At 37.8% G+C, this 282,065-nt stretch overlaps 34 protein-coding genes, 2 long non-coding RNA genes and 1 pseudogene across 49 annotated transcripts; 17 read left to right on the top strand and 20 right to left on the bottom strand.

The window, feature by feature from the left end:
• Positions 1-11,318: 11,318 nt before the first annotated feature.
• On the bottom strand, positions 11,319-12,109 carry LOC137587069 (uncharacterized). Its single transcript, XM_068303325.1, has 3 exons — positions 11,693-12,109; positions 11,547-11,623; positions 11,319-11,470 (listed from the first exon to the last, which is right to left on the bottom strand). Exons 1-3 carry the CDS (start codon positions 12,010-12,012, stop codon positions 11,439-11,441), a joined length of 429 nt encoding a protein of 142 aa, XP_068159426.1. The 5' UTR covers positions 12,013-12,109; the 3' UTR covers positions 11,319-11,438.
• Positions 12,110-12,172: 63 nt separating this feature from the next.
• LOC137587107 (uncharacterized) lies at positions 12,173-12,849 on the top strand. Its single transcript, XR_011033866.1, has 2 exons — positions 12,173-12,451; positions 12,508-12,849. It is a non-coding gene; the product is annotated as an uncharacterized lncRNA (long non-coding RNA).
• Positions 12,850-12,867: 18 nt separating this feature from the next.
• Positions 12,868-13,573, bottom strand: LOC137587091 (uncharacterized). Its single transcript, XM_068303347.1, has 3 exons — positions 13,388-13,573; positions 13,131-13,336; positions 12,868-13,080 (listed from the first exon to the last, which is right to left on the bottom strand). Exons 1-3 carry the CDS (start codon positions 13,454-13,456, stop codon positions 12,954-12,956), a joined length of 402 nt encoding a protein of 133 aa, XP_068159448.1. The 5' UTR covers positions 13,457-13,573; the 3' UTR covers positions 12,868-12,953.
• A 653-nt stretch (positions 13,574-14,226) lies between these two features.
• On the bottom strand, positions 14,227-14,638 carry LOC137587099 (dynein light chain roadblock-type 2). Its single transcript, XM_068303359.1, has one exon. It carries the CDS (start codon positions 14,617-14,619, stop codon positions 14,326-14,328), a length of 294 nt encoding a protein of 97 aa, XP_068159460.1. The 5' UTR covers positions 14,620-14,638; the 3' UTR covers positions 14,227-14,325.
• Positions 14,639-14,779: 141 nt separating this feature from the next.
• On the top strand, positions 14,780-15,504 carry LOC137587079 (uncharacterized). Its single transcript, XM_068303336.1, has 3 exons — positions 14,780-14,988; positions 15,046-15,239; positions 15,293-15,504. The coding sequence occupies exons 1-3, from the start codon at positions 14,893-14,895 to the stop codon at positions 15,411-15,413; spliced, it is 411 nt and encodes a 136-aa protein (XP_068159437.1). The 5' UTR covers positions 14,780-14,892; the 3' UTR covers positions 15,414-15,504.
• On the bottom strand, positions 15,330-16,860 carry LOC137583340 (phospholipase A1). The gene is made up of 2 exons (XM_068298324.1): positions 16,739-16,860; positions 15,330-16,680 (listed from the first exon to the last, which is right to left on the bottom strand). The coding sequence occupies exons 1-2, from the start codon at positions 16,785-16,787 to the stop codon at positions 15,536-15,538; spliced, it is 1,194 nt and encodes a 397-aa protein (XP_068154425.1). The 5' UTR covers positions 16,788-16,860; the 3' UTR covers positions 15,330-15,535.
• A 3,124-nt stretch (positions 16,861-19,984) lies between these two features.
• On the top strand, positions 19,985-22,439 carry frj (farjavit). The gene is made up of 6 exons (XM_068298455.1): positions 19,985-20,262; positions 20,339-20,459; positions 20,518-20,710; positions 21,187-21,338; positions 21,395-21,771; positions 21,854-22,439. Exons 1-6 carry the CDS (start codon positions 20,051-20,053, stop codon positions 22,263-22,265), a joined length of 1,467 nt encoding a protein of 488 aa, XP_068154556.1. The 5' UTR covers positions 19,985-20,050; the 3' UTR covers positions 22,266-22,439.
• Positions 22,440-23,775: 1,336 nt separating this feature from the next.
• On the bottom strand, positions 23,776-31,589 carry Rchy1 (Ring finger and CHY zinc finger domain containing 1). The gene is made up of 6 exons (XM_068295745.1): positions 31,462-31,589; positions 29,141-30,229; positions 25,595-25,756; positions 25,379-25,537; positions 24,350-24,628; positions 23,776-24,288 (listed from the first exon to the last, which is right to left on the bottom strand). Exons 2-6 carry the CDS (start codon positions 29,828-29,830, stop codon positions 24,169-24,171), a joined length of 1,410 nt encoding a protein of 469 aa, XP_068151846.1. The 5' UTR covers positions 29,831-30,229; positions 31,462-31,589; the 3' UTR covers positions 23,776-24,168.
• A 2,553-nt stretch (positions 31,590-34,142) lies between these two features.
• LOC137587216 (uncharacterized) lies at positions 34,143-35,543 on the bottom strand (annotated as a pseudogene).
• A 117-nt stretch (positions 35,544-35,660) lies between these two features.
• On the bottom strand, positions 35,661-37,219 carry HemK1 (HemK methyltransferase 1). Its single transcript, XM_068302405.1, has 3 exons — positions 36,971-37,219; positions 36,381-36,901; positions 35,661-36,323 (listed from the first exon to the last, which is right to left on the bottom strand). The coding sequence occupies exons 1-3, from the start codon at positions 37,154-37,156 to the stop codon at positions 36,083-36,085; spliced, it is 948 nt and encodes a 315-aa protein (XP_068158506.1). The 5' UTR covers positions 37,157-37,219; the 3' UTR covers positions 35,661-36,082.
• Positions 37,220-41,260: 4,041 nt separating this feature from the next.
• Positions 41,261-46,636, bottom strand: mmy (UDP-N-acetylglucosamine pyrophosphorylase mmy). 2 transcript variants are annotated; one of them, XM_068302974.1, is made up of 3 exons: positions 46,326-46,636; positions 44,592-44,960; positions 41,261-42,608 (listed from the first exon to the last, which is right to left on the bottom strand). In XM_068302974.1, exons 1-3 carry the CDS (start codon positions 46,369-46,371, stop codon positions 41,494-41,496), a joined length of 1,530 nt encoding a protein of 509 aa, XP_068159075.1. In that variant the 5' UTR covers positions 46,372-46,636; the 3' UTR covers positions 41,261-41,493. The 2 variants fall into 2 exon arrangements, with proteins under 2 accessions (XP_068159075.1, XP_068159082.1); XM_068302981.1 differs by lacking the exon at positions 46,326-46,636 and adding an exon at positions 45,036-45,191.
• Positions 46,637-47,213: 577 nt separating this feature from the next.
• LOC137585444 (transmembrane protein 115) lies at positions 47,214-49,243 on the bottom strand. Its single transcript, XM_068301257.1, has 4 exons — positions 48,934-49,243; positions 48,580-48,863; positions 48,167-48,523; positions 47,214-47,894 (listed from the first exon to the last, which is right to left on the bottom strand). The coding sequence occupies exons 1-4, from the start codon at positions 49,171-49,173 to the stop codon at positions 47,483-47,485; spliced, it is 1,293 nt and encodes a 430-aa protein (XP_068157358.1). The 5' UTR covers positions 49,174-49,243; the 3' UTR covers positions 47,214-47,482.
• A 2,012-nt stretch (positions 49,244-51,255) lies between these two features.
• Sec61alpha (SEC61 translocon subunit alpha) lies at positions 51,256-54,147 on the bottom strand. Its single transcript, XM_068302902.1, has 4 exons — positions 53,989-54,147; positions 53,715-53,782; positions 51,695-52,786; positions 51,256-51,619 (listed from the first exon to the last, which is right to left on the bottom strand). The coding sequence occupies exons 1-4, from the start codon at positions 53,993-53,995 to the stop codon at positions 51,356-51,358; spliced, it is 1,431 nt and encodes a 476-aa protein (XP_068159003.1). The 5' UTR covers positions 53,996-54,147; the 3' UTR covers positions 51,256-51,355.
• Positions 54,148-55,265: 1,118 nt separating this feature from the next.
• Daxx (Daxx-like protein) lies at positions 55,266-59,947 on the top strand. The gene is given in 5 exon segments (XM_068295637.1): positions 55,266-55,479; positions 56,059-57,578; positions 57,580-58,454; positions 58,721-58,901; positions 58,975-59,947. Coding segments are annotated over 5 exon segments (3,252 nt in total). The 5' UTR covers positions 55,266-55,419; the 3' UTR covers positions 59,591-59,947.
• KFase (kynurenine formamidase) lies at positions 59,750-61,117 on the bottom strand. The gene is made up of 2 exons (XM_068295530.1): positions 60,828-61,117; positions 59,750-60,765 (listed from the first exon to the last, which is right to left on the bottom strand). The coding sequence occupies exons 1-2, from the start codon at positions 60,964-60,966 to the stop codon at positions 59,978-59,980; spliced, it is 927 nt and encodes a 308-aa protein (XP_068151631.1). The 5' UTR covers positions 60,967-61,117; the 3' UTR covers positions 59,750-59,977.
• Positions 61,118-62,173: 1,056 nt separating this feature from the next.
• Positions 62,174-63,282, top strand: epsilonCOP (coatomer subunit epsilon). The gene has a single exon (XM_068297662.1). It carries the CDS (start codon positions 62,270-62,272, stop codon positions 63,191-63,193), a length of 924 nt encoding a protein of 307 aa, XP_068153763.1. The 5' UTR covers positions 62,174-62,269; the 3' UTR covers positions 63,194-63,282.
• Positions 63,246-64,148, bottom strand: Phf5a (PHD finger protein 5a). Its single transcript, XM_068297795.1, has 4 exons — positions 63,995-64,148; positions 63,739-63,929; positions 63,372-63,457; positions 63,246-63,306 (listed from the first exon to the last, which is right to left on the bottom strand). The coding sequence occupies exons 1-4, from the start codon at positions 64,044-64,046 to the stop codon at positions 63,300-63,302; spliced, it is 336 nt and encodes a 111-aa protein (XP_068153896.1). The 5' UTR covers positions 64,047-64,148; the 3' UTR covers positions 63,246-63,299.
• A 110-nt stretch (positions 64,149-64,258) lies between these two features.
• On the top strand, positions 64,259-70,728 carry LOC137586875 (coiled-coil domain-containing protein 102A). Of its 3 annotated transcripts, XM_068303068.1 has the most exons (11): positions 64,259-64,375; positions 64,463-64,674; positions 64,746-64,816; positions 64,877-64,916; positions 65,245-65,774; positions 65,831-65,954; positions 66,016-66,095; positions 66,158-66,494; positions 69,457-69,623; positions 69,761-70,379; positions 70,496-70,728. In XM_068303068.1, exons 2-11 carry the CDS (start codon positions 64,519-64,521, stop codon positions 70,502-70,504), a joined length of 2,133 nt encoding a protein of 710 aa, XP_068159169.1. In that variant the 5' UTR covers positions 64,259-64,375; positions 64,463-64,518; the 3' UTR covers positions 70,505-70,728. The 3 variants fall into 3 exon arrangements, with proteins under 3 accessions (XP_068159169.1, XP_068159161.1, XP_068159178.1); XM_068303060.1 differs by lacking the exon at positions 64,259-64,375 and having other exon boundaries at positions 64,421-64,674; XM_068303077.1 differs by lacking the exons at positions 64,259-64,375; positions 69,761-70,379 and having other exon boundaries at positions 64,424-64,674.
• On the bottom strand, positions 66,790-68,235 carry LOC137585994 (glutaryl-CoA dehydrogenase, mitochondrial). Its single transcript, XM_068302060.1, has one exon. The coding sequence runs from the start codon at positions 68,161-68,163 to the stop codon at positions 66,901-66,903; it is 1,263 nt and encodes a 420-aa protein (XP_068158161.1). The 5' UTR covers positions 68,164-68,235; the 3' UTR covers positions 66,790-66,900.
• An 833-nt stretch (positions 70,729-71,561) lies between the features above and the next one.
• Positions 71,562-73,197, top strand: LOC137586894 (carbohydrate sulfotransferase 4). The gene is made up of 3 exons (XM_068303088.1): positions 71,562-72,325; positions 72,430-72,609; positions 72,664-73,197. Exons 1-3 carry the CDS (start codon positions 71,733-71,735, stop codon positions 73,022-73,024), a joined length of 1,134 nt encoding a protein of 377 aa, XP_068159189.1. The 5' UTR covers positions 71,562-71,732; the 3' UTR covers positions 73,025-73,197.
• A 4,363-nt stretch (positions 73,198-77,560) lies between these two features.
• On the top strand, positions 77,561-78,574 carry LOC137587007 (uncharacterized). Of its 2 annotated transcripts, none has more exons than XR_011033847.1 (2): positions 77,561-77,825; positions 77,904-78,574. It is a non-coding gene; the product is annotated as an uncharacterized lncRNA (long non-coding RNA). The 2 variants fall into 2 exon arrangements; XR_011033848.1 differs by having other exon boundaries at positions 77,901-78,574.
• Positions 78,575-80,394: 1,820 nt separating this feature from the next.
• Positions 80,395-104,635, top strand: LOC137581801 (carbohydrate sulfotransferase 4). The gene is made up of 4 exons (XM_068296168.1): positions 80,395-81,563; positions 102,900-103,082; positions 103,154-103,355; positions 103,423-104,635. The coding sequence occupies exons 1-4, from the start codon at positions 80,659-80,661 to the stop codon at positions 103,552-103,554; spliced, it is 1,422 nt and encodes a 473-aa protein (XP_068152269.1). The 5' UTR covers positions 80,395-80,658; the 3' UTR covers positions 103,555-104,635.
• Positions 104,636-108,264: 3,629 nt separating this feature from the next.
• On the top strand, positions 108,265-136,363 carry sNPF (short neuropeptide F precursor). The gene is made up of 5 exons (XM_068300468.1): positions 108,265-108,736; positions 135,128-135,255; positions 135,322-135,764; positions 135,842-136,060; positions 136,125-136,363. Exons 2-5 carry the CDS (start codon positions 135,147-135,149, stop codon positions 136,188-136,190), a joined length of 837 nt encoding a protein of 278 aa, XP_068156569.1. The 5' UTR covers positions 108,265-108,736; positions 135,128-135,146; the 3' UTR covers positions 136,191-136,363.
• A 4,487-nt stretch (positions 136,364-140,850) lies between these two features.
• On the bottom strand, positions 140,851-143,685 carry barr (barren). Of its 2 annotated transcripts, none has more exons than XM_068292191.1 (2): positions 143,526-143,685; positions 140,851-143,465 (listed from the first exon to the last, which is right to left on the bottom strand). In XM_068292191.1, exon 2 carries the CDS (start codon positions 143,458-143,460, stop codon positions 141,142-141,144), a length of 2,319 nt encoding a protein of 772 aa, XP_068148292.1. In that variant the 5' UTR covers positions 143,461-143,465; positions 143,526-143,685; the 3' UTR covers positions 140,851-141,141. The 2 variants fall into 2 exon arrangements, with proteins under 2 accessions (XP_068148292.1, XP_068148281.1); XM_068292180.1 differs by having other exon boundaries at positions 143,530-143,684.
• A 277-nt stretch (positions 143,686-143,962) lies between these two features.
• Positions 143,963-146,606, top strand: lok (ovarian-specific serine/threonine-protein kinase loki). The gene is given in 7 exon segments (XM_068292248.1): positions 143,963-144,432; positions 144,596-144,753; positions 144,819-144,854; positions 144,856-144,928; positions 145,193-145,633; positions 145,750-145,984; positions 146,044-146,606. Coding segments are annotated over 7 exon segments (1,392 nt in total). The 5' UTR covers positions 143,963-144,293; the 3' UTR covers positions 146,354-146,606.
• Positions 146,607-147,277: 671 nt separating this feature from the next.
• Positions 147,278-148,886, bottom strand: vls (valois). Its single transcript, XM_068292290.1, has 3 exons — positions 148,252-148,886; positions 147,810-148,189; positions 147,278-147,744 (listed from the first exon to the last, which is right to left on the bottom strand). Exons 1-3 carry the CDS (start codon positions 148,789-148,791, stop codon positions 147,561-147,563), a joined length of 1,104 nt encoding a protein of 367 aa, XP_068148391.1. The 5' UTR covers positions 148,792-148,886; the 3' UTR covers positions 147,278-147,560.
• Positions 148,887-153,682: 4,796 nt separating this feature from the next.
• Positions 153,683-159,548, top strand: bwa (alkaline ceramidase). Its single transcript, XM_068302538.1, has 6 exons — positions 153,683-154,263; positions 155,975-156,096; positions 156,338-156,472; positions 156,532-156,669; positions 158,248-158,540; positions 159,222-159,548. Exons 1-6 carry the CDS (start codon positions 154,105-154,107, stop codon positions 159,299-159,301), a joined length of 927 nt encoding a protein of 308 aa, XP_068158639.1. The 5' UTR covers positions 153,683-154,104; the 3' UTR covers positions 159,302-159,548.
• Positions 159,549-163,387: 3,839 nt separating this feature from the next.
• Positions 163,388-164,936, bottom strand: pr (6-pyruvoyl tetrahydrobiopterin synthase purple). The gene is made up of 4 exons (XM_068302526.1): positions 164,689-164,936; positions 164,545-164,624; positions 163,881-164,026; positions 163,388-163,801 (listed from the first exon to the last, which is right to left on the bottom strand). Exons 1-4 carry the CDS (start codon positions 164,754-164,756, stop codon positions 163,589-163,591), a joined length of 507 nt encoding a protein of 168 aa, XP_068158627.1. The 5' UTR covers positions 164,757-164,936; the 3' UTR covers positions 163,388-163,588.
• Positions 164,937-166,112: 1,176 nt separating this feature from the next.
• NTPase (ectonucleoside triphosphate diphosphohydrolase NTPase) lies at positions 166,113-170,269 on the bottom strand. 3 transcript variants are annotated; one of them, XM_068303185.1, is made up of 5 exons: positions 170,137-170,268; positions 169,809-169,943; positions 167,918-168,068; positions 166,578-167,713; positions 166,113-166,516 (listed from the first exon to the last, which is right to left on the bottom strand). In XM_068303185.1, exons 2-5 carry the CDS (start codon positions 169,836-169,838, stop codon positions 166,424-166,426), a joined length of 1,410 nt encoding a protein of 469 aa, XP_068159286.1. In that variant the 5' UTR covers positions 169,839-169,943; positions 170,137-170,268; the 3' UTR covers positions 166,113-166,423. The 3 variants fall into 3 exon arrangements, with proteins under 3 accessions (XP_068159286.1, XP_068159278.1, XP_068159290.1); XM_068303177.1 differs by having other exon boundaries at positions 166,578-168,068; positions 170,137-170,269; XM_068303189.1 differs by lacking the exons at positions 169,809-169,943; positions 170,137-170,268 and adding an exon at positions 168,146-168,296.
• An 8,599-nt stretch (positions 170,270-178,868) lies between these two features.
• Positions 178,869-199,495, top strand: Hr39 (Nuclear hormone receptor FTZ-F1 beta). Of its 5 annotated transcripts, none has more exons than XM_068297922.1 (8): positions 178,869-179,095; positions 179,913-180,275; positions 195,885-197,727; positions 197,791-198,105; positions 198,168-198,317; positions 198,389-198,491; positions 198,557-198,711; positions 198,780-199,495. In XM_068297922.1, exons 3-8 carry the CDS (start codon positions 196,048-196,050, stop codon positions 198,861-198,863), a joined length of 2,487 nt encoding a protein of 828 aa, XP_068154023.1. In that variant the 5' UTR covers positions 178,869-179,095; positions 179,913-180,275; positions 195,885-196,047; the 3' UTR covers positions 198,864-199,495. The 5 variants fall into 5 exon arrangements, with proteins under 5 accessions (XP_068154023.1, XP_068154169.1, XP_068154099.1 ...); XM_068298068.1 differs by having other exon boundaries at positions 178,870-179,022; XM_068297998.1 differs by having other exon boundaries at positions 178,871-179,026.
• Positions 199,496-201,660: 2,165 nt separating this feature from the next.
• On the bottom strand, positions 201,661-203,534 carry LOC137587210 (uncharacterized). Its single transcript, XM_068303518.1, has 4 exons — positions 203,042-203,534; positions 202,908-202,990; positions 202,179-202,852; positions 201,661-202,104 (listed from the first exon to the last, which is right to left on the bottom strand). Exons 1-4 carry the CDS (start codon positions 203,386-203,388, stop codon positions 201,661-201,663), a joined length of 1,548 nt encoding a protein of 515 aa, XP_068159619.1. The 5' UTR covers positions 203,389-203,534.
• A 102-nt stretch (positions 203,535-203,636) lies between these two features.
• l(2)k14505 (ATP synthase mitochondrial F1 complex assembly factor 2 homolog l(2)k14505) lies at positions 203,637-204,964 on the top strand. Its single transcript, XM_068298689.1, has 4 exons — positions 203,637-203,831; positions 203,984-204,291; positions 204,356-204,536; positions 204,620-204,964. Exons 1-4 carry the CDS (start codon positions 203,735-203,737, stop codon positions 204,868-204,870), a joined length of 837 nt encoding a protein of 278 aa, XP_068154790.1. The 5' UTR covers positions 203,637-203,734; the 3' UTR covers positions 204,871-204,964.
• Positions 204,965-205,325: 361 nt separating this feature from the next.
• Positions 205,326-242,603, top strand: LOC137581741 (serine-rich adhesin for platelets). The gene is made up of 11 exons (XM_068296032.1): positions 205,326-205,425; positions 206,150-206,206; positions 232,970-233,427; positions 233,499-233,810; positions 233,878-234,107; positions 234,176-234,519; positions 234,588-234,670; positions 236,375-237,670; positions 239,483-240,088; positions 240,898-241,103; positions 241,167-242,603. The coding sequence occupies exons 3-11, from the start codon at positions 233,252-233,254 to the stop codon at positions 241,283-241,285; spliced, it is 3,372 nt and encodes a 1,123-aa protein (XP_068152133.1). The 5' UTR covers positions 205,326-205,425; positions 206,150-206,206; positions 232,970-233,251; the 3' UTR covers positions 241,286-242,603.
• Positions 242,604-242,964: 361 nt separating this feature from the next.
• LOC137581109 (probable cytochrome P450 6t1) lies at positions 242,965-244,668 on the bottom strand. Its single transcript, XM_068295314.1, is given in 3 exon segments — positions 242,965-243,273; positions 243,338-244,467; positions 244,470-244,668. Coding segments are annotated over 3 exon segments (1,587 nt in total). The 5' UTR covers positions 244,645-244,668; the 3' UTR covers positions 242,965-242,991.
• Positions 244,669-245,735: 1,067 nt separating this feature from the next.
• Positions 245,736-267,835, bottom strand: Mondo (MLX interacting protein mondo). Of its 2 annotated transcripts, XM_068295103.1 has the most exons (12): positions 267,726-267,835; positions 266,037-266,811; positions 262,786-262,892; positions 260,253-260,326; positions 258,034-258,150; positions 248,990-249,119; positions 248,842-248,928; positions 247,327-248,778; positions 246,661-247,267; positions 246,360-246,483; positions 246,167-246,296; positions 245,736-246,088 (listed from the first exon to the last, which is right to left on the bottom strand). In XM_068295103.1, the coding sequence occupies exons 2-12, from the start codon at positions 266,618-266,620 to the stop codon at positions 245,955-245,957; spliced, it is 3,546 nt and encodes a 1,181-aa protein (XP_068151204.1). In that variant the 5' UTR covers positions 266,621-266,811; positions 267,726-267,835; the 3' UTR covers positions 245,736-245,954. The 2 variants fall into 2 exon arrangements, with proteins under 2 accessions (XP_068151204.1, XP_068151130.1); XM_068295029.1 differs by lacking the exon at positions 267,726-267,835 and having other exon boundaries at positions 266,037-267,446.
• Positions 251,636-258,195, top strand: Gr39a (Gustatory receptor 39a). Its single transcript, XM_068295209.1, has 5 exons — positions 251,636-251,732; positions 251,783-252,751; positions 257,619-257,681; positions 257,740-257,829; positions 257,896-258,195. Exons 2-5 carry the CDS (start codon positions 251,867-251,869, stop codon positions 258,013-258,015), a joined length of 1,158 nt encoding a protein of 385 aa, XP_068151310.1. The 5' UTR covers positions 251,636-251,732; positions 251,783-251,866; the 3' UTR covers positions 258,016-258,195.
• Positions 267,836-271,912: 4,077 nt separating the features above from the next.
• On the top strand, positions 271,913-281,825 carry crc (bZIP transcription factor crc). 2 transcript variants are annotated; one of them, XM_068296981.1, is made up of 5 exons: positions 271,913-272,088; positions 273,012-273,323; positions 273,387-273,497; positions 280,342-280,613; positions 280,683-281,825. In XM_068296981.1, the coding sequence occupies exons 2-5, from the start codon at positions 273,143-273,145 to the stop codon at positions 281,277-281,279; spliced, it is 1,161 nt and encodes a 386-aa protein (XP_068153082.1). In that variant the 5' UTR covers positions 271,913-272,088; positions 273,012-273,142; the 3' UTR covers positions 281,280-281,825. The 2 variants fall into 2 exon arrangements, with proteins under 2 accessions (XP_068153082.1, XP_068153161.1); XM_068297060.1 differs by lacking the exons at positions 271,913-272,088; positions 273,012-273,323; positions 273,387-273,497 and adding an exon at positions 277,427-277,575.
• Positions 281,826-282,065: the final 240 nt, after the last annotated feature.

Genomic DNA, 282,065 nt, shown 5'->3' with positions numbered 1-282,065 from the left:
AGGGCCGGGGTGAACCTCCGCCACGCCTAAGTTTGTATACCCTTGCAAGTAAACGGTCACACTAGCCAGTGTTGCATGAGGTATACTCGGTTTCTAGCTTTTTTGATGGTCGTTAACCGAAGCCTTGTTCGTTCAGCAAAACTTTGGGTAAATGTTTACTATTACTACTCGAGATTTCAGTGTTGAAAAGTGGAAAAATCGGGTAAAGCTAGATTTCAGTGTTGTCAATCGCTATTTTTTATTTGGCGCGCTGTTTGACTGACCTGGTAGCCAAATATTTTAATCTAAACTCAAAAGTCGAGGAATATTCGGCTGCTCTGGCAGCCGAATATTGTATTCTAAACTATATTTGTTCTATAAAATCAAGAAATATTGTAAACTCAACAATATTTTCGTTTGTTGAGAATAGTGCGAACAAAAGATGGTAAATGTTTACTATTACTACTCGAGATTTCAGTGTTGAAAAGTGGAAAAATCGGGTAAAGCTAGATTTCAGTGTTGTCAAACGCTATTTTTTATTTGGCGCGCTGTTTGACTGCCCTGGTAGCCAAATATTTTAATCTAAACTCAAAAGTCGAGGAATATTCGGCTGCTCTGGCAGCCGAATATTGTATTCTAAACTATATTTGTTCCATAAAATCAAGAAATATTGTAAACTCAACAATATTTTCGTTTGTTGAGAATAGTGCTAACAAAAGATTCAAAAAGCCCGCGTATTCGAGTATCCAAAATTCGGCATTCGGCAACACCATCTCAAAATTGAACAGCTTTTTTTAGCCGGAAAAAGCTACTTTTAGCTATAGTCCCGCTAAAAATATTAATTTTCTTTTGTTAATTACTCAAAAACTACGAAATAAATCGCCAAGGCGCACCTGAGGTCGTGCTCGTGCAATTTTTCTCTTTCGTTTGATACCAAAATTATGTAGTTTAAGCGCGTTTTGGGCCCGAGTAGTAATAGTAAACATTTACCAAACTTTGTGTACCAAAAAAATTGTAATCGTTAACCGAGGGGCCGCTGTTTATCATATATAGTAAGATAGGTATTTCTTCCTTAGGACTTTGGTAAACTTTGATTGAAAGTGAATATCGATAGAATATGGAAAATGTTTATTGACCTGTCATAGAACATATTTACAATTAAAAGCACTTTGTTTCTGCAAAGTCTAGTTCACCTCCTCTCTTCTCTCTTGTGGCACAGGTGAAGCCGTATTAGACAACTGAGGACCACATTCAGGAATAAGTATAGTGCCACCTTCAATGGAGACCACTTGGAGGGCACTTTCCAATGCAAAAAACGAAACTTGCATGCGCAGAACACTTCTGGTCCGCGGTCTAAGGAGGGTCGGAAGGACATCCGGCCGGATCCAACGCGCCACTTTTACGCTTGACCTCCTGCTTAGCCTCTTCAGTATGTGGATGCGTATCCTAGGGTAGGGCGTATGTGGGGAAATGGTTCTACAAAGGCACACCGAATGGCTGAGCGTGGTTTTTTCTTTATGGGACACCGCTGGCGATGAAAGCATTTCCGCATCCGCCAACCAAACCGAAAGAAGCAGCTCTTGTCCCCCCAGCTAGAGTCCACTTTAATCTTTGTTTTGTTTATAATTTACGCGACACAACATCAATTAAGTGCTTGGCCGGAGCCGGAAAAGCGCATACCTGCAGCTGAAAAAAGCTGCCATAAATTCTCGCCCCAAAGTGGCGAGTGCTGCCGCACACTCTCACATCGTCCGACATCCACGTTCCTTTGATTCACTCCCATAGTCCACCAGCTGGGATGTGCTGGCACGTAAATAACCAATCCCATTTTGAATGCGTAGTTTTTATGTGTCTCACAAATCATTTTATTGAATGCATACTGTACAGTAGTACAGTGAAATTTTTATTTCTTATTATAAATATATTATTAATGAACTGTCGCTGGTAGGACTTGTTTTATCCCTCAAGTTCAGTTACAGTAACGTCACATAAGTGTGGGCGAATCTGGTTATTAATGAACCTTACGAAATTCTCAGCAATTGACGTGAAGAAAATCAATATGGCTTATGTTTGCCCGTTAAAAAGTTCTTTACCGAAGCTGCCTAATTGGTATTAACAAAACAATTTATGGACCAAGTTGGTGTGATTTGTTGAAGTGACATTACGATGCGGTAAACGAGCAACGAGTTCCATGGACAAATGATGGTGAGTGCGCCATAAACTAAAGATTGCAGCCCGGAGATGAAAATGGGTTCTGGTAAGTGAGTGGCGTTTGCAGACGTAATTTGTTACACTAAAAAGGGCCATAAGGACATTATACAGCCGCATAAACAAAACTCCAGACGAACCCTCACACACACACACACACACACAAACACGTGTACTCACAGGCTCGCAGATACATATGAACCATTGGCCTAAAGTTCAGTACCTTTAACAAAAAGAACTCATTGGCTTTAAGTTTAGTTCAACAAAAGTTAATTAATTAATAAGGGATCAGAGAAAAATAATTTTGATTTCGATTCGAACTCCAAGATTCCACAATTCTTGTTTTCACGGTTAGGTGGAGAGGAAGATTTTGGAAGGAAACTTTAAAATATAATATTATAATATTCTAATATCTAGCCATCTTCAATTACCTATCATAGAGTGTATGCACTTGACTCCGGGGCATTCCTCGCCCTAGCCAAATCTTGTTATTGCATCCTCAATTACGACTAACCGGCAATAAACACAGTCGCCACGTGACCACCACCTATCCCATTTCCAGAAGAAAACCATAAAAAGGAGAGGACCAGGACGTATTCAATATTGGCCGACCGAGACCTCATCGGTGGACATTCTCCTTCGAGATCGGAGCGGGTTTCACCACCGAATTGGAGCGATTCAAATCCCATCATAGATTGGGAAGTGATATTATTGTGGTTCGCTTGATTACTGAGATCGAAATGAACTGCAAAGGTTTTACATAAATATTAGTATATGCTTGAAAATCAGACAGCTTATTGTTTGGAGTGCTTGTGAATCGATTACTCTAAGGATCTGCAAAAGAAAAGTGCTCGGTATTTAAATCATTTACCTCAAAGACGAGAGGGTCAGTTGGTACAGACCCGTCATTCTCTCACTGAGAACAATCTAAACCAGAAAACTTCAAAAATCTAGACTCTAAACTTTAATTGGAAGGAAGTCCGCAAGTAATAGAATAGTAAAACAATCCCGAACCAAGTGGATCGGGCTAATCTGTGGAACTGCTGTTTACCATAGCTGCTTAAAAAAGATGTCACATTTGGAAGCAGTCTTTTAGACTGGTTGCCTTATATGTATGTGTGTATGTGTGTGTGTGCATAGAGTTAATTGCTATTTTATGCACAGGACGAGGAACTTTTAAAATTAGTTGATCATAAATTTGCGTTAATTGCTAACAGAGATGCACTCGGGATAAATTTTAGCATTTTGATTTCGAAATTGTACATTCTGGTGCATTTTTGACTAATAACGCAAAATGGTTGCAGCAGGAACGTGGTTGAGGGCAATGGGAGCGCTTGTCGGTGGGCAGTCGACAGAGCGGGTCACCGCAGGTACTTCTAATCTCATGTAGCCGCGAATATAAATTGTTGCGTACTTCATTTCGGCCAAAATAATAACATGAGTAATTAATTTAATGTATGCCAGCCACATACAACTGGCAACCAAGCCAGTCGGCGGGGCGTTGCGACGGGGCTGGGGGGAAATTGGGCACAGAACATTGCGTAACAAATGAACTAATGTTTATTGCAATTGTCGCGTAAATTACAATGCATTGGCAATGCGAAATCTATGCAGAGGGCAGCAGCTGCACTCAAAATCTGGCAAATGGCTGAAATTATTTTGGCCGCGGTTGCTCCAACTTCGCTCTGAATCTCCTCCTGCATGTGATCTAAATTTGAAATGTATTGCATATTTAATTCGGTAACGGTTTCTACCTGTACTCCAGTAGCCTCCACCTCCGGCCGTACATTGAAATCCAATGCAAACACCGAATTCAACTAGCATCACAAGCTTCGGCCATTAATTTTATTATTTTTATTGTAGTACTTTGCGAATGTCCCTTGAAATAAATTCGTCCTTAGTTTATGGTGCGTGAATAAATGGATGAGTGCAGCAAAACATTCATTTAAATATTTGAGTACCGCACCGTGTAACAACGTGAATAGAGTTGACTGCGATGTTTGTCCCTTTGTCCATAACACCTCCATCTATGGGAGGGATGCAACAAATACTTGGAATGTCATGACAATTCTTTAAAAATTGATAAATTTTCAAAACAGCATGGTTGAAACTGAGCCAATGTGAATCAACTTGGTTTCTAATTATTCGAATCAATTTAGACTCCATGGCCAACGATTCGGCCATGCAACTTTGGCTTAAAAGGGGACGTATCCATTTTGATAAGATTGTTAAGCTTTATATTAGCTCAGCATTTGAATCAACCGGTGGCTGTGACTGGCAACACAATCATTTCCTAATGCATCCTTCTTGTCCTTGTTCTGCAGCACAGTAACTGTTTCAGCGGAAGGATGGCACCGCCGGAAGTATTTCCTTTGCCTATCCCAGCATCCTGATGTATGATTACGTTCAAAATACACACACACAAAGCATACGCCAAGGCGAGAAGGACAACAGGACAAGCGGACACGAGACCTAGGTTTGGGGATTGGTATTGGCCAACGAGGCGCATCTCCCCCATTTACATATTTGCATCCCGAAATTTGCACATGTTCAAATCGAGATTTACGATGCCGAAGTGACATCATTAATCAAGCGCCTGATTGGTGATCCTGTTTCTGTTAATTAATACAATAATGGATTGCGTGGAGACTTTTGGTGAGCCAAAGACGACGATGGCTGCACAGGATTTACGAGCCCACCCAAGGAAGAGTATGCGTCTGTGTGTGTGTGTGTCGAGCTTACGTGCGAGTGTGTGTGGAAAGTGCGTTAGGAAAAGGAAAGCAAATAAACCAAAAACCAAAATCAACACGAAAAAAAAAAAATGTGCAACAACATTGATTTAAAATTTACAACAGTGAGCCAAAGGTTGCTCTTACATGACCATATGTTGCATTGATTTATCATTAGAAGCCCATGGCGGTGGCCCAAAATGGAAATCTTTCGCAGCTGCCGCTGCCTTGGACACCAAATAAATTGGCCAAGGACCTGGCCTGGACCAAGTGAGGGATATAAGCAGAAGAGAGCAGAATGAGATGCTCTTGTTCAGTTCCAGTTCCGAGCACACACAAATTTCAATTAACAATTTTACCCTTAATTTGGCAAAAACAACAAGGGAGGCTAAAACAAACTAAATTACAATTTGGTTAGAAGCACAACCCCCTCACGCCACACCCACACCCACACTCCCTTCCCACATCAATTATGATTATCGTCACGTTTTATGAGACGTTTTCTGGCAACTTTATGACTGCGGCTAGCTTGTCAAGCGCCTGAAAGTATGCATACGTATAATGAATATTGACAAAGGATACTCCTCCGGTACGTTCCTGAAAGGGAAGCAGGTAACTCTAACTATCTTGGTGCCCTGTCATTAATTCATTAGTGGAACGGCAAGTCAAGTCTTTGGGATTTAGTTAAAAGACTTATATGTCACGTCAGTCGGGGGAGACAACTAAAATCAAATAACTGGCATTCGGTTGTAATGAGAACTCCCCGTAAAACGCAAAGAAGAACCTTCCTAAATCTAAATGTGAGCACAGTTGCTTTTAATTGTCTTACACCAAAAAATACAGAAAAAATACCAACATTGAACACAAGCAGATATTAAAAAGGGGTAATGCCAAAGCAATTCAAGAGACAACCCAAAGCCGCAATTAAATTGCACAACAAACGAAATTTCAATTAGCGGCACTTAGCTCCAGCTGCCATAATCCAAAAGCTTCACGTAGAAAAAATATCTAATAACAACTAAGCGATTTTGGAGAGAAAATTAGCCAGAACATTTGTGGAATGAGTCAAAAAGCAAATGGCTTAGACCGCAAGCATTGGGCCAAAAAACAATTTCATTTGCAAATGGTATAGAGTTGCATTTTCGGTTTGTGATTGTGTTTCGTTTTTTGGCTTTGGTGTTTTTTTATTCGGTGGCATCCTCTTATCCTGCAATAGAAGTGCCTCCAATTAGGGCTTAGTGATTTCTTGATGTCCCTTCTCTCGTAATTGGCATTGGTACTTAGCTTCTGTTGAAATTGTTAGAGCCAATTAGATTATGTAATCCACCAGAAATTGCATTTTCAATTAAATGAAATTTGAATTTCATAACGGAAAAATCATTTTTGTTCTTTTCATACCTTAGGGTTGCACCTACTCAAAAAGGTTATTAAGTAAAGATTGGACTTAAAATGCAAAATCGAATAAGTTTATCAAAGTGGAACAGAAAACTTGTAGTGGATGGTGAACCAAGTCGTGTAATAAGTCGTGGTAATTTGGTAGTCATTTCGAGAATACACTGAATGCATTCGGCAAAGCCCAGTTAAATAATAGAGGCTGAAGTAGGACCGCATTTTCAGAAGTCTTATGGAAACATCAAACATTCCATGCTATTAGCCATGCACCCGTAAAGTAAGCATGAACACTAATGGTCGGCTTCCCCTGTTGGGTTTCTCATACAAACAGAGTACTTTTGCAGGATTGTCGAACATGCGAAACTTCTTGAAGATAATAATAATTTAGTGTTGTTGAAATGACTTTTGACCATCACACACAATTGATACGGGAACCCAAGCATCCAGGCTTCCACACGTATCGTCATATCCCCTGCCCTTCTCGAACTTGGAATGCAGCTCCGTTGTGAGTATGATGGTGCAGGCAGTCAAACTATAGGCTAGAGCAGGCATCTCAAAGAAATAAACAAAAACGGGGGCATGCCGCCAATGCGCCACAAAATCCTCACATCCTGGCAAAGGAGAGCCACTTTGCATACATTGCAGACAACTTTCCGTTGGATTCCTTTTGTGGGATTTGTGCAAACTGAAAATGAATTCGTAAAAATTCACTCGTAATAATTTCTCGATTTTTGGTAAATTATTTGATTACACACACGTGTGGAACGGCTTCTTGGTCGTCTTCCTGCTCCTTTGCTTGGCAGGGCGTGGGCCATAAAGTAAACTTCATCTTCCCTTCCTGGTGCTTTCTGTTTGTGTAGTTGCAGCAGTTGGTGCTCCAGTCTCCTCCATCTCTGCCTCGATGTGCGCGTTCATTCGCAAAAATGTGCAAAACAAATAAAATAGTTTGTGGCGTTGGCTGGAAAGTGCACGAGATCTATTACGGTCTATTATGGCCGTCGTAATGCGCGTGCCAGAAATTCTTAAATTTATTTAACGTTTGTCTTTAATATTTTTAGAAATCAGTTCTTGAACTCTTTGAGGAACTTTTGTCATTTAGAATTCTCTGTTGGTGGTTCTCTGGTAGTGGAAACTCAAAGAGAAAGCAAAAACATTTGTTTTCTAAAATGAATTTCTTTATTAACCAAATATTTTTCCGACTAAACAATGTCGAGTCTAGAAAGTTGACTTGTCTCTTTGGAATTAAGTGAAGTTTTGCCTATAAATATTGTCTATTTAAATATGGCGCGGATCAGCTTGCCGGTTTGAACCAGGAAACAGATTAAACTGAGCAGCACTTGCGCTGTTTTGGTTTCCTCTTCCTTCCGCTTGTTAAATATTAAGGCCTCTTCTCGAAGAGGTCCAGGTCTAGGTCGCCCCTTTCGACTGCAGCTTCCCCCCACGTCATGACAGCCAAAAGCATAAACTTTTCGAATCTTATTTAAAAAAAAAAAAAAGAAAAACTGTTGTGTGGTTTACCATTTTCCTGGCCCACAGCGTCGTGTAACAATTTCCGTATCCTCATGGCCCACGCCGAGGAGACCCGCCCCTGCCTTGCCACCGTTGGCCTCGTCGCATGCCTTCTGCATTAAATAACTTTCAATTTGAGCCAAGAACTCGCGGCCGTGCCTATTAACCGTATGCCAGTGGTCTTTCCTCCCCCGGGGCAACGGCAAGGTTCAAGAAGAGTCGGCAATTTGTGTACTCCGTTTCCGTTGTGTTTATTAGTTAATTTTGGACTAGCTGCAAATACAACTTACGTTAAATAAAACTCCGTGAAACTGTCTAAATTTAACTAATTTGTTTGCTTAAACAAAAAAGAAAACTGCGAAGAGCTCATCAAATTTTGATAAATAAAATGAAAATGTAAAATCAGTATTTAAGGATTTGTTTTTTCAATTCCACAACCCAACACATTTGTCAGGACTCAACAAACAGTTTTCCCCAGTAGAACTATGTTCCGTTGATAAGCTGTAGGTGGACACAACAGGCTTGTTAATCGCCATCTTATTAAGACCACCTATGAAAGCCAGGACGAGGACCAAACACGAATCTATGACCATGTGTCGAGGGCGAATATCTACAGAAATGAGGTTGTAGCCAAGAATAAGATTATGGGGACAATCAAGCTCGTTCTAAAGACAAGTCAAGAACTAACGACAATGGCTGCGAGATATCCTGTTTAAGGACGACGCCCCTTATTCGCTCATATTTAGCTTGTCGTCCCGTATAGAAAGTGGCGGTGTCATAAATTAAAACTTAAACTTTTGGAAATGTCAAGTATAAAACGGTAAATCTCCGCACACATACCCATACGTAGTTGGCCCACTCACCCGACCGCCTCTTGGAAATGAATTGCAGCAGAAGGAGCAAAGGATCCCATTGAATGCGCATGTTTTAGTTGCGGCCTGCGTTTTTCGGCATAGACATAGAGAAAGTGTGAGTGTATGCGAGAGGAAAAACTATACAGGACACCAAGAAAAAGCACAACAACAGCAGCAACATCAACGGACGGTAAGAGGACCCCAATGAGGACGGGCCTGCGATTGTGGGTGGGGCATGGATTTGGACTTGGACTTGGGCATGGGCCACTGGGGCTGGGTGTGACTCCACCCGTTTCACATAAATTTCGGCAAAAGGCAAACTTACAGATTATCCGCATTTAGTTGTAAAGGTTCCCCACAAAATGTGTTGTATTTCATTTTGTGCTCCTCTTTGGAAAAGTTTGTCTGTGGCTGTCGATGATTTACATTTGATTTACTTTCGCTCGGACACTTTTTTCACTACTCTTCGTTTTCTCTTTTTTTCTTCTTTTAATTTTTGTTTTTCCTTATGAGCAGATTGTGGGCGATTTTTCTAGTGTTGCCCATTTGCAATAAATACTCATGCTTGACCCCCAGCAAAAATTTCTAATTTCTAATCATCATAAAATCTGATTATCATTTACATAACTAAGTAACTCTCTCTAGCAACGAAACTTGACACATTAAGCAGCCGAAAGGGGGGGAGGAGAATAAACATTTAAGTGAAATTTATGAAAATTAAAAACCGAAACAACTTTTCGGTCATTTCAGAATTTAATTGATCTCATAAATTCTATTCCTTCCTTAGCCTGCCCATAGCAGTTTGAGTTTCAGAAAAGGTAAGCAACAAAAATTTATGTCAATTTTCCATGGTTCATACGACGAATGAACTGTAACCGCGAACATAATCAAATTTCGTTGGCGCCCAGGAAAAACATAAGTTTTCCCAGCTATTTCCACCCCCCACCTTGGTCCTTTGGTTCTTTTTTTCGTTTCCTCTTTGTACACTCGGAGTATTGCTATCCTTCAATTAGCTTTAAAATATTTCTGAAACTTTTCACATATTACGACCATCCCCTAACAATTCAGACAATTTAAATTTTTAAGTCTAATTGTAAGAATCCAAAATGTGGTAGCTTGTTATGTCTTATACAAGTGTTGGAAAACGTAGGCAATTGGTGGCAGGAACATGTTAAATTGGTCGACTAAGTTTTCGTGGGCCTAACTTAAGATACGAATATCAGAATTCGCAGTTTTTACAAAGATGCTGAACCAGTAAGTGTCCAACCCCCTTCCACAATCAACTTTTAATTTACTAATGACGCCTTCACGAGCTGCAGTCTATAGTTTTACGTTAAAAAGAAAATCCCTTAGTTTTGGTCACATAACATCCCAGCAAAGAGATGATGAATTTGGACACTCAGTGTGAGTGTGTACGAGTTCAGGAAAGTCACTTGCTGAAAAGTTATCAGGGATTAAAAGAGTTGAAGTAAAAGCGCCTGTGAAATCTGCTTCATTAGAGGAAACATTTATGGGAGAGAGCTTTGGACTTGCATTCGAAAGATTGGAATCGGGATCGGGAGGCAGAGTCATGTATGTGAGTGTGTTGTGTTTACTTACCTTGGGTGAAACTTTTTGAAAATCCTAAAAGGAAATCACTTTAGACGCGTCCAAAGAGATGCCGTAAAGTTTCAACCCTGTCACCATGCCCACATCGGCCTCCCCTCTTTCATCTTTTACTGTACCACATGGCCTAAGTTGTGCTCGAGCAGAGGTAGTGTGAACGATTATGAGAAGACTTCCAAAAAGGCGGTGGCCTTCTTGACAGGAGCTCTCTCCCAACCCATGGCTGGATAATATTTTAATGTTGCCCCGTAGAACTTTTGAGACATCTTAATTCCTTTCGAGATAAATCAGAAATAAGTGGCGAGTGGAGCCCCTTCCATGCATATATTCGATTTTAAATATGTATTTTTATTTACACAATTTTTGGGGAACTTATGCATTTTTATGTGCTGGCGCTTTGTTCGGTTTATCCTTTCATAAATGTGTCCAACGGCCAACTGATTTATGCCACCGCAAGCTGAACTCCTCCAGACTCTTCTGCTCCACACCATAGCTTTCTGACATCCTGAGCAACAAAATAACAAAACATACAAAAATTCCAGAAAACAACATAAAACCGATTGATTTATTTTGACAATGCTACCATGCAGTGTCTCTACCAACGCCCCCAACCCGAGCATCCCCCATCAAGCAGCCACTACGGCTGCCATTGTTTGTCGTCCTTCCGACACCGACACCGACACCGACACAGAAAGGGACGCCAACCTCTTCTCCACATGCTCTGTTCGCATTTCGGACCACCAGCCATCACCCAGTCCAACTAACAATCCAGGACCACCAACAAAAAGTTGTCCTCGTTGTCCGTTTTGTAAAATATTTTATTTGCACATCTTTCTTATTTTAATCCTTCATTGCATTCTGTTTGGTTTGGGTGACTCAAGTCTGGCTCTTCCAGGCAGTTCAGAGGTGGGATCGAGTGGGAATGGCCAGCATCAGGGGTGTAAAAATGCGGGTTGCGTGTCCTCTGAAAGCCATAAAACACACGTTAATTACCCTCGGGCCACTCCAACTTTAGATATCCCAAATAGAAAGACAATGTTAGTTTGCCGTATGAAAAGGATCATGTATTTGTTATTGACGAAACTATAATTCATAATATTTTTAATTGGCTCGACGTATTGGATGGACGTATAGTTCATAATACGGACTCGATTTGACTGATTCACCAATAAGAGTTGCCGTTCATTCCATTTGCTAAAGCGTCATATGAAAGGATTGAAATATTAAGTTCGCTTTTTTTCGAAATTCGAATGTCTTTAATTTAGTTTACCCGCATAGGAAGGATAATTGCTGCCAGACCATTGTCCATATCCACTACTATAACGAGTAGGGTCGTCCATGGGAGAGCTGAAAATGAAATTAGCAAGGAAATAATATTTGAAAGATGTCATCAAAAGTGTCTACTGCAAAACTCACTATAATCCGTTGCGCGCCTGCATCTCCCTGATCCGTTTTCTTTCACGGGCCATACCACGGTATGCCGAGGCCCCGGATGCCTGATAGGGCGACTGACTCGGCCGGTTCACATTGGTATTGTGGAAGCCTTCGGACATGTTTTCATGGATTTGACGAGTCTGTTGGAAATTTCCAGAGACGTGTTGGTTTGTTGTCTCATGATTTTGCATAACACTCCAAGGTCCGCCACCGTTAATTTGAGGATAAAAGGATTCGGGTGCTGGCATTTCGACGTTTGCGCAACCAACGAGTTGGGCGTAAGTTGAATAGTCCATCTCCATATTTGAAATCAAAAATTTTGATAAATTACAAAAGAAAAATCAATTTTTTTCCAAGAAATGTTGACTGGATGGAATTTAGAGTTGACTGATAAAAGAACCAGATCCAATGTGACTTAACTGAAATGACATTAGTCAAAATAGTCAATGAACACTTGGTTCACAAAAAACAAATGTCAAATCAATGACAAACAGAAATGTAATCAACATCAGAGGAGCCCAGTCGATGTCAATTACTGCTGAAAACGCATAGCACCTTCAAAATGAATAGTGGACATATTAGAGACCTGCGATATAAATTAATTAGTAAAATCAGAAATCGTTATCCTCCCCGTGATGCTAGAGAAATAATTAATAAGAAAATTGCCCGTCGCAGAAGCGGAAAGCTCCAAAACAAACAGCATGTTAGTTGGCTTTATGGAAAAGGGCAAAAGTGGGCTCGGTGAGTAAACTAAAACTGTATATTCAACAGTTTATCAAGTCTCCTCGATTTTCCAGCAATCACTCGCTCCAGAATTTCGATGATGACGTCGAAATAGTTGACTTAAGCAAGGGCAAACTGAGATCTAGAATCCCTGAGGGCGGCCCCTTTCGAATTACTATAAGTAATCTATCATTTGCTGTTACTATCAAGGAGGTTCACGACCTCTTCTCTAAGTTTGGCCGAATAACTCATGCCAGCATCATTTCGCCAGGAAAAGCCATCGTTGCTTTTGATAAACATTCTGAAGCGGTGGCTGCTTGCAAGGCATATAATATGCGAAAGTTCAACAATCGTGTTATGAGACTGTCTATTTGGTAGTACAAAAATTCTATTAAAAATAAATATTTCAAACGAGAGGCAGATGCCATCGCCAATCGGTATGAGGAACAGTTTAATTTATTAGGCACATCTTCCCAAACATTCCAAAAATGGTGCTAATTATGAAAATACAGGACAAGACTCAGTAATAGGAATTTCCAGAGCTATGAGATTGGTAGGACATCTGGCCTCCATTTCCGCCAAGCCCCGGCAATGTATTATAATAGTCACCGCGACCTCCGCTCATTTGCTGCTGATCCATGGGCGAACTAAAAAAGGACCGTGAGGTTTTGTCCAAGTTATTTTTCTTGAGACTTACTATAGACCGTTCCGCGAGTTCATCTCTTTCATGGCTTTGCTGTATCTCAAAGGACTGCGATAGCCGGGCCCACCAAATGCTGCGGAGCCATTCTGACAGTTCCTGGACTCCTCTTGAGGCTGAAAACCATTACCATAGCCGCTTTGATCGGCATAGTATCGGGATTGTCCTCCACCCATTTGAGAAAGACCCATTTGGTTGTAGCCCTGAAGAAACTCGTCAACTACCAGCCAAACTTAACAGAGACTTCTACTTACCTCCGCAGGAAATGGCATGCCATAACCCTCCATGGGCTGGTACTGCATATTACCGTTTCCGTATTCCATTTTTAGTTTTTGTAGAAAAAGAATTACTTAAATTTTGAATTTTTTGAATAATTTTGTAATTTTTGTTTTTAGGGGTCTGTTTAGTCCGAAACCTGAAAGAATAATGAACCAAATTTGAGCAATAGAAACACAAAAGGCCAAAAATGGGAAAGACATACAAGGCTAAGGTAGTTTGACGATGTCAAATAATATTTTTATTTTCTCTCGATTCTCTGCCCAGTGGATAAGCTGCGTATTTGAATATTATTTTACCATCCCGCTTCTTGTGTTGAATAACTTTTGGTCGAATTCCTAACCCATTCAAAAGGCTTATCTCATTTGCTCCAGCCAAACAGCGGCCAAAGTTTCTTTTGGCCAAAGGGAGAAATAAAAATCGCCATAATGGAAATCAAAGCGATAACCCCATTGCCCATTCGCCAGCCACTACCTCCCCACCCACCCCACCCCCTTTTCCAATGCATCCGCCCCATTTGCACCAATGTGCAAAATGAATATGCAAACTGCAGACTGAGAACGTCGCCGAATAATTAAAATCGAGAAGCTACTTGCCGACTCGCCTTCTTTCCTTTGCCGGATTAGAGATACCGGGGCACACTTTACGGCGGACAATTAAGTAGGAGAGGCGACTGCCTCGCGTAATCTGTCTGTCGTAATTATGGCGCTGCGGTGTATTTATCTCTGGCAATTAACGCCAAGCAAGACACGCATATATCACCGATTTAAGTACCGATTGGAACTGAGACCCCGCCAAACACCACAAGATTGCAAAATTGTATTACTTAACTACTGTATACATGTCTTTAATGAAAATTCAAGATGTAAAACAGAAGGAAACGATGGGCATTTAAATAGAAACCCGGGCGCATTGCTTAGTCAGATGGGTTTTGCAGAACAATAATGAAGAAGTTCTCCTCCGGGACGATTATCACCTCATGCTTAGAGGTGCGCAAGCGTATCGACGTCAACTCATTGGTCATGTCTAGACTGTGAACCATTTTCGAGGCCTTCGACAGGAGATTGCTGACCAGAGTCGCATAATGAACAGTCAGATTGTAGTCCAAAGTCGTTTTGATGGGTATCGCGAACAAGTCGACAATAATAATGCCCACAACATTGGGATAGTTCTGAAAACGTTTCATTATTTCCTCGATTTCCGCTGACATTTTGAATGGAGAGTGTGAATATTATGAGATTTTCAGATCTATGTATTTGTATGTACATATAACGTCCACCTCCTGACCTACTATGTGAGCAAAGTGAATACAAATTTGACACCCGACACCCATTTAAATGTCAAACTATGTATTCATTTGTGTAGCATCAAATCCACACTACTTTTTCGACTGTTAGGATGTTTAATAACTTTTTCTACTAAAATTTTACTAAATTTTTTTCTTCAAACATTTTCTTTCCAAATTATTTGTCTTTTTTTCATTATGGAATACGCCTTTAATGGACTTTCTAACGATGGTGGTGCCTATGCCTATCATCAAGCAATGGAATATGATGGACACATAAATCAGGACCCGCGAGTAAGTTCCGTTCTGAAAGAAGTGTTAATGGTGTTTAACTTTTAATACCATGTCCAGAAGTACACGGGCATCCATCAGGTGGGCGACCACAATCGTTTCGGATTCCAGCATTGGCCGCAATCAGGATCCATGTCTGAGAAGTATGAGTCCGAAAATTATCAATCTAGTGCTATGCTTGGTGGTGCTGGATATCGCAGTCCCTTACGACATGGACGTTTCATGAGGGAAATCAACTCGCGAAACGGACTATAGTAAGTTTTAGTCAGATCTCATTTATTGATTATTGATTATACTGCTGCATTAGCTCACCACTGGAACAAACTGGCAGACGAGGTGGTCCCGAAAACTACCACACTTCTCTGCCTGGCCTTGGAGCTTTGGAAGCGCCCACTTTTAAGCCCGGCAACACAAAGTCCCCATGGTAGTGATTAAGAACGGTAGAAACTATTTGAAATTTTTTCGTTTTATTAATCTCAAAATTACGAGCATTAAACTACATACTAATCTACTTATAAATATTCGTTGAGGATCACTTTGACATGACTTATTATCTACCCAGAGCAAACGGATCACTGGACGACGTTTTCACATAAAAAATTCCATTTTTTCGGTTCGACGGCTCTCCACCCATTTGTATAGATTGCCTCTGACTCTGGTCGCACTGCCATTTGTTGCCGTTTCGCGTGCATGGGGTACCCCAGAATCCCCGAATGGAATTAATGGACTCGGCAAACATCTGATAGGAACGAATGTGCGAACAGCCCAAGTAGTAGCAACTGCGCTGATACAATCCGTAATTGGGATAGAAGGTGGCACTGCCTGTTGGTCGAAGGAAACCAAAGTTGCCACTGGTGTGTATGGACTCGACGTACTTGGCGTCGGTGGCATCAATGCGGAACTCTGTACTGCGATGTCTGAACTTCGGACCTGCCGGATCTAGGGCGAAAATGGTGTTATACTGCTCAGGATGGAGACGTTTTCCAGCCGCTCCGGCTATCTGGGCACCCAGAGAATGTCCGATCAGGTACATATCATCGTAATTGGCTTGGAATTGGCGATTTAGTTCCCGGGTGAATTGAACCAGCTGAGCTCCAAAACTCTCAATTAGCTTTACAACTGAGAAGTAGTTAATGTTGGCAGAGTTAGTGCTCCAGTCGGTGACTATGACGTTATAGTCGCCCCGTTTTAGATAGGCATCTTTTAGGTCTCTGTTGAAGGAACCACGAGATTGACTCATCCAACCGTGGATCATAATGCGTGTGGGTAAAGAAGCATTATACCCTGATTGACTCCACTTTTTCTCGTTCGTAAAATCCATTTCGCGTCCACATTCTGGAAACTCCCGTTTAAACAAATAGAAGTGCATTCGAAGTTGTTGTCGATTTGCGAAGGGATTCAAATTCTTTGCAATTTTCTTAAGGAATGGCAGATCCAGAAATTTTCCTATGCCCCTCGGTTGACTGAGATCGTTGTCACATTTGTTCCACACTCCGTGCTGGGCTTCAGCGTGTTCATCATCCTGAAGAGTGACCAGGATATCATCAGCTTCAGGCTCTTCAGAGAAATCGGATCGTAGGCCGACATCATCGGGAAATTCTTCAAGTGGATCTGGTATTAAGTCCATAAACTCATTCATCTCGCCATCATAATCGCCCTCTATGCCAATTGCGTTGGAACTGGGCTTACCTTGAGCTGTGAGATAGACATTAGTCAATGTGCTTTTGTTCTTTTGTTCCCATTACAAGCTTACCTAGTTGTAAAAACAACAGAAACACGGCAAAAAGGCGCACACTTTGCATACTTTTAGTTCACACTAAACTCGGCCTATAAGATCAGCTGTAACAACCGAAGAGTACTTTCAACTCGAAAGGCTACTACACTCTGTTGATCTAAGCGATCTCGTGTGCGGTTTTATATTGTCTGACATCGAGAAAATCTATTTTTAAGTTGACTATAAAACGCAGTGCTACCCACTCGGCAACCTCTGTCTAATCGCTGCAGCATCGGTCAGTTGCATCGGCGGGTTGCGAATTCCAATCAGAGGCTTAGCTGAACGATAGAGAGGTGCGTAATCGATAGGAACACATTAGTATGGGAAGCTGAGGCTTAAGTTTTCAATCAGCTCGACGATCCCTCTCACACAGCCACTGCCAGCACAATCTCTTTCCCCACTTGCTTAGGCATTACCCATTGAGAAGTAGCCGACTAGACGCACTCGTTTCCCATGTAAAAACTGACAATTCCACCACCTTGCATTTGGCATTACCACATAGTGACGTAGCACGTCTGTAGTGAGACAAAATGTAGTCACGCTTATGGGAATTTCTCAGCGTGCCAACTAAGTCATTGGCCACACTCTTACTTTAAGAATTTTTGATCATCTGATTGGTGATAATGTCAATGGCTGCTTTTATATATATATGTATTCAATGGGGAAATATCACAGGTAACGTGTTTCTGATCTAATAATTAATTGGTTTCGTTTTGTATTTACACATTGTATATGTTACTCATACTATGTTTAAGCTAGCTCAACCGGGAATACGTTTTAACTTTAGTGACGTATAATACGGGCTTTATGCGATATCTATATACATACATATATAATAAAATAAAAGTATATCCATTTCTGTGTGCATCGCCAGACTAATTATATGTACATAATTTCCTCCTAATCCCACATTAAGTTAATAAGTATGGCTCCGAATCCAACTTTTTAAGCCAAAAGAAAGTTCCCACTGAATCCATTTGCTGATCAGAGTCTAACAGTGAGCAGTGTGTCATTTAACACATCTTGACCTAAGAGTAACATTTATTTTTTTATTGTCATGTAAAGGCCAATTCAATACCTTTCGATTAATGTATATACATATGTACATATGGCCTAACAATACAGAAAATGCGGAAAAATCTGAATAATGTGCCTAAAAATTTGCTTTCTACGATTTTTTGGAACGCGGTGCCAAGGAATAATAAATGGTTTTCCCCAGATCCTTGACTTCAGTTTATTGTAGTTACGTCTTCATAGCGGAGGTTAATTTTTTATGTTAATTAATGTTTTTAAAAGCAATATTTTTTTTGCTCCCTTTGTTACTCCTGCTATGTGGCTAATTTGGTACTGCATGTACACCGCGCGTCATCAGGTTAGCGCCCCCCTTTTTATACATTTTTAATTCTAATTTTTTCTCTTCTTTCCACTTGTTTTCCTAAATTTTTTTTTTGTTACAGTACTCATGATCTCCATGATAAAAAAAATAGGTCCTTAAAAGAACCGTAATATATTTTTTCCTTTTATTCTCGACAAAAAAATATGCCCTTTTTGTGTCACGGTCACTTTTTTTTTATGTATCGTCAATGATTGTTTTAAGTTTACTGTAAACAGTAAATGGAAAACAAAATTAATTTTATCTGTGGGAAAGAAAAATCAAAGATTGAAGCTTACTCTGAATTGGGTCTGTCTTTGTGAACCTGATGACGCGCAGTGTATTTAATCACTGATGATGATTTCATATAAAAATCATTTAAAATATAAAAAACACACCCTTAATCTCTTTCCTATTAATTTAGTTGAACAATTTTATAAATTTTTTAAGAAAAAAATCTTACCGCAGCTGTAAACAAAGATGTATAATATACCGTAACACTGACAGTTTTGCCAAAAGAAAAGAACTAAACATAGTTAATGGAAGGGCTCTCATGCTCTGCCAAAAGACTGTTTGATTAAAGCTTCAGATTTTCGATCCACGTGAAATAGTTCAGTTCTCCAATAGTTCTTTGAAGAAAAAAAACTTGAAATTATTATGGAACTTGACAACTGCAATTTGTGTCGACTAACAATAAGATGAATAGAGAAAACTATAGACATTTTGAGAAAAGCTTTTTCAAAGACAAGCAGAATATTTTTGCCATTGTCATCGGGTGGAAACCTTGGTAACTGCGTTTATGAAGTTATTTACAGAAATGGTTGTTGCACGCACTATAAGTGATAATGTAATAATACATAGTTTAAAAAATCAGAATAAAAAAAAAACAAATCATTAAAAAAAAAGACAACAAAACATTGGTTTTGCTGTGTATGAGAAACGAAGATATGTTAATGGACAACTTGAAATATGATTTGATGGTACAAAAAAAGGAAGCGAACCATCAATGTGGTTATTCCTTATGGTCAACGTTGGTCTTATGAAGAATATGAGCGGCTTCATTTTGCAAACAGAAAGAAACCTTATCAGCTACTTTTTTATTTAAAGAGGGCGATTAACATAGGCTTTTACTGTTGGACGTAATCCACGAAGGCGCATTCTTATGTTCTGGTGAACGACACCGCTTCTTCTACAGCCATGAGCCATTTTCTGGACCTGCTATCTGAGGTCCTGTGATTGCCAACTTGGCCTCTACATCCGCCATTTTAAATCCTGTTGACCGACAACTGGTATCCTACACCCATGAAAGCTTCGTTTTGTGTTCTAGAACCGCTATCTTAGTTCCTGGGCCAGACACTGTGGTTTGGGACACCATATGTTCCAGTGTGCTCATGTGGTAGCCACATTACCGTGTCGTAGAAAACTTCATATCGGGTGGATACATTTAAACCAACTGAGCATTACTAGGTTATTGTCTAGCAGCCTGTCTTATCCTGTCATTCCACTTATCCAGTAACGGGCAAACTGGTTGCAATGAATCCGAAGTCAGGTTTATCCTTGACAATGTCAACTGCTTTTAGGACGATAGACATGTAATTCCTCTTGTACCTAAATGGAATCTTAAAATAATTAACTGCAATTATTTGGAGGTAATTGTCAAAATACAAACCGATGCTAACTATGCGTAGATGTTGCTAAAGATTGTGTTGGCCATGTTGTTGTTGACAAATCCAGCGATGAGAATACCATCCATACTATCGATGTAAAAAACATCGATAACTACAATCGTTTTTAATTATAAAAAGGTTTTGTATTGTGTTATCGGTACAATCGATAGTGCCCTCGATGGACTTCCCCAGCTCTATTACAGTCCTCGTAACAATAACAAAACAAATTGATATTGGAAGCAGATCAATAAAATGAGCTTGGACGACGTTGTCTATGTCCTCTGCCTCTTAGGCTGCATTGGAGCCGGAAGCTATATAAGAAAAATTCAAGATGAACAACAGCGAAAACTTATCTCAACTGGTCTAGGAATCACAGTCATTATAGTCGTTTCTGGCTTCCACAGTTTGCACTGTTTTATTTCACTGGCTTTGGGTTCAGCATGTGTTCTTTTGGTAGAGCCCAGGTGAATATAGAGTAGAGATCAGATATTTATAAGAGTCTAATTGATAACACCTACTATATCCCGTTTGCCCTTCTAGCAAGTGTCACCTTGTCACGTTTGTGGTCATGTTTGGCTATTTGGTTTTCTTCCGACTCTTCGATTTCTATCTATCCATTCCCGGGCATACGAATATGATTCAAATGTTACTTACACTTAAGGTTAGTTGCATAACAAAAATACATGTTATGGAAGTCTCATTTCTTCTGCCTTTCTCAGGTCTCTGGCATAGCCTTTGAAAAAACGGCATCTTGGAAACGACTCAAGGCTAGAGACGAGCAGACACAAAACGAAAAGCGAGATGTGAACAGCGAGACAACTATAGAAATTACAGACTATGATGTGGAAGTCCAGCAGCTAAGTGCTGCCGAGATTGTGCATTACAGCCTTAATTATATTGGAGTGCTAACGGGTAAAGTATAAGCATAGTTATAAATTAGTGTATATATAAACTGAAAAAATAGTTTTTGGGATTGCCTGATGCGGATCCTGTTATATACTTGTGATCTTGTACGGTATTCTTCCTTGTTGGACGCCAGTGGATGATACAGGTGTTTTCATTTTCAGTAACAAATGATTGAGAATTTGGGCAAACGTGTTTTAAGTACCGGAGTTCAATCTGCGACTCGCACCGATGGTTGCCTTTATAAGCATAATGATTATAATTATATTGACAAAAGAACGGGTAAACTGCGAAAATACATAGATAATTACAATACAATAGACATGTGCAACGAAAGTCGTGCTATCATCGTGCCAAGTCAAAGTCCACTCATACGTGGAGTGTATTGATAGTAATTTATTTATAGATGCAGATTGTTTTACAACATATACATGACCTACGATATATTTTTAATCAATTCAAATAACCCAGGTAGTTTCTTTCAGGTCCATACTATCGCTACAGAACATATCGCGATTATTTTGAGATGCCGTTCAAGCATTACGCACCAAGCCTTGAGTCTACCATTGAGAAGTTGAAATATGCTGTGTTCTACTGTAGTATTTATCTAACTACCAACTATATTTGGCCTCTTGAAGTGAGACGAAGTCCGAATTCAAGTGAAACCATTAATAAATCATTGTACTTTTCCAGTATGCCTTAAGTGATGAGTTCTACAACGAGCGATCCTTTGCCTACCGCTTGTTATATGTTTGGCCAGTATTCTTCGTTTTCCGGGCCCGCATATATACAGGTCTTACGCTCAGCGAGTGTGTATGCACCATGGCTGGTTTCGGTGCTTACCCGGAAGAAGCCGATGCTAGCAATGGCGAAGGACCTCGAAAGCGTTATCAGCATCTGAAAAGAAACGCCGAGAAACTTAGCTACAATTTTACGACTATTGTCAACACTCGAGTACTCGAAGTGGAGAAGTGTTGGACTTTCCGCGAGGGAATGAAGCATTGGAATGTGTGTGTTCAGTATTGGCTGGCAGTGAATGTGTACAAGCTTTTCCCCAGTAAAAAGTACAGGTTAGTTTATTGCCACAAAATAAGTAATACCCTTTAACTATTATTCCTAATCAAAACGTATTAATCCAATCCTCTATGCTAGAACTGTCGCCACTCTGTTATGTTCAGCCTATTGGCATGGATTTAGACCAGGACACTATTTCTGCATTATGGGTGCTCCATTCTATGTAGCATTGGAAGATATGTGGCATAAGATAGTGCGAAAGGATGCAACTGGCCCAAGCCGCCAAGTGATTGATGTTATTTTCTGGATATTCAAGTGGTTTGCGTTCAGTTACTTGGGCACTGCCTTCCTGTTGTCGTCATTTGGTCGCATCTGGCATTTCTACAACTCGGTCTATCACATTGGATACATAAGCTGGGTGGCAATGATTTTGCTTGGATTGTATCTGACAAACTTAAAGAAAGCAGCAGAGCGTAGACAGAAACGAAAACTAGAAGCTGAAGCTGATGGAGATAGGGAATCCACTGCTATAAAGGAAAAAGCCCAATGAGATTTTTCAGAATTGTAACTTCCCATGATTTTATTTTATAGTCGACTTTATTTTATGACAACTTGTTGGTAGTTAATTGTTAAAAGCTCTGTCATAAATATGTCGTTTAATTGTAGTTTTCATAGTAACCATACATATTTTGTAAAATATATTTCCATATTTCTGACTTACTAACTTGACTTAGGTCTCTTTGATTGACTGCTATTGAATTCCTTCTTCCAAATTTATGATGCGCGATTGTCCACTTAGCCTTATATACATTCTACTTCAAGTGCCATTCCTAAGGTGCGACTTTCGTTATAAGCATCTTTAATAAATAATTAATAAAAATAAATATTAAAATAAAAATTGCTAAGTAATTCATATAAATCAAATTCAAATCAATAGTGAATTAATTAATTAAATCAATTAATAAAAATGCTAACAATTAATTTTATGTATATATGAATGTATCTATATATTAACTGACCCGTGAGACGTTCTGCCTCTGCAAAATTTCTAATTTCTGTGGCATCGGGACAAAACTCGTGGTATTCGTTGTATTTGACTTAGATAGCTCAGAAATTAAACAAAGGTTGGATTACTTAGACCATCTACAGTAGAATTCGGTTATAGCGACTAAAGTTCGATGAGTGATTGGTTGGTTCCAAAAGAAACTTATATGAAAGGGCCTCCGGTTAGTACGTCTTCCGGATATAACACTGAAAATCGTCGGTCCCGTGACCGTCCTTATAACCGGATTCTACTGTATATTATTTTAAAACGGCCTAAGTTCACTCGCGGTCAATAAGTAGACCATATTGTAAAACTGAACCACCCATTAATACTATTGAACACACATAAATTTGATCAATTTTGATCCAACCCTTTGGGATTAGTTCAGGAACACAGCCATACAGTGGAATTCTATATATGTATGTACGTATATTTATACTTCGGACACAGGACCCAAAAGAAAAGAAAACAGCTTGAAAACTACCGACCGACCATTGTCCGCACCTGATAGCCGGCGATCCAATGGATATCCGTCATTTCCCGTGGTGATTTCAACAATCAACAAAGAAACAATTGCTTAGAACAGCCATTAAGGGCGAATTCTAATTGAAAACCCCGCAAGGTCCATGAGTCCATTATGAGTTTTGTTCCCTCTGTGATGTGCGAAGGCCACATTTGCTAGTGCTTGTTAAATATAGTTAGGTTGATAATTTACAACTATATTCTATTCATACAGAAAATAAAACAGAAACAATTTTTTATGGCTTCGGATATTAAGAAACCTCTCCTGAAACATATGTAACATAGTTTTCCATTTCCGAAGCAAATCTATAGTTATGGACATGTATTCACCTTATTTAAAATATTTTATCTTTATAGAATGGTAAAGCACCAAACCGTCAATATCGTTTTGATAAGGACCAAAATTTAAGTACATACCTTGCAACGAAGAGCAGAATGCGTCATATGTGCACGTGTATAGGTATAATTTTTGTAATTAATAGATGAGTTTACGTAGGTTGTCTTTACTAATACAGATTTATTTAGATTGATGTTTTAAATGCGAAATATACTTGGATGAAATTGTACAGATTTTAAAACAAAAATCAAAATTCCTTACAATTACTATGCAAGAAATCTATATTCAAATTCGAGGGCAATGTTTTGTTTGTTTTAAAGGTAATAATAAACGGCTTACTAATTAGTATTTACCAATGTTAAATGCTCTCTAATGCTTTAAGGAGCCTTTTGTGTCTAATTTTATATTTGCATATTCGATACCAGCTCGAATTTGGTCTAAATTCAATGCGTTTCGACTTCAGTTTTATAAATTTAGTTTCATCATGTGCGGGAGCATGGCAAGAGATTTCCTGTTACTGCTGGTGAGCGGATGGAGGATAAGCGAGTGTCATGCCGAGGAAGGCTCATCGGTAACCAGAGATAGGCGACGCTTTACATCCTGCGTAGTATTGTAGGCGCCGCAGTGTACGCACTTGAGGCCGATGAAGTGAAATTTCGTTTTGGACGTCTGCAAAAGTCAAATACCATAGTTATAGATATTGTTTGACTACAAAAGTGAAACTACATACCTTGTGACAATCGTTGCAGAAAATGTGCACACGCTGGTTTTCGTACTTTAGCGACACGGGCATGCGCAAAGCCTGAGCATCCAAATACTCCCAAAGTGCCGTCATGTCGATCAGTGAGGTCTGGCACGTGGGGCAGGTATAGTGACCAGATGCTAGCAATTGATCAAAGCACAACTTGTGGAGCAAATGGCCGCAGTCGGGAATATGGCATGGAATGCGGGAAGTATGAATGTCGCCCAAACATACAGGACAGTTCGAACGTGAAATGTTCTCAACGCACTGAAAAATGCCAAAGGAGAGGTTTATAAGTTACTTTGCATCAAAAGTCAATAATTACATTTCTAAACAGAAATTTTAGGGAGGCAGTACCAAGTCCAAGATCCGGCTGAAATCAATGCATAATTACGGCTAACAGGTCTAAGGGGAGTTGCTATTGATCTAACCGGACCGACATACAAAGGAACGGACTTAAAACCGGTCTACATCTTATGCGTTATACATTACTGACCGAAATTAATCTACTCTTTTCGCAAGGGTATACAGAAACAAGATCTGATTAAGCAGTAAAATTACCGGTTCAATACTATTCGGCGCCTGTTACGGATCCACACCGTTTGCATACTTATTATGTATATATTTGTAGATCTGGTTGTAAACGTTTGCCATCTCTTGAAATTCGACAACTGGATTTCCGACCGAAAAATCAAAAGCAATTAGTTTGGCAACCGGTTTACCAATGATTTCGCACTAACTTCAAGCTTACTTTGAATGCTTTCAAATTTCGGAGGTCAGTCTGTACATAGACCTGTGGATTTAGCCTTACGTTTGTAAGGCTTACGTTTGTATTGCATTTTGGTGTCAGTGTCAGAATAATATACATACATACATACATATGTACAATATAACCACGACGTTTAAGAAAAACCCAGAAAAAAACAAAAATGCTCATGTTATATTCCATTCAAGTTGCTTGAGAATTGCAAGTTGATTATTGAATTTTCAGTATGTCGGAATGTAATCTGCACTCACCCTGTGACCATCAATCTTTAACTGTATCGGCAGACACATGTTGCACACTTCGCAATGAAAGAAATTGTCAGCTCCACCAATGCGGCAGATGCCGCAGCCATGACAATGAAATTGCTGCTTATCCGCATCGTCAAATAGATTGCAAATCAGGCAAGTGTACTGTAAGAATCTGCATTAGTTTTGTGATTGACAATACAAAGACAGAAGTATACTTACTTTTCCAAAGCGTACTCCACACTTTTCGCACTGCTCCTGGACCTTTTGCCGAGTGTTGCACTCCGAACAAATGAGTTCCGTGAGGGTCTTGCGATCAAAGTGATGCGACTCACTTTCATCGTGGCAAAATCGGCACTTGTAGAACTTACTACAGCAGGGCGTCTAAAAATATATAAAGAGAAAATAAGTATGTGGTGTCAATATCTCCGTCAAATGTCTGCATGTATTATTTAAGTAACACCTTCAAAGCTTTATAATATTCAAGGAACAGGAAACATAAAACAATATCACACAATTAATTAGCGACATATTAGAAGCGAAATGGTCAAAGTCTCAGAATTTTAAACTGAGCTGCTAATGAAAGACTCAGTGAGTGATATGGAAACTGCCAAATAAAAAGGGTATCTACGTGACGTTGGTAGACACCGAAAACAATTCCATTGACGCCTCTCCACGTCATCCAGACATGGCCGATTGACTTAGCGTTACTATAAACCCAATTTCATACCCATTGCACAGTCACAATTTTATTCAGTGAATCATAAACCTAAATTCATTAAGCCTGCAAACAAAATAAGGCTACGAGGTAGACCAAAATATTTGAACAACGCTTCTCACTCAAAAACGCGTCGGTTCATTAGATCTTCGCTAATTAATTACATGCATTTAATTGTTGCGACCTAAAAGCCCATGAAAAAAAACACGCTTAAAAAATGGGACTAAAATTTCACAAGATTTGCTTCTGAAGATATTTCTGAACAATCCTTAGGAACGTCATTCGGCTGTAAGTGAGCACCGGGAATATTCTGAGCTGTGATGATGCTCAAATTTAAATCATGATACCATAATTAGTTTCAAGGAAAGGGTCTATCGAGCACCTAATCCATCCACTAATTAGTAGTGTCTATAAGGATTTTATTCAATGTTACCTTTCTTTATTATTAATACGCAAAAAATACATACATATGTATATACCATATAGCTTTGATGAGCTTTTTATATCTATTTAAACATTTCCCCTAATAAAAACCCAATTAATAAGAAGAAACCATATTTTATTCAAATCCGGTTTCTTTGTTTATGCATACATATACATATACATACTCCCAAAATGTGTACATACATAAAAACTTCATCCCAAGGAGAAGCGTGTTAAATATTGCAGTAAACGTATGCTCGATCGTTCTGTCGTTATTAAAATGTTATAAAATATTATCCAAGTGCAAACAAGCCCTTAGAAATTACATAATCAATATATGTATAAGCCGTTTTCATATTAGCTGTTGTGCCAAAACAAGTTAGTCAATAGCATTCATCGGTTTCGGAAGACTGAGCAGGCGAAGAAAAAGAGCATAAATTATTCGATTCGACAGAAAAAAAGTAAAACAAAAATGCTGAGCTTAATTAGTAAACATTTGATGATCTATCCACATTTGTTATAACAGATGTTTTGGCATTAATGTGCAAAACAGAGAAAATATTAAAGTCCTATAATAAACAACAAATTGAATAAAAACTAAATTTATCTGGATACAAACAATTACAAATAGTTTAAACTGTCCACATTAAGGTCTACACTGAACCTAAAACTAAAAATATAAGGTCATTTTATGAACAAAGTCGTATTGCATATGTACATATGTATTCTTAACTTCACCTGATTCAATATTGGCCAGCGAATGGTTCTATATAAATAATTACATGCGTGCGCACACAATGCAAAAACCCTCACAATAATGGGTCAAAAAAACTGTGAATGTGCTGAAAACTTACGTGACATTTCTCCAACACGATATTTACGAGCGAACACACTATAATTATTTTTTGAGAAAGCCAAATACATATGTGGCAACACTCGCGTCTCTACTTTCAATTTTCCGCACTTCACAGAATATACACATATGTATTATATACCTATACTTAATCTTGTTTATTTTGTGAAGAGGATGTGTCGATATAAATATTCCAGAAAACTATTGTTAATATGAGCCATGTAAACAATGGATATCACAAATTATGCAAAATTCTTTCGTTCCTATTTTTATAGTATTCGGTTTCTTTTAAGTATAAGGACTATCGGTAGATTATATATACATACATATGTATCTAATAGTTAGCACCTAACAATTCTCAGTGCAATTATGAACTTCAACAATTTTCATAGCTGCGAATTGAAAACAAACGATAACCACAATTCAGATTTCAGAAACAAAAAATATAGGTGCTAAGAAGGGCAAACGACGACTTTACGATACCCTCATTTAAAATGTCTACATCTAGGTTAGAATCAAAAGAAATGGATCCAGGCTGTGACAGGCAAAGAATCTATTGCTGATGCTGACAAGAGTCGAAAATGTCTATTTTTACCTGTAACATACGTTTTATCCGACCAACATACCCCTTTACATCAAGGGTCAAGGGTATGAAAAAGAAAATGCCGGAAAAGAATGGCTCATTATTTACCGAGATCAATGAAGAATGGAGGTGTTAAATAGCCACTCACTTCTATGATTTTGCTGCTAAGAATTGTTTCTATGGGAGAATCGGAGTAATTATATTTTAACCCACCTCAACAGTTGTTGTTGTAAACAAAAAAAATTCACATGCAAGTACTAATTATGCCAATTGAACTTAAATTTAACGGCCACAAGCCGAAATAAAAGAATTTTAGCCAATGATGCTGCTTCTGTACGTCTTCGGTCAATTGGTAGAACAACTTTTTTATTTTTGTTTGTTTAGAATCGTATAAATTTTGTTGAAATGTTTAAATTCTCACTCAAAGTGAACACAAAAATGTGCCATAAACACGACAAAGCCAAAACAGATGCCTTTAGTTGCCACATAAAACCTCTTGATATATAGACCATCCCAAACCCAATCATGGTCCAGAAGGTACGAAAGAAACGATATTTGTATATGTAAAACTAACAACGCGAAAGTCATTAAACTTAGGATGTAGACTTATTTAGTATGAGCGCAGTTTATGATTATTTAAAAATTTAGCCACACCCCCATTTATTTCAATTTTTTTGACAAAATCGATTGCCTTCCGCAATTTTTTGACAATCGTGATAAAATTTGATAGAATAATTAATCTTATTTGTTTCTATGAACCCAGAAAATCTATTAAAATCGTACCAGAAACATGGCAAATACGTATAAACGGATTTTACTAGGAGGTTTACATATGTATGTACATATGTGACTGCGCTAGAGTGAACGTGTGTTTGTAAGAGTGAGCGAGATAGCATATGCTATGATGTGGCATGTAAAACCTTTTAAGATACAATTGGTGTTCGAAATTAAAAATATTTGTTCACTTGGTGCATGGTATACCGAAGTCGACTAGACGACTTATTTCATTTGTCTTTGCTTAAAAAAAAAAAAAATAAATTGCACATTTTGCACACATTTTCGGTGTTTGGAGCAAAGTAAAACCAATGTGCACCTCTTGCATATTGAATTGTGCAGCTAATGGGAAGAGTATTATGTACTTTGAAATGATCATATAAGAAACTACATTATGTATTTTCTTTTATCACTTACCACAAACATTGCTCGTCGTTTGTAATGTGTGCATCCGAAGCGCAATGACTCTGGTGTCGCATTTGCCATATCATTGGAATTGGAATTGTTATTGCACTTGACGGTGTTGCCGCTCTCGTTCCCGATGAAGCGTGAAAATTGATCATGGTGGTGCTGGTGCTGTTGTTGCAACTTAGGCTGCTGATGGGTGGAAGCTAAGCCACAACTGACGTTTACTTTTTTTGAATCAGTGGCATGTTGCCCAACATTGCTGCCATCGCAATATTGAAGAATCGGTGTTGAGTGCGATTTTCGCAATTTGGCCGACGAGTAGTAAGTGGCAATGGATGATATGGAGGAGGAAGAATCTGCCGCTATAGTGGGCGACATAATAAAGTATGTCTCTTGTTGTTGATGCTTTTGCTCTTTTTCCTGTGGTATCTCAGTAGCTGTGTCTGTAGCTGGAGATGCTGATATCGGACACGGATTGTGACCCTCCGACGAGGTCGTTGTTGCTCTTGTCGTTATGACTGTTGCTGACGCTAAATATGAATTTAAATTGACTTGATTGGGTTCTTTTGTATTGGTAAAAATTTGTATATCAATGTTGTTGTTGTTGTTATTATTGTTGTAGCTGTTGCTCAAGTATTTGTTGCCGTTGTGGTAGTTTTCATTTAGCGATATTCGCCGCTGCCGTTGCCGATTCTTCATTTTGTCACTGCACTCTCTTTTTCCGTCTCTCTTTCTCTCTCTCTATCTCTATTTGTTTCTCCGATTCTGTTGGTTGCAGCAGTCTTTATTAATTGCTAACAAAGAGCAAAGGAGTTGTTTCTTTAATTCGGCATTGAAATAAATTAGTTTTACGACATTCAAGCCCGCTTCGACTGAACTTCTTTTCTTCTCTCGACGATTTCGTTTTATTTATCTTTGTCTCTTTAATTTTCATTTAAAAAGTGCATCGTGTTTGATAAATACATATGATAAATACTTCTATACATACATATGTATGTATGTACATATGTACATATATGCGTGCATATATGTATAATGTTTGCAACTTAAAATGTCAGAGAGTTTTTAGAAGAAAAATATTTTTTAGGGATGTTACGTCTGTTTTAATAAAAAATTAAAATTTTAAAATTAATTACAGACAAAATTACGTGTTTGTATTCAATTTAACCTTAAATCAACCGAAACCCGCTTAAATTTAACTGATATTTACTATTTTCTAATGGCCTTCGAGAGATTGTTTTTTATTTTAAATTTCCCTTAGCGACGTAACTGTCATAACTAAAATAACTTTTAAAACTGTATAGGTTTTTCATTGTTTTTCTTAAAAAGTAAATGCACTGGATCGTTTTATTTTTTTATTTTAATAGTTTAGTTTGCTTTTGAATGTTTCATAAGTATGCAAATTGTGTTTTATTGCTAACTTAAAAAGCGGGCAACCTTGTACAATATACATACACTCATGAATTTTAATGGCTGAATTATAACAATTTTTGCATTGCTGTTCAAGTGAAAAGGGAAGCATGATTCGCAATGCGTGTGGGACACTGTGCATCAGAGAAACACTTGTTACATACAAATGTATGTATGTACATATGTAAGTACATATACATATATGTACACATGTACATACATACTACATACATACATACATACATAGGTCCGACAAGACGACTCTGCGCGTAAGACTTTCGCTTTTTGGTTTGGGTGTGGAGCGAGAAGGGGCTGGCAAGGTTTTTTCCTTTTATTATCAATTGCGGTTTTTCTTATTTGCATTGAGCTTGGTGTGGAAAAATCATCGTGTTTATACAGTTTTTCGCAATTATACAAAAGGGAGCAGCAGCGCAGAGCCAAAACGACAATAAATATTGAAACTGTGCAAAAATTAAATACACAATGCGATAAAAAGGCCAGCCACCAGTTCTCAAGTTAAAAACAAAACCCCGAAAAACTTGATTTCGGATCATGATGTATACGCACTCTCTCACTCACATAAGCCGAGGAAACTGGATGCATTTGAGCAAACAAAGCAAATAAAAGAAAACGAACATTATTTTTGTTAATCAATTTTTAAAAGTTTCCAATGTAAATCCCCTCTCAACATGTTTCACCATATGTATGTATACATATGTACATATGTACATACATATGTATGTATGTATGTATGTATTGTACACACATATGTATGTAACTCGATTAATTTTACATGTTTCGGAATTTGTTCAAAATCGAGTTTCAATTAATTGTCATATATGTATGTACATATGTACATTTATTTTATTCGTTAATTATTACTTATTAGCATTAAAAGACGCGTTTGAATATAAACACACCGCAAAGATCAGCAGCAGCAGCAATTGTCAATTAAATTAATAGAGCGGCACAATAACAACGAACGAAATTCACAATCCCAACGCCATTATTCCGCCGTCGCGAGCATCCGCCACGAGTTGAAATTTTTAACTGAGGAGCGCGATCACACATGTCGTCACATGTTGCTGGCAAACGCTCTCGTCTCTTGCTTGTTTCAGAAAAAACTTTCTCTCCAGCTGATCGGCAATATAAACATTGTTTCTCGTTTTGGTGATATTGATAAGAGCAAATGGAAACTGGTTCTATTTCTACAGTCAAGCATCTGAATTTATTTATTGTATTCCAGAAATCCAAAATATATGTATATAGTAAATATGTACATAAATATGTATTTAGATTATATATGTATGTACATATGTACATACATATGTACATACATATTTATGTACAGTTTGTCAATTAATTCTTTGCAAAATGCAAAGACAATACAAATCGAAGTTGCAGCTGTGTAAGGCACTTGCTTTTTCAAGAAAACGCCTGGAAAACGGATTGATGAAAATTTGATTCAGCTAGTTTACTATCATCACAGTAAAGGAAAATCAGCAAAGAAACTGCCGGAAATGTTTTCAAGAAAATAGGTTGGAGTTAAAGCACTCCGAAGGCCGGCCATCTAAGTTGACAAGACGCGACCACTCAAAAATTATCAAAGAGGTCAGCAATAACCCCCAAGTCAGCCTAAGGGGTTGTCCATAAATTACGTAACGCATTCAGGGGGGAGGGGGTCTCTGTGTGTTTGACAATTTGTGACATAGGGGGAGGAGCGAATCGGAAAGCTTGTGACGTAACATATATTTTTACAACCTTTCAAGACAGAAAAAGTCCGTTAAAAATTCAAATTTAGGCTGTACAAGTGTGTTCATTGGCGCAAATACGGTCCCAGTTCCCGATCGCGGTCAGCCAGTGCTGTCAGTTTGGCAGTTGAGTTGATAGATCTTGTAAAATTTAAGCTTAAATGTTATAGCCATTATTTGGCTAATCTGAAGTTACAAAATATGTGTTCGAGTACTTTGCCGGAAATTCTGCCGTACGATTATTTTTGTCCATCTGTGCACGAAGACATAAACGAAAGAATTTGTAAGTCGTGCCACATCTATTTTGCATCGAAGTCTCTGAAAAGAAAGTTCAACCAATACGCATCGCAGCAAAACGACAAAGAGAATTTATGGCAATCTTGAAAAATGAACAAGTTGAATGGATAGAGGATTGTTTTCAGGCAATGTGTCAAAGGGGTGGGGGGGGTCAAAAATTGTCAAAAATCCCGTTACGTAATTTATGGACAGCCCCTAAGAGAGTTAGCGACAAACCTTAAAAATGATTGCCAGAAGTATGTAAGCCATGAAACCATAAGGAAGGTCTTAAAGCTGCATAAATACTCATCAAAAATAGCGTATATAAAAGAGTGCAGTTATATAAAAAACATTCATATGTACATACATATGTATGTATGTATGTATGTACATGCATATTCTTTAACATATTAAATTAAATTTAAATATTTACATTAAATCATATACATACCGATTTCATCCATTGCTTTAGTTATGGCCTCTGCTGCCATTTTGACTCTTGGTTTGGAACAAAATAATTTGCATAAATTTTGTCCAAAATCTTTTTAACGACGGTTGGGCTTTGACTTTTTCGGGGCATGTGGATGTTAAAGTTGTGTATCCATGAATTGGCCGTTGTCGAACCAATCAGGGAGACCCAGGGTCTTTAACTTCTGAATCCTCTTGTATTCCTTCGACTGGATTTGTAGCAAATGTTGTACAGATCGTCATCGGAATACGAGACCCCAGCCACCCTGGCCACCAGAGGCCAAGAAGTCACTTGTTTATAGCCTCCTTGTTTCCGAACAGACTGAAACATGCTGAATAATTGTATTTTGTGTAATACAATTGTAATTTATAATTATTTATAATTTGAAAACTTACGTGAAGAGGCAAATTGGGTGCTTCTTCAAAAGGTCCTCGGGGTCGTTAACGGGACCCAGTCTTTCCAAAAAGACTTTCTTCTTCATTGGCCGTGATCGCCGAATTGCTGCTTCTCTGGCAGGGCGTGAAAGTCAAACTCGGACTCGGAATCACTATCCTCTTTCTTAAAAACAGGTGGAGGAGGCGGCGGCGGCGTTAGTTGTGGCTCCTCCCCGTCAATGGTCTTGGTGGTGGTATCGTCTAATGTCAAGGTTTCTGCCCGATGTGCTGGAGCTGTCCTCGAGCAGGCGTTTTCGGGTCGTTGCCCCAACGTGTCTTTTTTTTTCGTAGACTCGTAGTCACAAAACCGGCACATAGGCATTTCGCTTTGTTTATCCGTTGCCTGTGCTTTTCCGTTTTTTGTTTTGATTTCGATAACGATATCGACTACTTAGCGTGATTTTGCGCCAATAATACAGGGTAAGCCAAAATAAGTCATCCGATGTTGTCTAATTTTTTTTCTAAATAATGCTAATGTTTATTTGACCAATAAAATTCTCAAGGTTTAAATAAACATTTGGTTTATGGTCTTCAATGCAGCCAAACCTTTGAAGATTCGGAGTACCTAGAAGCTTTGTTCTCATCAGACCACGTTAAATCACAAAATTTAAAGGTTAATTTGTTAATTTTTTTAATCAGATGAAAAGTATTGATATAAATTCTCCCAACTCCTATGCCTATGTTTTAAATTTCAACTTTAGAACGAATTACAACAAAAACCGATACAACAACAACGAAAAATATTTTTTGATTTGATTTCATTACTTATCATTATCTTTGAAATAAAAAAAACTGCATATTGATATCTCTCTTACTTTTTGTGTAAATGAATTTTTTGTAAACCTTTGCAAAACGACACCTGAGACTATAAAGTAAAAATTCTGCCAGGAACTTTTATAATTTTCTTTCAAGAAAAACAGATTTCTATAGAAGCAAGGATGAAAAGTAGGACTATTATGGCAGTAAATTTTCCAATATTAATTCCAATTTGTAATCCCCCAAAATATACACTACACTAATTGGGGGTCTGTCGCAACTCGATGGTGAATGATATTTTTTTTTTTTTTTTTGACAAAATTTGACAGCTTTATTAATATATGCAAAAAATACAACAATTACATAATAATAAAGTGGACTCCATCGATCTAAAATTACTGCAAAACAGACTTAAAGTTTCTATGGTTTTCCGATTTCTCTTTTAAGTACTTACAAATTTTCCGTGTCATTTTTGTCTCTCCATCATCCAATTGCAAATGCAGTGGCTGGGGAATGGCCTGTTGTTCAGTGAATGATCCTGTGCCCGATTGTCCATAACAATTGCGACCCCACGACAAGATCGTATCATTCCTCAATACGGCCACATTGTGCGTCCTACCTACAGATAATTGTCGGACGTCGTGCTCGGAAAGAAACGCATTTGATTGGCCAAATTTATTGTCACCCAAGGAGAATATGCGCCTTGTGCCGCCACCATTGGCAGCAGTTGTGCTAGTGTCCAGCTAAATTGGCGGTGGACCCAAAATTCGTAAACGCCCGAATACATAGATTTTGTTATCCTCGGTTAGCACAGCGCAGTGTAGCAAGCCAAAGCTTATTCGCTGGGCAGACGCACAGGCATATGTAGGTCTACGGACTGCCATAAAACCACGTTGACATATGCCCAGCTGCTGAAAAACATTCCAACCCCAGACATACAATCGTTTCGTCCGAGATGTCCCAGCCACAGCTGATGGTCTCCAATGGTACTTCCTAGCAAAAGATTCGTTTAAATAGAATATGCTAAAAGCCAAGTTACTTGAGATTTACTTCAAAAGATTCAGTGGGATTCATGGTGAACTCATTGTGACATTCCTCCGTTGAATCCAGGCCCAACTGCCCACGATTATTGCAAGTGGAAGTCTGCCATACACATACCCAGGCATAGACGTCCATGTCAATAGCAGTGACCACCAGTTGCTCCAGTCAGGTCTGGGCCACAATTTGTGCTAGCGTCTCCTTTGTGTCTTGGGCGTCCGTGCTTTCTGCAATTTTCGCAGTTCATTTGGGAATTTTAAAATTAAATTAAATGTAATGAATAAGTTTTAAATTAATTTTTGATGATAAAAAAAAAACGCATTCTCTCCAGCTGATCGACATTGTTTCTCGTTTTGATGATATTGATAAGAGCAAATGGAAACTGGTTCTATCTCTACAGTCAAGCATCTGAATTTATTTATTGTATTCCAGAAATCGAAAATATAGTAAATATTTAGATAATATAAAAGAGTGCAGTTTATTTAAAATACGTACATACATATGTATGTATGATCTTGTTATTAGTTCAGCTTTAAAACAAAATGCAATGAGCAAGAGTCTACTTGAGGAATATATTTAATTTTATGCTATGATATCTGCTTTTAAAATATAACGCTTAATTTTTATTTGAAAAGCAGGTTTAATATGTACCTACAAACATATGTATCCTTACATATGTATGTATGTACATACATACATAAGTACATACATATATTTAAACTGCCTCTGAGCCTCTGTGGAGCTTGTAGATCAAATCGCATCTAAAAGCATCGGATTGATATAACAATAAATAAAATGTTTTAATTGCTGTCATTCCCTAGACTTTTTCAATTTGCACAAATCGCTCCCGTTTATATTGATCGTAATAGCTATCTACGAATTTTAAACGACCCTGATATTTCAGATTCATAATAGTCTTGACCAAGGGCGGATGTTCATTGCCCAATTCCAACCAGAGTTTGCCGCCAGAACGAAGGTAACGACAGGCAAGTTCAAACACCAAACGAGCTACTCGCAAACCATCCGAGCCTCCATCCAGGGCATTGAGGTTCTCATATCTACAGTTTAAATTATTATTAATAGATAAGGTAAATACAATGATATTATTTACTTACACTACAACTTCGGGATGTAGGAACTGAAACTCCTCGGTTTTAACATATGGCGGATTCGATATAATTAAATCATATTTTTTATCCTTAAGTTCCTCAGGCATATACTTGTCCTCCTCCATGGTGTGGTTATGAACCTTAAAACGTTCTTGTAGCCCAAGCAATTTTGCATTTTCCCAGGCCAGAGCAGTAGCCGCTTTGCTCCTTTCAATGGCAGTGGCATCCACAAAAGGTAAACTATGTAGTATAGACAACGACATGGCTCCGGAGCCACATCCCACTTCCAGCATGTTTACTTGCTTATCATTTTTATAATTTTCTATAACTAATCTGACAAACTCCTCCGTTTCAGGACGGGGTATAAACACAGTTGGCGCCGTCTTCAATGTGATATCCATGAAATCCCATTCCCCAATAATATGCTGTAGTGGCATGCGGGCACATCGGGCTTCCAAGAACCTTTCAAAGTCCAACAACTGAGATGAATTAAACTCGAGCTGAGCAAAGTCATCTGGGACAGTATTCTAGAAGCAATAGATAAAAAACAATTAGAATGCATTTTGTCGCTTCCTTTGTAAAGTTTGGAAAATTACGAATTTCTTCTTCAAGACATGCGACACTATGCATTTCAAATTAAAATCGGTGTCTTCAACGCCAGCATCTTTTAATTTCTCTCTCCAACCTTTCAAAGCTTTTGTCACCGGTAAATTTCCGCTGGCGCCAGTGGTATAATTTCTTTTAAGGGCCAAACGAAGTGTCCTTGTTGTAAACTTAAACATAACTTTAGCTTATTTATATAATTTACTTGCACTAAATAAGACCCTACAACAATATTTTCTCAGCTGATGTCAACCGATTGTTCAATATCTTTATCGATTATCGATAAATTATACAAATAAAGTTCCCGTTTTTAAGTTATTCGATAAGTTTTGTATTATTCGAATAGGCTTCAAAATATATGGTTATAACTTTTCCCCGATTAGAACTTTTCCTAGTTTTGTTGTTGAATCCTTTTACATAGGAATGATCGCCAACCAAATAAGCAGATTCAATTTTATTTTCGCGGAGCACCACTTGCCCTGTATAATTTGCCAACTTCTAGACTTGATAATTGAATTCCTGGTAGCGCCTTCAAAATTAATTTGGCAGGATTTACAGAAATGCTAGCCTTATAGAATTTTACTCTTAGCCAGAAGCCGTATAATTATTTAAAAAGCAAATTCCAAGCCCTACGTCCAGCAGGCAGAGGTCTTTTGAATGTCCTCTTTATTTACAATCCCAGTAGGAGGGTTACAGCCGTGGAATGCTTAAATAGGAAATATGTACTTTGGAGAGCCACCGCAGCCTGTGAACGTCAGGGGTAAATCAGAAGCTTTCTAAGAAATATCTTATATTTCGTTACCTTTTTTGTTAGATTATAAAATCAGACATCTGCAAGCTGAGAGCCCCGAAAATTCCTCAGCTGTTAAACGTGAAAAATTTCGTGTGGTTTTGGATGATATGCGAAAAGACTATGGCCAGCCACCGGCGGAAATATTGGTTGAAACTGGTGCAGAATAAATGAAATGTATTCTGAACACTTGTTGCAAATGGTTAATAAATTTTATATACCGTTTTAAAGGATTCGAATTTTTATACAGTTTTAAAAGGACTAGAATTTTTATACAGTTTAGAATTTTATACACAGTTTGAACGTTTTTCAGCACTTTTCCAACCTGGTGGTCGGCCAATCTTCTTTGTTCTCTTCTTCGCAATTGGAGAGGAAAAAAATTGAATTCTTCCGAATTGAGAGAAAATTCGAAATTGAAATAAAAGGGAGGTAAAAGTCGGGCTTTTTGAAATTGATGAAAATGATAAAAAAGAAAAACCACAATCAAAACTATTTCGAAGATGGCAAACTTAAAATTTAATGTAGAGAGCATCGAGATTTCCGCTATAAGGAGATTCCATGCGATCACAATTAGCGAAGGACTTTCACAGTTCCAGGAGTATTGCAACTCGTTCAAGGAGAATGCAAAACAACGAATTCTGCATTTCTCCGTAAGCATCAAAGGTTTAGAACTAGTTCGATCATCCTATTGTGAGGGCATGGAAAACAAATGGGCACGATGAAATTAATTAAATAGATCTCTTTAGCTTAGCTCAGTGGCTCCAAGAGCCACGCCATCTGTTTATCTGTTTATGGAGGCAACAGAGGCATCGACACAAGCTCTTCTAGGACCAGTCGCGTCGTCCTTGCAAGGACAAAAACATATTCAGCAACACAATCAAAGACCTGACTGGCAACGGTGGTGACAGGGGTTACACACAAAGATCGATTTCGAAATCTACTTCACACTCAGGTGAACATTTTATCTCTAGATTTCAAACTGACTTTGAGCTCATGCAATGTCTTGGACGCGGCGGTTTCGATGTCGTCTTTGATGCAAAAAAGAAGTTGAATAAAAATCGTTATGCCATTAAAAGAATTACACTGTATCGTCCGATACTTTCATGTAAGTAGGAGTTTCAAGTTTTCAGAATGGAACATTCTGAAATTGTTGGTTGATAATTAAAAATTTTTAATTTATTTATAATTATTTGTTCATCTTTCGCTGACAATCAATTGCAAGACTTAAATAAGCAACGGCATCAGCACATTTATTTTGGGTATCCGATGCAGCCACCAGCACGGCGTGCAGTTATGATTTATCAGATAAATGTAGACATAATTCAATGCAAGAAACTAACGAAAAAGAGGAAGACCCTCTTATAGAGTTTCGCAGTGAATCGCAATTACCTGTTTTAAGGGAAGCAGAAAAAGGGGACGTGGATGATGATAGCGACGACGACAGTGACGAAGTTAGCGCTTAACACAACTCTGTTTCTATCGACATACACTCCGTCTCATTTGATTTTAAAAAAATTGGAGACTTTGGCCTGGTTAGCGATATGGCGATACCGATATGATATTGAAGCAACAACTGCATGAGATTTTGCAATTACCAAATCATGTTGCGAATGGACGGAGCGAACAGGCTGCATTGGTGGAATCCAACAAACGAATCCGTCGAAGTCGTACCTTTAGTAGCAGAACTTCAACTTTACGGCTTATGATATTGCATTTCTACGGTTACATAGGAAAGTTGAATTGGATGAGGATGTGCAATTAATTAAGCTGGCTCTGGGAAATGAAAACTACCAAAGACGTTAGCATCGGTTTTGGTGGCATTAGTATAAATGAAGAAAGGGAATGTATTCTAATATTGCGATGGTTATCTTTTATTTATAAAGGACCACATGATTTGCGCAGCCGATCCACATGGAAAGCAAAGCCGGTGAACCATTGATTGAGGGTGGTGACTAAACTGGCTTTATCGATGATTCTCTCAACCGCTAAAATAAAAGATACTTATTTTAATTTTTTTTAAAAACTTAATTTTTTTTTATCAATTTAATGAATAAGTAATTTGGATAAGATCTTTTGATCTTTTAAACAGAATTTTGTTGTACTTCGTAATGATGATCATCATCAAGATCAAACGCCTGATTAACATTGATGTTGTTCGCTCGTGTGAGGCCAAACGTAACTATCATTGACAGCGTCGTGGAGTAGGTACTACTAACCGAGTGAGTGATTCTTATATCCCTGATCTAAGCAATTTATCCAATTTATAGGACATATGTCATTATGTACATATATTGAGTCTACCGCACTCTTTTAGTAAAAGGTTTTGGAACCAGGAGTTGATCGGCTTACTCGTTTTAGATTTATAAGTCTTAGTTAAGTTAAATCGTTATCTAAATAACTTATTGGACACTCATCTTTAGTTGTCACAATAATTTAAATTTTAAAATATTGAACTTAAATTTGAAATGTCGAAGGTTCAAACGTATCAAGTGAATAATCAGAAGATGTCTAGGCGTTGTTTTGCTACTTATTAAATCTGGATTCTATAAACGCTTTTGCATTGAAACCTTTTATTTTTCTGCCACAGGCCGGTTATATATATAACATATTTCCTTTGTAGATCGTCTTCAGGAGTGTATTTTTGAACGTTGACGTGTCTTTTGTCTCAAATTAAGTTTTGATACGATTTCGACTGATTTTTTTATATAGTTATACCATAAAACAATAGAATGATAAGTCGCCCAAACATACGTAACAGTCAAATGCAAGCCTTAGGTATATGTATGGTAGATGCCTGTTATACTGATTTGTTAATTTTACCGATAAGGGCTTAGGTTTATGAATAGTTTTGGCGATATTTGTGATTACACTTCTAGAAAAGAAATTTAGATCTGACGCCTCATGTTGGCGTCGGCCTATCTGTCTAAACAAAAGAGCTCAAAATAATAAAAGGTATATCCACGTTTGAATGTGAGTAACTTAAGCACAAAAGACAATCTATCAGATGGAAAAACCAAAGCTGCAATCAATTTTTCATGAGTGTTCAACAAACGTCATATGACATAAAATCTGGATTAAATACGATAATGTCTTAGTTGTTCGCTGATTCAAAATAATCTTGATTTAATTTGTTGTAACCTTTCGTTATTCGCCTTTTTTAAAGTCCTACTTCGCATAGCTGGGCTACTCGTTCATCGTAAAGCATTGCAGATGTTTATTTATACCCATGAAAAGGATAGTATAAAATTAGTTAGATATTTGTAATGTAGTCAGATGTTTGATCAGCATAGGAAGCCGAATTGGTATACCCATTGTTATCTGTCCATCCGACAGTATGATCACTTAAATCTCGGAGGCTACTAGCTGCAGCCACCAAAGTAAAAGCAAGTTCAAATCGAGTTTGTTACAAATTCGAGCTCATCTTGAGCTAAAAATAACCAATAATGATCCTTTTGGCGTAGATTTAACATTTAAGAAAATGAAACTCATTGGATTTAGGCTATAACTACACATATGAAATTTATAAATTTACAACGTATTTAAAATTATGTATATATTAGATATATTAACATAACGATTGCACAATTATTTACCGAAAACAACAAAACAAAACCAAATTAGAAATTTAAAATTTTTTACAAATTTGATTTAAGTACTGCCGAATTTCATGGGATTTTTAAACCCTAATTAATTATTCAGGAATTAAAGAAGAATCTTATATTGCAATCAGAGATGTCCGTGTAGAGGATCCCGCGTGTCCCTCAGATAAACAGGACTTGTAAAGGACTTTCCTTCAACCTGCGAGGCGAGATTCTCTCCGGCATATGTGATGAATGGTGAAATCTCACAGACTTCACCATGAACAAATCCGCCAGCATCTTCTATGTACTTCTTGTGCAGCCGATATAAATCTGCCCGGGCCGTCTTTGGGCAATCTTTGCCTGCCACATCAGCATTCTTCAGAGCACTAAACTCTTCGTCGCGTGGCACTTCCATAGCCACAAACTTTTCTGCAAACTCAAACACATCAAAGACAAATTTCTCAATTTTAATGCCATTTGGCTTATCTGGAGTCAGGCGTTTTCCGGCGTTGTCAACAAACGGAATCTTCTTTTTGGCGACATGCAGTTTAAGCTCCTGTTCAAAGGAGCTTCCAATCTTCTGCAGAAAATGTGCACTGAAAAAGTGATTGCAAATGTTGCCGGCACTAAAGGTTAGTCGTCCATCGGAGTTTCGCATCTCTGCAGTTTTTGCCGAGATTTCAGAGTACTCCACAACTTGGTATTTTCCATCAACAATAGCGACAACACCCACAGCCTCATTTGGGGCCGCCTTCTCCACCACTTTCGCAGCACAATCGGCCTTTTCCTGTACACAATAGCCAATAAATACGGGGTCAGCTACTTTGATAAGAATATTATCCACGCTATGGGCATGCAAATATAGAACGCCGCGTTTCTGCATATCATCCAATATTCCTTGCCGCTTCATAGCTCTATATATACCGCCGTTTCCGTCCGGAGCTCGAGCTACACGATGTCGCTCGTCCAAAATTATGCGGCCGTCGTATTCAAAACACGGCAATGAGCCCTGCTCAAAAAGCAAGACGTTTTCTGATTTCAGTCCAAAGAAGTTGTTGGCCAAAAAATATTCGTAGGTCGGCTGAACTGTATGCTCTGATGTCATTATGTACCATGTGATATGGCCACGTTTTCCAGTTGCATCCTGAGCCAATTCTTCGAGCTTTAATATACGCTCAGCCTGGATGCGGAAAAGAGTTTTCCGTGACTGTAAGCCCACGTCGTACATGCCCTTGGGGTGATCGAATCCAAGTCGGGTGCCTGCAGAACAGAAAAAAAAGTTGAATTCAAGACCAATTTGACACAAAGAACCTAATTTTCAAATTGCAATAAAAAATATTAATTTGCTCCATTCTTGTAGATTATTTAGTCAAAAATCTAATCAATCTTTTAATTCAAATTGTTTAAAACGAATTGAACTATAACTCATCGCTTAATATGTCATAATTTTAAAACAAAGAGAAAACAAGTTTTTAGTTTCAAAGATTTGTTACTCACACTCTTAAAAGATACTTGTAGATATTCAGATATTGATAACAAAGAATTTAAGAGAAAGAGATTTTAAAGGAACTCAAAGCAAAAACAAAGAAGAATAGGAAAAAAAAACATTCCATTAATTACCAACGAGCAGTGCTGTTTCTAGCCGGTCGACCTTAAAAACATGTTTCTTTTTCGTCAATGGTTTTGCTTTCGATTTCTTTTGTTTATTGTCTGCTATTTAGCATTTAAGCGGGCTTAGCATAAGGTCACATCTACAAAACTACCGGTTTTATATAAATACATACGTAAATATGTACAATATAGTATGTACTTCTGTGAAAAACTCATACATATATCTGCATCAGTTATCGGGTTACATTTATGTACATACATATGTTTTTAGTTTTAAGAAGACGGTACTTGTTTCTTAGTAAAAAGAATACACAGTATTGTGCGTTTTTTCAGCCTGTTACGTGATTTGACTTTTGGCTGTGCTCCGCCCGCATGAGACCGGGAAATGTCAAATGACTCCAATTGTTTCAAAATGGCGCTCAAAAGAAACCCACGAGCTTAGCGATCGAAAAGAAAGGCAGCGGGAAACACTCATACATACATACATCGACTGAACAATGGGCCAGATTAAATCGAAATGGAAAAGTTTACAAATAAATGACTAAAACCAAGCCTGATCGTCAAAATCGATGTTAATATTGTAATAAGGACTAATCTTTATCTAGGTCTAAACCTAATGATAGTTTATTAGCGAAAAATAAATTTTGAGGCAATCAAGTGATCAGATACACATTTCAAAAGGGATCACCTTTAATTTAACGAAATTTTTAAAAACCTGTCCCATGGTCGTCAGTTGAAAGAATGGCTTAAAATCGTTGTTGATGTTGGCGTGTCTTGTACACGGAATTACAATTACAATAACACGCCAGCTACATGAGAGAGTGGGCACTGCCGACTTGAGATTGAGGGCGTGTGTGTGTGTGCACATGCACATACATATGTATATCGGAGAGTGTTGCAGTGAGCTTGCTGGAGCATTTTATATCAAGTTAATTAGCTTTTTCACACACACAGATATGCACATGAAATATACAACAAGCAAGACAAATGACTGAAGTTGTTTCTTTATTTCATTTTCAACTTTGCCCACTGCATTCAAGGCAAAGTGAACTGAAGAAACATACATACATACATATGTATGTATGTACAAAAATGTATGTACATTTATAAAGTGATTTCAGTATCCATAACCAGGATAAGTTTAGTATAGTGCGTAACAACGTTTTTTGTTGTTTTGTTTAATTTGCTCACAATGAAAAACGAATTATTCCGATTTCTAAGTTTCATCTATAATAAAATCTCTAAGAAATTTAACGGAATCCAAATTATCTAAAGTAACAATGGCAAAGGTTTGTAAATAGAATATAATAGCATTTCTCCTATCTTTTATAAACAAACGGAATTCATGGAATTGTCTTATCAAGAGATATAAACTTTGACTTCTATCTCACTTCATATGAGTGTATGTATGCATGTACATACATACATACATACATATGTATATTTGTAATAAATTTCCTGCATTGTATGTACATATGTATAAAGAACTTTAGTTTTAAATGGAGCTATTAAGAAAACCCCTTCCTCTTGAAGTTAGATACTTGAATTTTTTTAATATATGCACAAGTGTTAGGTATTTCCTCAGGTGTTTGCACAGTTCAGTATTTGCCCTTTTCCCTGCATACAACTCACCTTGTCCGCCCGCCATTAGCAGCACAGCGACATGTCCATTGCTAATCTGTTGCAATCCTTCATCCCGATAAGCATTTAGTTTCTCACTAGATGTACGAGCGATGGAAATTAACTTTCCCTCGGGAATGGGCTGTAAACGGTCGTCCAATTTAATACCATTCTCATTCATTGAGATGGTGGCTCGGTCGAAATACTGTTTGATTTCATCCAGATTTAACTCCTCGATGTCGCGCACCAGATCGGCGCGTTCGTCCGTTGTAAGTTCATGCCAAAACTTAAGTAAATGCTCCTGTCCCACTTGGGTAAGTCGTGAGTGCATTGACAAATAATCCGTCATTGTTGGTTTTGCCGTGGCTGTCGTGGCACCAACTAAAAGATAGTAAAGTAGAGGGGAAAGGTGTTTTAATGCATTTGTCGAGACCAAGGAGTTCAGTGCAAATATACTTTTCTCTCTTGTGTGTTTGTGTCTTGACTGATAATTTGGCAAGTGCGATAAAAAAAACCAATTGGGACAGCGCTTTCAGAGTCCCACTGAGCGAACCGTTATACGTGGTAAGCAATAAGCGACTGAGCGCCAACCGATCGCCCTCAGTGGTTTTTCTTGCTCAAAAGCATCGTCGGTGCTTGAATGAATGGCAGGCGCGCATGTGTATTGCCGTGGTTTGTGTGCGCCCGTGTGTGTGTGTGGTTGTTTGTGTGTGAGTTTTGACGTATTTGCAGGCGCATATTAACACGGCTGTGTCCATTATTACGATTTCCTATTGGGGTATATATGCACAATTAAGCGTATTTTAAAATACGAACCAGTTTGGTAACAACCCACCAAGAAATAAATGTTAATATTACATTTCATTGGCTTACGCGTAAAATCTCATAATGTTGTATCAAACAAATATTTTGATAAACGTTAAATTGATTCTACAGAGGTGGTCAAAAGTGTTTACACAATAACATTCCCTTCTTCGAAAATAAACGTTCCAAAGGAAAGTCCATTGTGTAAATACTTTTGACAATCCCTGTATATTAGCGGAATTCCCTTGGGTATTAACTAGTCTACCTCGATTAGTTCATTTCGATCTTGTTTGGCGTGATCGCCCGGGACTGCTGCAATCGCACTGTCTTTGGGCCATGGTGCAAATTCAAAATCCGAATGGCCCTGAACAATAAGCAAACACAAAGAGAACAACATGCTACAGGCGAAACTGAAAGCTTTAAACGGAAATAGTACAGAACAAATCAGGTATAACGAATGTCGTAACGTCGATTCAGTCGAAATTTTAATCCTAGGTTCGACTAAAACTAGTTTACATTTGACTTGTATACAAGTTACCGTCTTAAATGAAAAGGTTACGATTGCTGGCATTTAAATATTGTTTTAATATTTACCCACGCATACGTATGCGTGTATGTATATGTATAAAGAGAACTGACAAAAAGTTTTAACTGATAGCGGGACAGAGTCGAGTTCGCCCGGTTTGTTTAGTTCTTGTTTTTGCCACGACTCTAAATTGCAACACATACATGTAGGCATTCATATAAACATATTAGGCGCTCTTACTCACTCTTACGCACACACACACATACATATGTAGTTCCCAAAACGGAACGAAGTTGTTATCGATACGTATGGCCTTTCCGTTTTATCTTCAACATGGTGTGGGTCGGGGTCGGGGCAAGGGACGCGTTGCTCGCTTCCTTATCACTACTCTAAAATATTTGAATTGTCTTACTCACCACTGCGATGGCGTCGCACATTTATGTGCTTGTAATTATGACCCATTTTGTTTAACAACAAAATTCTCTTACACAGCCACCCACAAAAATGCAACCCACCGGGTCACCCTGTACATCAGCCACTTGCCAACAAAAAAAACCAAAACTTGTTTTGCATTCGCCCTGAATTTGGCTTTCGCTACGGCAACATTTTATAGTTAACTTTAGTCCCTTGTCTTTGACTTGTGGCGAGAAATCAATAAACAAGTTAATTTAAGCAGAACGTTCGCAAGACTCAAAGACTACACGAAATCGCAGAACAAAATTGAACAAAAACAATAGGCCATATTTTAGGTGTTGGTAAACGGATAGCTTATTCTAAGCTGCCAGAAAAAAGGCGTTGCCAGACTGTATAGTTTTATTTGTTTCATTTGAATTTTGATAAGAAAAAAATGGGGTAAATACTATTAAAGGTTTTTGTATCTGGTAAAACAAGTAACCCTTTAGGACATTTTTTTTAATGCTTTTAAATCGTTTGCAGACTTTGTCGTATGCAATTGAAAACCATTTTGCCAGTGAATCGCAAGTAACATTTATTTAAAAAAATAAATATTTGGAAACTGAAACAAAAAAAATAAAATTACAAAAAACTGTAGGAATTTCACAAAAAATTGTGTGTGAAAAATGATGTCCTCTAAAACGCTAGATTAAATTAGATGTTTTATAAAAACTCAGACTACTGACTGAAGCAAAAAAACCCCCATAAGAAGAAAACTAGTTTTTAATACTTATAAGATCCAATGTAAATACTGATCTGATTGAATTTTTAAGGACTTATCAAATTTGGACTCGGAAAGGCTCTGTCAAGATGCAGCACTGATTTTGTTTAAGATTTAGCAGCACTGCCAATTCGGTGCTATGAATTAAATTTTATATTTTTGGGTTTTTAAATATCTATATATATTTACAGTTATTTAACTAAATAAAGCATATTTTCTTTTTTCAATTATATATAAGGACGACAACAACAGAAATATTTTCTTTTTGGTATTCCGTTGCATCATAGTGCAAAGGCAAGCAGTAATTAAAATCGAAAACATAGACAATGTTAAATATATGAAGAGGATCAAATTGAAATATCAGAAGGAATTAATTTATGTTAAGATAGAGACACACATCTAAGCCGTCGATGACGTCGTGGAAGCGACGTCTTCCAAATTAATTAATGTCGATTTAGAAACATCGTTCATTTCTCCATCATTGTGTGCACCCTCTTTGGGTGGTGGAGCAGGCATGGGTATTGCAATAGGGCTCATTGTGCTAATCATGCGCGGCTCAGATCGCGACGATGTAATGGGCAGCTGCGAACTGGAAGTGCTGCTGCTGGGCTTGAGAAAGTCTGGTTGTGGTTGGCTTTGACCAGGACTATGATGTTTATGCTGATGGTGATGTGGATGATGCTGATGCTGGTTATGATGTTGATGATGATGGTGTTGCTGCTGCTGCTGCGGAAATGACTTTGGCAGCTGAGAGTGCCGGTTGGAATCCGTGGCCTTCAATCGCTCGCTTAAAGCCTTTAAAGCGATTTGTCTGAAAAAAAAATAATAATTTAATATTTAATTGTTTCGAGTGATAATTTTAGCATTGTGTTAAAAAACAAACATAAAAACGGAATTCAAATGTTATAAATTCATTATTGTGTGTTAAGGAAACAAAATAAACGATAGAGGATGAATTAAATTTATCGCCAATAAATCACAATTATTCGGATCTATTGGCATAAGAACACTTTGGAGTTGCAGAAGTCCCAGCTCCATTTTTATATATCACGATTTATTTTACACTTTTCATCAACTACTCACCGTCTTCTTTCAATATCATGCGGATCCACTCCTGGCATTTGCACTGAGATCGATGTTAAACTTGACGTTGATATCGTTCTCAAGGGAGTTGGAGTCTTGACCACGCCTGCGCGCAGGCAACAATTGTAAATGGGGTTTACCAACATGCTGATAAAAGACTGCGACACATTGGGAAAGAAGCTAGCAAATGTAAAGCTCTCAGAACTGTCTCCACGACCATTTGGATGATGCTGATAAAAACGTAAATATATCCAAGATACCAAAGAACCGGAGGCAAACATGGCGGGGTAAGTACCATCCAAAAATCCAATCGCCCAGCATATAATAGCCAAGATGAGAACCGTAAGAGGGACATTTCTATGGATAGAAAAGAAAAAAAAATCAGAAATTGCCAGTCTTAAAATTAAACTAACCTGTTTGTAAGTCGTCCATAGCGTGTCTTGAAGATTAAATGATCTGGCATGATTTGTCTGACAGCTACACAAATCCCAGCCACATATCCGGCCAATCCATGAATATGCACATCAAACAATATTGTTGGGTTCTTTGTTACCATATAGTAGAAAAGGTAATAAATCGTAGTGAGCAGCGATACACCAAAATTGCTTAAAGCAAAGAACTTAAACATCTCAAGTTGACCCCAGAGGGGCTCCAGCATCTTTCCACATAGTCCAACGGTCACAACATCGACAGCCACCTTCACAAATGGAGTGGAATCATAGTAGAAATTCATTACCCATTAAAACAAAATAGACATAAATCAATACCTCCCACCAATGAAGTTCAATAAGCCAAAATGTAAACGCGGTCCACAACCAGAATTTCCCATTTGGCAAGATATATCCTGGAGTGACACTTAGTAGCAGAACGGCCATTTCAGAAAAGGATAAAATGTAACCAACAGTAGTGACCAGGCAGATTCCTGTTATCACTGGCGATGTATTCAGGAGCAGGGCTGTCATCTGCTGCCTGAGATAAGGCCAATTTCGGGTTAGCGGAGCTGACATGGCCTTTTCCTCTTGAATTTTTTTCCCTTAAATATTTTGTTGTTGTCGTGTGTTAAGTGCTGCTTCTTCTAACATTATTAAAACTATCGGTCATCGACGTTATCGGTGCAAACATTCGATAAATTATCGATTTCAGGCTAAGGCCCGATAACCACTCAATGAACCAAACCCAGAATTCAAAAACGTTCAAACCTTTTTCTATTGTTAATTTTTTTTGTTTTCTTCCGAAATCGAAAAACTACACAGCAGCAGCAAAAAGTGTTCTGTGCCGGTTACTTTTACGATAGCTGGTCACCAACAGTCGGAACAGTTCATATTTCGAAAATCTGCGCGTTGGCCGTTGCTGTGAAGTTGTGTTTCGGTTTTTTCCTCAACCCTTTTTTTACACAGCAGTCCTTTAAGACGTCTTAATTTCTAAAGGACTATAAATTACTTATCAACTCACATACATTTTTGAAGCACGGTGGCATAAACATTGGGTTTCCATCTTTCATTAAAAGATGGTCAAAAGAATTTGATTAAGTCCTTTAAAAAGCGGTTCTTGCTAGTTGCCCTTTCAAAAGCGGTTTTTGCTAGTTGTCCTTTCTTCATTATATAACCATGGCGAAATTGACCGAAACTTGCGTTTTATATATCCGAACCTATTTAAGTTTGGGGAAACAATGTTTTATTTTAAAAACTATCACATTAATAAATTTCACAATGATACTCCAACTCTTTCATCGACTTTTCGTATATCACTGAATGATACAGTGATCCAATCCGCATGATTTTCATACTTCATCTTACTCGGTTCATAAGTAGGCTTACATACCAAGTTTATTATTTTAAGGATCCGAAACGTATTCTCTGCCTTACAAACATCTGAATAATTTTATAATACCCTCTGCAAGGGTATAAAAATGGTTCAAAAGCAATTTAAAAAAAACGTTTCCATTATGAATTACATTTTCGAACACATTATTCAAAAATTAAGTTTATTTCAACATCAAATCAATCGGTTTAAAAGTTTAAAAATTAAATAATTGATTGGTGTAGTTTCAGAAAAAATTTCCAGGGGCAGAAAAAATTGAAGCTGCACAGTGCAACATATCAAGGAGACTGTTTATGGATATTGTTCACTTTTAAATCACCGGAAAAATTGTATTATATATAGCAATATAAACCCGGACATCACCTTTAATCGGACGACTGAGAAGATTATCAACAATGTCCTCCTCCCTCAAATTATTCACACGAGAAATTAGGGAGACTGTTACAAGGATATACAAATCAAACGGCTATACCAGACTTCTCAGACAGACTAAAAGCATACAACATATAAATAAAAGTATATACCATGAGGTAATACAAATAGAGCACAAGACATATTAGACAACAAAATAAAAAGGAAAGTGGATATGGTAAATATGCTGCGGAGAGGGCATTGAAGAATGCAATAAAATATATATAGCAATAACAAAAGAGAAAATTATAAATATATTACAAAAAGCTGTGATTTGACCAGTACAACAGATTTTTCAACGGTCAGCAAAGGAGATCGAAATATATTTGAAAGCCAAAAATGTAAAATCTTTGTATTTTATGTTTAAACCTCGAGCCGGAATGCGAATGATTAAATAGAAATCAACAACTTCGCAATACAGCAACGTAGTTGATTTCAAAATTTATGTTTTAGTGGATACTAGATATTAATTCGATTAAAAATTCTCCCATGCGGGCAACTTGGTGTAAAGAAGTCGGCGAGGCGAATTACAGCCTTTAATAATTATAATAAACAATTATTACTTCTTCATGCTCCAAATGGAAATCTAGATTCTGAAAGAAACAACTTCACCCTTCCCCCCAACAAAACAACACAAAATTTTTAATTAAAAAAGTTATCTAATTTACGTTATTCTGTTGACAGTATTATTTTAAATTTCAATGTACTCTTTGTGTGTTTTCTAATTCAATTTTTAATATTGAATTGAAAACAAACATTTAGTTACATTGGAACTCATTCAATTCGCTGAAATATCGAACTTAAGCAATAACGTCTCACATTTGAATGCAACTAAAAACTATTCAAAATCGGAAAACTGAACGAAAAATAAATTTATTATTTTGCTTAAATTGTGTTTGATGGGCGTATGAAGTGTAGGAGAATGGGAACTATGATGAAGTGTTTAGCTCTATCTGCTTAAAACAGCAGTGTGCCCATGCCACCCATTTCGGATTGCTCCTTAACAAAAATCTCAAAGTACTGGTATATGATAGTCACAGCCAGTAGGATACCAGTGCCGGAGCCAATGGCACCCAGAAAATCGGCCATGACCGACAAAGCGCCAATGCAGAGACCGCCGAATGCAGCGGCCGTAGGAATATAACGATTAAGTTCATGGATCATGGAGTTCTCGCGATGGCCCCGCATCACCATGTGCTGTTCCTTGAGTTGTTTGGCAACCTAGCGAAAGAAAAAAATGTATCAGATTAAATTCGAATAACAATTGGCAAAAACACAAGCCCAAAAAGTACTTACATCCTTGGCCGAGCTGCCAGAGACATCGATCCAAGTCTTGGAGAAGAACGCACAGGAGCCCAACATAAAGACAATGTAAAGAAGGGCGTGAATGGGATCGGTCAAGATGTGACCGACACTCTCTGGCGGTGAAAGATAATAGCACAGGCCACCAATTGGGTATGACCGAGCTGGGCCACCGCCGCCTACATCAGCCCACACTCCCAGCAAGTTGATGAAGAAATTACCCTGGAACTTGACGGCCAACATTTGCGAAATGACATACAAATTCGAGACCAAAGCGGATTGCAAAATAATAGGAATGTTGGATGTGTAGAACAACTTAATAGGGTAGCTGCTGTACTGGCCGCGGTAGCGGGCGCTCTTGATCGGCAGATCCACGCGGAATCCTTGGAAGTAAATGACTACAGCAAAGACTAAAACCGTGGCCAACAAGTTCATTAAATTGGGCAGATTCTGACGATAGAAAGCCTCGCGCAAGGCGCGAACCTTGTCATTACGGGTTGCCATCAGGTGGAAGAGGGCAATCACTGCGCCCTCGAACTCGGTTCCACGTCCTGTGGTCACAGTGGTGGGAGAGAACGCCTTCCACACGATTGTCTCGCAAATATTTGTAGCAATGAAAAGTGAGATACCGGATCCCAAACCATATCCCTTTTGCAGCAATTCGTCCAACAGAAGCACAATTAAACCGGCTGCAAACAGCTGAATGATGATCAGCAGGCAAACACCGGCACCAATTTCCGATGGATCTCCGTACATGCCAGTCATAACATAGACAATTGCCTGCCCAATTGTGATGACCATGCCGAACAATTTCTGAGCTCCATTGAAAAGAGCCCGATCCTTTGGCGTATCACCGACCTCAATTATTTTAGCGCCCGCCAACAGCTGCATAATCAGACCAGACGTCACAATGGGTGAGATACCCAGCTCCATCAGGGTACCACGATTGGAGGCGAGAATCACACGAATCCAGTAGAAGGGATCGGCGGAATCGGAACTCATAATGCCAAACAAGGGAATTTGACAGCAAACGAGGAAAATGAATAGCGTTATGGCAGTCCATAATACCTTTTCCCTGAATTGGATCTGAAAATTAAACGAATGGATAACCGACATTAAGTAAAAACCACCAAAAATATAAAAAATATGTAATACAATTAAATATAACACATTTGCATTGGGTTTTATAATGGCCTTTTGTGCACATAAAACTAATTTTTTGTTTATTTTCTGCCTATGCTACGTTGACCTACATGCACGTATTGCTTTTTTTGTGTGTACGTCAGTAAATGTTTAAACAAAATCAAATCATATGGTAGGCAACAAAAACAACAATGACCACTCGGGCACCGAAGCTGACGTTTGAATTTCAGTCGGCAAGCCGAAGTTTGACATTTCCACGTCGATCAGTGTTGCCATCTATCGGTTTTTCGTTGTTTTTTTTTTTTTATCGAAAAAGTAGTTAGTAGTAGGTATGGCAACAAGTAGCAGGCAGAGAAAATAGGAGTATCTTTGATAAGAAATGTAGGATGAGTTGGACGTTTGAAAATTCCAAAAGTTATCAATGAAAATCCTATTGAAGGCCTACCAAATTGGGTGCCACGTCAACATACTGCATAAGACGATTAGTTAAAGTCAAAATATAGGGTATTGGGACATTTATTACTTAAGTGTGGCACTTGTAAATTTGCTTAAAAATCAGAACTAACACATAGTCAAGATCAGACTTTTCCAACACACATTGTTTTCATTTCCCTCTCCACTACACAGCGAAAAATGAATTTTATTTGTTTGCGTGGCGCATTTGTTTTTTTCCGACAAGTGAAAGCAAGAGAATAAAACGTAGGCGATGGTAACACTGGCGGTGGTGACAGTGAAAAGAAACGGACACTCAACTAATTGGCAAATATTAAATATACACACTTTATATGTCCAAAATACACAGATTATTTTAGGAAAGCTAAACACTCCAATGCAAATTGTTTTATAAATATTTAATACTTTTCATACGCACCTTACGCTCCGGCTTTGCAATTTCAGGTAATATACTGCAAAAGGGTTTGATTACTTCGAGAAATTTAACTGCAAAACAATAAGCATAGTTTTAATTAGACATGGAAAAATAAAGTAAAAGATTGTATTGCATTTATCATCACACATGGCAAGAGATTTTCTCAATTTTTTTTTGTATACGTAAGCAACTTGAACACCGATGAGCGTGCGCTTAAGGTGAGGGGGGTTGTAAATACATCACTTTTTGCACCAAAAAAATAACAACGATTACTTACTTCCCATTGTGATTTATTTGAGTTTATAACCGGTGAAAAACTAAATGCGAGTTTCCTGCCAACACTTTCCACACACAAAATTTAGAAAGTTACACTTATTTCCTTTCTTTTTAGTGCGCGCACACGGTGTTCGTGCTTTGAAAAACGAGAAAAGAATAACGGAAAAAATTGGAAAAAAAGGGGAAAAAACAACCGAAACCATATCAAACCACCCGAATTAGATTGAACCAACCCGAACTGCTGGCAACACGTCGAAGTCGAACAAAATATTCGAACTCGAACATCGGAGTCGAACAAAAGAGTCCAACACGAACTTTCGCCGTGAACCGAATGGCACCCGAACAAATCCGACCGACACCGGACACGTATGAAATAGAGCTGTCAGCAGTGTTGTCGTTTTCGGATAATTTTCGGCCAGATCTGGCTTATTTTTAAAAGCGATTGCGGACAAAATTTGAAAATTGTAGATGGCGGAAAATAGATCTTATTTTAGAAATAAAACAGCGAATTTTTAGCATATTTAATATTTCAGTTTAGTTGTCATAATTAAGTTTCTCAATGCCTATTAATTGACAGAGTAACAGTCTGCAATATTGTCTATCTTGTATCTTGCAAATAAAAAAAAAAAAAACATTCCAATTTTGGAGTTTTTGAAATTTCTACCGATAACATCACTTAATTTTGGGTTGAGGAAATGAATAAAAGAAAATCAGAAATGGAATGAAGGATATTAAAGGTAATATTTTTGAATTCTAGATCCGGATTGCGCCGATACACAAATGATGCTTTGATTACAAAGTTTTTTCAAACTGAAACAAATTTATAGAAACTGAGAAACACTTGGATGTGTCGACAATCTAATAGCAGATTTAATGTCGTTTAAATGAATGTATAACGTTTAAATTTATCTTGGTTTCGTTTTATTTTTCAAAAATATGAAATTTTCTTGAAAATATATTTTTTATGAAATAAAAACGGCTTTGAAAATCAGGTGGTTTTTCAGTTGTTTCTTTTAGGATTTAGCTTATTTTGGCTCCTGCTTTTTGCTAATTCAGTTTTGTTTTCTCTGAGAAAAACGGCAGCACTGGCTGTCAGTTAGCGCAATCGATAGGTTTTGCTCCGGAATGTCGATTTTCGATAGGTTTTGCTCAGGAATGTCGATTTTCGATAGGTTTTGCTCCAAAATGTCGATTAACCGATAGGTTTTGCCCCGAAATGTCGATTAACGTGCTAAAAATATCGAACAGTGAAATTTTGATTTGTGGCAACGTTAGTTTGCATAGAACTCTCCATTAAAAAACGTAGACTAACAAATGCAAAGCAACAACACAAACACGATTTTAAAGCGACCGTAATATTAGGCATATGGAAAAAACTGTAGAAACGTCGTTGTAAATAAATCAACTGCTATTAAAATAACGGATAAGTGAGATGGCATCAGCCTCGGCATCAGTCATCTATGTTGATTTAAGCTCGGACTCGGAGGATGAGGTATAAAACAAATAGGGGATAAATGGGCGGTTGTAGTACAGTACAGCTTATTTTAATTAGGTTTTCTCAAAACTTATGAGTGTATGCGGAAATTCGTGCATGTGTGTGCGTGTGTGTTTTACAAATATATAATTTTTCGCGCTGCTGAGGAGAGTGTGCATATGCACACATACTCATTCGATTCACACACGCACATTGACAAACTAAAAAGAGCAAAAAGTGTTGCCAGAGAATTTAAAAAGGATTGGAGACTTTTCAAACTCTTGCAATGGCAAATTATAAATGTTAATTGCATTTAAGTGGAACACAGTATGTGTGTGTATGTGTGTTCAGTGTGTTACCTATGTAAGACGCAATTAAGCCAGAGTGTGAAATGTTTTTATTTACTTTGCTCAACAAACTCTACACATGAATTTGAGATTTAACGGATATTAGTTATCTCTACACTACTCACACACACACCAACTATGTATGCTTGCTGTGGTTTTTGGTTTAAATTTAAATTTAAATTTAGTCAACAGGTTGCAACTTCGTCAAATTCATTAAAGATATTTCTAAAAGAACCTTTATGTTTTCCAGCAATCACCTCCTGAGCCTAAACGAAGGCGATTGGAGGAAGGGCAACACAAGGGTGCAGGCACAGGACTGGCGCAGGCATTTCGAAAAGCTTTGCCCAACAAATTGGTCAACATACAGAAGGCCTCTTTACCTGGTGGCGGCGCTACATTGCCGAGTGGATTAACAGTTACCAAACATACGAACAACAACAACATCAGCATCAACAAAATTCCCTGCAATGGCAGCTCCATTAGTATGATTTTACCAGGAGGCGTATCACAGCTTCAAACATCCCCATCAAGCAACATCAGCAACATCAAACAAATTACAAACAATAATGCCATTAAGCAAGTAAAGCCTGTTCCCTCTCAAAAAATTGCCTGGTCCATGGCCCAAAAGGTTCCTAGTCCTAATGTAATGCTGCCGTCGATACCCCGCCACCAGGTAAAAGTGACACCAGTACTGAAGAGCTTTGGAAATCCCAATCTGCCTGCTACTACTCCGTCTTCAATAAAGTTGACATCACTTCCCGCAGTAAAATTACAAAAAACTTTAGTGGTCAACAAGTTGCCCACATTACAAAATTCTCATTTGGCCCCACTGCAGAGAAAACCGCAGACACCGCAACAGCAACCAGCACAACCAGAGCCGATGCAACATATTCAGAAACAATTAAAGTCACCGGCTCCTATCTTGAGTAAATCTCAGCCAGCAACTTCAGTCCGCAATCTAAAGCAGGGACCGAATCTGTCTTTATCCAAGACTGCCACACTGAATTGCGTAGGAACTGGAGTAACACACACAGGAAATTTTACAACTAAGTCATTGGCCAGCTTTTCGACAGGCCCACCTATCAACACCACTAATGTCATGTCCACTGCAGCCCGTACATTGCCATTTCGCTCCACCAGCTTAGTTCAACGAGCAGCGCCTTCTCTAGCTATTTCTATGGCCGCCAGTGCCACGCCGCCGTTGCGTCTTTTGGCCACACCGCCTCATTCAGCTGCTGCTCTAAATGAGCCACTCCTTCTAAATCTGCCGCCAACCACCAGCATTACGCCCCAACTGACACCAACAACGACTCCTCCACCGACGCATGGTTTGTCGATTCATGCAATGAATCAACAACAACAGCTGTCCAAGGGTTCAACGTTTAAGCTATCTGCCTTGCCGGGCGCCAGCCTCTCACCTGTAAGCGTGACTGTTTCAAAGGCAAAACGTATTCAACCTATCACAGTACTTAAAAAATCTGATGAGGAATGGCGAAATCACGTAATCGGACAGCAGCAGAAGCTATCCAAGGATCAGCCACTGTCGACGCCTCCTACTATTGTTTTAGTCGAATCACCGCCGACAACGCCGCCCACAGAGAAACCAGAAAGTGAAAGAGCGAGGGGGAAGGTTATAACCCCAACAGCCGCAGCCACAGCAACGCAGAAATTAGCCATTAAGAAACCAAAAATTATTTCAGGTATTACGACAAACCCAGTGAAAACTACTTTAAAGAAGGAACAGCCGGCGAACCTTGAGAAAAAAAAATAGCATAAATCCAGAGCAAACGATCGTAAACCTTGTTGATCCCATTGAGAAAGAGCAAGTAAAACCTGAGTTAAGAAAAGAGCAATCACCGCGAAATGATCCTCAATCTAATACGAAACAAAAGTCGCCAACACAACCGCCACCTATGATTCCAGAATATGCTGAACTTCTTCAGTTAAGCAGGGAAACGGATAAGTCCTCGGACATGGAACGTCTCATTGACATTAAATTAATCAAATACTATAACAATGTTCACGAAAAATTTGTCAAATCTCGAGGATTTCGTAAAGTGGTTCAATTAACCATAGAAAAAATTAAAAACGATCCGGAAATGATTTACCTACACCTGAAGGGTGTAGTCGATGAGTTAAGAGTGCGACGCAAAGGAAAAACTATAACCGCCATAGACGAAAAAGAGGAAGATAATACTATACCTGAAAAGCAATCCAATGAGCCTTTAGATCCAACCGAAAGCACCGAAACGTCCCTGGGCGACAAGCGTATGGATGATCGTATCCGAAAATTGAATCGTACTTTGTACACAATAACCAAGAAGATTACCGCTTTAGAAGAGGCGGATGTCGATTGGAATGATGACGATGACTCCAGCTATCTTCAGGTGGAGCGATTTAAGAAACGTGCCTGCCAAATATATGAAAAAATCTGTGATCTAACTGGAGAGAATAAAAGCGCGCACAGTCAACTAAAGCAACCCTTTGTCTTTAAAGACTCACCCTATCCCCAATTTAATCGAACTCTGTCGTTGTTTGTAAACCGCATGCAGGAATTCCCAGATTATCACGATGTGCTGCGCTTGTTGGAGCACTGCAACAAGGAAAAAGACCTGGGATTAGCCAACTTCGAAATGAAACGAATAGGTAAAACGAAAAAATACTTCTACGGAGTCCTTGCACTGTTGTGAATACTATATCTAAAAACATTATCTAAATATAAATTAAAAATCAATTAAACCAAATTAAGCTGTCACATTAGACAAATACTAGAATTGGTCGAAAGAACTTGACTTGTTCGCTTTTAAAGGGCTAAAGTCTGGACATCAATTTTTAAAATTAATTTCGATACAAGTCAAGAAAAGACGTTACAAATCTTATTTTCATACGTATTTGCCTTTTTATATTCCTAGCTCATGATGCCTTTGTTAAGGTTGGACGGTTGCTGCAGGCAAGACGCAAAACTGACCTTTATGAAACTGTTACTCACTTTACGGCAAATGCTAAAGATCCCGCTGCCGCTGATCCGGAGCTTCTGGCCAAGCTGAACGAGAATCACAAGAAGCAGACTAAAATCAGTGATGTTTTGGCCAAGTAAGTTCTGTTTTGTGCGCGAAAAGGTCATAAAAAGACTTTCCAATTTATTATGATTTTAAACATATTACAGATATGCGCGAGAGCAGGATCTCACCGCTGAAGAACATCGAGAAGCGCGCCTTAAAGAGAAGCTGGCAAAAGCAGCCCAGAAATCGGCATTGGAAGGGTCCACCACCACAACACAAATCAGTCAGAATGATGATGATGAAGATGATGATAAGCCCTGCACCAGTGCTCAGGCCAGAGCAAGGGCAATGAATGGTTTGCTGAAGAAAATGCAGTTGGACGAAGAGAAAGGTCGAACTGGCGAACATGAAGAGGAGGAAGATGGGGATACCAGTTCCGATGGTTCCGAAGATGAAGAGGATGTAGATGCTTTTGTAGATAATTTTAAAGAAAACGGTGAAGTTAGTGAAGCTGAATCTGATGCGGAAGAGGATCGGCCAGGATTAAGTGAACCAAAGACAACTGCGGATGTGATAGATGATAGAACGACGAGAGTCAAGACTGATGCTGCTGCTGTTCCTACAAATGAGAAGTTCGAGTCCATGTCCAATGGCAAATTGAAGATTATGTCTGTATCCAGTTTAAATGCGAGCCTCCATCAGACGAATACAAAAGGGCCAGAGAAAAAGCCGCTGGAGAAAATTTCTGCTGAGATTATCATTTCCGATGAAGAGTCGTAGTCGCAAACATTATTAACACCTTCTGACACTATTTTGATATAATTTATTTCATTTTCATTATTTTTACAGACTATTTTATTGGCCATAGAATTTGCTATCAGAGTTGTCCCCAACAGATAGTTTTTTATTGTTACGAACAGATATTTAAATAACAACAAATTTTCGGCTTTTAAATTATATATATTATTATGTATTTTATAAATTTAAAAAAAGTTTTGAGTCCGAGAGCAGGACAACTCAGAGTTTCCTTCGGATCTGTCATGATTGTGTACATAGAAATACTTAACTTAAGTATGATGGTAAATGTTTTTCAAAAACAGCTTAAGCATTATTATTAAATCGTAATGTAAAAGAAAACTTATCAAATGAGATTATTTGCATTTCGATTTAAAGCAGTGCATTCTGCAAGTACCTGGATATATTTGAGTCATCCTTGGCCGTTTCTTCGATAATATCGAAATGATCGTAATTGTCAAACATTTTGAAAGTAACAGGGAATCCAGCTTTAGTCAAGCACTCACTAAAAGAGCGGCTTTGTTCAATAAATGTCACGCTCTCGTGCTGAGCGGTCAGGACATGCAAATGGGTACCACCTGCATGCCACAGCGAAAACTCTGGATAGTTCCACAACATAGGAGACAGAGCTGTCGACTTTGTAGCGTTCAAACCAAGTATATTATTGGGATTGACCTCACTCAGAGGCCAAAGTTCCCGCAAGTCGTAAACTCCACAGATAAAGAACAATTGCTTCACCTTAAGACGCCTCTCAGGTGTCGTAATATGTGGCACATTTAAAAGTATCGCCAATAGATGTGCCCCCGCCGAATGACCAGCAAAGTGAATCTCACTGGTTTGAGTCTTTTCAGCATAATCAAAGATCCATGCAAGAAAACTTTCGAACTCTGAAATCAATTCTTCCAAAGTCACGTGGGGGCATATATTGTAGTCCATAACTGCAACACGATGATTACGTCGCAGCAATGGTCCCACAATAGAGCAGGAATGGATTTTCTCGAGCATTTGCCAATAGCCCCCATGAATATAAACGAAGAGGGGAGAGCCCGTTGTTGGTGTAGTTTTGAGATGAAAAATATCAACCACTTGGCGATCGTCTGTGCCGCCATAGCGAAGATTTTGAATCACAATGTCAGGATTGCTGCTTAACTCCTTTTCATCTAAAAAGGATTAAAGATATGATTAAAAATAATGTTACGCTTGGAAAACTGTTCTAGCCCACGTTGCAGTGTCAGTTGGATAAAATTTTCCTGCACAGCTTGATTAGGATGATTGCAGTCTTGAAATCTTGCTGTATGATAACTGGGCAAGTATTCTTGATTTAAGTTGGCATTGCTGTCTCGTGGATTGTATAGAGACATGTTCGAATCTCTACGTATTATGCGTTTGTTTCGCGATAAGGAAATGAAGCAAATTCAAGGTTCAAATAGAAACTAAAAATAATAAGCAAAATTATACAAAGAGAGATAAGCGTAAATGTTTGTTGTTGATGCTAAAAAATCTTAAGCTGAGAAAAGTATTCAAAGATTTAAAAATACCAAAAAAAAAAAAAAGAAAAAAAAAAGTTTATACATATGTATAATAAGGGGTTTTGCGTCATTTCGACGCTTTTTTAAATAGTTTTTTAATTACACCATTATTTTATAATCAAGTAAGTGCAACCTGTATTCAATATTTTAAAACTGAAGTCCATTTGTGTATTCTTGAGATCAGCAAATATTGTAAAGATTTACAATTATCTATTTAATTAATGTTGCGATGATATACAAAGCAAAATCAATCATTTGGATCTATGTATGTACATTGTATATATGTACATACATACATACATACATAGTCCAATCTTTGCCAAAAAAAATTGCAAGTTTTTTTTAAGCCTCTATTACCTATAGCAGTCAATGGGACAAACGTTTATCGAAAAAATGTAATTTTCGTAAAAGATCGGCCTACAATGTTAGATTGGTGCAATGCGGCGCATATAGCATGAAATTTCGTCGTACGTTCATATGACAACTATATTACAGTTAATAATAGGTATACAAAACTGACAAATATTAGTTTCCTAGAAAATAACGATGTTATTGAGAAAAGTTACTGTTCGTGACTTATCCGTTTTTTTTTGGGACTATATAATATTGGATCCGTTCCGTCTGAAAGCCTGCAGTATATAGAAGTCCACGTGCTCTGTAGCTCTTACGGTCTACGAGGAATTCGCGTCGATCCAGACAGACATGATGAAAAATATATGTACATACATACATACATACATACAAACATTCTTTATATGGTCGGGGATACTTTCTTCTGTGTGAATAGGTGAAACTTTTTTGCAAGAATTAAAAAACAGCTTACAATTTTCGCATGTATACAAATATAATATTTTCATCCGATTTTGATTTGTAAGTTTTAATAATAGAAAAAGTGTTTGCGTTTGCTTCATTCCAAAATTATAACATCTTTATTGCTTGGGCATACAAAATTTAAATGGCGGTGTTGAACAACGTAACGAAAAAGGCTAAAATGGCAGTACTGTTTGTCTATGTGGTAACGCTAAGTGCTTAGTATTTGAAATCTGGCTACACTGATATACGAAAAGCCAACTCAGCCAGATTAATAATTTTCAATTTTCTAATTTAACTAAAAAAAACACTGAAGTACTAAGCCATGAGCCGTAGCAACGAAGATGATCCGAGCTCTGTGCTGTTTGATGCTCGCAATGAGTACTTTGTAGGCAATTTCATGGGATCTATTAACTTCGTCCTTCCAGAGCAGGGCACGGCTGGATCCGAACTTTTATCATATATGTATCTCTCATACCTGGCCATAGATTCCGGTCGCATTATTGCGTCCGACATCAAGGAGACCGACTCTACACCTCTCAAGGCTTTGCGCTATGTTCACGAGGCCTTCGAGCAACCATCGCGATGTGAAGAATTGCTGGAGAAGCTTACCGACAAGGTGGCTGGGGAAGAGGATGAAACGAATATTTGGCATATAGCCACCGCCATTGTCTACTGCTACGATGGACAATTCGAGAATGCCCTAAAGATACTGCATGGTTCAACAAACCTTGAATCCATGGCCTTGTCCGTACAGTGTCTTTTACGGCTGCAGCGTGTCGATTTGGCCAAGCAGTTGGTGGCCAAAATGCAGGAGATAAGCGATGATGCCACTCTTACCCAACTGGCTCAGGCATGGGTGGCCCTCAGTCAGGGTACAGAACAGATGCAAGATGCCTTTCATATCTACCAAGAGTTCTGCGAGAAATTTAAACCCACTCCGGCTCTGCTGAATGGTCAGGCGGTAGTTCATTTGGGTCTTGAGCGTTACGAGGAAGCAGAAGCTTGTATACGCGAAGCTTTGCTGAAAAAACACAACGACTACGACACCCTAATCAATATGATGGTCTTATCTCATCTCACCGGCAAGCCTTCGGAGACCATTACTCGCTACCTCGAGCAACTAAGACAATTCTACCCAAAAAGTGAATTTATCACAGATCTGGACAAGAAGTCCACTGAATTCGACAGACTGTGCCTACAGTATGAGCAGCCAGGTGTGGCCGAGGATAAACTATTATCAGTGTAATAAATTCCAATTATATTCCGATATATACGACAATTAAAATACGAAAAAAGTGTTTCTTTGAATTACAATAAAAATTTATTAGAAGTGTATACCTTAATGTTGTAAATCAATAGCTGAAAAAAACAAGATATAAAAAAATTTTAATTAGCGCTTTTTGGGAGGGACAAACTAAACTCACTTCTGTTTGAAACCATATTTCTTGCGCTCGTAAAACAAATCAGTCTTAGAACTGCCCAAGTTCACAATTTTTGGGCAACCATCACGCTAAAATAGGCAGAAAAAAGTAACGTTTTAAATTATGAAAAAAACCCTGAAAACAACTAATTCCTTGTTTTAAACAATTGTAATATGGTCAAAGTTAAGGATGGGATTTGACCTTAGCGAAACTCTAAGACCGAGGAGTGTTCACTTCAGACGGTTCTGGTTCTCACAATTCATTTTGTTCAAGATTCTCTCAACGTTATGAATACTTTTCGGTGTCACGCCAGTTTATATGACATCGGTTTTTGATATATTGAGCAGTCACTATTTCATTTTTTACTTACGTCTTTTTCTTGAATAGTGCAGGACTTACAATAGTAAGCATCTGAAACCCCAGGTCCGCCACAAATTACACATCTACCCTGGTACGATCCATAGTTACATTCGTCACAGATTCTAACCAAAGTGCACGGTCTCACATACGAATCACAAATTACACATTTTCCATCATCTTTCTCACACAGGCGACCAATGGCTGCAAAAATTAATAGAAATTATGTTAAACGAATTATCGATCGATCGACAATCCACTTCACTCACCCACTCCTGGTTGTTTTCGGCAGAAAATTAAATCTGGATGATGTTTGGCCATGATTATTTTTATAAGTAAAAACAATGAAAATTCCGGATAGTTTTGTTATTTTCTTGGGGAAGCGGGATGCCAATAGAGGTGGGACAAATACCGATAACTCTATTGATGTGTTTGCATTTATGAAGCATACCTTTAACACCCTTTCAAAACAGATGTTCGGTCAGAAGTTTGTTAAAATGTTTTCATAGAAAAACGAAGTAATAAGATGGAATCCTGTTCATTAAATCACATTGAAATTAAAAATTAAATTGCTGAGCTATTAGTTGTCCCAAAAATTATTTTATTACAATGCATGCTAGAACTGCATTTATTTTAACGAATTCGGAAGGGTATACAAATAGCATCGCTGTGAAAATTATTCCCATCATCATATCGCGATTTCTAACATTGACGTTTTACAACACTCACATCCACAGATACTTGTATAAAATTTGTTTAATTGCAATTTTTGCGTCTTTGTAAAAACTTTTAAATGGCGGAGGCTGCACAAAGTGCAACTGCACGGCCCCTTAATGCAAATGATGGCGTGGGCGTTAGCGTTGTTAGCGGGGGAGGCGTGTCAGTTGGTGGAGTCGGCGTTGTTACAATTCCAGGACGATATGGGGAAACAGAATGGGAGGCTCGAGAGGTAGGCTATTGGTGAATAAAAGGGGATAATTGAACATTTTTTTTATCCTTTCTTTATCATATTCTTCGCAGTCGCAGCGCCAAAGGGAATTACACGAAGCGCGGGCCAGGGCTGCCCAGATGGAAAAAACGATGAAGTGGTGGTAGGTAATGGTGACCTGGTAGGTTTTGATAGTGAATAATAAATTACTTTCTTCTTGCAGGTCCGATTGCACTGCCAATTGGCGTGAGAAATGGAGTAAGGTGAGTTGTCATGGTAAAGATTCAACTGTTGAATCGATTCGGTCTTCAGTCCTCTAAGAGACCGACTCAAACTTGTATTAAAAGTTTTTAGTTAATTAAAAAAAAAGAAAATACTACATATATTCGATTTCATCAAGTAAGTAATTTTGTACCGTAAACAATTCACTACAAGTCACTAAAAATACGACCATTTTTGCAATTATAGAACTCAAAAGGTTAATTTTTATAGATTGCCAAATTTTTCCATGGAATGTTTCATGCTGAAGACTTAGAACCGAAAAATTATAATGAAATGATTGTTTAATTAAATCCTATTGCTTCCCTCAAGGTACGCAACGAGCGTAACAAGGCACGCGAAGAATCCAAACAGTTGACCATCAAGTTGGAAGTCACTATGAAGGAGGCAAATTCATTGAAGCGCGAGAAGAACGATCTTGAACTGCAGATTACGCAGCTAAAGAAGGAAATGGAGAAGGTTCACACGCTAATGATGAAACACGCCGGTCAGTTCCATCGAGCCGATACAAGCGAAGGCGATGTTGAGGCCAATGGGCGGGATGCCAATTGCTCCCCAGACATCTCTTCGGATGGTCTAAAGAATGTCAATAGCGAGGATGGTTTGGTCACCAAAATGTGCAATGATGTTAAAGATCTGGATATTGAGGAATTCGCCCTAAAAGGCGCCATGCCCAAACATCACATGGCTAATTTGGATGAGACAGCAGCAGCGGCAGAGGAAAAGCGGCTTATACAGCAGCTGTCCAAGGATGATTTTGATGAGGATTATTTGATGCAAAAAATATCAATGTTACAGCTACGCTTAGAAGAGGTGCAGAAGACTTTGCAGGCGGAAAGAGAGTAAGATTGATATGATGGGAAAATGTAACAAGTAATTAAATTCTTTATTGTTAAAGTGAAAAATTGGAGTTGCATAAGACCATTGAGAAGCTTACCTTAGAGATGCAGGATGTGCGTGCACGTCAAGAAGAGATGCGCTCAGCCAAACAGGAGGCCGTTCGCGAACTTCTAACATTGCAGGTAGATTCAGATTATAAACGATTATCTTTGGTTTTATACTATGTATGCGTTTCTCTTAAAGGAGCAACATCGAGCCGAGATGCGCATTGTTAATAATTCACTGCAGGAGGAGGTTGCCGCTCGTGAGAATTTAGAACGACGGTAAATTACATTGATATGCATCTTAAAAACACAAGACATACTTAACTTTACGGCCATTTTAGCCTTAGCGAATTGCGTACCGAACTGGAGCATCTGCAGGCCGAAAATGCATCAGAGTGGGGCAAAAGGGAGCGTTTGGAGTCGGACAAATTAGCTCTGGAGCGAGATAATAAAAAGTTGCGTTCCGAGCTACGCGATTATCAAGAGCGTTCAGATCGAAAATGTCGACCACTTCAGGCCAACGACGTCGAGTTGCGTGCGCTCCAACAGGACCTTTCAGAACGTAATAAAGAGATTAATGAGGTGAAGATGTCCCATTCCAAGTTAAAGAAACTGTTGGCCGAGACCAACACAGAGCTGGGCCATGCAGTTCGACGAGCGGAACAATATGAAGCTGAGGTAAGTAAAGTTTCCTGTTGTATTTATAAAAAATAACAATGGCTTATCTTTAAAAGCGAACGTTCGCAAGTTAATAGTTTTAGTTTGTTTCAAAAGTTCACTTTAATGTTGTCACACTGCCTGTCAGTGAACCCCACGGACGGGTGGATCTTGTGAAACTTATCACCAGTTTTTCTTTTATTGCTCTCACCATGAGCATTTAAGAATACAGATTAGCAAGGGGTCTATTTGCTTATCAGCAACGAATTGAAAGTTTGGCCAAGATCTGAGAGGGACTGAGGGCAAAACATTCGAGTTATCTTGATTTACAGTAGCTACAATGATTTATTTTAAAAACTTTCAGTTATAAAAGGTAAATGCATATTCTCGTACAGACAAAATACTTCAACACCTTTCAAGACGGCACTCAGTTTGCAAATGCCGCAAGACCGGTGATCGCTCGTCCAAGAATGAGGGCGTGTATGTCGTGTGTACCTTCGTAGGTATTTACCGATTCTAGGTTCATAACGTGCCTGATTATGTGATATTCATCACTTATGCCATTTCCTCCGAGCATATCTCGCATCTGTCTTGCAATATCGAGAGCCTTTCCAGCGTTGTTTCGCTTCAAAAGTGATATCATTTCGGGGGTGTGCAACTTCTGGTCCTTGAGGTGTCCCACGTGCAGGCAGGCTTGTAGACCGAGGGCTATTTCAGTGGTGGCATCAGCCAATTTCTTTTGAATTAGCTGGTTCGCGGCAAGCGGACGTCCGAACTGCTTGCGGTCCAACGTATACTGGCGCGCAGTTTCGACACAAGCTTCAGCCGCTCCCAAAGCCCCCCAGGCAATACCATAGCGGGCATTATTTAGACAAGTAAAGGGTCCGCTAAATCCCAGTGCATTTGGTAGCATATTCTCTTCGGGAACATGAACGTCATCCATCAGAATCATTCCAGTTGGTGAGGCTCGCAAAGAAAATTTGCCCTCGATTTTGGGTGTGTCTAGGCCTTTACCAGAGATTTTCCGATCTACAATGAAACCTCGAAGTTTGCCATCATCACACTTGGCCCAGACAATCAGCACATCCGCTATGGGAGCGCTAGTGATCCAGGTTTTTGAACCATTAAGAATGTAGGCCTTAGATTTGCTGTCGTATTTTGCACGTGTTTCCATTCCAGCCGGATCGCTGCCGTGGTTGGGCTCGGTGAGGCCAAAGGCTCCAATTAGTTTGCCTTGAGCCATAAGGGGCAAATATCGTTCCTTATGCTCTGCAGATCCAAAGTCGTAAATAGCTCCCATGGCTAAAGAGCTCTGCACACTCACTGCTGATCGATAAGCGGAGTCAACGCGCTCGACCTCCCGGGTGAGAAGCCCATATGCCACACTGGATACTCCCGCACAACCGTATCCTTTGAGGGTGCAACCCAAAACACCTAGGCTGCCAATCTCCTCCATTATCTTTGTGTCAAACTGCTCCAATCGATTAGCCACCTTGACTCGAGGCAGCAATTCTGACTGGCAATATCCACGAAAGGCATCGCGTATAGCCACTTCTTCTTCGGTCAGTTGACTCTCGAGATTAAGAGGGTCCTGCCAATTGAATTTCGGGGCACTTGCCTTAGTGTTGCTGCTGGCCAATCGTCCAAAAATGGATGCGGGACGCCACAATTTGCTCATTTGCGCAATCATTATTCTTCTTCTTGTTGTTGTTTTGATTATGCCTACTCAAGGCGGGCCACAAGCAATGTTATTGTTTGACGATTGGCGATAAACTGAGAACGTCTGGAAAGCTTTTAGAAATAAGCATGAAAGCACGAATGTCAAAGCTTTCGGTTACTCTCCCAATCTTGCTCTTGCTGTTGGTTCGTTGATAAGACTGATCTTAATCTGGGCCCCCTAAATTGTTAGCATTATCGCATATTAAATACCGACTTGGTGATAGAAACCAAAAGTAAATTTGAGAGATGAGAGCTTTTTAAAATTTCCATGCTAAAATTTATTATTGTGTTCATCTTATTGAAATAAAGTTACAGCAAGTAAATAATAATAATCCTGAGGTCATTAATTGAAGAAGAAAAACAAGAACAATCATAACAATTGATTATTACAATGACTATAATAATAAAATTAGTAATTTTCTTGAATAAGTTCTGTTAAGATATTTCTTCATTTCATTTTGTATACATATTTCTGCATTATATGATATATTGTTGCTATATCAAATATGTATATATATGTCATAATGGTTCGATCCGATCAGATCAATTGAGTGATAAACAACTTCAATACCAGATAATGATTCGCAAAGACGGACAAAGCAAACATGGCTATATCGACTCCTCATCCTGATCAAGCATATATGTATATACTTTACAAACATCTAATCTCTTCTTTATTACCCTGTGCAAGAATGAAAAAAAAAAACAGTTATTGGCTGCATATTTCCTTAAAAAATCCTTGAATGAATTTCGTTTTCCAAATATTTGGTAAGCATTTTCTATATTACAAGAAAATTCTCACTGAGTCTACTTTAACAAGGCATTTAAGTATATTTCTATTAATAATTTCTAAATAAAGTCGGCTTTTCGATATTTATTTTCATTGGCAGCTATTTGTTATAGTGGTCCGTTTAGAGGAATTGTCAGACTTTATCTCAAAACCAAGTTATGTGACACATGTCTATATCGACTCGTCTTCTCACCCTCTAATCTATAATGCATATACATCTTATGTATGGCAAAAATTATAATACAACTTTTCGATAACAGTTTCATTTAGTGTAGTCCGATTTCAGGAATAGTCATGTTTATTCATTTAACACTTCAACTGCCAATAATTTGAAAGGGCAGTCTACCAAGACGAGAGAGAACGTTCCCTTAAAATGACCTATCATTTAGGTAAAAAGGGACAGGGGCACTTTATTAAATCCTTGTAATTTTATGTAATAGTACAATATTTCTAAGGGATTAAAATATATTTTAGGTTAAACGGCTGAGACAACGCGTGGAAGAGCTGAAACGTGAATTAGCCGGTGCAGAGGATGAGCTGGATTCGGCGGTCAATCAAGTGCGGCGGCTGCAGCGCAGCAATGATGAGTTGGTTGGCCAAACAGAAGGTTTTCAAGTGCAAATCCAGCATTTGCAGAACCGGTAAGAATTCTCCTAGAATGTATGCGCTAATTATCCCTTAACATTTGTCTAATACAATAACTAACTAATCTATTGGTGCTGGTCTCGCTAATCTATATTTAAACACTAACAAAAATCCATTAAACTGCCAACCTAAGACGAGCTCCAAGCCCACAAATGCGTGGCTTGGGCGGCGTTCAGTTAAGAAACAAAATAGCCGTTGAGCTACCAAGCGACTGTTTAGCCAAGCCCAACATCAATGATTTACGTCAGATTTTCGATGACTCTCAGGCGGGACTTCGTAGTTCCCATAATGGCAGTGATGCCGCTGTCCATCATGCGGCCTCAGTGAAGCGGTCTAGTCATACGGAACGAACGCTACTTCAGCAGCAACAGACTAGCGTTACGTCAGCTGCAGCCGCAGCCGCAGCCGCAGCTGCTTTCTTTGATGCTAAGCCCACCCATTTGGAGGAAAACATCTTTGAGTCGAAGTCAAGGAATTTGGAATTCGAGCGTGCCAAACAGAAGTTTGATAATCCACATCCGCATCATCATCAGCATCACCAGCATCAAAGGCAGCGTTCTGTGGGAAACGGTCGATATGGCAGTGCCGGGAGCAGCTCGAGCACTGGTAATCGGGCAAATCTCGCCTTGCCCCTAAAGTGTATGACCAATGGAAGCAGTCATGATAAAGAGCATCGTCAACAGTCAAGTTCTAGTGTCGGTTATGCTAGAAATAGTATTAATCTAGATGGGCTTAAGGTGTCGGACGATGAGGTAAGCTCTCGCCGATGTTTCTTACTAACTTTTGCTTCCGCTGCTCTTTTTATTTTGTTCAATTTTTCATCGAACTTATGTAGAGTAAATCGACTGATGGATACATTTTTTTTCAGACTCCGTAGTTATGGATCGACAAGTTTACTCCTAGATGACGAAACCGAAGGCAACAGTGATTGAGGTTCTGGACAAGAGAAAAATTCATTCGAGTCTAGTTTTATGGTATTAACAGGTAGTATTAAAATATTTCCAGCTTCTTGTAAGCAACAGGTTTATTACTAAATTTGATCACTGTGGTTCTAAATTGTTCCACGTGTCAAAATAATTCAAGTAATTTCAAAAATGCGAATAGTGTTTCAATTATTTTCACCAATTTAATGAAAATATTGCAATCGAACCCATGAACTACTCTACTTAAAAGAAGTTCGTAGCGCTAATTTATGAAAAATTATAATTTAAAATAATTCCAAAGTATTAAAGGGGTTCGTCCAGGCGTATCCAGATATGGTTAGGGTGTCCTCCCCTTTTATTTAACTAAATAATTAAATTCTATTCATTTAAAAATGAAGTTCTATCTTACTTGTTTTTCCTAACTACGCCTGGGTTTTCACTTAAGCTTTTAAAAGTTAAACGAAATTGTTGATCTTCTCAGCAGTATTTAAATTTTTAGTAATTTAGCTCTTGAATCTTTTCATCGTCTTGGCTTTGTAGGTATCTAAAATGGGAAAACATTCTTAAACATCTTTAAATTTTGGTTGTTTTCCAATTACTTGAATGAAAATTCAGATCTCTTTAAAATGATTCATAAGTACATATGTCTATACATATGTGTATTCTTCAAGTTACCAAGCATATACATAGATTTAACAATAACAATAATAACGTTCATTCAAAGTCTGTAAGCAATTTCGATTTTAGTGCCAGATAAAATATAATGTATACATATATAGAAGAAGATATTAATATGCTGCATTCAAATTTGTATAAATCCAACACAGAAATTTCAAGTCAATTAGCGACTTTCTTTTGTTTGACATTTTCTAGTCTTTTTTAATGTACGACTATTTTTTAATCGCAGCGTATTTCTATCTAATAATTATAATTAACCTTTTAGCAATACTAGCAATACGTTATTACTATTATGTACAATCTATACTTAACATTAACTATTTAAAATCGAATACTCTATTTGGGATATTATGATTCCAAAAATAAATCTCAAACTCTAAGAATTTTATTTCAATTGGAAAATGATTGGTCCTTTTTCGGTCAAAATAAAATAAAATTGCAGCTTTGTTAAAATTCCAGTGACTATAATTAAAGATTACCAAGATCCCCGCTAAATTTTAAGCCATGGTAGAAGCAACCCGCACTAAAAAATTTGTAGGCGTCTGCATAGCTCTTTACGTTTCCTACGCACTCTTTGTTTTCGTCCTCTTGCCGATGCTGCTGCCGGATCCTGTGACGATGCATCGGGCGATCGTTGCCTACCAAACGCGGCATTTGGGAAATTTGTCGAAATATACGTTGGATAAGGGCGGCCAGCCGATTCGATCGATGCTTGTGACATTTCGTGGCTCTGGTGCATTAAGTTTGCTCCATAACTTGTCCCATCAACCTGGTTGTTACCATCACTATGCTCCTTTAGTAGCATATCATTCCCGTTTCTCGGCAGAGCAGCATGCGGAGCAGGCTTTAGACGAGCTGGTGTCCCTATACAGCTGTAACTATAACCAATCGGCGCAGTCTATGCTTAAAAGCGGTATGGCTTCATATTCGTTTCGTCGATTTTATGGCGTTCAGTGGAAATCTTGTTCGACCTACCCCCAAGATGTGTGCTGGGATTCAAAGACCATCGAGCATATTTGCAAACTTTTCCCCTTCATTAATATGTCTGTGTATAACCTACGTCTGAAGTACTTGGCCATGCTTCTGGAAAAAAAGGAGTAAGTTGATATTGAGACTTTAGTTATTTTATTTATCGTATTAAGGCTTGCAATAAGTCAATTGTTTGGTCATGTTTTTGTATTTTTACTCTTTGTTTTAATAGTCTTAACATTCGCATTCTGCTGCTTGTCCGTGATCCACGTGGTACAATGCAATCTCGTTCCAAACGAATTTGGTGCATCGGCAATTCAGATTGTGATGATCCGAGTGTATTATGCAAGGATATGGTCAGCGATTATGTAATATCCAAGAAACTGATAAAGGAATATCCGCTAAATTTTGGGTGAGTTGTTTTCATGCTTCCCGTAAGTCCAACTAAATGTATTTACTCCTGTAGAATCATACGCTATGAAGATTTAGCCGAACATACAGCCGAAGTATTGCCTCAAATATTTGATTTCTATGGTATACCATTCAAACGGAATGAGGAAAGTCTTACTGGGCATCCGCGCTTTTCTGAACTCTCTGATAAGGAGTCGGGGGATGCCTCTTCAATGAATGAGTTCGATCAGCAATTTCCTAACCAACCCGCTTTCGAATGGATTACCCAGTTGTCAGCAAACCAAGTTAGGGCTATACAAAAGGCACCGCACTGCAAGGAGGCTATGCAAATGTGGGGCTATCGACGAATCAACTACGATAAGGATTTTTCCGTCGATAGTTTTAGCTCGATAATTAGGAAACCACTGTTTTCCTAAGCGACAAGGACCTCGAAAGTCCCTTAAACAGTTTGGCTATAGGACTAAAACAAAGTAAACCACGAATCTACTCTAGAAAAGCTTAAGTTGTCTTTGGAAATCATGTCAAAGTTGTTACTTTAAAATATTGGCTTATATGAATGACCTCCGAAAAAAATCGATTCTTGACCCAAGTTTTTTTTTTTGTGTTTTCATTCTCGCATTTTGGTAATATTACAACTTTTCAATTCGAAGCCTTAGAATGAGATTTTATTTAGATCAATGGCAGCAGAAGAGATATAAATAAACATAAATAACATAATATGTATAAACATTTATTCATTTTGACTGTTTTTTTTTTTTGGTATGGTAACAAAATTAAACTAGCTGTATTTGTTCGTTTTTTTTTTTTCGAAATATTTATACAGTCGGTAGAATAACTGCATATTATTTATTTGTCAACAATATTAGTCAAGGGCGTAGCCTGGTTTGAGCAGGGGAGAAGGGGTACGGGTGTTCATTTAATCCAATTTACTTAAAAAATAAGTTGATTTAATTTTTTATAGGTTTTCAAATGTATTAAAAAAATTAAGTTAAAAAAAATGTTGTCCCTTTCAAATTATCCCATGAGCTTTAAGTACTCAAGGCTTTTACCGCTATTCTACTGATTTCGGTGGTTACTTATAAAAGCACCGTTAAGAAATTACCTCTTGCGATCATTTAAGCATAGATATATAAATAAAAATTGTCAATTGTCCGGAGCCCTCGAAGTAGACGCAAAATATCTTCTGGAACGGAAGCTATTTATGAGGAGTATTTTAATTTACCTGTGATTAGAAATGTTAATTGAGCACCAAGCAATGTCATCACAGGAACCTGAAAAGGTTCCTGTGATGACATTGCTTGGTATTAAGACAACTGAAAGTCAAGCACGTCATTTACGAACTGTTAACATTTTGTCTAAGGATGTATCGAAAAGAACAAAAGGAAAAGGACTGAAGGCAGAACTGCTTTATGTGGATAACACAAAAAACCAGTTCCCATTGCTATTAGTACCAACACAAAAGAAGCCTACGAGTCAATAAAACTAAACTTGGATTGTGTTCTGTAATAATCAACGGAAGATATATGCTGACCTGAAAGCTCTTTCTCTACTGGAAGAGGGTTATACGGAAACCATGTGCTTCATTTGACATTGGGATAGCAGATTTCGCGATAACCAATATGAAAAGCGAGATTGGTAGGCTTGGATGTTGGATGTTTAAATTTTGCCAATGTGATCCTTATACCCCACTGATACCAGAAATTGGAAATTGTCAAAAATTTTATTAAAGCACTGAATCGAGATGGTGATGCGGTTCCAATGCTTGACACAAATATTTCCAAGATTGAGCTTGGCAAAAATAAAAGAAGGTATTTTGCATTGTTTTTATTTTCAAGAGTGGAAATAAACCTAAGATGAATACACAACGGACCAGATGTTAGGTAACTCATTAAAAATAGTGAATTTTGCGTGCAATTAAGACCAAAAGAAAAGATGGAGTGGAACTGCATTAAATCTGTTACTAACAACTGCTTGGGAGTACGCCGTACTGAAGACTGGCAAGAGAATGTGGATGAAATATTTCAGTCCTTTTAATGTCTTTTAAGATTCATTTTCTCCACTACCACAAGGACTATTTCGGATGACCAGTCCCGACAGAGTCCGATGAACACGTAGAACGATTTCATCAGGCTGCTGCACCACCAGAAGATTGGTGTACTGGTAAAAATCTCGACTTAAATTCTAAGAAACTATGTTGAAAAAAGTTTGTACAAAAAATTAAATATTTTAATGCATTAATTGTGTCGAATTATTAAGGTTTAGACAACTGGATATAACCAACTTTGGAACTTACGGATGGTCCGCATCATAACATTCCCAGACATTCCTAAGCATAAAGTGACACCACTTGTCAAAAAGTACAAATGTTTACAACTACACCTTCTCAAGAATTGGATGCAAGTTCCCCAGAGCTTCTATTGATTTAATGCCGTAAACGAACTCAATGGATTCCTTAAAAAAACAATTGAAATAATATATATAAACCCCACAATAAACAGCTCTTGCAGCCCATTCTGCAGAAAGTGGACACTCCAGATTTCTCAGAAATATAAAGGGAATCAGACAACTGCTCCCATCTGTGCAGGCTTTTACTTGACACGTACAAACAACGTAAAACTCCGCGATAGACGAACCAGACGACGTGTAAAAAAAACAAAGGAATGCACCATTACTTGGCGTTGCACATTGCACCAGATTTAGTTGTGCATAGTCAAAATTTTTTGTAAAATATAAAAATCGGCGTTAAACCGTGATCCGATTGCATTTGCAGTCTTGGTTAAGTTTGACAGGATGATATACCTATTAATGACTGTGCTGTGTTCCAATTTAATATATGGTTTCTGCATTTATACATATATTATATAAATGTCAGATAAAAATAATGCTACATAGGCCGCATTATTCTGGTTTGTAGGCTGTTTTTTCGCTAACATATAACTATTTGGATAAAAAGTTTCTTAATTTTGATGGCTATTTGTAAGGGAAGATTCGCAAAAAAAAAACTTATAGGGTAGGCGCTGCTGAACTCACCGAAGCTCTCTGGGTTGTATATACATATGTACATAAAGTTGTAATGAAATATTAATTGATTACGCAGGCCGACATGATTTTTGCTGACGTTAACTTAAGAAGTGTTCCTAACTAATTCGGGTTGGCTGATTCTGACTGCATACTTGGTTTTTGTCCATCACGTCAAGATTTTGTGAAATCTGGCTATCTGGGGTTGGAAAATAGGCACACAAAAGTATACTATAGAAAGTTTAAACAAAAATTTTCTACTTTTTTACCAGATTTTAGAATATTCTGTGTAAGCAAATGAGTTTTTGTTTGCACATATAACTAATATACAATTTATAAGATGCAGCAAATTCCCACAATTCTTTAAATTTAAATGCAGACAATTCTTGAAATTCCCATAGCATGCTTTTTGGTTGAAATTTTACTCATTATAGAACTATATCCAGAGTGTAAGATATTTTCCATTACAACAAAGAAATAACTCTTTGATATTTTGTAAATTTCTTTTCAATCAAGCCTAATATATTAATAGGATAAAATAATAATGTTTTTAGTACAATATTATGCTTATATCATGGAATAATATATTGCAAATGAGGTCATTTTGAATAATTTGAACGCATTTTTTCGAAATCCTGACCTATTGAGATTAAAATACTTTTTGATGACCTCAAAAATGTCGGCCTTTGTTATTAGTAACCAACGAAGTTATTCGGAAACGAAACTCAAGAAATACTAATCGAAATATTCACCATAGCTTAGGAGTACCAAAACCCAGCATCTGGCAACGGCACAAGCTATAAAAACTGCGATTGTTTTTATACCATACACCCAACGGGTGAAATGGTATATTAAAGTCGCCAAAATGTATGTAACAGGCAGAATGAAGATTCTCCGACCCTATGAAGTATATATATTCTTGATCAGGATCAACAGCCGAGTCGATCTAGCCATGTCCGTTTGTCGGTCCGTCCGTCCGTCCGTCTGTATGAACACGCAGATCTCGAAGGCCATAAGAGCTAGAGCCACCAAATTTGGTATGTATTCTCGTGTAGTATGTAAATGTATAGAGTTAATTGGAATGTTCGCCCCGCCCCCTTACGCCCCCATGAATCACATAAAATTATTTTTCTTAAAAAGTATAACAGCTAGAGACATCAATTTTGGTTTATATACTCGTTTAGTTAGCGCGCAGAAACTAATTGTTCAAACTTTTTGCCACACCCACTTCCTCCGCAAATTAAACAAAACTGATTTTATTAAAAACTGTTCGTGACTTTGCCGTTTGTATGCCGTTTGCTGAATCCGAGATATACAACCCCTGCAGTATATACAAGCCTACATGCAGCTCTGTATCTCTTACGGTCTAGGAGGAGTATGCGGTGATCCAAACGGACGGACGGACGGACATGGCTATATGAACTCGTCTCGTCGTGCTGATCAAGAATATATATACTTTCAATGGTCGGAAATGCATCCTTCTATGCGTTGCACACTTCTGACCAAAATGAATAAACCCTTTTTGGAATGGGTATAAATATGCCAGACTTAACTAGCTCGACATTTAAATCAATAATAATTGAACACAATTAGGGGGCAAAGAGTTGAGTTAAATCGAAAATCCCTATAATTTAATATTTTATGATTTAATTTAAGTCTATTATAAATATTAGAATAAAGTAAACCAACTTCAATTTTATAAATATTAAGTTTTCGTTAATGTCGAATCATTCAACGACATCTTAAAGTTTAGTCTTGATACAAATTTTGTAAATTTTCCACCTTTAAATCAAAATATCATCGGAATAAATGTCACTTGATTATTTCGATTACTTTTAAAGTAAGTCTACCGAATATTTGAAAAAAAAAATAAACAATCAAGCAGGCCTTGTCTCGGCTGTTTGCTTTATTTTTCTCTACATCGGAGAGAAGAGACTCTCTCATTTCAGTTTAGTCTGAATCTTATTAACATCAACACTAGTTTTCTGGAACAAAACAAAAAAATAAAAAATAATTTTTTGTTAAATTATTTATTAAAACATTGCTCTACACAACTGCAAACACAAAATTTATAAACTTTAAAAACTTTGGAAACACAAAATAATCGACTCTTGTGCATAAAACGTAAAACACCTCAACTCGATTTAAAGCAGTCGACTCGTGCATAACTTCTAATAGTTTGGCTTCATCATCATCAGGGTAAGTATAGTTGCTTATATTTATATGAAGAACCAATTAGATAATATTGGTAGATCACGATTATTCCTGAATCAGCAGTATCACAAGGTTTGGATATATTCTATTCCGGTGGAGTGGAAGTCCATAGCCAAAGCCGTATACTGTGATTCCTTCTGGGTCGTCTATGGATATAATCAATTCTAAAAAGCTTTTCATCCATGTTGCTGGCCGAATGCAATAATACATTAATGGAATCGGTTTTCTATGCCTTGTTCCTTGTTTGTCCTCATTGATAATCTCCTGACGTTCAACTTGTGCCAATCTGGTGGCGCCCACAAGCAATTCTGCAATTCTGGTGTTTCGTTAAGTTGCATTGTAGCAGTCCGGTTACTGGTCTTCGAGATGGTCATTTTAATGGACAATTGTGTCGATGTCTGCTTCGCATTGCGACTCAACTGGTTTCCTTTCAACCGAGGCATCAAAGTTGACCCCACCAGATGATTGAGTCAGGAAGAACTTGTAAAACCAACGAGCACATTGTAGATGGTCCGGATGAGTACCTTTTTACAGCAAGTCAACGGGACTGTCCTTCTGCACACGTGCGATGAAAACTCATCTGGAGTGATCTAGAATTCTGTATATGATCAAAGTCTGCGGTTGTTGTAAAGAAATCACTTTCTTCATATGGATGCCATCTGGTTTAAGGATATGAAAGAGCTTGACATTAAGTGTTTTGATTTCTTAAATAAAAGAATTGAAACGCTGAGCAACCAGGTGGAATACTTTCATTTCAAAAGTCCTAAGAGATGGATCATTATCACCCTAAGACTCGGGCCTACAAACGCCCAATTTTTGTATTATTGCTTTTATATTTTTTTTTTTTTTATATGGAGCTATATGATAAAGTGGCCTGATCCGGCTGAATCCGAGTATATGTGCGGTATATACAAGCCTACATGCAAAATTTCAACGCTGTAGCTCTTCAGGTCTAGGAGGAATTCGCTTCGAATCACTCAGCAGGAAGTCTCTTCTCGTCGTGCTGATCAAGAATATATATACTTTACTGGATGATGCTTCCTTCTCTGCGTTGCACACTTTTGACCAAAATTAATATACCCTTTTTGCAAAGGTATAAAAATTGAATTGGTATTTCGGTATGTGCACGTGTTTTTTTTTTTTTTTTTGATCCAACATATTGGTATTCGGATCGCTGTTGATCGCCGTAGGGGCTCTTTGATTTTCCTTGGCTGATTGATTCTAATTTGTGAGTTAAACGAGACGATTATTGCATTTATCAAAGTAATATGTTCTTTCACAATTGGCCTAATAAATAGAATGGTAAAGGAAGTTCATGAAAGTAAAGTTTATAAATTCCTTATGCCTCATAGCCTAAAATCTGACACAAGACTAGCAGCTATCATTATTTTAATTTTATTTATTTAATTGTAGCGAAGAATTATTTCTGCTTTACAATTTTTATTTACAATGCCAGAGCAACAAATGCCTTCAGGCTGGCTTCTTTGATAAGGATATTAAATATGGGAGAGTTAAGGGAGTTAATTATCCAATTATATCTTGTTTATATTGTGAAGAAACAATGGGGAGTGTGACAAACAGTGAGGACCCTTGTGGGATTCCGTTGCTTAGGTTCATATTACTCAAAAGAGTGTTATTGACTACCACTTTTATTCTACTATTGTTAAGATAGCTATGTACGTATGAAGTTTATGATTTTCGGGACAAATTTCAATTCTTGCAGTTGCTGAAGGATGCAGTGCCCTCCAACTCTATTAAAAGCTTTCTCCATGTCAATTGAAAGAACCGATATACGATTTCTTGTGGCTAGGATGTTGCATATGTAGTTGTCTATTATAAGTAATGGGTTAATATTGGAACGATTTTGTTTACAGGCGTATTGATATGGGAATAGATGATCTTCTTGATTGAGCACCCACATGATTCTCTTTGAGATAACTTTCTCTAAAATTTTCGAGAAGCAAGAAAGAAGGGCTATTGGTCTATAACTGTTTAGCAAATCTCTTGGTTTTTTTTTTTGGGTTTGTTAATTGGAATAATTAAAGCAATTTTTCATTGTTGAGGGATGTGACTGGTATATAGTATTTAATATAGAGGTCTAGCAGTTTATTAGTTGTGGCTGGTGGCAATATTTTAATAATTTGGCAAGGCATGTTATCATGTCCGGGTGTGGAACCTTTGAAAGGCAAGATTGGGGTTCTATATTTGTAAGCTAATTTTACCATTAAAATTTCACCATGTTTATACCATTTTATTTTTCTTGTGATTCTGAAAATGTATGCTTTGAAAGATAAATTTGAATTTTGATTTGCCAATAGTGCTATCGATGGTAACGATAGTTTTCTCATCCGTGATCTTATCGATAGTACTCATCAAGACGTGTTCGATGTTGGCATCCACGGTTTGAAGTTGGCATCAACGGTTTGAGGTTGGCATCAACGGTTCGAGGTTAGCATCAACGGTTGGGATCATCGGTATGAGCTCGCCTAATTTTTGAGTTTGAGGTGGTTTGATGTGGTTCGCCTCAATAATTGGGAAGTTTTTTTTTTTTGTGCAAAACAAAAATCCAACTCGAGAGAGACGGTGGCAGCGCGTCAATAACTGAATTAAATGGACTTGTGCAATTAATAAATCGTGTGAGTGTGAATTGCAATGGTGATGTTTGTTAGCTGAGATGCACAATGCACAATGTGAGTGCAGAGAAGCTCAAGTGATTAAGGCATACGCATAAGAAGAAGCTTTCTCTCTTTAATTTAAAGTGCAAAAGTGCAAGGTAAAGTGAAAAAGAAAACAAAATAATTAGCTGCAACGACGCCAAATGACCACTACGGATTTGGATGTGGATTTGGAGACGTGTGAGCTAATTCCCGATGAAGGCGGCTCCAGGACACGGGCCAGGCAACGCATTAGTTTGAATTCGAAGCGGCGACGCAGCAAAATGTCTCGGCGAGCGAATCTTATTGGGATTTGCGGCGTTAGTAGCTTGTGCATCCTGCTACTAATAGCAACTACCCAGCACCGTCCATTCACTGCTCCTTCGTCGTACCAGCAACAAGGCACAGGTGGAGGGTCATCTGAGAGAGCAGGTGGTGGAGGTTCCATCTTTGATGGTGGCCCCTCGAATTCTCTGAATCGCAATAGTCTCTATGAACGCTTTCAATCGCAGCTGTCGGTCTCTCAAACGGCTGTCTATAATCTCACAGCCACCATTGTCGATGTCCTGACTGCTCAACGCTCTCGCATTCTTACTGAAATGGAAAATTTTGAGTATCCCCGCGGTGGAGCCGAAAAGTTAAACGACATGACTCTTGAAACTGAAGGCACTCCAGTTCGTAGCATCATTGTGACCTCTTGGCGTTCAGGTTCAACCTTTCTGGGCGACATTCTAAATGCTATTCCAGGAAATTTCTATCACTACGAACCACTTTTAGATTTTGGCATTAAGCAGATACGGGATCCCGATGACCAAATTGTGGCCGTGCAAAATCTAAAGAATTTGCTCCAGTGCGATTATTCAGATATGCAAGATTACTTGAATTTCGGCAAGACACATACGTATCTTTTTGAGCATAACACTCGACTATGGGATGTCTGCCGCGAATTCCAGCGTTTCTGTTGGCGCCCCGCCTTTCTAACGCAATTCTGTCGGCTGTTTCCTATACAAAGTATGAAGACTGTGCGATTACGGCTGGCCCAAGCCGAGCAGCTGCTCCAAGATCCAAGGTGAGCTTCAAACCGCTTGATGAATTCTAAAACTTTCATTTTCTTACAACAAGGATAAAAAACACAAACAAAACACAGTCTAGTTTGATTAATGCTTTAACTATGCAGGCAGGCAGAAGGAAAATCAAGTTTTAATTGTTTATGGCCGTATTATTCGTATTTATTATTTACATTTTAGTTGAAGACATAGTTGTGTTGATTTGATTGTTTAGCTTAAAATAAATCCTTAACCATCGTTGTCGTCAGCATCTTATCAGTGTCAGACTTAGATAAGAACTGTAGTGCGGTTGTTTGTTTCTGGGTTGCGCTGGGTTTTCACCCAATTTGCCGATAGTTTGTACTTTTCCCTCATTTTATACCGCATAATGAAAGTGAATCTAATGATTTTGAATGTCGTACGAAAAATGCTTCTGATAGCAATTACCTAAAACCAAATAATCTTCTCTTTATGGCCTTAAGTGTTTAAATCAAAAGCATTTGGCGTGCAAAATCAAACTCAAAAAGGGCATAGATTGTGCCGCAAACAGAAGTTTCATTTACATAATTTTCCATTGAAAATGTAATCCAAACAAAAAGACAACACATAAAAAAAAAATAAAAATCAATAAAATTAGTGTATGGCAATTTCTGGCTAACAAACCAGCAAAAAAGTAAACAAAAGGAAAATGTATTTGATTGATGTGGTGCTGGTAGCGGTGGTGGTGGTGGTGCCTGTTTCTCCATCTCCCTCGCACCTCTCCCACTAACTACTTCTCTTTTGTGGTTTCGGTTACATTTAGAGCGACTGCTCCGTCTCCTTCGCCTTCTCCCAATCCTCGCTCCGAGGACATTAGGGATATCTGTATCTTTGCTTTTGTTGGCACACTTGTGTCAATGTTATGCAAAAGATTCCACAAACACAAATTTCAATCAATGGAAAATGACATTTAGGCAGGGGATGAGATGGGTCTACATACATACATACAAATATGTATATGTATGCTTGATGTTTGTATATATCGAAATTAGAATTGATTGAACTTTGGTCGGTATAGTGGGGGAAATGTAATTTATTCGTCGATGTCAAAGAAAAGATTATCTGTCGATAGTTTAAATAGCAATACAATGATCCATTGGTACCAAATAAACCCTCAACCATTTGCGTTTTATAACATTTTGGAGTTATTTTTGCTAGAGCACAAATTTGTTTCCATTCTTTCCATTTCACGTAACTAAACAATATTACTTGGACAACCCAGGCACTGTGTACATGTTAAGCACAATGCTTTCTATTTTCTTTTTATACCCTTGCAGAGGGTATTATAAAATTGGTCAGATGTTTGTAACGCACAGAAGGAGACGTTTCCGACCCCATAAAGTATATATATTCTTGATCAGCATGAGAAGCTAAGTCGATATAGCCATGTCCGTCTGTCCGTCTGTCCGTCTGTCCGTCGGTGCGTACGCGTTTTACTCAGCCATCTTAAGAGCTATCGGGATGAAATTTTTTTTGGGAGCTTTTTTTTACCCGGGTGAGATAAAGTATGAAAATCTTTGGGATCGGACTACTATATCATATAGCTCTGGAACAAAAATTTTTGCAAAAATTGGAGTATCCCCATGAAATTCACCAATATAATAGAATTTGATATAAAATCTCAGATCCCAAAATTTGACCCTGATCGGATAAATAGAACACAAGTTACAGTCTATATAAATCGGTTCAATCGCTGCCGGCAGCTCTGCTTGCTGCCTACTACGTCATCATCAAATCAACAGAGCACATGCGTACACACACAGACGCAACGCTACATAAACTGTATGTGTATGCGTGCGTTGCTTTGCTTAGGGAATGAGGGAAGAAGAAGAACAAATTGTACATAGTATGAAGAGTAAAATTGTTTTGTTTGTATATTAATGAATTGAGTTGCAGAAAACAAATTTTGAACATGTGAAATTATTATTGTCAAGGACTGCAAGGGTATATAAACTTCGGCATAGCCGAATTTAACTTCTTTGATATTTTACATTGCCTTTCTTCCATTTCTTCACACTCTATAAACGTAGCCTGCATAGGCCGATGGTCTTTGCGTGAAAATGCATCAAAATTCCGGAAACGTTTTCTATCACTTGGATCTATGCCTTCACTTTGTTGTGTTGCGCTGTGCTCAATGGTGTGGGCCATTGCCCTTTCCCCGCAGACTATTTGGGTCAGTGCGCATTTTGGGGCGACGAATCATTCATGGGTGTTTGGGTGTTTGTGAATCATTTTGGCTTCTAATTGCTTATTGGGTGCGCCGAAAAGCACAATCTATGAATACGCAATAATTGCATATGAAATGAAGGTGATTTCTGTATAAATGGATAAGGAGTTTGAAATTGTTTTGTTGCAGTTTAAGTTTTTCTGATGATTCTTATTAAATGTATATTCCCATCATTTACGAATTTTTATCATTGTTTTTCTATTTTTGTTGGAAACATTCGGTTCTTGTGGTCGTTGGCTTTGAGCCGCTTTTGGCACAAAGTAGATTCTATGAAAATTGAAACCGCCCACATAAAACCCTTAAACCCCCAAACCCCCCACCATGGACACACACACAACCAGCTTTACACTCAGTTTGTCTCAAACTACGAATAGCAGCCACGAAAACCGCAAAGAGTTTTACCCTAGTCGCTTTTAGTTGGCTTATAATGAGCAAAGTGGCTATTAACAGAGAGAAAATTTTTGTGAGCTGCGTTTTTAAAACGGGCCAAGACCCCCGAAAAAACTTGTTCTAAAAACTTATTGCACAATTGTAGACCTCATTTTTGACATGAGATACCATTTAACTTTTGACTTGACGGCTTTGACAAAACCAGCACCGAAAACGCCGAGAGATGGAGATCGTGAGTTCAGTGAACGTTCACAACTGAGAGCGGGTGTCTTTGGCGTACTGAGAAGGTACCAGCGACTTCGACTTGGTCTTGCATTGAAAATTGAAACGGGTTTTGAGTTTGGCTAAGCAAATTTTTGGTACGTGGTAAGCGATCTATGCGGCGTGTTAAATGGGTGAAAAGCTGAAATAAAATTTGTCTGCTACCAGCGGATTCGGTGACGTCGGCACCTACTCAATAGCGACGGGGGCCAGGCCAACTTATCCACTTGACTAAGACAAACTTTTAACCAAATGGTAGTGAAAGTGATGGATTTTTTTTCATAAAAGTACTGGAAAAAATTCGCTTTTTTACTCTTGCAAAAAAGGTATATCCATTTTGGTTAGAAGTGCAACGTTTAGAAGAAGATAAAGATTTATAATTTCAAGCATATGTATAGAGTATACATACATACATATATATTTATTTATATATAACTTACCCCTTAACTTTTTGTGTCCTTTCACGCAACCTTGTGCTCATCTTCAAAAAGCTTTAATAAAACAAGAAAGTTGCCTTTCTTATTATACTTCTGAAATTTTATACGGACGTGGTTCAATGAAAACACTCTGTTAGATAAAAATTACTGTAAAATCACTTACTCATGAGGTAAATTTCTTGGATACTCGGTTTAAAACTCTTCTCATAAAATTTAACTTTCTATTGGTGACTCGCTCAAGGAAACAAATAACTTGTATTCTTCAAAAGCGTGTGAAAATTACAATGATTTAGTATCTCAAAGCCCTCATCGATCAATAGATTTATCTGACGATGGAACAAAAAACCAAGAACAACTAGAAGAGAGAACCAATGTATAAGTAAGCCCTGAAACGCATAGAAAATTGATGAAGCATGGAAAGCCACTGCCGCCATCGAACCACGACCAAAACGAATGTCATAAACTTAAAGTCTACGCTGCATCAGAATGAGTAGTTGCAGCTGATTTGGCTTTGGTTGGTGGTTGAGTTGAGTTGACTTTGAGTTTTGGTTTGAGGCGGAATCGCATTAGGCGATGGCTACTTACAGATTTACAACGCGATGCTCCGACAATAAATTCTGCTGGTAATTGTATACCTCCAAACTATGAAGATGAACACAAAGTGGAAGCACAAAAAACACAAACGGCAAAGAGAAAAACAAAAGCCGAAAAACAAAAAGTTCTTTTCAAGGCTGTCAGCCAAAGGTAATGACTGTTGCCATGTTATTGCAAATACAAAATTAGCAACAAAAAAAGAACGACCAAGAATAGTTTTTGCATTTAAAATAAATTATGATTTGGAGGTGTTTCACGGTGTCTGCCTGTCTGTCTATTTGTCAGCGCTTAAAAATAAACAATATTATTGTTAACACAAATAAATAGCGATTGTGTGTAGCAATGCCAAAAAGTTAGCACGTTAGTTAATGAGCCTGCCAGGGATTGTAGTCGTAACTGCTTTGTGCAATGAAATTAGCTAATATACCGAAGTAGCTTGAACAATATGACCATATGACAGATATCAGTGGCCCATTAGTTTCTTGCTCTAACTTCTACGACGCTGTGTGAACTTAAAAAATAAAACTACCGTTGGGTCATAAAAGAGTAATGCCAACATACTCAATGTGAAATAGATTTGTCTAATTGTAAGTTAGAATGAGTAAATTGTTTCAAGATTTGTATTTCAAATAAGAGAAGTGCCGAGACAGAAATAAAACTACCCGTTTGACATCCCGTGTGTACGAATTTAAGCTATTGCTACTAAATTTGGCACACCAACAATTGAGTCGAATATTTAGGTTAAAAATTAATGTTAAAAAAATCGAAATATATTGTAATTTTTAATCTAATCTATTATAAAAGAACGTAATTGCTTGTAAGAGTGAGCCAGATGGATTTACTTGGTGCACGGTATATGGATGTCGATGCGACTTAATTGCTTCGCTTTTATTTTCTTCTTGAATGCCATTTTGCAACAATGGAATAACAAAAACTTGTTTCTAATTTTGGAAAACGCAACAGCAGCTGCAACTTAAGAGCACGCTTACCTTTGATTTATTGGGAAAAGCGTCTTCCATTGCTCAGCTTCTGCATTTTATTTTACTTTTAACGGCTAGGAAAACGTTTTTCCTAGTATTTGTACGTTTTTTTTTGCAGTTTTTCTTTTTAGCAAATTTGTCTCTTGCTCTCACCTTGCTTACTTGCTTGCTTTTTTAATTGCCATGCCGGATTGGGAGATTTCAGAAGACTTTCATTTCATGCCGTTTTCTCTCTCATCCGTGTGTTAATGTGATTTTTTTTTTACCAACTACGTGAATTTTGTGATCTTCAGATGGCCGTAGAATTCAAACAAAGTTTTAAAAGAGTTTAGAGGTCTTTCTGGAAATCACTTTCCTTACATTTGAGGGCTAACTTAAATAATTCTCAAAAATTAAGCACTGTTTTCTGTCATATGAATGTACACTGAATGAACGAATGAATACATTCGAATGCATTCAAAGATGAATACGTAAACAAATGATTTTGACAACTTTTGTGTTATTATGACAAAAGTTGAATAAGAATAACTAAGTGCCACTAATGTCAACTTCGAATTAATTTGAATGACAATCTTATCGGCTGTTCAGAGAGACGAAAACTGTTATTTGCTGAGAGTCAATAGTGAGCTGCTAGTTTTTCTCTTAAAAGAAAAAGACCTAGTCCTGTGACTAGCATGCTTACCCTGCAGCACTAGAATTTAGAAAGGATTTTCCTGACGACTGCCATTAACGTTATGTCTAAGTATGAAATGCTTAATTTATAGGAAAGCTATGCCAATCGGGTTTAAATGTGGATTCCGTTCAGATGGCCAAATCGTTGTTATTATTATTCTGTTGAACCGTCAGTAATTAAAAATTTCAGTTCTTGAAGTGTGAAGACAGAAAGCGCTGACTTCGGTATATCATGCACCAAAAGAAGCAACCACAAGCAAGGCTTTTTTACAAGTAGTGGATGTGCACATTAGCGCCCCAGCGGAGTACAGCTTACGATACTTTGAATTAAGCAGATTTAAGAGGAGGTGGCAATAGTTGAAAAGAGATTGAAAGATATACGGAACGACAGTCATGACTAGATCGAGAGTATATACAGGATAACGACACTCAAGGGACCGACAATTTTCGTCATTATATTCGGAAGACCTACTAACCGGAGGCCCTTTCAGATAAATTTGTATTGGGGCCAACCAATCACTTAACGCACCTTAATAAGCGGAGTCGTTGTAACCGGATTCTACTGTATATATTACATGAGGGTTAACTTACACTTTTGTCAATTACTTACTTGATCTTGTGGGTGCAGGGCGTAAAAAGAATTTTGTATTTTAACACGGTCGTTAACGAGATGATGAGAACGGTTAACTTCTGCCTATAATAGGATAAAAATGTTGATTTGTGATATGCATTTGCCATTTGTTCGATTTCGATGCATAGACGACTTATCTAGTTAGTCTTTAAGCCGCAAGGAAGTCACATTTTTCTTCTGTTCTAAAAAGTGTCTAACATACATAACATGCAGTGTATACAATGTAAAACGTATGTTTAAGCCATTGAAAATACAAAAATTCCTGGCTCACCCCTCGAAAAGTGTTTTGTTGCGGGCCTTTTGAGTTTTGGCCAAAAGAAATTTTGCCCTTCTGTAGCCACATAGAGAAGGCCAGCACATTTCAGTTATTTATGTGGCGTACATTCGTCGGTGGGTTCATTTTTCTGGCTTTTTCTTGTTTTTTTTTCTGTGTGGCTATTGTTCCTAGTTAACCAGCTACTTTAGCAACTTTGCCCAAATTCCATACATGCATATTTCATAACTTTGTTTGCGTTGCGCCACACGCAACGGTTCTCAACGGGTATCGCAGGGTTAGTAACTTCCACAACCATAATTTAACATACATATGTATGTATGTGTATGTGTATGCTGTGGAGCACCTTCCGTCTCCTTTTTCTTCCCATTTACTACGAACGGACATCGCCTCATTGTGTTGATCATAATCCCGTTGGTAAAATAGTTGTTCTTAATATCTTAGCCGTCTTTATCGAATATCGAATACATCTTTTTTGTAAGATACATCTTGTGGAAAGATACAAAGATGTACAAACTTCGAACCGGGAAATGTTGAAATAGCTACATCTTCCATACTAATACTTGAACATTCTTCAATTTACCGAATTGTAAAGAAATAACTAAATGTTCATCGGTTTAGTAAGGGCACATCTTCGGACTTTTCGATACTCATTACCCAGCGATTAGTCGCTCTGAATAAGAGCTACCAATCAAACTATTAAAGTTAGTGCATTACACACACTCCGATATCTCTGCCATGTACATGTTAAGTGTACATACATTTGTGAATGACTATGATATTAAGACGAATTGTAAAAAAAAAGGTTAAAGAGGTAGAACAGCATTTGTAAAGTGAATAACTTATAAGTCGAGGGGAAAGCCCTTTCCAATTTACACTATTGAACACACAACGGGATGTTAAGAATTCATTGCAATGGCGTTATATGTTCGATCTTATGCATTGTTTATGCTTTGTTTTATTAATTATGAACACACAATGTATGTACATGTAGTCTTCTTTCATGGTTCTTTAATGAACACCGATGACACAGTTTGCTCCGAGTGGGACATGAAGAACAACAGGTAGTGGTTACGTATGGACGGAGGGTTAGCAGCAGGCATCCCCCCTTCAGATTTGATTTCCTCTCTCCCTTTATGCTCTTAAAGAATACGTACATAGAGTATCCTATGCAAAAATAGCAGCAACAATAAGAAGAATGGCTTTAAATATCTAGAGCCGTTACAACGGAAGTTTTCTAGTGTTTTTGTTGCTCTGTCTATTTGCTGTAAGCGGATACACAATGAGTGCAAATATAAAAAAGAAAAACACGAAGCGATGGAAAAGAAAATGAAAGAAAAACGAGCGCGGCATGACAATGTTTAAAGTTAATAATAATAGAGCAACAGCAAGATGATATTTACGAGTAAGCAACCGGACCACACACCGCAATGAGCTTGGAAAAATTAAAACAAAAGCCGGTGACGGTTTCACAGTTGTGATGTGATGACTTTGTTGAACGCTGCCAGCTGCCTGTTAGTACTCCGTGGTACTCTTATAACAATAACCTAGTTAGGCCCAGGCTAAATTGTGATTAACTGAAAAAGACAAAGCACTTAGAAGTCGTCCGAAGCGACGTGTGAACGGAATTAATGAGACGAGACGAGACTGAAAACTTGAGGGTTAGCCCAAAAGAGAAAGTTCCTCTTTTCCATACGATGACTCGCTGAGACTGCCTGGCTGAGTGGCTCGTGGAGTGCTGCAACCGTGCACAGTGGAACAAAACAAATTTTACACATTGGTGAAATTTAAGACTTTAGAATGAAGCATCTCCGTCTATAAGCCGCAAACTCCTCTCATAGTTAAAAAGCTATTAAGAGGCATTCTATTTATCTAAAATTGTTATTGATTTTCGATCCGTTGGACCCAAATTAGGTTCATATTTTAAAAGCTAACCATTGTGCGTTGCATGTTGCCTTTCCTCTGAATATGCGTGTCATGGTTTGATTTATAACACGGCTTGCAGTCGAAATGGGGTCCAGCCTCCTTTGGCCCCTCGCCCGTTTGAATGTCTTCTAGTTCGACTCGACTCAATCATTAGCAGTCATGCCGAAAATTGCTCACCCATTCAGTGCTAGATCTTTCTGGCCCTCTCCATGAAGACTTTCGCGCATAAATTAGGCTAATATCTTGGAGGTAGAGCGGCAAAAATAGTGCAGCCAGCAGATTACTGTGTTTAACAACGGGAATTGAAAGGGTAGAGGGAGGGTAGGGTACTATTGGGGAGGGCAGGATATATATACCTTGCGCTAATGATAGCCACAAAGCTGACAGCTTTGTGGAGGCGGTCCAAGTCAGCCATAGAGCAACTAGACGGACAGAGAGAGGTACAGAAAGAGGAAAAGGGAAAGAGAGAGAGAGAGTGTAAGGAAAGCCAAAAAGCAATGGTAATTTACTGGGACTGCTCAAGGGGTCCTCGGGTTGGTAACGGGCTTAAGTCGTTGAAGCAGATTTTTTTGCAGTTTTAATGTGTAAAAAAAATCAACCAAAGGTCAGCGATAAAGTTAAAACAGATTTTCAAGGATTACACTTATTAAGATTAATCTGATTAACTCTAATGGAATCATCTCTATACAGGTTCCACAATGTGTTCACAATATCATCATAATCTTGATCCTGAAATTGAATTCTGAAGTCCAACATATGAATGTCATTCCCAATGTTTATCTATCTTTATTATCGACCCCTTGTAATCTAGGCGAAGAAATCTTATATCCTTTTATACCCGCAAGCCATAAATCTTTATGCAGCCCTGACCTTCCTTTATATGTACTGGTACGAAATGAACTAACTGCAAGCGGGCAAACAAATTGCTTATGCAAGTTCTTCACTGCACTTGGTTCTCGAGGACTCCTGCTCCAGTCTGGGTTGCACAACGGTTACTTATGCAACATGCCGTCAGAGAATGTCGATTCGATTTTCCCATTCTTTTTTTTTCTGAAAAAGGATCATTTAAAAAAAACTTTCTTCTTACACAAGAACACATGCATAAATAATTGGCCACAGACTCAACTTAAACTGCTGCAACAGACAAAAACAAGGGTTGAAGGCGGCGGCGACAAACTTCCGAAATGTGTGCCTCAGCATGGACCCCACTCCCAGCCAAAGGCCGTATTGAGTTCTGCTCCAACCCAAACTAAACACAGGAAATTTGTTTCGCGTTGGATACACTGCAAAACAAAACCGGATAGCCGGTATGTTTCAGGACGTGCCTAAGGTTGTATACCCTGGAAAGTTGGCTGTATAGCAAGGTTCCTACCTTGCTGTCAGGTCTTCTGGGTCGGTTAAGTCGGTTAGGAAAGTCATTTGACTTTCATTTAATTACTTAAGTAACGCAATCCTTACAAAATATAGGGATTATAGTCGGACCGATGTTGCTATGGAGCTATATTAGATTGTTGCTCGTTCTTCATTTGTCCCAAAAACTAATACTTTGCACATTTTTGACCAACAGAATGTACTCTCTTTACTAGGGTACACAAATGCGCCATTACAATAATGTGAAATGCTTAAAGCGTAACGATTGCACAGATAAATGGGTGTGAGTCGGATTAAATAGACCAAAAAGTCAAGGTAAAATGAAACTTAAAAACTTACATTGCCCTAAGAATATCTCTTTTTCTATTGTGGAAGGAAAAATTGCATTTGAATTAAGGTCATTTCAGAAATACATCACATATTGAGCTAGTCAAGGCTTTAAGACTTTTAGTCTGACTTCAAATCATTACAGGCATGCGACCTGTAGTTACCTATTACGTATACAGGTAATAAATAAGTCTTTGGACTAATTAACTTTCCTAATACGACTAATATCCCTGTGGAAAATCATTTTGAATTATCCACTGTCCTAAAACAATGAACCGGCAAAGTAATACGTAATTGCTTTGATAATGTCAATGTCTTAATCCAGCAGCAAAATCAAGATACCCTGTACCAAGTGAGGTCAATAATCTTTATAAATCTCGACGACTGACATTCTGCATTGCCTCACCAACACTTTGTTTTCATATTATAATGTGCACATAGCCTTGCTATTTTAAATCTCTAACTACCTACTTGTACAAATATGAATTATTCATGATTTTCTCAAAAGCTGACTTTTATTTTATGACTGTATTGATTAGCTAATTACTTAGTCTTGCATATTTCTAATCGCTTTGTTTAAGTTGACTAGTTATTTATAAACTTGGAAAGGGTTTAGGTAGACATTCCGACCCTATAAAGTATGTTCGTTCTTGATTCCTTCTATAGAACTCGGTACATTGACATTGGCAAAATCTATTGAATACGTAATGATTCGATTTATGTTTTGTTCAGATTATGTAACTCCAATTTGCTAAATTTTTAAAGTCTTACATATTAAGATTATATCTCTGCCGACGGTTGATTGAAGGTGAGAGGATTCAGTATTTGAAAAAAGTTTGGAACATAATCACTGCAAGGGGGATGTAAGCATCAGCCCAGTCAAAGTATCCACTTAAGTTTGTTATGAACTTACTTTGTAGGACTCATTTCATTAGGAAAACGATAATCTCTCGATCAGTTTATTTGATGAGGCAGTTAAGAAACAGAAAAACATTTTCATAACTGTCATTATATTAGCGAGTCTCAGTCCATGTAAGGCTTTGTATACGACATTGCATAATGCTTTCGTTATTAAAATTAAAATCTGTACATAGCCTTAAGTAACAGCTTCTATGTTAATAAGTATCAGTTACTTTTTTTCTCCTTGCTGTTTCTTAGAACATTTAGTCTACTACTTTCCTACAGATCAGAAATTGTAATGCATTTTTTTGGCGATCTATCATGACTCAAGGGAGTTGCTGCAACTATCTGATTCCATCAGCTGCTCCTGATTGAGTTTGCAGGCCGTTCATTGAAGTTTCAAATTTTACAATAGTTTAAAATAGTTTTTATTACAAAGTAGAGTCAAGATTTCAATCACAAGGTAAACATAAACACACAACCATCATATCCATAAAATAGTAATTAAAAAATGAGAAACGAGAACAAGAGATGCAGCACAACTAATTGTAAGACCATCTCTCGTCGTCATCGTTTCATTGCTTCATTATGGTTATCGAGATAGATTCTGTTGCAATGCAACAGCCCGCTCTCTAGGCTGTTCATTCTGCTCTAAATTGTTTATCTTTCGTCTTGTTTTTTCGTTTTATTTTTTGTTTTGTTATGTGCTGCGCCCAGTCAGCCCGGGCTAGTTACATTTAAAAACTGTAAATAGTTGCCGCAATAATCGCAATAATTAAAAGCCAACCAACGGCCACAAATCATGAAAGTAGCAACCAGTCCAAGTGAGATCTGCGTGGAAGGGTAAAGAGAAAGCCAGAGGCAAAAGTAGAAGTAGAGAGAGAGGAAAGCGTGTGCTATAAAGGAATGTCGAGATTCTGGAATACTCAGAACGGCCTCCCTATTATTAAGTTGCCTTTGCCACTGCAAAGGTTTTATTAATTTTGGTCTAAAGCTTTTATATTAAAGTACACTAAAGAATTCTCTGGAAATATTCCATGCTGCTCGCAAGGTAAATAACTGTCACCTTTGTGTTGTTGCTTTCGGGTCTTATCTCCCCTAAAAGACTCATCTTATTTTGTTGGAGCTTCTCGTCACCTAACCTTGAGATTGGCGTTCAACGTGACTGCTGGCAATCTGAACTAGAATATTCCATCTTCAGATTATTCCATATCGTGGTCCAGTTCTTTTTCTGTTTTGTGGAATTTGTTTGTATATACAAAATCAGACAATTATATAAACGGAATAAAAAAACCCCGAACGTTTTCGTTGTAGATAACCTTTTAAAATTACAATTTAAATATTGCATTTATTGGTACCTAATCTTTGATTCCACAATAATATTCTGAGTGTATTTAAATTTAAATATATAAGATAAGATTTCATGGGCTGAACCGTCAAGGAACATTGCCTTCACTTTGACTATGACTACGATTGGACGGAGAACCTATAAGACTCGTGTTGATATTTGGCGGCTTGGTCGACTGGGAGTGGCAGTGCCTGTGGAGAACGAAGCAGGGGGGGGGAATATCTGCAAGTTGTTTAAATAAGTTCTATTCTAGTGCAATTTTATACGTGGCACCTTTTTGTATGCCGCATTCGCGCATTTTCCTCTGCTGGCTCCGTTCTTGCATTGTTCGCCTCGCCTTTCACTCTGGTTTGGACAATTGCATTCGCCAGTCCGTTTTGTATCTGCTTTTGTTGCGGCACCGTTTTCTATCACAGAGCCGAGTATGTCTTCGGGTAGTTCATATAATTACTTCTCGTCTCGATTGAAAGTCTGATTTTCAAATTCTTGAAACGGTGCAACATGATGCTCAAATTGATTTTATGACGTGCTCATTTGATTCGCTTACCGCACCGGTACAGTGCCGCTAGGTAATACATAAAGTAATAATGATTGAACCAAAATCAACCTTACAATTTGTGTTAATGGCTTCTTAATGTCTAATTCTTTCCACCTTTCCCTTGACCAGACTTTTTGTCACAGATCTCCTTGTCTTAAATTGCCAGATATCATGTCCTTAGCTTTCTGATCCCAGAAATGCAGACTCTGTATCCCTACGGAGTCCTAACATATACATTCGTGGAAGGAAGGAATGATCCGTTAAAAAAGTCTTTCAAAAAAAGTGCCAAATTTGCCCCATAAGTTCTTGCATTCACTATCAGATGTCATCCACCGACTTCAATTTCTCTTCTATATAACATTCACGCAGTTTTATGGTGAAACATCATAGTCTGAATCTTAACCGCCCACTCATTCGTAGCTTTTATCGAAAGGGAAAACAAGTCATAAATGTTTGTTGAATTCATTTACAAGCCAAAATAAAACTAAGGAAGAAGTCAACTGAGGTGTGGCACACACACACTCACACTCTGTATGCAGCGAGTGGAGAATGAAAATTTTAAATAAAATGAAATGGAGTGTCAAAATGTTGCTGGGAGTGGCAACGCCCCTCTCATATCCGAAGGTGTGGAATGGGGGGACCACATTGATTGAAAGTACAGCAATTTGCTTAAGAGCAGCGGCATACGACACGGCGAGGAGGGCGAAAATGCAAAGAGAAAGGAAAGGAATCGAATAAAGAAAGGCAAAAAATAAATTGCATTTACATGACAATAAAATGAATGGGCTCCCAGAGTCCTCACCTGACGAGTGGCATGGGAAGTCAGTTGAAAAACATTGCGGCTTGAGGTCCCAAAAGGTGTGGCAATGCTGATATTATTGGATACTCAGTTAAACGGAAGTATTAATGTTATTGGTGTGCGTAACTAGCGAACGTCTTTAAGTTTTAGTTAGTTCCGGTGCCTTTATTGGGCCTACAAACCCCTTTTGGTAATATGAATCATAGAAATCATATGTCCATGACCAATAAAGAGTTTTTGTCTGTCTGAAAAAAGGAGTCTCTGTGAGAGCCTTTAGCGTCGTCATCTAAATCAACTATTTTAAACATCCATTAAGCCCTTGATAAGTACAAGAGGTTCAAGACCGAAATTTGGAATAGATATGTAAATATTATTTGTAAACATTGGTACATTTGTGTGTCAACTAAAGAGTAAATTGAAAATCAGTCTGCTAGTTAGTTACACCAGATTGATAATACATTGAGTTTAACTAAATTTGCTTTCGGGCCCAAAGGCTTAAACGCAAATCATTCATTGTAAACCTGATCTTTTTTTGAACTTGACCAATTCCGTATGCCACGTTTTTTCTTGTTCCTCCTGCGGAAACATCATCGTCATCAACGCACATGAGCTTCGGATTTGGGTAGCACATCAAAAGTGTACCCATTAAGGCTTCACGTCAAATGCACGAGCGCAATAAATTTCCAACTCTGGCAGGTCAAAAAATGAAATGCTGGAGAGAACTTCACTGACAATAAGAGACACGTTTCAAGGGTTAGACTAAGGGCACAGTGGTTCTACGTTATCAATATTAATTTCATTAATTTAAATGAGTTAAAACGAACAACCAACGGCCTAACATCAGCTATTCCTTAATTTTCGATGGGCTAAACCACTGTGGCATCTTTTAGCTTTCAGGCCACATTGCGGTTTGTTTGCCCAGACCTTCAGACATTGCCTTGTCATATACCAGTATGTTTTCCTTTCACTCTCTCTCTCTCTCTCTCGCTCGCTCGTTTCCTATTTATGCATGTGTGTGTGTGTGGTGTGTGTTACATTTCCTTGGCATTTTAGACGTCCCACTGTGGGACGACTAAAACAAAAAACCCGACAAAATGAAATGTAAAAGATAATCAAATCATGCCCAATACTATGAGAACTTCAGATCTCTACTTTGGTCCATATATCAAAACAAAACTTACTCAGGTGTCTCAAACCGGTGACTTTTCTCAATAGCTTCGATACTCTTTTAGCTATTGTGAAGTTATGTTGTTAAGTTTACTACTACTAGTATGAAGGACTGTGCCAAATTTGATCCAGCTTGGGTGACCATATCTTAGAGCTCCCATAAAACGTAAACATTAAGCTTTTTATAACGTTGTTTCTAAATTGCGGGGTCGGAAATAAATATATAAATATTTGAAATAACAAACCTGCAAACAAAATTTGGTGGCTCTATCTCTTATAGTGTCCGAGATGTAGGCGTTCATACGGACGGACAGACGGACATGGCTAGATGGAGTCGGCTGTTGATACTGATCAAGAATATATGTACATACATACCTCTGCCTGTTACATACATTTTGGCGACTTTAATATACCATTTCACCCTATGGGTGCAGGTATACAAATTATAGGTACATTATAACACAAACAAACAAAACAAAAACCAGATATAAGAGCTTTACAATATAGTCAACTACTTTTGACAGTATTCATTCATAATATTGTTACCTTATGTCGGCCGAATAATGCTTCAGTTTGATCCATTTTTGTCCCACTGTGCATCGTTTAGTTTTGTTATTAATGAAGTTCCAAAGGTGCTGTTCCACCTTCTCTTTATCTTTGCCTCTGGTCTTTCTTCTCCATGTGTCAAGGCTTTTGAAAATCCGCAGTCCTATGCAAGTTTTGGTTGCAGTGCTGCCCGCCCACTTTTCTCCATTGTCATTCTCTTTTCATTTTAAGACGCTTTTGGCGCTTTTTAGCCTTTCTCTTTTGCCACTCAACTTGGTTTCCAGCCGCATCCCCGAGTTGACTTTGATTGACATTTGCCGTTTGTTTGAATTTGTCGGCACATTTATCGTTGCCTTGATTTTATTTCACATATTGGGTGGTCTGACTCTGAAATTGATCGTGTTTTGCCCCAGATACGGTGTCTAACCTAAAGCATCCCTCAGTAGTATGAGTTCCTTTGGAGGTTACCTCGTCATCTGCCGCATTTGTAGGAAGTCTCTTTTACATTTTTCAGGTTCAAGGTCCACATAAACACCAGTAATTCCATAACTGAGAAATAAGAAATGTTTCTTTCATAAAGTCCTTTAAATCCTTAAAAGACATGTTTGTTTTATTTGGTGATTCACTTTCTTTTTTTTCGAATTGTTGCTTCAGTATTTTGCTTGCTGTGCGTTGCTCTTAAATTTTTTGATGATTTGCTTCAATTTGTAGTTTTGTTTCGTTCAGTTTAGGGTAAAAGCAACAGCAAGCTCTTTGCATATTTTTGGTGGGTGTTTTTAAAAAGAAAAGTAAAGTAGTGAATTGTGTCACATATATGGGAGAAGTGTTTTGGATAGAGCTCAGTGGCAGCCAGAGGGTGAAGGACACTTATACTGTCTGCACTTGGTATGTTTTGTTGGGCAATTGTTAAATCGATAAATTCCATTTCATTTTGCCCAAAAAGAGTTTGTGTTGTGTTGTGTTTGTGTGTAGACATTCCCTCTTCTTATACATATATCTTTTGAGTTTTGCAAGATACTTTAATTGGGTATAAGCCTGAGGTAAACAGTTTTAAATCTACACCCAGAAGCTTATCCCAGTATACCGCTTGACTGCCTTCTTAGCCAGTTAGTTTATACTTGGTTTGTCTTACAATTTTAGATAATTGCAGGGTGTGCTGAATTATAATTTCATATTTGGTTCGAGCCGGCTGTGCGCCTATCGCAAAAACGTTTCCGATCTTATAAAGTATACAAATCTTCGATTAACAGAATAACCCGAATCGAAATATCCATGTCTATCAGGGGATCTGATTCCTTCGCATTCAGTTTAAAAGCTACTGGAATAGAACATTGTATTTAAGATTTTTACCATAGTTAGGTTAAGAAAGATCGGTCGGAAATCAACTCTTTGCGCAGTTCTATTCGAAGCGAACTTGGGATTAATTTATAAAGCATTGTTTTGTTCGACACATTATTTTAAGTTTAATTAATTCATACAACTCTAGAGAAAACTCTTTGAATAAGAAAACAATTTCTGATCCTATTCATTAGAATATAATTTATATTGCCGATTTCCAATCCGGTCAAATAAATTAGTAGGCAAAATGTTATTTAATTTTAAATTTTATTGGGTTATTTTTTAACCTATTAAATAGATTAGCATTTTGAATTTCCTGCAATTTTATATGGATAGCTTTTTCGTGTACTTATTATTTTCACCAAAATGTACATACATATGTTAGCCACAAGGTTTTTCTCTCTCCGTGTTTGTCCCCTTTTAACAAGTTCTCATTGCCTGTTTTGGTCTCTCTCTCACTCTCACTCTCTGGTTTCTTTGTCCGCACGCGACAATTATGAATATTTATATAAATAAATATACGAATATATATATATGTATATATATTTAAGTAAATACATATGTTTGTATCTATATACATATAGATGTTTGGCTACATATGAAATGACTTGCATAATTTGTAACATTTTTTATGTTAACAAAATAAACCATAACTAACTAAAACTTTTAGAAGCATTGTTAACATATTTTTAAAAAATTGTGTTGGAACTTGCCAGATGTACATTCATTTAAAAGACAGTCATTATTTGGGCAAAGCAATCAACAAAATGTGAATTCTCTTCATAATTTTCTTTATTTCTAGACAGACATTAATCAAGATTATCGGCTTACGTTGATATAGGTCAAACTAGCGTAATGGAAGCAGCTCTAGACACGCACAAAGAACCTTTCTGTCTGTCTGTCTAGTGTAAGGTTAATTAGCTGAACATTAACTGCAGTTGATCGCCCACATAAAAGGATTCTCCTAAAAGAGAAATTCTTGAATCAAATCTGAATATTTGTGGCCTAGAGAGCGTATCGATTCAGAAATTGAACTTCTTCAAGGCCTCAAGCAAACTTGTTAGCAGCAGAAAGAATAAAAAGTTAACACTTTTGCTTTTGTTTTTTATTTTTATTATTTGAGAAAAAAAGTTATGTAAATGTTGTGGGTCAAAGAAGACCAAATGACTGGCTATTATATTGATTAATCATTGAGCTTAACACGGTTTAGTTCGCTTTAGTTCGGTCTCGTATTTATTAGCTTTGACCTCAAATCGGTTTTAAGAACATATTAGGTTTGTAACTGTAAACGATGGAAGTTCTATTGATTTAGTTTTCATTTTCAAAGTTTATTTATCGCGAATTTGTTGTTTATTCCAAGTTTTTGTGTTTCTCCGTTTATCGTTTATTTTGTTTCTTTTTTTGATCTGCGGAACTGTGTCAAAATGCCGCAAACTGCTGCAGTAGAACTGAAATCAGAACACAAAAGTCTCACAGACTATTTGGGGATATATATTACCAGATACCCTTTATTATGAAATGCATAATAAAAGAAACTAAGAAAGAAAGACATATTCTCCGAAATCTAGGTCTTGATACGGTCGGACGCCAGTTGATACTGATAAAAATTTTCTAAATAACTAACAGACTTTCTTGGAAGAAATCGATTATTTCAAAAGTTGATTGAAACACAATCTCTTATGTACACATAGAGATCAGAATGCGTTTACTTTGAATTAGTTTATTTAATGCGATAGATATAAGCGACTTTCGTTCTGCTTGTTGGATATCTTGACAGTATACTCTTCTTTATTTTATAGACACAGGGTATAAGAACAAAAATGATGCCAATAATCTGTGTGTGTAAATGAATTTGTGTTAGATACATACTCATATGTACATATACATATATGCCAAAAAATAACATTGAGCACAGATGGGGCCAAAAAAAAAAATTTGCGAGTCGTGCGTCGATGTCAAGAGGTCAAGCTAGCCGTATGTAGACCTTAAAGTGGCTCTCATTTTTAGTCATTCGATAAGTAGTAAACTAATTTTAGCATTTTCTGCGTCATTACTTAAACAGAGGCTACTTTGAATATGTTGTAAAACAATTTCAATTTCAAACTAACAAAGTCAAGTGCTGACGGCAAATGTCGCTTTGTTTAAAGGTAAACAAACAGTGCTTTCAGTTTTCAATACTCAAAATACATACACTGATAAATATAAAGTTAAGTGCAAAAACTTCAGTTGTGGCCACCACACAGTGTATTATACAACATTTTTGAAGTTATCTTTTCTTTGAATTGCCAACATTTTACTCTTGAAACTTACTTGGCAACTTCGAAGGCAACTTTCGGTATACTTTTATTTATTTATTCAACTTTTGTGCATACATATATGTATGTCAATATGTGTCGATTTGTTGATTTCATTTACTTATTATTACCTTTTTTTGCTCATAAATACAAATGAGCTAAGATGGAAAAGTGAAATTCACTTAAGCCTTATTTTAGATTTTAAAAAGCAGTTTACAAACCTATTATTCGAGGGCCCTATATCTGGGAGAGATCGCGTGCTTAAACTTTTTACTCTTCGATGTGTCGTAATGGATCAAAGCTTTAAAATTTATAAACTAAAGAAGTAATCAGTAAACAATCGCCATAAGAATATCATAGCACTCTGATGTGTGCATATTTCAAATATGTGGGAACTTGTAATGACTTGTTTTTTTTGTCATCCTGTATCAACATATATTGAAAGTAATTCTTGCTAAAATAGTTATACGAATATGTATCCACAAATGTATCCAAACCCTTTGTGTCATGAAAGATCAATGTATCTCTACAAAGAGTTGTACTCTCTTTCCATTTAGATATTTAATATGGAGAACCATCTTTTTCTTCTTTTTGAGAGTTGATGTGATTTGCAGTTTTTCGTATTTTGACAGTTATTGCTGCTCAGAATGATAAGTGTTATTGTTATTATTGTTGCATGTCTAGTTGGCCTTCGACATTGCTGTCGTCAGTCATTGTTTTGATTACCCTTTCATGTGTTATCTACTAGAGCACTAAGTGAATACATTCCAAAGCACAAACTAGTGATTCGATATTATCTACTGCGCCCTTATCTGTGGTTGCTACTGTTTTCCCAGATAAGCACGATCTAAAAGAACGTCACTAGCTATTTCGCTCCCTTTTGGGTTGCTCTTGAGTTGGCATCTCCATGGTGGATTCGTTTTGGGTTACAATGTCCTTTTGAATATGGACTAAATCAACGATTCGATTTCATTGTTCGACTATGTTTGCTATCGCCTCAGTACATATGTGCTCCGGCTAGTTTTTATTTACATATTTATTTCATGTTTACAAGGGTTTCGATAAAAGTTTATACATATAATGAGTTGTGCGAATCAATGGAAATCAATTTATTCATATAGCACATTTGAGTTGAAATTGTGTGTCAATTGAAACATTTTTCTTTTGGGCATATTTACTTAATTAATGTCCGACACCATGGAGGCAAGGCCTCGTATATATATAACATGTGTACAGTTGTTAATGTTTATTTGTTGCCAAATGCCTCAAACTAATTAGCATAGTGTCTGACAGAGATAGAGGAGGAGACTGTAGAGTGCACTGCTATATAGTCCAATATGAGGGGAGGCAAGCGGGAAAGCGACGATTGCCTCTCTACCTAGCCAAATGATAATAACAACTAAGGGTGAGAGGAAAATAAGTAAATCATAGGAAAGCTAGATTCAGTTCGTAACTTTTTTGCAACAAAAAGTTTATTTGGGCCCTTGTGGGCCACTTTAAGCAATTCGACTCTTTGCCTAATAAACATACATACATACAAATGAAAATTTAATCTAACTTAGTTACTCAAAAACAAAAAGAGAAAAAAAGAGATAATATGTATAAATAGATGTAATGTGTGACAAAAATTCTCGAACATCACACAATCATGAGATTACGTTCGGAACGCTTTTTAATTAGATTCTCCAATTAAAATGATTGTTATTAGTTATCAGTATGAGGGCTCTATCTATGTACATATGTTTGTTCGACTATCGCAACTTTTGGTGGCAAACTGCCTTCCCATTCAACATCAACCAGTGCTGTGCTAGTGACTTCTATCGACTTCTCTTTTTACAAGTATACAAGTACATATATACAGTCAAATACATACATATGTACATAGAAGTACAACTAAAATAATAAAGACGTCAACGACCACGAGTCGCAACTCTGCTGTTTCCGTTTTTGTCGTTTTATCAACATTTTGTCGGGCATCCGCTTAGGAAAACACTTTCCATGAAATAATTTAGCAAGTGCATTTGCAAGCAAACTAAGGGCAAAGAGCGGAATGGAAGGGCGAACCATTTTGGAAATTTCTATTTATCAGAATGGAGTCAGAGCCCATGAAAAAGTTAATTATGATTCATGTCTACAGTTTTAATTCGCTTTAATTGAATGCCAATTTATATTCAAAGTCAACTTCATGGCTTCGTGCACACAATCATTATAGTACGCTAGTAAATATGATAATTATCAAATATACTATGGGCACTCCTCCATTTTTGTACCGTCGTATTCATATTTCGATATTTTCCTAGTCTTTCCAGTGTGCGAATTGTGCTTCTGGTTCGAGATCCACGCGGTACATTGCAGTCGCGCCGGCATAGGGTCTGGTGCGGCGGCCAGAAAGACTGTGAAGATGCCCGGTTGGTGTGTCAGGATCTGGTAGATGACTATAGAACAGCCGAGAAGTTGCTCAAACTGTATCCATCGAGATTCAGGTATGTTCGTTGAGGTATAAACATTGCATTCTGTATTGCTTACAAACACATGTGTCTTACCTTTGTATTAGAACATTGCGGTATGAGGATCTATCCCTGAATCCCTACGACATGACACAGGACATACTGCAGTTCTATGGACTACCCTTCGATCCCGCAGTTGAGGAGTTTTTGGATACACATACGAAACAAAATATCGGAGGAGTGAGTTCAACATATCGTGATTCCAGATCGGCTCCCTTTCACTGGAAACAAGATCTTAAGGCCGAAGAGGTTTGTGTGAATCAGTCCAGTTTGCTGGGTATTGCTTTTTAATGGATAATTCTTTTTGGATTTGTAGATCAAGGAAATCGAGGATGTCTGTGTCGAGGCAATGGATCTTTGGGCTTACCGTCGCATTGTAAACTTTACTAATTTTGCCAGTATACAGCAGAATTTTGATCCTATAATGCTGCCGCCTCCGTTTACGTGAAGCGCGAACATCAAATAGTGTTAACTGATTTATCAATAGCGATAAATGATAACTAATTCTTCTACTTGGTACATTTTGTTGTGATATCGTCGTATTGAGCGAGCGTGAAGTAAATTGAATCGGAGTATGTTGAATGGGATAATGCAAAGTCGATTTATATATAAATATATAAACGGCACATCGTATGCTAAACACATAATTAAACACCCTTAACTGAGCATTAGTTAATAATTTACCACATACGATATACATACACACACATACATACATAAATACACATACATATACATATATACGAGAAAAAGTGCATAGAAGTTAGAAATTGGCGAATTTTGTGTAAAGCGTTAAAATCGAATATCACAATTACACTTAGGCCTAGTATATAAGCAATAACAACAACAACAACAATAACTGAGAACGTTACCCATAGGGCAACGCATGATGTGGACTTATTTACTTGGCTTTTTCATGAAAAACTTTTGTAATTCCGCTAAAAAAACATTTTTTGCCTAGAAAACCCAGTGATTTAGTCTCTAAATAAAGAGGACTAAGAAAAGGAAAAAACCAAAACATAAATACAAAGTAATTTAGACAAATTTATAAACAATAAGAATGTTTGGCAAGCAAAACTCTGTGCAATATTAAAACGAATAAACTTGAATTAAACGAAATCACGCTAAAATTGTAGACACGAATTTCTGAAAACAAAATTATGCTTAATTGAGCAACTGGCACTCAACTCCCTAGGATAAGTTTTCCTAGATATACAATTAGTTTTACAACAAACGATATGTATGATTATGGTTATTTAGTTGTAATTACAATTATATTGTATTATATTTTTTGTCCCAATTATACATTATTAATGCTTTAAGTTGAATTTGTTTCAAAGGTTTGTTTAAAACAATCCCAGTAATGTGCATATTAAATTAGCAATGAAATTATGAGAATTGGCTAAAAAGAAATACAAATACTGATAAGAAAGAAAAAACATTAGAATCTGGCAATATTTACATAAATAACACTTAATAAGTAAATTAGCAATTTAATAAACATGAAATTATCACGAATTCCTTACAAATTAGATGAGTCGATTGTTATGAATTGGGTTAAGATAAAGGCTTATACTGAATTGGTAAGCCAAATCACAATTGTGCTTCTAAAACTGTATTTGGCCTTGTAAGCAAAAATTGTTTCATTGTAGGTGTACAGTGGCGCCACACAGCGGTTTACCTGATCAACACATGCGCAAAGCATAGTCAATCGGGCCGTTATATTCGATTCTAGAAAATTGCAACATGAATACTTAGTTCAACTTACAAATTGTCCAAGTATTAATGTACACCCTTATGTGTAAGTACAGACTAGTTTGATTGTCTCATCTGATGAAAATGTAAATCAACATGATTGATCTCCGACCATATCTGTATGTGGTTCATGTCAGTCCGTCTAAATGCTACGGTACTGAAATTTTGATATGGGCATCTGCTACTGGCATTCTTTACCTCAGCAGGTTTGGACCATTATATCATATAGCGACACCATATATCATTATAATAGCAGACGTTTATGTATAACGTACAATACACACGGCAATACAGACAAACATGTTTTAAAATATAAGCTTTAACTATCCATGAGCCAAATATGGAATAATAGAAAAATATTAAAGGAACTGACGAATCTGAGGGGGAAAGTGTAATCAGAGCAAAGGACTATAACAAGGTTAATGGATGACATACTTAGTAGAACATCGACATTATGTTAGAGGAAGAGAAAAGATGTATGGATTGGCCTCTTACTTAAAGGTTAACCTGAGTCAAAAAACTCTGACGAGTTGGATTCGCCATTTAAAAGCTAGTGCATCAAAATAACACCAAGCTAAATTCTATGGCGTTGAATTAGAAAGGAAATGTTACTTCAAAGAAATCTACTGGACTGTATGAACTCCTTTTGACCTGCTTATCAAGAATACTTAGACTTTGAATGGTCGGTGAAGCTTTCTTCTTTGCGCTCCACATCCTTTTTCCAACGCAAATCGTTAAGCCACGCCTACCTGTCTGCATGTCATAGATTTCAGAGAATTGAGGGCTATAGCCTTCAGACTACCCGTCCGAAGTCAATGAACTTGTAAACAGATGAAACTATAAACTGTCTTCTCTTTATTCTTGATCAGGATCAACAGCTGAGTCGATCTATCCATTTCCGTCTGTCCGTCCGTCCGTCTGAATGAACGAGTAGGTCTCCGAGACTACAAGAGGTAGAGCCACCAAATTTGGTATGTAGACTCGTTTCGTATGTAAATATATAGAGTTAACTGGAATTTCGTCCACGCCCCCCAGAATTTGCATATATTGTTAAAAAGTGTAACAGCTGGAGACATCAGATTTGGTATATGTACATATATACTCGCTTAGTTAGTGCGCAGACATAACAAAGTTGAAGTCACCAAATTCGGTATGTGGACTTGTTTAGTATAAGCGCAGATTATAATTTCACCTCCATATTTAGAAAAACCCACATTGCCTGTCGCAATTTTTTGACTATTGAAATCAAATTCAGCATACTCAGTAGTCTTACAAATTTCAACTAACCTACCCAGTTTTATTCAAGAATTTTTACGGATGGACTTGGACTTCAGGACTTCAAAGTTCTGCAATCCTGATATGGTCAGATAAATACTGATAAATAATAGAGTTATAATTTACGTTAAAAATAAACAAAAAGCAGAAGACCGGGGCTAACTTCGACCGCGTCGAAGTTTGTATACGCTTGCCCGTTTCTTTTGTTAATCTTTTCTTAGCTAAAGCCGTCAAAGTGAAAATCATTTTATCTAGAACGGTCTACAATCTTAGCATGCCAAATAACGAAGTGATTGATTAAAGCCAGTGTTTTCCACCGATCGTTCCTATGAGAGCTATATGATATAGTCATCCGATCTTGATCAAATTTCGCTCTGTCGTTTATAGGTGTAATAAAGTAACCAGCATTAAATATCACATTTCTATAATAGCTCAGAAAGTAATGGATTTATTGACAAAAGTCACTGTTTGTGACTTTGCCGTTTGTATTGGAGCTATATGATATAGTGGTCCGATCCGGCTGAATTCGAGATATACAACCTGTGGCTCTTACGGTCTAGGAGAAGTTTGCGCTGATCCAGACGGACGGAGATAGCTATTCGAACTTGTCAAGGCGTGCTGATCAAGAATAATAATAATATAATATATATAATTTATGACGTGATTCTATTCATTTTTCAAGGATCGAAATTTTCAATCGAAAGTGAGTTTTCTCGTTTGTGATTTTGAATGTATTTCTACGATGCTTTAATACATATTCCATGTCTATATATTCCATATGTAATGGAGTCCTGCAGCTCTGAGGACCAGCACAGGACTAGCTATATGATTAGACCAAGCGGAGTGATTTCCGTTCAAATACTTTCTAGTTAGGACTAGAATAGGTTCTATGGGATGTCATTAGGCGGAGAGGTCGGCCTTTGATCCAGTATGGTCTAGCCGGGGATTTGTTCGTAAATATTATGACATCGACGTGCTTACCACTGTGAGTTTATTTACTTGCAAGGCATCTCTAGGAACTGCTTGAACAACATTATATTTGTTTCGAACCTTCGTGTTCTTTTTGGCTTCATCCTGCCTGCATTAGCTGGTTCAATTGGATGAATGAATGTTAAATGAATCTACTGTCAGACTGGCACGTTACTGCATCTTGATAGATCAATTCTTCAGCAGTTCATTTGTACTTGGCAGTTGTTCGACTCCTACTAAAATGGCTGGACTGTCTGCCAGGACCAGGCGTTGCTCCCGCTTATTCCAGTCACCTCGGCTAGTATTGCAGGCCATTTTTAATAAAAAAACGCTAATGGTATGCATAAATTTCACATAATAATGTTAAATAAACATATGACTAAATTGTTTAGAGTTCGTAATGGCATTTCATTCAATACGTTTCTGTGGCCTTTTATTTAGATAGGATAATTTTACATTTTAAGTGAATATTTTGAATGCTCATTAAACACAAAGCTGTCAAAATGTGATGTGTATACACAGCTGTAATGAATGAAAATCAACTATGGAATAATTATGTGTACAAAAAGAATGAAAATTGCTAAACCAGGACAACTTAATTTAACCATAAAGAAAGTAGAATAATCAGGATTAAAAATTAGGGAAGCAAACTGTCACATGACAAAGGTCAAATAGAAAGACAATGCAATGTCCATTCAGTAGGGCATCTTGGCCGATTTCATTATGATTCAACCCTCCTTAGAATTTCGTTTGCCGTTCTGGCTCTAAGCGCCGCCTACAAATTATTGCGTAGGTGACCAGCTGAAGACCAACTACAGCAACAACAACATAGACAGTTTGCCGAAATCAAATGCCAACGAATGGGCAGGCAGCTAGCACAGCTTTAACTCAAGGCGAGGTGTCCTGCTGACGTCACGGCAACAACAACTATAACCACATGGGTTGAAACCACAAAGTAGCGTGGGCGCAAAAGCTTTCCGTCGTTTCACCCAAGTTTCGAATCAGAAGCCGGTAGCGAAAAGCTTTTCCCATTGAAGAAGCAACAGGAGCATAGGCAACCAGTTGAAGTTGAAAGTGCTGACGCCGGCAGAGCTGCCAACGTCGGCGCACGGATTCGGGTTTTACCGCTCGCTATAAAACAAGTCGTCGCCTTCGTATCCATTGCATTCGTTTGTCACGCTTCGAAAGCAAACTAACAGCCAACCAAATCCACCAAAAACCACCAAACCATTCGCATTCTAACGGTCGAATACCAAAAACGAATCGGAAAAACATTGAAAATCAGTTTTCAAACTTTTGTCTTTGTCGGTGCGTCGCTTACAGTCAGCATACAGTTTGTTTGTCAATTAACTGAGCCAATAGCATACTTTTGTGCGCTGCGTCTAGGTCAATTTCAAGCGGGCTTAACTATTAACTATTTCGCTTTTAATTGAAAAAGTTTTTAAACACTTTTTGCGCAGGTTTCAACCAGTTTCCGATTGTGCGTTAAGAATTTCAGATAAGTAAGAATTTCGCATCGGAAACACCAAAAAACATTATACGTCGCGTCAAACGGTGTAACACATTGAAAGTCAATTCGATTATTGAAAATCCAATTTCGTTTTTTCGCCCTATTAGACTACAAAATTCAGGTAAGTCAATGGCAAATTAGGAGACTACATACGAACATAGAAAGTGTTTATCTCAAATGCAATAAGAATTGTATTCACCCTCGTTAAACTAATTCCATACTTAAAGGTCCAAAGCCCTTCGAAAAGCAAACAAAACGATTTAAAACGATTTATTTTTGTAAAAATGAGGGAAAAACTTTTGCAAAAGTAATTTCTAGTGTCAGCACAAGAAGCTCCATATCAAAACGACATCAATGGACTTTTGGGTCTCTTCTCCCCATAAAATATCAATAATTGTCAATCAATTTTGTTTCTGTGTCTACAAGCACAATCCTACGTACCAAGCCCTCCACTCGGCAACTGAAGCTCAAGGATTTAAAAACATGTACATGCTGGTAATAGCTTATCGTCTAGGATCCATTTTAACCAGTCTATGTACTTTTGTAGCCATAAAGCAAATTAGCAGAGTCAAATTTATATTCATTAGTAAAAAGGAGCCGCGGAAAATATTGTATGACAAAGCGCGCAAAAGGAGAACAATGGTGTAGAATGGTACAAGTCACCTTAAAAATGTTTTAACCTAGTGAAAATGCCATATATAGGCCCGACATTACCTAACATATCCAACTCTGGCACAATTCATTTTCCTGTGCGAATCTCATTTGCTTGGATAAAATTGCGAAACATTATCATTACCCTAACTACAAGCCACATACAAACAAACAGGCACAAGATGTTCAAATAAAGATTCGTGTCACTTGATAAAACAAATTATCGAATTTGTCGGCATGACCCGCTGGCATGTGGTTTCCCACAGCCATGCTGAGGGTATTTTCGTTTTGGCCAAGAGATCTGTCCTACACATAAAGGAACGCCTTAGATATCAACTAGAATAGACAATATTTCAGGGATTTGAAACGTTTTTTCAAGAGTTAGAGTTAAAGTCATTAGGTGGTTCTCATCTACTTAAACGGAAAAGAGGCAAGAGGTTGAATGACTTTGGCACAGCCAAATATACCCGACATGTTGCCGCGGTATTCATTAATGTTGGCTTATAAAAAGCGGAAGCAAACACTTCAAATCAGATAAAATGACAGAGCAGAGACAGAGTCAAGCCAACTAATTTCAACAGCATTTTGTTCTTCTTTTATTTTAAACTAAGATTATAATCATTGGAATAAAGCGCGTCACAATAACATAGCGAAACATTGGGAAAAAAGGGGAAAGTACATACTTTCATTTTGGATAGAAGAAGAATGGAATTTTTGAATGCAATCACTTGCCATCAGATTGTAAGCCAGAATATTTCCTTTAATACAAAAGTTTTTGCATTACAGAGTAATTTTTTTGAAATTTTAAGATCATATTAGAAATATTTAAAGATGGTCTTAGGAAAATATTGCCAGCGGCTGAGCTTTAAATTGTTTTTACGCTGGCCTCAATAATCTTAAGGCTCTGTTTCCTTTGAACGTTTTATTCTTTAGGCCAAACAAAAGATTAATTTTCCATTTTGTTTCAATTTTTAATATTAAGTCGAAGACCATCCTTTATCTGACGATATTATCCAAAACTGTATATTCATTTCCATCTTCTTGAGAACTTTTCTATTTGTTTCGTATTTGAAGTTTTGAATTCGGTTTGAATTATTTTGGGTAGCTTGGGCCGTTCGTTTTGAAGAGTCATAGAAAGTATCACTTGGACACAGTTAATACGTCTATCAGCTTTTCAGCACAGATCAGTCGTATAGTCCTTGGGTAAAGTAGGATAAATGTATTTTCCCCATGTTTTGTAGAAAAATAATTAGTTATTAGACTCATCAAATGAATATTCTAAACTGTGATTTCTCCCTAATGTAAAATTGAATCTGATTAGTTAGCTAATATTTGAATTTATTGAACGAACAATGATCTGAGTGTTGAAAGCCAACTGAGTTGTAGTTCATTGGTTTTCATTGAGGGAAGGACATTTTAGGGTTGAGTTGTCTTTCGTGGAATATGACATTTTTTTTTAATGGTTTTATTCAAAAAGTTACCTTTGCCCTTTAATATGCAGGACGACTGTTGAGTGTTTTTCTGTGTTTGTGTAGCAACTGGGCAAGTTTTACGGATGTATTTCATTTGCAGTTTGCACTTTACACACCGTTGAATTATTTAATTCCTTAAAATAGTACACTTTTGTATATTTTTAGCCAAGTAGGGGAAAGTTTCGGTCAAGTGACGTCAGCCACCTCATTCCCAATCTTACAACTAGATCAGGTCCTAGAGCTGGTTTTGTCACACGTTTCCTTTCCGTTGTGTACACACATCCGTGTTCAAAAAATTTACATAATTAATTGATGATACGTGCCAGGCAAACAAACAAAAGCAAGGTAAATTGCATTCGTTATTATAAATTTGAAAATTTAATTGGTTTTGACACATTATGGCCCCCATTTTGTCGGCCACAATTTGCAGAATGAAATATTTATAAGAATATAAATCATTTAAACAATACATTTAATTCAGTTCATTGTAGGGGGGATGGGGCTAGGGTTTATTCAGAACTATTTTAAAGAGGGATCAACACTGTTTCCATTCTTTTCTTGTCCCTTATTAGGTTCACAATCGAAGTCCTTTGATGAACAATTCGATTGTAATATTGTGAAACGCTAAACTCATAATTTCGACAAGCCATATGCATATATTATTGATTAGACTGTGACAAATAAATAAATAAAAAGTTTGTATGTGAATACACTCGATATTAAACTGATTCACAAGTGCCAGCCAGACATAGTATAAGTGAGAGCATACCATAGAACGAAGGCGACAAGAAGAAGCCGACGGCAAATGTTTTTCCTTGGCTTCCGGCGAATGTCAATGCCACATATTTGGGCCACACACTAGGACAACGAAAATAATCAAATGGAATCAGACTTGGCGGGGGCAGTTGTTGGGGGAGGCACAACAACAAGTTAATACAATAAACAGGGCCAAAAACAAACAGAATGGGACATTTGAACTGCTCACTTATCTGCCAGGCAATAGGAGCAAGCGGGTAAAGCGTCACCTGACCTATACGGTCAGAGCTTAATTAGCCTTTTCCACCGAATTAAACTGACATGAGAAACATAATGAAATGAATTCTTAAGGTAGAAATAGTTTTTTCTTCGTCCTGTGTGTCCGTGTGGGCTGGCGTTTTAATTAAGGTAAACGTTTTCTGGCAAAACAATTGTATTTTGCATCTCACAATTAGCCCATAGGCAATTCGCAAAAGTTTCTTATAATTTCTCAAATAATCCCAAAATGATAAAATATGCAAAGATGACAGCCAGAGCCAGGCAAACAATCAACAGGTGCTGACAGGTTTGCCTTTGAATGGGTGATGGAGTGGGATGGAATGGGTGGAGTCGTTGGGTAGGGCAGAACAGGGCAGGACAAGGCAGTAGTCACTGTCGCCTTTGCCATAAATTCTAAGCTGTTTATTAAATTTTCCAACTGGCTCCCGACTGTCTCCGTTTGTCATCCAGATAAGGCATCGGTTAAGGAATTCCAGCTGGCATTCAAATGGATACTCACGTGTGTGTCGAGCTTTCAATTAATGTGATTTATTAAATGGGATTACATTGAGAATGGTAGAAAGGATCGGGTATTTTCATAAAAAGGATTACTTTGTGGCGATTATTCAATTATCCCCGAACGAGTTGAGTCCGCCAGAATGGCGAACAAAGAACACTCCATGAGTTCATAAATCACTTTTTAAATTATATGCATTTTCAAAAATGGAAAGATTGAGCTTGTCCGTCCAAGTTTTCCCTCGGAAAACCAAATGTTTAATAGAATTTAAACGAAATAATCACTGATTATCCTTTTTTTGCTGGAAATCTACTCTGAAGTGGGACTTGTCAGTTGTTAGCACAGAGAAAATATTTAAACTTGATATATATTAAACATATTTTATTTAAGTTACGCTCTTTATGCAACACCAAAATATTTTGATATAAATTAAGTGAAAGTGGAGCTAAAAAGGACCAGTGCATAAATCTGCCAGACACTTTCAGTCCTTTACTCTCAACTTTTTTTATTCTCTGATGACTGCCGGCGACTAATGCACTTCATCAACAGCCAACAATAACAGACTGTGGAGAGCTCAAGGAGCTCAAGAAGGACTCAACTATTTATTAAGTGCACAATACGAGGCAAATTGGCTTAGAACGAAATTGGTCAGGACCACGCCTCACTGCCCAAACCACACACAATTGCTGGAAATTAACCGCAAACTGCCATGTAATTTTATTCCTCTTTTTTCTTGGAACTTGCTTCTTTCGTTTTCTGCAGTTTCACAAACAAATGCGGTCAATATGGAGTGGAGTGGTACAAAGTGGCAGAGATACACCAGGCAGAGTACAAGGGTGAAAGACGCCCTAAAATACAGAGGGAGAAAGCTAAAAATAATCGAAGAAAAAGTTGAATTTGAGTGGATCCATCCCCTGGTGCGGTTCCAACATATAGACAGTAGTTGCTTATATCAAGATATGCTTATTCTTGCCACAATATGCTACTCTAACTTACTAGTGTAATAGCTTAATTAGTAGGCCATTTTAATTGTTGGTACGTGCACAGCAATCATCATATACACTATAATTGTCTAGGTTGTCTTGATGTGGGCAGACTTTTGGGCGGGTCGTTAAATCATTTTGATGAGCTGACGTCGACCCGCCATGTCCTTTTGGTAAGTTGAAATCGCCATCGAGTCGCTGCTCGTGCACAGAATTTAACTCTAGAATGGAAAATGTCCTTTTGCAAAATGACAGGGGATAATGTGGCGTATGGGTAATGTGAAAACAGCAAAAACCGTATATAATGTATACGCATTGTGGGACAGTGTCAATGACTATTTGCGATTTTACGGTCTCGGTGAAATGCTGATTTATGGCTGTTTTCTTTGGCAATAGTTTTTCATATATTTGTAGGATAAGATAGTGATATATTTCGCACATTATGGTATGGTTTGGTTTGGTCTAATATAATAGGTCGAAATAGTTACCATTTCTGTGATCCTACCCTCTTCAAATTTGTTTATTTGATATAAACTTATCAAAATATAATACGAACGAATGTCCGATTTTAAATTTCTACATTCATATTGTCCCGAATACTTTGTTAAACTTTAGAGTCCTGGTCAATGCCTTTCGAGCCAAATATTCTTGCCTTCCAATATTTAAATTAAGCAGCCTTCCTTTCAAAACAGATACCCTACCTCAAAAGATTAATATGTAGTAAGTTAAGTTAATGTTGCCGATTTGAACATTGTTAACACCGATATAGTATTACAGATTGACCAATTTCTGACCGAAATCTGACTTTAGTTGTGTCCTGGTCATTGAGAAATGCTTACAATTAAACAATACGAGAGGCTGCCTTCCGTTTTTTTATGTTCTTCTCTTTTAAAGTCGCCCTAATGAGCCAGCTAAGCACATAATTATTTAATGGCTTCTTAAAACTTGCCAACTAACAATAAGAAAAGTCTTGTGCGGCTCTTTAAAGTGAATGAAAAGCCTGGAGCTGCGGAAATTTATGAGCTGCGTACAACATTTGAATGCTTGAAGCGTTCTTGGCTTAATTACTTGGCAAAAATGTGGCCCAAGGGCAAGCGTTGAGAGCGACTACTGCGTATGAGTGAGACATGTCTAAAGGATTGCCGCCGAGCGACAAAATACTAAATGTAATTGGCAGCAGGTACTTGAATGTCAACGTACCAGGAACTTTGGCAAAGTGTCAACAAAATATGGTAGCAAAAAACTGTGAAATTTCATTAGCTAATTAATTAACCGTCCGGTGCGAGTTGTACAGTTATGAATGCCGCCCAAAATGTATAAATAAATTGTGAACTATAATAAGCGAGAACCCTCTAAATGATAATAACGATAATAATTCAAATGGTTGTTACCCAATTGGGCCGTAAGGAGCGGTGCATCTACATTAGTGGACCTATGCAAGAGAAAAGGATTGAACATTAATTTAGCAGCTTTTATTAGCATTCATTTCTCCTTTCCCATTTCCAATTCATTCATTTCAATTACTCAAATTGAAATCGCCACTCGCAACATTTGACCTTCGCGTGACAACTAAAAGCGGATATTAATTAAAGATTGAAATTCTGTCAAAAACTAAATTGATGAATTGATTTTATTTGCCAACAATTTCAATTGAATTCCACAGCACAAAGCAAAATCGAAATCTTGATTAGCTAGGCCTGATTTCATCAGTTAACTTCAAGAAAAGGGTCCAAATACCGTTAATTTGTTATCCAAAAACTTATTCTTCATATTTCAGAGCGCAAAGTACTTACAATGCGTATCTGTTTGAGGTTTTTTGCGGTCGCAGAATTCAATTACCCACAAATCGACTCAACGATTGACCACTGTGGTGCAAACAATTTATCACACAGAGTCAGAGGACTCTCAGCAAAACTTAATTATGGAGCGGTACTCGACTAGGAAATGAAAACTGGGAGCAGAGGCTAAGGCCGAATCCGAAGCAGAAGCCACAGCCAGAACGAGCTTTAGTGTCCACTCAAAACGCCCACAGTTATGCAATGGATTGCAACAAAAATCAAAAGTCTCAGCACCTTTCACATGACTGAATCTGTGGTCCTCGAGTATGATGTTAGCTGGTCCATATACTGGCTACTTTAAGCCAGTCAGGCGAACGTACTCGTAAATCAATCAGGCGCATTGGTATTTTTTAATATCGGAGCTGAGAGAGCTGCAATCTGCAATGGTTTTTGGGGTCACGAGAAAAACAGTTGCCAACATATGCCAAACCTCAAGAGGAGGACCGGGGTATTGGGTCAGGTGCAAATGCAGCTTGCAGCATGGAGCATATTTCACATGAATCCCCGAACGTAATTGATGGTAGACACCCAGTCATCCAGTCACCCAGTCACACAGTCACCCATGCACATCATCATTCATCCTCGAGCAAGCCTGTGATTGAAAAAGAATACTGAATCAAATCAAAATAAAAAGAATGACAAATAAAAAAATAAACACCAATCAAAATGTCGGCATTGTGTCGATTTGTTATTGAAACTGATTTAATCAAAATGTACATATGTACATTCATTCATACATTCATACATATGTAGGTGATAATCTCGAATGCTCTTTTACTTTTGCTCCTTTCATGTGATATCAAATTCAAAACGTGTAAATTCCATTATTGCATTTAATTGTCTGCCAGCAAGCAAAACAAATACTGCAGGGCTCTGTGGAAAAACAAGTTGAGCAATGTCACAGCCTTGTCAATTAGCAGTAACAGAAGGATTTTCAAGGATTAACAACTAGACCTTGAATATGTAAATGTATTGTTTTATTACTAACGCGATTTGCCACGGACCTGGCAAATCTTTCAAAGACTTTTAGCCATTTTTCTCCCGATGCTTCACAGCTGGGTTATTGCTCCTTGAAACTACCATCACGTGCACCCGGCCAACTCGTCAGCCAGCTCCCGTTCGAGTAGGTAAACAATTCTGAATCACGCCAAACCAATTAATTGATAAGCTCAAGACTGACGATAAAAGCAAAGAGCATGGCCTAATAAATTTCCCAGCAATCGATTACATCCACATTATCTGGCTAGATCCATATCTAATCCGAAATGAGTTATCTTATGTAGCCAGGGGTAGGCCAACTCCAACTCAAGCAAATGGCCCGATAAAGCAGCTCGATAATTGCCTGGTTTGGCTGCATGTTATTTATTTTTAGCCACACACAAATCATATAGGAGGTCGGAACATGTTTAGTCGTACAATATTAATATAGGTATGTACATAATACTACAAAATGTGAAATATGTAGCTAGTATTTCTCTTATCAGTTATCACAACAATGACGTACATTTTGATATGGGCGGGAGCAGCTCCTACTCATCGTTCGGAAAACCAACAAACCAATTAATGCATAATTAATTCAAAACAAAACTTTGCTTACTAGCTTAGTCAAAACTAATTAAACAACTATTTCACTCAGTTTATATGTGTGTAAACGTAAAGTACAAGCAGCCATCTATACTATCTTCCCGTGGGGGTGAGGGGCGCCAACAAAGTCCCATATTATTACAATAATTTTTTCCTCGAACGGGGTAAATTGTAATTCTGCCCTTGGCCCAAAGGCGTATTCAGTCCTAATTAACGGACAGCAAATATTTGCCAAGAATTTTCGTTTTCGCATCCCTTTGATTGGCGCTGAAAACCATGATTGAGTTCCCGAGAACAGTGCTTAGAGCAATTGAATATGTCAATGATTCACAAGGAAAGCATTGATTTCCAGCTGTTTAAATTAAAGATCTGCAATTAATAATTTATATTATTTAACGCCAAAGATTACCAAGTATAGAAAGTCATTTGTATGACCAACAGAGTAGGTCTCTGCGTTCTAGGCCCGTGTTAAAGCACTACGATTTGTTGTGAATATTTTTGAGTACACAGAGGACTTAGGTAAGCCTCCTAATGTGTCGGCATGCAAATGAAGTGAAGCCGCCGGCTTGAGCATATTTACATTTACATATGTATCTTATTGAAACATGTTTACAGTATACAAATGAAATTTACCCGAGGCTGAGCGGCTTCTGCTGTCTTCAGGAGAAGTCCATCAACAAGTGAGCACATACATAGGCACTCATGTGCGAGTACCTAAAGAACGGAGCAAAGAACATAACAAACATTCAAATTGACAGGGCATAAAAACGGCGGACGGAACGGAATGGGAGTCTCTTGCATTATAAGTAAATGCTTTTGGCCATTTTTATAAGCCATTTACTGCCTCGTTGTCTTTGTTATATTGTTTGCTTTCAATCAGCCACATCATCTACACACACACACACACACACACATATGTAGATACATGTGTATGAGTACGATAAACAAAGATAGGGACCCCTCTGTAGCAGCTTATCGGCATCCATATACTTATATAGACTATAAACATCTCATTCCCACCAATTGTAATTATTCTATCGAAATTAATGCAATTCGAGTTAAGATCCCAAAAGAAACAATTAATATGCTCAGTTGTAATTACATAGATGTGCTGGGTGTGAGTTTTTGTTGCTTTTTTAATTTTTGTGTTTGGTGGGCAGGGGCTTGGGTCTGCGGCTTTTTCTCTTTAAGCCTCGTTAAGTGCGCCTGAAATGCTGCATAATTTTTTGGGGGGCGTTATTTGATTTATGTAACAATTCTTGTGCCTGAATGGGTCTCCTCCATCTGAAAGATGTGATGGAAGGATGGTCGCAGGAGGAGGCATCGTCTGCCACGCTTGATTTATGTTCAAAATAAATTGAAATGAAAAGAAAAAACTGTGTCAAAATGGAAAAATGCAAAATGCTTGACTACTTGCTGGCCGACGAATTGAAATTATAAAGGAAAACATGGGCATTATATGTAATTAAGCATCTGAAAAGCATTTGAGCGCGTTTTCATGCTATTATGAATTGGAATTCAAAATTATAATTGAAAATTTTGATGGCAAGTTGAAAGGAATGCGAACAAAGGCCACAGAAGATTTCTTTCACGAGCCGCATCGAATTCGTTTTAGTTCATCAACATTTGAGAAGTCCCTAGCAAATCATGTGTCGATGTTCATCACAGGACGTCTTGCTGAATGTCATTTAAAACTAGACAACAGTTATGGGGACTAAGCCTGATTTACTAACAATTTCATATACATTTGATTTTTAGCCAAGTGTAATGTATTACATTTCTTTAGCAATTATCTTTGAGCTCGCATCTTTTTAATCTGAAATGGAGACAAATTCCTAATAAAATTAAATGGACAAGCGTGGTCTGTCAAATAGATAGTTCTTTTTGAGTACTTTAATCTCGAAAGTAATTAAAACATTTCAATGCCAAACTCTGGTCAATACCAGCCATTGAAAGAGCCTTATAAACGCCATTTACAACTTTACAGCCACTTCAGAGACGACCAAATGGCACAAAAAAAAAAAAAAAAAAAAAAATACTCCCAGTCCACACACCATCTAACACTCACACTCGCCCACACTCACACTCACACCCACAGTCATAAACAAGTGTATGACTATTTAAAAATGGCATTGCGTGTCGCACATAAAACGGCATAAAGTGGCCATCAAAAAATTGACAGAACATCTAGAGAGACCGGAAAAATTGGAGTAGTGGGGGGTGGAAAGAAAATGTCGAAAAATGCGGGAAGCTGTGTCGAGGGGAAATATGCATGGAGGTACAGGAGGAGGGAGAGGGCAGGATAGAGCAGAGGGCAGCCCTCGAGTGCTGACTGCAGAGAGCTATTAAAATTTGAAATTGAGAAAACATATTTCGCACATTTTCTACATCGTGTAAGCGCATTATCCCTATATGTAGGCAGGGATATTATGTATACCTACTCTATGTGTGTATGTACGTACTTGTAACAATATTTTCACAGTATATTAAATGCCATTCAGAATTTATGTTAAATTCTTTTTTAACTGCAATTTATTTGAAAATGAACACCGTGTCATAAAAACCGCACGCAAACAATTGCCCTTTGCCCAAGGGGAGAAGCATTTGACAACATTCCATTGAAAATATCAATTATCAAAAGCCATATTAATTACCATATTTATAATTTAATGACATTTCAGCAGGTGAGCTTGAGTTAATGAATCGCGACACTATAATCGCCTCTTTAAGGTTTCATTCGTGGCGCTCTGCTTTAAATTCTGAATGTGCAATGTGGGACTCGCGATTTACCGCCCAAGTCTGTGGCCATCTAATAATAAGTGAAATTCCTTGTAGTTCATTAAGCCCACTCGCCAGATTGGCCAAAAGCCGCAAACATGCGTCCAACTCATGGATAGACAATATTTACTACCATTACACATTAGAGGCAACAATTTGCATAAAATATGTTGGACATGGAAGGGGTAAGACTCTAGAATTTAGACGTGGGTTCGCCAGAAGTTTCTACGAAGTGCAAACAAATCTAAGATTTATTATTCAGCAATTAATCTATGTAAGTTTGAAGTCAAAGGACTCAAAGGAGTATCTGTGGGGAATTCAATGGGTTTTCAGTTTAAAGGAATGATTTTCTCTTAAAATTTTTAATTTCCTCTTTCTTGCGAGTAACTTTCAAGAGTTGATTCCAGCTGTCGAATTTAAAGTTGCATACTTTAAGGCTGCAAGCATGTCAATGCATAAGTTAGAGTTCGCGTTAAACCCTCGAGCCATTAGTTTGGCATGCTTTCTGCTCTTCTTGATGCTCCAACGAGTATATGTATGAAAAACCAAACAAAAAGCCATCTTATGGCTAAAAAAACGTTGCGTGGCTACGGGCGCTGACGTTTTGGCGCCCTTTTATCTGCTGCACTTTCTGCTATTGACTAACGGTTGCCTAGGAAAACTTTACACTACTATGGACAGTTGGCAAAGAAATGGGCCACATGCTGACGCATCTATGCGAAATCTATAACCCTTCAACTTTAGTCTTCCGCCTCGTTCTTTTTACCTGAAGGAGCTAATTGTTAGAGCAGAAGTTGAGGGAGCCGCCAATTGTAGCAGCCTCTTTTGACTGGAGTCTATTTATGGAAATAATGAAATTCAAATAATTTCCTATTAAACATTCTTTCGCCACGAAACCTCTCGAATATGCAACTTTCCGCTTTATACGCAGACTTTTTGTGCAATTTCCCGCACAATGCATATTAATCCTTTTCCTGTATTTAGTTTCCCCTTTCTCGGTGGCCCTTTAGGTTCGTTTGGAACTCGTTAAGTAAGCTCGTTATGGAGTCAAGCCTCTAAGGCCCTGGGCATTGTTTTGTGTTCGATAATTGGCATGCGGACGTTAAATGAAATTTCAAATAGAAGCTAATTAAAATTACATAAACTCTGTTGATCGATTGCCTTAAATTACTTGTATATGGCAACTGACTATCATTGCGAATGAGTGATTATTCCAAACTGGAAACATAGCTAGTAATCATTTTAATACTGGGACAACAATCTAGAATTGCCCCTGGGCTCCTTGGGTATGAGAATCCTAATCATCTCCTCATTTTGTTGTGACAAAAGATGAATTTGTTTTTTTGGGTCGACAAAGAAGACGGTTTCCGCGTGCTCATTGTTCAGTCACTCATAACAATCTGTCTGTTCTATTGTGTTGTTCGTTTTACATGCGACTGAGTGTGTTCCATTTCGCTAAGCGAGTGGGTGGGGTAAAGTGGGTATATTAGCACTTGAAGAAGAACAGACACGCTGAAACAGAAAGTGATTAAGGCAAAGTAGGAAAGCGAAAGGCGGTCAAGCACTTGGGAGACAGCTAAACTTTCTATAAACTAATTGTAAGTTTTACTCTTTGCTCTTTATATAAGTGGTTTAATCTGATTTGATCTAATAGAACGGCTTCTTATCCAGCAATCTATTAAAACAGTTAATTATGTCTTCATGGAAATATGGTGGCCCGCTTTTCTTTCCTTTACTGTCTTTTCGTAGGCAAACACTAAGCCAAACAAATTGGATAAGGCTCACACAAAACCCAACTATTTTAAAGTGAAAGTCTTATACCTTTAACTAGAGAAATCACTAGTCGCACATAACAAACTAACAAACTCAACAGTCATTTAAAAGACACAATTGCATTACATCTCAAGGACTTCTTATTCTTGATGTCACATCCGCTTTTATTTGGTTCAGACCATAGCTCAAAAACTGTGAGAATAGTTTGCATAGAAACAGACAGATATACAGACTGACCAATTTTATCTGGGTTTAAGTCGGCTCGAAGTCAATCTTTAAAGGACAGTACAAAAAGGGGATTAGGCTGTCTGTATAGCTATTTCAGAAACTACAAAGTTCTATCATCGACAAACTGCAGAAAAACAAGTCCAGAATTGCATTGTACCCTCAGTATAAGAGCCTTTGGAATGGAACTTGGTAAAGTTCTAAAGTTCTTAGTGAGCAAATCAAGGAAACCAAGAAGTGGAATTTCACCCGTCAAAAAACCTATCTATTGGCTCACCTGTCCAATTAATGTGTCCCTGATCAGGATTATACGAAACACCTGACTTAGAGACTTAAACAAAATTGGATTTAGAAGTATCTGAAGTACGTGGGTGTATTATAGAACATTATAAAACTTGCGTGAGTCAAAACTCGGTCGATTATTCATTTTCCACCTTCCCACACAAACCAGGAAAACTCTCGCAAATATGTGAATTATGTCTAGTCCAAATAGCTATCTAGCCTATTTGAACATCTTTTGGGCCCCAAACCTGGACCTGGGCTACAATGTCAAGTCAGGACAATTGCCATTGTTGGTGCCTAGCATGCCAAAGGGTGGAGGCAAAAGGAAAAGAAGAATGCCAGCGGCAACGGCAACGGCAGGGACACATTTTATTATTATGATGCGGATGAGTGGAAGAGTGAAAGGCATGTCAACAGACATGCAACAGCAAGAGCCTTCGCCACTCACACCTTCGTGTGTGTGTACGGCTTAGTTCATAACAGTAATTCATTCTCATCACCAACAGCTGCTCCCCCAACAGTAGCAGCAGGAGCAGGAAATGTGTCAGCTGCTTCTTAACTAACTGCACGTGTAATTTTAGATGCACATCCACCATGTCCTGTCATCAGTTATTGCGGAAAGGCGAAAAAAAAGCACTTTAAGCTATCTTTTCCCCAACGCCTGCCACTTGACGACCTTGAGAGCAAAGCTTAACCCACAAGAGCCAGTAGGTAAACTCAATCATAGGCGACACTAATTTATAAGCTTACCTGTTGCACACACGCAGACACCCTCGCACACATTTGAGGCAAGCCTCGAAGATCGAATGAAATTTCCAATCAAAGAGAATTGCCATTTTTCGGATGCCTTTGCCTTTGCCGTTGCCGCAGCCTGTGGCAAATTTAAAGCATATTTTTAGCTTTAACCTTACACATTTACCAAATTCAAGGGGTGAGCGAATGCCGATGCTGTTGCCAATGTAGATGGTGATGGGCGTGTCACATTTAACAACTTTAAGACACGTTTAAATGAGCAAATATTGACTTTTCTGCCCCAGAATTTGAACATATTGACCTGCGGGCGGCTGAGTGCGAGTAGTTTCGGTTTGGCTACAACTACCCCGACTAAATACAACACAATTCCAGTCCCAACTCCAAGTTACGGGTGCCGAGAGAGCCCAAGGCAACCTATTAATAAAACCAGAGAATTTCACACGCTTAATTAAGCTATCGATTAATGGAAACCAACTTTGGCTAAACATTTTTTCGGGAAAGCTTCCAAGTGTATGCTGGATCTGCAGCTGTAAAACAAACAAAGCACACAACTTTAGCTTAATATTTTTTGAGATCCATTTTCCCAATCCATCCAAGAGGTGCATAAGTTGTCGGTAGTGCTCCCATGGTATGTTGAAGTCAGCAAGCAGGATTCCATTGGCCCTTCTTATACAAAACTCTCAGTTGATTTCATGTCCCATCGTACTTCACTTAAAAGCAGTACATAAACATTTAGTTTAACATCTTGTTGAGTCATCCATTAACATTTATCCGATTCATACACTATGTATATATATATAGACAGTTATCTAGTCTGAAACTAATTTATATCTCTTATTTTATTTGGTGAAACAATGACACTTTATTTGAGTGGTTAGCTCTTTGCCATTCATTTGCCCAAATGCATTTGCATTTGTGTCTAGACAATTGTCAAACGATTTTCTAACCAACCATCTCCATCGCTTGACCACAGAGCATCATTCATTCCTTTATTCAGCCATTCAATTATAAACACACATGAGAGACTCTGACAAAACCCACTTGAAGTGTCCCTGTTCAAAATCAACAATGGGAGGAAAAGAGACAAGCGAAGACAAAGTAAAAACTATATTATAGCATCGCTACGGGTTGGTTATCTACGAATGTTCGGGTCTCCACTTGACCCGCGTGCCAAATGAAGGAGGAATGGGATTCGGATTCGGATTGGGAATGGAATGCATTCACGCGCATGCATGCTCGTAGTGTCCCGACTAGTGAACCGTATTGGCATTGAAACGGATACTGAGTTTGGGTTACCTTTTCAGCAAATGCCAAGTTTAGATACTTTTTGTCTGGGACAAAAGTTTCAATGAATGGGAATGTGGGTAACATGAGTTTATTTGTATTGATATATGTATGCATTCATAGTTTTGTCCTTGTTAGGAATGCCACTGTAAAATTTTTACATAATTCCTAGATAACCTGTCGTGCACTTTCGCTAAGCGAATGCTTACACAATTCATGAAGATACATTTGAATCCCTTTCTCAAAGGGAATTCAATTCAATTCAATGAACTCGACTCACGTTGCAATTTTATTAATGAAATGTCTCGGAAAGTCTTGACTACAAAACGCTGCTGGTAGCTGTATTAATTGCACACATACACATACATATGTATGTACATAAATGTGTATGTGGAAAATGAGAAGCATCGATCAAAAGTCTTGAAAATTAATTGAATGAGTTTCTACGCCCTCAAGTTAAGTGTCAATAACAATAACTTATGGCGAATGTGGGCGAAGCTGTTACCTTTTGTGGGCTTGCAATTATCCTAGGCTTAGGTTGGTGTGTGTGTAAGAGATTAATACAGCAAGTTACACGTATGTATTAAGAAGCTAAAGTGTAACATTTAAAAAACCCCTTGTGACCTCTTTTAGTTTCTTAGTCAATGTGATATTGCGATTTGCAATCAAATAAAGGAGGAAATTTTTAAACTTGTAATTCATTGCATAAAAAATATGTTTTCCATTGGATGTAAGAGCTTAGAGTCAACTTGAAATGAGCACAGACTTTGATGTTGCCGCCCTCCTTGTCTCCCTGTAGCATTTGCATTCGAAACTCAATTGGAAAGAAAGTGCAACATAAACCAACAGAACAGACGATGAATGGAACAACAGTGTCAGCTTACAGTTGGTACCCAGCAGAGCTTACCCGGGCGAAGAAACAGTGGCCATCTACTACTAAGTGCTTAGTGAGAAATTTGCGCAAATGAGTAGAGGAGAAGCAGCCACTTCGATGACAGACCAAAGCGAGCACAGTCCAGAGAAACCGAGAACTGAGAACCTAGATCCAAGTCCAAGCCATTCACCTCTTAAGCCCAACTGCATGCCACATTACAGTTTACAATTCAGCCAACTGACGCTAAAAATCACCCTCCCCTCATCAACCCCACACGCCGCAAACACACACCCGCTCATCCCATGGGGCGAGGCACACCGAGTGGCTCGAAAATCCCCAGCAATTTGTAGCAACAACTCGCATTACATTACAAAACGATGTGCAAATAGAAACGGGAAGCAAACGGAAAGGCACGACAAACTAAAGGGATTTGGCCATAATGGTCGCCCCAAAGTATGCTATGGTTTTACTTGGTGTTTGGCGAAGGCTTTATTTCGCCACTTTTAAATAACGCGCAAAAGTCCAAGAACAAAAGAGCCACCCCGTGAATGGCGCCAACTGGAGTGGCTGGCCACGCAAATTCGCTGCATTTTTGTTGCTCCAGTGCTTTTGGGTGCAATATTTGGGATTTCAATTGCAGCGAACGCATCCGCTTCGGGGCTGAGTATCCTTTATTCTTTGTGTATCCCCGGGCGTTAACGCTTTGAACAATCAATTGATGATTATTTTTATTGTTTTAATTGGGCTTGTCAAAGCGGTTAACCTCCTGCAATTGACAATTTTCAATTGTAATTGGATTTTCTATCGAAAACTCAAACCGTCTAAGAGCGCTGTAGCAGGGCAATTATCGCACTTACGAGGGCTGTTTTGAATGTTGGGTATAATGGCATAGAACAATCCCATCTAATTTAAAAAAACAATGCTTGGAAATACTCATTTAAACCTTTTGAACCTTCTTTTCACATTAAAGCCATCTAGAAATTGCCATAATTCTGAACATTTTCATATTTTGCTTTTGTTATGCTGCCTCTCAAGAGAAATGGTGCATAAATTGATTAGCATTAGCCCGAGAATGTGCAACAATAAAATGTTTGCTAAGCTGGCCATTAGCCGCATTACAAGAGTAACAACAAATCATGAACAAAAAACAAACCAAACCAAAAGGAGATAGGAGGCGCCTTGTGGCTCTTACGGGAGTTCCCCAGTGCCGTCAGCAAAAGCAAAAAAAAGGAAGAAAAAACCTCATGTTTGACTACACAAAAAATACATTTGTCTGTGCGTACATTTCGGAGCACGTTCAGGCCCTTGCCCCAGCTAGTAACTTGGTTTCCCCCTTTTAGAAAAATACTCGTATACAGTCGCATACATGAATGTACTTACATATTACATAGACACAAACATTCTTACATATATGTAAGTATGTAAGTGTATCCTCTGGGAGCTGTTCTAGTTATTTCCTTTGCCAGCTGAATCCTGTCGCTGTTTTTTCAAGTCCGAAATCACATCGGGCGCTTTCTCGATTAATAATTCAAAATGTCATAAATGATAATTAAAGTTTTGCATATTTCGTAGAAAACGAATTTAGTCGAATTCAGAAGTCGCAGCTGCTGCATCTTTGGGTTTCAATTTGAATGCCGAAATGTGGAAATTCGACTAAGGAGAGAGTGAGAGGGCGTACCTACTCAGTCCGGATATGAATGATATGGAAGAATGGACGCTAATTAAGCAGCCGCAATGAACGAAGGAGTGAATAAAACAGATTTTAATTATATTTTCTAAATAATTGCGTTGGAGTGAAAAGGAATTTTATTCGTTCCCGGCCAAGTCAATTATGAGAAACGCCTCAAAGCAGACTAGTAAATTTTTTTTATTTGTTTGTTCTTTAGTTGTTGTTGCAAAAGTTTTTTTGCCTCCTCGAGGCTGAAGAGGATGACAGCAACAACAACATCAGTGAGAGTGACTTTTGTCATTTCGGCCATGCAAATTGTAGGCGACACTTAATTTCATTTCGCAAATACTTTTGCATATTTTTAGGCGTGACTGACTGAAGGGTTGACATAGAACAACAGAACAACTTAACAACAATTTTAAATTGTTTGAAAAGTTTGGAAACTGACTGAGAAGAGCATAGTTGTTGTAGCAAAGGAATGATTTTTAAATTAACCCAAAAGCAAATCTTTTCTTCTTTCTCTTTGCTTAACCTCCATTTCCATCTTCCATTCAACTTTAAGATACTTTAATTTCGCGGATTTTGCATATATTTGTATGTACATACCGCAATCGACTACAAAGTAGATGGATTTGATTAAAGCTGATTATATAAATAGAGCTTTCCGGGTATGGGAAATAAGTATTTGGAGTTTGGTAGATTTTTGCTCCTGGAGGACTTTTCGTTTATTTATTCTCATCTTGTTTCCAATATATCAAGTTCAACTGAATGAGAATTATGCATAAAAATGGAACATATTTTATTTATTTTTCTACCTGTATCTCGGAGTTATTATTATGTAGGTTGATGTGGAAGCTCAAAGTCAAGGACGAAAATAATCATTTCTGTAACTACAAATTGGGAAAAGTGTATTGCCTCAAGTGAGAAAAAGCCTTCTAATTCTGTTAATCAAAAAATCAAGCTTTTCATTTTTCACATAAACAATTATTTAATTAATTAACAGCTGCTTTCCTGACAGTTTACTGCGAAACTGTCGCTTGTTTCACGCTTCAATGTACAAAAGATGTTAATGGTCTTCCGATTATGTGACAGGCCGACACTTTACACTGGAATCTGCTCGTTGGGGATTGCCACCCAAGAGAATTATATGCAGACCCAACAATAAACTGAAGTTTTGGTATATTTAATTTGGCAATTTCTGACTGGGAACAGCAGTTCTCGTAAGCTGTCACAGGGATTTGGTCCATTTGATGGCGTGTGTAATTACAGCATCGGAGCTGACCACCGCGACTCATCACTAGTCGATTGCAAGTTTTGTGCCCGCTTTTGAGAAAAAAAGGTCAAAGGCAAACGAGGCCAAGGCCAGAAGAATGAAAGCCCACTAAGCTCTATGTCCACCAATGTGATTTGGAGTTGAGAATTCGTATTGACAAGCCCAAAAGGAACGAAACAAACAGTACTGAAGGTCGTGCATATCAAAGAAAAGGTTATTTTAAGTTGAAACATTTGACAGCAAACTTAAATCTAAATGATGGAAACAGTTCGCTCTTTAGAAGTTGATGGAAAAGCGCCTTACAATTTCAATACTTATTTATACCCTAACTGGGGAGATTATAATTAAGTCACATGGTTTGTCTCACATAAAAAGAAAGCAACAAATTGGGAAATCTCGAAGTTAGTTGAAAAATGACTTGGAGTTGAAGAAAATATAATCCAATCCTATGGGATTTCTCTTAAATTTGTCTTGGATTTTCTTACAATGAATTGTTCGATCTGATGAAATTTGAAATCACTGTTGTTTTTGAAATAATTTTGTGAAATATAATTGAAAGGGATTCCAGCAGTCGGACAACCGTCGGACCGCATAATCTTTGGAGCATGGGAAAGAACATGGCTTATATATTTTTTATCAAATCCCCTTAGGAATTATAAATTTAAGTAATTGTGAACGGAGCTATACAACTTGACTCTCATTATCTTAACACAACCACTAAGCTGATTCTTAAACAAAAACACTTGACTTGACTTCGGCTGAAGGGAAGGGAGGAGGAGACGAGCGGCTTACACAATAAATGAAGGCCCACTTTTTGGCATTCATTTGTAATTAGGGCATAAATTTCAATTTCACGCTTGCCACAACAAAAAGACGGACAACTTGGCCGTCTCTTTGTTGGCAGCTTTCCTATTCTGAACTGTATTTAGGAAACATTTTGTTCCGGGGCCAGGAGCGGCTGCCTTACACCTCGTGGCTGCCGTCGATGGGGGCATTATGTTAATGCCTTGCCGTGAACAGCAAACGTTGGTTGTGTTTAAGAAGCTGCTTTATCTACGGTTTTCAATAAGTTGTCCTTGTCGATTTATGGGCTTACTTTATAGGCTTTGGCAACGCAAACAATGTGTCGATGGCTGATAAGTGCAGGTGCAGTAAATTAGACAAATCCGTGTCTGAATTCAGAATTTAAAGGTCACTTTCTCTTTCAATGAGCCTCTGCAAATGTTTGGCCAAATCTCAAACCAGACGCAAAACTATTTATTATTTGATTTGGCTTTCACTTTTGCCCTTTGTCTGCAGACAAAGTTGATGATAGTCTAGTGTTTATAAATAAAGCCATCATTGCCATTATTATTATTATCATTATCATCAACGTGCACGTCCATGGCGTAGCCAATGTCGTTCCTTTGCGTGCCATGAAGCTCAATGGGATAAGCGTGGCCAGCAGCAATACCACCAGCACCAGCAACTAGCACCAAAGCAACACAGTTTCGCTCCAGGATTGTCCAGGGGGTGAGGCCGGAGGGCGACACCGCAATGAAGACGAGGTTTTCAATACCGTTATTGGCACATCGAGTGCACTTTGTGACAGCTAGTTGGACGTGGGCCAGACGAAGGGCGGCAAATGGAAATGCTGAGATTAATTGCAGCATTCTGTTGATTATGACGGATAATGGGGCATACATCATGCGTATGAAAGACATGTAAATATGGTTCTAAACGCAACATGATGGGAAATGGTGTGACTTAGACAAGTCCTTAGACTTGGACAAGAAAATCCCTTATCGACTGCTAATACAATATATTTTCATTCCTCTTTAGAAGCCTTGGAATACAAGAATCATTGGTATTTTTCTAGTTTTTCTTTCCATAGTATTATTAACAAGAAAATATTGAACTCTGAAGGATGTCTTAAGTACACGGTTTTGAAGAAAGAATGAAATGCATTTTATACTGTCAAGGTTAAAGGTAGAACTTAAACAGCCTCATAACACATATAAAACTGTGTGGGCTAAGACTGTCAGCTTAACTTTGGACGTTGGGTTCCTTAACCCACACTTTCCTTCTCCCAGGGCTGTGTGGGTCTAGGGTCTTGAAGGAGCTGTCTCTGAATTAGACAGATTGACATTGCAAATGAACTTGTCTCGTCGTGGTGATATGTACGATGCCCACTTCTGGTTAATACAAATATAGAGTATATTTTTAAAAAGGTATCAAAACTTTGAGTCCTTCGTGGAAAGTGGACTCTAGAAAATTTGCAACTATCCAACAAATTCGTATTGAATAAGCTCCATGTACCCTTGATTTCCTTATAACCCGACTCGTGTCGATTATCTTCATACCCCGAGGATACGTTCTCCTAATGTGGCTAGAAATCCTGGCCCTGTTTAACCCTTAGCTCCACGTTCCACTGTACAACAAACTGTTGCCACAAACAAACTTTTTTCTGATGTAAAGCAAACAGTTGCTTCCTGTCGAAAAGTCAGAGACTCAAAAGAAACAGAAGAGAAAAACAACATATATTATCTACTGCAGATTACGAGCGGGCCAAGTCATGAGTTCACAATGCTCATGCTTTGATAATGAAAAACATGTTAAAAGATGGCAAACAACTTACAGTTAAGCTGATTTACCAAACCCCCAGCCTATCCACTCCCCGTCCACACACGCAGATTTCGCTTTAACATTTTCCGCTTGAAAAGGTTATTAGACGCCCTAAAAAAGACATCAATTGTTTCGTAATTTTAGACATTCTTCGACTCGCAAGGATACACAAGGATGCACGCAGGGCGAAAAGTATATATTTTGTTAGATTTTTCATAAGCCCATTTCGGAGAGAGGATGTGAACTGGCGTCAACTCCGTCTGAGCAGCATTTTTGAAGTGGATATTGATGAATTTATATTGGATTTGGCTTGCCGCTGCCAAGCTTGCCTGTCCCGCCCGGTGTGGGCCTCTGTCACTCTTTTTGGCTTTATTTGAGCTCAGAGTGCTTATTTGTTGTTATTTGTAATTTGAGTTTCGTTTTTTGGTTTTGGACAACAGAAATTGATGACCCATGTGGTCTGTCGACTTTCAACTTGGTCTGCGCCTGGCTATTAATTTTAGGTGAATGCTGACCAAGAGGCGAAGCCAAAGTCTTAAATTAAATTGCATGGCCCACGTGTCATTTTAAGTTTGATTCCAAGATTATGCTGGAATGGAATAAAAAGAGATTATGCTAACCTTATATATGTATAAATATATTCAGTAAAATGGAACTAAAAGCCGTGCAAGAGGCTTATGTAAATGGCTTTAAAACGGGGAACTTCCCCAAAAGGCAGGTCCTTTGACAGAAGTATGAATTTATTGTTAGTCATTCTCTTTTTCTACACATCTTCACATGGAGTATATCCATTTAAATCACATCTTACCAACATATAGAGGATTTGAGTATATTCAAGATGAATCATCGGTGGACACTCAAATGTATTTTACAATTGTTCGCTTCAATCTAAATGCCAAATGATTATAAAATGTGTGGAGAACCTAGTATAACAGTACAATAAATGATTGTCTAAAGAAATTAACTTTATCTGAAATCACTTCAAAGTATCATATCATATTTTATTCTCCCATAGATAGCTTTATCCTTGCCAAAAAGTATCTACAAGTCGATCATGATTAGTTAACTTTCACGTTTCTATTTGATTTGCTAACCGACACATACTTATTGACATTCCAGATGTCTTGTTGTTACTACACACAAAAAAAAAGATGAAAAAATGGACAAACAAATTGTGGGGATAATCCTCCGTTCGGTCTCCCAGCCCAAATATCCTCGCCACTCTAAAATGAAAAGCCATCGAGAACGCTGTCGGGGATGGCTTCTCCTCTTTGTTGTCGCCTTATTCGAATTCCGTTTTTTCTTTTTTTAACCCTGGGACATCGGGCCAATCAATCAAAGCGAAAAAGCTTTGCATTTTTGACAATCAAGTCAATTTTCATGATCAACTTTAAGTTTTGGGCACCTTTTACGGCAACTTCAGGTGACATCCGAACACATGCATTTTCCCCTAGGCGCCAAAACAATTTGAAAAAGTTAAAAAAGCGAAAAAGAAAACATAAACAGAAACCAACAATTGAGAATGGCAATTTTCATGCTAAACAACAAACGAAATTACATTCATTTCCGGCCTTCCGGCATCACGTAGCCACTGCCCACAAAGTTTACCGAATTTCCAAACTTCCGGCACGACAGAGTTTCCAAGAGCTAATCGGTGAATAGATGATAGGGGTACAGGCAAGACGACAACAGGAACACATTAGGAAGCGTTACTCCGTCCATAATTGGATGAGAGACAATTTGTTGGCATTGTGCATTGGGAGAAAAAAGAGGCTCATTTAGGCTTACTTTTTGCCAGGGTATGATTAGAAGAAATCTACATATTATTAAGAACAAAAGCAGGATGACTGAAGACTTCCAGAGAATTCAGAAAATATACACATGAAAGTACGTACATATGTGCATATATTTATCGTGTATTTATAGAAATGTTTTATGTCTTGAATTGAAAAGGTCAAACAATCAGGAGGTTAGAAGCATCAGACTTCAGCTGGGGTCTTCAGTTTTTTTTCCACTTATATGGCAAATAATTCATGATGTGGTAATGGAAATTAACGTAAGGGCAGGCGAGTAATGGTTCCCACGATTAAAGCCTAACAACAAATCAATAAAAATGCAATTTCAAAATGCCTTGACTTAGACAAGAAGTAGACAAGGAATAAAGGACGTGTCCTCGCATGCATTCCAATTGATATGCAAAAGTTGTGGTTGTTAAATAAACCCCTTTGACATTTTATTTTATTTCTTTGCACTTTTTTGCTGAAACATCATAAAGTAGAACAAGAAAATGTCAATTGAATTATTTATAAGTAGGTGGGGCGAAAGGGGTAAGTCTTGAAGCCAAGGCAGGTTCCACCTTAAACAAGCCGAGGCAACAATGTGCGAAGAGCGAAAACTCTTGTCGTGTTCTCCGTGAACAATAACGTGAAATGAGTATGGGAATATGCACTTCCCTCGCAGATACAGACGGGGCGACTCAGACACTCAGACAGTTGGTCGGGGCGACGCTATGACAAACGACTTTTATGGAATGGAGAGGAGAAGATGTTGCTGCTTTTGTTTTGCTTAGGTAGCAGGCGGAAGTGGAAAGTTAAGCCTTTTAAATGCAAAAGCTAAAGCAAAAGACTTACTCACTAGCTCATCGACATTCTTTGCTTCTTGGGGCGTTAAGTGCATTCGAGATATTTTGCTTAGATCCATGCGAGTTGCAAACGTGATACTGTGCGTATACGTGATGACAGAGTGTGCGGAAATTTAGTTGAAGTGTTAATCCTGAACCAATGAAACTAAGAAACCCAATTAATATTGAAGCAAAAACTAGGTTAAATGCGAAAACCAGCAAACATTAAACAAATGATAAACTGTTTAAGTTTGCCAAAGTAATGTGCCAAAAAGTATCCTAGTTTTTGAACTCAATTCGTTTGAGTAAATTTCCCTGTTTAAATACAAATAAGTTAGTTCCCCTGTCACAATGTGATAATATGCAGCTTCGTAACATCGTTTACCCTAGAGAAAACTCACCTAAACTTTAGCATAACTTTACCAAATCACTATGCCTGGCTTTCCCACTCCCTCAATTTTGTTTTTGCCTTTCTTTTCTCCGTCGCGTCTGACTGTTATGGCAAAAAAATATATATTTTGCCATCGCAGCCAGCAGTTACCCGTATGTAAAAACGTAATAGGAAGAGGGCAAGTTGGAAAAAGACATGTAATCTACATTGGATGCCACTTTTGCGCCTACACTGATACAGCAGCAACACCATGGATAGAGGAGTGCGTGAAATGCAAATATTTTGTTGTCCTCAATGTGTGAAATGCTAGAAATGGTGCGGACTGTAAATTTAATGCGCATCTGTGGCTCCCTTCGCTTGCCATTTAATTGTTCAGTAAAGTAACAGCAATGGCAACAACAACATCTCGTCTGGTAATAAGTTTAAAAAAGAATAGACGACAAGACCATATTTACAGCTAGCAATTTGCTCTCTGTTTAAATGCCTGTCAAAAACTACCCACAAGCTTTTCGCCCAGGGCGTATGATTAACGCCCGAAAAAGTAGGCAACGCAAAGCCCACAAAATGGCAGCCACGGACAACAACAACAAAATTTCATCAAATATGTTGATAAAACACAAAAGATTACGCTTAGACCAAAAGGGTCGTCGACAAAGGGCCAAGGGACCTAATGTATTTGTCAAAACGTTTTAATACCATGTCCCATGTCCAGGACCTAGGCTCGTGTCTAGGGGGGACTATAAAGCTAGATGGCTGCCCAGTTTGGGTCCAGAGTTTTTGTAACCATTGTCCTCCATTCCGGCCCTTCTTATCCATCTATTGCTTCTTCTTGTTGGCCACAAATGACCTTATTCGCACAGCCAAATAAAAATTGTTAAATAAAAGGCAAATAAAAATGTGTGACACACGAATCAGAGAGTGAAGAGAAGCGAACCCAATAGCAACCTGTTGTGCGTGTGTGTGCTTATATACGTGAATGTGTGGATAGATGTGTGTGTATGTATGTTTTTGCTTGTAGGTGTTATATGTATTAGTTTTCCAAATGCCGCAAAATAGGCCATTTAAACGTCGCCAATGTCTTTTTACACTTCATTGGCTATTCGTTGCCAAATCACACTAGCCAACACAAATTTGTGCCAACTTATTGGGCATTCGCTATAGCGATAATTTGTTTGTTGTCCTGTGCATTCGATTCTGTTCAATTTGGATTGAACAATGTGTTAATAGCTTTGCTTATTATGTGCCAATCTCTCACTGTTACACTTCAATTTTCTTGTCATGTTCAATTTGTTGTTCTTTTTTCCTGTTGTATCGAAAATCCTACTTAAGGCGAAATGCCCAGATGCCAGGACAATGACTTGCCTTTAGCCAGTGTTATCGTACTGTAATATCGCATAACTCATTCGTCATTTATGCAGAACAGACCGTGGGATAGACACACGCAGACAGACGGTCGGAAGGACAGACGGATAGAGAGGGGAAATCAACAAGAAGGCGATGATAAATCACTTTCAATTTTGACAAACGTCACAAATGTCGCGTTGCCTAGGAGCACATTTCATCACCCACCCACACACACACACATTCAGTTTCTAAAATTTACATACTGACTGGCCAGGCAATTGGATGATACTTCCGTTCTTGGGCAATGCCAACAAATCATCTTCAGCCAGACATTTCCGAGTTATCATCATTGACGAAGAAAACGCACAAAACGCAGGGCAAAAAAGCAAATTGAGTTAGAACAGAATTTTCTTTGGGTGGGTGTCATGATTTGAACATAAATTTCCATAAAAGTGTAGGATTATAAGCTAATCATTTGATTCCAATTCGGAATATTCATCCAAATACGAGTCAGTATAGATAAACCGCCCACGAATGAATGAAATTCAAAACATTAAAATATTAAATTTCATTTTCATTGCAGTCTTTCAGAAAAGATCATAATGTTCCACTTCAAGACACAGCAGCTTTATGTAGGATACGCACTAGCATTCTTCAGCTTGACCCTAATGATGCTCCAGCCATCTTCCGCTGAACTGAAATCAAATGCAGGTGATTCTAATGCATCCGCCATGTCACAGAACGAACTTAAAAACTTTTGCAATCAACATGTTTCAGCTCCTATAAACAATCTGTACGACAATTTGCTGCAGCGTGAGTATGCCGGCCCGGTGGTCTTTCCCAATCACCAGGTGGAACGCAAGGCTCAGCGTTCGCCATCGTTGCGCCTTAGATTTGGTCGCAGTGATCCGGACATGCTGAATAATATTGTGGAAAAACGTTGGTTCGGCGATGTGAACCAGAAACCAATTAGGTCTCCTTCATTGCGTCTACGTTTTGGCCGGCGCAGTGATCCGAATTTGCCGCAGATGCGCCGTACCGCCTATGACGATCTTTTGGAACGGGAATTGACATTGAACAGCCAACAGCAACAGCCGGCGGCAACCGACGATGCGGTCGACTATGATAGTCTCTATGAAAGAGTTGTACGCAAGCCCCAGCGCTTACGATGGGGACGCAGTGTACCCCAATATGAGGCACCCCAGCTAGATAACGAGCAGGTGAGTCTTGACTAGGGGAGGAGACCAATGACAATACAGACGAGTTTTATCTTTGAAATCTAAATTTTCTTCAATAGTTGGAACGCAATGAACTATACAATTCCCTCTTAAGTTCTGAAAAGATGCGTCGAATGTTGATGGCCTTGCAGCAATACGAATCGGCCCCCACTGACCTGAGTGATACCGAAGAAGTCGAAGATGATCAAGACACTTCCGAATTCCAGCGCGAAGCCCGGAAACCAATGCGATTGCGCTGGGGCCGCAGCACTGGCAAGGCTCCCACCGATCAGGAAAAGGTAAAATTTAGTATCGCTTTCGCCCAAGAGGCCTTACTCAAATCATCCAATCCCTACTCTTTAGCACACAGCAATGGGAACTAGCGATGAGACTTCTCCGACTGCCTCTGCTACCAAAATCCACAACTAAGTTGAATGCATCTTCTGGTTACCATGGCAAGGATTTCGTGATCTGATAAATTGCAAGCGAATGTGAAAACTGAAAGCCAAAATAAGATTTTAAAATTGAATGACGGAAAGAAACCCTAGTAGAATGTAGGCAGGCAGACAGCAGTCAAGGGCTTGGGCTAACATATATATATAAATATATACTTTTACATATATATCTCTTATATATATATATATATATATATATATCTACATTCACATATATATCATTAATGTCTACTGTTTAATTTTGTGCCGCTTTTAGCTGCAAAGAAAACACATTATTCCATAAACTTTAACAGTGGGCAGACACACACACAAACACAATTGTATATGTATCTTAATATTTGTTAAAAGTCGAAAGTGAGTATTATTCTTTTCTGTATCCAATATCCAAAAGCGTTCAATTTGAACAGAAAATCTATTTGCTGAAAATTCTTAGGTACTTATTGTTTAAAGGACATGCTCAAACACACAAATTGGAAAGGTGTCGCCCAAACTCTCAATTCAACTAACAAATAGATGTATGTATATAAAGTTAGAGAAAATTTGTTATAAATTCAATTGATGTACTTTAATGTTATGATCGGAAGATGAATGTTTCAAAAACATTTAGCGAGCGGCCCCCGGAAGGTGTAATATCTGCAACAATTGTTAATAAACATATATTTCATTGCCTAAAATTATACATACATACATATGTACATATGTATATGTATGTATTGTACCTAAGGTCCGAGAATTGCTACTATATAAAGGGTTCGAATACGAAATACTTTTCTCGAGCCTTATATGATTGATTTAGTCGTTCTTTTGAAACAAAAGTGTTGTTATTTGGATTTTAGTTTGAGTATTGTTGATCACGAACCCATTTATGTAGTCACTTTGAAGCCCAGGTACAAACTATCTATATATTACTTATACTACGATATTTGTCTACTATACATATTGCAATTTTATTGGTGTACTTCAACAGAAAACGACGATAACAAAACAAAACAAAAAAAAAAAGACAACAAAAAAAAAAGAATGTTTGAGGCTCTTTTTGTATATTTAATTTACACCATCATTGAAATTCATTCAACTCAAATCTTGATATATACGTATATACATACATATAAACAAAAGGAAATAATTATAATTCTTATTAATATTGAATTAATATGAAACTTAAAGTACCAGAAATGCAAGAAACGATTTGGTCAACAAAAGAGAGTTTAGCATTTTTAAGAAAATTGCTGCAGAGTTTCCCCACGAGCGACATCCAAGTATATACATATATATATACATATATATATATTTGAAATGAACTCACCTAAATGTAAATACAAAACAAACGGAAATATTTTAATCTACATAAAGATATATGCTAAATAAATAAATATTTTATGGTCAAACTCTGATGGAGTAAAAACCAAAGTTGTGTCTTTCAATGATTTTAGCCATCAGTGTCATTTGGAACAGGTTTACTGCACATTTAGCTGCATATAGAGAGCGCGCTTAATGAACTTTTTAAAATTGTCCATCAATTATGAACTTTAAGTCCCAGACCCAGTACTCGAACCCCAAACCAACACCACCCAACCCAACCCAATTAAGCTACAAAAGTGAGAAAACCAGTTAGGATAACAGCCATGAAAACAAATGCAGGACAAAAAGTCAGTCAGTAAACAGAAGGACTACAACATTCCGGGGATTGTAATAGCTAAAGACAAACAAAACAAGAGGACTTTAGCTCTCTGCTTACCACCTGTGGTGTTGCCATTAATTTCCCACATTTGACTCAATGTATTCTCAGATAATTAACATTTCCGCTGTAAATTGGACTAAATACAGTAAACTCTGGCGTAAAACGTACTCACAGATAATTAACATTTCAGCTGTAAATTGGATTGAGTACAGTGAACCTAGGCAAACATATGTAGGAATATTCAGAAGCTTGAACAGAAAACAAAGGACAACGACAGCTCACTGTACCTACTTAGCCATTTGTGAGAAAAACATTTTTCGACTTTATGGTATCAAGGTAAGTATTACATGAGGTACATATAAATTTTCATCTAAACAAGACATACATAATTGCATTTAACATTAACAAAACAGCGAAATGCACTCATTCAGAAGGATTCCATATGTGTATGGGAAATTGGCCAACTTTTTGAAATTAACTTTTGAAAATGTTGTAATTAAAAGCTAACCTCAGGTAAATAAAGAACAAGGGCAAGGGTATAGGGTATCAACATTTAACTTTTAACTTTTGTTTTCGCACTTGTGCTAATGTCGAAAGTTGTATATAGCCTGTTTATATGTTAAATGCTATATATACATACATACATATGTACATATGTAGCCAATGTTACTTAGTACTTGGCAAATATTTATGCAAATAATATGCATTTACACATACGCTCCTCCTCAACACTCGCATAAAGAGAAGCAAATGTTGCTGCGCCTAAAAGCGTTCTGTAAACACAAAACTTTTCCTTCTGCAAATGTATCACACACACACACACACACACACACATGTAGCTATTCAACGACTTGAGACTGAGACGGCACAACAAACAAAGAGACAACATTTTGCCCCTCTCCTCTTTTTCCTCCATGTGCTGTAACTACGCTAATGTGAATATGCAAATGAGTTAGCAATATCCAGAAGCAAAGATAATGCTAGAGTTTGTTGCCAAAACTAAAATCATACTTGCGGTAAAGCAACATTTTTGGCGCCCCAATTTCAAATCGATGCGACCGTTCATTTTTAAGGGAGGGTAAAATTTTAAAGCCCAAAACAAAGCACGTTTTCGAAATTTGTTTGTAAACAATTAGAAATAATCTGTGACTATTTCTTTTATACAAATTGTTAATTGACCTTTTGAAGTATCATTGGTAATTATAACTTTGAACTCTAAACATATAAGTTAACACGATACAGCACCATCAGCTGAAGTATAAGCAGTACGGACCGAGAGGTCGAGGTTTGGAGTGGTTGGGTGGTAAACACCCGAGGGACATGGGATGAGAGATCAGAATAAATGTTTGTAACGTAAGATCATTGGGGGGGGTGCGGGCCGTTTGGGGACGGAATTCAAATCCTTTCATCTGCAAGGTGACCTCCTTACAAATGAAACATTTCGATCCGTGGCAGCACATTCACGAAGGGTTTTATTTTTGACTGGTTTTGAACATCAATGTTTCGTTTTTCGGACAAATTTGTGACTAATTTTCGTCACGACCTGCTCATTTATGTTTAAAATTATTATAAGCAATTCGAAAACGATCGGTCAAATAAGCTTCGCAATAAAGTGCTTAACGACTTGGAGAATAATGCCAGAAAATCGAAATATTATTATCCTCGAACATCTTGATTGAAGTCCCACCAGTTAAAGCGCTGTATCAGTTTTTTAACTCTTTTTTAAAATCAACATTTGTTATTATTGTATACATATATATATAAGTATACACTTATTAATGAATGTGCCAAATTTGATGAAAATCGGATGACTATATCATATAGCTCTTATAGAAACAATCGGTGGAAAACTGTGACTTCGTTATAAACGTTTCTTTGTTTAATATACCTCTTAATAACTGTGCCAAATTTGATCAAAATCGGATAACTATATTATTTATCTTTCATCTAAACAGACGATGAAATGGCATGCCCCGCATTGCTCCATCCTAATATTGAAGACCGCTTTTCGCGATTAGATTAGATTTTCTATATAAAACAGAAACAAAAGAACTTGCAAGTTAGCGATTGTCAAAATTTACTGGACTCAATTTTCTGTGGAAAAAGATCTCACAAAAATGTAAATGTGACCCGACACTTATAGGTTTTTTTAAAAAAAATGTATGTCAAAGCTCGGTTTGAAAAATCAAATGTTATATGTAGAACCTCATTTTCATTTCGGAAACCTCATGGTACATTGACGAAACAATAATTTTCCCATTCTATTATTTAAAAGAATTTTCTTGGGGAAAAAAGTAATTATCATCACGAACAAAAATTTCTTTAAAACACAGTGAGTCTGGATTTAGGGCCATCAAATTGGAAAGCGAAATAACGTCGCAAACGTTATGGTCGAAAGAGAAGCAAAGTTTATGCAGGAGTGCAACAGACTCGCAATTAAGAGCTAAGTTAAGTGGCAACATCTTATTCAGACAAGGCCTTTTTGAGAAAAATCTCAGTCATTGTAAAGAACATATAAAAAATAGAGTTGAAACCATTAATAAACCAATATAATGTTTTTATTCTCCTTTCAGTACACGAAGTCATTGCGATTAGTCCCAGATTTGTTTTTATAAAAAAAATTAGTAGCTAATTGATCGTTCCAAAAATGCCCACGTAAAATGGATACTTAAAAACATCGTAACTGCCATTTCCCACATGGTTAGTTTTTTCAAGATTCTCACAGTTTTAATTTGCACCCGAATCGTTGAGAAAATCTGTAAGTGATGTATTCAATATTTACTTTATGTGGAACAAATGAAGTGAGTAACAAATATCACAAGAGTTCCTAATATTAGGAGGCGAACATTGATCAACATAGATACAACATTCATTCGCATTCATTACTTTTAAAGTAAATTATAAATTGTGGTTTCATTTCATTCAATCAGTAAGGGGACAAAACGGATTATGATTAGTATTGATATTGCCATGTTGAAACAAGAGCCAACCATCCTTTTTATTAGTACGACATTTTCGAGAGTTAAGTAAAAACGTAAAACAAAAATAGTATGATGCATAGTGTAAAGTTTTAGGATATCAGATACATTAAAATTATACAGTGTTATTCGATGCCCGGATTTAAGCATTTTACATAGTTGCAAGACGATGAGACAAAGAAGATGGAGAAGGAAAACAATACTGGGCTTTAGATACATAGAATATGTTTAAGAAAAGTACAACTTCTCAACAAAGCGAACATAATTTATGGTTCGCCCGAGTGGCTCTTCTCCGCCAATTGGCGGATTTGAAAGTCCTCTAAATTTTCTTGCGGAATAAGTCTCAACCGAAAATCATTTGCCAAATGAAGAACGGCATACAGAGCAACTGGCTCGGACAAGGAGTCAGCCATTTTAGCAGTCAGCAGATACGGTAACTTGTCATAGATGTCCCGGAAACTCGCTATACCCTTGTCATATTCCTCCGTCTTGTGTCCCGGATGTGAGGGCATAGTGTCTTCCAACAGATTGGACTTTTCAAGCAGTTGCTTTTGGATTAGAGATTTACAACTGCGTTTTAAGTTCTTCATGTCAATGACTTTGGCTCGCTTGGCAAAGGGAACAACCACTTTAGTGACCTGAGTTGGAGCTCCCTCGAAATCAGTGGCTATCTCAAGGACCGTGTCATTGCAGATACTGGCGTGCGGCTCGCCCATTTGGGTACCGCTTAAAGAGATTTCCATTGGGCTATGTTCTGCTCTTACGCCACCAGCTAAGTCGCCGGCCTGCAAGCCACCCACTTGCATGGAGGTAGGCGACTGTGGTGTATCTGCCATAAAGTGATCATTGTCGAAGAGCTCCACATCATTATCGTCCTGATCTAGTGCCTCGTCCAAATCTATTTCCTCTTCAACAATATCCGGTTGGCCAAATCGTCGACTGAGTTTTTCACTGGGAGCCAATTCATACTGATAAAAGTAATCCGGCAGAAAGGAAAACTTTAACGGTAGCGTAAGACGTCGTGCATCCCATTTTTTCTGATAATTGACTTTGCGCAACTTAGTCTGGGCATCCAGGGTTTGGAAGGAAGACTCCGTGCTGTGACCATATTGTATTGATTTAGTACGACGTGCTTGGGCAAGACGTATTCGCTGATTAGAAGCTCTTGCAATGTTGCTCACACCGCTCTGACCGTTTAACTGACCAAATGTGCTGCGGGGACGATTTCGTTTAAATTTCCAATGGGATGGACCGGCCCAGAATTGTGAGATTTGATCCATGGGCCTATAAGAATATTCCAACTTTGAAGACCCATCTACTGGACGTAAATCATCGATAAGCACAGATTTCTTGTGCAGATTACGACAACGGTTCAGCACCGTTTGCTCCTCCTGTGTTAGTTCATCCAAATCGTTGAAGTCTACCACATCTAGCATTGTGTTTGGAGCAGGATCCAGTTCTGGCAGGGGTTCACATTCTGCATTGATGTCAAATACCATCGAAAGATCTTTTGGATTTTCATAAAAACCGCAATCATCTCTTCGGTCATCAGTCTCATCGTCATCATCTACAGGACTCTGTGCAATCTTGTCGCTTGGGTTTGGAGCATCTGTAATGTGGTAGCCGGTATGCAAAGGGCGTAACTTCATATGTACAATGCGAGGCAGCAGTTTTTGCAGCCAATCCGCACTCATAACTAAATCCTGTGATCCGCCTTGTAAATTTAATCGCTCTGATTTAACCAATTCGTCATATTCTGGTAAGTCTTCTTCAAGGTCCTGGGCATCCCAGTACTTGTATGTAGTTCGCAATCGCAGCTCCGAATCTCGAGTAGGCAGAATGTTGTGCATCAAACGATTTGAGGCATTGATAGAGCCCACTGTGGAATTCAGTTTACCAAAAACTGGATCCTGAAGAGGAGCTGTGTCTAGTCGGGCGTTGAGAGTCTCCTTGTTTTTCGTTACAGTGGAAACTGCCTTGCGTGCTCTTTTCTTGGGCTTGGCGGGAGCATTACCTTCTGCTTGATGTCCTTCAGTATCGCCGTGTTCTCCACTGCCATCGCCTGGTCCGGTCATGGTCTCGTCTTGTTCTGCTGCATTTATTTGTTTCTGTGTTAGTGTCTTTGCACTTAGACCCGCCGACATACGCATGGCGTCCAAGTAAATGGAATCCACACGCAAACCATATACTTTAGAGCTAGCTTCTAAAGATGATCCGGCCATCTTAAAGTTACTTAGCGTCTTGTGATGGCGTTCTAGCAGACTGGACAACGTATCGATTAGCGATAAATTCCAGGCATTGTCTTTGCTTAATTTATTTCCATTAAAGATCTCCAGGCAATTGCGAATTGTCTCGTTCTCCTCGATGGACTCTCCAGGTCCTACGCTGGAGCGATGTTGCATCTGGATAAGAGTGCGACGCCGAGCCTCTCTCCTTTCGGACTCATCATCGTTGGCATTGAGTGTGGTTATATTGGAGACCACAGAGTCCCGCATCCTTTCTTCCCTTCCTCGTTCAGCAGCACCATCTCTGTAGCTGCCAACGGCCGATCGACGCAACGGCGTCTCCGAGCGCGGCAGTGTCATGCTTCCTTTAAAATTGAATGAAAGACTTGTAGGAGGCGTTTTGTTTTACAAACAGTTTTTCTTACTTACTCGAGTTGATATTAATTTTATAAATTTAATAGAAATTGTTATTTTTTGTTGCCCTCTCTTTTCTCAAGCCGTTTGGCTTCGATGTATTGGTGTAGTTGTGAATACAATTTACAGTTGGTTTCAAAATGACGCCAATTGTCCAGGGATGGAAAAGGTAATATTGTTAAAAATATCGATTACTGTTGATAAAATCAAACAAACAATAACAAAATATATTAAAAAGGTGAAAACTATTCTGACTACATTTTTTTGGGCTTGTAAAATTCTTGAAACTTGTAATCAACATATCCATGAGATTTCTAATGCTTTGCTTTGCGTAAAATAAAAGTTTTGCGCATCTTGCGGCCCCTTAAACACGGTCCCAAGGTAGTGTTGCAGATCTATCGATATTTCCGCAAAACAAAAAACATTAGTACTATCGATGAATTGCAAGCTCTAGTGTTGGCGGCACATTAACACATTCACACTTGCGTAGTTGCTATTAACTAGTCGGAATTCGAATCAGATAAATCAATGTCGTTTTTGTTTGTTTAATAATTTGTCAAACTTTTCAATCGTTATAAATTAGTTGGATGTAAACGAATATTAAATGTAGGCAAGCCCAAGGCGTCTTCAAAGGAAATAGCAATTCCGGCCTGAATGTGATTGTATAGATGTCGTAAGAGTGTGTGTTTTTCTATGCGTGAGAAAGTAATAACTGCACATTGGATAAAATTGCGCAGCAAAAGTGAAAAGGATATACAGTTAGAGTTCTATCAATAAATATGGCTCGCGATACTCAAGGCACCCAAGGAGCCACACAAAGTCAGGCATCCAATATCTGGACACAAGTGGAAAGCCAACCCATGGAAACAGTTATCTGGGGTCGTTTATATGGCAAGAATATCAAGATCAAGTCCCTGGGTACGCGTAGAAAATATAAAATTATATATACGAATTCGTCCCTGTCCATTGGTAACCATTGAATTTATGTTCTGTTATGTTATTCTGATTACAATTTTCTGTTACATCTTCGCCTTGAAACATGAACAATTCAATTAATACGTGTACATATACACGCTTACAGATTTAAACAATGAAGAATTTACTGCCGGCAGAGGAGAATCCAACGATCTAATCCTCACACTTAACGATTTGCCGGAAAAGATCCTGACACGTATATCCAAAGTACATTTTATAATTAAGCGAGCTAATTGCGAGCTAACCAATCCGGTGTATATTCAGGTAACATAATCTAAAGTTGACGCTTAAATTATAATGTTAAACCCCTCCTTGTCTTCATGTTCCAGGATCTCTCACGAAATGGTACTTTTGTGAACAACGAAAAAAATTGGTATGAATAAAAAAAGGATTCTTAAGAACGATGATATAATATCACTCTCGCATCCCACATATAAAGGTAATACTAAAATCAAAATGAACACCTACACTTTTAAGTTTTTTTTTTTTTGGGGACATCGAAGTCATTATTCCCATCCGAATGTAAAAAAAATAAACAATATCAATTTGATATGCGCTAGATAACTAGCATACCAAATCATCTTTAAGAAATCTTGTCTCTGCTGCCTCTATTTTTTCTACCTACCCTTAAATTCGCTAGGTAGATCCTTTTATGAAATTGCATTTACGTATATTTTCAATTGTTTATTTGCACCTGTTTCAGCCTTTGTGTTCAAGGACCTTAGCCCAAATGAGGCCATAGGACTACCCGAAGAGATTACAAGAAACTATTATGTAAATCGCAAGCTGGGCTCTGGTGCCTATGGCTTAGTGCGTTTGGTCTACGAGACTCGCACCTGCGAACAGTTTGCCATGAAAATTGTTAAGAAAAACATGTTAACCGGAAGTGCGCAACCCACGTCCAACCTTAGTGACCCAGAACGTGTGCTAAACGAGGCAAAGATTATGAAAAACCTCACGCATCCTTGTGTGGTGCGAATGCACGATATCGTGGACAAGCCAGACTCTGTATATATGGTGCTGGAATTTATGCGCGGCGGAGACTTGCTTCATCGCATCATCAGTAAGAAGCTGCTCTCCGAGGAAACTTCAAAATTATACTTTTACCAAATGTGCCAGGCTGTTAAATATTTGCACGATCGAGGTAAGTTTTAAACAAGATTGGTTTACATACATAGGTAAAGATTAGACTTTTTATACATTCTCTTTTTTTAAATAATGAATCTAGTTCAATAATATATTTGCTTTCGCTTATTTAAGGCATCACTCATCGGGATTTGAAGCCGGACAATGTTCTTTTGGAGTCCAATGACGAAGATACTCTGCTGAAAGTATCCGATTTTGGCCTAAGCAAATTTGTTCAAAAGGATTCGGTAATGAGGACATTATGCGGAACACCACTCTACGTGGCGCCCGAAGTCTTGAGTACTGGCGGCAGAGCTGCTTATACCAAAAAGGTGGACATTTGGAGCTTGGGCGTAGTACTCTTCACTTGGTAAACATTTATTATGTTTGTTTTGTGTTTTTCTTATTCTTAAGTTTTGTTTTGACCAGTCTAAGCGGAACACTGCCCTTCTCCGATGAGTATGGCACCCCAGCTGCTGAACAAATTAAAAGGGGCAAGTTTGCCTTTAGACATCCTGCCTGGAAGATGGTCTCTCAGCGTGCCAAAACTCTAATCAATCAAATGCTCATTGTGGATCCCGAGAAGCGACCCTCAATTGATGCCGTTCTGCAGTGCTCCTGGCTTAGAGACAACGAAATGTTTCTGAAGGCCAGGCGGCTAATGAAACTTGATCATATGGAAATCGAAGAAGAGGAGAACAATTTCCTTGAACCGCCCACCAAGCGATCGCGGCGCTAATCAATGGATACGTGTTTTAATTTTCTGGCAAAATTAAGCAATTGCTAAAAAATAATATTTTATACTCAAGCACTGCTTGCATTAACATTCACATTACAAAAGTTCAACATTTAGTTATAGAATGAATTCTTACATTACAAGGAGGTACAATTACTTTAAGTTATCCGTTTATTGTTTAGTAACTAAACATGACTCTTGTTATACCGTATAACTTTTACAAAAAAGAAGAAATATTTTTGGACCCGATGGCAAATTTGACTACGGTTTTTTTATTAAGAGAGTGAGAGCAAATATACTTTTGAATCATATTCATAAAGAAAAGAATTTATTGATTTGTTTTGCAGAGAGAATGAAAAAAAATTGTTTGCTTGTTCTTAATTGCAACCCTCAGAAATTCCTTTAATTTTATGTAAATTTTAGAGTCTCGATAATGGAATGAAAGAAAGTTCTCAGAAACCTAAAATGAATGGTTCTAATAAATTTAAGAATATTTTGTTAAACGGCTAGTTCCTTCGAAAGCAACTCATATTATAGCACAGAAATTAGAGTGCCAAAATTTGAAACAACATATTTTTGCCATATAACGCAATGTATTACTTGGAACAAGATTGTTTGTCCATTGTGTGACATTGAAACTATTTTTTTTTTTTTTTATACAAAATGCATACAAAAAAGACATGATGTTATTTCCATTTCAGTTATTTCAATTCTTTATTAAATAACGAATATGTTATCATAATTATCCCAAAAGAAAACAGTTTGTTTTTACAATACATGCAACGAATGCATATTTATCTTGAATTGATTATTTTAAGTGGCATTAAATTCTGAAAACGTTGATGCACTTGTTATACCAAATAAGAACCAGAATAAACCAATTAAAAGTTAGGATTTTGTGTTAGTACAGACAGAAGACTATGAATGTATTGGTCCACCCAACATTCCTGAATAAATCTTTATTTCAGTTTAAAAAAATGCAATTTGTTTTACTGATAATATAAGTCAAGAATAATAACAAAAGTAATTTTTTGAATATTTGTCGTAATTGATGCGTGGATCTTCAAATATAAACTTTGAATTTTGTACATTACAATGTTACTGCCTTTGCTAACTATAACTGAAGACTTGTATGGAGATTGGAAAATGCATAAAAAAATCATAGAAAATCACATAAAATGCATGGTCATGCCTAGAAAATGTCCTTTTCTTAAATCTTATGCACCATCATTTTCCGGCCATGTCCAATTGTGATAAGCGTGTTATTGTCCGTCCAAATGGCATCAGTAAGCCGCGAATGTGTATCCTGATGGCAGTAAACAAATTCCAAATGATCCTTTACATGAGCAATCTTGACAGCAGATGGTAGATTACTCATAGCAGCCAAATGAGATCTGTAAATCAGAATTTATAATGCCAATTGACTCTAGGAATGACTATTGACTTAAGCGTCACTTACCCATTAATTAATAGGCGAGAAACATGTCCAGTATCAAAAAATACTTTGGTCTCCAGTATTTTGCGAGGCACACGTATATCTAGGGAATGGACCTGGCCATCGAAGTCGCCGAGATAAACATAATTATCTCCCTGCAGCTCGGTGGGACCAGCCCAGGCGGCACAGGTAAAGCTGAGCAAGCGCTGAGGAGAATCATCGTACAGGCATACGGAAGAGGGTGTCGAGGCACGTGCATCCCAAAGTCGAGCAGAACCCCCACGATCACAGGTGACAAACTCTGAAAAGCTTGTAAAGGGCGTGGCCAAGCCCGTTAACTTGTCCGTATGAGAGGAGCTTGAGTGATACGAGCTTGCCAAGTCTGCTCCAGAAAGATCCCAAACCTTAAAGAAAAGTTTTTTTTAAATACAGGCTTTTAGTAGTACAGGGCTTACATGCGTCTTACATTCAGAGTACCATCCGAAGAGGCAGTCACTGCCTTGCGCCGATTGGCCCTGAAGACACACAATTCAGATATCGGTGTTGGATGAACCGACATTTCCCCAACCAGAAATAGGCAGTACGGAGCCTTGGAATCTCTTACAGTGGAGTACGTTGACCAAGCCTGCAGCCTTGTATCGCCGAGAGCCACGAGCAGCACATTGTTATCCGCATACCTCACTATGTTGACTGTGTTCTCGGACTGTAGCTTAAAATCCGCATTGTCCACAGATATGTGGCCAAGCTGGTTTTTAGTGTATCCATAGAATATACCCCACCACTGAGGCCCCTCTCGTCGATTGGTGGCTAGAGCACAGTGCTCCTGGTCGTTGATGGAGATGCTGTCCCAGCACTCGTGTAATCGAGGGGAAAGATTTTCAAAGCGTGCGTTTAAATCGTCTACGTTCAGGTTAGGGTATTCGACATTACCAGCCAACTCCGTGGCTGGCGGAGGTTGGTGTGACGCAGGCGTACGATAAACCACAGAGCTGCGTTGTGGAAACATTTTAAATGATGGAAGGATCGGGGCTAGGAGAGAAAACAGAAAATAGGACTAAGCGAACGGCGTGCCGGGGTTTTAGAGATGGACTAAAAACAAATATATGTTATCGATAAATTATCGTTTATTACACTAGACAACAGATTTTTTACACAAATTTTTTAATTATATTTCGTACTAAAATCTGAACTTAAATTGCGACCGCTGACAAAACAGTACTCTTAATATTTTAGCATTTATAGCAGGGACCGAAAACAATTATTATTTCCCAAAAAATTTTCCAAAAAATCGTCTATGTAATAATTGCTACAAAAACCCTCAATCTTAATTCTTATCTTTGATTTTTAAAATAAAACTCAAGAATAATTTTATTTTTGATTTTTATTTTATCCCTCAACACATAACTGTTATTTTTGAGAAAAAAAAAAATCATTTGTCACTTACATATATAAAAAAAAAAAAATTATAAAAATCATTTAATGATTGCTGACTTAATTTGAATTATTAATAGTTTTTTTTGCAAAAATACACATCAAATCTGAAAAAAATGTATGTACTTAAATATTTCGAAAATTTCTGATTATAATTGCAAAATACCTTGCTTGTTAATGAATGTAGTTTTTTTCACATGTGTACGAGCATACATTATTCTTATTGGGTTCTGCAACAGAACTCTCCGCATTTTCGGATCCAAAAAGACAGCTGAGATTATAATTTTGGTGTCCATTAAAGCATTTTCTCGTCTTTCTAAGGATTCTGCTATGACATTGCTTTAATTCGAACCAGAATTTGCAAAAATTGGCCAAATAAAGCTGCTCTAACTGAAATTTTTTCGTTGCCACAAAAGCAGGTTGCAGAGTCTTCTTCAAGGTCTGAACTGTACTCCACTCTTCATGCGTAAGTGCGTCTGCGTTTTGAAAGTGCACTTCAATAAAATCTGTTAGGTTTAAGAGTTTGGTCAACATTGAGTAAGTCGAACTCCATCGGGTCGGAACATTTAGTTCTGGTACAACTAGACTCTCTGCTTTTATTAAATGTCTACAGGAAAAACAAATATAATTTTTTGTTATTTTCTCCAAGTTGACAAATGGTTAACCTAAGATTACATACCCGAATGCTGTCGTTCTTAAGGACTTTGCCAATTTACGAGCTTTGTCAATTGTTTTTTTGCAAGCAAGTTGCTTGAGGAAGTCGTTAATCGCCAACTGCAAAGTGTGAGCGACACATTTGATTGAAGTGATATCGCTTATTTTGACCTGTAGCATTAGATCATCAGCATAAAAATCATCATCTTCACTCTCAGTGTCATCCTCGTTATTTTGATTCAACAACTCCACCTCCAACTTCATATTTTTCGCTCACGAATTCCATAACGTTCTTCGACGATATTGGTCTCATGTTAAGACCAGCGAAAATATGTTTTGTCAAAGTCTTGAAAGGCTTAGAATCCAAAAGGGAAAATGGAACTCGCTCAGCTGTGACCAATTCTACGCACGCATTTTTGACCTCGCTTTCACTCATTGACACTGAAAATTTGCATTTTTTTTCGGGCACTGCAGCTTCTTCATTGAGAGACTCGGCTTCATACATACATATATGTATATCCTTATGCTCGGCTAGCAAATTGGTAATATAATTGCCCTGAAACACTTTCTCGCAAATTTTACACTTCGAACTCTTGCCATCCACAGAAAATTCGAACAAATTTCTTGCGACACTTTCACGTTTACGACCCATTATTATACCCTTGCAAAAAGGGTATATTAATTTTGGTCAGAAGTGTGCAACGCATAGAACGAAGCATCTCCGACCATACAAAGTATATATATTCTTGATCAGCACGACGAGACGAGTTCAAATAGCCATGTCCGTCCGTTCGTCCGTCTGGATCAACGCAAACTCCTCCTAGACCGTAAGAGCTACAGAGCTGAAATTGCACGTAGGCTTGTATATACTGCAGGCGTTGTATATCTCGGATTCAGGCGGATCGGACCACTATATCATATAGCCCCCCATACAAACCCCAAAGCACGAACAGTGACTTTTCTCAATAACTTTGTTATTTTCTATGTTATTATCGTGAAACTTAATATTAGAGAGTTTATTACGCTTATAAACGAATGTGCCAAATTTGATCAAGATCGGATGACTATATCATATAGCTCCCATAGGAACGATCGGTCGAAAACAGTGACTTTTGTAAATAACTTCGTTACTTTTACCGCGATTGCTTTCAAATTAAACATTTGTTAGTTTAATATATCTGTTAATGACTGTGCCGAATTTGATAAAGATCGGGTGACTATATCATATAGCTCCCATAGGAACGATCGGTGGAAACAGTGACTATTTTAAAAACTCCGTTACTTTTAACGCGATTGCTTTTAAATTAAGGTTTTAGTGTTGGTTAACGCAGTTATTCTAGGTTTTGGAGTTGCCAGACTGTCTTGATTTTTGGCGCGTATTTTGAACAGTGCTTTTTTTGGCGGGCAATTTAAGCCGTATTGTTAATTTCAATTTTTTTTAAGTAAATTTCAAAATAAAATAAATTTCAAAATTCAAAAAATTTACACCTTTTAATAATTTGCCGCCGATTCTCTAAGAATCGGTGTTGACGTTGACATCGGAAATTAAATTCCTTGGTCAATGTCGCTGGATTACCACAGGAGGTACATTTTACTGTCCTCCTTGGTACTCCATTAGCAAACAAAAATTCGAGCAACTCATCATCCGTCATTTTGACAAAGTTGAAGAGCGTTACTTCACATCCGTTGCACGCCATGGTTAATTTTGAAGTGATTGAAAAATGTTTAAAAGCGATCGGAATGTTCTTTGGAGAGTAGAAATTCCATTATCTTCTCTTTCACTCGCTCTACATGCAAATGCATGTAGAAAATATTGTATGAATTGACTCAATCATAACGCATACGCTGACCAAAAAGTCTCCAATTCAAAAGTGTCAGTGTATGCGTTATGATTGAGTCAATTCATAAAAAAGAGACAAAAAGGCAGTTCTTTTCGTCAGTATGTCGACATCAACACGAATTCATTAAAAAAAAAAAAAAAATATTAACACGTGGTACATGCTATATGTACATATATGCACATACATACATACATACATACATATATAGAATGCCCTCTGCAAATGACCAAGCTACTAAATTGCAATCTAATATTCTTATTCAGTTTCACATTTTTTGGCATAAGCTTCAATTTAATTACAAAGGTCTGAAATTTTCCAAGCATATTAGTGGAATAGAATTTCAATATCAATTTGCTCTATTTTAAATGAAGCCAAATAATCTTATTAATAAAAATGTTTTATCGTTGCAGTGCTAGGATACCACGAACAAATTAATTAAAAATTTATTTATTTCAATTTCAATTTTTGGAAGTAGTAAATATTAAATCCTTGAGTTTAAATTAATTGATATCAAAATAAATAATATTTAAAATAATTTTTAATTAATTTGAATTTTAATGGATGTCGTTCCGACACAAGAAGGTTTGATAATAACGCGATCAAATTGTTAAACACCAGGCTTGTTTTCTATTCTCAATTTTTTCTTATTTAAATTCAAAATTCCATTAAGGTAAATATGTATATATGTAGGTAAACATCTTCAACCTTTAACTTTACGTCATTGCCCATTAAATAAACCTAATTGCAGTGAAATATAGCAAATAACACACTATTATATACATACATAAATTTCTGCCAATTGTCTTTTGTAAAAATACAAATTTTTTTGTCAACAATCCATTTGAATTTGCCGCAAAAATTTAAATATGGCGCCAATTTTATACCAGAAAATTTGGTATCTGGCAACGCCATTTGTCGCGCTTTCCAACATTGTCGTGGGCACACTATTTTAGCTGGAAACAGTTAGATTCAGCTATTTTTAGCTTTTATCCCGCTAAAAAACTCAATTTTCTTTTGTTAATTACACAAAAACTACGAAATAAATCGCCAAGGCGCACCTGAGGTCGTGCTCGTGGAATTTTTCTCTTTCGTTTGATACCAAAATTATGTATTTTAAGCGCGTTTTGGGCCCGAGTAGTAGTAGTAAACATTTACCATGATTTTTATTTATTTTTTCTCAAAAATAACAGTTATGGGTTGAGAGATAAAATAAAAATCAAAAATAAAAGTTATTTTCGAGTTTTATTTTAAAAATCAAAAATCAAAGAAGCTAACATCGGCTATGCCGAAGTTTGTATACCCTTGCAGTCCTTGGTAATAAGAATTTTACATGTTCAAAATTTGTTTTCTGCAACTCAATTCATCAATATACAAACAAAACCATTTTACTCTCATATTATCACATACGTAAATTTCATAGCATACTCGATTTTTATGAAAATGTTTCTTCTAGTTCTTCTAGAGCTATATTATATAGTGGTCCGATCCTTATGGTTTTCATACTTTATTTTTGCCGGGCAATAAAAACCGCCGAAAAAAAATTTCAGCCCGATAGCTCTTAAGACGGCTGAGTAAAACGCGTACGCGGCTATATCAACTCAGCTTCTCACGCTGATCAAGAATATATATACTTTATGGGGTCGGAAACGTCTCCTTCTGTGCGTTACAAACATCTGATTAATTTTATAATACCCTCTGCAAGGGTATAAAAATAAGAGTTATTTTTGAGTTAAATAGAAAAAGTTTCAAAATAATTATTATTATTGATTTTTTTTAGATTTATCTTATAACAGTTACGGTCCCTGATTTAAAGTTATGTGCAATGTCCCATGCAGCATTTTACTTACAGTGTGGGAAAAGCTATGGCTAGATAACTATGTTGGTAACCCTTAATTGAGAAACAACACCGCTAAGTAGACAACACTGATTACCAGCTGTGTTTGAAAACCAGTTGTTTTGTTGTTGCGTCCCAAGGCAGTCGAACGTTACTTTCGAGGGGGAGTGTTTTCTTCTTAATTTGAACATTTTTTGTGTCTCGGTCTTGGCTTATAATAAACAGAAAATTTGTGATTTTACTAAAGGATTTTGATAAAGGATGCTACCCAATTCTTACATAAGAAATATTATACTATCGAATATGAAAACAAATTGCACATATTAATTAAAATACAAAAAAAAAAAAAAAAAAACAAGAAGAAAAGAATTAAGTGCATTTTTGCGTGTATTATGCAAAGTGCAACATAAACTAAACCGAAAAAACAAAAATAACGCACAACAAAAGCAAATGCAATAAGAATAAGTGCCTTCTGACAAATCAAATTTTATTTAACGCGCGCGCGTTTCTTCTTTGTTTATTAAATTTAAATTACGTCCACCAACAAAGACGACCTCAAATGGGTGGGGGCGGGTCGGTTGCTGCTGCTGGGGGTGGTGGAGGTTTATTGGATATTTATGCCATGGCCTGGGAGCATTTGAGACCCGGAAGTTCGCCCGTCGACTGGTGTGAGGGCAATTATTTAATTTCATCAAATATAGCTGAATTTGTGAATACGGTGCGTATGTGGAAAATTCTTACCTGCAGCTGCAATTCTTACATGCATGTACATACATACATATACACACAAACGTGGCTAAGCCTTGACCTTTTTTAGTTGTTGTTGTTGTTGATTTTGTTCTTTTGGCTGAGACAGAAAAGTGAAAACAACAAGAAAAGATGCTGATGAACGGCTTGCCCAACGGTGGGTGGCGGTGCGGGGGGAGGTTGTAGGAAGTGAGTGGGTGTAAAATTGCAATTCGCAGAGGCGACATTTAACTACTGGAGTCGTCTTATCGTTCATTACAATTTATCGTTCAACTCAAAGTTCGTATATTGCAATTCAAAGCTAAATTACGCACTTTTCTTTCAGTTTACTTGTATTGAATTTCCTTCTACCCACCTGAAAATGTACATGACTTCAAGGAAATTGAATATGATATATTATAGACATATGTATGTATGTGCATATGTTTGTATGTAGCATTTTCCTGAAATTAAGAATATATAATAATATCGTTTACTTTCACTACAAAAAGTAGTTCTTTATCATTTCAATTACATATTGAAGTTGGCTGGCTCTTTGCTGTCTATTTAATTACTATACCAAGTTGTAATATGTACATATGTACATATGTATGTATCATCACACTTGCATTAAGGTAATGGTAATGTAGGCAGTTAACTAATAGTTAGCTTTTACCTTTTCTTCGTAACGAAAATGTTCAAATTTGAATTGTATTTTTTGTTTGTTGTTGTTGTGAGTAATCATTAATGTCAACAGTTGTGAATTGCTTAAAGCGCATTTTAGAGGCCTTTGTTTTCCTTTATATGTACACACACACACACACACACACACACACATACAATTTTTGTCAATTTAGGAGTTAATGACCTTCTGATAGAGTCATATGTACACAAATATGTCATAAGATCCGCTGAAATCAAAACAAAGATGCTATGTACACATATATTATTAGTGTATAAATAGTTGTATTAATGTTTATGCACATATGTATGTATATTATATGATTATCAACATTGACTGGCCTTGCCTAGCCCTAACACTTTCTTGTGTTATCAATTCCGTTTTCTTTAATTGGAACACGAATATGTAATACATGGTCCAATATGAAAAACTGATGAATGTTTTGTTGCCAGTTTTCCTTCGCACATAATACTAGAAATGTGAATTACTATTAATTCAATTGGCTCGACACTTTACGTGACACAAGTGAAAAGTTTTTGAAAACTATGACACATTTAAACCAAAAGACAACATGTGTTTTTGAACATTTAATTCTAATTTAAGTTTAATCATTTTTAGTCATTGGTTAACCACAAGTAAAAAGCTTCCTCGAGTGCTTCTAGTTTAAAAAGTTCACTTGTACGTACAGATCGCACCTTTAGAGTTTTTTTTATGCTCATATTCATGTGTGTGTTCGGTAAATTGTTAAACCACTTTGCTTTCCTTGACCTCTGCCAACTGGCATAGAGACAAGTGATGAATTCCCCCAATGCTTTCCCTCAGGTGTGGATCCTAAACTGCGGTAACTGCTATGGTGTCTAGTGTTTAGGTAGTTGAAATTGACTTGCCTAGTAAATATGTGAGACGGACTATGATTAGACACTAATATGTCATTACTTATATATATAAATATGTACATACGTGATATTTGTGTTTTTATGTCTGTCGCAACTGTTTTAATTATTTTGCTTTCTTTTTGTAGTTTAGCAACGTTCTTTTTATTCTATTACCGCCAATATTGATCATGCTCTTCAAGGAGTACGGACGCTTCGTCACACCTGGCATACACGTGATATGGGTCCTATTAATAGTCGTTGGACTCAGGTACAATAAAAACGCCCATAAGTTTACATACTTAAAATGCTTGCTAAAAAAAAGTGGCACCTCAATTTTTGAGATGTATTTCCGCCTTGAACAAAACTAATTCAACAGTTGAATGTTTACCGGATCTAAGATCCTAAATAGTAAAATGTTTGAAAAGTCACTTGTTTTTAACTTGCATTCGTTTTAACTTGCATTCTATTCTATTTGATAATAACAAACATTGAAACGAGAAAAATGTTAGTTCTATGTATTTCCATGCGACACTTAGTTTAATTGGCCAACTGCTCGACGAATTGGCCATTCTCTGGGTATTCATGGCTGCATTTTCCCTATTCTATCCGAAAAAGTACTACCCGAAATTTGTAAAGAATGATCGGTGAGTAGACTAAGATATAAGATTTTGAATGTTACTTAATTCCTTTATTCCTCTGTTAGTAAAACATTCAGTTGGTTCATGCTGATATCCGCTGTTGCCGCAACTTTCTTATCTTGGTGGAAGCCCATTGTTAATGCCTTTGTACTCATGGGTATGAGTGTCCCGACAATGTTAATGCTCTACAGGGAATTGCAGCGGTAAGTGGTAGCCGAAAAGTAAAAATACATAGATAAACTAGTATAAAATTGATACTGACAAAAGACTTTCCCTTGATTTCGTAACCGTCACGAACCCCATAAATTTATCTAAACCCATCAGTCATCCATATTATCGCCAAGTGCTTTGCTTTATCTATTGGGACATGTTTAGATACGTGTGTTCTGCTCCTCGACGATGTGGTGAAATTCTGTTTGTCTAGGCTTATCGTTGGTATTTACATTTGTCATAATTGACGAGGGTCCAAATGATCAATGAAGTGACGTGGTGGGAGTCTGAACATCCACTGTAGTGAATCGATCATAGCTAGTGCACGAATGTTAAATGGATAACCTACTTATGCATTATTTTATCATTATTATTGTGATGAATTGGTTTTCGGTCTAAGGTCTCCGTTCTCAAAATTTTTGCGTAAATTAATTAAGTTACTCGTTCGTAGTGACCTCGTGAGCATAATTCATACTTAAGTAAAGGATATGTGAAATGTACAGTTCTTTAGAAGCGAAGTGAAATGCAACTTTGAGTTATTAATAAAAAATTCATATTTGATTCCCTCTATATTCAGTATATCGGTTGGCAAACGCATGCTAACTCATTCACTCTTACCATGATCAGTTAACCGATAAAACTTATCGCACTTGTCATCCGACTGCACCCTTTTGGTGTTTGCCGAAACAAATAGATATTTCTTTTAATGACCACAACAAAATGAGTTTATAAAGCGCTGCCTGTTCTTCTGTTCGCCTGTATTCAAGCATCACCAAATACTCCATTGAGTAGTCCCAGATCGGACTCAAGGCTATTTTTGGTCTTACATTAATGCTTTTGAATCGGCAAAAGCTTCATTTTGCGTGATTACAATAAACAAGGAAACAACTTTTACTATCACATTACATCTGTATCGGAAGTGCTAAGATTTTATTTTAGATCCCCAATTCAGTTGCCCAAATGACTGGGACACTTAGACAACTCATCTACCGAGCACAGCATCATTTTTGTACCTTGTGAGGTCGAAAAACGTTCATCTGCGTGTTACATACATTTTGGCGAAAACGAAATAGGTATTTGAACTATAGGTATAAGGGATTCGAACAAATCGATCCGAACATCCCGAAGATTTTATATCCTTGCAATTTAAGATCCTAAAATGCTTTAAAATTATTTAGAAATCTTTACTATAGAAGCCATATGATATAAACACCTGATCTTGATGAAATTTGGCCGCAGACAGAAAAAAGTGAATAAAACTGACTGAAATAAGAATAATTTGGATCCATTAGCAAAGAGTTTAAAAAGTCTACGTATGTGGTTTTAGTTTTTAAAAAAATATTCAGGCGTTCGAATGGTTTTTCAAATTTAGACATATGTATGTAAGTACGGACGAATCTAGTTTTTGACGCTTTGGACGTATTTATACTGCTTTTATTGTCCTTCACATTTATTCATATGAACCGAACTGGACATTTTAGTGACAAAAATTACATAATTGTGTCTCCTGGGCGAATTTTAGAGTTATAACCTGACGGAGACATTTAACATTTCTGTTTTCTTTCCAATAGAGTTCGTGATGAGAGGGTCTATCGCCTAGGCATTCGCTCCACAACCGTTTGGGCCGTTGCCGTGTTTTGTTGGGTGAATGACCGGATCTTCTGTGAAGCTTGGTCAGCCATCAATTTTCCTTATTTGCATGGATTTTGGCATATCTTCATCTTCATTGCTGCCTATACGGTATTGGTGCTTTTTGCCTATTTCTACGTGGAATCGGAACTACCACAGCGTCAACCACTGCTCAAATATTGGCCGAAAAACGAATTCGAATTCGGCATACCGTTTATATCGATTAGAAATCCAGGTAAGACCCTGCGCAATACGATCTGAGCGATCGAGCAGAAGTCAACTCAAAGTAGAACAATATTAAATCAATGACACTAACGTAAACGCAAATGCTTTAATAATCGTAAAACATATTGTATATTAATATTGTAGCAAACATTTACTTTTAACAGCTAACTGAATTTTTTAACACCTAGTTGTCCAATAATGTTAAGCAATTGGTGAGTTGGATGATGGTTGTAATCGATTAAGTCTGTTATGGCCATAGAATTAAGGTTTCTTGTTACCAAAAAGAGTTAAAAATGTAAGCCAAAGACTAGTTTGTTAATCTTACAATTAGCTCACGTATAATTAGATAGACTACATAGAAATGTTATACATATCCACATTCTATAAACGAGTTCAGTCAAGAAGTTGGTTTAGTTGTTGATCAAGCGACAGACTGTGATATGTCTTGACAATTGGTGTATCCAATTCTTCCAAACTTACACAAATTGTACTAAGAATTTTCCTCCTGTTTTTGAGTTAATTTAGACCGACTGCCTTTTACTATAAAAATTATTGCGCTCGACTTATCTTGGCTGAACTGATTTCTTAGTACTTACCCAATTTTTACTAACCAATCTAGCATGCTGTATGTAGTTCGCTCAAACTGAATATTTACCCAATCTGCTAACTTGATTACGATGATCCTCTACAGATTCCAAAGATTGGCAGATCTACTGCAGCCTGTACATGCAGGACTACTTCGACCACAAGCCAATCAATCGGAGAAACTAAAATAACCAATAATAATTAGACATATTTGTAAAACATTAAAATGTACTGCTGCTACTTCGGAAACGTAGATATGCGCATCGTGTGATAAGCAAACACTTATGCTAGAACTTATGAGGAATATTAAACATTATAGATTTATGTAGACTCCTGACCAGGCCATACGGAATACCACACAAAGTAGTTGTTTAAGAAATGCTTATGTACATAAGATAAATACAAAATGTACTGAGTTGTTAATATATAAATTATTTAAATAATGAAAAAGTGTTTTTATTTGTAAATGAAATAGGAAAGTCGTCTCACCGACTTCACCATGCACCAAGTGAAATAATTCTTTTCAATTTATTACGCCAAATGTGTTTTAAATTCTATTAACATAAGGACTTTGGCGCCGCCACTAGCCGACGGCCCACTTCTCCCACAAGTATACGAATTAACTGTATTAACGAATTCGGAGGCAGTCGATTTATTCGAATTACGTGGAGGAAACCAAAATCTGGGGATAAATAGCTACTATTTGGGACCGCCCTTTTGAGTACGATTGTCTTATGAATGAATACATGGTATAACCGTAGCCATTAACCTTTTATTTAAAAAGAATTATTTGACAAATAGATAATACAGTCATCAGATTTTACCAAATTTTACTGATAATTAGTTCCAATGGGAAGTTATTACCAAACTTCGTAATTGTTTTTTATACCCTTGCAGAGAAGGAGACATTTCCGACCCCATAAAGTACATACATACATACATATATTCTTGATCAGCATGCGAAGCTGAGTCGATATAGCCATGTCCGTCTGTCCGTCCGTGTGTATGCATTTTACTCAGCTACATACATATATTAAGAGCTATTTTATGACAAGCACGAGTCGAATTTTTTCCGAAGTGCCATTGCCGAACCTACACGAGCATTTACAGTGTATGTGAGACGACAGCGCTGCGGCAGAGATAGGCCCTAGTCCGGGGCATGATGAAATAAGTATAAGGTGGTCCCGTCGTGAAATCGTACGGTCCTATGTATCTTAACAATAAGTGCAAGTGAGAGGAACGTAGCTCAGGAAGTGTAAGAGAGACGTCAACATTGTGTGTTGCTTAACCCGTACGTGGCCTAAGGGGTTAAAATTAGCACAGTGAAATAGAAACACATTTTATTTTTAAAGTAATATTTTTAATAATTTAGAACTGCCAACTAAACGTTGTTTTTGCATTTAAATACATATTTTGTTTAAGGCCTTAACTCTGAAGTAGATTCTAATTTTAAAATAAAATTTTTTTATATTTAAATTTAAATTTATATGGGATGCAGATTTCAACAGGTTCAACAGACAACCACAATCAACAGTTAGGCATCGTGGCATGAGCATAATGATATTTGCATGCTTTTCCTACAACGGCGTGGGCCCTACCCATATGATTAACGGCATAATGGATAGACATGTGTATGTGGACTTCTTAGAAAATACAATCCTACCATATGCTAGTTGGGAAATGCCGATAAAATGGATATTCCAACAGGATAACTATCCGAAACATACCAAAAAGCTTGCAAAAGATAGGTTTGCATCCAAAAAGATCGATGTTATCCTATGGCCACCTCAGTCCCCAGATCTTAATTTGCTCGAGGACTTATAGGGAGATGTTCAGCGGCTAGTGGCAACATCAAATCCTTCAAAAAAAGCTGAGCTTTGGCAAATAGTTTAGGAAGCATGGTCGCAAATCCTCTTGAAGCGTTGCCAGGACCTCATGGAGTCAATGATACTGCGATGCGATGCCGGAATTTGGAAAAAAAGGCTATACAACAAAGTATTATACATTATTAAGTAAGAATAAATCAAAAAATGACTTTTGAATTAAATTAAACTGTTTTTTTTTTTTACTCCTTTGTAGCCACTACTATTATTTTGAACAGGCACTTCTTGGTGTATTTCGCAAAAGTCATTAAAATATTATAAAAACCAATGTAAAACAAACGGATTCTAGTCATATTCTCATATTTATATCCTCTTCTTTAAAAAAAAAAAAAAAAATTTTAATTTTTAATGTTTAACATTTTGAAAAATTAATTTAAATTTTTTAAGGTGATGCGCTACTATATTTTTGACCACAACTGTATGTACTTCACAATGGCAACCCGGATTTTTATGGAAACATAACGGGACTTTCTAAAATAAGAATGAATTGCATGAACACGTGTTCATTACTTTTAGAGTAAAGCTAATTGTAGGCAAAAGCAAAAACATTCAATTCAAAAGTCAGTTTGAAGTGTTTCGCATATTTCTGTTGTGGTCTATATTTAAAAATTTATCAATGGATTTCGAAGTTAACGGTGTTTATTTTATTTTTGTAAATAACTAAAAGCTATTTTGTGTGTATGAAACCTTAGTTTTTGTTCCTTTTTTGTGCATGACTTTTACGTTTACCTAATGTTTTAGTTGTGTTCCTCCGCGAATCCCAGGTTGAGTCTATATTCATTGTATTAATCCAAGTTTTAACTTAAGAAAAGTGTTTAGGAAACTTGCAGATGTGTGTAAAATATCCAACAATCTAACACATCTTCTTTTTTTTTCAAGGTCCAACTTGCCTATCGGAGCCTCTGTATTTGTTTCGTGTGTTTGTCTTTGTCGTTTCTTGTGTTGTCCAATTTGTATCAGTACCTTTTAATATTAATTAATATTGTATTTTTAACTTTTAATTTGGTGGGCAACATATGTATGTATGTCAGTGTGTGTTATAAGGTGTTAGTACATGGTTCTGCTGTAATACAGTACGCATTAGTGTCGATTGGAGAGCTATCAGAGAAAGATGCCATTCAGATCCACAAAGACAACTACCTAAAAAACTAAAATCATGTTTTAAATTGTTTTTTAATTCATGAAAATACATATTTTGTTCTAACATTTCTTTCCTAAAAACAAGTAAGAACGGGTAAAGAGAAGATCCCGTACACTTTCTAGCGCCATGTTGACTTTTTATCTGATTATTCCTATGACGACTATATAATATAGTTATCCGATTCCAGCTGGAACGTCGAAATCACTGTTTTCAACCGATTGCCCATATGGGAGCTACATACATGATATAGTAGTAAGATCTGCCCATTTTTTTTTTACATGTTTTAAATATTTTTTAAAATTTTTGGCCAAGTTTTCATAACTGTATCTCAAATATAAATTATATTGATATAAAATCTATTGATCGGACTATAGCTATCGATTTCAGTTTCTGTCATAATCATTTTTCGTCGACTGAATTAAGAAACTCAAGACTTTAGTAAAAGACCCGCAGAGTATACAATGCATCCATAGGGTAAAATTGTATATTAAGGTCGACAAAATGTATGTAACATGCAAAAGAAAGCTATTCCGACCCCATAAAGTATATATATTCTTGATCAGTATCCACAGATGAGTCGATCTAGCCATGTCCGTCCGTATGAGCCAGTAGATCTCGAAGACTATAAGAGATAGAGCCACCAAATTTGGTATGTAGGCTCGTGTAGTAAGTAAAGTAATCGAGTTTATTTCAAAATTTTGCCACGCCCCTTTCCGCCCTCGCAATAAAAAAAAAAGTTTGTCTCAAAGACTTTTCTAGCTAGAGACTCCATATTTTTTGTGTGTATGCTTAATAAATGCGCAGGTTTTGCATGTGTAAAAATTTAGACACGCCCACCTCCGCCCCCGTAATTTGAAAAACTCGACTATCTCCCGTAATTTCCACCTTATGCCTTCAAATTTGTTACATTTAAATTTGATATTAATATCCAGCAACATAACAAATTGTATCCAAGAAATAGCCAAGTTTTTCCAAAGGGCCGGAGTTGGCCGTTGGCTGGTGGGGTCGCTAGGGTGGCTCATATGCTTGAATGAGCGAGAGACTAAGTTATGCTTGTAAAAAGCATTTAAACAGAATTTTTTTAAATAAGTGCATTTGTTATTATAAATTGAAAATGTATTTGTTTACTGGTGCTTGGTACATTTAAGTCGACGAGACGACATCGATAGTAAGTAGGTATGAAATTTTTTAAATTTGTAAAATAAAAGTCATATCAGTTACAGACCCCGATAAATATGTACATATATGTATGTATATATAGTGTTTGAATTTTTATTCAACATAACTCCATATATGTATGTATGTATGTATGTACGCATGTGTGTATAAAAATCTATATACTTGGTAAATCGTATAACTAAATATATGTTTTCTACGAGCATTGGTCCAAAATAAGCAAATTCGTCAGGCAATGTGTTGAAGTAGGGCGGAATATCGCCAATTCTCTGGTTAATCCGAATCCGAGGATATGTTGGTACACGAGTCGTGGGCAATGCGTTTGTTTATGGGATTATATATACCGTTCAACAAGTAAGGACCTCGATAGGTGATAATGTTCTTTGGTGTCTCATGAATTTTGACCTCATAGAGCAGCTCCGGTTTCTTGAGCTGAAGTCTTATGTTATCCCAAATATAAACGGCCAGGTTCTCTGTGGTGCTGGGCTATAGGAACGGCATGTTAAATATACATATGTACATAATTAGAAAAACACGTTAGAACCCCTATGTTTAATATGGTTACCGTCTTTGCAAAGTATTCCACATCCTTGTCGAGATTCTTGTGATCCAGACGCTTCATTATGACCGTCTCAATGGCTTCTTTCAGTTCGGTTATATTCAAAACCATGCCGGTTCGGGAGTCAATTGGTCCTCGTACAGTAATTTCAACTAAAAGGTGAAATTTCAAATTAAACTTGACATTTTTTCTCTCCGTGAAGAACGAAAGGCATAACAACTATTCACTAATTGTCATTGCACTATATAGATAGGTATATTTGTAGTCGCACATTAAATGTTTTTAAAAGAAACCCTCGTTTCTGTTCTTCTCTTTCGACATCATCGAAATACATACACATACATATTTATAATGATTGCCTTCGAATTGTATTATCAATTTGTTTATAATTAAAATACTTATTAGATTTCTTATAAGCGCTGAACTTGAACATGGTTTCTTGGCGATAAGCGAGCTTGTCGGCCAAGGTTTTTATGGTTAAACACATTCTTTCTATATCAAATATCCAATAGAATTTTGTGGGTTCTACCCGATCAATCTGAAACTCTTGTCATACGATATGCAATGAAAATACAAACAGTGACTAAACCAATTAAGTCGCTGTTTTAAGCTGTATGAGGGTTTTGAATGAATGAAGATGCGAGACATCTACGTTTGTTCATCTTCTCACCTGTATAATTGTGTCCATGCCCATGGAAATTGTTGCATTTACCAAAGACTTCTAAATTTTCAGCATCGCTCAACTGGGGACTATTGATGAAAGTGTAAGTAAAAGTAACTCCAAATCACTTATTTGCTTTATTCTTTTAGTTACCTATGCAAACGGTGGCAGGCACTGAACGTCTCGCGTCGGGTCAGGAATGCAACAGGTTGCTGAGACATTTTACGTTTAGTCGATTTGAAGTCACTTCTCTCGCAGTGGGAGTTGATGCACGTGAGAGCACTGTTTAACAATTAATGGAAAACCTGCTTTTAATCGCACGTATTTATGTGGATTTCGTTGCAATTCAACTTAGGGTTACACCGAGTGCTTAAAGGAAGGTGAAGGCGGAGGCCACGACTCATTTAATGTGAACGCCCTCGATACAAAAATTCTAAGTTATCGATATGTCGAACTGTTACGATAACGAATAAACTAAAAAATGAGCGCCGAGATTGAGGTACTTTAAATGCAAAGATGCGACGACTTAATTGAGGCAATTGTCAAAAAGTCTACCAAACACAGAAAGTTGCATACATACATAAATATATTTACATATACATGTGTACATACATACATATGTAGGTGCAGATCCTTCAGTACCGTTCGTCGGAAATTCCTCTGAAAATCAGAGGCGATTTGTCAGATGTCGCTTCGGAATTTCAGAGCCATACAAATTTGCGGAGACATTTAGCTTTGCATGTCCTAGCGCCTCGGACATTCTCTCGATTTTTCGGCGACATGTCGCCGGAATTTCCGCTGAAGACGAATAACAAAGTCGCTCGTGTGTTCAACGGAACTTTCGGCGACATTGCCGATGGAATATCGTCGCATTTTCCCAAAAATAAATAAAAACTTAATTTGATTTGGTTTTTAACACGCATTAGTTTTTATTTAATAACATACAAATTTAAGTTTCTTTATGGTTATTCTTTAATATATTACATTAAATTTAAATATTTATATTTACATTTTCTTACCTTTTTGATAGTTTTGCTTAATTTACGTGTCTTTGGCTTGTGCCAAACAATGTCTTAGCACATTCTCCGCCGGCTCATCCAGAATCGAATTTTGGATTCTGAAAAGAACAAAATTGATTAGGGAATAAAAACTTCATATTTGAATAACTCTTACCTTTATTACTGTATATACTGAATTTGAAGAAATTCAACAGATCCTGCCCCTACGACGCGCGCAGAAGTTGGAAAAGACAATAACAACAATGCACTGACGAACGAAGTGAAGTGGCGTAGACAAAAATCATCATGCTTTACTTCCAATTTTGTTTTTTTTTTTTTTAAATGAGAATTACATGTACATATGTATATACATATGTATGTACAATGACGACATTAGCTCGTTCGGGTGCCTTCGGCTAACCTTAGCACGAAATACGCTGGCAGAATTTTTTGCTGTCGACGTCAGTGGTTTGGAATAGGTGGCGATTTTGTCCCCGGCGAAATTTGGTACTGAAGGCGATCTACAATGCTACTTCAAGAAATACACAAGAAAGCTTTCAAGTGATTGTAGATCGGCAATTAAAATAAATTTCGTTAAACATTTTTATTATCTGTGCGAAAAATAATTAAACTAAGTGGATTACATAAATATTGCCTTTACGTTTTTATAATATATGTATATACAAAAGGAATTAAATACAATTACAACAAAGTCAATTTCCGAACATATAGTAGTTACATACAAATCACACAAAGGTTGGAATTCAATTACTCAAACTAAACGTGTCAAGTTAACAGATTTCCTGCTATACATATTAGATATTTCTAAATGTTCGATGCACTTTTAAGGCACGTTTATCTACGCAATTTCTGTTATTTCATCTTCTTATTTAGGAATTATTAAATTTCTCATCGCTAGTCAGAACATTGTACGCACAGCCCAGAGCCCAAGAGATTTCATGGCCATCAATTTTTTTGTAAAGCTGAAAATGTAATTGAATTATTATTATTTGCTAAAATTGAAATGTTGCTCTTGTTGGTTACCTTTATCTTCTTTCCTTCGTTTAGACCGAATCCTTCGCGCAAAAGAGTAGATATGAAAGTTAAGTCAAAGCACATGAAGGGCTGCTCATCATTAGGGATGGCGCAAATCTCTTGCGCCTTTTTACGATATGCCTCCACGGTTGTTTCACCGCCCGCCAACGGATCAACGAGTCCTGACTCAATTGCCCGCTCAAAGTAGTAACTGAATGCAGCCACAGTGTGCTGCTTTAGAGTGAACGGCTTTGGCTTTACCAATGGCATCACCTTACTCTTGACTAGTTCCAGGCAAGCCTCAAAATCGACGACAGGTTGCTCAGAACTCGATTTAATGTCAGCAGCATCTCCCTTACCACTAACCTTATACTGAACATTGCCGTATGTCCAAGTGCGGTTGGCTATTATGGGATTCACACAGGCACTCTCAATAATTGTATCCTCCTTTCCATAGCCATGGGTGAACACAGCATGCCGGGCCGCCATCAATCCCAAACCCAAGTAACTATGGGTAAAAACATTGATCTTTTTGCTAGAAGTTACAACTTCGTGCATGAATTTGTCGTATACTGGGACCTGGTCAGGATCAGTCGGAGAGAAGGTCACTTGGGTGCTGCCGCCACCGAGATCCAAGGCAGCTGCCTGATTGGTCTTCGACAAGCGACCCAATAGGAAGTTCACGGTGAACCAACTGAAAATGCCTTCATCTGTGCCATCCATAATCTCTACAGCGTCCATATCGACACTGAATTCAGATTTGGCAAATAAATCTCGAACAGCATTCAGCAAATTCTCCGCTTTACTAGCCGGAAGAAGCCGTAGTCCTGCTGTTGCCTTCAATACCAAAGGTGTGGACGACCAATGCTCCTTGGGTATGAAAGCACGAGCCTCATCGAGTAACAGTTTAATAGAGTGTGCTCCCTCAGACGGATTATCGGCAAATGAGCTAAGGCCCGGCTTGCGTTCCTTGAAAAGTTCCTCGTACAAAACTAACTTATTATCTAGGAAACTACGATTAAACTTATACGCCAGGACACGCGAGCCCGTTGAGCCAGCGTCAATTATGGCAGCATATTGAACCTTACTATATCCTAGCTTAGTTGCCAGACGAGCCAAATATGGACTGGCATTCTCCGAGATACCTACAGTGGTCGGATCGTGTTCGTTATCAACATGAAGTAGATGTTCCGGTATCGGTTTCGGTTTGGACGGCATCACATTCACATGAAGGGATTCATGATGATAGGGCATTGAAACAGTATGAAAAGTGGAAGGTTTCGTTAGTATCGGCTGATGTGATGGATCAGGTTCGCTTTTATCCTTAATTTTATACAAATGATACACACCAAATACAAAAAGTAGGAGCACCACTGACACAACAAGACATAAAAAGGACAACTTCAGGCCGCTGGGTCCTCGTCCTCCGGTAACACCATTGCCGCTTCCGCTGCTGCCTTTACGTCGATTCCCCGTTGCCGGTTTATCATCAGTTGCCAACTGTATAAAAATAATCAAATAAAACGTGTCAATATCAATATTATGTATACATAATTTGTTTCAATAATATTTTCTACCAGCTTATAGTCGTATTTCATATTTATATTTGCTTGGATTACATTCCAGTTCGTTGGCAACACTTGCGCCAATTGTTTGGATTTTATTAAATATCTTTAAAATATTTTCTCATCGTATATTAAGACAGTTAAACACATAATCTCACTTCGTGTAGATATGTTCGTTATTGACGTTTAGTGTGGCAGCGCCATGTAGATAATAAGTAAACAACCACTTGAAAAACAAAACGTAATATGCATGTAACTAAATACTATAAAGAAATTACAAATAATAACAAATAGTTATTGCCAATTACAAATATTAAGCAAATGCGTACAAATCGATAACTATTGCTTTAGCCAATATTCCGTTGAAAAATATCTGTTATTTGGCAAAAAATATAAATTTTTGCAACACAGAGTTAAGATCTCTTACTATACAAAGTAAATTCTAATCCGCACAAATTCCGTGTGTATTTCACACTTTGCATACAAATTGATGTCAGATTGCAAGCCCAAATGACAAAGTCATGTCGAATTACACAAATTTTTGAGAGATATGGAAATATTCGAACCCAGAAACCAAGCTAAATTATCAAGGTAATCTCACCTTCTTCTGAACGATAAGATACCAAAACAAACTTAGTGCCACTAACCACGTAAAGCATTACTTAAACCATGGGCGATCTTTTAGCTTGATTAAATATTGGTAGACGCTGAAACCACAAACAAAACTGATGAAATTCCCACTATTTAAACAAATGTTTTACTCCATTAAATAAAAAGACAACCAATTATTATCTATTGAGGTAAAGCGGGAAGAGGGTGGGTATTCTCGTTGTTGCTGTTGGCAACGAAATGTTATATTCTTTTTTTTTGTGCTTGGCATAGCAAATTAATTTTAAAATACGAAAAGTATGTGGGAATCGAGACAACTGCTACACTTCATTGATCAATAAATTAATTACCAAATAAACAATGAGAGAAAAATATAAATGAAGGATGAATATGGAGAAGTAAATTTAATTTAAGCCTGGTCACAAAAATAAATTCAAATTACTAAAAGGTCACAATGTGTGTGAGATTTAAATTTAATTTTCTGATCGATTAATGAAATTACTGTGGCAGATTGTTACACTAACGGATTTCGTTGACAATGACCTTGGGGTGGAAGCAAAACAACAAATCACAGTGGAACAACGTTTTGCGACAAGAAATTAAAATACATTTATCTTATGATGTGTAACTTTTTCATTATATAAAAATTTCAGTCTTAATTAAATTTGTCATCAGTCTTTTGCTTTAAAATTCGTAACACATTATCGAATTTGTTTTTCTTTAAAAACCTTTTTTAACATGTTTTTTGCACCAATGTGCCAGCTGAAACGACCTGCCAACCGGCCGGTCAAATAGCAAACACGCAGCTGACAAAGTATTTGTTATTTCACAATTTTGTTAGTTTTAGTTAATTTCCTTGTTTTTTATGTTTAATTTCACTCAGCCAAAATTACCGGCATAACATTTCTTACATTCTTTCTATTATTGGTAAATTTCCAAAGATGAAACGTTGGCACAGAATGTGTGTGTTTTTGTTCTTGTAATTTACTTCCGCGTTGTATGTACATATGTATGTTTCTTGAGAAAATTAGCATAATAATTGCAACTTGTTTATATCCATGCTTACCTTTCTTTTCCTCAAATCGGTGGTCGTCATTGTGTTGGTGTCCCGTTAATGCCTTGAACTTTCACCTTTCGTTAGAAACGGAATGATCACCCGTCTAAGGCTCTTTATAGTGTTTTATGGAAAAACAGAAGATTTCTATAAAAGCAAGGATGAAAAGTAGGACTATTTTAAAGACAGCCTGAGAAATTATTTTCAAATTGATGATGCTTTTTTGGATTATGGCAGTAAGTTTTCCAATATTATCTTTTTTAAAACAAAAAAGATATATTTCGTCGTTAGTAATTTAATTTGATGCGATCGTGCCTTAAAAAAAAAAAAAAAAACGCACACTTCTGCTTCAGCTTCAAACAAGTTTGACGGTGTTTGCCGATGGCGGGTCTATTTATAGCCACTGCTCTGTTCAACATGTTGCAAGGGGGGTCGCAACTTGAAGGAAGCTTCCAACATGCAACAAAAGAGTGCAGTTCATGCAAAAGAGTCCCCAACTTCGAACAAAAGAGTAAAAGTCGTGAAAAATAGTCGGAAATGGAATCGAACTCAAACGTCGGAGTCGAACATCAAACAAAACAGTACGTCCGTAGGCCAAAAGAGAACGAACAAGAGAGAACATTTATAAAAGGGAATTAAAAACGTCGACTTATCAACAACAAATACTGGGAGCTGAAATCCCGCCATTTTGATCCCCTATTTTAAAAACTGGTCACACAACCGATAATTAATTCCTCGATAGTTTAATTTTTCACGCGCTGCAGTCGAGATAAAGTATGAATGAGGAAAAAAAGATTTTGAAACTTTATACCAATATTGAGTTGGTTTTATGTTTTGAAAATATTTATTTTTAATGAAAAACTGAATATTGGTTGAATATTGGTGTTTTTTTAAATAAAACTATTTAAATTATAATTAAATTAACAAATCCAAGTGAATAATATTGTATATATTTGATATATTTTTTACATAAAATTAATTCTTAATTAATTAATCGCAGTCAGATCTGGAGTGTTTCTCTTAAATTTTTTTAAAAGAGCTTTTACCTTCTTATCAAAATCGTATATTTATACGAGTAAGATTATATTAATTTTGGTCAAAAGTGTCAAAGTCAAAGTATACATATTCTTGATCAGCACAAGACGAATTCATATAGCCATGTCCGTCTGTCCGTGCTGCTGCGTGGATCGACGCGAATTCCTCCTAGAACTGAAGAGCTACAGCGTTGAAATTTTGCATTTAGGCTTGTATATACTGCACAGTTTTTATAACCCGGATTCAGCCGGATCAAGCCACTATATCATATACAAAAAAAAAATACAAAAGCAATAATACAAAAATTATGCGTTGTGTGCCCGAGTCTTAGGGTGATGATGATCCATCTCTTAGGACTTTTGAAATGAAAATATTCCGCCTGGTTACTCAGCATTTCAATTCTTTTATTTAAGAAATCAAAACACTTAATGTCAAGCTCTTTCATATCCTTAAACCAGAAGGCATCCATATGAAGAAAGTGCTTTCTTTACAACAACCGCAGACTTTGATCATATACAGAATTCTAGATCACTCCAGATGAGTTTTCATCGCACGTGTGCAGAAGGACATTCCCGTTGACTTTCTGTAAAAAGGTACTCGTCCGGACCATCTACAATGTGCTCGTTGGTTTTACAAGTTCTTCCTGACTCAATTATCTGGTGGGGTCAACTTTGATGCCTCGGTTAAGGGGACCAGTTGAGTCGCAATGCCAAGCAGACATCGACACAATTGTCCATTAAAATTACCATCTCGAAGACCAGTAACCGGACTGCTACAATGCAACTTAACGAAACACCAGAATTGCAGAATTGCTTGTGGGCGCCACCAGTTTGGCACAAGTTAAACGTCAGGAGATTATCAATGAGGACAAACAAAAGATCTCAATGAGGTCAGATTGCACGAAGTATGGAGCAAGGCATAGAAAACCGATTCCATTAATGTATCATTGCATTCGGCCAGCAAAACGGACGAAAAGCTTTTTAGAATTGATTAAATCCATAGACGACCCAGAAGGAATCACAGTATACGGCTTTGGCTATGGACTTCCACTCCACCGGAATAGAATATATCCAAACCTTGTGGTGATACTGCTGATTCAGGAATAATCGTGATCTACCAATATTATCTGATGACGATCATACAAATATAAGCAACTACTTACCCTGATGATGATGAAGCCAAACTATTAGAAGTTATGCACGAGTCGACTGCTTTAAATCGAGTTGAGGTGTTTTACGTTTTATGCACAAGAGTCGATTATTTTGTATTTCAAAAGTTTTTAAAGTTTATAAATTTTGTGTTTGCAGTTGTGTAGAGCAATGTTTTAATAAATAATTTAATAAAAAATTATTTTTTTTTATTTTTTTGTTTTGTTCCAGAAAACTAGTGTTGATGTTAATAAGATTCAGATTAAACTGAAATGAGAGAGTCTCTTCTCTCCGATGTAGAGAAAAATAAAGCAAACAGCCGAGTCTGGTCAGAAGTGTGCAACGCATAGAAGAAAGCATTTCCGACCATAAAAACTATATATATTTTTGATCAGCACGACGAGACGAGTTCATATAGACCTGTCCGTCCGTCCGTCCGTCCATCCGTCTTGATCAACGCATTCTTCTCCTAGACCGTAAGAGATACAGAGCTGAAATTTTGCATGTAGGTTGTATATCTCGGATTAAGCCGGATCGGACCACTATATCATATAGCTCCCATACAAACGGCTAAGTCACGAACAGTGACTTTTCTTAATAACTTCGTTATTTTCAGAGATATTGTCGAAATTTAAGTATTAGTAAGTTTATTACACTTTTAAACGACTCTGCCAAATTCAATCAAGATCGGATGACTATATCATATAGCTCTCTTAGGAACGATCGGTCGAAAACAGTGACTTTTGTCAATAACTTCGTTAATGTCTACGCGATTGCTTTCAAATTAAACTTGTCAGTCTTACGTATCCGTTAATGACTGTGCCAAATTTGATAAAGATCGGGCGACTATATCTTATAGCTCCCATAGGAACGATCGGTGGATCGGTGACTTTTTAGATAAAACGTTCTTCCACATTGATGGCTAATAGGTAAGGAAAGAGTTACCAAAAAGGCCAGACCCTCTGGGTTTTTTATGAATTGTGTTTCTTCTACATAAACTACTTATTAAAGGATCCGAGGATATTAATAACGATATTATTATTCATTAGATCCTGCATTGAATTTGTTCTTGAGTTTTTGCGTGTATGCTTCTGTCGAAATTTTCAAAAATCCTTATTTCTTGCTTCCAAGGCTTCTTTCGACATCATACCAATTGGAAGAGGTGCAGCATTTATAATGTCGGCTCCATGAATTAAAATTTTATGAACTGAGCTAGGCATTTAAAACCAGGGATATTCTTCAATAAAAATCTTTGCCGTGTCCAAGGCAAACTCACGGAATCGGATAACATTAATGGCATATCCTGATGCCATAGAACGTAAAATGTTTCAAGGATTTATTATAGGGATTCCATTAACTCCAGTTATTTGAGCAGAAAGGTCGTGGTACTCGAAAAATATTCTAGCGGCATTGCCACTATTTGTATTTCCTGTTCCTTGCATTGGAATATCAACCAATAAAGCCATCTCCTTCATAAATTTATTTTGAATTTCGCATTTCCTTTGTTTTACAATGCTTTTGTCTAGTCCGCTAACCTTCCACTTCTTTATTGGTAGTCGATATCCTATGTGTAGTACGCATTCAAAACAGCGAATCCAGGCATGTAATGTCGATAAACCGTAGTCCAGGTGGTTTTCATTTATTGGCAATTCCAAAATAAAACTCAAATTGTCCATTTTTTCGGTGAAACTTTACAAATTTCGCAAGTTTTGGTTGATGCATCTGTAATCACGCTAAAGGCTTTGCCGTCAATCATATTCAATTGCAATTTATGTTGAGCTCTTAACATACAAAGACTAGTGGGCTTAATGGTTGAAATTTGTAATTAAATATTTTCGATTTCGTCTCGAATTAATTCCACAGATTCTTTTGGAAACATCATTTTTAGGGGTCTGCAATATCGGTTGATGATGGCCGTGGATTTTTCTTTTCCTGCTCTCGAATTGCATTTGTAAAGGCACAATACGAAATGAAGCAAGTAAGTCGACTCGTCGACTTGGGTATACCATACACCAGGTGAAACAAATATTTCAAATTTCGAAAACCAAATGTATGTCTATTAAATTGTTTTTACATGTTTCATAGTATGTGCTATCTCGCTCACTCTACGAACACACGAGCACTCTAGCGCCGCTACTAGCCAACGGCCAATTCTGGCCTTGTGGACCGCTTAGTAAAATACGTTCATACGCATATTTTGCATGTTTCAAGTCTGATTTCAATAAAATTTGGTAGTTTTGTAGAAATAGATAAGAATAATTAGTCTGCCGAATTTGAATGCGATAGTCAAAAAAAAACCGGAGGAAATCGGTTTTTTCTTAATTATGAAGGCGGAAGTGGGCGTGGCAGAATATAAAAATATATATACTCTGCGCGCATACTAAGCCAGTATACATACTAAATTTGGTGACTTTAGCTTTGTTTATTTTTGATAAAATCAGTTTTGTTTAATTTGCGGGGGCGGAAGTGGGCGTGGCAAAATGTTTAAATAGCCAGTTTCTGCGCGTCTATTAAACTAGTCTGCATACCAAATTTGATGTCTCTAGCTATTATACTTTTTAAGAAAAACAGTTTTATGTGATTCCTGGGGGCGTAAGGGGGCGTGGCAAAAAGTTTGAAAAATTATTTTCTGCCCGCTAACTAAACGGGTATACAAATTAAATTTGATGTCTCTAGCTGTTATACTTTTTAAGAAAAATAGTTTTATGTGATTCCTGGGGGCGTAAGGGGGCGTGGCCGAAATTCCAATTAACTCTATATATGTACATAATACACGAGTATACATACCAAATTTGGTGGCTCTAGCTCTTATAGTCTCCGAGATCTGCGTGTTCATACGGACGGACGGACAGACGGACATGGCTAGATCGACTCGGCTGTTCATCCTGATCAAGAATATATATACTTTATAGGGTCGGAGAAGCTTCCTTCTGCCTGTTACATACATTTTGGCGACTTTAATATACCATTTCACCCTATGGGTGTATGGTATAAAAATTGCAAAAATTTCCATCAACCATCCCGAGCTTCCATCGCATCTCCACTTATAAAATACTGATACATCATCATATTCATCAGCCTTAACGAAGACAGAACTAAGAACCTCTGGGTGTGCTTCAACAATTCTTGTTACTGTATGATCAAACATATCTTGCAACGGAATTTCAGCACAGCATTCGCTGATTATTATTTTATCTGGATAAAATCTTTCTGCGAAGGTTTGTTTTCCTTGTGCCATACATCAAACAGAGTATGTCCGTTTGCGCACCGACATGGTGCCTAAAAAGTCAAATATTATAAGCAGGAGCACTTTGGAGCAGCAAAGGCTGCTTAATTCAATATGAGAACGAAATATATTATCACTGGAATACAATTTTCATCCGAACCGATGCGGCCCTCACTAAGTTTTTGTCTACAGAAATCAAGTTATACAAATTCAATTACCATGATGGATGATTTCTACCACACATGAGTACAAGAACACATATGCACAGGTCACAAAACTGCATAAACTGCATACCACAAACTTTTAAGTTACTCCCAACTTTCAAATTGAAGACAATTGAAAATATGAATTTTGTATGGAAATTTGTTGTCCTTTCTGCGAGACCATTTTACAACACTAATTTGTACCAAAGTACTTTTTTCATTGAACTACGAAAGAAAGCAAATTGAATTTCCCGTCAAATGACATATTTTCACTGTTCACTGTTGTTTTAGTGTACCATTTTGTGAAAGCTATCCGAAAAATTCAAATATTGTGTTTTGTGCAGTGAATATTAAAATTTCGAATTGTTTAGTAACCTACATATATTATCAAACCACACCAATAACGTTTAGAAGATGCAATGTTTTCCAGCGGAACCGTAATGTTATTAGACTACGGAATAACGCGAGTCAATTATCCAATGATGGACGAGAAATTGTTTGCGAAGAGCACTGCGTTAGTATTCAACTGAGGGCACAGAGAGGCAGCCCGTTTAACGGCTAGGTTAGAAAGGTGAAATTGTCGATCTTATTGTATAGATGAACAGAGAAATGATCTTCAAAGTGCGAGAAGAAATGCTTAAAGTATCGATTTGAATCGAGCTGCCTTTATATATGATTGCACCATCGAGTACAGCTTGCATCGATTAGTTTGCATTGGTCCTTCAAACGTTGTTTGCCAGCATTGTGGCGCATTTAAGTTTGCTGGTAAAACGCATGGTTTGTGCTGCTTTGGTTGTAAAGGTGGCCATTATTGGTCCCGCCACCAGAGTCATGGTGTACCCTGCTTTATGGCGAAACACTAGAGAACATTCAAAATAAAATGGCTTCATTTGGGGCTGAAGTTATCAAAGAACACGGATATAATCCAATAATTTACGTTAAAAACCAGAGGGCGTTGGCTAACTTCGACCGCGTCCGTTTGTATGGGAGCTATATGATATAGTGGTCCGATCCGGCTTAATCCGAGATATACAACCTACATGCAAAATTTCAGCTCTGTATCTCTTACGGTCTAGGAGAAGAATGCGTTGATCAAGACGGATGGACGGACGGACGGACGGACAGGTCTATATGAACTCGTCTCGTCGTGCTGATCAAAAATATATATAGTTTTTATGGTCGGAAATGCTTTCTTCTATGCGTTGCACACTTCTGACCAGACTCGGCTGTTTGCTTTATTTTTCTCTACATCGGAGAGAAGAGACTCTCTCATTTCAGTTTAATCTGAATCTTATTAACATCAACACTAGTTTTCTGGAACAAAACAAAAAAAAAAAAAAAATAATTTTTTATTAAATTATTTATTAAAACATTGCTCTACACAACTGCAAACACAAAATTTATAAACTTTAAAAACTTTTGAAATACAAAATAATCGACTCTTGTGCATAAAACGTAAAACACCTCAACTCGATTTAAAGCAGTCGACTCGTGCATAACTTCTAATAGTTTGGCTTCATCATCATCAGGGTAAGTAGTTGCTTATATTTGTATGATCGTCATCAGATAATATTGGTAGATCACGATTATTCCTGAATCAGCAGTATCACCACAAGGTTTGGATATATTCTATTCCGGTGGAGTGGAAGTCCATAGCCAAAGCCGTATACTGTGATTCCTTCTGGGTCGTCTATGGATTTAATCAATTCTAAAAAGCTTTTCGTCCGTTTTGCTGGCCGAATGCAATGATACATTAATGGAATCGGTTTTCTATGCCTTGCTCCATACTTCGTGCAATCTGACCTCATTGAGATCTTTTGTTTGTCCTCATTGATAATCTCCTGACGTTTAACTTGTGCCAAACTGGTGGCGCCCACAAGCAATTCTGCAATTCTGGTGTTTCGTTAAGTTGCATTGTAGCAGTCCGGTTACTGGTCTTCGAGATGGTAATTTTAATGGACAATTGTGTCGATGTCTGCTTGGCATTGCGACTCAACTGGTCCCCTTAACCGAGGCATCAAAGTTGACCCCACCAGATAATTGAGTCAGGAAGAACTTGTAAAACCAACGAGCACATTGTAGATGGTCCGGACGAGTACCTTTTTACAGAAAGTCAACGGGAATGTCCTTCTGCACACGTGCGATGAAAACTCATCTGGAGTGATCTAGAATTCTGTATATGATCAAAGTCTGCGGTTGTTGTAAAGAAAGCACTTTCTTCATATGGATGCCTTCTGGTTTAAGGATATGAAAGAGCTTGACATTAAGTGTTTTGATTTCTTAAATAAAAGAATTGAAATGCTGAGTAACCAGGCGGAATATTTTCATTTCAAAAGTCCTAAGAGATGGATCATCATCACCCTAAGACTCGGGCACACAACGCATAATTTTTGTATTATTGCTTTTGTATTTTTTTTTTTGTATATGATATAGTGGCTTGATCCGGCTGAATCCGGGTTATAAAAACTGTGCAGTATATACAAGCCTAAATGCAAAATTTCAACGATGTAGCTCTTCAGTTCTAGGAGGAATTCGCGTCGATTCATGCAGCAGGAGCGACAGACGGACATGGCTAAATGAATTCGTCTTGTCGTGCTGATCAAGAATATATGTACATATGTATATACTTTGTATGGTCGGAAATGCTTCATTCTATGCGTTGCACACTTCTAACCAAAATTAATATACGATTTTTGCAAGGGTATAATAATAAATCCATTGAATGGTAAGAATAATGTCGTTAACCCACTAGGGTTTTGCTGAATTTAAATCACTACGAAGGTGCTTTTTCAAAAATATAACAAAAAACAAAAATTCATCTTTTAATCCCCAAACGAACAGTTTCAAAAAACGAAGCCCAAAGTATACAATATAGTACAATATATTGTAAATTGTCTTATGCTTGAAGAGCGAAATACTTTCGGGCGGCGTTTCTCCATTTTTTTATACAACGGATCCTGATGGTCTATGCCAGAACTGATAACCGACAATGATTTGAAAAATTAAGCTTTCATGGAATCTGTCGTCTAGTGTCTGGTATTTTTCATCTTATATTCTAGTTGGACTCAAATAACAGGTGATGAAGAAAAATAATGTGTGTCGGGCCTCAAACACTGGGAGCTTGGCCGAAAGAAATATGGACGGGGAAATACAGCTAAAGCCTGATTGGTTAGTTTTATATTCTACACTTTACAGCGAATGTCAAATTTTTTCGGCGAATGTTTAAATTTTACGGCGAATATTCAGTTTTTACAGCGAATATTCACTTTTTACGGCAAATATTCACTTTTTTACAGCGAATATTCACAATTTTTACGGCTCGGGCGAATTCACCCTTGTGGTTGTTGTTGCATTTGAGAGAAACTTAACGTATGTGAGAGCGTCCCGAGCGAATTGAAAAGAGTCGGGTGAGGGGATCGTTGTTTTTGTTTTTGTTGGCAAGTGCGGGGGAGTACCAAAACAAACGCCGTTCGAAAAGGTCGAACCGCGCGCTCCGTGTCTTGTCGTGCGCTGCGTGGCGGATGTATTGCCAAACATAAAAAACCGCTAATTTAAGAAGAAAAACTACAATTACGTGTGTAAATTGCAAATATATATCGATTTTAAATACATTAGTAGGTGAATAATATATAATTTTTTTCGTGTTCAGAAAAACGGTTTATTTGCCGTCTCTTTCACACTGCAAAGGTCGTTTATTGTTTGCTCATGTGTGTGTGTTTGTGTTCGTTGTGGTGTGTGTCAGAAAGAATGAGTATGTGAGTGAGACGAGTTTTAAAAGAATATAGAAATACTGCATAAAAAGGTGCATAGCTTTTGTTAGCTGCACAACAAACATAAAGTAAATGTTAATTTTCCTCGACGAATGACGAAAGATAAAATTGAAGGTTATTCTTCATCAAAGTGAGTGTATGTGAGCATGTGTATGATTGTAAATGTACATGTATGTGTCTTCAGCCATTGTAAACAAAAAAGCAAGTGTTAAGAGCGAAACGAGAGAGCTAGTCAGATAGTGAGAGAGATTGAGAGAGTGAGCGCATGAAGAAAACAGCGCATAAAGCAAACGCTGAAAATGTCAATAAACTCTGCAAAAAGGTGAGGAAAAACGCAACAAGAGTCCAAGTCCATGTCGGAGTTGGTGAAAAATAAAACCTAAAGCCAAAGAAAGCAAAAGAAAATAAAAAGAACAGTCAACACTCGCTCTTTACGCCTCTTTCCTTTCCTGAATCTATCTATCTCTCTCTCTATCCCTCTTGCTATCTCTTGCTCTCTCTTTTGCTCAAAGAAAGCTCGAATCGTCGTCATTGCCGTTCTTATTGGATAAACGTTGTAGAAATTCTGGTTTTGCCACCAACTTCCGCATTTGGTGTAATGCAACATTTTTCATTTGATGCAGTTTGTTTATTTTATTGTCAATTTGTTGTCTTTCACACACACACACACATGTATATATACATACATACAAGCATTATGCTCATATAAGTAATTTACCGTTAATAATTCGCAGGTAAAATAAAATGAATCAAAGTAACGGCCTGAATAATTGTTTGTGCAATAAAATTGTTTAACCTTGTGTCTTGTGCGTAAAAAAAAAAGAAATTGTGCAAATAGTTCAAATACAAATTTTCGAAATAACATTTTATGACAAAACAACAAACAACCAGTATGAAATACTGTTTTATTTTATTTAAAATCCCAACTGTTTGTTTTATTTAACTTGGAAAAGAGACGAAAAACAACTTGGCAACAATTTATACGAATATCTACATACCCTTGCGATAAGCACCCGTAAGAACTTCAAGAATTAGACTGATCGAATAGGAATCAACCCTCAATTGGATTATAAACTATTTTTTAACATTTTGTAATGGTAAGTTTTATAAAACATTAAAAAAAAACATACATATGCAAACATAAAAGTGAAACATTGCATTTGTAAACCAAAAATACGGTTTTTGGATTCTAAATTCTCGATGCCCAAATGCATATCTTAATGAACAAGAAATCGTAGTTTATTGACTATTATTTTAAGATAATATTTTGCAAATTCAAATTGTCCGCCAAGTCCATTTTAACACACAATGACTCCATTTAGGCTGGTCAGTTATTTAGGCAAGTTAAATTAGACTTGACTGCATTCGTACGTAAACTTAAAAATACTTTTTTTATTTTCTAAAACGTACTTTGTGCCATGTCCACTTCCTCCTTAGATTCAATTGAACAAATTGTAAGCATTTTTATTGCCTACTGGACATTTCAGCCAGAACCAAGGGCAAAACTCATATTATTGGCTGAAAAGTCGAATAATTCTGTCCTTCTAATAATACTCTTACTCAAGAAGACAAGCTCTTTACTCACAAGTCGGCCTGCCCTTTTTCAGGTTCTTCCTTTTAATTTGTGAAAACGCGTTAAGATTTTTACACGTCGATCTGCTACATCCATTACAGAGCAGAGCTCGGAAGAAGAGCAGAATTACAATAATTTAATTAACGCCCAAAAGTACAGACTCCAAACCACGGTCAGGTCGGAGGAGAAGGAGAAAAGAAGTGAATCAGTGAAATGTAACGGCGCCGTCATTGCCTTTGGTCATTTTTTGTATGAGCCGCTGGTTGCTGCGAATGCTGAATTCTGATTAGGGCTGACTCATTCATCGCATTGCAATGCTATGCAACGAGGTTCGATGGAGAGTAAACACTTGGCCATTTTGGGGCACCGGAAATTAAGCTGATCAGAAGTGGAGTGAAATGAGGTGACGTGAAGTGGCAGGGGAGTAGTCGAGTCTCTTGTAATGTACCTAACCGATACATTTCTGGCACGTTTTGAACTCTACCACGCACTCACACTCACACACATTGGCCTTACCTCTGTCTCCGTCTCTGTTTTATTCTCTGCTTACTCTTTTCCTTTTCTGCTCCCTTTTTCAACTTGACCCAAAAAATCTTTAAGTAGAAAACCCGAGTCGATTCTCTTGGCCGATCCGTAGGTGTATACTCTTTAGTGATGGGCAAAAGATCCGATTATTACAACCATAAAAGGCTTACTTATTGTTTGTATGTACATATGTATATGTATTATGAATGAAGGCATATGTTTTGTCCGATGTGTTGCCAACATTAAGAAATACTCTTCAATTTGGATACATTACTATATATGCACATATGTACATACATATGTAATATGTAATATGTATCCCGTGGAATTAAGATTTTCACACATTGTATTTTTTAAATATTTTAACATTTAACTTTAACTTTTACGGTTACAAATATGCTTATTGGTCATACGGAAGACTAATTGAAAGATAGCGAGGAAAGCTTTGCTTTTTATGATCCAGTATTATTATTTTTAATAGAACAATCGTTAATTTTACATCTTATTATGCATTTGATCTTCATCAGTGACTGCCAAAACAGTTTATATGAGTTCATATGACTTTGGGACAGATTGTTAGATCTATAAAAATGATTATGTAAGCTGTAAACAAAATGTAAATTCATTTAGGATTTCTGGCATTTCTGTGTCAGTCAGGGATAACGAATGGTCGCTCATCTCTAGTCCCGCTTTCATTTCAAGTGACTGCATTTTGTGACTGTTGTCTCATAAACCATTTTAAATGTTGGCTCATTATTATTTTGACTACATTGGCTTGCGGTTTTTGTGTTTATTAGCTGCTGCTGCACTTTTCCCTCGCTCACTGCCAACTGGGCTTATGTGCGGTGATCCTCGCTTTTATCAGAGCTCCAGAGTTTGGAGTGAGAGTCAGAGTCGGAGTCGAAGTCATGGCAGTCGATGGGTTTTGTAAGATGATTGGCTATGGCGGTTTGGTTTATGTTCTTGAACTCTTTTCCGAAGTATTGACATTAGCTTGAAAATGTTAATTTACAACTTTTTCCGGTACTCACTTACATATTTTGAAATTTAACTTTAACAGAAAAAGTAATCGATTATTTTTTACCAAATATTAATACGAACGACAAGGTTTATCTCATTTATGTATATATTTAGTGTTGCTTTCTCTTCGATATTGATTATTTTAGCCAAACAATACTTACCATGTGTACCTATATAATTATTTTTACTTCTGGTCATATCTCAATGTCAATCTTCAATTGCAACAACAACAAAGGCATTGCTGGTTACAAACCGGTTAAAGACAACTCGGACCCCCACCCAAAACCCACTAACTCCGTTTACAGCGCAATAAATTGGTTACAATGCTCCTTTTCAAAGATCTTCGCGTTGACTGCTAATTAGCAGTTAACAATTGCAACATTGACCTCCTCCTTCCACAATTTTCCGTATGTAGCTTTGTTCTATTGTCTGAGATCAAAATGAAAAGATATAATCATAGAGCTGCAGGTTTACCTTGCTGTAACCTCACCACAAAAATGAAGATGACAAGGGGCGTTTGCCGTTTGGTTGGCAACATTGTTGCTAGCCGTTTATATGTGTACGTTTGTTGCGTGTGCATATGTGTGTTTGTGTGTGTAGGCAACTGCTACAAGTTTACAAAACATGATCATTTTGGCCAATTTCTGGTGCTGCTGGATTTCGGGCCAAAAGCGCAAAACAAGTTGCTTTTTGTTGCAAACTGTTGCTAAAGCTTTTTTCTTTCTGTTGACTTTGTTGTGTAATACCTAGTGGCCATTTTATACCGTGCATATGTACATATGTACATAGATATTGTCATATATCTGTCAGTAGAGCGATCAGTTTTAAATTCTTAGCGCGTTTCCTATGTTCTTTACACAAAATAAAATAAAGTAAAATAGCCAATTTAAGAAAAAGAAGAACAATTAACAACTACAGCCCTTTTATGATTTAGCATCACGAATTAATGCCACAAAAACAAAGAGAAAAGAATTGCGTAGATTTATTTATAAACATTGAAGGTCAGCTAATAAATCCTCGCCACATCGAACAAGGCCCAATAACAAATTTATGACCATTAGCCAATTAAATTTATGCAAAGAATAAAGAGAAGATGCTTGGAAACAAGAGAAATCGATAAAAATCTCATCAAATTAAGGCAAAACTATAAAAATTTATTGGCGCACTGATTGGTCGGTCGGTCGGTCGGTACGAGATGGAGCTCCATCTCCAGCTTCAGGTCTGGAGCAAAAAGCCAACTTGAAAGTTGCTGACCATAAAAAAAGTTTCTTTAGAAACTATTCTAATGCGACGACAAAGAAAAAAGAGTTAAGAAAACATTGAACCGAACGCCTCAACTTCGTTTCTGTCTTCGGCATAGACTCCGCTCTGCTCCACTCCCCATCGCTTCTCCCGTCGTTCCCTCTAGCCCCTCTAGGCCATGCGGATGACTAATCACTTGAAAATCGCCTCCAGTTAGTTGTTGTAGTAGGAGAAGTTGTTTTGGCTAGGGAGGGATTTGTTTGGTCTTTGGTTTTTGACTTTTCTTTAGTTTAGTTTAGCGCCCTCTCCTACTGTTGCTTTGCTCGCTCGATTGGTTTCACTTTAGCTCCACTTCTTCCCCCAAGAAACGGGTTTTGCCACCCCCCCTTCATTGGTTAAAGTGACGCATGGCTCAAAAAAAAAGAGGAGTTTGAGTTGCATTTAAACTAAAGATGTTGTTCCAATGAAATGACGAGTTTGACAGTCGATTTAACCTCTTACAGTTCGAGTGCAAAACAAAGAAATCAGCAAACAAAAACTCACCTATCTTTCCTGAGCTACTCCAAACAGGTGTTTATCAAACTGTTCTATTGACTTATCTGCAGACGGAAAAATATTTGCTTCAACAAAATGAGGATTTTTGTTGTCATAATCGACAATTAGCTGAGGGAAGGAGAAGGCCCCGCTGCGTCTCATCATGATGAGGCATTGTCTGGGCCGTGGCATGGTCCTCTTTATGCCGGCACACCGTAAATCTGGCATCAATGCGAACTTATGTATGTATACACATATGTACATAAATGATTCATTTTGCTTAAAACGTGGCGCAGAAAATCTATAATATGGTTAGCTCTCTTCTCCCTCTCTCACTCTTTCTCTCTCTCTCTCTGTCTGTATGTCTATGTCTCAAGGTCGTTTGTACTTATATTGCTTTTTATTTGTTTCTGTGCTCGAGTATTTCCTGTTTAAATGTGTTAATTTATTTGATATACCAAATTCTATCTTTAATCTTATTGCGAATACATGTATACACTTACATAGGCATGAACAGAGGCAGAGTTAACTGGGCGTGGTCAACCTGTTTAGCATTATAGTCCAATTATGTGATATGACTGATTAGTTCATTTTTTGTAGCTTTTTATCATCATATTTGAGTTGTGATTTGACAATCGGAAAAATAGGTCAATAAGGTATTGAGTTGGAATTTGCTTATACATACATATAACTGTTATATAATGCTCATGTTGAACAAGATATATGTAATAGGTATGTACATAAGTATGTGGATGTTTTATGTATTCTAATAATAAAATATCCTTATAAACGCATTTGACCTCAGAAATACAAACTAAAATTCGTTTAAATATCTTATTAAAAGAAAAGAACATGTACACAATACATACATACATATGTACATATACTTACATATACACACTCAATTGGAGATCAAAACAAACCGCTTTAAAAACTCCCGCTTCAAACAGGCTCAATCTCAGCATTCCTCTCGTCTTGGCCCGCTCTTCAGTCTGATGGGCCTCTCTGAATAAGACATAAATCCTTGAAATTATATGCGGATCTCACCTCTGGTTTTCGCAAAGAGAAACGCGCGTTGCCACACTTTTGTAGGAATCATTTGTTGCTCATGTGTTGTTGCCCGTCTTTTGATTTGTTTTGATTAAACCGAACCTTAAATGCGTTCTTGAAAAATAAAATGGTATGTTTGTGTATACCCTTTCAAAAAGGCTATCTACATTTGTTCAGAAATGTGCAACGCTTTGTTCTACAGCAACAACACAGACAATTTCTGTCCGTGGATCAGCGTAAGGTTGGAATCTGTAGGATGCTAAAATTGATATACGATCAGTATTTATGTACTGCCGGCTGTATATATGTATCTCGGAGTCAGGCGGATCTGATATAGAAACCATTTGTCAATTCAGTTGGTTTCTGTACATGTTTGATTTAATCATGTTTGGAATACTATATATATGTATGTATACTACTACATATCTAGACCTATGGGGCAGCAATTTAGTTTGCGATTAGTTTAATTTTACATTATATGTATGTACATACAGATATGTAGCTTCTTCTGTAGGAACCATCGAACTGAAAAATAATTTCAATCAGGAAATAAACAGTAATAAACAATACATTCAGACGGAAAGGGTATATAGCAATTGACATACCCGAAGTTTCTTTTTCGGATTCTGGTTTCTTTTAATTTTTTTTTTTTTTTGTTGCTTTACTGTCTGCGAGGTCCTTCAAGCATTGGAAGTTTAATGTGATGTAGTGGGCTCGTTTTGAAGGACATTCGTTTAATTTAGGACCTGAGAAAACATATATTTTGATGCGTTGCTTATTGTGGCGTCTACTTTTTTGTTGTCTTCTCTTGCTAAACTGTACATAGTCGTGTATATAAGTAGAGGTTAATTGAACAACTTTGAATTTCAGTCAAAGGACGCACAATGAGGCAGATGACGGCCAAGGACTCTGGACTTGTGTAGGAATCGATTATAAATCTTTAGTTGACATGTCTGTTAGTATCTGAATAACATGAACATACAGCCAAAAACAGTTGTATTGGTGTCATAGTGACTATGACATTTGACAGGCAACAGTTTGAAGTAAAAGAAGAGCATCAAATGGCTGGAGGTTGTAGAACCCAACGACAAGAGACAATAATAATAAAAAAAAAAAAAGAAAGAAAGAGCAGCACTCGTAGAATGAAAAAGATCATTGAACACATTTGCAGGGCACAACACAAACCAGACACAAAGAGCTACGAAACATCAAACATGGGGCACAAAAGAAAGGCCAAATACGTTCAAACATTGGTTGTATGGGAGCAACCAGCAACGAGCACAGCGATGGCAGCAGAACAGAAAAAAAGAGAAAAACCAACAACAGCGACTTGTTGCCAAGACATACATACATAAAAAGTTGGAAGGAGGGGGCAAAAAACAAATACAACAAAACGTCGGCGACGAAGACGATGAAGACGGCGACGACGACGACAACTACATACAACGAAGAGGAAACGTTAACCAAACTACGAAAGAGAAATGTGGGAGAGAGAACAAGAATACAAGTAACACGTCATGCTGCTTGCCTTTGGCTCTCCCTTGCTGCTGTCCGTTCCCTGGTTCAGCCATCTCTTCCCAATTTTATACACTCAGTCTCTTTCCAATGCCAAGAACAAGTTGTAAATGAAGGCAGCACCAGACTACGATAATGTTGTCGAAGAAGAGGAAAGAACGGGCCAAAGAACGCAACTGACGCACTGATGGGTAATGGGGGATGGAGACGGGCATAAAGAAGGTAGAGGTCATTGGCGGCCATTGACTTTGTCTCGCCAGTGACCTTGCCCGAAAAATGGCGAAGTAAAGCGAAGAAAAGAAAAAAATCAGAAGGCAGCTGGAAATGCAATGCACTCACACTGAGAACAGAACGGAACAGAATGAGAATGAGAACAGAGATGAGAAAGAGAACAGCATTGAAGCTGGTGTGCACGATGCAGCTGTTGACAAAGCAAACTTTTGCAGCAATGGAAATGTCTTGGCATGGGAATAGACAAAACAAGACAAGAGCTACATACATACATACATACATACATACATATGTATATGAATACAAACATACATTTGTACATCCCATGGGCACAGGGCCAAGGTAATAAAACGGTATTTTTAGTGGAATCAACTGATGGTTGAAATGAACTGCTGCATTGCTTTAACGAACATAAACGCATACTTATGGCTATTGAACTAACTACTACTAACAGGTGATAAATTGATCAGATTAGCATTAGAGTCTTCTATGGCAGGGCATTCCAAAACCTTTCAATTGATTACATTGGTAAACAAGTGTCGCAATATCATAATTGTCCTAAATAAATGTTTTCAAAATAAGAGGTTTAATAAAGTCAGTGGCGCATCCACGAGGAAGGATATGAGAAAAGTTTCTTTCGCCACTAACAACATTTTACCTCCTTTAGCCAAGAGGACATTCTTATTTGTAAACTACATGTACCTACAGTTAACACTCCCAGTAGCGAACAACCTACTTAACTTTACCTTATGTAGAAATCTAGAAAACTCTTATCATCAACTCTTATCTCATCAAAAAGAAAAATCTTTACAAATAAGAAACTTTAGGATCAGCTGCATCGTAAAAATCATGAAAGGATTGATAAAATCAAGTGTATTGCAGTCAAAAAGTTTAGATTTGATTAAATGTGTTAAATAATTGTTTGCGACCATCGGTAGAATGTGTAATCCCAAATAGACAAAATAATATAAAATTTTCGTTAACATGAAACTAATAAGGATTGGTTCTAAATAAGAGATTTCACAGAATCATGCTGCAAACACTCCAACGGATTATTGACATTTAAGATTTTGGGGAAGTAAGGATGCAAGCGAGAGGGATCCACAATATTAAGAGTGGTACACTCTCCACTATCACCACATAATACAAAAGGCTTAAGGTAATTTTGACCTCGTCCACTCGTGAACAATGTAACGACTGTAATGTAATTTGGTAACTTTGGATAGAATTTACTATAATTGTTTGTAAGCTTACAATTAGACTTGGCCAAAATGATTTCGAATTGAACACCCGAGCAGACAAAGTAAACTTAAACCGATGGAATATGGAATATGGAACATTATATGATCATATGTAGATATGTATGTACATGTGTACCCTCGACGTCTATTACTTTTACACCTACTACATGAACTTTTTATTTGTTTAAACTGCCCTGATCAACTGAAAAACATCTTGTAATATGTATATATGTAAGTCTGTATGTACATATGTATGTATGTACATACTTTTGCCATAACCAATCGTTCCACTTTGACGATTACACAATCGCATACACACTTGTAAAAATTGCAACCTGCCAAAACGGTTTCGTCAATTCAAAACTGAACCCCAGACCAAGACTCCGAAAGAGCCGAAAGAGCCATTGGGTTGCATCTAAGCCAAGTGAACAGACTTAAACTGAACAACGTATTGCGAATGCCAACACGCACAAGCAAGCTCAGAGTGAATTGCACTCACAACACCAACAACAACAACAACACTACTAGCTAAATGCTGCCGATCGGCAAATGCAACAACATCAACGGCAGCGCAACAGCCTTGTTCCACAACCACTTGCAATAAATATTTTTGTTGCCGTTGCAGTTTTAGTTATTTTAAGTAAGTATCGGTTCGTCGTATTCTCTTGTATTTTGCACGTACGCGTCGTCGTCAACTTAGCTTTTGATATTAATTAAACGCACGCAGACCAGCGAGGAAAAAAGCGCACACAAACAGAGAACCCCAGAGGCAACTGCAGAACGAGACCTGCAACATTTGCCCACCCAGCAGCAGCAGCAACAGCAAAAACGAGTTCCAAGAGAACCAGAAAATACCAACTTCAAACCGAGCACTGTTCAGGCTTAGAAGCGAAAATGTACAAAGGTAGGAATGTATACATACATACATACACAGACATATGTATGTACATACATACATATATGAATACCTGAATACATACATAGAAATATAAAATCAATGTGTGAGCCATTGGTGGCGTGGCGGCGCGTCGTCGATAGTGGGCGACCTATATGTGTATGTAGGTATGTATGTGGTAAGGAAGCAACACTGAGAGAAAATGCATGTCAAATGCAGCTTGTCGGGAGTCATTAGAGACTATGTCCAATACACACCCATAAATTAAATTCTGAATTTCTCTCAGTATGTTTGCTTCGTCCTGCTTTGCATGCACCGCTGAGCAGTTGGCTTTAATGACTCTTTTTAAGAGGGCCTTTTGCCTCTTCTGCCTGTCGAATGGCAAACCAAGCCCAAACGTTGAGCGAATCTCAAGAGTGGCTATTGGAGCTCTCTCGTCATGGGAAAGCACCAGCGAGACGAAGTGCCTGGAAGTCTGAATACTTATGTTACGACCAGTCCATAATGCGATAGCTTTAGTCTTTGAAAACTAGTTCTAATATTAATATATTTTTCGAAAAAATAATTCAATTTAAGTTAAACTCGAATGTTAGGTAAAACAAGTTTAAGCTCAAAATCAAACTTCTCTTTGGAGTGCGAATTGAATCAAAAAGCTTAAATGTTTGCCATAGAACCAACAAAGTCAACTGCGACAGCAACAGCGATATGACTTTTATATATGTATGTATGTACATATATATATATTTATAAAGAACGTTCAAACGACCTTGAGGAGGAAGACTGTGAACAACAAAAGCAACAACTGTTGGAAGTAAGTTAAGAAAATGAAAACATATTATAGATAATACAAATTGCATATTGTATATACATACATACGTTCCTACCTATGTATGTACATTTGTATGTATGTATGTATGTGAATCTATAAATAAATAAAAGATTTCTCTCTCACTTTTGTTGTTTTCCCCTCTTACGCCTACTCGCGGTAGGCGTGGTTGTGTTATCTTTTGTTGATACTGATTGTGGTAACGTGGGTGAAGGGGTGAAGGCAACCAGATAAAGCCACCGACAACCATTGACCAAATGACGATCCAAAAACAAAGAACGCAATAAAAATTCATTGCGAGCAAAGTTCTGCAAATTACAAAATATAAGGGAGTGTCGTCTCTCTCGCTCTCACAGAAGCAAATGAAATCAACACAATTTCATAAGGTGCAATCGTTTAAACATATTGAAATTATATTAACATCAATCTGTCCACAAACTTTGACTCTTTGCCGTCCACAGAGAGTAAACAGCTGTAATTTCTTTATTGTTCAATTCATTCAGAGAGAATCAATCCTTAATTACAATAACAAAGGCGTTAGAGACCTACAGGCTAAAATAGAGATAAACAACATAGAAGAGTTTTATAACCATTTGTTATTTTAATTTGTTTATGCCTCTTTATGTTACCTCTTACGCTGGAAACTTGTTCTAGTCAATGCACTCTGAAAAATATATTCGAGTTTTCAACGGGCAACCGAAAATGAGCGAGGTTCAGATGTTATACAGACTTTGAACAAGTAAGCAAATAATAAGTTTGTTTTTTTGTGTGAATTTTGAGAAAAATAAGAAAAGGATATTTGACTGACCAATTGATGGAAATTTCAGTGCATTTAGGTTCATTTATTGTACCGGTTTGTGTACGTTTTTCTGGTTTCCACTCATTCCACTCAGGACATCAACGCACCTGTTGAAAATCAAGTTCTTTTAGATATCTTCTTGTCCAAGTCTTTCATGTTCGAGCTCCTCCCTGTCGCAATGTTTTAGTAGTGCAAGGAAATCGTATGGAAAAAACAAAAAACAAATATTTAATCTACTGTGAAGTCCATATGTGGGATTGTATGTCCATAAGCAAATAGATAAATAATAGAAACTTATGCTCAGACATAACTTGTTGCTTGGCTTTTTTGTAATCATTGTGCCATTTTGCTCTTTTGCAATGTGTTTGCCATTTTCCATAAGCCAACTTCTGTTGCACATTATGCTAATGACTGCAGCACTCTACTTACCCAGCTGTGTGCCTGGAGTTCACAATGACGACGACGACCGCGACAGCGACTGCGACTGCGACTGCGCCTGCAACGAAGGAGGTGATTAATCAAATGCACAGACAAAAATGTGGCCTGTTGGAAATCCAATTTGCAACTCGCCTTTGTTGCAATTGTTAAGATTGGGGTCTCATTTCGGGAGATTACTTAGCAGCCTTTATTTGTTGTGGAGGCGAAAGGTGTTAAAGGTGTGTGAGCACGGCGTCTGAAGCGTGTCAAAGTATAAACCTTCAGACGTATGGTTGCTCATGCTCATGTCAAATCGGTTTCAAACTCCCCCTACTTCAGGATGTTTGTCTAGCTGACTTACTTTGCTTTCCCATCCTAGCCCCAAATTAGGTAGATATGTACATCCACCCTGTCAACAGGACAGCTCCAAAACGGCTCTTTGCGCTTTCATGTTACGCATAATTGAAACCATCTTCCTATTCAGTGGGCAGTAGCGATCCATCTACCACCAACTTAGCGTACACCGCACTCTCTTAGCCACCCCGAATTTCCGTTGCCGTCACTGTCGATTTTGTCCCACAAAGCATGTCAATGTCATGAATAATATTGACATGGATTTAACACAACGGCAGACACAAACGAGTCAACGAGTGCGACGCCATTTTGTCCGATGGGGGAGCAGCAGCGCATTTCCGCAATGGGTGTACTATACCCATGGAACATGCAACAAAAAGAGAAAAAAATGTGAAGGTCAACCCCTTTTTGGGTCCAAGCTAAGAGTTTGGAGTTTGTGGAATTAATGCATGTCCATACATACAAACACACACACATACACAGACACAGACACATAGATGAAGTCAGCAGCACTTTGTACTGATAAAATCGATAAACGACAGACAGGGGGCCGGGCCCAACCCAACCCAACCCCCCATCAGAACGAGCAACATTCATTGTCTCCGTCCTCAAACGACGCACCACGCAGTTGAACACTCTTGGTTTTGCCTTGGCTTGAACAGAACTAAGCTAAACTCAGGTCTACTTATGACGTATCAACCTTTATATTTCTTTGGTAGTTAGTTCTGCTTTACGGGGCCACGTTTCACATACACACCCTTGCAGGAAAGTAAGAAACTTTCAAATATTTCTATTGGTTTCTACTGTAGAGTTTTCGAACCACTTCAATGACGACCTCTTCGGGCAAATCAATTTATTTGGCTCCAATTCTCCTTGGAAGAAATTAAAAATCCTCTTTTAATTGAATAGTGACGTAAAACTTGGATTTACTTGGATTTTACTTTGCTCTGCTGTTTCGAAACTGTCACTAAAGAACGTCATAAAAGGAAGTATTATCGGTGGATAGATAGTTCATTGTCTATAAAACAGTATTTTGATAATAATAAAATAATAAATAATAATTAAAATCAAGTGACAAAAAAGAAATAAAAAATTTCTAATTAAACCTACTTTATTTGTACTTTGTAAATTGGCTTCTAATGCAGTTATATTTACATGATATGTTGATCCAATCTGACGAATTAACCAAGTTGATCTCAATTAGGAATTAAAAAACTTAAAAACTAAGTTTTATTCCAGAAACATTCTAATTGAGGGCGTGAAGTTAATACAAGGCGGACTAGTTTCCTCGTGCTGATCAAGAATATACAATACATACATATGTACATATGTACAAAGAATCCTCCGCCCTCTGTTTTATGCACTGGGATCCCACAGGCAATAGCTAAGAAAATATTGAAAGTTTTTGAGAAAAGTCACTATTCGTGACTTTGCCGTTTCAATCGGAGCTAAATGATATGAGTTCGCGTTGATTCAGACGTACATACATATGTATGTATGTATGTACATAGTTGTATGTATGTACATATGTATGTACGTACGTTCACTACGTTGTAGTAAAAGGAGGGAGTTGTCCGCTAAGTGCCCCGCTTTGTGTCCCTTTTTCTGTTTAGTTTGATCTAAATCAAGGACATTTTAAATGAGATTCACTCTAAGATTCGAAACTACCCGGTAGAAGGTTTTACCCAAGTCGATGTGACGACAGATTGCAGCTCATACTCATGTGTGTGTATTACAGACCTGATGCATTTGTTTACATATGTATACATACAGTGGTGGTCAGCGTGTAAGCCCCTTTTTTTTTTTTGATTTTAAATTTGATTTTCTCGGCTCCTAAGAAACTTAATGAAGAAATTTTTCAGTTATTTGTTGGTTATTGTATTTAGAATCTGACACGTAATTATTGTCATTCCAGCTTTCGACGTTTTTTCTACAGGTGCGTTTGAAAAAAAAGCTCCCCCAAAATGTTTGACAATAGTTTAGCCCGGTCATTTCAAAATCTTTAATATTATAGTTAGACATGTGTATTCTTTGAAAAAGTTGTAGATCTAGGTAATCTAAGATAAACTGCATACCAAAAATTTTCATTTTAGCCCCAGTATTTATTTTGGGGTCTATCGAAATTTCGGGATTTTGTATGTAATTCTTGAGGTCTCTTTGTTTGGCGACGTTTTACGATACCAATTTAAACTTAAGTATTATTTTCTTATTCTAAGTATGAAAGTGAATTGAATTTCCCGTCAAATGATACATGTTTCATAAAAATCCGACAAAAATTAGATTGATTTCACCGCCCATACTTAAAAAAAACCAGGTAAGCAAAATTTCCCATACATGCGTGCAAAGAAAGAGACGGAGGATGTGTGGGAAATTTTGCTAGTTCTAGTCTTTTTTTTAAGTATGGGCGATGAAATCAATCTAATTTTTGTCGGATTTTTATGAAACATGTATCATTTGACGGGAAATTCAATTCACTTTCATACTTAGAATAAGAAAATAATACTTAAGTTTAAATTGGTATCGTAAAACGTCGCCAAACAAAGAGACCTCAAGAATTACATACAAAATCCCGAAATTTCGATAGACCCCAAAATAAATACTGGGGCTAAAATGAAAATTTTTGGTATGCAGTTTATCTTAGATTACCTAGATCTACAACTTTTTCAAAGAATACACATGTCTAACTATAATATTAAAGATTTTGAAATGACCGGGCTAAACTATTGTCAAACATTTTGGGGGAGCTTTTTTTTTCAAACGCACCTGTAAAAAAACGTCGAAAGCTGGAATGACAATAATTACGTGTCAGATTCTAAATACAATAACCAGCAAATAACTGAAAAAATTTCTTCATTAAGTTTCTTAGGAGCCGAGAAAATCAACTTTAAAATCAAAAAAAAAAAAAGGGGCTTACACGCTGACCACCACTGTATATGTATGTATGTACATATGTACATGCATACGTACATCCAAATGTACATATGTATGTATAATGAGCAAACTGTTTTTTGTCAGAGAAAAAGCTTTCTTTTTATTAACTTCCGACTTAAAACTGCTGACCACTTATTCATTCTTTATACACATGTGCTTGTATTTGACGGATGTGTGTGTGTGTGTATCTCCACCATTACCATTTCTCTCTTTTTCTCTCTCTCTCAGTCTCTGCTTTTCCCTCTTCAAACACACCCACACAACCATAGCTGTGAATAATTCTTGGCTTGAGGGAGTTTTTTGAAATAAAACAATTTTTGTTTATTTTCTTTTGTGTCTCAAATTCTTGCACATACACACGCATATATGTATGTATGTGTGACTCGTCGCGTCGTTGCCTCTCTTTTTCACTTGCTGGCATCAGCAATGTAGACTGTTCGCGCATGTGTTGCGTCTTTTGTATGTATGTATGCATGTGTGTGTGCGTCTTCTTCGTGGTTTGCTTTCATCGTCGTCGTCGTCGTCAGTGTCGTTGTCGTGGTAGTTGTTTTTGTTGTTGTATGCAAGGTCGTTTGCGTACAAATTTCAACATTATTTGAAGGTCGTCCTTTGCGCCGCGTTCTTTCTTTCTAGCTCACTCTCTCCCACTATTTATATACATACATACATATTTCTCTCTTTGACTGCATATGCATTGAAAAGATACATATGTATGTACATACATACATATGTATGTACATACGTACTTACACACATGCATATGTAATTTAGTTATTCTAAAATATTAATCGGTGTTAGTTTAGTTTTTATATACAAAAGTGCAAAAAAAAAAACATAAACCTTTTGGATTCCTAGTGCTCTAAGGTGTGTGTGTTTTTTTTTTTCCATGTGACTAACAATAAAATGCCCACAACACGATGTTTGGGTTATTGTACCTTAAATTTATTATAATTCCAATGGCTTTTTGCGTCTCTTCGATTTCTTTTTTTTTTTTTTTGTTTGTTGGTCCAAGGGTCGTTGACATTTTTCCTATTGTTATATTTTTTAAGCTATTGTTCGTGTTCATCTCTATCCACATGCTTTCGCTGATAAGAACCGGCGGGTTAAAGCAGAGGGAACGAGGAGAACAAGCTCCATGTGACTATGTGACTATTGCGGGTCTCATTATTAAATATGGCATTCTTTTCGAAAATAGGCCTAATTTTATACTAGCATAATTTACTCTTTTGATGCCAAGGTCGTCACTATGTCATTGACCCTAATATACTGTATTTTATTTGGCTGTTGCTAAGCCTTTTTCTACTTTTACAGAAATACATAAAAACATTTTTTTTAAGTTAAAAAACACTCATTTCAAACTAATTAGATACTTAAGTATGTTAGTTTAAACTTATTACCTAAAGAGGATGCAATGATCAGATGAAAATCTAGAAGTATACATATACATACATACATATGTACATATGTACTTATTGTGAAATGAATGTGAACTACAATTTGTATTACAAGATAATAATGGAATATTCTTTTGCTTTTCTTATGTATCTTTACAGTTTTACAACACAATGGAACTGCATCAACGACATCTATCAAATTTTTACAAATTATATACAAAATAAGTTTGGGGAAATTGACGACAAAAAGTCTTGACTGAGAATTATTGAAAGAACGTTTTCTTAGAATAAATTACTTTGCACCTGCAATTAAGAGACGAAAATGCCAAGCATGTCCAGCATCAAGTCGGAACAGTGTACGAGTACTCCGAGTTCCAGTGGAAGCTATCAACTACCTGTTAATATGTCCCTAGGAACAACAACATCTGCAGCAACAACAACCGTATCGCCGTCCACGAGGCATAATGTTTCGGTGACAAATATTAAATGTGAGGTGGACGAATTATCCACGACCAACGGCAATTCGTTGCCTATTATAGCCAACTATAACCATGGAAGTCTACGAATACCACTATGTGGAGGTGTGGATAAGGCGAACAACGGCGAGGCGGAATCCGACTCGGAGGCGGAGTTAACAAACATTGAGAATCTAAAGGTGCGGCGACGTGTGGTGGGCGGCGGAGCAATGTCGTCGTCAGATAAGAATGGCCCACGACCAATGTCCTGGGAGGGCGAGCTAAGTGAGACGGAGACCAATCATACAGAGGAAGAGGTGATGGAAACGGAGACGGGTGGACAGAATGGATCGTCTACGGTGATTAAGAGTGAAGGTACCAGTCTGCCGGAAACCTTGGCCACCGTGTGTCCCATTAAAACAGAGCTGGAGCATATTGCCGGAGAACTGAAACCTCATTCCAGTAAATTAACTCCGGGCTATCCACTGTGCAAACTGAAATTGGCCCCCACGCAGAGTGATCCGATTAATCTTAAGTATGAACCAAGTCTGGGTGGAGACAATTCTCCACTGTTACATTCGCGTAACAAATCCAACAGCGGAGGACATTTACCGTTGCCCGCCAATCCAAGTCCAGATTCAGCCATACATTCCGTCTACACGCACAGCTCCCCCTCGCAATCACCCCTAACATCCCGGCATGCTCCCTATACGCCCTCATTGAGCCGGAACAATAGTGATGCGTCGCACAGCAGCTGTTACAGCTACAGCTCAGAGTTCAGTCCCACCCATTCACCTATCCAAGGACGACATAATCCACCGAGTGGCGGTTCCATATTTACAGGCGGTGGCGCAGGTCCCCCCCAGTACGCCCAGCTGTATCGGCCACTCAATGTCGAAGCAGAGGCTCAAAATCTATCAATGGATGCCAATAGCAGCAGCATCGATCCTACAGGCTCCTCCAACTCGACTCTGCCGGCCTCACCGGCTGGGATCTCGCGCCAACAGTTGATAAACTCGCCTTGCCCCATTTGTGGCGACAAGATCAGTGGCTTTCATTATGGAATATTCTCGTGTGAGTCCTGTAAGGGATTCTTCAAGCGCACTGTGCAAAATCGTAAGAACTATGTCTGTGTTCGTGGTGGACCGTGCCAAGTAAGCATCTCCACACGTAAAAAGTGTCCCGCCTGCCGCTTTGACAAATGCTTACAGAAGGGCATGAAGCTGGAGGCGATTCGGGAGGATCGCACACGGGGCGGTCGCTCTACTTACCAATGCTCCTATACGCTGCCCAATTCTATGTTAAGTCCGCTTCTCAGTCCAGATCAGGCGGCGGCTGCGGCGGCAGCAGCTGTGGCCAATCAACAACAGCAGCAACAGCAGCGTCTCCAACATCAAATGAATGGTTTTGGCAATGGATCAACATCCCTTCCAGCTAGCCCGAGTCTCGGTGTCACCCCCAACCCCACCTGCATAAAGACGGAGCAAACGGATACCTTGACGACCAATCAATCACCGCGAACAGCAAGCATTCCGGCACTATTGCAGGTAAGATATTACAAAAACGATAGCCGAGTCACAATAATTACACAATTTGTTTTTTCCTTCTAGGAAATCATGGATGTTGAACATCTGTGGCAGTATACTGATGCCGAACTGGCTCGAATCAACCAGCCGTTGTCAAGTTCCGGGTCTGGATCTTCAACTACATCGGGGGGCTCTTCAAATGGAACTGGTGGACCAACGTCAAACACTGCCAACAATGCCCAACAAATGACCAATCCACTGCTGGCCAGTGCTGGTCTCTCATCTAATGGCGAGAACGCCAATCCCGATCTTATTGCTCATCTGTGTAATGTGGCCGATCACCGTCTATACAAGATTGTCAAGTGGTGCAAGAGTTTGCCTCTATTTAAGAATATTTCGGTGGGTTGAAAATGCTGGGTTCGGTTATTGAGAATTGTTTTAAACTCATTCCTTGTTTACAGATTGACGATCAGATCTGTCTACTCATCAATTCATGGTGCGAGCTGTTGCTGTTCTCCTGCTGTTTCAGATCGATTGATACGCCCGGCGAGATAAAGATGTCGCAAGGTAGAAAAATTACACTGGCACAGGCAAAGTCCAATGGTCTACAAGTAAGCATTAGGTTTCCTTGACTACTCTTAGATCCTTAAAGACTACATTGTCTCTTCTTCTTTTTGATTAGGCCTGTATAGAACGGATGCTGAATTTGACCGATCACTTGCGGCGTTTACGCGTCGATCGATATGAATATGTTGCCATGAAGGTAATCGTGTTACTGCAATCTGGTAAGTCTAAATGAATTGATCTGCTGTAAAACGAACCGTCACTTAATTCAGTGTACTTCTTCTAGATACTTCAGAGCTACACGAGGCGGTGAAAGTTCGCGAGTGCCAGGAGAAGGCATTGCAGAGCTTGCAGGCTTACACACTCGCCCATTATCCAGACACACCGTCCAAATTTGGGGAACTGTTGTTGCGTATTCCGGACTTGCAAAGAACGTGTCAGGTGGGTACTTCACAGGGAGTAGCTTTTAAATTCATATAGCTTACCTGTTTCCCTGCTTGCTATTCCAGTTGGGCAAAGAGATGCTGACGATCAAGACACGGGATGGCGCTGATTTCAATTTGCTAATGGAACTTTTGCGTGGAGAACATTGACAAATGTTCAGATCGACAGTTACGCACAACACACACACAAGTTTTATAATTAGTATTAGTATATCTATTTAGATGTTAAGCGCTCGATGTGTAAGCTCTAAAAACATGTGCCTAAAAAACCAAATCCTTAGCAACAACAATGCCCAAGCAAATGCTGCTGACTTGCAAGCAAATAAAACAAAACCTACGCGCAAAATTGCCAAATTTTTAATACAAATAAAGAAACTACTTTTACATACAAGCACATAATACATATATTAGGGCGATTGTTGTTGCTGTTGATTTGGTAAAAGTATATAGAGTTTTTGCTATGTATACATATATACTGACTTTATGTATAAAGTAAACTAAAGCACACATGGAAAATGAAAAGACTAAGAAATGTAATATTAAACAAAATAGAAGAAAAAACATTGATAGAAATCAAATTACCATTTAGCGAAAACGAAGAGAATGGGGAAAATATTCCAGCGATTTTTATACTACTTTTTTAAAAGAAAAATGCCAAAACTATTTGGGTTTAATTTATCACAGAGAGCTGCTAGAATTTTCTACCAATATATACATACATTAATATTCTATATATGTATTATTACATAAACATATATATAAATATAAAGCATAAATTTAAATCCCTTTTTTAAATGTTGTAGCATTTAGTTTTAGTGCAATTTCACACAAAAACACACACACACATATGTATGTCTACTAAATTTATGTATATAAACGATATGTGCATGTTTATTTATGTATATATTCTTGTATCTGAATATATATACATATATTTGAAAGACCACTCGAAGTTGCCTGCTGGCAAAAACTATTCCAGTGATGCTATTTGTTGCATGAAAAAGAAGAAAAGGAATCAACTAAGTGAACAGAAACAAACTACATAAATCAAATTTATTCTTTTGTCATCATTTATTTTTAACTATGTATATGTATTGTTTTGATAATCATTTCTTATTACTTAATAGCTGAAGAAAATCCTGCAACAGGATTTAAAACATTTAACTTTTTACATTTACAGAAATGAAACAAAAAATACATAGGCCCTAGATAGATGTCTATTAGTATGTGTGTTTGTATCTAAAACTGTAAACTTCCAGCCCCACCAGCAAAACAATTAAGCAAAAAATACAATTACAGAAAGCAAAAAAAGAAAACGAAAGATAATTCCAATCATTTGACTCACAAATAATCCCTGGAATGTAAGGTAGACAGGCCAACGGGATTCATTTTCTGTTATTGCCGTGCAAGGACGACCATGATTTTAACTACAAGGTGTCTTGGCGGTTTCTGTCACCTGTCATCTTCTGCTCGTAAAAATAAAATAGTTAAATACTTAATTTAATAAAATAATTATAAAAACTATTCTCTACTACAATATTACCACAAACCATAGTTAAATACAATTGTCAAATGGAAATCAAATCAAAATTAATTTATATTTATCAATGTACATGCCTCTCCCCTAAATTGTTTTCCTTCCATCTCATACAACAAATGAACCTACTTCCAGCCATCCAAAACTCAAGTAGAACTAATTGTAAAATTTATAAGGTATCAAAACTTTCGAAAAAGTGTTGCCAATATTTTTCTACTTAAGTCAATCAGCTTAAATAGTTTAAATAGGCAATCAAATTGTAAACTAATTGTGTTGTCTTCGTTAGAAAAAAATGTGTCATTTATGTACTTGAGATTCTGGTGGTTGGAATAGTCATTAATCGTTCCATTAATGCAAAAATTCAAAAACTGTATCGGAACACTGCATTTCATTCGTCAACTAAATGTAATAAACTGAAACTTAAAAAACAAGAACATGAAAAACAATTAATCGCAATTGTCAATGCAATATTTTGTAATAAATATTTTTTTCCAAAAAATATCTGTCTTCTATGTATTTAATCAAAAAATCGTAGCTTGAGTAATCGTTATTGAAGTTTTAGAAGTTAAATAACAAATTAGGTCGTTTCCAGTTTTTAACTAATATGAGCTGAAATGACTTATTTTGGGATTAATCAAATATAATGTGTACTACGTACTTGATCAGCATCGCTAGTATAAGTATGTATAGTCGATTTAACCAAGTGTGTCTGTATAAACACGTAGTTCTCAGGTACTAGAGCGACAGTCATAGAAAGTATTCTTTTTACCCATTTGGTTGGGACTATCTTGGGAAGTTTGAAGTTTCTTTGTTACTCTTTCGTTAACTACGGATGTATATTTCCTACAAAGTTAATTTTGAGCCTTGCTATATAATATGGTTTTCTGATTTTGATCAAAATCACTAGAATTAGAGTAGGCTAATTACCTAAGTTGGGGAAAAAAAATAGAAATCGGCTGAATCCGACATATATCACACGCGTCTTGTAGAAACCTACAAGATCTAGACGGACGAAGGAAACTCGTCTCGGACCCTTTTTGGAAGGGTATAAAAAAGCGTTTATATCTCTGCGATGACGAAGGGCAAATGCCTAGGCAAATCCCATATTCTATATTTTGATTGAATTAAAAGAATAGTGGGAGAATGAGCATTACGAGGACCATTATTTGTTTGTGCTTTGACTTAGATGACAACTGGTGGCCTTCGAACAGCATCCGTACATTCCGGGATTTCCGCAGGACGAATCCAGTGTGTCACAGGGATAATCGCATGAATAAGGCATGGTGCCTCTCATATTGCAGGGTCCAGGACACCCATAATTAGAATTGCAACACCCTGTTGGAAAGGAGCAGCAGTATCCCGGGCTAAAAGAGAGGTAAAAACAATTCGAAGCAAAGTAAGTGATGTCATTTACCTCAGTTGACTTAAAGGATAACACTGTTGGAAGTCCATTCCAGAGCAGAGATCTCCAATAGCATAGATACCATTCGATTGACCTCCACAGAGATCACCACATAGTCCAAAATTTGCACCTGCAGTTGGACAGCCTGGTTGCTGATAGTAGGAATTGGATCGACAAGACTCTATTATGGGCATGCCGGCCCCGCCCATACGAATGCAGCCGCTGCGGTTGCCACTTCCTGTCCCGTTACGTGTATTGGGAAAGTGATTAAAGTTGTTGCCCCTGCAGCCAATTGGTTGGTAGTCCATAGAGTAAACCGTCTGACTTTGAAGCACATCATTTATATACCCCGAACAGTAACAAGCATTGTTGGCGGCATTATTATTATTCAGATTCATAGAGGCCATGCCGGCCGCTGTTCCTGATCCCATGCCCAAACATGGCGGTGATGGCTGAGTCAGACAATTGGGGGTACACTTTGGAGACACTTGGTGGAATTTCCGCAAGAAACTCTCTATGTCCAAACAATTGTTAGCACAGCTGCAGCAGTCCATGCTTGTAGGCGGACAACCGCAATTTCCAGAAGAGGAGGTGGATGGACAGCAATTGTTTGTAGACGGACAAGATCCATTAAAAAAAAAGGCGGAAGGCACTCGCTCGTTGTTGGTGATGGAATAGGCGAGCAGGAGCACTCGTCGTTCCAGTTACTTTGTTTTGTTGGCAGACATCCACCCACACAACACTGCCCTCTGTCCTGGAACAGAGAATGTGTTCCACAGTCCGACTTATTGATATCATCTGGCATGATTAGGCCGCGATCCTGGTAGCATATATTCTCACTTCTGGATGGATTTTGCTGAATGCGATCGCAACAGCAACATGCTTCGGAGGATGTGCTTTCCGAATCTTTGGAATCCATATGAGATCGAGTTTTGGGAACTGTCGCTTCCCTTAGAGCCTTGTCGTGTTCAATATCTCTCATGCTGTCATTGGAACCATATGAACAGCAACAATAATCAATTCTCTCTCGATGATTTGATTTTGTTTGGTTGGAAGGATTCAAGGGAGTTTCGTCCTTACAATACTCAAAATAAGTTTGCCCTGGGCATTGATCGTAGTATCCCATGTAGTTTGCAGGATATGAACTCGTTGGCTGGGGAAGAGACTGACAATTGCAGCTGTCAACTCCATACTGCGGATCTGGTAAAAAAAATGATTGAAATATATTCTTTCAAACAAAATCACATATACCAACATTCAGATTGGTTAAAATCGATATAATTAGAACTTCCATTGCCTTTATTAATAATTTGACCCGATGTAATCCGAAAACGTGAGCTGAGGAGAAATGAAGTCAATATATCAGCCAAATCAACCAATCGTACCTACCAATTCACATCAATATGGTTTTGTGGATTGTTTGGCAAGCTCTCACGTCCTTTTATTTCAGGATGCTGGTGGCGGAGTTCTCGAATTTTGTCCCTTACTTTCTGGCCTATCAAAGTGGATGTGGATGGTCTGTAGGCATGGTCAACGTGATTCTTTAGAGTTTTTATGGAGGTGTTGCTTTTATTTTTGTAGGTTGGAATGGTCGGGGGCAAGAAGCATTGAGTTTCATGTTTGTAAGTCTTGTAAACATCTTCAAAACTGTTTATTGTTCTCATGGTTCTCAAGTTGGCTTCCTCTTCTTCTCGGCTAAGAGAGCCGACTTCATTGTGGAGACCAGATAGAGCCATAATTTTTTAATTCTTCCCCCTATAATTAATTAATCCATAACACTTAACAATTGAACAGGGCGACAGGTGCACGAGACAAATTTTGATGGAAAATAAAAAAAATATATTAAAACAACAACATAAATTCAGACACTTTATTCAAAACAAAGTTTCATCATTCAAATCTGTAACTGAAGTACACCAGTGTTGCCTAGTTAGGAGAATTTTCCATTTTATAACACTTAACATGCTTAGCCGTTTTAACAACTGTATATATTCCAGCCCTGGAATCTGTATATAGCAAGTAAATAAAATCTCGGACCGCATTATTTTGTCCATTGTTTTACCCGAACAAATTTTAATTAAAATGAATACAAATTTGGTACTTGGCACAATCAGATCATTCTGTTTAAGAAGTAGAAGCAAATGGCAACTGCCAATCTCACGCACTGTACGACAATACGGTGAGTAAAACATGAGCAAGAAATCTCATCCATTTCATAACAACTACTTGCCGGCCAGATGCGAAAGAAAAAAATAACATGCCGTCGATATATGTACATATGTATGTATGTATGTACATGTGTATTTATGTTTTTGAATTTGAATGTTACAGCCACTCCACCGAAGCGTTTTTACAAGAAAACATCAGTCCTGTGCACTGACAATGGCTATGAGATTACATTGGATCATAGAAAGCTAAAGACACCTAAAGGAACCCTTTTCACGGTTAAAAGTGAACCTCTAGCCATTGCAGTGGCTACGGAATTCGACAGCCAAAAGGAGCACATTGAACGATCAAGGATGCACTTGTCCGCCTTGTGCTTCACAGCTTTGGATAATCCCAACAATTTATCAAAACTTGATATGGTTAATTATTTGTTGAACTTCATAGCCACAGATACGGTGTTATTTCAGTATGATGTGTGTACTGGTTAAAGCGTTTCCGCATTATAATTAGTTTTTAATTTACTTTACCTATTTTTAGGATGAACAGGATCTGCAGGAGTTGCAACACAATGAATGGGACCCGCTAATCGACTGGTTCAATCAGCGCTTCGAGACAAGTCTTCAAAAGACTATGAACATAACTCCTCCACTAGTTACGGACGAGGACAAAATAAAAATTGCCAAACACTTTCAGTCATATAATTTGGAGACATTGCACGGTAAATGATTAATGAATATCCATGTTATTCTTGGCATAGGTAATAACAATTCCCGCCCTTTTCAAATCTTTTGCGTCTTGTAGGTTTTATTTTTGCAGTAGATACGTTGAAATCAATTGTGCTGGCCTGTGCTGTTATAGAACAGCAAATCACCGTGGAAAAGGCTGTCGCTCTGGCCCGCCTGGAGGAGGAATATCAACTAAAGTTTTGGGGCCGTGTTGAATGGGCCCATGATTTAAGTCAACAGGAACTACAAGCTCGTTTGGCGGCTGCTGTGCTTTTTGTTCATTTCAATTGTTCAGAAAATTTCGTTAAGGAAAAGATTATATTATAAGAAAAAAAAATATATATGTATATAAATATATCTTTCTGTTAAACTATTTCGTCCCTAACAATATCTGACTGACAGTAAAAAGAATTGGTATGTACATGTATGTTCATATATTCTTTTGTTTTATATTTTAAAAATATGAAACTTATTCCTTGTTCTGTTATAACTAATAATCCAACCAATTCTAGAGCTCAATCCTAAGGTCATGCAAAAGTAAATCCACTTTAATTTTGTATTATCTTTTAAGTCATCTTAGTACTTTACCAAACTGAGTTTCTTATTTGTGACAATACCTTTCAAATTATTTTTGTTTTTGTTCAACAAAAAGTCAGTAATTAGAACTAATACAGTTAATGTCTTACTCCCACTATTTTTAACAGCCTGTTTGAGATGGTTATGTGTGGTTATCGCACTTTACCAGCAATCGATAGTATCGACGAAGCCATCGATGGAATTCTCATCACTAGTTGTGAATTTGTTAAAGCGTTCGGTTCGCATCCGTGTATTTTTGGTTCACAAAAGATTAGGAATAAAAAATATTGCAAGAATAATAAGAAGGTAAACGTCAGGAAAAATGTTTAAAATAATATGCAAGTTGTCGTGCCGTGTTTGTTAATGTGTGAATTTGTTATGAGAAAACAGATATATATATTTGCAATTGTGGGTGTGTGTGTGTGTCTGCGTGTGTGGTGAAAAATCTTAGTTCAAGTGCTGAAAAAATTAAAATAAAAGATGAAAATCTAATAACGACATCAACAATGTGTATTAACGAAGAAAACGAAAAGATGCGCAAGAAAAACCAGTCGAAGAGGGGGGCTGAGGCACCACCTACAGTCTTTCTTTCTCTGTTTCTCTTGCTACTCCATTTATGTGGCTTGCTCTCTCTCTCTCTCTCTTCGAAATAGAAAACCCAACATTAAAAACGCAACCAAAATCAACAACATTACAGCTGCAATTAATTAAAAAATTGAAATCTACATAATTTTATCGTTAAATAAGAGAAATTAAACGACACACCTTATTGGTGAAACGGCAGAAGGGGATCCAACAGTTTTTGTTGCTGGAAAATCCATTGAAAAACCTCCTCGGCAAGTGGTTCGAAGGCTGCTCGGTTTGCTCGTCGTCGTCGAGTAGAACTGCCCTCTGGTTGTTGTTGTTGATTTTGCTGTGCTACTGCTTTTGTTGGTTTTTGCAAAAAATAATAAAATAACAATTGTATCTATGTGTGGTGTGTGCCTATTAATTCTGTAATATTTCTGTTTCGCCTTTGCACAATTATCAGCTGTGACGCCGACGTCGACTTAAGCTAACGCTGTCGCCCATTAAAAACAGGATTAAGGTAAACTATGGTCAAAATCTCACATATGTATATTGCTTAAATTTAGAAAAAAACACATTTTAAAATTCCGATTTAACTTTTGTTAACTTCAAAATTCATATTCCGATGTCGGTGAAATTTTCATAGTTTCGAATTCATATTCCATTGATTTTTATTCTTGGGATTTCCAATGGTCAATCAATTTCAAATAATGCAAGATACAACTGTAAATATGTTAAGATTTCATTTCAGTGGAACTATGGCAAAAAGTTGCATTTTTTCTTTTTGCATTTTTCCGGTGAACTTGACTTTCTATTAGATGTTGAATGGATATACATATGTACATACATATGTACATACATATAGACATACATATGTATTGCAAAAGCGGGGAATTGCTCACTGTGTTTTGCCTTTTGGTTTTGCTTCTAAGCGCCTCATTCAAATCTTGTTTAACTGGTTCGGCAAGAGCTCTCAGTGCTCTCTTTCTCTATCTCTATCGCTGTCTCTATCTATGCACCTTAACTAGCCCTGGGAATTGGGTTGTACTTAGTGCTTTGACCTAAGCCTTCCTCCCCCTCCTCATACTTCTTCTACCCACACTTCAATCATTGTCATGAGCATACAAATAAAATTACAACGCTTTGTTTATCTACCAAGTGTATCTCCGTACTTGTATCCGTATCCCTACCTTTAGTCATTGCAGTTTGTAGACAAAAATAATTAAGCAATTCAATTGCCCAGACTACCTCTACCTCCATTCTTCCGGCTGGATTTGATTGCTTAAAGCCAAGAGAGCTTTTTAATCATTCAAATATTTGGGAATCTTTAAAATTGTGCACTCGATTTGCATAGAAAACACAGATTTACGTTTATGTATCTTGCCTCCCTCATTTTCGGTTGAAGAACTGGCAAAGTTAAATTTTATTGACGCTGGGTTAGAGGCTTACATCCACCGGCACACAAAATTCTTTCGCACTTGACAAAAAAGAAAAATTTTGATTGAAATTGCGCCCAACCACAGAATTTGCAACAAATTGAATGCTCAGCTGCGGCTCAGACGCCAATGCCTTCAAGGCAGTCGCTCCAGCATAAATTGGCATAACCCAAACAGGCATAACTTGTGGATGATGCCCTGCAGCTATTTTTAGAATTATCCGCAGTGTTCGGTCGAGCATATGGAAAATGCTGTAAAGCTGCAAGGATTGAAAGTCTACCAATCGAAGCAACTCCTGTTGGGTTTGGGATTGGGTTTCATTCAAGTACATATGTATGTATATCCAGGACTGGATGCAAAGTTTTTCACAGGCCACAAACATCTTGGCACCTTCTCGGAATCTTCTCTCTGTGCATAATACGAACGTTCTTAATTTTTTACTTGAAACTATTTAAAAAAGCTTCTTTGGCATAACGTTTTCGTTTTCCACTTATATCACATAATCATTATGAAGCTTGCCTCATCTTGTGTGTGCCTTGCCTTAAGTGTTTCCGACTTCCGACTCTGACTGTTAAAGAGAGTCTCTTTGCTGTCACGTTATGTTACGGAAAGGAAACGAAACGAAACGAAATGAAAGGAAAGGCAAAACAAGTGTAAGGACCACCAAATACTGAACCACCCTGTTTCTGGGTCTGCTTAAATATTGATTTTGTTGTTACCAACAACATTATGATGTTTAAACCAAAACAAATTGGTTACAACGAGTTTTTTCACGCTCTCCAATGCGTGCCGTTTGGATAAAATCAACCTCACTATACATTCATCTGTTTCCAGGAATTAGTATGGACTTTGAGCGGGGGCAAAACAACCTACCCCGGAAAAAGAAAGAATGGTGGGGAATCGAGAGGAGGGTTTGCAGTAAAATCAATTATTTTGTTAGTGGGCCAACTTTTAGTTTCAGAATATATCACTAAAGCGGGGCGCTGACCTTTCGAATTCCTCGTCTCGCAACCCATTGCCTCCTCCTAGTACCAATTCGCATATCTGGGAAACCGCCTTCAATTCTTTTTTAAGTTTATTTGTTGTTGGTTTTTTCTTTTTTCCAAGTTTATTTTTAGTTTCTTGCCGATGATTTAACAAAGAAGCGTGGCGCTGGGTCGGCAGCGAAAGGTGGGTGGGAAGGGGCGTTCTGAACCCAATTTGTACAAACTTGGTAGCATTTACACTACAATTTAAGGATATAACAGTCATCTTTGCCGAATATAATGACATAAGAAAAACAAAGTTAATTTTGCTTTCATTGTTTAGCTTTCATTATAATCTATATTGAGAGATTAGCCAATGGTTAAAATTCGAAGAAATTCACCATAATGAAACACTTTAGAAATAAACCGAGAAAAATAAAATCAAGAACTTGAACTGCACCAACGACAATAACGATTGGACGGACATGGACGGATCTGAAAAATAGTTGGAGGGGGTTTAAAATTGTATCGGTGGACGCACAAATCACTCGGATCCGGCTATATAAAGAACCTGTAGACAAGTTAATTTATGACTGGTCGTCTTGATAGTGACGGGTGAACAGAAGAGATAGCACAAAAAATAAGGCAGTCCCACCCCCTTTCAAACTGATAAGTCTCTGAAACGACCAAATCGAATCAACATGAATTTAACAACTTATTTGTGTGTATATGTATGTCTTATGTGGGTGAGTGTGTGTGCAGGTAATAAAGAAAGGCCTCTTCTTCTAATCGTCGGCAAATTGACTATATGCATACTGATAAGATTTCATTTCTTTCTGTCTTTACCAACCCAAACGACCTTGGTTAATAAAAACAAACCCAGTCGAAGCGAATCGAAGATAAAAGAAACCAAAACCCAAAATATGTCTCGCACAACATGCAAATTTACTTGGTTAATTAACTAACCAAAGAGAAGCAATCTCTAACAAATATTTCAAGTTATTCAAATGTAAAAATCTACCAATTTTTGTCCTCTTTGTGTGTGTGTGCAAAGATAATAAATTTAAAAAACCTATTAGTTTCGTTGACCTGTACGAGAGAGGGGGAGGATATCTGACCTATTTTGGGGAAGACATCGTGCAATAAGTATCAGTTGATAAGTCAATATCTACGGATTCGGGTCAATATTCGGTCAATTTCACTTGATCTGGAGACAAGAATTACATACATATTTGGGTAAACTCTCTCTTTCTCTCTCCCTCTCTCTCCACATTGGACTTTTCCGCCCATCTTGTTAAGTTGTTTTTAGCGGAAAACAAAAACTCGTTTTTTTCATGATCTCTTTTGTGCTGCTTTTTCATCATTATTGTTTTGCTTTTCGGTTTAGCGGTTCTTTGTTTGGAGGTTATTTATTCAGTTTCTTGGCCAATTGCTTAATGTCTAAGGTTCTCGAAGCATAACAAATATTTTGACATTTTTCTTAGTTTACGCAAATGTTTCCTGCTTGTAATGTTTATTTTTTTGTTAAGTTTTATAGGCATTAAATTCAAGTCTCGAAAGATTAAATGATTCGTACGTATGAATATGTTAAAAGAGCAATCCATCGGAGTAAATTGAAATCCAAGTTTCTTTTCTAATATCATTTTTTTTTTTTTTTTTGATGTTTCTCCAATCTCTTGAGTTTCTGCTCAGTTGAGCAGTTGATAAACTGAGATTCCTGTACTCAAGTTGTAATATGTACATACATACATATGTAATATAACATACATACATACATATGTATCTATAATTAAATCACTCAGGCGCATTGCACTCCCAAAAACAACTCCGCACAGTCATTTTACTGAACTTAATTAAAAGGCAAACGACAAAAATAACATCACGGGTGCCGAAGGCAGGGAACAGCGGCAACAGGCAACGTCCTTGAGTTGTGTGCCCTCTCTCCATCTTCATCGCCGATTTCTGCTGCACTTGTCGACGCCACGCCTCTTTCATGCCAGCCTCCGAACGGATTCGTAATGAAAACTTGAAGTGAACTGGCAGCAACACGCAATATCAAATGACAGAGCGGGGAGACCGACCGACCGCAGAAAGCAAAAATCATCATCATATTTCGCCACTTGAGAGCAGCAGCAGGTCTTTGTCTCCCTTTCGTCTCGTCTCCCGTGTTCCACCCTCTCCACCGCCCCACCCCCTTGGCACTCTACAACACATGATCTGCAGCGAGAGTTGTCTGGCAATAAATTTGCACAGTTTTCGATACTGAACAAAAATGATGAATTTATAGGAACATTCCGTCAAACCCATTAAAATTTTTCTGACTTTGCTGGGGCTATCCTGTTCCTTATACCTACTTACTCCTTATGCAGTTTTTGAGTTGAGGAAATATTGCCTTTGGACTTTGAATAGGAATAAAAAAATCATTTTCTAGAGATTTCATATAAACGAATACATAGTTTAGTTCAGCGACAGGCCTTCAGATGAATTGAATTCATTCGGGTCGCGTTCGACTTACTTTTCTCTTAGCCTTATTTTTACTTTTTTATTCCAGTCGCATATACAGAAACTCATTTAAAAATAGACCAACCATTGAATGTTTCTTTGAGATTTGGGCGTAAAAACCAATTCAAAAAGTTGTATAAGTTTTTTTTTTCCGTGTTTTGCAATTTCTGAAAAGGAAGCGAACGATTAGCCTGTGTCTAGACTGAAATACATAATCTGCTTTTATTAAAACGATAGACCTAGAACGGAGATGGAATGCAGTTGGATTGTTTGTTTCAAAATACCAAAAAATCGATTTCAAATCCTTTATTAAAGAGGCAACTTTTTATTCAAATCCATCGACAAATTTGTTCTGTGAGAGTAGTCAATAAAGACAATTTTCGGTGGATAGTACTGATAGATGATCACAATTAGGTTTGTCGTGCCATGAAGTGGTAAATTAATGGCTCCCAAACGTAAATACAGGTGGAATTCATGTTTTTATGTGAAAAAGTTGCAGTTATTAAACTAATTATTTACTAAAGTAGTAAGAGAGACTTTCATATATGGGTTGAGCACTTCTGACGAAATTTAATACATATAATATATATGAAAAATGATGAAATACGAGAGGGTGAAGTTGTTTGTCACCTAATTAATTTTGTTTTTCATCAGAAAAGTACTAAAATGCTATTTGCCAATAAATTCAATTGATTCCTTCTACTCACTTATTCCCCTCTTTCGGAAATGTGTGCTAACCCTGACATTATAACAAATTATAAACAAATAAAAGAAGTGCGCAAAATTTTAATGGCGCTTCATCACTACACCTGAACACCCACCTAACCGCACAGTTCCCCAGCTCCCTCCACTTGGCCTAATCATCCGACTTGTCTTTCACGTTGTAAAAATTATGCCGAAAGTGCGTGGCAAACAGAAAACTTTGAGGCGCCAAACGAATCAACAACAAAAATGTATACACATCCCATGCCAAAAGAATTTGCTATGTTGCCTTCTCTTTTATACCCTACCCAAAAAGGATACATTCAATTTGGAATGAAGCATTTCTGAGAGTATAATGCATAGGCCGATCGAGGCCGAAATTGGTCCGTTTTGCCCCTGTCTGTTGGAAATTAGTATTCAAGAGTATTCAAAAGTCGGCACGACCAAAGCAAGTGCTGCCCAATGTGTTTTCTTTTGGCTTCCGTTTCGGCATTAATTTCTGTAATTTTGTTGACAATTTTGTCATTTCCGTTAAAGTGACTTGGTTTGGCTCTTTTGTTTGTTTATATTTGCACTAAAAGTTTGCGTCTAACTTGTTCTCTAGTTGTTGCTCTCGTTGTTGTTGTTCTTCTTGCCTGATTAATTTCGTTTATCAGTTCTCTGGCTGTTTTTTTTCGGTTTATGGTGGGAGGAGGGGCAGTTTGTCATGGCGCGTGTATATGACTACCGCGAGGGAAAAAGAAGGGGACGGAGCGAATGAATAAGATCGGAATGAAAAAAAACTGGCCAAACATTTGGCAATTTATTTTGAATGAAGAGAACTTTATGGCTTTCAAGAGTTTGAGTTTTAGATTGGAACGAACATATGTACATACATACATATATGTTGGCATTGAAAGGTTTTCTGGGATTTTCTGAGCTGTGTTAGTTCAGATAGTTCAGAGCATTTAATAATGTCTGCTTAAATTAAGCTTAATAGGTTAATCGGACATGATTAAGAATGCTTGGAGACATCAACTCAACATTTAGTCAAGTTGTTGGCTAAAATCTACAAACTAAATTAATCTTTTGCTTTAGTTTTTCTTATATTTTCTTTTGCTTTGAGTCGTTACACTGGGTAAAACTTTATTTCTTTATTCATGGCCAGCAAAGTTTTTTGATTAGTTAGAGTCGTTTCTTAGCTTGAATGCCAACTATATAATTTGCAGACCGCGAAACAAACAGAACAAAGTAATATGTAACTTGGATGTTAAAGATTTCCCCCAGTTTTCAGGCGAATTACAGAAAAAAAAAAACAACATTAATCCAAACTGAAATGAAATGCGGAAGCGCTTTAATTTAGAAATTTTCTGCCTACGGCTCAACTAGTTAGTTTAACAAAATAGTCTGTCTGGTTATTTAGCAACATTCCCACGTCAGACAGACAATTGAAATTGACAAAAAAGAAAAAAAAAAAAAAAACTGCAGCGCAGTTGCAACCGAAACGAACCGAAAACAGTTGTTGGCATTGTATATGAAAGCTGCTGGATATACATACACACACACACACACACACGCACACAGTGTGAAGGCTGAATGAGTACATCTAAATTGCATTTTGGGGCTACCAAACACACACACACCAGTTGACTCGAGTTCAGAGTTTTGTTTTCTACTGTCAATTTATTCAGCTGGGGGATTCCCTGCCTTCTTACCCCCCTCCCTTGTCACTTTTTTGTGGACTTTTTTTTGAATTTTGGTTGACATTTTTAAATGATTTTTATTGGTGTCTGTATGGGGTTTTGTCCAAAAATGTTTTGAGAACCTCGTGGGGCTTGTGCTTCGCATACTAACCAAGTTGAAAACCTTGGCCCTGACTTGGATTTTCGATATGCACATGAACAGAGATGAAAAGGGGTCTTTGTTTCGGTTTAAAAATTAATAAACCAAAGCAGATGTGAATTAAATAATGTCTTTATTTTGAAATGAAATTATGCATTTATATAAAGAGAGATGGTGAAAGACATTTAGCATGGAAGTGATATTAAGATTATGTACAAAGAGAACACTTTTGAATAATGCGATTATTACATCAGTTGGCCTCAACTACATACTATGTATAGTTAGATATATGTACCTATGTATATCTATCTGGCATTAATTTCTTTGACAAGGGCCAGAACATTTAAAAATGATCTATCCGTTTACTTTGTAGCGATGACAAAGTTTTATGTTAAGAGCAAATTAGAAAAGAGGCAGAAATGCATTTCGGGGAATCGAACTCTTCTCTCCTGTTTAGTCATCGATTTGAAGATTCTCCACCTACATGACTGCTATAAATAAAGTATGTGAATATATATACTTGTAAGTATATATGTTTTGTGTGTGTGTGTGTGTGTGTGTGTACATATTAAACTCATTTCAACTTCCGTCTGCCATTCGATATAATCTGAGCACACATTCCATCACATTCGTTTGTTGCTATAGTCTTTTAATTAACAGCATCAAATGACACAAACAGACAGAGAGACAGACAGTCGGAGAGATAAGGAGAACTCGCCACTTTCTACACTTTTATGAGCAGATTAGGAATTCGTTGATTTATCGAGCTCAATTTTTATACTTTGTAGAAAATATACAAAGTTGACGTTAGTTTGGATTTTCTTTTTGATAAATAAATTACTGATAAATCTGAATTTTTAAAAAAATAGATTCTTTATATTCCATGATGTCTAAGGAGGTTACATGTCAAATTAAAGAGGAATCCAATACATATTGTGGAACCGCGTAGTGTATGGGAATGTCGGTGCAATTTGGGAAACATTTTTCGAGTTCTAATTTCTAAATTTGTGAGAGTTTTCTAAAATTAAGCGTTGAAAGGAATCTATAAATGATTTTCACATTTATCTTTAATCACGTTTCATCTTCTATATTTCCCTCACACTATCCGTTTTCATTGGCGAAATCGTCGAAAATACAGAACAAACAAGTTTGACGAAGTGAAAATCGTAGAAAGTTCAAGTACACAGAGTCAGAGATAAAAACTTAAAACAATTGTCAGCCAAGTGGCAAAAATGGCAATTAATTATTTTCTTTAACAACAAAATGTGTAATTTTATTGCTACACTTTCATTTGTCTTAAAACAAATTAAACAAACAAACAGCAACAAAGAGACAACCAAAAAAAAAAATCAAATAATGTACATTATCCACTACCCACGCAGATCTCACTTCCCACATCGACCGGGAAAGGGGAGAAGAAAGAGAGAAGAGCGAGAGTAGGCACTATTAATAGGGAATTTTATTTGCCAATTCGTTCGGCACATCGGGGTTTCGGTCTCTATATATTGTTGTTCAAGAAATCGCACAATACTTACACACAAACTTATGATTATTTGTGATTTTGAAATTCTTCATTGTGTGCTTGGTTTGGTTTGGTATTGATATTGGCCTTTTTTCTCCCAACTTCTTTTGTTTGGGCCAGTTATCTGTGTCAGTTGTCAGTTTTATTTATGAAATTTTTTATATTGGGTCTTGAAAATTGTAATGACAAATATTTGCTGACTTAATTGTAATGGATAATTGCTGTGTCTTCATATTTACCAAATTAAATATTGTTGATTAAAGACAATTTTTTGATTTCACATTTAAAATGAGGCGTTATATTTTATTTCCGCTGAATTTGCATAAAAAAATTCTACAAAAAAACCTTTAGTGCATGACTTAATAGTCCCTAAGAATTTGCAGACACTTTGTAAAATGAGATAGATAGAAAAAACTAAAGTCAGTATTCATTTAACTTTAAATAATTAACAAATTCACTCTGTAAAGGCGATTTATTTAAATTTAGAGGCTCTTACTATTGGCAAGGGCAAATGCTCTTGGCTTTTTGTATATACGCATTATAAGTGGGGTGTTGCTTTCATTGTGGTGGTCCCTGTTTAAATTAAACTCTAGAAGACAGCCGACGCCAATCTTATCACCTTAAGAAAGTGTCAAATGAAAATTATCAAACAATTTTATAGTTATTGTTATTCTAGCTTTATAAAATTGCACTTAAAAATTGGAAACCAAAACAAAAAGATAAAGCATAACACGAAAAACATTGAACAATAACGGAAAGCCACGGACAAAAAACCATTTGAACCACGTCTACTACGTAAGCGACTTGATAATGAACGATAATGAATATATTACATATATGTGGATACATGCACACACACGGACACACAAATAGATAGATAGAGTAATCGGGCAAGAAACTCATACACATACACATAAGTAACTATTCGAACAAAATCTACAAGTGGCATAGAGTTGGACATGATTAATGCTCCTCAAGTTAGGAGATAGAGCGGAAGTCAATGTACGTACATATGTAGGTATGTATGTACATATGTACACATATACATATAAGTAGTCTACCAAGCTAATGAACTTTACTTGGGCAATTACCTGAGCAATAAGCTGAATAAATGCAGATTTAACATGCCATCAATATATATCGTTTATTTGCAACTGTGTAAATATTGAGAGTATTGAGGAGGGGAACTCCACATTAAAGGGACACGAGATATCTGAAAAACTACAAAAATATTCGCGACAGTGAAGCATACACATACATATTTGTATGTATACACTTATAAAGTTAAAGCAAACATCCGCGTTAAGAAGCAGATGTTCCCGTCTGATTCTCGCTATAAAGAATCTTATTTAAGAATTCAATACTGATATTTATAACGGTCGCTTTAGTGTATTGGCAAATATAAATATGAACAAGGCAGTTTATTTTTATAAAGCCGTTCAATTACTTTTAAAAATTAGAGAGGCAAATCCATTAGTGACCAAGGAACTCGTCGTACTTATACGAAAAAAGCTACAGGCAATATTTTTATAACAAAAACAAGTAAACAACAATATGGGATCTCGCTCACTCGGAGGATGAAGCCCTAATGGCCCACCTAATGGAGAATACTTATTTTATAAATTACATGTCAAATTTTAAATACAAACGTACTTTATGCGGTTGGACAAGCTTCCTTCTACCTTCTTCCATATTGGATTAACTAAGTGGCGACTTGTGGTTTTGTGTAGTCTCTTAAAATTTAATTTTTATAATTTCCAGAACATAATCATTTAATAAAAGTTTCTAAAATACTTAGGACGATAATCAGGATTTCAAATTTTCACAAGAGTGGGGAATTTCAATATCGTGTCGAATGAAACATTTTCGATTAAAATTGGAAAACTTGTAAATAAGTACGATAATAACTAACTTTTCCATCCCATTCACTCTTTAGTTTCTTTTGTAAGGTATTTCTTCCACTTTAATTTACTTATAATTAAATCCTTTAATAATGTTTTTTTTCTGATTAGAAAGAAAGAATTTAGAATTGAATGTGCAAAAGTCACTCTGAATTTCCCCAAACAAAGATATGTAATTGTCCCAAGTGTTCAATAGAGGATTTATACATACATACATACTATGTATACCATATTATCGTATGGCTGCATGGTATAAACGAAATCTAAAAGAGGTACAAAGAGAAATATGAATATTTGTAACTACTTTCAAAATGCAACGCAAATACATGCATGCCACTATTGTTGTACGTAAGAGTATTGCCTAATTACAATGCTGGGCAGTTAAAACAAAAGAGTGAACCCAAAATTTGTGTTGCTAATGATGTTGACTTAACAAACGATAGTCGTTAAAAAACAATTTGAATTTTGCAATATGTGAGTTAGGTTCAATTCATACCAGTAAGAAAACTTCCTATGTCCATGTATCGAAAACTAAGCAATATTCCTGTGGCTAAAAGCATGTAGGTCTGTGTTTTAATTTTAATTTTCTACATTTTTGTTGTGTTATCGGAACATATTGCGTCTATTTGAGGTAAATTGGAGCAAATATACAAAAATCAGCTTTTAATGAAGCGAATGCCATTTTTCAAGTCGATCTGCATCATGTCCGACTGTTTTATACTTTTTTCAAGTGGTTATGAATGTTATTGTGAGTAGTTAATGTAATTTGAAACCCCTTTTAAAAATCAAACGAGGACTTGGCCATAAACATATTGATCATATGTGTCAAAGTACATCAGTTAGTAAAAAAGGGACTTACTGACATTACAATAACATTATTTACTTAGGTTTAGTAAATAGCCTATGCAACACTTGAGTTAAACTTTCAAAACGACTTACATATTTTGCAAGGCAAATTGAAATAAAACTAATTGGGTCGGCACAAATCGGGATCCTGTGCACTCAATTTGTTGCTGGCAAAATGAATGCACACATCTTGCCATTGTACGTAATACTTGACCCCCTTCATTCCCATTTCAACGAAATGATCGTAAAGGCACATTATATACAGACACACACATACATATACATACATATGCAATGCACTTATATTGAAAACACTTTTCTACAATTACCCAATAATAATAATAACAACTAAAAAGTGTTGCGAAATGGGATCATTTGATTGACATGGAATAACCAGTTATGTCATTTATGTGTCAAGAGAGGCGGCTCCAAGTCTCGGCCGGCAAAGGCTGGTCTCGGTCTCTATCTTAATTTTAAAGCTGTGATTTACCTCGTAGCCACAAGCTTGGATCAAGCAAATACACATGCATATATGTATGTATGTCTACATAAGTATTTGTGTGTGTGTGTGCGTGTCACCTCAATTATTCAATTCAATTTCAATTTGAACTGCCACAAAAACCTCGCTTTGTGTCTCGCCTCGTGTCGCAATTAGAATTTGTCGTGTTGCCATTTTGCCATGTTTCGACGAACTGTAGATGGTAGGGTATCCGAACTACATAAGTGAAAACAATATACAAATGCTTTTTTTGCTCTTTGTTAAACTCCATTTCAGTTTGTTGTATAATTCCGATTCTCTGTCTGTCTGTCTGACTGCCTAACTATATATCATTTCCCTCAATGTTATTGAAATTAACACATGCCATATTTATATACCGCCATTTGTTTGTTACCTAATCATAGTATTAGTAGTTAGTATTCGCATTGTTTATTTTATTATTCTTTTTATTTGCGCGCGCGCGCGTGTGTGTGTGTGTGTGTGTGTATACACAATTGTGCTTTTCGTCATATTTTAATTGCTCTCAAAGTTAGACATTAAAATCAAAAGATGAATGATGTGTATTTGAATACTCTACCACTTCTCGAGATCACTTTATGCGAGTATTCGAAACGAACAGAAACAGAAACTAAATTAAAGCACATCAAGTGGATAATTTCAATTGATTTGTTGGTAGCTGAATGTACAGAAATTTGCTGTGATCATCTTCTATTCAAACTTAATCATATCAACTGAAATCAGACAAGTTTTCCACATTGATCTTTGAATTCAACATTGCATTTCTCTCGCACAACCTCTTCTTAGAGCACAACGAATGCTAAAATAATAATATTTTTATTTCACCCCTGTTCTCTGCTCTGATGGCTTTTGCCAAATACGTAAAATACTGAAATAAAAAGTGATTCAATATGGGAGAACAATAGACGCAACAGAGTGTGTGGGAGAGTACCGATTCGCCAGTTGTTATGCAAAAGATGTAAGAATTAAAAAATATCAAATGAGCTATCTTTCAAATGCCCTTGCAGTGTCCTTTACCTTTACAAACTGTAATTTGTTTAATAAACTTCCCTGAATAAGTTTCGTTTATTAAATACTTTTTAAATTACAACTATCTGCGCACATCCTTTTTGGGGATGCAAATCGAAGCAGCTTCTGTTTTTAAAAGTGTGCCAAAGACAAGTGTGCCAAGGTCAAGCTCTGATACACATGGCCTTAAGTTTCTCCAACTTTATTTAAAATCTATTCGTCGTTATTTCAATTGATATAAGATATTTTCACTTTTAAGGAATCCCAAATAGGAATCTTCTTATCATTGCCTCTTACACTGATTGTGAGACACAAGTTTCTATCAAACCAGACAAACGGACACTGGACCAATTTTAAGGTTTAAGGTCAGGGGTATCAAATAAGTCAAAATAATTTCACATGCGAAAGTAATTGAACGTTTTCATTCCGTAGCCAGTGTAAATGACATCATCATCGAACTGAGAAAGAAATACTTTTCAGATATGTATGTATATAGATATCTGACTTTTTGACTAAGCTACATGATACAGCACTCCGCATAAGGCCAATATTTTAACAGATGTGTGTGTATGTATTTTGTCGGCCAACAAATTTTAACAAATTAATTATATTTAAATATTTAATCTTTAGGAGGATGTAGCCAACAAATTCGTAAGAATTTGCGATTAATTTTACTATATTGTCTATATAATCGACACTTCTAAAATGTAAGGATGTCAATTCTAGAACAAAACCACTAACAAAAAACCTAGAAAAAGCCTAGATTTCCAGGAGCAAAAGCCTCCATTCCCGCCTTTTAAGTAAATTACTGAAGAAACATACTCACGCAGGTGGCGTAAAATAAACCGATGACTATATTTCCATTGAATTTGAAATTCATATTTTGCTGGGCTTTGGAAATTAGTTGAACTAATTATCAATATGTTTAAGTATTTCAATGTTCAGTTAATGAAACTGAAAACCGAAAATTATTTAAGCGAAAAGCTTTTACATGTTTTGGGCAATCAGCCGTAATTAAAAATAATGGGAAAACTGAAAACAAAGTTAGAAACGAAATTGAAATGTGGCATCAGCACGCGAATTGTTTTCCACGGTGCGTGCATTTTTCAAAGTTTTAATTTTTTTTTTCCTTTGTTGTGTTCAGTATAAAATTCAGCGAACCATTAACGATTTAAAAAGTGAGTTTGCCATAAATATCTGTAAGGAGTAGAGTAGTCTTCATAGTCGGGGTCAAATGCAATCGATAAAACTAAAAACAATTCTAAATTAAATTGCCATATGGATTAAGTGTTAAGGCCAAGTATTTCCGCGTGGCTATTTCGCCTGGAGTTGACCACATCGGGTATATCTATCGTCTGATTGGGAAATCAGTTATTTCTCCTTTCATTTCTTTGATGATTTGGTCAAATGCTTGTTTGTCCTTAAAGCCTTGAACAGATAATTTAATAATTTAAGCTAAACAAAAAAAGAAAATCGAAAAAAAATATTATCCCAATCAAGAATATCGCCTAAAAATTTGCTTTATTCGGCACAGTGTTGACAGATAGAGGCTTCCCAGAAGGTGAGAATCAGTGACTCATCGGGGTCAGTGATCAAGTACATTCAGTTAATTTGTATTACTGATCGCAAAAAATATATTCAACAGCGAGAAGTATTTACTTTTATGAATAATTTATTAAATATACTTACATATATGTATATATACATATAATACCCATTGATATTAATTTTTCCTTTTTTTTCCATTCCAGGTAAGCTTTCTAAGTTAATGTGAGCAGTAAGTGCAAATTAAAATGTATTTCATTGTACGAGGGCACTTGCTTTTTTATCGCAAGCAAGGTCATTCAATGTCATGTTCGGTTCGTTTGCAATTTTCATATTGTCTGGAAAAGCGAGAACTTTGTTTTTATCTAATTCCACAATTAGGCCTTAAAGTAATTGATTTTCAAGTGGCTTGTGCCAGGAGTCATAAAAGAAGTTTTTAGATTATGGTAACCTTCGCGTCATGCTGCGACCACATATTGATAAGAATGACGACAAATGTCCCATTAATTGCACAAACTGTGGGTCTTAACTGACTCATGGAACATACATACAGTTAGTCATATACAGAAATCTTTATATAGAAATCTAACATACATATGTATGTGCATGAGATTACATTATTTGAAATGTCAACTGCGATTCCCTTCACTATGAATAACATGCGTATTGTTGCTTCTGACAACACTTTTACATCGGAATGTTGTAAGTAACCGGAGGGCCGGGGCTAACTTCAAACCGCGTCACAGTTTGTATACCCTTGCAGGTTTTTTGTTAGTCTTTCCTTACCTATCCTCTTTGATAGAAAAACGTTTTATCTAAAAAGTCTGCATGGCAAAGAACGAAGTACTCGATCAAAGTCACTGTTTTGCACCGATCGATACTATAAGAGCTATAAGATATACATAGTAACCCGATCGTGATCAAATTTGGTACATTTGTTTATGGGTGTAATAAACTATTAACCAATACTAAAATTTCACGACAATCGCTCAGAAAGTAACGGAATTTGACTTTGCCGTTTGTATGTGAGCTAAATGATATAGTGGTCGGATCGGGCTGAATTCTAGATATACAAACTGTGCAGTATATACCTACATGCAAAATTTCAACCCCGTAGTCCTAACGAGCTAGAAGGCGGTTGCGTTGATGCAGACGGAAGAAGGGACGTGGCTATATAAACTCGTCTCATCCTGCTGATCAAGAATATATGTACATATATACTTTCCATGGTCGGAGATGCTTCCTTTTATGCGTTGCGCACTTCTGACCAAAATTAATATACTATTTTTGAAATTTCATCATTCGTTTAAACACAATTACGATACATTCATGATATGGGGGAATTCAGTTGGGCCCACACGTCGTATGCGAAATGTGGGCGAAATATACTTTGTAAAAATAGATAAAACCAGCTCATTAAGGAGAATTTCTTAATAGAGCAAGTAAATAATTAGCACTTTCCCAAACAACAGCCAATATATTAACAATTGTCAAAAAACAATAGCAATTGGCCCCATAATTAACAATTGGCTTACAGACCGTGAAGGTTTTTATACCTTGCACTAATAGGGTGAAATGGTACATTAAAGTATGTAACAGGCAGAAGAAGAGTTTCACTAGGCGGGCCATAAGGAAAGGGCTAAAGCGATCATGTGCTTGCGAGCGAGATGGCATACGTTAAAATAATTTTAGTTACATTAATTTGGTCTCATATGTACATTAAGAACGGTTGTTTTACTTGTTTCAATAACATTGGCCAAATAAGGAGGTTGGATAGGTTTTTATACCATACACCCATAGGGTGAAATGGTATATTAAAGTCGCCAAAATGTATGTAACAGGCAGAAGGAAGCTTCTCCGACCCTATAAAGTATATATATTCTTGATCAGGATGAACAGCCGAGTCGATCTAGCCATGTCCGTCTGTCCGTCCGTCCGTCCGTCCGTATGAACATGCAGATTTCGGAGACTATGAGAGCTAGAGCCACCAAATTTGGTATGTATACTCGTGTATTATGCACATATATAGAGTTAATTGGAATTTTGGCCACGCCCCCTTACGCCCCCAGGAATCACATAAAACTATTTTTTTTAAAAAGTATAACAGCTAGAGACATCAAATTTAGTTTGTATACCCGTTTAGTTAGCGCGCAGAAATTAATTGTTCAAACTTTTTGCCACGCCCCCTTACGCCCCCAGGAATCACATAAAACTGTTTTTCTTAAAAAGTATAATAGCTAAAGACTTCAAATTTGGTATGCAGACTAGTTTAATAGACGCGCAGAAACTGGCTATTTAAAAATTTTGCCACGCCCACTTCCGCCCCCGCAAATTAAACAAAACTGATTTTATCAAAAACAAACAAAGCTAAAGTCACCAAATTTAGTATGTATACTGGCTTAGTATGCGCGCAGAGTATATATATTTTCATATTTTGCCACGCCCACTTCCGCCTCCATAATTAAGAAAAAACCGATTTCCTCCTGTAGTTTTTTGACTATCGCGTTCAAATTCGGCACACTAATTACAAATCTACAAAACTACCAAATTTTATTGAAATCGGACTAGAAACATGCAAAATATGCGTATGAACGTCCACAAGGCCAGAATTGGCCGTTAGCTATTAGCGGCGCTAGAGTGCTCGTGTATTCGTAGAGTGAGCGAGATAGCACATACTATGAAACATGTAAAAACAATTTAATAGACATACATTTAGTTTTCGAAATTTGAAATATTTGTTTCACCTGGTGTATGGTATACCCAAGTCGACGAGTCGACTTACTTGCTTCATTTAATGAAAAATTGATATCGTTGTGTATTTAGGGTTAAGCTGCAACCGAATTGAATTTCCCAAAAGTCTATCCTAAATATAAATATAAAAATCAAGTGCTTTACATTAACGTGCCGCATTTTCGGCAAAGTAAGCTATGGATACATTAATTATATATCTAGTTTCGTGGAAAACACAAGAAACCTGGAGGAGGTCTTCATTTGCCTGCCGCCTGCCAACAATGTATCATATAAATTATTAATTAGTGTAGACTTGAGTCACGTCATCGATATCTTGCTGTTATTATCATGTACCTATTATAACTTATATTAGAAGATAAATAAATAGAAACTGATTAGTACATAAGTATGCAGTAGATAAGCATTCAAACTGATGACCTGTCAAGATTAAAATATGCCCTTGGTAATGGAGTACTCCAGGGGCTCCGTTCATTGACTCATGCTACTTCAATCGATCGTGTCATTAACTAATCACAGTACTCACTTTCATTCGCCTTTTCAACTCTTAGTCATATATGAAAGTAAAATTTGACAAACTTTGAGTTTGAATACATTTTTATGTGTAGTTGTTCATAAGATTATAGAAGAGTGAACTATAGCAACTTTTAGTCGAAGGATTCAGCTTTTGAAAAACAACCGTATCCTCTATAGTCCTTTCACAAAACAAAGAACTTCCCCATGTGTCTATTATACTATACTATATGCTTGAAGACGAAAAGTCCACAAGCTGCACAGAAGGAAATCGTCACATTAAATTGCAGACGTGCCGCGGCGTTACTCAACGGTAATTTAAAGGAAAATCTGAATGAAAAAACGCTCAGAAAAAAGCAATTTCATTTACATTCCCAGTCACGTACAGGGGCGACACTAGCGAGACAAATAGCAAAAACAAATAAAACAAAAAATGTATGAAAAATAAAAGTAATAATTATTTAAGTCGTCTACAACCGACCTAGAGCATTTCGGTTTTCGAATTTAATTTGTTGCTTCTATGCAAAGCGTTGACCGAACCTCCAGAAACTCAGCTCAGCTGAACTCGACCAGACTAAACTGAAATCAGCCTCGTCCGGGCGGATGTTAATGCAAATTGAGTTGGGTTTGGGATTTTGAGCGACCTTTCAAAATTAAACGGAAACAGAATAAGCGATTTAAATTGAAAGTGTAATAATTTAGGTTTTTTTTTTCTCTCTAGCTACATCGACACATGTTTTTGCTATTTATTGATCGAATTTTCAGTTAGGCCCATGTGGTGGGATGTCATTATCTTTACATAGTATAATAAGATAATTAAAATGCAGTTTGCTGGTCACGCAATGTGCATTCTTAATATAGAAAGTGCTCGAATCACTTTTAGATGAGAGTAAATTCTAGTTAAGCCGCCTTAGTGTATGCAGCGCAATTAACTCGAAAACGACATCAAAGGTCATTGATAATTGCAGGCCACAACTTCGTTTTAGAACACCCTTTTCGGCCCTTTACTAAAGTTGTTTGTATTAGTTACTCTATAGTAGTAACTTTAAAATAAAGAGTTATATTTGAGCAAATATTACCACGATGAGAGGTAATCTAATGTTTGTCCCCACAACAACAAGAACAGTAAAATAAATTTGGTACAGTGGACAATCAACAGGATTTTCCCGATGCCAGAGATTTTACTCACGCACGGGAGACTAAGTGACACAAGAGAGAGAGAGAGATAGTTTACTGATAACAATATAAAAACTTTGTTTACATTGACACAACTAAACAGATTATATGAAATGAAAAAATCACGAGCTTTGGCCCGGATGAGTTTACTTTCATTGGTTGACATATTTCCCCTTTACCCCCCTAGCTTTCTCCTTTCGATCGAAACTATGTTATGATAAGGCACTGCTGCTGCCCTACCCACCGAGCAAAGCTCGAAGTTGATAACACATATACCTATAAAAATATGTAAAAAAGAGATTAAGCACAGCCGAATATAGTCACAGGGCTAGACTTGGCAATACCGCCGAATGGACAGTATTACGATTACCTGAACAGTTATTTGAAATACCGAAACGTTGAAAACAAGTACTATAAATATATGTCTACTTCTTGAAATTAAACGGACTTCAAACCTAATGTAAATCTAAGCCCAGCCTCCGAGTGCTACATTTGAATTTTGAAGGTTATCAGTGAGCCACCAAGACGGAACTAGTCAATCTTGATGGAGTTCAAAGTTGAATAATATGCGTTTGAGTTACACAAACATACCTACATTTGTATATATACATACATATCATATAGATATGCATAAGTATGTAAATTTCACAGAAAATTAGAAAAAAAGGAACATTAAATTGCATAAAGTGGCAAAAGCCACAAAAGTTAAAAAGAAAAAACTCAAGAGTTTCTTTTATATGTACATACTTTGTATTTACTACAATTTCTTTCTTTATTGCTCATACGCAATGTGAGCTGACGCAATAAACGCCAAGAAGCCACCAACCCCCTATTGAGATATATGTACATAAACATGTATGTGAACACTGTGCATGGAAAAACTAGAGAGAAGGGCTTCCGTTGACCCTGGTCCCCTGGTCAATAAGCTAGCAAGAGGCGAGTAAATATAGTAAAAAGAGCAAATACAATATATGTATGTACATATGTACATATGCTCAAAAATGCGTTATTAATGTGAGGCAAAACTCGGACGAAACTCATGTAAAATACTTCAATGCTCTAGGAGAGAGGAATACATAATTAACAGCAAATATTGGCATGTGGAGGATAGACTCAACTAAAGATGGTTAACCTCTGATGTGCCCCCAAACTTTTTACTAGAATAGAGTTAAAAATGGTCAAAATAAGTTTAGTAGATTTTCAAAAGACAAACTATAAGAACAAAACAATTATTTTACCCTTAGATCATACATTGTGGTCGTATAATGTCTGTAGTTTGTATGTGAGTTGTCGAGATAGAGTCATGGAGTCACTCTGTAATTGCTCGTATAAGAAGACAATGCGAATAAATGTTCTGACAAGGAGTTATATGAAGGAGTTTGTTGTGCTTCAGCAATTCTATTTTGTAACTTTTCCCTTTTGTAGGGAATCACTCAGTTACTTTGGCAGTGGATATTTTTAGCTCAAAGTGAATCCGAGGGGGTTGCCTTATCTAGTTATAATAAGCTCAGTACTTAAACTTTGCAATTTATCCTTTAAAAGGCCATTTTCCTCATCGATCGAAGTCACATTCTGATATTTTCAATGTGACACATGTATCTGAATGTGTTACTCGAATGGAGAAGTGAATAAATAGTTTGAAAATTTCTATAAATTTAAAAATGGGATACAATTCCTTGATTTCGGATTACTACTGATAACGACGCTTTAAATATGCCACTTAAAGTAGTATTCAAATGAATTACCAATCTTATCACAAATGTACTTAATATTTAGTTGGAATCCGCTTGTATGGAAATGCTTTTTGTTTTTAGTTTAGCAAAATGAGCTGAATATTGGAATTCCGATTTTGCTGAGATACGGCAATACTTATGCAAATTTTGAATACACACAGATTTGGAATTTAGGTTTTCCCGTAGTGAAAAATCGTAAATTCCCAGTTCATGGCATTGTTTCGATGATGTAGGTTTTGGTTTGCACAATTCATTTGTGCTTAATTTGCAAAAACATTAATTTTAATTTTAGCGCTAAGTATTGCCAGCAAATGATCTTGGCCACACACAGATGACGTTGGCTGCTCATTCGGGCCACGTCATAAACTGTTTAGCAATTCGCAAAACGCAATTTCATGAATTTCTGTATGTGTTTACCTAAATCGCTATGATGATGACGTTTTCAGTGGTACCCGCCCCGTCCACGTCTCCTATCTCCAGGCGCGCCTCAATGCTGTTTATCTGAACTGTCTGTCAGTTCAATGTGTGTATATTTATACGTATGTATGTACATATCTATCTGATAAGTCCGAGTGCACATCAATAAACATTCGTTTGATTTGTCGGAATTCGCGCATAAAGAACAACATTGCCGCGATAAAAATAAATTATTATTATCGGTTTTATTTCTATGTGCATTGTTCTAGTGGGTGTAATATGGATGGCGGAGACTGTAAACAATGAATGTAGAGCCAAGGTGAGAGGCCGAAGCTACTGCTCACCGTCAGGTTTAGACTTAGGGTTCATCTTGCCATCGAGATCATTATATGTATGATATAACCAGACTCCGACCCAGCCCTCTCGGCAAGTTCGAGTCACGCTCAAGTCGCTTTGGACACATTTCCACACACTCCAAAATGATGTCATAATCACATCACATCACATTTCATTTCCTCTCCCGGAAAAAAAGAAGAAAAATACTCAACTTCTCTTTTATCGCACAACGTCGTACACTGAAATTGAAACTAAGGCTGACATTTGACAGTGAAACACTTTCCTTTAAATGTTTTCGTTGTTAGTTGTCAACGACAATGCGCGTTCTGGACATTGCGATAAGTTGAAAATGTTGTTCCCAAGAGGCGGCAACAGAAATAGGGCCACATATTCCCCGTATTACATTTTTTGATAAGTGAGCGTTAGTCGAGCTTTGGCCTTCTTGGCGGCAACACATAAAACACACAATTTTTATTAATAAATCAGTGCAGAAATATGTTAAGAATTGTTGCTTTTGGATACGATTTGTAAGCCTCATAGACGAATCATAAAAATTTATTTAAAAGCAATTAAAATTTATTCAAGTATCACTCACAATTCCATTGCGGAGCAAACAGTTTGTTTCTATTTGGACTATATTGAATAAGGCATTTTTAGTGTTATCGTGATTTAGGCAAACGATTGTTAAATTAATGTTAAATTTTGCATTGCGAAAACTTTTCTTGGTCCTGGACCTTAGCGTTCTCCGTTTTAATGCAGACCTTAGGGCGCTTCAAATGTAGATTCAATAACATAAAGATGACATATAAGATCTCAAGAGATCTTTCCGTATTTATCTGTATGCTATCGAATTCGGTGTGTTGTTTTTTAGTGTCTGCTTAATTAAGTTCGTATTTTTATGAATTTCATTCCTCATTGATTTAGTATATAGTATTTTATGTCTTTGGGATCAAAAACAGACTGAAAGAAACCAAGTTATTGAAAGAAAAGTTATGTACTAAGCGCTCGCCGACTGTTACAGACATTTTGCGACTTTATACTGGGGAATCCTTGCCATAGCATGGGTGCATAATGCAGGTCAGACTGTTCAACGGTTTAAAATCCGAATTTCGAGTTCTTTAATGACGTCACTAACACCTTTCCTCGCGCTGTCGTTTGGGCTTATTGCAGGCCAACTATCTTCTTTTGTGACCCAATGCGGGTAAGTTGACACAATTACCCGCACTTTCGAAAAAGCTTGGTTCAATGTTACTCTGGAGACAAAACCTCATTAACACTCTTCTGTGTAAACAGGGTAGAACAGGTTGGATGTTGGAGAAATTAAGTTTACACGCGTAACGACAAGAAGCTGACGAGTGAGTAATGAGTGCAGGTATTTTATCGTTGTCGTCCTAATGAACGACCCTAGCACTTAATGGTGACAAAGTAATATATAATAAAAAAATCCTCCTGACGAGGAGGCGGTTCTCGAGGGCACTAGAGTTATGTGTAAAAAGCCTGGAAGCAAAGCGAACTGGCATGACATTCTGAATCAGGTCATAGGTACGCCATAAAAAGGTCACGAGCATGTAAAATCTCTAAAAAGTTAAGCAAATAACAAATAACGATAGATTGTTCAACCGCGCCCTCCAAAGTCAGAAAGTCATTTTCATTAAAGCTTCGATTGTCAAGGTCAATGTCTCAACTTGCCTCGTATCTCGCATCTCGCATCTCTTTTGTATGTGGCTTGAGGTACTTCATGTCCCAGGCAAAACGAAGAAATCACTCAAGCAGTCCGTATTTCAATCAAGACACGTGTTGGTGGCTGGCCTTTCGTTTGAACTTTGCCAAGTCGTTGTTGTTGCTACTCAATATGCTGAGACTAAGGCACTGCAGGGTTAAGCTGTCGAAGAAATGTGAGAGTCATCGTTTATTGCATTGGTCTCACAGTGGACCCTACTGAGAGTCACGAGACATCTTAATGTGGCCCAGCTTGGGTTATTCACTTTCCCATACCCTTTTTTGGGACTTCATAGTGAAAATAAAAGCAATTTCTTGCTTATCGCCAACTCAATATTCCTTTCAGCTTTGAATTCATCTACTATCAATGGTCTAAGCATTTTATACCCTTTAGTCTCTAAGAAAAATACAAACATTGCGACAAATTTAAAATACCTTTGACAAGGGTAGAGAGAGCCAAGAGGGAGGCGAAAATGTAAATTCATTGCGACATGTGTGCAACAGCTGCAGCACTTTTAAAATAACGGAAATATACTTTACTCATATGTGTACACATAAATGGATAAGCCGGCTGGGTGGGTGAGGGAAGTAGAAGGGAGGGAAAGAGCTTAGCTAAGCACTTGTTGCCGGTGGTGGAATCTTGGGATCGTCTTGGGATGGGAATGACATTCTTAACTCATATGGCTTTTCCTGTCATTTGTCTTGAAATTCCGCCTTCTACGATACTCGCGGAAGCAGTAATGTTGTATCGTTTAACCGATATTCCTACAAACCAGTATTTAACCTGCTAAGATTACTCTTTAAAACGAATAACTCGAATATTTCTAGAATGCATTGTAGCCTGAAATAGGCTCAAAAATACATTCTGAGGTTAGAAATATAAAGTCTCAAAATACCACAACTTCGGTATATCTTACACTAAATGGAGCAACTGTTTCAAATCTATAAGTCCAAATCAATGTGCATGCATACATCAAATCATTTTTACGTATGCTATCCCGATCACTCTTACCACAACAAAGGCATTCTAGTGATAATAGTTTATAATTGTAACATTGCTATTTGCAGTCAGATTTTTTAAAGTTCGGAGTATTTTAACTAAACTTTGGCGACCTTAATATGTATACCATTTTACCATATGGGCGCATGGTATGTTATATATGTATGTTCACATAAACATTAACTATGATCAGCACACCAAAATACAATTTTCAGCAGTATATATTGCACATGAACAAAAATAGAAGAGAAGGTTCACATTTTATCGCAAAATATTCGGTGTTGCTTTGCACGATCCTGACCTCAATTAATTTATTGAGGGAAGCTATGGGAAGACTAAGAAGCAAAAGTCTTTCAGTTTTGCTATGTAAATGGACCATAAGCGACTTATCCAATCAGAATCCAAAATAATCAAGATCCAAGATGGAAACCAAAATATCAAAGAAATTTTCGTATTGCTCATGGAGCACATCCCCGAAGCCCCCTTGCGATGCATCTTAACAGTTTGTTTACGGCCAGCGATTGTCATCGGATGGCGCCAGCTGTTGTTGTCATTGTTACCATTGCCTTCGCCATTTGATTGCCAAGTTTTCGCGTTGCCACAAAGAGTCTTCATCAGAGGGAGCCAAGCAAATGGCTGAGGAGGAGAAGGAAAAGTGCACACCCAAGTTGAATTAAGCAATATTATACGTTATTTTTATATTAATACCCTTGCAGAGGGTTAATCGGTTCAAAATCAGTTTCATGCTCTCAGTGTAAATGCTATTGGGATGAGACTTTGGCATAAAACAATAGATAGAATAGGGTTGATAGTTTTGGCAGATCCAACTCCTATATTTTATTTAAGAAAAACTCTTCTAAAGTAACTTAACCTTATTGGATACTTAGATATACATTTTATGCCATTTTATTCTTAATCTTCATTTAGATAGATAAGTAAATAACATAACAAGTAATAAAGGTCGACAACTGCAAGGGTATAAAAGCTTTGCAATAGCCAAAATTTCATCGCTTCGTCATTGTTGATAAATGAAGGAATGAATTGTATTCAGTTGTTTATTGTTTATTCAATGTTTAAAATAAAGGTAAATACCACAATATAAGCCTCGAAAACTGCTAAGTGAGAAGGAAATACAGAACTCTTCCTATACTGACCCAACTGTTAGCCACGCTCAGTAGAGAGAGGGAGTGAGTAACAGCAGTGCTAGTAAAACTGAATGAATAAAGTTCTCAAACCGATAACTTTAAGAAATTCCGAACCGAAATCCATTAAAAAGTCATCCTTACAAAAGGTTAAACAAAAACTTTTGCTGCTCTAAGAACTTTAATGAACGGGAGGGTAATTTGTTGTGATGCGGTCGACCAGAAAACACGATTATGCAATTGAAAAACTTAGAATACCCTGTGCAAGGGTAAAACAAGTTCTGCGGTAGTTGTTATTAACATTTCGCCTCTAGTCAGTTGTTTAACTTTAAACGTGCGGTGTGTGTGTTTTTTTTGGGTGCGGTTTCGAGGGTGGAAACTACCCTCAACAAAGAGAAAGCAAAAACAACCAAGTCAAGTGCGCTTTACGGGATTTAACAGGTCCGCGATTTTCCTACAGCTGTAACTGGGTTAATGGATTGCTATTCTGATTAGTTTCACTTCCGAAATCGGTTATAAAAGGGCATGTCTATTATGGCATAAGGGGAAGCCAATTTGCTTGGCAGATTATTATGCTTAATGTTCATGGCTATCAAGAGGACATATTCAGGTGATTCAAAACAAGCTAGTGTAATAGACAAAGCCATCGTAACTTTGGCAAATGAAAAATATATCCAAGTCCATTTAGTCATTTTCCATTTTCGTTTTTGGAGCGCAGAAATGGAACAGACAAACTGCATGACAACAGAATTTTTCCAGGCGCTTAGTCACTTGGCTATATCAGACAATCTTTTCACCGCTGAACGTAATTACTTAAAGCCAAAACACTGGCCAACAAATTTGTAGTGTCAACACGAATAATTGAATTTTTATTTGAGTGTAAATCGGCTAGAAGCTCTCTAAGATTCTGCCAGTTCCACCCACCCACCGCGACGCCCCACAAGGATCCGGCCCAAACGTTTCATTTAATATGTTGTATGTATGTACTTATCAGCCAGTTTAAACAGAATACTCCAGATAATAGAGGTTTTTGCCAAATTTCTACTGCGTTAGTCATACTTTGCCGTTTTGGTTGTAGCTATTTTGTTTGCCATCAGTAGGAAAAAAAGAAAAACAGACCAAAAACAATCTCAATGTTTTTTTTGGTTTTTCTTCTTTGTTTGCATTCCGTTCATCTCAACTTTGCGAATCATTTTTCATTCTTTCTTTTATTATTTTTTTTTTAGATTGATGACTAATATTATTAGTTTGGGGTTTTTTCAGTTTACGTCGGTTTTTGCTCGGAAAATTTATATAAACTGAAACAAATTGATCAATTCAACATATGTATGTACACTTGTTCATAGATGACTTGGGTTTCTTTTGACAATCGTAAAAATGGGAAATTGGCTAAATGTCTAATGAAATTAACTAACGTTTTCAATGTTGATATCTAAGTAGTTAAAGAGTCTCATGAAAAGGCGAATTTCAAACAAGTTTCCTTTTATTCCTTTCTTTCTTTGGGTTTTCGTCATTGATTAGTTTCTGCCTCTTAAAATTTACTCTCATTACAGAGTTTCTACTCAAAATACTTAAAAACAAAGAATAAACAAAAACACAAAAAAAAAAAAAAAATCAGCTACAAAAACAAAGAAAAATTACACAAGAAATACATACAAACGTATATTTTATTTGAAACCTACACTTTTAATTTTGTTCCGAAACTAATTTCATTGTTTTCGTTCTGGTTGACAGTTTAAGGCGTGGCACCACCGCCAACCCACAAAGATGGCACTAAAATAACAGCAGACGCGACGTCCAAAATTAAATAAAAACACAAAAAGGAAAACTAAAGCAAAGGCCACTCTACATAAAAGGAGAAAGAACAACCAACAAAAATTTGTTTGTTAACAAAAACGTCGAAAAAGGCAGATATCGAGTGGTCGCCCCGAGTCGCTTCTAGGATATTGCAGACCAACTTCACCTTCCCCCGTTAGTGGCAACGGAAAATAGCCACGGATTGTTAGACAGAATTTTATGACACTTCTCGGGCCTAGCGCCCCTGGCATGGCCTTTATGATGAAAAAGAAGAAGTACAAGTTCAATGTGGAAGTGCAGCTGCAGGATTTGGTCGAAGTGGCCCTGGTTAATGAGGTCCTTTTTGCCAAAATACGTCTACTGGATGGAGGTTCCTTTCAGGAGTACAGCAGTCGGTGGGTTTTTTGTCTTTTGATGGCTCGTCCTTGTCCAATGTAACTCTTTAACTCCTTCTATGCCATTTTAGGGAAGAGGTGCGCAACCATCGGGTTGAATGGAATCGCAGCTTCGAGTTCCCCTGCAAAATGAGTGCAAATGCTTCGACTGGCGTCCTTGATCCCTGCCATTTGCGCATATCCATACGCAAAGAGATGAAGGGCGGACGCAGCTATTATAAGCTAGGTTTTATTGATCTAAATCTTGCCGAATTCGCCGGCGCTGGGCTCACCTCACGTCGCTTTCTACTCGAGGGCTACGATTCGCGCCATCGCCTGGACAATTCCATGTTGAGAGTTAGCATTAAAATGCACATGCTGAGCGGTGATATACTCTTCAAGGCGTAAGTATCGCAAATCAGATAACAAATCCTGCTAGTTCTTACGCCTTTCCTTCTTCTCCGTTGCAGTCCCACCCCCCAACTTGAAGAGCAAACAGAACAAGCCATCCACAGACGATCTGGCCAATGCCGCCACTGGAGTTGGTCTACAGACGCCAACGGCTACGGCAATGCCCAGCATAGGTAGCGGCAGTGGAGGTACAGCCATCCCCCTTGGAGGAAGTGGAGCTACATTGGGTGGCGTATCCACTTCTCAATCGGTGCCTGGCACGAGACCCGTATCTTCCGCAAGGGAAGAAGGTATGTCACTCCACTTTTTTGAGGGAAATACGAATGTAATCTGAATGCGTCGTCTGCTTTGTCCACAGAACTAGATGCACAGGCTCTGATTTCGGCAATTGTGACTGATTCTGGCCTCTCGGAGTCTTCAGAGTCGGCAGTCACACTGACTACGGATAATCTACAGCAGCATGCCGTCTCTTCCTATTCGAATGCTACAACGCCACTGTCCCAGGCACAAGCCCCACCGGGATTGGGTATCATTGGTAGCAATAATTATGGTACCACGGGAATGACAGTTGGTCTTACTGGCGGATCTGCAGGTGGTGTTAGTGGTGGCGGCAGTGGCGGTGGCGGTGGGGGCAGTGGCAATATTAATACAGCCACCTTAATGGAAATGGGTCATTCCAGGAATTCCAGTAATACTAGTCAAGTGAGTGGCCCACTAGATCCAAAAGAATGCAATAATCTTCAATGGTTTTGTCTTGTCCATTCATACAGATGTCAAAGGGTTCGGGTTACAGTAGTTTTTCGCACAGTCAACATTCGAGGCAAAGTTCCGAGGGGGACTCGGGGCATGCTAGGTAAGTGTCCCACCTTTTGCAGCTTTATAGCTTTTAGATTCATTCTTTAAAAACAGTCGACTAGGCCTTTCTAATTATTTCTACATTTTTGTTTTTGCCAACAATTCGAATATGCGAAGTATCAAATATTTCACTCTTTTGTTGATTATACATACATAAATATGTGCTCTAATTAAATAATATGCGCTATATATGCTAAAGTTCTTATAAATCTGAAAACGTATCTAAACAAAATGTTTCCTAACAAAAAACAGAAAAAAAAAAAACATAAACAATGAACACAAACATCCACTCAAGTCTAACCAAACAAAGAAGCTCGCTCAATGTTTACTAAAATCCAGTATATTATTTACTTTCCTATACAACAACACGATTACTCTTTCTCTCACCAACATACACACACACAAACACACACACACTCACAATCACGAAAAAATCTTTTCATTTACTCAAATTTCTATATTGGATTAGTTTTAGTTTTAGTTTTATAATTTATATTTTGTTGTTCTTATGAAAAATAAGTTAATTTTAGTAATTTTAGTAATCCTCTGAGAGGATTTACTTTCTCAGATTCATTTTGTGGCCAGCAAAGTCGTTTGTATCAATGGCTCAATGCTTTTTGTAGATTTTAAAACTCTATTTGTTACATATTTCATTTTGATTAATAAGTACTAGAACTTCAAACAAAGGCAAGTTAGCCAGAGCTTTTTTGGATTTATTCCCTAAAAACTGTCTAGCTGCACTTGCCATTAAATGCATCTGACTTACATATTCAAAACATGCATTTCATTATGTTATGCAAATGTAGTTTTCGAACAACACCAACAACGGGGCGGTGTGAGGGCGGGACGAATGCTGTAAAAAGATGCAACAAAATTTTCATTGCAAAGTTTAAGGTCAAATGATGACAAACGGACGGATATACACTACTGTCAGCTAACTCACGTACATTTACATGTACACATTCGGACACGTTTCCCTGCAGTTGTTGTTTTGTGGCAGACCCGCTGGCTGGTTGGCTGGCTGGCTGGCTCCGGTTTACCCTACCGCTGCCCTTGCAATGTCGGATGTGGAATGCGGGATGTGGGGTGTGGGGCGGGCAGCGTTTTGGCTTGTTGGCTGCAGTTCAAAATCTCGTGCCGTCTGTGTGATTAGTTATGGGAGGACCAATTCAGTAGGAGGACGGATGGACCGGGGTGTGGGGCTGAGTGAGTGCACAATATGAAAATTGTTGAGGCAAAGCAATGTTTTTGACGCTGATGACTTCATCAACTGGTTGGTTGGCGTCATGTGGGGTTGCTAAGTTTCTCTTTGCTTTCCTTCTTTGTTGAGGCCACCAAATAACATTTGACCTTTAACACATTTACTTCATTCAGGAGAGTTGGGATTCAAAACTTAACCTTAGAATTTGATGTACTATTAATGTTTATTATACGCACATTTATTTATTAACTTTTGTATTTGGTTTAGAGGTTATTTTAAGACATTGAACATTTAACATTGGGATTATTTTCCGGGTTTATGGCAGTTCTTAATTTAATTATATTTGTTTTAAATTTGGTTTGTCTAATTTAACACTATTCTGTTTAACTTTCTTTCTAACAATTTTATTTGTATATAACATCGGGTAAACGGCCAACTAACATAACCTTCGAATGTATTTCAAACGAACGTTGACGAAATCAAATACACCACAAACTATAGTCGATTTAGAAAATCCGTTTCTCTACTTAATAGACTCAATCAGAGAGCAATTAATGCCATGAAATTGAGCATACCAAGTATGCGTCATCGTCAGCAGCAGCAGCAGCAGGAGCAAGAGCACGAGCATGATAAGGACCCACCTCCCATAATGGGCACAGCAAGCAGCCACCACCATCATACACAAACCACTCTCAGTCTCAGCACTACCATTGAGTATGTGAGCGAAGAGATGCTCTATCAGACTCCAAATGGCACAATGAATGTTGGCAACGAGCAGATAAACTTTGAGGACTTTCGCACACCGATGGCCGAGATGCCTATGCCACAATTGCTAGCCCATCCCCAATCTGGGGGATTGACGCCCTGCTCGACATATCGCAGTGCTGGATCCCCATCGCATGCCGCGTCACAGTATTACGATAGTGGAGAGACAAGTGAAGCCGATGAGTACCTGAACGAGGACTCGGCTGATAACGATTCAGGACTGGAAGAGAACTATCACACGCCCCGGGTGGCCAAAATAAAATCCATGGAGAATCTGTCCATATTGGAAATGGAATTTCACAAGGCATCAATGGAGTTGGATCGCAATTCGCCACGTCGCCTGAAACAATTGGCGGAACACGCTCAAATACCCAAAATGAAATCCCTTAGCAATCTCTGCTTCGACGACTATTCCGAGCAGGCAGTGCGTGAGGAGTTCCAGCGCATACGCGAGCAATCCCTGGAGGAACGTTTGCGTTTCCAGCAGCATCACCATTTGGGCTACGGCCTACGCAAGAACTCGACGGCATCAAATGGCTCCTCTGGTAAATTATTTGTGAAGCATCAGCAGAGTCACCAAAGCCATCACCATCAGGGAAAGGTGGGCAATGCCAAGTTTATAGGGCAAGATGGGAACGATAGTCCACAGACGATGACGACGACACCACACTATCCCATTCAAAAGATGCGTTCCATGGGCACGATCCCCGATGTGGTTAGCGAAAGAATCGAGGCAGATCCATTCCTAACGCCCACAAGCGAAAGGAGACCCAGCTTTCCCCGACTGATACAGTCGGCGGAGAAACCCGCTCTGGGCTCTAGCTATGTGAACCGTTTGCTCACCTACGATGTAGTCGATTCGCCAGCTGTGGACTCCTTTTCCAACTCAGTGGCATTTATGTCGCGAACACCCTTCGAGCGAGCCTATCGGCGCAGTATGTTGCACAACACTGCCTCCACACCGCTTCAGGCTACCCAGGAGGCGTTTGTAGTCCGGCCACATTCCACGAATGCTGCCTACGAGCTAATGAGGTGCGTCGCGCTTTTTCTTTTTCATCTAAACAATAAACAGAACTTAAGAAACGATCAATTAAACTAGTTCAGTTCTCAACTAGCGAGTGTTATTCGTTAAACGTAACTCGTTACTCGTTAGACTTCGTTAGTCTGTGTTTTGTTATGCCATACGTAGCATAAAGCTTATCTCAAGTCATCAATATCGCGTCCTGGTCATGGTCCTGTTCCCCATGCAATTGTTGCCTTCTTTTGTTTTCGTTCTCGTTTTTATTTAACATTATCATTTGTTTTGTTTTTGTTTGTTTTTTTATTGTTGTATTGTTTTTTGTTTCGTTCAAGTTAATACTAATCATATATTTGGTGCGGCCCCGCCCCCTGCTAAGCCGTAGTGCTTTTAGGCTAAGACTAGGCTATGTCTAAAGGGCTAATCTTAAGCTATCTTGTAATTTTACTTTTAACATATTTTGGGATAACACATGGATTACACTCGCTAATTACACCACATCCGGTAGATTTCACCGTCTAATCTTTAATACGGGTTTTGCTTTTACTGTAGTTCAACAGGCCATTTCATTGGCCATTTCATTACCTTTCACTGTGCTCTCCCATTAAATTTTTAATGAGTCTACTGGACTTTGTTTCTTGGCTCCTCTTGACTGCACATAAAACAATCAAACGGTGTAGAAACCAGTTACCCTTACCTATACGGTGATGTCCACTCAAGATGAATACATACTCGCTTTGAGGTCATCACATGCAGCCAGAAACTGGGGCAAGGATATGACCAGAAATTTGCTGGCCCCTTTGCCTTTTCAGTTTAGCTCTTGGTCTTCTATGTTGTGAAAATTTTATGAATTTCTCTTTGCCCTTTGGCCCTCTCGTAGCTTTTCGCCTAATTTCATGAAGCAATTTCAATTTTAATTTGAGTCAAGTCTGTGATATAAATTTGCATACAAGGCCGTAGAGCACAGATAGAGATAAATTGAGACAAAGAGAGAAAGCAGAGCAGGGTAAAAAGCAAAGCGAACAGACAGCCCAGAGGAAGAGCGCACAGAGGATAAATAAATTGTTATTGAGCGCATTCAAATGCTCGGGTAAGTGATTTGCCATCAAGTTGTCGTTTCTTGTCCCCTCACACGGTAGAGAACTGTGTGGGCTTCTGCCCCCCATTGGGAATGATGGGTGGGGATTCCACAGATAGAGAGGGAGAGCGAGTGAGAGCCAACAAGCGAGCGAGTGAGCGAGCGAGAGTGAGAGGTCAGGGTTATTTCAATGAGCATCTGAATGAGATGGTTGTCCGAAGGCAATACATATTTGTATATACATATTTAGATAGATTGCGGTGGAGCTAAATACAAATCACGGAGATTTGATTACCATCAAATGTGACTCTCGGGAATTATACTATTCTTATATCATAGCCGATTTTGGGGCCTTTTCGACTTTTGTTTCGTTTGAATTTTTATTTCATTGTGATACCCTATCCACAAAATGAACTCTACACAAACACCCAACACAGAAAACAGAAAACAAAAACAATATTCAAAGAGATACGTTTATGAATATGCGAACGATTCCCTCTTATCATATATACAACGCATAGATCGAAATCAACTGCTAGTCAACATTTTTGGTTTATTTCAGTTAATATGTTTATCTATCCTTATACATCTCCTCGGGAAAAGTACTTTGACTCTTTAATGTTGTAAATATTTTGCAAATGTTTTCGTTTCTTATTATCTTCCACAACAACAAACAAAACACAAATATGCCCCGCTGTGTTCTCGTGTGTGTGTGTGTATGTCGAAACGCCAAATATATGTATTAAAGAAGTTTGAGTGGTGTTCCACGGCGCCTTTTCGATGCCAGTGGCAGCAACCAGGGAAGCAACAATGTCGGCAATAGCAATAGCAGGTCGCAGCCAGGAGGCGGAAACGCAGGCTCGACACTGGGCACAACCGGAACTTCCTATGTGCTAGTCTCCAATTCATCTCCATGCGGCACTTTGGCCAGCATACACTCCAATCATTCGGCTTCCTCCTCGAACGGCAGCAACAGTAGCAGCAGCGGAGCTGTGATCACCTTCCAGTGCAATTCCGCTGGCGGGGGCCAGGACACTGCAGATGGCGCGGCCAGTGTGTATCCATCTCAGCAGCAGCAGCAGGTGATGGCAGTCGGTTCACCCAATGGCCATGGCAATAGCCCTCGGCTGGGCAATGTAATGTCCGGAGATGCCCTTAGTTCCTTGGCCGCCAGTCCGACAGACGCCTGTAGTATACGCTCAAATCCTTCGGCTGCCTCGCTGCTGCTCTCTACCTCGGCTGCGGCAGCAGAGGCCTCGGCTCTGACCTCGGCAACCACGATGTCGATATCGGGGGCAACGTTGTCACCACTGGCCACGACGCAGATCATACGGCGCCCTAGCATCACCATGATGTGGGTTCAATTCACGTTTCCCTAATAGAAATCCTTTTGCTTGTATTAATGGTTGTTTTTTAGTTGGTGTCCTACTGCTAAATGGATTTATTCTTTGTCACTCTTTGAGTTCCTTTCGTTTTAGAACAAATACATAAAAATTTTCTGTTCGGTTCTATGAATTAGTCTGGACTACCAAATCATTTGTACATACACTTTGAGTATTATTTCATTGCATTCATTTTACTTTTGGGTCAAAATCCACACACCCCGTAGAGTTGCTCCCCAAAAGGGCAAACCAATTTGCATCTCGTGATCATTTTTAATCAATTAACTACGTATTTACCTAATTGACCTAATGCTATATATGAGTTTAAGTTTTTGTATTTTTCCTTTGAAAAGTTCTCCTCGGATTATGTTTCTAAGTAAATATACGCAATTGTATTTTCTATAGACTATCTCTTTCTTAAGATTTTTGTTCATTTCTAGCCGTGTTCTGTCCTTCATCCGTCTCACGATCGATTGTACGATCTGTGATTTGCATGGCATGACCGATCAAAAGTTTTTGCCCTTCTATATATTTTTTTCCATTTTCTTGTGTATTGTCCTGCACGAGTCATTCAGCATTTGTTGTTGATGTTGTTGTTTTTGTGTTGTTGCGCTAGGAGATAGCAAATCACTGCCAATACATATAAACGTCCCAAACGCTATATCAATAGAGTATCGCACATAATTCCCAACCTGTATACGCCTAGTTTTAAATGCCTTTAACGAAACGTGATGAATTGCGGACATGACTCTAATTTGTTTGCTTGCTTTTACTGCCACAGGAATCCCAGTTCCGGTTCGTTAGTCATAAGTGAAACAGGATCTCTAGATCGCACGAAAAGCAGCGGGGAGAAGCGCAAGAAAGGAGCCCTCGACGATGGACCACGCGTTTCAGATCGGGTTGAAGAGACGCGAGTCAATCCCAATTCATTAATCGATGAGATTTTGAAAGACACGAAATTGGATCAGCTCGAGGAGTCGGCAGAAAGTGAGTAGATGAAATATGGCAAACTGAACAAATTGAATAATTGATTTCTCCCGATTGTTATAGCCTCCGGACTGCAGCTGTATATAGCGCGCGATGGAACCGCCTCCTTGGGTGGCCACGAGGTCAAGTCCAGCGTCCGAGCGGGCGCTCTGAAGCAGGTGGTCATGCAAGATCGAAGATAATAGTGCCCAATTGAGCTGAAGGGTCTGGACTCGCTTCCGTTTTTGTAAAATGTAAAATGTGTATTAGAAGACTAACGACGACAATTTGAGCGGCATTAGCGCAAAGTGTAACGGAACTAAATAATTTAATTTATAACAGTGTTTAATTGCAAACTAAAAGTGAGAACGATATATACATACATAAATCCATACATACATATATACAAAAGTAGGCTATATACATAATTGTGTATGTATATACATACATATACATAATATATGAGTAAATGAAAGGCATGTCAGAACACCACTACACTATTATAACTGTAAACCCGTCGTATGTATGTTCAACTAATTGGCCTATACATACCCACATATACCAATATAATAAGAATTGTATGTATTAACAATGCAAAGTGCAGTTGTAAGCGAATTGTGTGGGATTCACCGGAAACTGGCTGGTTAAGCTTCCTTTTTTATATACTTACTATACCAAACGTTCTTCTTTTACAAATTGAAACGGTTCTCCCACACATTTGCCTATGCTATTAATTAAACACAATCCATGTCGGAAAACCAAAAAAAAGGAACTTCAAAATGCCAGCTAAGCGACTGTAGAGTATCTCCTTGTGAGAATAATGTCGATGTGCATTCCGATTTACGGCTTCCAATAGATATTTCGAGAAAATCAAAAAAAACAAAAGAACACATATACAAGTTTTGCTAGCTCTGATTAACGAATGAATGTCACAAACATTGCTTCAAACACATTTCTTCAATTAAGCAAGTTCTCAATATCATCAAAATATATTTGCCTAAGTATAGTAGATACATCCAATTAAAACAATTGGCTAGGCTAAATCGCACATCGTAAAGTAATTTTGCATTTGCGTTTTGAAGTGAATCGAGTTGATTTAATAAACACTACCAATTTGTATTTTCTTTTTTCCGTCTGGTAGTTAGCATTTGAAATTGTTCTCATGTTCTCATTTACCACATGCCGCAAAGAATTTTTGTGTATAGTCTATAGCTATTCATTCAGCAAAACTCATTACCATTATGATTGAGTGGAACATCTATGTGTAAACAAATAAAGTGGCTTGTTTATTTTTTGTATGATAGCAACAGATACTAAAATCAAGCAAAGAAATGCAATTATGTCTTAGCTATAGTTTATGTTAATAATAATATGTGTGTATAATTGGTTTAGTTATTTTTCGATAATTTGTAAAAAGTAAAAGTGAAACTGAGAATAAAAGAAAAATGTTTCGAGGATAGCTTTAGAAAATTGTATATGAGAAACCACAAACATACAAAATACTAATCATATACAAATTCATTTACCTGTGTACGATCTACAATTGTCAGTCAATTTGAGTCGCAGAAACGTTGTTGGGTAGAAGAGCTTGTAAGTCTATTATTTACTTGCGCTATTTACTGGGATTACAGTCTTCGACGACTGTTATCAGCTGATAGTCAACTGACATCATAAAGCGAATTAAGTAAAGGTAATTCTTAGATAGAACAAGCGCCCAACAGAATTTATTGCACCGGACAGGCAAGTTTTTGTGCACATTTTTGAGCTGAACAATTGAATGTTGGAAATAAATGATATGTGAAAAATAATTACGAATAAAATTAAAATTACAAACTTGTGAATCAAAACTCTTTCATTGCTTTCAGGCCAAAAACAAATTCAATTGAAAGTCACCACATTGCTTTATTTTTCAAAGATGGTCTTTAACAAAACGAAGGTACGTGCCGCCGGCAGCAGTCAAAACGAATGATTTGGGATCAAATTTCATTTCCGGCAGTGTCCTTGGGCACTTCTCTACCCGATAGTGTTTCAATATGTGAAAGAGTCCAACTTTTATTTCCAATAGACCCAATAGAGTCCCAATGCAACCTCTGGGTCCAGCACCAAATGGTAAATAGGTCATAGGTGTGTGCTGTTCCCGTTGTTCCGGTGAGAAACGTTCAGGATCGAAAACATCGGGATTGGGCCAATACTATGCCAAAGAATAAGAGTGTCAAGCATTGTGTGTAATGGGAAAATTACGGAATCAAGAGTACCTGTGCGTCACGATGTAGACCTAATACCGATATGTATACAGGTGTTCCAATTGGCAGGCTCAAAGGTGCTCCGCATTGCCACGAAGACAGGTCATAACCCGACTTGGCATTGCAACAGCGATCCAGGAAAGCAGTGGGTGGGTACAAACGCAGTACTTCATCCACCACTTGTCGTAAATACGGCAATCCACTTATGCAGTCGTATGATATTCGATCCGCTTGGCTGCTATGTAATGCCCTTTTCAGTTCTTCTCTTAGTCGTTGCTGAATTTTTGGATGCTTTGCTAGCTCGTACAACGCAAAGGTAATGCTGGAAGAGGATGTATCAAAGCCAGCCAATAGAAGAAACGCCGCCTGGGCCACGAAAAAGTCCGGCCGATGGACAATGCTCTCCGGCGGATGAGTGCGTTTCAGCTGCAGAAAGATGTCGATCAAATCGTGTCGAAGCTCCCCACTCGCCTCTCGCTGTGCGAGCACAAAATCCATTGAGCGACGCATAAACCGCTCGTATTCATCCGAATACAAATGGGTGCGCAGAGTGCGGGAAAAGCGCGGGAAAAAGAACATGGTGAACAGATGAATCAATCGCTTGGGTCGCGGATCGTTGACCTCAATGCACATGCGTCGAAACTCTGCTTGCGGTTGCTTTAGACTGTGCGCCTCAATTCCAAACGCCAAGGAGGCAATGATGTCTGTGGTAAAGAGAGCGCACATTTGTTTGACTTCCAGTTCCATGCTAGTATCGCCACCCAATTGGGTTTCCATATACGTTTCAAGCGTAATTCCAATTTGACTTAATAGTCCATACATCTGGCGTACTTTGCTGACCGAGAAAAACGGGGCGAAGATCTTATGGGTTTCCCGCCATGTCTCGTGTTTGGCAAAAAACAAATTTTGTGCTCCCATTGTGTCCCCAATGGGATCTGTCGTCTCAAAGCGGCTGGAGAAAAGGCCAAAGTCCTCCACCAAAATTCGCTTGATGAGCGCCGGCTCCCGTAGCAGTATTGCATGATTATGAAGCACATGCATTCCCACATAGGCATGTCCACGAGCTGCCCTACTCCCGTAAAGCTCCTTGAATTGGTCCCCAAAGCAGCAGGCACCTCTCAACAAGCGCCATACATTCCCCAAAAGGGCGTGGCTGGAATATAGGGAACTCCCAGCCGTTTCCAGTAGCCGAAATGGCGTCTATGCCACAACCAAACGAGTAACAAGAAGAAGAATCCACTTCCACTGATGACCAAGAAGCAAAGAATCAACAACCCAAAAATGGCGATCAGAAGAAGTAGAAGCAACACGATTATCATTGTAATAGTGAAAACGATGACAGTCAAAAGCCGACTGGAAAAAGTTCATGGACGTTGCAGCTTTTTGCATTGATAAAGCAAAAGCTTTACCCCTCCAAATGCTCCTCCCAACGCCAATGCACTTACCCGCAAACACTTGACCAAAGAGATATTGAAAATCTACGCTGCTGTAATACCCTAATAAATAAAATAGTATACTTAGTTTGTTTTATAACAAAAATATAAAAAGCTACAATTTCAGTTGCAAACATTTTTTCAAGAAATTCTTAAGTGTACCAAGCGAAAGTGCTATGTTAAATTTTAGGAGAAAACTTATGGATAGATTTCTTTTCAATTATTTCTGTAAAGCGAACATGATCACTCAAAAAAAAACACACGAGCTCCATGTTTTTCCCTCTGACCCACTGAATGGAAAACGTTTATACGCATAACTTTGTTATTTTTAGACAAATATTAATATTTGGTACATTATTAACAAATATTAGTGGGCCAAAAGAAATATTCGGAGAACAAAAATCAGATTTTCGATCTGAGCAAAGACTAACCGAAATCCTGAAAAAAATTGCATACCTTTAGTTTTTATAGTCTTTAAGATTTAGGTGATCGACTTGACCGTTAATGATGATCAAGAATATATAAATATATACTTTAAGGGGTTGATAAAGTTTTCTTCTTTCTTATTGCAGTTTTATGCTCTTCTTGAGTGTGAATATTTCCATCATGACTGGATCACATAAGCAAACAACTATAAAAAAATACAATTCTTATCTGATAATACCGTAAGAAGGTGTCAATTTCATTTTGATTAATCAATCCGGCAAACAAACTTGTATGTTTTTTCGTAGACAGAATCTTTCTCACTTTGACGCTCTTAGGTGAGGAAAGGGTAATGGAAAACTTGCAACGAAAGTCGCCAAATAAAAACAAAAGAATTTATAACGGAACATTTGTAGGAACTATTCATATTCTTCATAGTCATCAGTTTTATACATATATATCCACAATAAACTGATGAATATGGAGAGCTTAATGTATGTATATTTCTAATTGAAGACGCCTAAAAGTAGGCAAGCGCTTTAAACGACATAAAGTCATGTCAAAAAATTGTAAAATCGTTTATTAATTTTACACTTAAGTTATAAATTTAGTAGGCACAATATTAGCTGCAACATACTCATAAAAAACTCTGAATCTGTCTATAATGATTTTGTACATTATTCCTAGTTCTGCTGTTGTTAGTCAGCAAACAAGTCAAACAATTGTTAAAGAAATAAAACCGAATTAAATAAATTCATATCACGAGCCAACAGTTAGGATCCGTGCAGATTGGGATGTTGCCCACTTGTATTTTGCATCGCCTTGGCAACCTCTTCTTGCAGTGTGCTGGGTGGATCCGACACAATGTCCGTATGCATAGATAGGTACTTCAATTTGTTCGTTACAGCTGAAAAACATTTAAGAGCACAAAGAAACCCAATGTAAGTGGAAGTGTCTCGATGCAGAGCACGATAATTATGCCTACCGGGTCGAAGATCTATAAGTGAGCAGTGTTGATCGACCCACAGAAAGGCGGTTCGTCGAAGTTCATCTAAGCTAGCACTAGAGACAGTTGAGGTGTACGACGCCAGAAGTGGTTCCAAGATAAGACCCAGCTAAAAAGAAAAATATATCACTTGGTTATTTTGGAAACATTTAATAGTCTTTAAAGTACTTACAATCCAAAACTTCCAATCGACCATGGTGTTGTAGCGTACATAGATTTCATAGAGCTGGCGCACATGTTCGGTTCCTTGCCTCGTCACTGGAGCTCCATTGGCTGGTAGAATTGAGTGAAGGTGCCTAAAGAAAAGTTTGTTTAAAATTAAAAATCAGATGTACTCTGTTTAACGCATTGCGTCCAAACAATCAAATGCATGTTTCTAACTAGCCGACACTACGCAACTTGTGGACAATGTTCTACAATCAAGTGGTACCCGCGCTTAAAGTACTATAAGTGTAAATAAAAGTAGCTCTTACGTAAGCGAATTGTTTAGGGCATCCCGTTCCATTCTCAACGACTCGATCTTGTCCTTAAGGACGTTACGTTCCTGTCGCAATTGCTTAATGTGCTCTGCGCCCTTCTGCAACATCGCTGCCTTGCTCAGCTTGGCATTTGGATTCTGCTGAAGCTGTGGTATCAGTGAGTGGAGCATATCAAAACCGTTTTTGATATTGTAGCGCCGCTTCTGCTCGGCATGGATGTGACCAGCGCGTCGCTGTGTGTCCCTGGGTTGATATTTGAGACTGGCCGAGGGCGACAGGGGGGAGTCCTGAGAATCGAGAAAGGAGGAATCTGGCGAGAGGCTCAGGCTACTGCTTAAGTTGTTGCTAGATGGACCGAAGCTAAGCACTTTGTTCTGAGCAGCTGCTCCAGGCGGACTGTGCAGTGTTGGCGCTATAGCAACGGGTAATGAGGCGGACTTCTTTGGGGATTGTTGTTGTGTGGGTATGGGCACGGAAAGAGGCGTGGCAGCATATACAGATGGATTGTTGTTACTGCTGTTACTACTGGTGGCTATGGCACTGGCAGAAGAAGTACTTGGCTGTGAGCTATTGGCCACGGTTACCGCCTGAAGACGTGTATCTATCGGGGGAAAAGTGTTTAATAATGATGATGCAACTATTGAATGAAAATTTACTCACTCGACGTTAGTAACTGCGCCAAGGTGCTATTGAGCATCGGATCGCTAGTGGCCTGTTGCATTTGCTGCGTGACTAACAGGTTGCTAACACTGTTGGAAGTTGTTCCTCCACCAGCTGCAGCCATCACCGAACTATGTTGTTGATGCATTGAGTTGCTGCGGACTCGAGACTTGCTTTTGGCGTGATATTTTGGCACGGCGAACGGTTGCTGTTCATGAACCAACTGACGTCCGTCGGGCAACTTGTTCAGGGACACATTTAATGGCAGACTGTTGGAGCGATGCATCTCTTTGGGCAAGATGGTGTTTGGTGTAATCCAAGTGGCCGTGCTGACAGCTGTGGGTTGTTGTTGTTGCTGCTGCTGCTGTTGTTGTAGCAGACTGGCCACTGTTTGTTGTTGTGCTTGATGGGGATTTACCGACTGTTGCTGGCGTGTTAACTGCAGCAATTGCTGTGTACTTAAGCCTAAAGGTAGCGACTGCTGCATCTGTAATTGAGGTCCTGAACCATCCTGTTGTATGTATCCCTGTTGCTGCTGCTGTTGTTGCGGCAATCGTGGGACATTGAGAAATGCTCCAGTCGATGCAGATTTCTTAAATTGCGGATAGGGCTTGTATCCAATAGAGGAATTGTATGATCCACCACCACCACCACCGTCGTTGAGCAATGACAAAACATCTGTCTGAAGTGGTTCCACCTTTACACTAAGCTGCTGTTGTTGTTGTTGCTGCTGTTGCTGATAATTATCGTTAAAATTGTTGATGAAACTGTGATTGTTAAACGTGCTTTGCTGTTGTGTGGAAAAGTGTTGCTGTTGCTGTTGCTGCTGCTGGGCATGTTGCTGTTGGGCGTAAACCGATCCCGACTGTAGGACAACTCCCCCAGAGACATGCTGCTGCTGTTGTGTCTGCTGCTGCTGTTGATTCTTTTGTTGCTCTGCGAGCATCTGTTGATAAAGATTGGTTTGGTGCAAAGTAGGCTGTGCCTTGTCATAGTTGTGGGGCTCTCTACGGAACGGGCGCTGGCTTTTGGCAATGCGTCCATTGATCACACTCTTGCCGGAAAAACTGTCGCTTTGGGAGCAGCGATTGCTGTTTTCGCCAAAGTGTTTAGCGGCATGCAATCGACCGATGGACACATCTGCCCCACCTATCAAATGGGCTTCATTGGTTGCTTGGTGCTGAGATTGTCGGGTCACCCCAAAACGCTGCTCGATTTCACCATACGCCATGCTGCTGATGGGAGTATTCAGCTCTAGCATATTAGCGTCCACCTGGCTGACACTAGCACTGCCGCTGTTGCTGGTCACCACATCCATCATGTTGCTGTCGTGGCTGTAGAGTGTATGCGGGGCACCTACGATTGCGGGCAGACAGTAGTCGTCGTTTTTGAGCATCTCGGCATCGGTACCCTCCTCGGGCACGGGTGGCAATCGTGTAGTGGGGAGCAAATCTGCAGTAATTTATGATTAAAGATTGGTTCATTTCGATATTTGTCTACACCTTGATGTCTCACCTGAGAATGTAATGTCGATATCATCTAAATTCGGTTGCAATGGTCCCAGACTGGGCTGTATAAAGTCTGCTATGCCCGCACCCCTGGCTGAGTAAATTAAAATGTCTTGTTAAACACATTCCTGGGTAATTGGCTAAGTGTGACTTACCAATTTCTCTGGAATCCGGAAAAGGAAACGGTACATTTATGGCCGAAAACAATGTGTCCGTTGTCCAGTCGTCTGGCATTAAGTTTCTATCATTTAGCGGTGACCATTCCAGAAAGTCCAACTCGCTTTTCTGTAAAGGGAGTAAAGAGCGAGCAATCGTTTAAATTATCTATTGAAAAAATCGTATATTTCTGGCTAATTGTGTTTACTTTCATCGAATAACCGCTCAGTTTAACTCACTGCGTCCAGTATGCAGGCCGCGTTTCGGAACTACGTTAAATACCAGCGATACCTTTCGCTGGCCCCCATAGTTTTTAACGCTGACCACAACTCGTACGAAGTGAGACACAGTTGGTTCTTTTACTTGACCATGACCCTGTTGCAGGCGACTTTAGCCTGCTCGGCGTATTTTATTATCGTCTTTTGGAGTGAACCTTATGAGACATATTTAACCGGTATAACCAATCATTATGGTCATATTCTTGGACTTTTTGAGCCATTGTCGCTCAATGTGTTAATAGTTTGGTTGTATCTGCACAAATATCGCCAGATATTGGTGTTTCGAAGACTGCATAAACTGTCAATCGTTTGTAAGGATCTAACCATTCCGCGTTGGATATTTCGCCTTTGGCTATCTTCAATTTTCTTCCATATTCCCGCTAATCTTAACTATTGTTGGACAAGTACTTCATGGTGCAATGATATTTATGACAAACTCTTTGTTGTAACCTACACTCTGCGACAGATATACTTCCACTATCTGGTATCCCTTTTCATGGTAATTGTTCACATAATGAAACACATTATGCGCACTCATCGACAGGATTTGGCGAGCCATTTGACATTGCAAATACCCGAATTGACTAAAATTATCTTTGTCACCCTGAAGACTTTTGATGAAATTCTATTTCTGTGTGAGCTGCAAGTGAATGTTATATATGGAGGACCACTTACGCTTCATGTGCTCTACGCTATTCTGAGTGTAGCTGCAACTGGTTACAAATTATCGCTGAACCGATACAGCATTCAAAGTATTTTATATGAAATGATGTGGCTACTACCGATCGGGACATATGCCGTATTTTGCCTTGTCTGGAGTAATCGACTGCAGGAGGAGGTAAGTGCATCTCCCCTTAATTGACTCATATAATTGCTATGCAGAGCCAGCGACTTTACCCTAGAGTGTAAGGAAAAGACAATAGTTTGAAAGTCAACATTTCAGTACTTGAGTGGCAGTCGTTTAGCCATATTCCTGTTATGCAGACTACTTTAAACGCGTACATAGTCATCCTTCGTTATTTGGGCCTTACTACTGCCCGATAAAAAGAGGGTGGTTTCTATCAGTCAAGGAATACGTGGTTCTTTGTCTCCATCCACTGCGTTTTGCAGTTTACATTACTATGGAACGTGTACTACATTCTGACCGATGTCTTCTTGGCACTAGCCGACACGACAGTTTTCATACAAAAGTTGATTGCTCTGACGGAGTCCGCTTCGCTGATGATAAAGCTTTCTTGGATGCTCATCATGCAGCGGCGTCAATATGGTCTACTGGAAGACCTCCAGCGGCTCTCTGTTAGATTTGACACAATGCTTCTGCCTCGATGGATGTTGTTCTGTTGGATAGCTGCCACTTTGATTCACATACTAAGCGTTGTTTACTGGATCATTGCCTTTGTTCTTGAGCCAAGTCCGTACAATCTTTTGCCATTGGTGACATATCTGGGACACTGGGTTTACTGCAACTACCTCGTTACTTTTTACATGGCTTTGGTTCATCGAATAGCTCAGATTTTACAGTGCAATTCTGCGAAACTAGCACAAGATCTAGGCAAAGAAGGCGATCAGCTGAAAAAGGAGGGCGTTCTACGACATCTGGGAGTGTACGATGAAATCATGTTGCTTTGCTCAAGCCACATGAATGTCATATATGGACTACCAATTTGTGTGGACATGTTCTATACAACCATTGCGATTACCTCGAATCTATACTATGTGTGGCTCTACGGACTGGAAATACTTGATTCCTTGCAAATGTTTATTCGGATTGGTACCATAACGATATTTATGGTAATGCCGCTTTGGTTTAATAATTTAAACGATGAGGTAAGTGCCTTTTCCCACCAGCAAAAAAGCTATGTCCACATAGAGCGAGCTGTTGGATCTTCAGACCACCAACTGTTGAGACTCTTTAATAGAACTTCATAGGCTTTGGGTTCTCTTTGTTTTGTTTTAGAAAATGTGTGTTTTTTTTTCATATGTTTTTTTTAAACCTTTTCATGCTAAACAGGTTGACTTTTCGAAAGATTAGTCTTTCAGGACTGATTTTAATACAAAGACAGGCATACAAATATAACTCTTTCTGCTTTGCTTTGATCTCAGAATATTAAGTATGCCATAATCGGGAAAGGATGGAAAAAAATAGTACTTAAATTTGATAAAAAAAATTATAAAAGGAAACGTTTCGAAAATTGTCAAATTATAACTAATTTCCAAGCTGTTTTCAACAAGGTTGGTAAAACATTTTGATCCGATAATATGATGTCACCAAATATCAATAATTATTAATTAACGTTCGTCTTCAATGTTGATTGGAAAATCCAATACATTTTATGGATACGCCAAGTCCAATTGATCTTTCGTTGAGATAAGCACTTTATTTCGCATCGGAAAATTAAGCTTTTAAATTAATTGTGACAAACCACAAGGCAATACTCCATGGGAGCATCTCCTAGCAATTTGGGTAAGTGGAAAATTGATGTCTGATAAACACTATTCTTGAACGTTGAGTAGTTCTATCTATTCTGTGTCAGTGCTCAGACGTCATCGCAAGTTTAGTGAAACAAGTGAATTTACGGGTATTGTTTGTCTATTAAAATGCCGCAAAGGCAACCGATTCTACGGTTCTTGCATTTTCAACGCTATTTGGGATTAACCAACCTGGAGTATTCCAACTCGCTCTCCTGCTACCAAATAAAGGCTAACTGGTGTTCGTTGGTCATTCAATTGGCCGTGCAGGGCACTCTATTGTCTGTCTTCTTGGCCACCATTACAAAATCAATGAGCTATTTGGAGACAAAGTCAAAGACGGGCGACATTTTTGACCATTTGGTAATTTTAGCAGCTCCTGTGACCCAGACTCTGGCAAATTTCTGGTTTCACTGCCATCAGGAAACTCAGTTGACTCTCGTACAGCGCATGGGCCAAATAGCTGGCCTCTTACATGTTGATACCTTGGCTTCAAACCAACCTCGCTGGTTCTTTCGTCTTTGGCTGGGTGTGTGCTTCTATTATATTTTCAATGTACTAGCATTTGCGGTAAATACTTGGTCAGCGAAGCCCTTTGTGTCCCATGCTTTGGCTCTTATTGGGTTCATTTTACGTATGTTATGCTCCAACTACATAATAACTTGTTATGCATCTTTGGTGTGTGTGCTAAAGCAGTTATTTCAGGCTCAGGCGAATCAACTGAACGATCTAGTAACCAAAAGTTCCGAATTCGTATGTCTAAGCAAGGTAGCACACAATTTGCGCACACACGATGAGTTGGTTTTGTTAAGTCAGAGAGAAATGGTTGAGGTCTATGGGGGCACATTGCTCTTTCCCATTTTATACTTGGTCTTGGATGCCACATCTATAATCTATGCATCCACCCTGCAGTGGAGGCATACCCAGTCTTACATGGCGCAAATAACAATTTGGCTCACACCGTTAGTTCTGTATCTAAGCATTCCGATGGTCATCAATGACTTGGCTAATCAGGTGAGTGTCTCTCCTTTGTTTGGAAATCAAAACAACTCAAAGCTAATATAATCAAGCTAATGGGGGCATTCTCTGTAAGCTTCAATTTAGTTTTTGTAAGACCACGCCATGGACAAGTTGGAAATCAGTGAGCTCTGTTCGTTCTATCGCATTTGCCGCTTTTTAGGCATATTCTGTATTCATTACAATTCACAGAGGGAGCGCTATCGGTTGCGCCGAAGCCTCATCTGCTACCTAGTGCACTTTGCCTTGCAGACCTACTTAGTTACCTGTATGGTTATACTGGTTATATATTGGAACTGGAGTTTCAAGAGTGAAAAGACCTCGACCGGGAACCATTACGATCGTCTAGTGCTGTTTCTTGCCTTGGGCATGCAGTTCGTGCAGAATGCCTGGCTGATTTGGCTTCAAGGTCCCCATCTGCGAATCGTCCGTCAATTGGAACTGTATCGACGCAAGTATCTAACTCATATGCGGTTATCGCTGCCCAAACGCATGCTCTGGATTATTGCTATTACCAACATGCTATACATAATGAACTTTCTGAAGAGCTTTGTCTTGGAGTTTGCGAATGCCACCCGTCTGTTTATCTTTAGTACAATGGGTTTTCCCTTGCGGTGTCTCATCACTAGCTTCACAATGGGCACCTATTTGGGTCTGATTAACATTGTTTATCACGTTCTCCAATGGAACCAAACACAAATGGTCGTAATCGTAGAGCAACTAAGCCATCCCAAACGCACCTGTGTGAGCATCCTCCGCCTACGCTTCTGCTTAGAATTATTCGATCGAGTGGTCCTGTTGTGCAACGAAGAGATCAGCTTGGTGTACGGCTTCATTGCATGGCTATCAGTGTTGTTCGCCTCGGTGGATGTCACTGGCATTATTTATATGACTGTTGTTATTAAAACGGATAAGCATTTGCTGTTCAACATCATTTGGCTGTTGCCCACACTGATGTCCTGCGCAGCGGGCCTCATGAGTAATCGTGTGGCCATTCAGGTACGTTAAACCATATCTCTCTCTTGATTGAGTCTTGAGATATTTAGTTATTCTTTCGTCTGGCCGCGAACTTCTTTAGTTTGTCAGTCGGTGCTGAGCTGCGCGTGTATTTGGTTAGCTTGGAGTGCCTCGGGTTGCTTAGCATAACACATGATGCATTTCGCACCCATGCATCCGATAACAATGATATCCTTGCACTGGTCGGTCCTCTGCTAGCTCAGTGCTCTTCAGCCTTCGCCCTGAGCCGTCTCTTGGCCACCTCGCAACAGCTTCAAATGGTGGAAAACAATCATGTCGGAAACACTCACATGATAATCACTTATGCGTTTGCCTGGCTAACACACCAGTCTTACATGGCGCAAAAACCAATTTGGCTCACACCGTTATTTGTGTATCTAAGCATTCCGATGGTGATCAATGGCTTGGCTAATCAGGTGAGTGTCTTTTCTTTGTTCGGAAATCAAAACAACTCAAAGCTAATATAATCAAACTAATGAGGGCATTTTGTGGAAGCTTCACTTGGCTGGCTTCAATTTAGTGTTTGTAAGACCACGCCATGGACAAGTTGGAAATTAGTGAGCTCTGTTCGTTCTATCGCATTTGCCGCTATTTGGGCATATTCTGTATTCATTACAATTCACAGAGGGAGCGCTATCGGTTGCGCCGAAGCCTCATCTGCTACATAGTGCACTTTGCCTTGCAGACCTACTTAGTTAGCTGCATGGTTATACTGGTTATATATTGGAAATGGTGTTTCAAGAGTGAAAAGACCTCGACCGGGAACCATTACGATCGTCTAGTGCTGTTTCTTGCCTTGGGCATGCAGTTCGTGCAGAATGCCTGGCTGATTTGGCTTCAAGGTCCCCATCTGCGAATCGTCCGTCAATTGGAACTGTATCGACGCAAGTATCTAACTCATATGCGGTTATCGCTGCCCAAACGCATGCTCTGGATTATTGCTATTACCAACATGCTATACATAATGAACTTTCTGAAGAGCTGTGTCTTGGAGTGGTTTGCGAATGCCTCCCGCCTGTTTATCTTTAGTACACTGGGCTTTCCCTTGCGGTGTCTCATCACTAGCTTCACAATGGGCACCTATTTGGGTCTGATTAACATTGTTTATCATGTTCTCCAATGGAACCAAACACAAATGGTCGTAATCGTAGAGCAACTAAGCCATCCCAAACGCACCTGTGAGAGCATCCTCCGCCTACGCTTCTGCTTAGAGTTATACGATCGAGTGGTCCTGTTGTGCAACGAGGAGATCAGCTTGGTGTACGGCTTCATTGCATGGCTATCAGTGTTGTTCGCCTCGCTGGATGTCACTGGCATTATTTATCTGACTATGGTTATTCAAACGGATAAGTCTCTGGGTGAACATTTGCTGTTCAACATCATTTGGCTGTCGCCCACACTGATGACCTGCGCTGCGGGCCTCATGAGTAATCGAGTGGCCATTCAGGTACGTTGAACCATATCAATTGGACGTATCAACTCACTCTGTCTCTTGATTGAGTCTTGAGATAGTCAGGTATTCCTTCGTCTGACCGCGAACTTCTTTAGTTGATTAGTTGGTTATTTGCTCCGGTCATGTCATGTCAGTCGGTGCTGAGCTGCGCGTGTATTTGGTTAGCTTGAAGTGCCTCGGGTTGCTTTGCATAACACACGATGCATGTCGCACCCATGCATCCGATAACGATGGTATCCTTGCACTGATCGGTCTTCTGCTAGCTCAGTGCTGTTCAGTCTTCGCCCTGATCCGTCTTTTGGCCACCCCGCAACAGTTTCAAATAGTGGAATACAATCATGTCGGAAACACTCACATGATAATCACTTATGCGTTTGCCTGGTTAACTGTGTCGTTGCTATATCTCTACTTTTACATCCGTCGTCGCCGCTTTTTGTTGTTAGTTTCATTAATACTCCACCATTACCGTGAAGACCTACGCGGGTGCCTTAGACCAAGTTTTTTTCGTAACTACCTTATATACGCCGGACTAAGTGCACTGAGCGGAATCATGTACCACAAGGCCTATTATCACGCTAATCTAGAAGTTTTACCCCGTTTTCTGTTGGGTTTTACCTTTACCTTCAGTTTCGTGCTGATAGGACTTGTAGTGGTTTTTTACAACTGTCTAGTTCAAGTTCTGTCCAGCCTTGTGAGTCGCTTCAACGAAGATCTGTCGGACGCTGCCACCACAACGATTTCGTCGAACGCAGTGTGGCGCCTGCGTCTGGAACAACGAAACCGGCTGATCTGGGTTTGCCACGAACATCTGAACCGTGACTTTGGCATTGTGATGGTTTTCGTGATGGCGTATATACTGTTCTCGGCACCGGCTGCCCCGTTCTTTCTAATAACCATGGTGTTCGAAATGGACAGACTTATGGGGCATGAATATATGTGGCACGCCTTGGTTACCACTATACTATGGAACATGCCTTGGAACTTTGCTCTGATAATGCTATTGCGCACGGATGTTGTATGGAGAGAGGTAGGTGGTAAGCCCCGGACAGTCCCATTAGTGTGGAATTCGTCACTCGGCACACTGGTTCAATATTTATTTAGTCTCATGGGTGTTTGTGTCATTAAACAAATTAGTTAATAGGCTTTAGATTCCTTAGCACTTGCCGAAAATTAAATTCTCTGCAATTAATTAGTTGATTGGCATTTGTACTAGCTACTTTAGTTTCAATTATTATTTACAAATGATTTTCTGAAGAGCCCCCGCGTCCAAAATATTCCTGGGGCTGATAATTATTGTTATTATTGATGCAGCTGTCGGTTAATCAGCTTCGGCACTGACTAAATCAACAATGTAATATGCACCAATTAGGTTGATTAGTTTGGTAGCTACTTTCGTTCCGAAAGGATGACCGGAGGGCAGTACTACTCCGGCCAGCATGTCCACTTGTCGCGATCTACGTTTGTACATTCAACTTTTGAACGCCTTGGGAATGATGTGTTGCCAACTGGATGAAGGTCCTTGTCTGGTAACAGCCACTCCGCGTTGCGAACGGTATGCCCTAAGCTATACCGTGGGTGTGATGGCGACGTCCGTGGCCTGTTTCACATATGCCCACCTGGAACCGCAACGATTTTACATGTTAATCTACAATCGAACGGGAAACTTTTACGAGACAGTTAACTTTCGATGCACATGCCTTGTTCTGGCTCTACTCTATGTGTGCCTGTATTTAAGGCGTCATCGGCATTTATCCTTGGTGCAAATTCTCTTGTCACTCAATAGAGAATGCCTCTCATCCGGCTTAGACCGTCGCTTTCTTAACAATCTAATTCTCTACGGAGTTCTTCTGCTTCTCTGTTTCGGAAACTATTTGAATGGTTACAGTCATGCCGGAATGTCGACTTTCGCATTAATAATCTATGTGCTGGTAAATACATACGCCTTTGTGGTCCTGTGTTTGCTGCTGGTGTTCTTTGTGTGCCTGAAACAGATAATGGCGGGTGGTCTTCTCCACTACAATCAGCAGATGATGCTGGATTTCGCAAGGGCAAAGTACATCATGGCCTTGAGGGAAAGGCAAAAGCTTTTAGCTCTTTGTGCAGGAGAGCTTAACGAGTGCTTTGGATTGTTAATGCTGCCCATTGTGGCTCTGGTGTTACTCAAAATGCCATCGGGCCCATTTTATCTGATAAGCACTGTGATGGAAGGTCAATATGGGGATTCAGTAAATTTTATGTTGATGTTCTTAACTGCTTCTTTCTGGGATGTACCCTGGTTGGTAATCATGATCTTGATGCTAAGAACTAACGGGATTACCTTAGAAGTGGGTTACAGGAATATTCATATGTTGAATTTTAAAATTCAATTTCCATCTCGAACGTTTTCTCTTTCAGGCAAACAAAACAGCCAAGATACTGTCGAAAATCCCGCGGACTGGAACTGGCCTAGACAGAATGGTACGTACACGAGGCAAAAGCCTTGGTATTCATTTTGATTTGAAGTTTCTTTGTCTAGGTTGAGAAGTTCCTCTTAAAGAACTTACGACAACAACCCATACTAACGGCCTATGGTTTCTTCGCTCTGGACAAAAGCACTTTGTTCAATGTACGTAAGAAATATTACCGCACCGCAAACCAGTCAATATATTATTTTCAATCATTTATTTGTCAGCTCTTTACGGCCATCTTTACGTACATGGTGATTTTGGTGCAATTCAAGGAAATGGAGAACTCTACCAAGGCCATCCAAAGAGGGACAGCAGCAGGACAACATAATTTTACCCAACAGTAAAATGGATTATCTACTTACTGAATCATATGTCAAGCAACCCGTTGCTTTCGATCTATAGTTTTTGCGCCATTTTCTGTATTCAGCCTTGATGACAGCCGAATGTCGTTTCCAATACTTGCCCTCAAGTACAACGGTCTGTGGGGGAAACAAATGGGGAGGGTAATTTATTAAAATCAGTTGAATAACCCAAACAAAAAGAAATATTTAATAAGTTTATAAGTACACAAATGTACACAAAGATAGACAGATTGAACGTATTCCAACTTAATTATATTAAAACGTAATCAGTAGTTAAGTCTTACAAACGTCAGAGATTGCGAAAGAGTGGGAACACTACACAAACCTGTACATATGTGCTAAGTACACACCGATGTATACATAGTACATACCTTGCACATCTTGTCTAGCGCCTCCAACTCGCGCAGCGAACTTTTGTTAACTGATTTGAGCATAAAGCAAAGTCAATAACTGAGCCCCATAGACAGGTTGCTCTAATCAGAGTAGTTGTCAAAAGCGTTTGGAACATACACTAACAGAAATCGATGTCTAAACTCTTCAGACTGAATACTGCATCGTTTTTTTGAGTGTACATATAACGGCCGGCCCTCCAAATGTACTAAACTTTCGCACATAAAAAAGAACTTGTAAACCCGATAAGATAAATCTTTTACTGGGTACAGAGTCGACTATAATTTTTCTTTTGCCTGTGAGTCGAGGGTCTCAAGCTCCTACGTTGCAGATAAAGCGCTCTCAGAGGTCTCACAATAAAAAATCACAGCCAAGTGCAAATTATAAAATGGGTGTGTTTTCTTTAGGAGGCTCTCCCTGCTCTACTCTACGTGTTTGTGTGTGTTCATATGTCTTTAAGTGCAGCTATATTTAATCGTAGTAACTGTTACTTGATAAGCTAATTAAAAGATATTGTAAGAGGTGTGTGAATAGGGTTTACCAGGTAAACACACAAGTAGACTCATCATATAAATAGTTAACTACCACATCGAGTCCTTTTAGCATGTTTACATTTGCAATTAGCCAAATGGGGAACATCTCTTTGCCGGAGCAAGTTCATAAAAAACATTTCATATCATTTGCACTACTTTCATAATACGCTAAAGCTTTGTTTGCGATTACTTGCGATGTCGCTTTCTTTGAGCTATTTCTGTATGAATTGTTTCGCACTCAAGGTCAAATACCCCAATAATTCTACTCCCGACCCAAGTGGCTAATGTGACAAATACAATGGTTGTTCCTTATGCTAGTACTACAGTACGCACACAAGCACATACAAACATTTTTGAGGAAATATCAATCTATAAATAAGAGTGCTTAGCTGGCAGGTTATTATTAGCTAGTATCAGTGCAAATTGTCAGATCTTATCACGTTTCGTCCACAAGCAGATGGGGTAGAGGGAATAGAACTAACTACTCTATAACTACGTGGGCGACGTTTGAATTTCTCCCAGTGAGTTGGTGGGTAAACCTATGATAATCATCGAACGATGATCACGCCTTAGACGAATGATACCACCATGTCCACACGCCACCTTCGCTGCGTGGGGGTTCTGTGAAGTATTTGGTTGCGATAATTCAAAAATGAGGAGATCCCAGCCCAACCGGGTGGAGCGTGTTTCCATAGTGAGTCAGCTGTATTATTATTCGGTGTTTGGCAGATTCTACAAGTAGTACGCATTGAGCAATCAAGCAAGGATTATGTAAGGATATAGTATGTATAAACAATTAGGGAAAAGAAATTACGCAACATTGATAGATTTCAATAAGAGTATGCATTGAAACTGAGAACAAAGCAAATATTGAAAATCCGATTCGGATAAAGGTTCCACAAAACTTGGATCAAAGGTTCACCCGGCCCGATCTATTTTCGACCGATATAGAGGCAGAAAGGCAGACGGATATGTCTATACCAACTCGCCTCGTCGTGCGAGGTCGGAGATGCACTTCCGACCAAATATTCACCTACTTGTTGAGGTGTTTTCTCATTGAACTTGAGCCCGACAGGACGTTTTTCGAATTTGACTCAGTGTTTTTATGTTGGGGGTCATTTCTTTGCAGGATGTCATCGTCGTGACAGCGTGAGTTTTGAACATAAGATAATTTAATGGTCTACGCACTGTCGAGTTTCGGTTCTTTAATATTTTTGTTCTTTGATTGTACGTAATAATTTTTTCTAATATATTCCGCCAAACTGATTTTCACTGTTACCGATTGACAATACTTACTTGAGGATTACTGTGTATGTCAACGTCCAGCGGCGATGCGAATTGACACACCGGTGTTCTGCGCTTTTGTATAACTGAAAAAAAGGAAATATTCTTATTAAGATTGAGAACGCGCCAAAAAGAAAAAAAATACAAATACACACATAAAAATGGAAAAATGGAATTTTTAAAGCGTGATAAGATTTCATGAAGAGATAGTGTTTTGTTGCTTGAGAGAGATGTTAAGTAGATGCCACCAAATGCTGTGACAACACGTGTGGGTCTTGCTTCCCAGTTTCAGATGTTGTTCTTTGTTGGTTTAATGGGTGAGATATATTGTATGACGTGGTTCAGACTCATTTCACAACAAGTCAACAGTAATTAAATCTACACACACACACGTGTATGTATGTGTGTGTGTACATATATCTACTGCATCTACACACTTCACATCATATAAGCGACGAAAATAAATGGGCATCAAAGCTATATTCGTTTTCAAATGCTAGACAAATAGAATCTGGTTATGAAATTGCTGGTACCCTTCGACGGGGAATTACGTAAATACATAGTCAGATGTCTGCTGACCACAGGAGATGAAATGCCACAAAAATATCCTTTTAAAAAGGAGATAGGTACTTTGCAAATGTTTTCGAACATAGCTAGATGTTTTTTCCAATGCCCAGATGATGACGCTGGGCCCAGTAGGCTCCAAGCTAAGAGTCAATACGCAGCCTCGGGCCATAAAATACATTTATAAGCACATATCATATATGTATGTACGTATACAATTATAAAGTATAAGGCAGGTACTAAAAGTCAGACAAGAAGTAGGTAGGCTTATAAGATATTTTTTTTTGTTCATTATAAATAGACCTAAAATTTTCCATTTGCCTTTGTTGCCGTGCCTTGTCGCCCATTGGAGAGATAATCACTGCCGCCGAGCTCCCTGCTCGACATTGTAACGCAGCGCTGTTGTTTTCTCCCTCGCACAAATAATGTAACGGAAAATTTTCAAATTCAAAAGAAAAAACTAAACTAAACAGAAGTCGGAAATCAGAACACTTTGGCATTGTGGAAACGTAGGTAATACTTTAAAATTGCTGATTTGTAGTTTTTTTCCAACCTAATCAGCAAAAAACAAAAAAAAAAAAAACACTTGAGCGCCGTCTGCATCACCTTTTATATTGAGTCTGAAGTGAGTGGGAAAATTCGACCAGACAGACTAGCCGAAAAAATAGTATTGGCAACTAAAACAATTCGTATACAGCCACATGTGTGTACATACATATGTATGTATACTTGCATGTATTACAATTAAATTGAAATTTAAACGAATTGACAATGTGAAGATGTCAGACCGTCTGATAAGGTGCTTGATAAGAAGCAATACGGGAAAGTGCGTCGCAATGTTGCTTGGCAACGCGAGCCGTCCAAAGTGGCACACAGTCTAAACCTATCTTGGATCACACCAGAGTCTTTCCAACCTAGTTTCAAGTCTTACACTTGGTTTTGGTACATATAGATTTAAATCCCTAATAGAATATCACAAGCAAATCTATGAATCTGTGTCTGGGAGAATAAGTTATACATTGGTTCGTTGACAAGGCAAATGATCGGACACAAACGTGAGTGCTTTGAAAGCTTTTTCGCTCATTTAGTATGGTCTTTTAATTATCTTTTCGTCTCCACCCACCCCCTAGATAAGTCGGGTTAGGATTACAGGCCAACATTCAGGTTTGTAGGGTATCTTAAGATCGGCGAAACGACTTCTTTCTTGCTCCATCGTGTTGTTCAACTTACACGTGCAGGGTTTAAGGTAATAAACTTTAAAATTTCCGAGTAATTATTAAAAGACTGCGTGAACAAGTTGAATAAAAGATTACATTTGAAGATCATTTGAAGAGCGGAATAAAAGTTGCTATTCCAATTGGATTAATACCTTCATAAAGCAAATAACCCTATGAACCTGAAAGATTTGATTTGATGCTTAAAAAGCAGCAGATATGTGATCGAATGACAAAGTTGAAAACGAATAGAATAGAATTCAACTCATTCAAGTTTGACTCTATGACTTCTTTTTCAAAGTATTACAAGTTCTCAGTTTGTAATTTGACAGCAAAAGAAAAAGCTTATTGAGTATTATCACTAATTTTTGTTATAAAGATACTATTATGCACATAGGATGTTCCTACAGAAGTATTTGAATACTTATCAAAATGCTTTCTATTGTGATTCCTTGACACTTTCGGTACGATTAAAAAAATTAGCACAGTCTAAAATATGCAATTTATATGGAAGCTAGCCACTGCAACTTTAAAGGGTTGCAAGCAATTTAAATTTGTTATAACACATATAGTATGTATTACATATAGACCCAGAGTATATATATGTACATACTTTAAAAGGGGTTAAAGTTTTTTCTTTTCCGTAAGAAAAGATTACACCCTTGAAAATAATGTTCTCATCTCAATTCATAAACAAAAACACAACAGAAGTCATATTTATGTGCAATGTATGATCGAATTGTATTTCATAAAATAACGTCACTCACATTGCATATGCCAGCAACGCCAGATAACATTGTTCAGGCGTATTTTGTCCTTCCAACGCAAACGCACTCCCTTAAAGTGATTCCATTTGGGTGAGGTGAGTTTTTGACTGCAATGAAAAATATTTTAATTAGTAATACCATTTTGTTTTTCTTATAAACTATCGATAACATGCCACCAGCCTACTTGAGATTGTCGTCGAAAAGTTTTTAAAGCGTGTCAAACAGTTTTACAAATTTTAATTGGGTAAGTTTGGAAATAAGAACCAAACAGTCTAGACTAAGAACAATATTACAATAATATAATAAATACCCCGACAAATATAAGACTTAATTATGAGTTAGATACTGATTTATAAAGGCATATATGTACATACATATGTACTAGGGACTAATCAGTGTGAAGCTCCATGTCAGAGTATGGACGTGTACAAATTAGTTGGCGTTTCTTGTTGTCTAATTGACGTAATGTTAATCATAATGTTATTTATAGTTGCCCTGAAGACCACGACCGATGAGTGGCCAAACCATAGCGGAATATAACATTATTAAAAACAAACAGTTTTTTATATGTATTCTCTAAAGAATTAAGATCGAGCCTGCAAAGAACGTTTTCTAACAATTTAAAGACGGCTAAAAACAACAACTATAAAACTCCATGGTTGACTGTTCGTTAATGGCCTTAATAATTCACAAGGACAGACGGGAGAATAGGGGATGTTCTGATCCTTATAGGGTCTAGCGATTGGGCTTCAAATGAAAAATCTTTCTATACTTAGCTAGTAACTTGATAAAATACGCTAATCGTAATGGTTAGTACCTTTCGATACATGAATATCTTATATTAATAACGGTTCGCGAGATAAAAACACTTAATTTTGTGTAAGGCCCATTTTTTATGTAAACTAGTGTTATCAGTTCCATAATAAATTATTAATTTACCATTAAAACAAATGGATTTGTTTATAAATAAAATAGATAGGCAGATTATGAGACTAAAAATAGACTGGCCCCATAACCCTATAAACAAAGGCACAATCTTTGGTAGGAAAACGGAACGAACGAAGCGAAAAATCGCAAATAAAGTAAATGCAGTAGGTGTGAAAGCCGTCGTCTGAATACTCTGCAGGAACACCACGAAATCTTACTACAAACCTAGACGATAAGCATGTAATATACGCCTTACCAAGAATATTGCCCGACTTGATGTTAATTAAGAGGGGAAATTGTGTTTCTATACGGAATGGCGGCAACAATAAATCCATCGCGTATTAATATCAATCAATCGACGTAATAAACACCAACACTAATCAATAAAGAGAGATATGCAATATGCTGTTATTAGTATTATCTATTCATTTGTTTTTCGTGGTGATTCATTGGCCGTTATTATAGTATTATTAAGTGGATTTTCTGTTGTTTCGATTACAGGTATACTTAGTTCACACACTCAAATTGCACAACAAAACACTCGAAACCCTTGAATGGCTAACCTGCTGCCCCCCGGAATGGTTATTTCAACTATCTATCTACTCATCTATGTATGTATCTATCTTTTTACATCTCTTTAAGTAATGACGTTGTGCCATTGATTTCCTGTATTTATTATGACCATAGTAAATAAAAATGAAACCGATTATTGGCACAATTCCAGTTGTTACTATTTTGTCTAAAGGGAAATTCCCCCAGCAACAGACGATGCTGCGTCATTACCACTAAAGATCAGTCTGTCTGTGAGCTCTTTAACATAAATCTGTCTACTTATTTATTCTTTTTTCGGATATAAATGGAATTTTTAATTTTATTTTGACTGTGGTTCAAACAAGTTTGTTTTTTTTTTTTTTGCTGACGCAAGCATAGAAGAATTGAACAATGCTCTATATTTAAAAAAATACAAAAAGAAATAGTTCTTTAATTTCCGATTGCAAAATTGAGAGAAACATTCATGGCAAAATTGAGAATTGTATTAGAGAAGCAAGTACTAAAAATAATACTTTTGATTTATTTTATTATTTGAAAAGAAAGTGTAACTTAGTGTGGCATTATTCTTCACCCTGATCAGCCAATGTGTAGAAACTTGTTTTTTAATGTAAGGCAGATAGATAAAGACAGTAAGTAGTTAAATTTTTAGTATTGTTGATTTCCAGTTGGCTAGCAATCTATACTAACATTTTTGGTTAACAATAGGATAAGGACAGTGTTCCGAACTCTTCGAATAACTGTACTGTGTGTGTTTTGCTTCCCTGTTTTGTTTTTGCGCATTATCTATGCAAAATCCGACAACACAGCGTAGTAGTTTGTTTAATAATAATAAATAATACATTCATACAAACAATAATAAAACCAAGCAAATCGGCTGCGAGCGGAGAAGTCCTGCTGTACCGTACCATGGGGCATGTATGTATGTATGCGGGTTGATAAGAGCTATCTGTCTGATAAGATGTGGCCGTAAAATATGTTAAATCGCATGCTGACAAACAAAACAAAGAGAAACAGTGAAGAGAACAACGCGGCATGGCACAACATGGGGCTAAAAATAGATGAGGGGGGAAGTAGCAAAAAAGCGTCGTATGATACTTTGATGACTAAAAGTCTGAATGAACCATCAAGCGGCCTGAAATCTATACAAATCAGCGAGTCAAAATAACAATAAATGGGAAGACAAGTGTTGATACTTAATGCTCTGCTTCTCATTTCATCCAAAATTTGTCAAATTGTTGTTGTTGTGGTTAATCGCGTTTTTTTTTTAAACAAGTACGTGCAATATTAACAGCTCTTATTTGGTACAGAGATTTATGGTGACTCTTTTCCCGCTGGGATGTGGAATGGCGATTCTGATCTGAATGTTTGGACTAAAATAAGTATACAATAAAAACTTGGCTCTTTAGACTGGTCGACTGGTTAGATTGTATTCATTTTTTGCTTAAATTACGGCCAAGAATTTAGAAGGGAAAATAAAACATTGTTTTCAAACTATTTCGTGTTTACGTTTGCAGAAATGGGAGACCTGTTGCGGGTCTCTGTTACGGGCATTTCGTAGCAGAGCAAAGTTTTGGAACTAAAGTAACCCGAGCGGCAGCGTCGACGTTAGCGATTATGCGACCGCTGTCCAAGCTTTTTTTTTGTGTGTTTGGTTCGTATTTTCGTTTTTGGCCAGTTTCATTATCACGCCTTGTGCTCGTGAACAGTCAGCGGCAAGTGGGGAACTAAAGTAACCTTTCGTTTGGCACGTGTTTGTCGGTTTTACTACTCACCTGTACGCCAGATTCATGCACTTGAAGAGCTTGGTGAGGGAGGTCTCAATCTCTAGGTGGGAGGTGATCATGCTCATACTGCTTTCATCGCCGTCCTCCTGATCCATGCCCGAGCGCGGGAAATGGACAACTGTCTGTGGCACGTAGAGCTGAACGTCGCGGCAGGTGTTTGGGGGTTCGCCGCCTTTATCCAGGCTGGGGTCCTCGGGATCAAGCATTTTGACTTCACCATCATCTTCGAGATCATCTTGCGCCTCCTCTGCCTCGAAATGTGAAACCATAAATTGACCCGAATGTATGGATTCGCGTTCGGCCTTTAGCATGGCAGCGGCGGCAAGTTCAGCGGAAGTACTATTCATGCTTCCTAGAGATCCGCCAACAATCAAGCCAGTGAATGAGCCTGGTAAACTCCTAGGTGTGTCCGTGTACTGGAGGGAAGAGAAGCTCTGTTGTGGAAGCTGATGTTGCTGCAGCTGTGGATGCTGTTGTAGCTGCTGCTCGGGCTGCTGAGGGGTATGCTGATGCGGAAACATTTGGTTTGTGTATGTATTTGTTCGTATTTGTGCGTATTTGTTCAACATCATTTTAATTTATAGCGGGAGGGGGGGACTTGGCGTTGAGGCGGCTTCGTAATAACGCTTGATTTCTATAGTTTTTGTTTGTGGATTTCGTTGGGGAATTTATTCATTCTGACGCGGCACTTTTAATGGTTTTTTAATGTTTCTCTCTCATGGCAATTAACCGATTTGCTTTGGTTATTTTCCACCGAACACGGCTAAAGAAAAGGGTTTTAGCCACAATTAGATACAATTTTCGTCACTTTTATTAATACATTCAATTCAATTAGCTTATTTTTCTTCGAGTTGAGAACTTTCCAAGATTTTTCTAATTCGATTAACACTTTTATTAATATTCTTCGACTTATTTATGACTAAAGTTGTTTTTCTATTTTCAATATAGTCTAATTAGCGATATTTTCTGCAATTAGCGCTTTGGTTTTTGAATTAAACAACTAAATTTTTGGTATTTGGAATTTAGAATTTTTCAATCTTTTTCTGCGTTCAATTTGTAACGGCAAACACGCCCCGTTATATGCGTCACAACAATAATAACAACAATCGTTTACGCTCGCACACTCATACAGGCAGAGCAAAAGAGAGAAGATGAGATAGAGTGAGAGTGAGAGATGCACACGTGTGTGTAAGACGTCAGTGAACCTCCTTTTTTTCGTCTCTTCCAACTTTTCGAAGGCAATTGCTGATAATGAAAATTTCAATTACTGCTGTCGGCTATTCCGTCAAAAGGCACTCACGTCAGCACGCGCCAAACTGTTTATTAAATATAATATGAAAGAGGCGAAGACGCGCTACTCGCAGCCAGAACGTGAGGGCTTTTTCATTTCACAAACGGAACTGAACTGATCAAAATGAACGGAGACCGAAGCAGAATGAAACCTGTGCGATTGCAATCAAAACATTGAACAGCTGATGGTTCTCCCTATCTCGCTCTTTGTTGCCTTTGGAACTCTCTCTACGTCTGCCTTCTCGTTTACTCACGCTGGTGCCTTATCAACATTGGAATTTTCTGTGAGCGAACAAGACAAACATATGTACAAATGGACATACATACAAAAAAAAAAAAAACACACACAAAAACAAAATCCACAAACCATACAATCGTTTTCATTACCAAAACAAATCGATTTAAATTTCATTAAAATTTTCTTCACATTTGCTATATTGATTTAAGATTCCAATTGAATTGTGCCTTTTGGCCACTGACGGTTTCTGCGGTGCAACGTGCACTTTTGACCTCTACTCTGCCTCCTTTTTTTCTATACACAAACACAGGCAAACACTCAACACACACATAGCCACGCGCACTTGTGTTGCATTGGGGGTTCGTCGATCTGGAGACGCCCCCAAATTTCATACGTCATTAGCCCGAAACGAAGAGTGCTTTATTCCAAAAATAACACATTACTCTACTCAATGTACTAAATTAACCACGCATTTCGACCCATTGTCTCATCACTTTTTTTTTGTAACAAACTAACTTCGATAAATCAACCAAACAATCGATTTGTATTATTTATATCTTGTGGTCAGCTGGGGATATCGAATGAATTTGTTGTCGATATCGGTTAGTGTTGGTAGACGGATAAAAGGGTGGGAGATATAAAGCAATTTGACAAGTTTGTTAAGCCCGGTGTTATTTATCTTTTAATGAGATTTTTACTCTTAAGACGATGTCTGCCAGTAGTGCCGTAAAAACAATCGATAGGCCGTCGATAATTTTTAGTCCGATGGTTTTTAATGTCGATAATACCGATGGCTCTATCGCAAATGGCTCCAATATTTAAAATTGCTGAATAAATTTTATAAACATACAATTAAATTTTTCGCTTTTTTCATAGAAACAGTAATGTTATTTGATTTTCAGTATAACAAAAATCTTTATACTTATCGTATAAATAATAATAAAATTGGTTGTCTGCAAAGTCAGTTACCGAACGGTGATTTTTCGTAAAAACGACATAAGAGAACTATTGGTTAAACTTTACTTTGACTGCTTCACAGAGTTAGACACCAACAAGTTTTTTGCCTTAAAAGGCCTTTCTGGATGACCAGGAATCATATTGCAACAAGTCTGCATGTGTCAGCTGTAAAAAAATAGTGGATGATGCCAGTGGGAATCGGGTAATAATAAAAAAAAAACTAACGATCGTCAGTACCGATATTAAAATCGATGCTTTCTTCAATTCACGGTGGAAAGGAAGAGGTAACTTGCCAATAATGCTGGGTAATGATCGATGTTCACCTACCTCGATATTTTGAACTTTTTACAAGCATAGCTTAGTATCTCGCTCACTCAAGCATACATACATATTGTAGCAATATGTATTAATATTAAGTATATCTTACTCTTTCCCCCAGTGCAATATGTTTAGAATTAAGTATATCTTACTCTTTTCTTTGTTATAAATTAGTTTTAAGTTTTATGCAGTGGTACAGTACGAGAAGCGTGTTGTCTCACTTTATAGAAAAGAACAGAGAGATTCAAATAAAAAGAATGAGAGCGGTTCAGTTTTTATGGAGAGCTCACCAAAGACAGACGTGTTTTACTCGCCATAATATGTACACGCTAGCGCCCCCCAACAAGCAAGGGCCAACTCCGGCCTTCTGGAAAAATGTTTCTATGCATATCTTGGCTGTTTTTGTCCCATTTTGATGAAATTTGGTAATTAGTATCAAACGTTTTTTTCAAGTTGCGGGGTGGAAAGGGGCGTGGCAAGAATTTGAAAGAAACTTCATCACTTTACATACCACATGAACCTACATTCAAAATTTGGTGGCTCTATCTTTTATAGTCTCCGAGATCTACTGGTTCATACGGACGGACATGGCTAGATCCTCTCGGCTGTTGATACCGATCAAGAATATACATATGTATATGTATATAATTATTTGGGTCGGAAAAGCTTCCTTCTGCCTGTAACATACATTTTGTCGATTTTAATATACCATTTCACCATGCGGGTGTGTGTTGTGAAAACTTTAAGTCACTTTAATTATAATTTAGTCAAAAATTTGGGCGGAATAAAATTTTTGTTTTAAAATCGTGCTAAAAAAAATTTTTGAAAAAATGCTTCGTCATTACTAGCGGATATATCTTGGCGTTTAGAAGTAATTAAATTTATTAAATAGGGATAAAGAGCCATCCCTCTAAAATTTTTATTCGAGCGCGACTCGTATTTACAGCTGTGTTAAAAAATATAGTTGCGCATTACCTTAAAAAATGTATATTAATTTTTCGACATGTTAAACATTAATAAAAGAATATGTAGGAAATAAAGATGAGAATATGACTAGATTCCGTTTGTTTTCAATTGGTTCTTATAATATTTTAATGACTTTTGCGAAATACACCAAAAAGTGCCTTTTTCAAAATTATACATAGTAGTGGCTACAAAGGAGTAAAAAAAAAAAAAACAGTTTTATTTAATTCAAAAGTGATTTCTTGATTTATTCTTACTTAATAATGTATAATACTTTGTTGTATAGCCTTTTTTTCAAATTCCGGCATCGCATCGCATCCCCGGATCATCGACTCGATGAGGTCCTGACAACGCTTCGAGGGAATTTCCGACCCTGCTTCCTAAACTATTTGCCAAAGCTCAACTTTTTTTGATGGATTTGATGTTACAACCCCCTTAACATCTCTCTATAAGTCCTCGATCAAATTAAGATCTGGGGACTGAGGTGGCCATAGCATAACATCGATCTTCTGGATGCAAACCAATCTTTCGCAAGCTTTCTGGTATGTTTCGGTATGTTATCCTGTTGAAATGTCTATTTTATAGGTATTACCCAACTGGCACATGGTACCATTGTATATCGTAATATATCTACATAAATATATCTATCCATAATTCCGTTTATCACATGGGTAGGCCAACGGAGTTGCATGAAAAGTGTCAATATGCTTATGCCACGATGCCTAACTGTTGTTTGTGGTGTAAGTAGTCTGCCTTTTTTTCCGTTTATTAAAGCGTACAAGCAAGCTCACCCTCCTCTAAAGCTACTGTGGTACTGCTCTTAAAAAAAAATTAAATTTGTCTGCATTTTCTCAATAAACGATTTAAATATTCATTTGCCAGACAGTCCTAAACAATTAAATTAATTGTATGTGCATTGATCATTCCTTTTGGAAAGAATTTCGCAAGCATTTTTATATTCGATGCGTCATCAGTAACAATTGCAGGCCTTTTTTTGGTGAAATCCCCATTTACAAAATACATACATACATCGCGTAAAAGGTTGGCAAAAATTTCATCCTTAAGTTTTTTAGTTGTTAGAACTGCTATCCGCATCTCAAAATTGTTGGTTGTTAAATGAAATAAGTATTGGCAGCTTGCTCCATTGCAGATGTGCCGTGATAATAATTTGAGGGTCCTTCTTTGGACTGAATGACGGCCTGTAAACGCCTTTTCATGCTGTTCACCTTTGACGTTGTGGTTAGTTCTTATCTTACGCTCCAGAAGATGCCACACATGCTCAATCGGATTTAAGTCCGGTGATTGTGAAGGTGTTTTTAGCTGTTTGTAATGGTATATGAACCACTCTTGTACAAGATAAGATGTTGTATATGCTTTCGTTTCAAGTGAGCAGACAAATTCATGGTGTTTCCACTTGTTTAACCTATTTGGCCACTTTTATACATTTGGCAAACTTTTTTAAAATAATCCCACATCCCAGACAAACCATATTTTGTCCTCCCCATTATTATTTTCCACAATTTCGCAATCTACAAACAAAAAGTTTTTTTTTTTACATTAGAATAAAACTCAAAAGCTGCAACAAGCGGTAGAATAATATTTACCTTCGCCATTGTCCTGCCAACACCAAAATCCTAAATGGTAAAGTGGATTACGTTAGTATTTCAATTATATGTATTGTTAAAATGAATTATCCCGCGTTTTAATTTCAAGTGATGGGGAAATAATGGTCTAGTGATGGCGATATATCCAATATCAAAGTTAGCAACATCGATGTTTTCTATAGCTATGAAAAAATCGATGTATCGTTGTTAGATCGATGTTTTTCCCATCACTACAGTATCGTTCTCGTTTGTTCGATGTTCGATTTCTTTGCTCGATGTTAGTCCTTTTTCAACGATTTTTACTCTTTTGTTCAAAATTGGAGACTCTTTTGCATGAACTGGACTCTTTTGTTGCATGTTTGATGTTTCCTTCGAGTTGTGTCCCCCCTATGTGGTGTAGTATACTTTAGGGGATACTTAAAGTCCCCCTCCGCTGGTAACGACTACGACTATGTAAAACATCGATGTTTTTCACACATGCAAAATCGATGTATCGATACTTGCCAGTATCGTTCCCAAATGAAACGCAAAAAGATCCAAATATTTTCGTCCGAGATTTTAGCATTTATATTAACGTGAAAATGGATTTATAGTTTGTGCGCAAGCAACAACACACCGCACTTAGGTGCCCAAACACAACAATTAAAATGGAATCGTATACACTAAAACGGTAAGTACTTTAAATTGCATCCATATTTCGCAATCCGCCACCAACACATACATATGTACATATACACGCTCCTCTAGTTGTTGCAATTTTGTATTCGGTGCCGTTTTGTGCGTCGGTAGTTGTAATGGGAATTAGTGGAAATCAATTCTTGTTTTTGTGCCAACTCATGGTAACGTGGCAAAAATCATACAAACATGGACACTACACGGCGAGACTTTTGGGGCATGCAACAACTACTGGATTCAAAAAGTCGACTGGAGAAAATGGCTGACGCAATAATCGGGGAAACTGAGTCAACCTTTTGTGCCACAGGCTGCAACACGTGCAATAAAGTACGAGGGGAAAAAGAGAGGGAAAATCAAGAAGCAAAACAACAATAAATATGACTCACAAATAAAATGCCTATAATAACATGATTAAAAATCCTTTCTATGGATTACTTTTTAATCTTTTTTTTCTAAATTTGTCCTGTTTATATAAAATTTTACCATAATCAGAACTCAAAGAGTTGTGTAGTCTTAAGAAGTGGCATTAAGTAAATGTCTATTTAAAGTGCTGCACAGCCAGCCTATAAACAATCAATTTCACCATGTGTTTGTATGATAAATGATTGATCTTGCTTGGCAGAATAACAGCTAACTATTTGTATTTCTTAAGACCTTAGTTTCATGATAACTGAGGAGAGAGATAGTTAAGGATTTGGCTAATTTGGCCGCTTTAAATTTTGACTTAATTGACTTTGTGAAGCTAGACAAAAAGTTTATAAAAAATGTAAGCACTGTTGGTTAAGTTTTAGTCTTGTTTTAAAGTGCAACTAAAGTTGTAACTAAAGGCACACAAACATATGTATCTCGTTTACTAAATATGAGCAGGTCATTTAAATTATTGATCACAACTAAATTGTTTGCTTTTTAACTCCACAGTGCCACCATGGCATCCTCACAACAACAAGAACACCAAGCTCTACAGCAACAACAACAATCATTGACATCAGTTGGACCGGACTTCATCCATTTAATATTTTGTATATCAAGTTTAATTTCTGCTTCTGAATATGGAGACAAACACATCAATTCTTCTGACCATGGAAAGCTTGGATTTGCCCAGAGATTTGTACTGGGATCTCAAGCAGGAGACTCCCTCCCCACGATCTGTGGTGCCCAGCGAGTTGTTTGCTCTCAATGAGACAACAACTAGTATCACCGACTGGATCTATGACGATAACTTTGCAAATGGTGAGTGCCGGAGTCATTTAAAGTTAACTCGAGCGAAGCTTTATTGAATTGATTCTTTATCAGGTATTACTCTGATTGGCGATGTTGAAGGTAAGGACCAAACGGACAGTGACCCGGCGGAACTCTTAAGTGACGAAGATTTTGTTGTGGAGTTTCTTGATCTTAAGAACGGAGGCAAGTGTCACATAACATGCTAAGCAATAATCATACATCTTATATTATATAAAAAGAAAAGTATAGAGCTTGATACAAATTTTGCGTTGTTCGTACGCGGAGTTCTTTAATTTATTTGTTCAATATATCAAACAACATAATTTCTATACCCGGACGAAACGAAATCGGTAGAAAGTTTAGTCTAGTACTTAAAAAACATAAAAACGAATCGGATTAAAACAACCTTGTCTGTCTACCTAAATCAAACTCCTTATGATTGTACAAATATTTCATACTGGATCAAAAAGTTTATTGTTTTTCTAGCGACTGTCGTGTTTCAAATTTTAAAATATTCTTACTGGACTTTTGTCGAGCTTTTTACTGTTAAAATATTCTTAATAATGACTGACTTATGATACAAAAATAATATAAATAAAATATTTAGTTTAAAAAACGTTGCTGTTTGCTATACTCCTAAGATATATCTCTACCAAATCCGATCAAAAATATGATAGGGTTTAAAGTAAGGGAAAGAATAACAGAAAAACTTGTAAGCCGACAAGCTGATTTCTGGTTTTAAATTTCAAACACACATATCTAAGGATCAGTTGCGGAAAAAATTCTTAACTCAGTCGAATTTCGATTCTTTGTTTATTCGTCGCTTCGACTCCGGAATACGATATAAATTCATAAAGTAACAGAACTATTTTATATTTCTAAGACAAATATATGTATCTAAGAAATTTTCACATAGTCTCAGCCCACGAACACTCTAGCGTCGACACTGTCTTCGCCCATCTGGTTTGGTTTTAATACTTAGTTACTATCAGTTACTAGTACCAAATTAGAAACTGCCCAAAATGCCAAAACTATAGTCATCTGTTCTAATTGTTAGTTATCAACTGCTAAAAGCTGATTTGAAAACCAAATCACTACTTTTCGATGAACTGCTTAGAACCAAAGACAAAACCTGAACTATAAGTCTATGCAGATGTGGCATAATATATATAACAAATATTATATAAGCCTAAGGTAAATGCAAGCGAACTTTGATCGTCTGCAAAAAAGTAAAAGAAAACGACGCTAGACGGTAGTAAAAAGTGCTGACTTAATGCTTGACTTATCTTGCCAGTTAAATGTTTTACTGAATCCGCTGTAAGGGGGTCTGCCACCCATCACAGTCATCTTTTAATAATGTTTCGGATATATATGCGAGTCGAAATTGGCACGCATTCAATTCCAAAGTTGAGAAACCGGATCAGTTGTCGTATTTCTGTGATGATTTTGTCTGTTTACATACAGTTGGATGCTCATTTGTGTTGTTGTTTTCACCAAGATCTCCAATCGCCGTAATTATTGTTTATAAACGTGGCCAACAAGCTGCTCGAGACGGCAAAAATGGCCCTGCCAAAGAGAGAAATGAAACTGGAAGCTATATACCCTTTGATTCGGGGCATATTGCGAATGCAAAACGTATGCGTTAGGTGAAGTCAAGTCAAGACCAGACAGACCGATTTAATTTAATTACCACCTACCACTCTGGTTAACTCTAAAGAGACCCTGAAGTATAGATCTTACAGACCATCTATGACTGAGACGGAAGCAAACCATAAGTACAGGGTATTTGGAAGTCGACTGTTAGTCCATGTGTTGTTTTAATTGTTTTTTCCTCTGATCACGCATTCAATGAATGATCTGTTGGTTCTCTCTGTCTCATCGACTCTCGCTCTTTTTCTGTTGTCTGCGCTGACAACTCTTGGGAGTCCGGTCCAGCTGATTTCTAATTTGTTTCGGGGGAAACTAAAAACAAAAGCCCGAATCAATGGCCGAATAACTTGAAAGCCTTTAAGTTTTTAATTGAAGGTTAAACGTTTTTGTGTTTAAAGCATTTCCAGTTTCTAAAAGTGACCAGAAGTTCAGCTTAAACTGTTCTTTAAGCTTAAGGGGCAAATTTGGCGTACTTAAAATGTCCAGATATGTTAAGCAGATGATCCCTTTGTTGTATTTTCTTCAAAAGACGTGCCCCCTGTATATTTTAAGGCTTGGCATGTTTGGGGTTTTCCAGGGATTCTTTAAATAACCTCTGTAAAAGTGGCCAAAAAGAGAGAATCCGAGTGGGGAATGGATGTTACTGTACCTCTCTCTAAAGTATGAGAAAGAAACTGTTAAGAATATATAAACATATAAGCAATATTCTCTATCATCATCAAAATTCAAGACATAGCAACAGTTTGATGCATCTATCTCAGGTGTCTGAGAGGTCAACGGACCTCGATCAGATTGAGTTTCCGTTTAAGCCGATTGCAATGTTTGTTTATTAATGCTTAATTTGGGGCAAGTTTTAAAGAAAGATTGCAATTCTTTGGGTGATTGCTTTTTATAATACAAAGTGGTGATAATTTCAAACAATACATATATGTAAACCAAGCGACAAGACAGTGAATTATCTGTTAAAGAAGTCAATTTCGTGAAACTCTTGAAATATTTGAGTCCATTTATGGGATACATAAGTCCATTTGAAGTCTATTTGATAGAACATACTACAAATGCCTTTATGTATGTATATGTAATTGGATACAGCCAATATAAGTCCGACCAACCGATTTTTATTTTCATCCTGATCACAATGTGCAGCTCTGCTGTAAGTCCGTTGGCTTCTCTCGCATCTCGAATCGGGGCTCGTGCTGTGAACACTTGTTGATAGCACTGAATGCTCAGACACACACACACACCCACACACTTTGAAGCAGACAAACAATCTCGACTTGAGATTGATCTCGTTGCAGGGCTCTGAGATACAATTCGCTCTTATTCGCTCGCTCATCTTACGCGTTCTCTGCGATACTTGGCCAAGGCAAAAACCTCAAACAGTTGTCGAACCGAACTCAGTACAAATTGCTACTCCGTCGCGTGCACTTCAAAAAAACAAAAAAGACAAAACCCAAGCTGAAACTCGACTTGAATTTTCAACAACAAAAACAATAATCGACCACATAACAAAGAAACTGGCTAAAGCATAAAAAACGATATTAAAATCACGTTTTGGCGTTTCGAATACGCGAAAATGGGCGGAGAACCAAACCTTAACCAATTCAAAAACTAATTGCAACTTTCATTGGTTTAGTTAAATGATTTGAGTTCTTATTGTTTGCATTATTGCCCGAACAGGCAATAAATTAGAAGTGTAAACTTATCTGCATGGACTTCTGAGTGCCATTCAAACGGTGTACGGAACTTGTCGAAACCAAACAAAAGGAAAAATTCGATCGAAACGGCGTCAAAGAAACTACGAAAACGCGTTCGTTTGAGGCTGTTGGCTATTGATCAGTGTTGGCCAACTTCGACATTTATGTAGCTATATTTTTGGAACAAACTGATTCGATTCTGAGCCGAAAGGACTTTGTGAGCATGATACCACACTGTGGATACCGTTACATGTGGAACCGTGAAATTGTGATCAATTCGCAAAAGTTGGTGAAACGACGCTAAAAAGAGACGCGACGCGAGTGTATTAGCTCTGATCGGACCACGGCCACGCCACACCCATTTTGCGGCAGCAGTTGATCTAGGATCAGAAGAAAGTTTATCATCTTTTGTTTATCTTCTTTTTTCAATCACCCGACACCTGACACCACGTGTCTTTGTGCCGTAGACTTTGTTTAATTTCAAAATGTTTATATTTGTTAATAATATTTACTTGGCTTAAGTGCTGTAAGCAAAACTAGCAACAACAATTGAGATTCAATACTTGGTTCAAAATTTGCTCTGTGATTTTTTTTTACGTACTTTTTCTTCTGTTGCAAATATATGATATATACATTTATAATTTAAAAAGCGCATCTCGTTAACATAACTCTTAGTGCATTTTACTAGGTATTAGTTTAGTTTTATACTTACCAGTTAGGGTTAGAATCGCTTTTTTTTAAACATACATTTCGTTACGAATTTCGTTGTCTTTTTATGATATATTTTATTTTATATACATAATACTTCTCGTACTGCCTTATCCGTATTTTTTTTTTTGCTTTGACACTTGAGGGCTTTTCAATAACTGCTGCCGCAAAAATGAGCACTTACATATTTATGCAACAAGCCTATGGTTAGTATAATGATGAATCCAAAATCAAATTATAAATTAAGTATCCTAATCCTGACCTAAAGTCCCCACATGTCTCTCGATAACCCACTCAATTGAACTCTAGAAAAGATATCATAGAATGTCTTTCTATATTGACGCATGGCCAACTGATTAAGATGATTCGTTAGGATCTTTGATGTACTCGTATCTTAGCTTATCTACAACAATGCAATAAGGAAAGTTGAAAGACATAATCTGTCCGCTTTACTTTCTACATTTCTTTCGCTCTTTTACTGAACACAAATGAACTGTGCATTGTTTTTCTCCTCGTATGGATCATTCGATTGACCAACAGTCGGGCCGATGCTGCACCTTATCAACGCATATTATTGGAAAAGCAGCAACTCATCATTATCGTCGTCATCCACATCATCATTGTTCGGAGGCGGAAGAAGATGAGGGGGATGGGTGCAGAGTGTATTGAAGGGTCGGGATGGGTGGGGGGAGGTGGGGGAAAGTTGTTTTCACCACTTTATTTTCTTTCTTTCTTTCACCGCACCCTCCTTTGTTTTGTTTGCCAACTGCTAAACTCTTTTACGAAGTCTTTCAAAGTCTGGATGTTACTTAAGATGACTTTCCGGTCAAGCGAGTTTACCTCGCTTTCAGTTAAATATTTATAAAACTCATTTGCATGAGGATTGCTGACTGTCGTCTTTGAGTGCTTGATTTTTTTTTTGTTTCTTAAAGATAAGAGAATATTTTGAGGACTGTCAAAAGAACTACTCGAAATCAGAATATTTGGTGATAATTCCAACGACTCTCTCTCTCTCCTTCTCTCTGTACGACCTTGACCTAATATACAAATCTTAATATTCAATTCTTTTACATATACACAAATCCATCTATGTATAGATCTTATTCAAAACACTATGACGAACTATAGAAAAACACAAAAACTTCCCAGTGAATGGGAATTTCACTGAATGCAGTTTCCTTGTCGCACCTAATATTTTTGTATTGAGCGAACTAACTTAACTAGACTCTGTATCAAGGTTGTTTTTAATCATATGTCCCCATTAATAATTAATACATTTCAGCTGTAGAAACGATACTGTAGAATGGCATTGTGGTTGTTTCTCGACATTTGCAACATTGTAAATTATCATTTATTATGATTTTTAATCAAAGTTTCAGCCTACATCTGGGGCTGGCTCTAGTATTGCGTAGTATTTACGCTTGAATAGAGGGCAAACAACATTTAATGTGCGTAGAGACCTAAATGCTCTTGATTTGAGGACAATGGAGAATCGATTGACAATCTTTAACTGCGGAAAGGAAAAGGATTTCATTAGAAAGCATGAGAGTTGCTTTCTTTGATCTGTCCTTAAACTATCTTAGGTCGACCCCAAGGTTTTCCTCCCCACTAAGCTTACGTGTATATTTGTTTTATTTGACGATTAGCCATGTAAAGTAAAATTTTCCATTGTCGTTTGATTAAACATTTTTATAAGATATATTTAAGTTGTTGTTGTCGTTATGTGTTTCTGGGCGTGGTTGCCGCCTGTGTACTGGAAAAATGTTGAAACGAGATTTTATGTAAATCAATTTATTGCAATTACAAATTGCTCCTTATATTTTAATACCCTTACTGTATCAAAGTATGCAAATTTCATTAAGTAGGCGATATGTGATGCATTTTCCAATATGGAAACCATTCTACATAAAGCGACATTAATTTTAGGAGATACTTTGTTTAAACGATTCAAGGATAACAACAATTTGTGGAGCGTTATTACTTATAGACCTACTTTTAGGTAATAATTAAAAGGGCATACAATGTTCGGTCTGCCTTAGTTCTATTATTTAAAAATTTTCTTATATTGTGCGCACCTGGTGGAAAACTTGTTATGCTAATGCAGAAATCAAGCGGGCAAGAGGAGAATGTGAAGCCTATTCCAAGGTGTCGGTCAATTCGTTACACCTTCAATTCAATAGGTTTCGAATGTTGTTTCTATATAACTCTCTCTCTCTCTGTCTCTGTCTCTCATTTTCTCTATATCTGTATATGTTTCTCTCGCTTGGTTTCTGCCTCTTGCTAATTTTGCAACTGATAACCTTTCCCTTCTCCCAATTAGAAATCAACTCTCCTTCGCAGTCGTCAACGCAGAAAAATGTAATCAAATCGATGTCGATTGCCTGCGCTAATTTCAATATTTGTCGTCTGTCTCAATCTCTCTCACATGTATAAGCAAAACGTTAATAGAAATGAATTGAAAACAGAATTGAAGCTTGCCAGACAATTAGCCGTTTTGGTTATACCCTGCATCAATTTCAATTAAATTAATCACAAATATTTGATTTGTTAAACTCGACCATTGACCAACTCTTGTGAATTCACTGAATTTGCTGATTTATTTTACTTCATCGCTTAGGTTCCGTCTGTTCCGTCTGCCTGTTGCATACAGTTTGGCAAGTTTAATATACCCGTTTATTGATTGGGCCCAGTGTATAACAATAAATAAATGAAAATTGTGCCAGAATCGATATGTAAATGGTTCCAAAACGTCCTTCATTTAACTGAAAACGAGTTCAAATTCTGAGAACAAAGCAGCGAATAGAATGACCAATGCTGCGTAGTTTCAAAAAACCATGACAATTTAATCAGTGGGAAACATCTTGACTTAGGAATGAGCACAGTCGATGGATTTCTTTGGCTGCTTACTATTTGCTAACATTACGGCCTATAATAAATAACGTTGGATATTCTTTTTTTGATTCACCTTTCAGAGTGTCTTTTGGACCAAAAGGCGCATTACATCGAGTATCCGGCTAATCAATACCAGACTCACATTGACGTAGTGTCCCAGCCAATTATACCCACAACTAAAATAGAAGTCACAGCGCCGACCACTCCAGCACCATCGGTTGTGGTCTTGCCCCAACAATGTGAAGACTCGTCCGTTATATTCCAGCAATTGACGCCACCACAATCGCCTCCCCAATTCGATGCCTATCAACATCAACAACAACAGCCGCTCGTTAAGGCCGAGCAGAAAGTGGTAAGTGAACTAAGGGCAGCACCTGTTTGGATATTGATCTTAATTTCAATTAATTTGTTCCTTACCTAGTTACCCTATGCCTCTGATGCTACCAACTCATCGACTTCAGCTGCTGCCAACAACTTCCAATTCAACAACTGGACGGCGGGCAGTGAAATCGATCGAGAGAGCCAACTGGTCGACGACATTGTAAAACTTCGCGCCCAGGAACTGCAGTGGCAACAAATCAACGATGACTGCGAGTCACAAGCGTCATCATCGTTGGATTGCAGCAGCAACAACAGTAGCATAGATGAGGAGTGGCTCCCGGAACAGAACAGCAGTGCTCAATCGTCACCAGCTCACAGCGCTGTCGAGGAGCTGTCCCAGCATCAAGATGGGGACTTCGATTTGGAGACGGACGTGCATATTAAGACACCCAAAAAACGGACTCGAGCCTATGGCCGTGGCGTTGAGGATCGCAAGATCCGGAAAAAGGAGCAAAACAAAAACGCCGCCACACGCTATCGTCAAAAAAAGAAACTGGAAATGGAGAATGTTTTGGGTGAGGAGCAGATCTTGGCCCAGGAAAATGAGACTCTTCGTCGTACTTTAGCTGATCGTCGCCATGAGCTCCGCTACTTGCGTCAACTAATCCGTGAATTCTATCAGGGTCGCAAGCACTAGAAATAGGAAACACTTGTCAAGTTTCAATGCCTTTTGCAAAAATATCGTTATCATTGTAAGCAGATAAATCCAAGCCCCTTCCCTCGTAACTACCACTGAACATTGTAATCCTCCCACATGAAATAATGCAGTCTCCTTTTTTTTTATCAACTTGCATGGAAACTATGTCATCTATATCAGTAATTGCAACTGCAGTACGTCTTGACCCACACTTTTGGCGCTTATGAAAAGCCCCAAAGCTTTGAACCCCTTCGCCAGTGTGGGTCAATGACCAAACAACATCTTCTAAAGCAGCACTGGCCAGTGTGTCATATCTTATCCATGACACCCATAACTTGCAACATAAAAAGATTTACGAAAACCTTTTTGTTTCAATCCCCCAAATAAGTTAGAAAGCAACACCCAGTGCTCCATCTGCTGCAATTGAAGTTGCATTCAACATTTCCAGGCAACGTTTTTATTATTCTTTCTTAAGCAATAAGCACCGTAATACAAAAGTTTAATTTTATTATATATCAGCAATAAATCAAAAGGGTTTTCAAAAAACTTCTCTACTTGTTCATTTAATTTTCAGCTCTTTGCGAGATTAATTTTCAATCTAGTTAAACTTGCCTGCCCACTCTACGAACAGGAGAACATTGCTGCGTTCCCTTGGTAAGGCTGAAAAACTTCATCAGTTCACAATCAACAAGTTATTATCCTTTACCAGCCAACCCTGTAAAGTTTCACCGGCTCCCACATATGAAATGTCGATGACGTAGATATAATCGGATTATGATTATGTCT

Source organism: Drosophila tropicalis, unplaced genomic scaffold (assembly GCF_018151085.1).
Source record: "Drosophila tropicalis isolate 14030-0801.00 unplaced genomic scaffold, ASM1815108v1 contig_1009, whole genome shotgun sequence".
NCBI lineage: Eukaryota > Metazoa > Arthropoda > Insecta > Diptera > Drosophilidae > Drosophila > Drosophila tropicalis.
Note: the sequence above shows the minus strand (reverse complement) of the source record. Positions and strands in the feature narration are given on the sequence as shown.

Coding starts and splice junctions, on each gene's coding strand:
- sNPF (XM_068300468.1), top strand. CDS start 135,147: ATGTTCCACTTCAAGACACAGCAGCTTTATGTAGGATACGCACTAGCA. Junction 135,256..135,321: donor TGAACTGAAATCAAATGCAG/GTGATTCTAATG, acceptor AACATGTTTCAG/CTCCTATAAACAATCTGTAC. Junction 135,765..135,841: donor CCCAGCTAGATAACGAGCAG/GTGAGTCTTGAC, acceptor TTTCTTCAATAG/TTGGAACGCAATGAACTATA.
- vls (XM_068292290.1), bottom strand. CDS start 148,791: ATGTTTCCACAACGCAGCTCTGTGGTTTATCGTACGCCTGCGTCACAC. Junction 148,190..148,251: donor CTTCGGATGGTACTCTGAAT/GTAAGACGCATG, acceptor CTTTTCTTTAAG/GTTTGGGATCTTTCTGGAGC. Junction 147,745..147,809: donor TCTCGCCTATTAATTAATGG/GTAAGTGACGCT, acceptor TCTGATTTACAG/ATCTCATTTGGCTGCTATGA.
- LOC137581801 (XM_068296168.1), top strand. CDS start 80,659: ATGACCACTACGGATTTGGATGTGGATTTGGAGACGTGTGAGCTAATT. Junction 81,564..102,899: donor CAGCTGCTCCAAGATCCAAG/GTGAGCTTCAAA, acceptor ATATTTTCCTAG/TCTTTCCAGTGTGCGAATTG. Junction 103,356..103,422: donor AAGATCTTAAGGCCGAAGAG/GTTTGTGTGAAT, acceptor TTGGATTTGTAG/ATCAAGGAAATCGAGGATGT.
- frj (XM_068298455.1), top strand. CDS start 20,051: ATGAGCTTGGACGACGTTGTCTATGTCCTCTGCCTCTTAGGCTGCATT. Junction 20,711..21,186: donor TTATATTGGAGTGCTAACGG/GTAAAGTATAAG, acceptor AGTTTCTTTCAG/GTCCATACTATCGCTACAGA. Junction 21,772..21,853: donor TTCCCCAGTAAAAAGTACAG/GTTAGTTTATTG, acceptor CCTCTATGCTAG/AACTGTCGCCACTCTGTTAT.
- Hr39 (XM_068297922.1), top strand. CDS start 196,048: ATGCCAAGCATGTCCAGCATCAAGTCGGAACAGTGTACGAGTACTCCG. Junction 198,106..198,167: donor CTCTATTTAAGAATATTTCG/GTGGGTTGAAAA, acceptor CCTTGTTTACAG/ATTGACGATCAGATCTGTCT. Junction 198,492..198,556: donor AATCGTGTTACTGCAATCTG/GTAAGTCTAAAT, acceptor TACTTCTTCTAG/ATACTTCAGAGCTACACGAG.
- epsilonCOP (XM_068297662.1), top strand. CDS start 62,270: ATGAGCCGTAGCAACGAAGATGATCCGAGCTCTGTGCTGTTTGATGCT.
- Rchy1 (XM_068295745.1), bottom strand. CDS start 29,830: ATGAAGAATCGGCAACGGCAGCGGCGAATATCGCTAAATGAAAACTAC. Junction 25,538..25,594: donor GTGGAGTACGCTTTGGAAAA/GTAAGTATACTT, acceptor AGATTCTTACAG/TACACTTGCCTGATTTGCAA. Junction 24,629..25,378: donor TAAAGATTGATGGTCACAGG/GTGAGTGCAGAT, acceptor GGCATTTTTCAG/TGCGTTGAGAACATTTCACG.
- Gr39a (XM_068295209.1), top strand. CDS start 251,867: ATGCCGCAAAGGCAACCGATTCTACGGTTCTTGCATTTTCAACGCTAT. Junction 252,752..257,618: donor TCAATGACTTGGCTAATCAG/GTGAGTGTCTCT, acceptor TTTCTCTTTCAG/GCAAACAAAACAGCCAAGAT. Junction 257,682..257,739: donor GAACTGGCCTAGACAGAATG/GTACGTACACGA, acceptor TTCTTTGTCTAG/GTTGAGAAGTTCCTCTTAAA.
- LOC137587210 (XM_068303518.1), bottom strand. CDS start 203,388: ATGGCTCTATCTGGTCTCCACAATGAAGTCGGCTCTCTTAGCCGAGAA. Junction 202,991..203,041: donor AACCATATTGATGTGAATTG/GTAGGTACGATT, acceptor ATTTCTCCTCAG/CTCACGTTTTCGGATTACAT. Junction 202,105..202,178: donor CTGCAGCTGTGCTAACAATT/GTTTGGACATAG, acceptor TGTCTGACTCAG/CCATCACCGCCATGTTTGGG.
- Mondo (XM_068295103.1), bottom strand. CDS start 266,620: ATGATGTTGAACAAATACGCACAAATACGAACAAATACATACACAAAC. Junction 262,893..266,036: donor TGCATGAATCTGGCGTACAG/GTGAGTAGTAAA, acceptor TTTTCATTGCAG/TCAAAAACTCACCTCACCCA. Junction 248,779..248,841: donor TATCGACATTACATTCTCAG/GTGAGACATCAA, acceptor AAATTACTGCAG/ATTTGCTCCCCACTACACGA.
- LOC137587079 (XM_068303336.1), top strand. CDS start 14,893: ATGGAATACGCCTTTAATGGACTTTCTAACGATGGTGGTGCCTATGCC. Junction 14,989..15,045: donor ACATAAATCAGGACCCGCGA/GTAAGTTCCGTT, acceptor TACCATGTCCAG/AAGTACACGGGCATCCATCA. Junction 15,240..15,292: donor AACTCGCGAAACGGACTATA/GTAAGTTTTAGT, acceptor CTGCTGCATTAG/CTCACCACTGGAACAAACTG.
- crc (XM_068296981.1), top strand. CDS start 273,143: ATGGAGACAAACACATCAATTCTTCTGACCATGGAAAGCTTGGATTTG. Junction 273,498..280,341: donor TCTTGATCTTAAGAACGGAG/GCAAGTGTCACA, acceptor TTCACCTTTCAG/AGTGTCTTTTGGACCAAAAG. Junction 280,614..280,682: donor TTAAGGCCGAGCAGAAAGTG/GTAAGTGAACTA, acceptor TTCCTTACCTAG/TTACCCTATGCCTCTGATGC.
- mmy (XM_068302974.1), bottom strand. CDS start 46,371: ATGGGTCATAATTACAAGCACATAAATGTGCGACGCCATCGCAGTG. Junction 44,961..46,325: donor TGTGCGACGCCATCGCAGTG/GTGAGTAAGACA, acceptor ACTATCTTTTAG/TTGGTGCCACGACAGCCACG. Junction 42,609..44,591: donor GCTAATGGCGGGCGGACAAG/GTGAGTTGTATG, acceptor TCTGTTCTGCAG/GCACCCGACTTGGATTCGAT.
- KFase (XM_068295530.1), bottom strand. CDS start 60,966: ATGTCTCTATACAATCCACGAGACAGCAATGCCAACTTAAATCAAGAA. Junction 60,766..60,827: donor TATCCAACTGACACTGCAAC/GTGGGCTAGAAC, acceptor AATCCTTTTTAG/ATGAAAAGGAGTTAAGCAGC.
- LOC137587069 (XM_068303325.1), bottom strand. CDS start 12,012: ATGGAGATGGACTATTCAACTTACGCCCAACTCGTTGGTTGCGCAAAC. Junction 11,624..11,692: donor CAGGCGCGCAACGGATTATA/GTGAGTTTTGCA, acceptor TTTCATTTTCAG/CTCTCCCATGGACGACCCTA. Junction 11,471..11,546: donor CAATTATCCTTCCTATGCGG/GTAAACTAAATT, acceptor ATGACGCTTTAG/CAAATGGAATGAACGGCAAC.
- LOC137587091 (XM_068303347.1), bottom strand. CDS start 13,456: ATGGAATACGGAAACGGTAATATGCAGTACCAGCCCATGGAGGGTTAT. Junction 13,337..13,387: donor GCATGCCATTTCCTGCGGAG/GTAAGTAGAAGT, acceptor GAGTTTCTTCAG/GGCTACAACCAAATGGGTCT. Junction 13,081..13,130: donor AACTCGCGGAACGGTCTATA/GTAAGTCTCAAG, acceptor GTCCTTTTTTAG/TTCGCCCATGGATCAGCAGC.
- Phf5a (XM_068297795.1), bottom strand. CDS start 64,046: ATGGCCAAACATCATCCAGATTTAATTTTCTGCCGAAAACAACCAGGA. Junction 63,930..63,994: donor CCGAAAACAACCAGGAGTGG/GTGAGTGAAGTG, acceptor TAATTTTTGCAG/CCATTGGTCGCCTGTGTGAG. Junction 63,458..63,738: donor GCACTATTCAAGAAAAAGAC/GTAAGTAAAAAA, acceptor TGCCTATTTTAG/CGTGATGGTTGCCCAAAAAT.
- LOC137585444 (XM_068301257.1), bottom strand. CDS start 49,173: ATGTCAGCTCCGCTAACCCGAAATTGGCCTTATCTCAGGCAGCAGATG. Junction 48,524..48,579: donor TATGGACGACTTACAAACAG/GTTAGTTTAATT, acceptor TTCTATCCATAG/AAATGTCCCTCTTACGGTTC. Junction 47,895..48,166: donor CATGATATTGAAAGAAGACG/GTGAGTAGTTGA, acceptor TTTTTTTTTCAG/ACAAATCGCTTTAAAGGCTT.
- bwa (XM_068302538.1), top strand. CDS start 154,105: ATGGGTGGGGGCGGGTCGGTTGCTGCTGCTGGGGGTGGTGGAGGTTTA. Junction 154,264..155,974: donor TAGCTGAATTTGTGAATACG/GTGCGTATGTGG, acceptor TTCTTTTTGTAG/TTTAGCAACGTTCTTTTTAT. Junction 156,473..156,531: donor AAATTTGTAAAGAATGATCG/GTGAGTAGACTA, acceptor TTCCTCTGTTAG/TAAAACATTCAGTTGGTTCA.
- LOC137581741 (XM_068296032.1), top strand. CDS start 233,252: ATGACACTTCTCGGGCCTAGCGCCCCTGGCATGGCCTTTATGATGAAA. Junction 233,811..233,877: donor GGTGATATACTCTTCAAGGC/GTAAGTATCGCA, acceptor CTCCGTTGCAGT/CCCACCCCCCAACTTGAAGA. Junction 237,671..239,482: donor GCTGCCTACGAGCTAATGAG/GTGCGTCGCGCT, acceptor TATGTATTAAAG/AAGTTTGAGTGGTGTTCCAC.
- Sec61alpha (XM_068302902.1), bottom strand. Junction 52,787..53,714: donor TTGCAAAGCCGGAGCGTAAG/GTGCGTATGAAA, acceptor TTTAATTTTCAG/ATCCAATTCAGGGAAAAGGT. Junction 51,620..51,694: donor CTGGCAGCTCGGCCAAGGAT/GTAAGTACTTTT, acceptor TTCTTTCGCTAG/GTTGCCAAACAACTCAAGGA.
- LOC137585994 (XM_068302060.1), bottom strand. CDS start 68,163: ATGATTGCGCAAATGAGCAAATTGTGGCGTCCCGCATCCATTTTTGGA.
- NTPase (XM_068303177.1), bottom strand. CDS start 169,838: ATGACGACCACCGATTTGAGGAAAAGAAAG. Junction 168,069..169,808: donor CCGATTTGAGGAAAAGAAAG/GTAAGCATGGAT, acceptor ATTTTTATACAG/TTGGCAACTGATGATAAACC. Junction 166,517..166,577: donor ACGAAGGAAAGAAGATAAAG/GTAACCAACAAG, acceptor TTACATTTTCAG/CTTTACAAAAAAATTGATGG.
- LOC137587099 (XM_068303359.1), bottom strand. CDS start 14,619: ATGTCAGCGGAAATCGAGGAAATAATGAAACGTTTTCAGAACTATCCC.
- LOC137583340 (XM_068298324.1), bottom strand. CDS start 16,787: ATGCAAAGTGTGCGCCTTTTTGCCGTGTTTCTGTTGTTTTTACAACTA. Junction 16,681..16,738: donor TCTGTTGTTTTTACAACTAG/GTAAGCTTGTAA, acceptor TCTATCTCACAG/CTCAAGGTAAGCCCAGTTCC.
- pr (XM_068302526.1), bottom strand. CDS start 164,756: ATGTCTCAGCAACCTGTTGCATTCCTGACCCGACGCGAGACGTTCAGT. Junction 164,625..164,688: donor GCCTGCCACCGTTTGCATAG/GTAACTAAAAGA, acceptor TTTCATCAATAG/TCCCCAGTTGAGCGATGCTG. Junction 164,027..164,544: donor GCATGGACACAATTATACAG/GTGAGAAGATGA, acceptor TTCACCTTTTAG/TTGAAATTACTGTACGAGGA.
- HemK1 (XM_068302405.1), bottom strand. CDS start 37,156: ATGTTTAAGTTTACAACAAGGACACTTCGTTTGGCCCTTAAAAGAAAT. Junction 36,902..36,970: donor ATGTCTTGAAGAAGAAATTC/GTAATTTTCCAA, acceptor TATTGCTTCTAG/AATACTGTCCCAGATGACTT. Junction 36,324..36,380: donor CTACATCCCGAAGTTGTAGT/GTAAGTAAATAA, acceptor TTTAAACTGTAG/ATATGAGAACCTCAATGCCC.
- LOC137586894 (XM_068303088.1), top strand. CDS start 71,733: ATGGTAGAAGCAACCCGCACTAAAAAATTTGTAGGCGTCTGCATAGCT. Junction 72,326..72,429: donor ATGCTTCTGGAAAAAAAGGA/GTAAGTTGATAT, acceptor TTGTTTTAATAG/TCTTAACATTCGCATTCTGC. Junction 72,610..72,663: donor GAATATCCGCTAAATTTTGG/GTGAGTTGTTTT, acceptor TTACTCCTGTAG/AATCATACGCTATGAAGATT.
- barr (XM_068292191.1), bottom strand. CDS start 143,460: ATGACACTGCCGCGCTCGGAGACGCCGTTGCGTCGATCGGCCGTTGGC.
- LOC137586875 (XM_068303068.1), top strand. CDS start 64,519: ATGGCGGAGGCTGCACAAAGTGCAACTGCACGGCCCCTTAATGCAAAT. Junction 64,817..64,876: donor GAAAAAACGATGAAGTGGTG/GTAGGTAATGGT, acceptor TTCTTCTTGCAG/GTCCGATTGCACTGCCAATT. Junction 69,624..69,760: donor ATCCAGCATTTGCAGAACCG/GTAAGAATTCTC, acceptor TGCCAACCTAAG/ACGAGCTCCAAGCCCACAAA.